Raw genomic sequence first — 288,358 nt, forward strand, 5'->3', positions numbered from 1 at the left:
GAAAGATTCTATTCATTTCTCCAATCAATGTCTCTCATTTATGTCTCCTTCATCCCCATTCTCTCACTGTCTAAGGCCCTTCCATCTTTGACTTTAATCTCTTAAATGATTGCCTTACTTCCACTCAAATCCTTTTCCAATCCATCTCCCAAACTGCTACCAGATGATCTTTACAAAAACAAAGATTCTGCTGTGTCACTCCCTGCTGCAAATATTTTTACTTGCTCCCAACTGGCAATAAAATACAAATACAATAAAATACAAATCCTTAAGCATGACATTCAAAGGCCTTCATCATCAGAACACTCCCTTTTATGTAATTTCTTCTGCAGCCAAATCAAAATATTTTTATACTTCCTAATATACCAAAGAATATTGTCACTTGTCTTAATGCCTGGCATTAAGCAATAAACAACATGGGAGCTACAGATAGGCAAGATGTGTCTCTATTAAAGGATAGGCATGTCAGGGCTTGAGGTGGCAAGGATACAATCTAACAATCATTGTTTTACCACCTGCCACTCAGCAGGAGCCCTCAATACCATGCCCAACCTTCAGTTTCAATTTAAATTCCCTTTGCTCACCTTGGGTGAATAAACAGGGTATCTTTATAAAACATTGCCGTTAATCCCAGCTACTCAGGAGGCTGAGGCAGGGGTATCACTTGAGGTCAGGAGTTCAAGGCTAACCTGAGCAACATAGTGAGACCCCTGTTTCTAAAAAAACAAAACCGAAAAACATTGCTGTGCTTCGACACCTTCCAAGCAGAGATTGTTCATCCAAAGGGCAGCAAAATACTTTACTGGTGCCAAACATCTTAAATACATTCTGGAGTGTGGTATATAGTTTATGTTAGTTAGTAGAAAATACTGAGCAATGTCCCAAATACCCTCCCCCTCCCCACATATATTTCAAAAAATCTTTCTATCCTAAGAAGACAGCCCTTGAAAAACAGTTTGCTGACCAAACATGCTTGGTGAGTCAAGAATCTGTGGTTTTCATCAGAGAATTTCTCTTTCAAGTGCATTGATTCTTTCTGTTCATTCCTGTTATCTAATCAAAGGCAAAATAGATGTTCCCGCAAGGGTCCCCATGGTTTTAACAGGAGACATTCAACTACTAAATTCTTTTTACCAGAGGGTATGGGGAACTCTACACAGGCAATCTACATAGACAAAGCTTAGCAACATTAAATCCTTCTCTCTGTTCAAAGTAGGTTAGATCCTCGCACACAAAAGGGAAAAAACAAAGAAAAAAACCCAAAAACAAAACAAAAAAAGCCAAAGTAGGTTACAGCCTAAACTTCCTTAAGATTCCTGTTTGGTACACATTTTTTGCAATAGTCCATGAAAACCCATCTAATTCAACAATATGGGACAAAATTAAACCTCTCTGCATTCACCAAATGTTCTGCCAGAAGGGATCTTTGTGTTTGGTCAAGGTAGATGAACAAAATGTTTTCCTCCATAGCCAAGCCTCCTCTAAAGCCACATTTAAAAGTTTAATGATACACATTTCTACCAGATGTCCTTTCCCAAAATCATCTGGATTTTATAGACGATTTATCACCACAGTTTCTACCAGAACTCTTGCAGTGAAATTAATTTATTTAGAAAAGAGTTTCAGCTTTACCATCTATTAAATTTGAATAGATCAGAAACCAATTTGTTGAATTCAATAAATACTTCAGTGCTCCAGAACTAGAGAATTTGCTATTTGAGTATCTGGGTAAAAGTAACCCAGGAATGTAATAACTTGGGTTTTCACAGCAGCTGAATCCCTGCAGTAAATATGCCCCTTCGTATTCTTTGGAAACCAAACCAGAAACTTCAGCGAGGTTCTCTGACCTTTGCTCCACACCAAGCATTTTCACGCGTTTCTAATAGAGTTGGGTGACCCACATATATCCCTGTCCACAATGCAGCTTGGCAGTTAAGTAGCTACTCATAGATTTTATGATCATGGAGATCTTTATTAGTCTTTATTTCAGTCAATTATTTATTTGCTTTTCAGCAGCACATATGGTTTAAGACAAATACAGTAACCATTTTCTCTTCTCAGTCAAGTCTAAAAGCCTCATCCTGGCATTGTTATTGTGCTCTTCCAAATTGAGAAAACTGTGTGGACGTCTCAATGGAAAGTCACTGCCAGCCAAGACCACTTGACTCTGCCTATTTAATAAATGATGTTTCTTGTTTCTATTAAACCTGGGTTTAAAAACCTAATGTCTGCCTACTATTCATCTTCATTTCTGGTTACTGTCCAACACAGCTCCTTTCTATTGCTCAGGAGACATCTCTCTGGTTCACTGCTGAGCCTTCTTTTACATCCTCCCATCACTTCTCAAAAACTATATGTGTATGTATATATGCATATATGTGTATATGTGTATATATATATATAAACATATATATATATCCATATATATCTCCATATATATATTCATCTCTCTCTCTCCCCACATATACATATATATATATATCTACATGGTTAAATTGAGGAAAAATTTCCACCTATTTTCTTTCTCTATCTCTTTTTGTCTTTTATCTCTTATCCTACCAAAAGCAAGCATATTAGTATAACACAACATGATTGACTATACAGTATAATACTAATTTTTAATAATGTAAAGAGACATCTCTATAGGCCCTTAAATTTAAGTTGCATAAGGTAGTAAACTTTCTTTGTAAACCACATTTTTACTTTGAGATTGCAGATAGCACTTTGAGATTGTATTATCACATACTTCATTTGCATTCTCTCATATGTACAGTTTTAATTTTTTCAACAATTTTACTTCTTAACATATACAAAGGCATAGTGTTAGTAAAGATTGCAAATTTAACTGCTGACAGCATTCTGGAAAGTATCATAAATAAGTGATTTGGAGCTGGTGGTGACTATGGCAAACAAGAAAGTACATACCTTGTTTAAAGAGGAATTCAGGCTGGGCAGCATGGCTCACACCAGTAATCCTAGCACTTCGGGAGGCCAAGGATGGATTGATTGAGGCCAGCAGTTAGAAACCAGCCTAGGCAACATTAGTGAGACCTCTTCTCTACAAAAAATAGAAAAATCAGTCAGGTATGGTGGCACACACCTGTAGTCTCAGCTACTTGGAAGGCTAAGGCAAGAGGATCACTTGAGCCCAGGAGTTTGAGGTTGTGGTGAGCTATGATGATACCACTGCACTCCAGCCAGGGCAACAGAGCCAGACCCTGTCTCCAAAAAAATAAAAATAAAATCAGTAAAGAGGAATTTAAATGCTGCTGTAGGAAATGCAGGCCCATTAATAACAGATAATACTAAATTGTCAAGATAAGCTAAACGTTGGAGTCTTTTTGTGCAATCTTTCGATGTTTAAATGTTAGCATCTACATTAAACATTTTGGAACACTTTTTCAGCCAATTTAAACCTGCAGATCAACAGTTTTCAACCTTTGTAAAGCACAGTTGTTTGGCAGTAGGATGAACCAGACTAGGCTGAGCAAGGACTCCGAGATGAGGGTACCCATTGGAAACAGGCAGATTCAGAAGCAGGAAATAGAAGAAAGGGGTTCAGACTGAGCTAAGTATGTGTAGGTCAGGGTTTCTTAACCTGGGCATTATTGACATTTTAGGCTGTTATAGTAAGTGTTATAGTGGGTGGTTCCAAGGACAAACCCAGCAGCACATGGAGAGTGGGAGAATCAAGGTTTATTTGCCAGTGGGGCTTAGAGGGGTTTCGCCATTAAATTTTGAGCCCCATTTACGCGATTTTTCCTACTTTTATTAAGTTGGGGTTTAGGTGGCTAATGCGTCGCCAGGTGATAGGTTAGTATTATGTTGATGAGGGTCTTTTATGAGGGGTGGGGGTCTCAGGTGGCTGATGTACCAGGAAATAGATGGGGGTTTCCCTTATCATTCTCCCCTTTGATGCCCTTATATGTCTATCATAGGGCATCATTTCCCAGTGGGTGATAGCCTTGTAAGGCCATTATGTGAGCTGTTGCTCTTCGGGTTACAGTTGTTTTTATGAATTTTATAATCGTGCTCAGTATGTAGGGGCCTATAGTGACAAGGAGGAGAATAGTTATTAGTGGCCCAGCCAGAGGTAGTAGCCATGAAGTCCATTGTCCTAAGTTGAAACCCAGGTTTGTTTTAATTTGGGGTTTGTTTGTTTGTTTGTTTGTTTTGATTTTTTATTAGCTCCCTGACTTTTGTGGTTATTATTGTTGTCTGGTTTATATAGTAGCAGCACTTTTTCCCTAGAAAAATACAGATCCACCCCCCTTTTCAGCAGTGAGTAGGTTTAAGCCCTATCTATTCTGTAAGGTTACTGTTGTTAGTGAGTTCAGTTGACTCTGGAGGGACAGTAGGGAATCTGTTACTTGTTCCATGTCTTTATTTAGTTTTGGGGATAACTTGTGGTAGATGTTCAGGAATGTTTTTCGGCCTCCTGCTCCTGCTTCTATCCCAGCAGCAATTCCTCCCCCTATGAGGACTGATGCTAGTAAGGCCCATCTTTTCTGTGTGTTTGGGTGGGAGTTTAGTGCTCCTTCCAGTTGTTGGGTTTTTGTTTTTTTTTTTTGAGACAGAGTCTCACTCTGTTCCCCGGCCTAGAGTGCCATGACATCAGCCTAGCTCGCAGCAACCTCAAACTCCTGGGCTCAAGCAATCCTACTACCTCAGCCTCCTGAGTAGCTGGGACTACAAGCATGCACCACCATACCCGGCTAATTTTTTCTATATATTTTTAGTTGCCCAGCTAATTTCTTTCTATTTTTAGTAGAGATGGGGTCTTGCTCTTGCTCAGCCTGGTCTCGAACTCCTGACCTCAAGCGATCCTCCCGCCTCGGCCTCCCAGAGAGCTAGGATTACAGGCATGAGTCACCGCACCTGGCCAGTTGTTGGGTTTTAAAGATAGAAACTTCTGGGGTGAAGAAGGCCTGGGTGCAGGTCCCCGTCCAGTTTCCTGGGAGGCAGAGGTAGGCAATGTCTCCATAAAGAAAGAATATGCCATCCTGGGAGCAGGTGGCAGTGGCATTACTTGGCCAAAGGGATATCCCAAAACTAAATTTCCTGCCATGAGAAGGGAGGTCAGACATGCCTCACCATGCCCCTCCTCTTCTTGGAGACATCCTTTGTAACCCATCAACAGGTCTAAGGGTATGCAAGACAAACCTGTAGGTCCTCAATTTACACAACAAATCTATGTCTGGTGACTTATCTCTGATAAACAGCTGCTTGTGTTAAAACATTCCAAGCCTTTAGACAAAGCTTCATGTCTTTAACCAGTTACAAGTCAAAGAATCTTTAAAACCACCTATAACCTGTAAGCCCTGCCCTCTTTGAGATGGCCAAACCAATGTATGCCTCCCACATATTGATTTATGACTTTACCCATGAAACCTGTCTCCCTGAAATGTATAAAACCAAAGAAACCCAGCCACAGTGAGTCCACTTCCTGAAGTTTTCTTGGGTGTGGCTCCAGGTCATGGTCCTCAAATTTGGCTCAGAGTAAATCTCGTTAAAATTATTTTACAGAGTTTGATCTTTTTTTTCAATTGACACTTTGTATCCTTTGCCAGTGAATAATTGGAGCAAGCAGCAGGTTCCCTGGTGGCAGTCTTCTCTGGTTGGGCTTGCTAGAAGGAGGTCATCGACATACTATAGAAGTGTGCAGTGGGTTTCTTCTGTCGGAAAGGAGATGAGGTCAGTGGCTAGAGCCTCCCCAAACAGACTTGGTGAATTTTTAAATTCCTGTGGTAGTCGCGTCCAGGTCAGCTGGCTTTTCCTTCTAGTCTGAGGATCCTCCCACTCGAAGGACAATAGGGGCTGGCTCTTCAGAGGGAGACGCACACAGAAGAAAGCATCCTTTAAGTCCAGGCAGGAGAACCAGGCAGCATCAGGAGGAATGAGGCCCAGGAGGGTGTATGGATTTGGTACCACTGACTGGAGAGTCACTATAGCCTCATTAATCAGTTGCAGGTCTTGGACGGGCCGGTATCCACCTCCATTGGGCTTTTTCACTGGCAGGAGGGTAGCGTTCCATGGGGATTGGCTCTCCAAAATCCCCTCCTGCTTAAGCCTATCGATGTGTTCCTGAATTCCCTCTGGAACCTCCTTAGGATGGGATACTACCATCTCCTGGTCTATTGGGCACCCAGTTTCATCTTGAGCACCAGGGGTGCATGTCGGTGTGCAAGATGGGAGGGCTGGGGTGAGGAGAGTTGTCCTCCACCCATACCAGTGTAAAATCCTGCTGAAAGTCAGGCGGATTCTGTTCCTCTTTGGCCTCATCATATAGCTTCCATTCCAATTCCCGGGGCGGGGCGACCGCCATTATGAGAGTCTCTGGGACGCCCAGCATGAGGCTCACAGTCCCTTCTGGGTGGAAGGTGATCTGGGCTTTCAGTTTGCTCAGGAGATCTTGACCTAGGAGGGGAAGGAGCAGTCCAGTATGTATAGGAATTCATATCTTATCTAATGGCCCCCATCTGGCCTATTCGAGAATGGCAGAAGGGTTGAGCTACTCCAGTTCCAGTGGCTCCCACAATGGTGGTTTCCCGCTTTGTAAGTGGAACCACTGCGGTTGTTACCATGGAGTGTTCTGCCCCACTGTCCACTATGAACGTTATTGGTCAGCCGTCCACTTCCATTATGACCATAGGCTCCCGGGGGCCAAGAGTCAGGGAACCTGGTGGGTCGTATTCCAAGTCGACCCCAGCGAGAAGGCTCCTGTTTGAAGCCCCTGGGCAGGTTCCTGTTTGGTGGTGGGTGGTTTCTTTCGTTGGGGCATTCATGCTTCCAGAGACCAAACTCCTCATAATAGGTGCACTGGTCGGGCTTCAGGGTCCCTGGTCCCCTTGGTCCTCCTTCCCATGGCAAGCCAGGTATCCCGGCTGTGTCAGGTCTTCCGAGGGCAGTGGCCAGGAGAGCGGCTTTCCGTTTTATTTTCTGGTCCTTCTCCCTCTGGGCGGTCCGGTCTCGATTAACATAGTGGCCCTCTGGGCGACTTCCATTAGCTGCGTGATGTTCATTCCTGCAAACCTGTCAAGTTTCAGAAGTTTCCTTCGGATGTCAGTACAGGACTGCCTCACAAATACAGCATCCACCATCCGCTGATTTTTGGCCGCCTCTGGGTCGAAGGCTGTGTAGACTGGGTAGTCCTCACAAAGATGCGCGTAGAATTCGCTCGGCGATTCCTCTGGCTTCTGGGTGATCAGAGCGACTTTGTTCAGTTGCTTGGTTTTCTGGCTCCCTCCCGCGCCCCATGGAGGAGAGCTTCCCGATACCTTCCGAGTGCCTCTCCTCCACTCAGGGAGTTGAAATCGCAATCCGGGTTGGTCTCGGGTGCTGCTCTCTGTGCCCACTGCTCCACGTCCAAGATCCCAGATGGAGCCTGGTCCTGAAGCCCCCTCCGGGTCCCAGCTACAATCCGGTGTCATTCTTCCGTGTTAAAAACGGTCAGAAGGAGCTGGCGGCAGTCTTCCCAAGTGGGACGGTGGGTCTGAAAGATGGATTCTAGGAGGTCAATGAGGGCCTGAGGGTTTTCGGAGTAAGGCGGGGTGTGGCGCTTCCAGTTCAGAAGGTCAGTGGTGGAGAAGGGCTGCTAGTACAGGACTGGCTGCCCTGGCTGAACGGCCTCGTCGTCCGTAACCTGCATCGGACCTGGCACCTCACGCAGGGGCATCTGGAGGGCTGAAGATGGGGCCTGAGCTGACCGTAGCCGGAGGGTGATGGGAGTGTTGGCACCTGGTTGGTCTGGAACTGGTGGCAGGGAGACTGACAGTGGCGGGGTGTCTGGTGGATTCGGGGGTACTTCAGGAGGTGTCACGGTAGGGTTGTAGGGTGGCGGTAGTGGATCCTCTTCAGGAGCTTCCTGATAGATGGGTTTGGACAGCTTGGAGTCTCTGGTCCTTTGGGCCACAAAAATCCTTCTCTGTCCCATATTAGCACAGAACCAGACCCAAGGGGCATGGTCTGAGCAATCTCTAGCCATGAATCTGTGTAAGGGAATTGGTCGGGGTGGCCCGGAGTCCCGGTCACAATTCTCCAAACTGTTCGCAGTGTGGGAAGGTCTAAGGTTCCTGCTGTGGGCCATTCGTGTTCACAGAGGGCTCTAAGTCTACTGGGACTCAGTGTGACGCTGTCATCTGTTGTGAAACTCTTCTTAAACTTCTTTTTTTTTTTTTTTTGAGACAGAGTCTCACTCTGTTGCCCAGGCTAGAGTAAGTGCCGTGGCATCAGCCTAGCTCACAGCAACCTCAGACTCCTGGGCTCAGACAATCCTCCTGCTTCAGCCTCCCCAGTAGCTGTGACTACAGGCATGCGCCACCATGCCCAGCTAATTTTTCTATATATATTTTTAGCTGTCCGTATAATTTCTTTCTATGTTTAGTAGAGATGGGGTCTTGCTCTTGCTCAGGCTGGTCTTGAACTCCCGAGCTCAAACGATCCACCCGCCTCGGCCTCCCAGAGTGCTAGGATTACAGGCATGAGCCACTGTGCCCGGCCTTAAACTTCTTTTTATTTATTTTTTTGAGAGAGAGTGTCACTGTGTTGCCCAGGCTAGAATGAGTGCCGTGGCATCAGCCTAGCTGACAGCAACCTCAAACTCCTGGGCTCAAGCGATCTCCCTGCCTCAGCCTGCTGAGTAGCTGGGACTACAGGCATGCACCACCGTGCCTGGCTAATTTTTCTATATATATATTTTAGCTGTCCATATAATTTGTTTCTATTTTTAGTAGAGACGGGGTCTTGCTCTTGCTCAGGCTGGTCTCGAACTCCTGAGCTCAAAGGATCTGCCCACCTCGGCCTCCCAGTGTGGTAAGATTACAGGTGTGAGCCACCATGCCCTGCCTTAAAGTTCTTTAACATGCATTTAAGGACTGTAGGCTTAGATTCTATGTTGCCTGTCCTAGACCCTTGAATGGTGTCACAGCTTAACAGACAAGGGGGGGGGTTCTCTGAAGTTTTCTCTCTTCAGGGAACTTAGGCACATCTCGGCGAAGGTGTGCCCATATAAACCTTGGACCTGGCCCCTTTCGCTACAGAGCCGCAGGTGAGGATCCATTGAAGTTCCGTAGCCGTAACCGTGGAAACAGTCACTCTTTACTCACGCTTCATTCACTCATTCAGACAGGCAGATGTTACACATTCCCACCGTGGGAATTCCCTGCACTCAGGAGGTGATCAAGCTCCTCTTCTGTCCTGTGATGGGCCTGAGTTACAAGGGTCCCGGGACCTTACCTGGTCTGATGTCTACAGACTCGATTTGACTTGTTCATCCCTCCAGCATGTCTGGGCAAGTTGGGGACCCCACAGCTGGAGGGAGCTCCAGAGAAGCAAAGATATTCCACAAAATGGCGGTTGGTACCAATTTCACTTCCGTCGCCAGGGTCCCACGGGTCGCTGCACCCATCCGGAAGTGGTGGCTTTAAGGGGCCAGTACAGCCGGTTTTCCCGGTCAGGGAAGCAAAATATTACAGCAAGTGTTACAGTGAGTGGTTCCAAGGACAAACCGAGCGGCACATGAAGAGTCAGACAATCAAAGTTTATTTGCCGGCAGGCTCAGAGACGTCTCGCCATTAAATTTTGAGCCCTGTTTACCTGATTTTTCCCACTTTTATTAAGTTGGGGTGGTTCAAGGGGTGAGATCTCAAGTGGCTAATGAGTTGTCAGATTATATGTTAATTGATGTGTCAGGTAATGGGGTTAGTATTATGTTGATGTGCCCCAGGTAATAGGTTAATTGATGGGACAGGTAATAAGTTAATATTATGTTGATGAGGGCTTTTGTGAGGCATGGGGGTCTCAGGTGGCTGATGCGCCAAGTAATAGATGGAGGTTTTCATTATGAGGCCAGATAATTATTTATGGATGCATATGTGTGCAAATTTATACGTTTAGGTATGTTTTGTGTATGTCCATGTATTACATGTTTGTGCTACCTGGTTCCGGACTGGCTTAAAAATAGGGGAGCACTCATAAATTAAAATGGTTCACGTGAATTTAGTGATCTTTGGTAAATAAGCTGGGTTATTTATTTATTTATTTATTTTTTGAGACAGAGTCTCTGGAATTTAGCCCAGGCTAGTGTTAGAGCCGGTTTCCCTCAGCCCCAGGAACAGAGAGACAGAGTCACCGAGGCTGCAAAAGGCAAAGGAGTTTATTGGCTAGCTCAAGCTAGGGTCCAAGTCCCAGAGCACCAAGGCAGTGGCCTCTCCACGAACTAGGACCCTGCCCTGGGGTAAAACTAAGCTTTTATACTTTTCAGTAGGTTACATAAGCTGAGCACACCATCCCCCCTCCCTCCCTCAGTTCATTTGTTCCTTCAAGACTGGCTGACGGTGTTGACTCCTCATTGGTTGGTTCCCTGGTCGTGTTAACTCCTGATTGGTCGGCTCCAAGTCTCAGGATCCTCCGGTGGTCATCGGCGTCATTTCAGGGAAGGGGAGGGCCCGCGCCGGGGAAACCCAAACTTAGGCCTATTCCAGGAAGCCTAGCCTGTCATGGAGTCACCTTTGCTCTTACACTAGAGTGCCATGGCATCAGCCTAGCTCACAACAATCTCAAACTCCTGGGCTCAAGCGATCCTCCTGCCTCAACCTCCCTAGTAGCTGGGACCATAGGCATGTGCCACCATGCCCGGCTAATTTTTCTATATATATTTTTAGCTGTCCATATAATTTCTTTCCATTTTTAGTAGAGATGGGGTCTCGCTCTTGCTCAGGCTGGTTTCGAACTCCTGAGCTCAAACAATCTGCCCGCCTCGGCCTCCCAGATTGCTAGATCACAGGCGTGAGCCACTGGGCCCTGCCTTTTTTTTTTGTTTGTTTAGACAGAGTCTGGCTCTGTTGCCCGGGCTAGAGTGCCATGACATCAGCCTAGCTCACAGCAACCTCAAACTCTGGGGTCAAGTGAGCTTTCTGCCTCAGCCTCCCAAGTAGCTGGGACTACAGGCATGTGCCACCATGCCCAGCTAATTTTTTCTATATATTTTTAGTTGTCCGGTTAATTTCTTTCTATTTTTTAGTGGAGACGGGATCTGGCTCTTCTTGCTCAGGCTGGTCTGGAACTCCTGACCTCGAGCGATCCTCCTGCCGGCGGCCTCCCACAGTGCTAGGATTACAGGTGTGAGCCACCGCGCCCAGTCTCACCTTTTTATTTTTTAATAATAACCCAGCTTAGGGATTCAAAGTTGTCCTAGAAGGTGTAGTTAGAAGAGCTTAAGTTGGAAGCTTCAGTTTTTTCTTGGTCTTGTCCGTTTTTGTCCTACTCCTTACAAGCTTGGAGGTTATGTGTACATTATGTTGCTGTAACAAAGTTTTTGCCTAGAGAAAAAATTTCTAAATTATTAGTTTTTGTGTAATGATTTATTTTAAGATAAAAAGTGATGGTTAAAATCCAAAGAGAATCTCAAAACAGTCTTACTCTTTATAAATATTGCATGTACTTAAGTTTACACTCAAAGAAAAAATTGGAGTCTATTTAGATTGTTTTTAAAACAACTTAATCTTGATCCTCATGTAGAAAGCATGTTACCACTTTGTACCATTGTTTCAGGTGCTAAGGATTGGCGCTGAAGTTTTTTTTTCCCCCTCAGTCTTTAGTCAGGTGATCTTATGTTGATGGAATTCAGAAAACTAACTTATAATGAAGGCTTCAGAACCAAAAATTTTCTGACCTTGCCTTGTCTGCCTGCCTCTTGCACCAATTCTTCCCTGAAGCTAGCCAGAAAAACCAGAATCCCTCTACCAAGGCATGTGGTAAAGGCCAGAACCCCTTTTTCTGAAAGCTAGCGATAAAACCTAAAATTATTCTATGTAAAATGGCCATAAAGTAATTATCTGACCTACTTTGTTTTACTGTAAAACCCCATACCAGAAAGGGCTTTGCCCTGCACCCAGAAGGGAGGAATGCACACTCAGACAGGCCAGGCAGAATCTAAATATAAAAGCCTTGCTGATTCTGCCAGTCATCCTGTTAGAATTAGCTCCCATCCTTTTTGTCCAATCTTATTTCTACACGGCTGTCCATGCTTTAAACATAAAAATGAACAATTTCCCCTGCATCTTTGAGTGTTCATTCTGAAGGTATCCATGTATAAGTTTTAATTCTTTCTCCTATTAATCTTCATGTCAGTAAATTTTCAGCAAGTCTTTATGGGAACAGTGGCCTTTGCTCCCAAACTTTGGGGGCCAGGGACACTTTGATCTCTATGATGTCAACAGAGTTTATTTTGGAATGTGATGTTTTGGAAGGATCTAATTAATACCTTTAAACAGGATATTCTAAAATGTTTACTATGTTTATAAAATTTAGAAATGATGTTATGTTTATTTAAAATAACAAATCTTATTAAAATACTTATTTTTTTTTTGGTAAGATTTTTGAATTTAAAAAAACAGTCATGGCCGGGCGCGGTGGCTCACGCTTGTAATCCTAGCACTCTGGGAGGCCGAGGCGGGTGGATTGCTCAAGGTCAGGAGTTCGAGACCAGCCTGAGCAAGAGCAAGACCCTTAAAAATAGAAACAAATTATCTGGCCAACTAAAAATATATATAGAAAAAAATTAGCCAGGCATGGTGGCGCATGCCTGTAGTCCCAGCTACTTGGGAGGCTGAGGCAGTAGGATCGCTTGAGCCCAGGAGTTTGAGGTTGCTGTGAGCTAGGCTGATGCCATGGCACTCACTCTAGCCCGGGCAACAAAGTGAGACTCTGTCTCAAAAAAAAAAAAAAAAAAAACCAGTCATGAAAACTGTATTTTGATCTCTGTTTTGTATTATATATCTAATTTACAGTGTATAAAAATGGTTAACAAAAAAATAAACTAATAGCTGGAATCTAAGTGAACTGCTAAGATAGATTAGTTAGTATAAACATATATGAAATAAATACAAATGAAATTTTCATATAATTTAAAATCTTAAAGTCATTATGTTAAAAAAAGATAATCATAAAATATCTGGATCATTTATAAGGCGAAATGCTAGAACGTTAGTTCTTAAACATAAGTTTAAGCTTATACCTTGATGTCTTATTTTTATATTTAGGAATACTGATAAAATTGGTGACTAACAGTTCAAAGTCACTTTCACTCCCTAGGTTTTTCTAACAGTTGACATTATGATTAATACATGTAATTGAAACTTCTAGATGAAAAGAAAAGAATTCTATATAAAAATTTTTAATAAAAATGTTATAAAACATAAATATTTTGTTAAAAGATAATTTTGTCTAGTTTATTGGCTTTTAAAACTTTAAAATTCAATATGTATTAAGTGGATATAAAAGTTAAAGGTTACAAAAGATTCTTAAAAGTCTTCACTTACAGTCAAATTGGTTAAAGTTAGATGTATTTGTTTATAAGATTTTATTAAAATTAACTTTATGATTAATACACTAATACAATGAAATATATTTTTCTCTTTTGAACTAGATTTTCATATGATATTAATACAAATAACAAAAGATTTTTTATTCACCTTTTAATAAACTACAAAAAGGAAGGGAAGGAAAAAAAAACCCACAGATTCAGGCTCCTTATTAACTTGTACTTCAGTCTATCTATTAGGTCCTATACTTGTTTGAGAAACTGAGTCTCCTCTCTCAAAGAATAGGTTTTTTGTGTTTCAGAAAAATATTTGAATTATCAGTTTGGCTATAATTTTATAATAATCTGCAATCTTGCTTCATGACAACAAGTGTCTTATGATGAACAATTCATGACTTCCTGCTCTTTAAGCTTTCACTAAAATTTAAAATCACTAAAAATAAGAATTCTACTCAATACATATAATTTTATATATAAGGTTACTAAAGAATAAGGTATGTTTTTAATAAGAAAAATTATAAAACAGAATGTGTTCTTCTATATAACTTTGTCTAATTCAGAGGTGATTTAAAGGTTGAATCAAAATAAATTTAGATGCAGTGGCTCACACCTGTAATCTTAGCACTTGGGAGGCCGAGGTGGGTGGATTGTTTGAGCTCAGGAATTTGAGACCAGCCTGAGCAATAGCGAGACCCCATCTCTATTAAAAATAGAAAGAAATTATCTGGCCAACTAAAAAATATATATATAGAAAAAATTAGCTGGGTGTCGTGGTGCATGCCTGTAGTCCCAGCTACTCGGGAGGCTGAGGCAGTAAGATCCCTGGAGCCCAGGAGTTTGAGGTTGCTGTGAGCTAGGCTGATGCCACAGCACTCACTCTAGCCCTGGCAACAGAGCGAGATTCTGTCTCAAAAAAACAAAACAAAACAAAAAACCAAATAAATAAATTTAGAAAGAAAATAAAAACAAAATTCCACTTTTGAGTAAGAGAAAGATGTAAAAAGGCAATGAATATAGAAATATATTTTTTGGTAAGAAAGCTTAAACAGAAAGAATAATGTAAAGAAAGGATCTTGCATGGAATTTTTTGTGCTAAAATGACTGATTATTTAGAAAAAGGGAATATTAGGACAAAAGGAAAAGTTTTTAGGCATGTTTTGTAGATAGTATGTGCAGGTTGAGATAAAGTTTATAAAAAGGAATTTATTAAGGCATTTTGTATGGGGTCCAGTTGGCTATAATTAAAAAAAATTTTTTTTACTAAAACAAAGATTTCTATAGATATTAATTTACTGTTAATGAAATGACATAAGGTACATCTAATGGGGGAGGTTTTGGTGAGTATAGTGTTTGTGAGCTATTAGGGGTCTTCCATGGGCTTTTCTTTGTTTGGGAAATGAGGTTCCTTCTACTCACTACTTAGGGTTTTAGAAGGTGATTCAGACCACCACTTGGGCCATTTGGCTTCATAATTACTAATATTCTAAAAGAACAGGTCATAGGCACAAGAAAGGTAAGGGTGTCCTAGTACGTAGGCAGAAAACCAAGAGAAGGAGTCTGAGACTAGGCTGGAAAGAATTTGACACAGGGAGGGTAAGCCAGGAGGAGTGTGAGAGGGCAGGGTCACATCCCAGGCCTGAAAGAACAGGGCAGCAAAAAGGAGTCAATTCTCGTTCATTGGAATAGGGTACACAAAGGATTGGATTTGTTGTCAAGGAACAAGCCAAGATCCTGGGGATAGAACTGTTGGTCAGGGTTAGAGAGAGTTTGGCAGTGATACTAAGTGTGAGGCCAAGGCAGGAGGATGGCTTGAGGCCAGGAGTTGGAGGCTGCAGTGACCTATAATTACGCCACTGTACTCCAGCCAGGGCAACAGAGCAAGAGCCTGTTTAAAAAAAAAAATTATTATAATAATTATCTGCAGGAAGGTAATGTCAGGAAATGTTTTCAAGGAAGGTGGCATTTGAATTGAATATTGAAGAACAAAAATAGGTTGCTGGGTCTGGGGTTGGGAGGAAGCTAATGAATTGCTTTTGTATTTTAATTATGCCCTGCCAGATTTCTCAGAAGATTTAAGGTAGGTTGATGAACAGTGATAGACAAGTTGAGCCTGTGAGCTCCTGTTGGTTCCTGTGAGCAACAACAGGATGTTTTGACCTGTTCATTCTAACCAACTGTAATCCATTCTTTCTTTTTTTTTTTTTCTTTAATTTTTCTTTCCTCAGTCGACCTCTGGAGATATGTAATGCAAAGTTTTACATTGTTTCCCCATTTATGATTGTAGCTCCATGAAATGAATACAACTATTCATCTTCTTTCTACTTGATCTTGAATACTACAGAAATAGCACAAATAAAATTGAAGAAGCCAGGATTGTACCCAGTACATTTTGTTTTGATTGAAAATTTGACATTCAAGTCTTCTGAACCCAGGAAAACTGGCCTTGGTAAGAAAAAAAAGGTGGGGGGGGACCCACAAAAGAAAACTTACTTTGGTAGAAATTATAAGAGATAAAATTTGGTATGGACAAAAATAAAGTAAAACTGATTAACAAATCAAATCTTTGTCATAAATGATTATAGGAAAGAATTCAAATTAATTCAAAATAAAGGAATTTCAGTAAAATAAAAAATAAAGCTGAATTGCATTCTGTAGGAAGTTAATATAGAAATTAAGTGGTCATAATCAAGTTTACTCAAAAAGATACCTTTTGGATGAAAAGCCATCCATACTGATATAATTCAGATTACTGTGTTTGCTTTCATAAAGATAGAATCAAAACATCCTTGGGTGCAAAATAGAGGGTCAAAATCTTCAGTGCTTACCTGCGCCATCCAAGTGGATAGATCTAGGAACCAGTTGGAACTCTCTGTCAAGAGCTTGAGAAGTCAGGGCTACAAATACAGATTTTGAAGTTAGCACTGTGTAAGTATTAATCTGTTTTCTTTTGCATCTGCCATGGATTAGTAGGAACCTAAAAAATGCTTGTTGAAGGTTAGATTTTCTCAAGTCAGCCTTACAATCATTATGAACAACGTGTAGAGTCATTCATTTTAATTTAGCAATTACTAAACATTTTACAAAAATGAGCTCTCACAGCTTTGAGAATGATAATCAGAATGAAACTGAGGCCCACCGAGACTTGAACATCTAGAGTATAATCACCTACCAAAAAGTATACTATGACTCATCGATAAGATGAAGTATTTTTGCCTTTATGTTCCTTATCATTCATTGAACTTTTCTTTGTCTTTAAAACATTTTTTTCTTTCTTTTTAAATTTGTTTCTGTAGATTTCCTCATTCTCCATTTAGCAAGGTCATGGAAGATCTAGAGGAAACATTATTTGAAGAATTTGAGAACTATTCCTATGCCCTGGAATATTACTCTCTGGAGTCTGATTTGGAGGAGAAAGGCCACCTGGGAGTTGTTCACTGGGTCTCTCTGGTGTTATATTGTTTAGCATTTGTTCTGGGAATTCCTGGAAATGCTATTGTCATTTGGTTCACGGGATTCAAGTGGAAGAAGACAGTGACGACTCTCTGGTTCCTCAATCTGGCCATTGCAGATTTCATTTTTGTTCTCTTCCTGCCCCTGTACATCTCTTATGTAGCCATGAATTTCCACTGGCCCTTTGGCATCTGGTTGTGCAAGGCCAATTCCTTCATTGCCCAGTTGAACATGTTTGCCAGTGTTTTTTTCCTGACGGTGATCAGCCTGGACCGCTATGTCCATTTGATCCATCCTCTCTTGTCTCATCGGCACCGAACCCTAAAGAACTCCCTAATTGTTGTTATATTCATCTGGCTTTTGGCTTCTCTAATTGGTGGCCCTGCCCTATACTTCCGGGACACTGCGGTGGTCAATAACCACACTCTTTGCTATAACAATTTCCACGAGCATGATGCTGACCTCACTGTGATAAGGCACCATGCTCTGACCTGGGTGAAATTTATTGTTGGGTATCTCTTCCCTTTGCTAACAATGAGTATTTGCTACCTGTGTCTCATCTGCAAAGTGAAGAAGCGAAGAATCCGGATCTCCAGTAAGCATTTCTGGACAGTCCTGGCTGTAGTTGTGGCCTTTTTGGTTTGCTGGACTCCTTATCACCTGTTTAGCATTTGGGAGCTCACCATTCACCACAGCAGCCATTTCCACCAGGTGCTGCAGGCTGGAATCCCTCTCTCCACGGGCTTGGCATTCCTCAACAGTTGCTTAAACCCCATCCTTTATGTCCTAATTAGTAAAAAGTTCCAAGCTCGCTTCCGGGCCTCAGTTGCTGAGATACTAAAGCATACCCTGTGGGAAGTGAGTTGTTCTGGCACGGTGAGTGAGCAACTCAGAAACTCTGAAACCAAGAATCTGTCTCTCCTGGAAACAGCCCAATGAGTTATTACTTTTCCATTAATCAGTATGAGACTTTTGTGTGGGTCCTCTGACAGATGCTTTCAGATTAAATTTGATTCCAAGATATAGAGCTGATCATATTTTTGTTGTTTTTGATTTTAGTCGGTATATTGGCATCACATTTTGTATGGATATAAGACGTAGGAAGGATCAACATAATTTTTTTTCTGCAATTTAAGTGATCTGCATCATTCTTGCTAATTATACCATGGTGGATTATTCACCAATGTTGAAACATTCTCAGTTGTTTTTCTAATCTTAATAACTCTTTAAGAGCCCTAAATCTTAATATTAAATATATGATTAACTCATTTCAAAAATGTTGAAATGTTTGCTTAAATTCATTTTAATTTTGTACAAGTAACCTATTAGACATAGTCTTAAAATGTAACGTGAACACTTAATTTCTGTATTTTATGTAATATATGTATACACATTTATGAATTAAAGTAATAGTTGGTTATCTTAGTTTAAAACACCTGTTCCAATTAACTATTAAAGCTTAACAAACTTCCCCAAAACCTAGTTGCTTAAAACAATAATTTATTATTTGTGATATAGTTCTCACAATTACAATTCTCACAATTCTGAGGGTCAGGAATTCAAACAAGGCACAGAAGGGAGGTTTGTGTCTCTGCTTTGTGATGTCTGGAGCCTCAGCTGAACTGGGATTATGCAAATGTCTGAGGTATGGAATGGCTGCCTGACAGGTCTTCTTCCCTCTCCTTCCCTCCCCACACAGCTGTCCATCCCACCATGGCACTTCATGGTATCCAGACTTCATATATGGCAACTCAGGGCTCCAAGGGACCAACGTGGAAATTTCTAGTCCTCTTAAAGGCTATGACTGGCACTGACACAGTGTCACTTCCACTGTACTGGTCAAAGCAGGCACAGGCCAGCTCAGCTTCAAGGGGAGGGAACATACACTACCAACCTCTCAATGGGAGGAGTGTCAAAAAATTTGCCCCCATTATAAACATTATAAATGTTAATACTTTGGAAAAGTCTGGGTATGTACTATAAACATAAAAACACTGACATTCAGATGTAGATAGGCCTGCCCAATCTCAGAATGATTTCAGAAAGAGAAAACATTTGATGACATATTGATATATTTCTACCATCTATTCCTATATTTATATAGATACCAATATAAGACCAACAAAGTATACCTTTAGGTCAATGACCTCTTCATGGAGCAAATCTGTTACATTTTAGACTGTAATGGTATTTTGACTTCTATTCATTTATTCCTTTAGCAAATAGATGAGTACCTAAGAAGTGTACAGAACAATGGTAGGTAGGTACTGTGAGGGATGCCAAGATGCATAAGGTACTCACAGTTTAGAAAGTGAGATTAAATGTGCGAAAAACAATCCTAAAATAAGGTAGAAAGTAATAAGTGCCAGAAGGGAGTCAAGAAGAAGTGTAGATTGTTTAGAGAGGAAAGAGATTGCATCCAACTGTGGAGGTGAACAAATGCTGGAAATATATGTCCTCGTTTTTGGAGTTTCCTAAAGACCCTGCTCTCATCCCATCTCTACTGGTGTCTTTGTCCTTTCTGAATGCAAACTCTGCCACTCACCACAATTTTAAAAACATATTTCTATAATTTCTCAATTTTCTTTTGAAAGTTATAAAGGGAGCAGTGTTATTTCTTGAATCAGTATCATTTTTTATTTCATCTCTTCTTAATTTCTTGGAAATGCTAACATTAGACCATTTATTGGCTCTGTACTTAACTGTTAGCCCAATGCAACACTCAGATCTGGTTTCAGAAATTATTCCAAAAAATAAAAATGTGGCATACCTCAGCATATCCCAAACTTCTGTCATTCCCAAATTTCATGGTTTCTGCTATATCTAAAATAGATTATGAGAAGGAAAGGAGAGAAAAGCTCATTGTGAGTTTCCAGCTCTTTGTGCAGCCTTTAGCCCTGCCCCTTCCACCACCAGGATTTAAGATATTCCACTCTAGGGTTCCTAGGATCCAGAGAAAAGAGGACCAAAGAAAGAAGAGAGAATTCTGTCAACTCATCCTTAGTTCAGGTAAAGGAAGAGACTCTCAAGGCTGTGGGAGAAAGAGGAAGGCTGAGGAGTAGGAAGGGGATTAAACAACCAAGAATAGAGGGAAATTATGGAGGAGGAGGCGGTCATCTGGACATTATACTTCAGGGCAGGACAGTGCTTCCTGACCTTTGTGAGTCAGGAAGCCATTCAGAGCCCTTTGGCATAGCATCTAGGGCCTGTAAGCTTTCCAAGGGCCTGTGAAAATGTTTGAGACCTTAAAAAATGTATTGGCTCCAGAATAGAAAAGGAAACTTGAAAAGTCAAAATTAATACTTAATCACATGTCCATAAAATATACCTTTATTATAATTAGTCAAATGAAGTATTTGATAAGTAGGTAAAAATTATATTTAATATGAATTTCAATATGTTTCAATGTTTGATAAGAGGACTTGGAGCTTCCAAAAAGAAAAATGGCTGAAGGTCTACAAAGGTTTTACAGGAACTGTGACTCCATTTGAGCATCCAATGAAATTTATGGGTCTTTTCCCCCAGAAAAATGCTTTTAAATAAAATTTCAGGAAGTCCTTATTATACCCTAGGTTAAGAACTCTAGTTTTAATGGTTTTTAAAATAGCTGATTGTGAGGATATAACAAGAATCCACCAGTAGAAAGCAGCAATCAAACAGGATGTAATTTTTTTATTTTCGGTTTGTGGGTTGATCCAAAGAGTAGCATAGAACACCAAGCCTTCGGGTTGGGCACTCCATGCCTTCCTGACAGTTGGAATTAGGTTATATGGAGGGCTCTTCAGGGGTCTAATGACTAAGAACAGGATGCCTGACTGTTCAAGGACAGAGGGGCTGGAGGAGAGGCATACTTTCTACAGGGGCATAAACCCAATGAGATAGATTAAGCTGCTTTTCAGTGGAAGGAAGCTCTTTGAAACAGAGGACGAGTCCCAGGGTCCCCAGAGGCAGGATATCTGGATTTGAGTCATGACTCAAACATCTCCTATCCCTGTATCCTTGGCTAAATTAATTCAAATTTCTAGACCTTAGTTTCCCCCATCTGCAAAATGGGGTAATAATAGTAGTACCTACCACATAGGGTTATTGTGAAAATTAAATGACAATACAGGTAAAGCACTTAGAGCACTGTTTAGCTCAATAAATACTTGATAAACAGTAGCTGGTATTGTACATATTGACTGAAATTCCTGGCACCTTCTGACATAGTAACTGCTCAGTAAATGTTAGGTCATAGCCTCCTCTTGAAGGAATCTAATGATTGCATAGGAAGAATAAGGTAACTACACAAACTCTAAAACAAGAAAGTTTATGAATGCTACAAAATAAGTTTTTTGTTGGGAGGCTACAAGGGGCAGGGAAGGAGTGGGGTGAAAGAAGGGCTTCTTGGAAGAGGTGTTTGAAGTGCTTGAAGAATGACTACAATTTCAACAAGCACAGGTGAGAAAGGCTACTGCATGTAGGCGCAAGCAAAGTTCAAAGGTTGGAAAATGCAGACTTTGTCCAGAAAAGAGAAAATAGTTCCACTTTATAGGGATAGAGTGAGGATAGAAGATTCACAAATTGGTGCCAGGCTTGAATGGTAATCAATAGTTCTTCAATATTCTTACATATGGGCAATAATGTTTTTTCAGGATGCCTATTTAGAAGTGTATGGACATTTTCCTTTGATTTTACTCTACTGAAAGCTCTATACAGGCCTGCCAATGACATTCCAAATGACAGGACCCTCATTTGGGACATTTCCTGAATGCAACTGGCATGATCCATACAGCATATGTAATGAGAAAATATCTGTTTCTCAGTCTCAATTCCCCCCCACCTCTGCTTTTTTTTTTGGTAATTGGTAGGAGCTTTTTTTGCCTTTTTTTTTTGGTCAATTTCCATTTAAAGTTTATTCTTACATGATATTATCTTACCACCCTCCCTAATTGAGAGTATGAAGCAAGGGTTACACTGGTGAAACAGCATTAAACTGTCTAAAAGGGATGAAGAGCCTTCCACATTCTAGTGCCAACACATCATCTGACCGATGAAGATCTGGGTTTGTGTTCCTCCTCATTACTGACTAGTGACATAAACTTACTGAAAAATTTTGGGCAAATAATCTTTCAGAGTTCAATTTCCACATCTGTAAATGGTGATAACAGTGTCTGTCTTATCTCACAGGCTTATAATGGGGTTCAAATTAGACAATGTAAACGAGGCACATTTTTTTTCCTTTTTTACAATAATTACCATTGCCAAATTTCATTTGTTTGAAAAAAATTACATATATCCCCAAACACTGTTGTAACTCTTTGTATTTGTGCCTTTGTTCATAAGTATATATTTTCATAGTGATAGTCAATAAAAACCAAGTGTTTTTCAATGTGATTATAGTCCCTGTTAATTTTAAAAGTAATTAGGTTTACCGTTTCCATTTGATAGGATTGTAACGGTCATTTGATTTCCCCGCTTCCATTCACACCATCCCCAGTTCAAAACTGTCTTATGTTGTTATTCTGTGGTTTGGACATCTCATATAATGAGCCAGCCTATTATTCAAATGCTCCTACAACCTGGCCCCAACGTATGTAATTCCAAACACACACTGCAAAATCCCACCAAACAGATCTAATTGTTTCCCAAGTCTTTGTATCTTTATTCTCATTCTAACATTTATCAATTTATCATTCTGCCTTTCACATGCCCTCCTGCTGCTGGAATTTTTTTTTTTTACACAAATTATTGATTAAGGTTCACCCAGCTCAAGTCTGATTTCTTCAAAAAACTATTCATCAATTCTAACCTTTTCAATTACTTGCTTAATCCCAAAATGACATTTATTCCTATTTTTTTTTTTTTAAGAGACAAGGTCTTGCTCTGTTGCCTAGGCTAGTTTTGAACTCCTGGCCTCAAGCTATCCTCCCACTTCAGCCTCTCAAAGTGTTGGGATTATGGGTGTGAGCCACTGCACACTGCCTTATTCTTAAAAACTTTATGTGTTTGAACTGCCACCCTATAATAATTTTCTTAACTCCCCTTGTACTTTTTGTAGCATCTAACAAAGTGATACTAAATAAATAAGTTTTGAGTTCCCACACTGTGCCCAGCCCTGTGCTAGGGATGCTGAACATGAAAAATGAACAAGGTTTCAGAGTCACTGTAATCACTTACAAGGCATGCAGAAAAATAAAAGGTGGGCTCTTTCTTGTCCTAAGCTTTCTTCCACTCCAAAGCCAGAAACAGAAAAAAAATCTCTTGAGTATACCTATGGCTTTTGAGGCCGTTAGTTTAAAAAGCAGTTTATTCAGGATACTGGCTCACATACAAATGGGTATCAGATTTCCTACTGCAGCATTGCTCATAATAGCAAAAAATTTTGCTTTTAATTTAAAAAGTTAAAAGCAACCTAAAGGTCCAATCAACAGGAAACTGGGTAAATAAGATATGAGATCATGAATTATGCAACTGTTAAAACATCAGGGCTCTCCTAATGTACTGATATGGAATATCCAAGGTATAATTTCCAAGATATCCAAGTACATGTCTGTGGCCAAAATGCAAAATGCAGAACAGTTTGTGTGGTATGCTGCAATCAATCTTATGTTTACAATAGTTTACACATATACTTAGAATGGCTCTGGAAAGACCCAAGAACCTGGTGACACTGGGTTGCTTTTATGAAAGTGAACTGAAAGCCTGGGGAACAGGAGAGACTTCACTGTATACCCTCTTAAATTTTGAGCTGTGTTAATATAGCGCCTATTTTTTAAAATATGAAATTATAATAAAAACCATTAAAAGATATTTTTTATTCAAGGTTGTGGAGTCAAGATTTCAAAATTGTATACTTCATTCATTACTGTAAGATTTTCAAGAAATCTGTGGTTTTAATTGACCATTCAAAATTTTTTTACTACCTTTTACTTTTAAACAAATTGTTTTTCCATAATTAATTTTTGTTAATACTTAACATTGGTCAAGCTATTTGGAAGTCAATCCCTTTAACATGCCACTGATTGTGAATTGTTTTTGATTACCGTTCACTGGTTGCTAGCTACACCTCCATCTTTCCACAGCAGTAAAAACATAATGCGGTATTTTGTCATTTCCAGAAGAATCCTTAGGCTCCCTGGTTCTCCAGAAAAGGAAATGCTGCCCTCTGCTGGCCCTCATGATATTGACAACTGGAAAATTTCCCCCATTTTAGGTTGGGTCTGTCGGACTAAATATTGCTTAGAGATAATTTTATGCAATATATGCATCTGATCAAACATATCTTTATTTTTTTCTTTCTTTTTGAGACAGGGTCTTGCTCGTCTCCCGGGTTAGAGTGCAGTGGCATCAACATAGCTCACTGCAACCTCAAACTCCTGGCCTCAAGCGATCCTACTGCCTCTACCTCTCAAAGTGTTAGGATTACAGGCATGAAGCACTGCACTCAACCTTATTATCCTTATAACATAAAGTTTCCCATATTCAAGGTAGTCACAACATAAAACCAGGTTGAAAGGAAATAACACCGATTCTGTGAAAAAATTGATCTAAAACCATTTAATATCTTTAGTATTTACAAAGACCTTTAGAGATCAGCAATGCCCAAGCTCTAGTTGTTAGCGTAAAAAAAAATTTAGATATAGCCCCAACTGTTAAGATGCAGCTGTTTCCAATCCTTAACATGATCATCACTTAACATACTACCCTCACCTCAGTATTTACCTGCAGCACTGCAGTCAGATTTCCAAATTCAAGCAAAATATCCCACCCTGACACTCAAGGCCCTCATGAACCTTCACAGGAAAGTGAAGCTTATCTAGGAAGCTGGGGAACTAGTTACCTACATAATATACCTCCCAGGACATGCTACTACAAATCAGTCCCAACACTTAGGAGGTTTTGCCTTTACAGTATGATGAGTCATTATTTTAAATTTGCAACATCTATATTGATAAATGGTTGTTTATTCATAATAAATTCTGGGAAGCTGTCCCTAACTGAACTTCCCTCCTCTGGGTTAGGTTGGCCTCTAGTAGTGTTGCTAATCTTATCTCATAACAGTTAAGATTATTTTCAAGTGAGATTTTGGAATTTTTATTTTACAGTCAACAACAAATGCTGGGGGCCAAGGTGGGAGGATCACTTGAAGTCAGGAGTTTGAGAGAGTCTGAGCAAGAGCGAGACCCAGTGTCTACTAAAAATAGAAAAAATTATTGGTCCTTGAAAACCATGGGAGAATAAAAACATCAGCAAAAAAGTAAAAGAAAAAATTAGCCAGGCATGGTGGTATGCACCTGTAGTCCCAGCTATTTGGGAGGTTGAGGATCACTTGGGCCCAGGAGTCTGAGGTTGCTGTGAGCTGGGCTGATGCCACAGCACTCTAGCCCAGGCAATAGAGTGAGACTCTTGTCTCAAAAACAAAAAACAAAAACCCAAGGAATGCCAACTTGAATACGCTGGGTTACAACAAATCATATCACCAGCATCATGCTGAGGACATTATTAATGGGCACAAAATTGTACTACAATCACTAAATGCTGAACCTAATTTTTATTTATTTAGGAATTACACTTCCATTGAATTCTTTCCCTCAAAATGAAAAGAATATATGTACCACCCTCCTGTTTAACAGATTCAAGAGCCAAGGGTTATCTTTCAAGCTTTTATTTAAGTGCAATGATCCAGGATGGATTTTAGATCTTGTTGAAAGCAGCCACGTCCATGGACTGCACGTAGTCCTCAAAAGCAGTGATCTGCTCCTCTAGCATATCAGTTCCAACTTTATCATCTTCAACAACACACTGTATTTGAAGTTTTTTAATTCCATATCCCACTGGAACTAGTTTAGCTAAAAAGAACATTAAGAAAAATCTTAGTTAGAAAAGTCCTGGCAAAGGTTAAAACTATGCAAATTCCAGATGTCAGTTTCAAAAAAAAAAGCAAAGACTAAACTCACAGGAGCCCCAGACCAAGCCGTCTGCTTGAATGCTTCTGACACACTCCTCTAATTTTGCCATATCTGTCTCATCATCCCAAGGTTTCACATCTAATAAGATGGAAGACTTGGCAACAAGTGCAGGTTCTAAAAAGAAAAAGCATTATTCAAATACCAATTGTATTTTTTTACTCTACTCCAAGACACTTAAATCTTCTCAATTTGTTTTAAAATGTACCATCTCCTTAGCCAAACAAAACTGCAGAATACATCTTGTCTGTCACACATATACCCACTTTCTGTTTTGCTAAGAAAGAGGTGTTTAACTGTGTTAACAGTTTCTTTCCCACAGAGGAATGCCACAACTGCTACATAAGAACAGCTGCAGACCAGTAGCTGTGGAAGTTTTATGAAGAACCTCCATGGAACGTCTTAAAATACTGACCTAGTTCAATGAATGCGGAGGAAATTACTTCAGGGTTAAGTTTTGAAAAAGATTACTCTCATTATTATTAAATGAAGTTAACCACAAATTATAAAATGGCCTACTTTTGGCTTTCTTTGATTCATACTGTGCAAGGCGTTCTTCCCTCAGTCTCTTTGCTTCTTCGCTTTCCTGTAAAGAAAAAATTTAATACATTTCACAAAGCTGGCTGTTTCTGTGCTTAAAGCTAGTGGGGTCACCACAAAAAAGACCAGCTTTATCAGAAAAAAGCAAATCCATCACAAGCTCAGCCGAAAGATGGTGATTTGATTTTATTCATCATAGAACCAGTGAGAATGTTTAAAAGGCAGATAAAAGTGAAGCCAGGATTCAAATCCAGCCAATTTGGCTATGGAATCCATGCTTACACAATAATACACTGCCTACCAATTTATTCTCTTATGAAAGATGCCATACCTCCTCATCATCAGATCCAAAGAGATCAATGTCATCATCATCTTTACTATCTGTAGCTCCGTTTCCCGTAGTGTCTTCCATATCAGCAGGGCCATACTTGCCCAAAGCTTTCTTCACTCCTGGCAAGCTTGAAAAAAATTTAAATTCAACCCCTATTAGGCTGGTATAACGTTCTTTCCTAGACAACACACGAGTCAAGTTTCTATTTATCACTAGATCCCTTTTGTAGTAATGATTACACTTTAACACACGCCCAGGTAAATATATGTTCAACTCCTCACCCAACAAACATTAGTACCATGTGAGACATTATATTCAATACTCACTATGATTTACTCTTTCAGTATGAACATTTCTGTTTGAGATTTCATTAAGTATGCTCAGTTCCATTCTTAGTGAACTGGAGTCCACTTCCCCAAACTTCCACCCTTGTTGGCTGTTTCAGAAGGATGGCCAAGGACTGAATGAATGAGCCACCCTCTCACCCTAGAGGTGGCCCCCCCAGGTCAGGGTCGAGGCACATTGGCAGGGCAGTGTGGGGAAAAGTTGAATTGCTGTTGTCCATGTTCTACCTGTTCTGTGAAAAAATGGAGGACTTCAGTCTCTTGGCCTTCTAAGATCACAAAGAAATTTAGCTTACAATATCCCAAAACTAAAGTAGGCTGGGTCCAATTTTGTCATGTGAAAATCGTGATAAAGCGAGAACAGCAGTCTTATTCTTCAGATAGATACAAATATAATTTTACCTGGCCTTTTCCTTTTCATAAGATTTGATGTGATTATACCAACGTAGGGCATGACACAAGTCAGCAGGCGGCGGGCCAGAGATTGCTTCAAATACTGCCACATCTGCTTGTGATGGCACAAACCTGCCGAAGACACAAATATAATTACATACACCTTTTAAAAAATACCAGCATTAAATGACAAACGCTACATCCATCGCATTCATGAGTGGGAATTAGCCCCGGTAGGGTTACCTAAGCTGGTGTAGTTTTTTGTATAAGCTCCTTAAACTCAGAAACCATATGTGCGGGTCGCCGCACTATCCTGAGGAATGTCTGCTACTCTGTAGATCTCAAAGATTGCAATCTCTACCGTAGCTCTACCTATAGGATAACACTTATTAACTGGGTGACAACGTGGAAAAACCTGGTTGAATAAAGTCTAAGTGGAAATAAAACACATTTTAACCCTTCTCCCCTCACAGGCCACTTCCCAGAGGCCAGGCTCGCACCGCACGGGAAAAGCAGTGCTTTCCACCTCGAGGGCCCAGGGGCCCGGCCTCCTTCCCTGCTGTGGCGGCGGACGCTGCGCCACGTGGCCCCGGCCCGGGAAGCTCCCTTGCCGCCCCGTCCCGTCCGCTCACCCCTCGATGTAGCTCTTGTCCGCCAGGTAATCGTTGAGCACCTGGAGGCCGGCGGGGCTTTTTAGGTCTCCGAAACCCATGGCACCGGATGTATGCGAGAGCGGGGCGGCAGCGACAGCGGCAAAAAAAGAGGGCAACCGGACGGCGCCAGGCGCTAAAAGAGGAAAAGGGGCGCGGGCAGGCCCGAAAATTCCTTATATAGACACGGAGGCGTTCCCCTCCATCGCACCCGGCCGAAGGTTAAAGGTCAAAGTACGTTCATATTCTCATTCCTCCACGTACAAATTAGGGGCTCTAAATTAAGTGGCTCACAGATTGTTCCTGGACCTTTCGTTGTGTTTGGGAAAAAATTTAAAAAAGGGGCATTTCTTAAACTCGTACCTCCACGGCTCCCGAAGATGACGAGAACCGCCCCTTGAAGCGCCGGAGATGACCGAAGACGCTCGGCTTTAGGGCTCCCGGTCACTTCCGGCGGAACTGCGGGTCCAAGTTGTCCTCCCCGCCTCCTCTCTACTGCTCCGACCCCCGCCCCGCCCACTGTCAGGCTGACGGAAATTGCCGAACTCAATCTAAGCGGAAAATTGTCGATCTGAGGTTTCTAGTCCCTCCTGGCTTCCCGTTCTCCAGTCCCGGCTGACAGAGTTAGCTGAGGCCGCCATATTGAATAGGCGATCCGGCTTTGGAGGGGGGGTCGTTGTGGTCTAGACAGTTCATCAGGGGAGCCTCGGCGGCTCCGGCGAGAAGGTGAGGTCGTGTTTGGGTGTGAAGGCTGAGGTGCTTCGGCCACCGGTTTATTTCTTGACAGGATTGTTTCCTTTGGCCCAGGCGACTCATTCTCCTCTTGTCCTTGACTGGGCGCCACCTCCCGCCCCGCGGTCTCGGGATGCCCCGAGCCGGCAAGTGAGGGCTGTTAGCTGTGGTCTGTGGTCTGATGAAGCAGAGAGGAGGAGGAGGAGGATCAGGAGGTCCTCGGCAACGCTGGCCCCGAATGCCGGCTTGGAGGCGATCTTCTCTCTGCAAGAAAGTGCAAGACATTCGCCTCTGAGGGGATGAGGCCGTTTTGTTCCAAGGGAGAGGACGTATGTTAGGTGACTTAGGTCTAAAGACTGAGCATGTCTTCCCAAATTTCCATATACCCGATACAGTACATTATTGGTCGCTATTGCCTTAGCAGTCGTTCACGCCTCTGGTTGTTCTTTTTTAGTTTAGTTTTGTCCATTGACCACTTTGGGTAGCACTTTTTATTCCTCTCCCTGATGGGGAAACTGAGAAAAACCACTTTCGGAAAGTTAGCTCAAGGTCGCACTGCGAATAACAAAGCAACGTTGTTTACAAGTTCTCGGGATCTAATGCAAAATTGTGGATCAGACACAACTCTGTTCACACACGAATTGAGAATACAGAAAATGTAACGTGAATTGTTTTTGATGAATGAACATCACGTTCTTTTTGTTTTGCGGAATGTTCTTGTTTTCACCAAGTTGTGCATCTTTAAAGTGGTCTCTATGAGTAACAACCAGGGATTGGACATTCAGTTTACTTAACAAATAGTTATTGAACGAGTCAGAAATGAGTCCATAAAGAAGAATAAAATGGATAATATGACTGGGGAGTAATCAGGAAATTTTAGATAGGCTGGTCAAGGAAAGTCTCCTTGAGAAAAGGCTTTTATGCCACTGAGGCCACAGCTGAGGGAAAGAAGGGAGGGGCTGTGTGAGAACAGCGTGGAAGCCCAGTGACCTGTTAAGAGGCTGTTGAAATAGTAACAGGTGGTAGTATCTTGGGATGGGATGGTACCTTGGACGGAAAGAAATAGATGGATGCAACATGCATGGTGGAGGAGGTGCAGTAGTATATGCAGTGTCCAATCTAGTTTTAGAAATGATTGGTCGTTAACATTATCTAATAGAGATAATTATTTCCATTCCTACTTGGTACGTAACTATGTTTAAAGCACGTATCAAAGTGTTGTAAATCTGTATTCCTTATGTTGGGGCTATACAGTGTTCATTTGATGCTGGATGTCAATGAACAACCTCTTTCTGATTGATTTCCTATCTAAAGTGGGCACTACTTTTGAAGACAAACAAAATAATAGTATTAAAGTTTTAAAATTGTGTAAAATACTGATTGTTGATTTTGAATCTGTTAGTGCTTTAATTCAGCAAATTCAGGTTTACCTTTATATTTGCCATCAACAGTTTTTAATAGGACAGATGCTACTCATTCTGGAACTTGGCAATAAAACTATTGGGTGGTTATTTTCATAAAGTACTGTATTAGGTTTTCAGAAAAGGGAAATGACCAAATTCCTTGTCTTCAAGGAGCTTACTGTCTAGTAGGTACTGAAATTGATTACGAACCCACAGTTTAGTAAATGGAACAATAAAAATATATACACAGTGTGTGTTGGTAGTAAAGAAAAGGAGCACAGATGAAGAGTTCTTTAAAACTGATTGTCAGTGGCCAGTAGTACCTAAATTGTCTTCAGCTTTAACTCATTTATTGAGCTCCTACTAATAGCACATAATCAGGAAGTATTGTTTTCCTCCTGCTCTGTAAAGAACCATACAATTGTTTACCAAATTCACTCTCTAGTAGGTAACAGATTTGATGTCTGCAAATTCAGTATCACAAATTATTAATGAAATTGATGAAATAATGAAAATAGTGAAGTCCGAATTAATGAAGTTTCCTATTGTATATCACCTATGATAAGTATGCAGAATTTTGTGTTTCTAATACATAAAACTTAGTTATATGTACTATTTTCCAATAATGCTGCAACTATTGAAACTTTTTTGTTGTTGAAATTTTTATGTTGATACATTCTAATCATATAATTTGCATTTTAAATACCTTTAAAAGTTCTAAATGATTTTAGATGCTTAGCCCATATGATCAAGTGAATAGACAAAAAGTTTGGTACTTACCCCATATGATCAAGTGAATGGACAAAAAAACCTATAAAATTTCAGGTAACTTTTCTTTCTGTTTGCTTTGTGTGTCTTTAAGTGATGGTGTTTATATAATCCACTTTCATTTATTTCAGTAATTCAGCAAACCTTTTAGAGCAGACTGTTTCACCTTCAGCCCTATTGATACTTTAGATAATTCTTTATTGTGAGGGGAACTGTCCTGTGCATTGTAGGATGTTTAGCAGCACCCTGCCCTCTACCCAGTACCTTCAGTAGCTTGCCCCTTTTATAACAACAACCAGTATCTTCCAGACATTGCCAAATATTCCCTTGAGTGCAGAATTGTCCCCAGTTGAGAGACATTGTTTGAGAGCCCACTGTGCTAGCTTTTTGGATAGGTACTGAAGATAGAAAGATTCAAGTTCATGCAGTAGTGAGGCTAGAACAGGCATATAAACAGATAATTGCAAATCTGTAAGATAAATGTACTACTCAGCACAGGAAATAGCACTCAAGACACCTTGAAGGCTTTGGCTTGTGGACCATCTCAGAATACCTTAAGCATTTAGTAGATAACTGTGCTTAGAACTTACAGTGATAGCATACATATTGGTAGGAAATGAAGACAGGAAAGTAGGCTTTATTTTACATAGCCATTAATGATAAGCTCACTGTTAGTCTTCTAGGTTATTTTATTATATGGTAGTGTTTTAAGTTTGATCCTTTCTTTAGAGTTAAAACAACAACAAAACTTTATGTAGAATTGGAAAGTCCAAATTTATACACTAGCTACTACTCCTTAGCTGCTTGACATTGTACAAGTCAGTTAATGTTTCTTAAGACTGCTTATTCTCATCTACATTTTAAATTTAAGGGAATGTATCAGGACTTGTGAGTATTCAGTGACATAATGCATGTGGAGTATTTTAAAGCCATGAAACATTACCAAAAAGTTTGTAGGTGTTTTTTTCCCTACACTAATATAATTCTTCTTTGTTTTATTTTTAGCAATATGTTAAGGATACCTGTAAGAAGGGCCTTAATAGGCCTTTCTAAGTCTCCCAAAGGATGTGGTGAGCATTTTTTTAAATTTACATTTGTGAGTATTAGACTTTATCTTTGTGAATTCATAGGTCTATGGAATATTTCTTCAAAAACTCTAAACTCACAATTTGTTTCAAATAACAGAAACAAATGATCTAAGTTGAATAGAATAATTTTACATTAAACAGTTTACAGAAATAATCATAGAATAGAAAGTATTAGGAACTGCACATCATATCAAAAAGGAAAAATCACAGTCATTCTGTTTTTAAAAAGTGGTCTTCCCGTGAACATATATTTTCAGTGATATCAAAAGTTTCAGTTTAAACTGCTATTAAAAGACATCCTAGACTGGGTGTGGTGTCCTATGACTGAAATCCCAGTATTCTGGGAAGCTGAGGGGGGAGTATTGCTTGAGGTTTGAGACCAACCTGGGCAATATAGCGAGACCCCATCTGTACCAAAAATTAAAAATATTGGTTGGATGGGGTGGCATGAGCCTGTAGTCCACCAGTTACTCAGGGACTGAGGCAGAAGGATTGTTTGAGCCCAGGAGTTCAAAGTTACAGTGAGCCAAGATCATGCCACTGTACTCCAGCCTGGGTGACAGAGCAGGACTGTCTCTGTTAAAAAAAAAAAAAAAGACATCCATGTTCTGTTTGGTTTGAGGATTGAAAAAGGTTTTCTCTAATTCAGTATTTTAAAAGTTTGCATTTGGAGAAATAAAGAGGAATAGCATAAAGTGAAGAAAAATTTTAGTCTTGTAGATAACCTATTATTTTCCACTATAATAAATTCAACTCTTGTTTTTCACCTCAATATTTCTGATGGTCAGTTCGAACAGCTGCAACAGCAGCAAGCAACTTGATTGAAGTGTTTGTTGATGGTCAGTCTGTCATGGTGGAACCAGGAACTACTGTCCTCCAGGTAGGCATATGTTCTAATTCTTTATTTTTGTGTGTCTGTGTTCTGATTTTTTTAAAAATGCCAATTTATATCCTTTATACTGTCTATTTCCTTCTCAAAAAGAACTACACATCATAAAATTATAGGAAAATACTTTGATTTTAAATCTTGGTCCTTCAAAGTGAGCTGTCATTTATCTGTTTCTGGCATTCTTGGTGAACTATGGTAGTTCCTTTCTTTCACTTCTGCCTTCCAAATGAATACCCAGTGAGAAATTTGAAGTTACCTAAAATAAATTATTAGTTATTATAGGTAAATTTATGAAAAAGTAACTTTAGTTTGTTGTGGGCCTGCTCGATGGTTTCCATTTTCATGTAACCTTTCTATTATTAGTAATATTTGGGAGAATATTTGTAAGAATTACAAATCAGGTGGATAGAGGGTAGTGTGTTCTTGAATTCATGCTCTAAATATTTAATGTCTCCAAATTCCTCCAGAAATAAAAAATTTGGTCATGGGGAAGTGATGCTTCATTCCATCTGCAAGTTATCATACAGCTAAATGTCTTTATTCATTTCAGCAGTTATATCTAGACTATTTTCCAGGCATAAACTTGTAAGCATGAAGTATTATGTAACAAAAGTATATCCAAGGTACTGTGGAAAGTACTGTGGCAGGGATAGAAGGTGGTAGAAAGAGATGTCAGGGGTGTCTCAGGTGATCCATGAGGAGGTTTTAAAGGCTGAATAGGTGTGTTTATTTGTGAACAAGGAGGACATATATTTCCTATGGAAAAATAATTAGCTAGAGCAAATAGCTTGTTGTATATAGAAAGCTTCAAATAATTTAGTATTGATGAAACATAAGGTATAAGTAGAAGATGAGATGACAGTAAATCAAGTTATTGAGGAAGGAAAGGTCCAGTCAGGAAATAAAATATCTGCCATGTAAAAGAGCTTATATTTTGACCCATCAGGAGTTTTGGTGGCTATTAAGCAGTGTGACAGTGACTGTAGAGGATGATGGTTTGGAGAATAGCAAGACTGGAATAAGATACAAGAAAAGAGTATTTTATATTAGTGAACAGGAAATGAAAAGTCCTTAAACAGATAGTGGCAATGGGAATGAAAACAAGAGGGTAGATTCAAGGGAGAATGAGATGTAAACAGGCCTTTAGGAATGATGAGGAGCAGAGGAATTTTTTTTAATTGTACATAATTACCCAATATTATTTTAATGGGGGAAAAACAAAGAAAAAGTTGTCAACAGAGACAGAGATAGTTGTTTAAAATTCAAAGTGAGTAGAGAAATTTCTGTGGTTTTCTGGCTTTGTTAGCTCATTTGGGAATGTCCGTAGGGGACCAAAGTAGGTTGAATTTAAGCTGTGTGTGGAACATACACATGCAAATGCTTGTTGAAATCTGCAGGCTGGAGAAGTGAAAGACTATCAGGGCTGCAATGAAGGTTTTGGATGTAATCATCACATGGAGTGTGAGCTAGTATGAAGCTTGGGTGTCTGTCTTGTGTACTGCTATACCTACTGCATTTAGCACAAAGGAAACACTCAATACATTTTTGCTAACTAAATAGTTAAAACATTGGAAATTAATGAAATTGCTTTAAAGTGAGGCTGAGGGCAGAAGAACTAACTGTAGAGGAAATTTCAACATGTTTATAGGCTAAAAAAAAAAAAGGAAGAACTTGCAGAGAAGGAGGGGTGGTAATTGGTAGAGCAGGGCTAATCCCTCTTACACAGGAGCTGGGAAGAGCTTCAGCCACAGTGGGAGTGTGAATCTTGGGTTAGGTATATGGAGCCAAAGATAGATCATAGCCAACTAGATAGTGTGGAATGAGTCTTTGATCCAGAGGAGGGGAGCGAGGCAAAGAGGAACTACAGGTATGAGACCACTGAGACAGGGTTTGAAGGGACATTGTAGACAACAGTTCAGAATGGATCTGGGAAGTCAAGTCTTCAGCACAATCCAATGATACTTCTTCCATGTAAGTGGAAGGCATGCTGAGAATTCTTAGATCCTCTGAGGCAGTTTTTAGCAAATGAGTTGGGGCCAAGAGCAAAGAAGAAGGGAAATCTCTTCAGGGACTGAAGTAAGAATGAATAAAGATATTTAGGGACAGGAGTAATAAGATGGCCTCGTGTCTGTGTGTGTGTGTGTGTGTGTGTGTGTGTGTGTTTTAGCAAGAACAGGGGTGAGGTCAAATTTTTGGAATACAAAAAATGTTTTACTTGTCTTCTAGGCTTGTGAGAAAGTTGGCATGCAGATCCCCCGATTCTGTTATCATGAAAGGTTGTCTGTTGCTGGAAACTGCAGGATGTGCCTTGTTGAAATTGAGAAAGCTCCTAAGGTATTTGATACCTAAAATTCTACACCATGCTGTAGAAGGTAGAACACTTTAAATATTGCAGCAAACTTCATTTAAAATCAATATTGTTGTAGTGGAGAACCTCGCCCTGTTTACTTCTATCTATAAATAAAATATTTTTTGTGTGATTGATTCTCTTCATTTCAAAACTGGAAATGCATTGGTGGAAATGCCTTATAAACACAAGTACTATGTAATTGTAACAGGTCTAGAAATTAAAGGTGATTTCTTATAGCTGTCAGTATTTCCAAATGACTATATGACACACATCTAGGATGTGGAGTTTGCCAAGCAACATTAGAAGTGTTGATGCTGGCTAGGCATGGTGGCTCAGGCCTATAATCCTAGCCCTTTAGGAGGCTGAGGTGGGAAGATCTATTGAGGCCAGGAGTTTGAGATCAGCCTGGACAATATAGTGAGACCCTGTGTCTACAAAAAATAAAAAAATTAGCTGAGCTTGGTGGTGCACACCTGTAGTCCCAGGTACTCAGGAGGCCAAGGCAGAAGGATCTCTTGAGTCCAGGAGTTTGAGGTTGTAGTGAGCTATGATAACACCACTGCATTCTAGCCCAGGCAACAGAACAAGACCGTGTCTCAAAAAAAAAAAAAAAAAGTGCTGATGCTGTGCCATTTTCAGTAGAGAAAAGGGTTACAGAGAAGAGATTCACTTTCTATAGTTTAATTATAGTTTGGCATATATAATTTTAATTCAGTAGTGCCTGTGAAGCAAAACATAGTTGTTTGATGTTCTGTTTCAGAGCAGAATAAAAAAATTGCATTGAGGGCTAGGCATAGTAGCACACATTTGTAATCCTAGCATTTTAGGAGACTGAGGCAAGAAGATAGCTCCTGAGGCCAGGAGTTCAAGACTAGTTTGAGCAAGAGTGAGACCCCATCTCTACACAAAATAGAAAAATTAGCCCAGCGTTGTGGCACGTGTTTGTAGTCTCAGCTACTTGGGAGGCTGAGGTGGGAGGATCACTTGAGCCTAGGAGTTCAAGGCTGGGGTGAGCTGTAGCTATGATTGTGCCACTACACTCTATCCTGGGTAACAGAGCAGAGTGAGACCTTGTCTAAAAAAAAAAAAAAAACAAACCCAAAATCAAAAGAAATTGCATTGACTATTAGAATGAACTTAAGAAGTAGGATGTTTTGTATCTAAGAGAAATGTAAAGTGCCAGATTATATTATAAATATGAGAACTTTAAAAATTTAGTCTTAAAAAATGCTGTATTTGCTTGTTTTCAAATGTATAATGCTTTTATGTAATTTAACATTTTTATATATTGAGTTGCTTATAATTACAAATAAATAAATACAGATTTTTCCATTGAAATTCCAGGTTGTAGCTGCCTGTGCCATGCCAGTAATGAAGGGTTGGAATATCTTGACAAACTCAGAAAAATCCAAGAAAGCCAGGTAGTTTATTGTTACTCAATGTGATAGCCTTACTTAGAGTAGAAAAGTCCATATTTCGGTATTTAGACCTTTCTATAGATGAAGAATTTCATATCAAACTCTGAAGAAGTTGGTGTGCTTAGCTTCTAAGAGCAGTGGAAGTGAGTTCTACACAGTAGAGGGCAAGTCAGGACTTTATGGTATTGAGCCTAGGATGGGATCAACATTAAAAATCTTTGTTTAGTAACTTGTTCAATTTGTGATGAACAGTGAGTTTGTGGCTTACTGGGCTGAGGTTATTTCAGCAATGTATTACTATACTATACCGGCACTGATTGTGTCTGTTTGTTTTATATTCATATGTTTTTGTTTTGAATTAATGAGAATATTTTCCGAGGACCATTCAGCAACTTTTGATAATTCTATTATGTCAAAAGTCATAATTTTCTAGGTTCTCTGATAATTTCACTCTAGACTCCTATAAGCATTTTCCAGATTGTGTGTTTGATACTACCAGAAAGATAGTTATATGGGCATTTCTGATAATAATGTAAAATTAGTGCTAACTATATTAGAAAGTATACATCTGTGAAGGTTGTTTCCAGAGCCTATAGGTAAGCCATTTGGAGTGCCTACAGTTTATGTCATTTTATATATTATAATTTTCCATATAGAGAAGGTGTGATGGAGTTCTTATTAGCAAATCACCCACTGGACTGCCCTATTTGTGACCAGGGAGGTGAATGTGATCTGCAAGTATGTACTCAAATTTCATAAATTTTTTTGGTTGTCTCAAGTTTTAATTTCATTAGCAGCAGTAGATTGACTGATTCATAATCTATTTAAGGACCAGTCCATGATGTTTGGAAGTGATAGGAGTCGATTTTTAGAAGGAAAACGTGCTGTGGAGGACAAGAACATTGGGCCATTGGTAAAGACCATCATGACTAGATGTATACAGTGCACTCGCTGCATCAGGTAATATTTTTCCTTCTCTCTTCTGGAATATCATTGTATACTTATTTAATACTTACAAAATTTGGTGAATAACAACACTGAAAAGGATGGAAGAGAAGAGGGATGTTGTTGTTAATGTTTTTTGCATATACCAATAAAATGAATAAGTTCATTTTCAGTTAATATCAATTTCAGTTGGATTTAAAAATTAAGATGTACAAGCATTCACTCTGTGATAACTTGATAAGCTATACACATGATTTGTATAATTTTCTATTTGTGTGATATACCTCAGTTAAATGCAAATATTTACTGAATTATTTTTTACTTAGGGACTATTCTCCCTATTGAAAATATCCTCATTTATTTTTAGTGTTTTGAAAATCATCTCTTTATGATCATAAATAGGAAAGAATTTTGCTGGACTTGACCATTTGACAGCACGTTTTTATATTGTAGGTTTGCAAGTGAGATTGCAGGAGTAGATGATTTGGGAACTACAGGCAGAGGAAATGATATGCAAGTTGGCACCTATATTGAAAAGATGTTCATGTCCGAACTGTCTGGGAATATCATTGATATCTGCCCTGTAGGTGCCCTAACCTCTAAGCCTTACGCCTTTACTGCCCGGCCTTGGGAAACAAGGTATTCATCTTTGTATTTTTCAACAATTTGTTTTTTGTCTTTAATTCGCTACTGTTCAAAACAGTACTTCCTGAGTTTCACTTGTTTTGGTCTCCTAAGTTTTTATTTGCTTTAAGTAAGACCCTTTTAATGGAAGATTAGTGGTTGAAAGGTAGAATGAATGAACCTGTAAAAATTAATCATAGTTTTCTTAGAAATTAATTCTAAAGTACTTAACTAGCTGGGTGTAGTGGCTCATGCCTGAAATCTTAGCACCCTGGGAGGCCTAGGAGGGAGGATTGCTTGGGCTCAGGAGTTCAAGACCAGCCTGAGCAAGAGCGAGACCCCATTGCTACTAAAAATAGAAAAATCAGCCAGGCGTTGTGGTGTGTGCCTGTCGTCCCAGCTACTCAGGAAGCTGAGGCAAGAGGATTGCTTGAGCCCAAGAGTTAGGTTGCAGTGAGCTACCATGACACCACGACACTTTACCTGGGGCGACAGAGTGAGACTCTGTCTCAAAAAAATAAAAATAAATAAAAAAGTAAAGTATCTAACCACAAAATTATTTTTTTCACTATTTCTTCCAAGGAGTAAAATGCAGTGTCCCAAAAGTTGCCATACATAGGGAAAATAGGAAATTGTAGTTAAATGTACCTTTATTTACACAATATTTATTACAAAATTTTTCCTTTGTATGGCGACTTTTGGGATACCCTGTAGTCTTAATATTTTAAATTTATAGTCTTTTCTGTTATTGTGTACTAAGTTTTCCACCATGTGGATATGTCATATTTTATTTAACCAGTTCCTTATTAGACATTTAGCTTGTTTGTATTTCTTTACAAGTACAAACCTGTGGAAAACATAGCTGTTCATAAATTTTTTTGTATATTTCTGATTCTTCCAGTTAAACCAAGAAATGGAGTAGGTAAATGAAAGAGGTTTGAATATTTTTAAGGTTCTTAAAACATATCATCAAATTGCCCTCTGGTTTTACTTTTCAACTTCAGAATTTCTGTTTTTTGTTTTTTTATAATTTCTGTATCCTTACTGAGAATCTCTACTTGTTGATTCCTGGTTGTCATTTGTCAAACTTCTCCTTTATTTCGTTTGTTTGTTTGTTTGTTTGTTTGTTTGTTTATTTATTTATTTTGGAAACAGGATCTTGCTCTGTTGCCCAGGCTGGAGTACAGTGGCACGATCATAGCTCACTGCAGCCTCAAACTCCCTGGCTCAAGCAATCCTCCTGCCTCAGCCTAACTTTTTGTAGAGATGGGGTGTTGCTGTATTCCCCAAGCTGGTCTTTGGCTCCTGGCCTGAGCCACTGTGCTCGGTCCCCTTTAATTCTTAAAACATGATTTCTTTGGTTCTTTGAACATATTTTAATTGAGGCTTCTTAGGAGTTCCCATGTCTGCATAGCTTAGTAGTCAGATCGTGATTGTGCTCAAATACCTTGAGGCAGTAAGACATCCATTGTTTGCCAGAGTGTCTGTAGATAGATTAGAGGAGCATATTCAAAGTTCAGGCTGTTTTCACGTCTGCCCAGCCTTTACTTTCTGCTGGGCCCTATCACTCTCAGTGTTGTCCAGGAGTGTATGAATAAGTTGAGTCCTCTCTGGTTTCAGCTGCACATATGTGCAACCTCAGCTAGGAATGTTTGTGCCAAATACGACTACAGCTGCAGGTTAGTAGACTTTTACAACAACTTCCAAGATACCACATCCACAGACAAGTTTGCCCATTATTCCAAAATGAATGAGTTGTCTCCATCTTCACAGATTGCTCCACCCTGAAAGAACTTCCAGCTGGGTAGTGGGGAGGAGAATAGGAGCAGCACTGAGCCCAACCACCACAGATTTCTACTGTTCTTATTCAAAATAAAGTCGTTATTTTAGTGCATGAAAGCTTCTCATGTTCTTGTATGCCTTTGGTAGAGTTCCAAAGCACTGAAATGGTGGTTTTTGTCATTTTTGTCCAGCTTTCTTTTTGCTTTTTGGGGGGGAGGATTTATCGAGCTCCTTAATCTCTCATAGCCAAAAATGCTGCCCCTCTTGCTGTTTTATTTTAATATTCCAGTTCCCCTGGATTTGGCTGGTTAGAGCCCCTCGAAACTGGTTTTTGTGTCAGATAATAGTTTTAAAGCCTTTATTACTGCATTAGGAATTTATGCAATGTGTTCAAATATGAGGTACATTTTTTATTAGCAATTCCTGTGAGCTCCATTATTTTTAGAAATTCAGAAAGAAAATTATTAAAATAATTTTTTTGGTAAACTAGGTAATACAAACTTTATCTTTATTCTCAGAATCAACATAGTAAATATATGTGTTTATTTTCTCAGAAAGACAGAATCCATTGATGTAATGGATGCAGTAGGAAGTAATATCGTGGTTAGCACAAGAACTGGAGAAGTAATGAGAATCTTGCCACGTATGCATGAAGACATCAATGAAGAGTGGATCTCTGATAAAACCAGGTATATGCTATATTGATTTCCTTAACTTTTGCACTGAATTTAAAGGAAATTTTATAAAGAACTCTCATGTATACTTACAAATTAATTAATGAATATAGACTATTGAAATCTGAGCTGTTTATATAGAGAATGTGATAAAACTGACTTTAGTAGTCCTAGGTCAGCCTGGGCCACATAGAAAGACCCCATCCCTACAAACATTTTTTTAAAAATTAGCCTGGTATGGTGGCACATACCTGTAATTCAAGCTACTGGGAAGGCTGAGGTGGGAGGATCCTTTGGACCCAGGAGTTCAAGGTTACAGTCAGCTGTCATGGTCTTACTGCACCACTCCAACAGTAGGTGACAGAGCGAGACCCTGTCTCAAAAAAAAAAAAAAAAAAAAGTCCTAAGTCTATCACTGGCTTTTATATTAACTTTGAGAAAGATCTATTTTCCTTCCACATGGAGAAATTAAAAGATATTTTCTCAGTCTATTTCAGTTTGTTCATTGGAGAAAAGAAGCTAAATGTAAGAGTTTATGTATTTAAATAAGAAATCAAACTTTTAGATGGTATTTTAGTTTTAGGTGATGGTCATAAATAATCCATTCATTAGTTCATTTTTTAAAAAAAGTTTCTATCTAGGTATTTATTATTCTATTTGACACTTTGTCCAATACTGTATTTAAATAACATTTCTTGTAGATTTTAAACTTGAAAATCATGATTGTCTCTTTAGAGAAAATCCACAAATGGTGTAATTTCTGTTTTCTAGATTTGCCTATGATGGGCTAAAACGTCAGAGACTTACAGAGCCGATGGTCAGAAACGAAAAGGGGCTTTTAACCTATACCTCCTGGGAGGATGCACTCTCTCGTGTAGCTGGAATGGTAAAAAATTGAAATATGGAATAAATAGTGTTTGTGATTTTCAAGAAACATCTTTGCCATGAAGAGAGGGAATGTGTGTCTCTTCCCTTCTTTCCTCTTACCAAGATTATGATTAATCTTCCATTTTACAAACATTTATTGAGAACCATATGCCAGATGTTATGCTAGATACAGGGATATAAGGACCACTGATACAATCTTGTAGTAGAGAAAGTTACACAGTTCAGCAATTATGACATGCTGCTATGGGTCGTTGTACACAGAGTGATATGAGAGAGAGCACATGGGAGGAATGCCTAACCACGACTAGTGTATCAAGATGCCTTCCTAGAGAAGGTGATTCTTTTAAACAAGTCTAAGTAAGAATGAATATGAGCTTGCCAGAGCAAAAGTGGAGGAAATAGTTTCTGGTCAGAGAAAGGCAACATAGACAAAGGGCTGGAGGGAATAGCAGATACTTCAGGGCAGGTTGCATTTAACAAAGCTGTAACTCCACAGTCTTCATTCTCCAGACCTCATTTTGAAGCCCCTTTGTTCCTACATATAAAACAACTTCCTTCCAAGCTAGTGTTATTAGCACTGGCCCCACATACACCTCTTCTGCTTCTCACTTTCAGATTAATTAATAGTGTAAAACTTTTTAGTCTGAAGTTTGTTACTTTTTTGGTAATTGAAAATGATTACCTTTTATTTTTTGAACAGTTCATTTTGGTCTTTGCTGAATGTAAGTTTTTGGTGATACCCTTTCCATCCATTCTAGTTGCAGAGTTTTCAAGGCAAGGATGTGGCAGCAATTGCAGGTGGCCTGGTGGATGCTGAAGCCCTAGTAGCTCTCAAAGATTTGCTTAATAGAGTGGACTCTGACACCTTATGCACTGAAGAGGTCTTCCCCACTGCAGGAGCTGGGTGAGAAATATGAAGCTAGGATCTGGGCTTTCTTTTTTTCTTTCAGTTGCAAGTTATGTATAAAACAAGTTATGTATAAAACAACCATGTCTGCGTCATCAGTGAATATGTGACAACCTGGATTGTCCAATATACCCCCTAGTTTATTTTCACATATAGACCAAAATCAAACCAGGAGCTGTAGGAGATAGGAGAATCCAGTTATTAATAAATATGTGAAACTTCGGTTTAATTTAGAAATACTTCATGAAATTTTTTGTCTGGGAATGCCATAGCTTTGATGATAATGACAATATTTTCTGCATTCTTAGTATGTAATAGTTTTAAAGTAAATTTGCATCTTATATATTATATTTCTAGCACAGATTTACGTTCCAATTATCTTCTTAATACTACAATTGCTGGCATGGAAGAGGCTGATGTTGTCCTTCTGGTTGGTACGAATCCACGTTTTGAGGCACCACTATTTAATGCTAGAATTCGAAAGAGGTTGGTAATAATATTCATTCAGGGTTTTAAAAATATTTATGTATTTTTTTGTTTTATATATGAAAAATGACATTTTAACCGATTACTAATAGGGTTAGTGGTAGTGAGACTCTAAAAAATAATTGAAAGACAATTCCTGATAGATTCATTCCCCCTTCCTATTTGCTGATCTTTTTGTTTATTTTGTTAGCTTTTTATTTTAAAATAATTTGAGATGCTTAAAATGGTCTTTGCATATCATTTTTATATGTCCACTCAGATTAACTGATGTTAACATTTTGCCCTGTAGGTTTTAAGATTCTCTTTCACCACTCCCACTGCTCCACTTGACCAACCTTAAAAAAAAAAAAAAAAGATTCTCTTTCAGTTTGTATAAATGTGTGAATATAATTTTCTGAATCATTTGGAAGTTAGTTGGAGCCATGGTGCCCTTCTATCTCTAAATACTTCAGTGAGGATTTCCTGAGAACAAGGGTCATTTTCTTATCAAGAAATTTGGTATTGGCCAGGTGCGGTGGCTCATGCCTGTAATCCTAGCACTCTGGGAGGCCGAGGCAAGAGGATTGCTCGAGGTCAGGAGTTCAAGACCAGCCTGAGCAAGAGCAAGACCTGGTCTCTACTAAAAATAGAAAGAAATTAGCTGGCCAACTGAAAATATACATAGATAAAATTAGCCGGGCATGGTGGCACATGCCTGTAGTCCCAGCTACTCGGGAGGTGGAGGCGGTAGGATCGCTTAAGCCCAGGAGTTTGAGGTTGCTGTGAGCTAGGCTGACGCCACCGCACTCTAGCCCAGGCAACAGAGTGATACTCTGTCTCAAAAAAAAAAAGGAAATTTGGTATTGATATAAATGATATAATATTATTATCTAATCTAGAGTTTCTATTCAGATTTCACCAACTTTCCTGTAATTTCTTTTTTTATTTTAATTTTTAAATTTTTATTTAAAAATATAAAGAATTGGTCATTGTTTGTAGTCATTGTCTTTTTCTTTTTTTGTTTTGGAGACAGAGTCTTGCTTGATTGCCCCGAGTAGGGTGCAGTGGCATCATCATAGCTCACGGCAATCTCAAACTCCTTGGCTCAAGCAATCCTCCAGCCTCAGCCTCCCAAGTAGCCAAGACTACAGGCACATGCCAGGATGCCTGGCTAATTTTTCTATTTTTAGTAGAGATGGGGTCTCACTCTTGCTCAGGCTGGTCTCGAACTCCTGAGTTCCTGCTTTGGCCTCCCAGAGTCCTAGGATTATAGGTGTGAGCCACCACGCCTGGCCCCATAATTTCTTTTATAATAATTTTTCTTTCTGCCCAGGATCCAATCTGAAATCACACATTCCAATTAATCTCTTGACTCTTCTGGCCCTCTTTTTTACTTTTTTTGAAGGGCACAGGCCAATTATTCTGTATGCTAGAATCTCTCATCTCTTTTATTTATTTATATCTTAGAAACTTAATGAAGAGGGCAACTGTATAATTTATTGTCTAAACTGAGGCACTGTTGAAAGTGCAAGGGAGAGGTGTTAAGTACTTCAGGATATCAGGTAAAACCAGCATCGTCTCAGACAAACCAGAATATATGATCGCCTTACTTATAACTTATTGTTGGAGGAGTTGGATCCATAGTTCCCTGCAATAGAAACTATATATGAATGAAGTAGTTTGTTTTCATGAACTGAGTTTAAGTGCTTTTTGGGTAACTAAGAGATAATTGACCCTGCTATGTGACTACTACAAAAGAAAAATTACAGATCAATTATTCTGAAATTAAAATCTTTATTTATAGCTCACTTAATTGTTAGCATTCCTACACAGCAAATTAATGAATGTAATTGTCTTGGCATGTATTTTTGCAACACTATTTTGAAATGTACACAGTAACTTATATTTATTAAATGTGCTGTGTGTGCTTTTAACATTTAGTAATAGTAAAGAGTCAGTTAGCATTGATGTAAACAGCACTTAGCATTGATGAGACTAGTAACTATGCTTAACTTAGTTACTTAGCTCTAAAAACGTTTTTATTTCAGCTGGCTTCATAATGACTTAAAAGTGGCCCTTATAGGTAGTCCAGTGGACCTCACTTACACATATGACCACCTGGGAGACTCCCCCAAAATTCTACAAGACATTGCTTCGGATAGCCATTCATTTAGCCAGGTACTCTCAAGTTATATGTGTCTACTTTTGCTGACTTTCTAATTATGATTTTAAAATTTGTTTTTATAATCATTATATGTGATTATTATTAAAATGATAGCAATACAGAAAAGAACATGGAAAAAAGTAAAAAAATTACCCAAAATACCACCACCCCAAACCAAGTATTGATGAAACATTGTAATCATCTTTTTATACATAGATAAGGCAAGGTGGATGAATAGATAGGCAAACAAAAATGAAATCGTACTGTGCATGCTATTTTTTATTTACCAGGGTTTAATTTCCTTGAAATTATTTGAAAATAAGTAAAACTGAAAGAATTAAGCTTTCCACTTTAATTGAATCTTTCTTTACTTCAAGAACTGTTATTCCTTAAAGAAATATTTTACCTGTTGCTTGAGTTCTTGCTTGCTTGAGAATGTCTGTTTTATTCCTAAAGAGACAGCTTGTCAGGATGTGAAATTTTAGGGTCACACTTTTTTTCCTTTCTGCCGTTTATAAACACTGCCTTTTGTTACTGTGGAGAAGCAAGAAGTCAGCAGCCTTCCTGCTATCCCTGCTAGATACAGGGATATAAAGACCACTGATACAATCTTGTAGTAGAGAAAGTTGCATAGTTCAGCAATTATGACATGCTGCTATGGGTCGTTGTACACAGAGTGATATGAGAGAGAGCACATAGGAGGAATGCCCTACCTTGTCCTGATTTCTTTTTTTTTTTTTTTTTTTTTGAGATAGAGTCTCGCTTTGTTGCCCAGGCTAGAGTGAGTGCCGTGGCATCAGCCTAGCTCACAGCAACCTCAGACTCCTGGACTTAAGCGATCCTACTGCCTCAGCCTCCCGAGTAGCTGGGACTACAGGCATTTGCCACCATGCCCAGCTAATTTTTTTTTTCTATATATTTTTAGTTGGCTAGATAATTTCTTTCTATTTTTAGTAGAGACGGGGTCTCGCTCTTGCTCAGGCTGGTCTCGAACTCCTGACCTTGAGCGATCCACCCGCCTTGGCTTCCCAGAGTGCTAGGATTACAGGCGTGAGCCACCGCGCCTGGCCTGTCCTGATTTCTTTTTCCTGTCTAGATCTTTTATCCTTGAGACTTTATACTTGACTCTTTATCCTAGAAATTCAATAATTTGACCAAAATATGTCTTAATGTTGGTATTTTATAGGACATAGTGTACTTTTGGGCTCAAGATTCTCTTTATTTTAGGATTTTGTGTGTGTTTGCATGGTGGTGGTTGTGATTGTGATGGTGGTGTTTAAAAAACTAAGGAGTTTCTGTTTCTCACATAACAAGGGATCTGGAGTTGGGCACTTTGCAGGATGATTCCGTTATTCAGGGATGTCATCAAGGAGAGCCTGCCTTCCTGCTTTGCTATCCTCAGTGCATTTGCTTGCTCACATGAGTTTGTGTGTGAGCTTCACCTGTGGTTCCAAGATGGATGCTTTGCTTACAGTTTCAGGTGTAAGCAAGAAGGTGAAGTGCAGGAGGACAAGGCAGCCAAGCTAATTTGTTTTGCATAGGAAAAACACATCATGATTGAAAAGATCAAGAATATTAAAAAAGTAGGGAGTGTATATTCAGGGCAACTTAAATCTTTGCTCCCAGGTTGCAAAAGAAAAAAAATTAAAAAGTAGTCAGTTTTCTCTAGTTCCCATCCCTATCTAATAGGTGACTAGTATTCTTAAGGAAAGTTTTCTATTATAGATTTAAATATATTTTCCATTAATTAGTTCTGTTCTTTTCATTAAGAACATTTAACAATGCAGATATAGCCAGGCGCGGTGGCTCACGCCTGTAATCCCAGCACTCTGGGAGGCTGAGGCGGGTGGATCGCTCAAGGTCAGGAGTTCGAGACCAGCCTGAGCAAGAGCGAGACCCCGTCTCTACTAAAAATAGAAAGAAATTATCTAGCCAGCTAAAAATATATAGAAAAAATTAGCCGGGCATGGTGGCACATGCCTGTAGTCCCAGCTACTCGGGAGGCTGAGGCAGGAGGATTGCTTGAGCCCAGGAGTTGGAGGTTGCTGTGAGCTAGGCTGACGCCACGGCACTCTAGCCCAGGTGACAGAGCGAGACTCTGTCTCAAAAAAAAAAAAAAAAAAAAATGCAGATATTGTATCTCCTTTTCTATCTTTCATATCTGTCATATCTGTCATCTGTCCTTTTTTTTTTTCAGTTTGTATCATTTCTTATATCCTGTCTTTCCTGTCCCTGTGTTTACAGGCATTTTTTATTTTATTTTTTATTGTTTCTAGAATGGTGTTCATTTCTGTAATTTGTTTCTCTTCCAGTTCTTTCCTGAATTGCATGATAAAAGTCTCCTTTTACCATGTGATACTCTCTATTGAGTTACTTCTTTGAGCTCTTTTTAAGTGAGAAAGAGTGTGTTGCTTTTCATTTTCTTTGAGACTATTAAAAATTATTTCATTGAACTATTCACGTTTCCTTGGGAAATTCCTCTTGTAATGAATGTACTCCTCTTTGTAGTATCTCAGCATAATTCCCATAATGATTCTTTGATAATTGTGGCCAGCTATTTATTGAAGAATGATACAGAGGATGGGTGGAAGAATAAGCTGTATAGTGTATAGCTTTACTTCTTATTTGTGCATCTTCCACCACGGCTGTAGTTTTCTTTACTCTTGGAATACACTCCCCCTCAGTTTTTGGCATTCAGAAAGTTACTATGGTTTAAAGCAAAGCCCTTAAAGTTTTAAGTATTCTACGTTCTTAGTAATCACTGCTTTTCCTACCTCCCTGTCTGCAATGTGGTGAGTAGATAAGAGGTAGTAGATATGGTACTTCAACATAGTTTTTCCTATTCTTTAGTAACATCTGAATCTCTGGGGATATTCCTGATTTTTCTGGGACCTCCCTGTAGTCATTCTGACCAAAGGATAGTTGGCTAGAATTTTCATTCCTAATGTTTACTTTAAAAAAATCTGTTTTATCTGATTTCACAGTAGCATTGGCAAAATGCTTTTGATTAAATTAAATCTGGTTGTATTATATGCGTTGGCTACCAAGTCAAAGATATTCATGTTAGACCTAAAGTTTGGGACAATATGTGTTGTAGATGCAAGTTTGGTTAGATGTTTAGTTTACTTATAATATTTTTAAATCAAAGTTCTTTTTTTTTTAATAGGTCCTAAAGGAAGCTAAAAAACCAATGGTGGTTTTAGGCAGTTCTGCACTCCAAAGAAATGATGGAGCAGCAATTCTTGCAGCTGTTTCCAGCATTGCACAAAAGATTCGGATGACTAGTGGTGTTACTGAAGATTGGAAAGTTATGAATATCCTTCATAGGTTTGTTGAGTAATTGTTTTATATACTATAAAATTCAAGTAGCTTTGTGTATATGTGTTTCTGATACACTGTCACATTTAGTTTTACAACTTAACATTTAGCAACATTATCCCAGTTGTAGATGTGAAATGTAAGTCTTTATTCTCTATGTGAGAAGAACCCAAGATAATAAGTAATATTAAAAATACCTGAAATAGCAATGAGTTTTGAAAAAATTGAATACTTAAAAATTGTATCATGTCAGTTATACGTTGGTTCAAAAATTGCAAACAAGTCTTCTGACTTTGATTAAATGATAAAACTGTAAGCTAACATGAGAATTCAGGTGAAGGCTCTATTTCTAACTACATCAATAATACAAGTATATTTTAGAAAAGTTAGAGAAGAAAGTGCAAAAATGGAAAGGGTCTTTATTCCACAATCTGTAGATAATTAGTACTGCCATTTCAGTGCATTTTCTTCTGGTGTTTTTTTCCTGTATAAATGTTTTTTAATTACATAGTTGAAGTCATACTGTGAATATAATTTTGTGTCTTGGTTTACCAAATAAGAATTTCCTCCTATGATTAGAAATTCTTTATAAATAAAAGTTTTATTGGCTAATTAATATCATGAATATACTATTTTTTTAGCCACTTCTTTTTAACATGTATGTTAATGCTAGTTTTTAACTTTTTATTTATTTGTTTGTTTATTATTTATTTTTAGAGATGAGGTCTCACTCTGTCACCCAAGGCTAGAAGGCAGTGGTGCTGTCATAGCTCACTGCAGCTTCAAATTCCTGGCCTTAAGCAATTCTCCCGCCTCAGCCTCTCAAAGCACTGGGATTATAAGCTAGAGCCACCACACCCACCCTTAATTATTTTTAAATGATGCCATGGTACACAGATACCTCTGAACATTAGATCGTTTCCTTAGGGAAGATTTCTAAAAGCAGAACTATTGGGGCAAATAGGATAAACATTTCTGAGACTCTTGATGTATGCTTCCAATTTGTTTTAGCAAAGTTGTACCAATTTACATTATACACTATAGATCCTAAGATTGCCTACTATTTCTAAAAAGTTAACAATAGTAAACTAGACCAAAATAACCCTGTTGTTCAAAAGGTAGTTATTCTAAACCTCCTCTTTACAATATTATTTATTGCTTGTAAGAGTAGTAATATATATTCATAGGAAAAAATTTCACGAGGATATATACCAATGTACTAATTATAATTTTCTCTGAATTATAGTTTTATGAGTTTAAATTTCTTCCTTTTGGTTTTTGAAATCACGTGAGTTTTCTCCAGTGAGTATGTTTGGCTTATCATGTGTTTTGTGTCTTACTTTATTAAGAGTCAAATTTAAGGCAATTACAGTTGGCATAAAGTTTCTAGAATTATTCCATTAGATATTACCTCATGAAGAGATACAAAGTCTTAACCATTTTATATTTCTTTGTTTGCCAAATCCAAAGCAGTAAAAGACTGCTTTTTCTGGTTTTGACATCTATTTTAAGTGAATAAGAAAGGATCTTTGACGGCATTGAATGAAAAAGAGATTAGGCGTCATTCCAAGAATCACATTTAATTTTTTACACTGAAAACACTGCAGTTATGCTAAAATTCCATAATTGTTTTACAGGATTGCAAGTCAAGTAGCTGCTTTGGATCTTGGCTATAAACCTGGAGTGGAAGCAATTCGCAAGAACCCTCCCAAAGTGCTGTTTCTCCTGGGAGCAGATGGAGGTTGTATCACACGACAGGATTTGCCCAAGGATTGTTTTATTATTTATCAAGGTAAATATCACCTGTGACACCAGAAACAGAAGAGAATAGTACATTGTGTACATTGGAAACCATTTGGCAATATATTTAGTGGACTGAATATTTTCCATTTGGGAATTTTGCCTCCTCCAACCCTCAGTTTTTTTAAACCAAACCACAGATGCTATTAGTTACATAGTTGATACTGCTATTAAGAATTATTATCTGTAACCTGAGTAATATAGTGAGACCCATCTCTACAAAAAACATAAAAATTATCTGGGCATGGTGGCACGTACCTGTAGTCCCAGCTACTTGGAAGACTGAGGCAGGAGGATTGTTTGAGCCTAGGAATTTGAGATTGTAGTGAACTTTGATAAAGCCACTGCACTCTAGCCCTGGCAACAGAGTGAGACCCTATCTCAAAAAAACCCTAGAATTATTACCTGATGTTATTTAATAGCAGAATTAGAAGCAACCTAAATGCTCAGTAACAGGAAATTATGGTTTAACCAATGGAATATTATAATAAACATTAAAAGTCAACTTTTCAAAGAATATTTAGCACTATTATTTAATCAGGGGAAAGCACTTTTATATAAATAGTATGAAAAGTTAATAAAATCACTTGAGTCCTGTGTTACAGGACATTTAATGAATTACATTTAACATAGGTACTCTGGCTTTTTGTGTTTGGCTCATTTTCTTGAATTCTCACTCATTGTAAATGTAAGCAAGTTTCCCAGGAACAAATGGAGTATTCCTGCATGTTTTATAGAGAAAAGTATTGAGTAACTTTGTACTTCATTTTACAAATAACACCGTCATTTTACAAATATAATAGGCTTTATATTGCAGTGGCACATAAAAACATTATACAATATTTTGTGTCTTCAGTTTGATAAAGTTAAACCAAAATGTATGAACTAAAATCCTATTCCTAGTTCTTTCTGGAGACAATCATTGATGACGGTTTTGACATGCGTACTTGATACATCTTCCTATGTGTAACAACCAGGTACACAAATGAGCTCAAACTGTGTATTGTTCTACAACTTTCTTTTACTTGACTCAAGTCTATTTCTAAAGGTCAAGTTTCTTTTTGAGTAACCTTTTTCTTCTACCAGTTTTTTTAAAATTATTAATGATTGATAGTTTTTCAGAATACTATTTTCTATAATATCATTTTCCTTTCTCTGTTTTTTTTTTTTTTTGAGACAGGGTCTTACTCTGTTGCACATGCTAGCTAGAGTGCAGTGGCATCATCATAGCTCACTGCAGCCTCAAACTCCTGGGGTCAAGCAATCCTCTTGCCTCAGCCTCCCAAAGTGCTAGGATTACAGGCATGAGCCACTGTGCCTGGCCTATCATTTTCTGTTTATGCCTTTCCAGTATTATTATCATCCATATTCTCTTTTATACTCTGTGTTCCTCCCCCATTGCAGTCTACTTTACCAGTTTTCACTAACTGGTATGTCTGAGCATTTCCATTTTGTGACCATTTCCACTTTGTAAGCATCAATATACTTAGTTGCCCATTATATATGTGTGTATGATATTATACATATTTGCATAAAATAATCTGGGAAGATACATACCAACTGCTTTAACAGTAATTTTCTTTGGGAAGGGAGTTGAATTGGGGATGAAGTGGGCTTTAATTTTTATTTCTTCATTGCTATATTGGCTTAATTTTAAAAATACTTTTGTAATTTTACAAATGGGATTTAAAAGGATTTGTACTATCTTCACGTATAGTAGCAAATCAGTTTTTTACTAAAATGTTGTTTGCCATTTTCCATCTTCTCACAGGACATCATGGTGATGTTGGAGCACCCATAGCTGATGTTATTCTCCCAGGAGCTGCTTATACAGAGAAATCTGCTACTTATGTCAATACGGAGGGCAGAGCTCAGCAGACTAAAGTAGCAGTAACACCTCCCGGCTTGGCAAGAGAAGACTGGAAAATTATAAGAGCCCTGTCTGAGGTATTTTTGAGGCATTTCTTTGTGACAATGCTAAAGGGATATTTGACATGTTAACTTGTTAAGAATGATTTTCAAAGTCAAGAAAGATGCCAGTCTGAAATGCAGAGATGATTTGAATAATTTCTATAGGAAAAATGTGTTCAGAAAATCGGGATTTGAAATTGGTGCTTTTATTACTGATTTATTTTTGTCTAAAACCTATTCTTTTAGCTCTTTTTGGTGTAAAGATAAGCAGTGTGAGATATAAAATAATAATATACTATCTGTAAAGTGTATATCATTAATAAGAGGTTAGAAGCATTCAGGTTTAGCATAGCATTGTCTCTAATCATTTATTTCATAATGAATATTTTCAAAAGATAAATTACTAATGTACTGACAGTTGTTTATGAAGTAGAATTTTTGACATTTGTGTTTCCCACATTGCTGCTTCTATAATAAACATATGACTGCCAGTGGACACCGGTAGATTTTTCCATAGTACTACATTATTTCACCATAGTTACAATTACATATTATTTGCCATTTTTAAGTGTTAAAGCTTTAAGTCATTTTTTGGGACCTGATATATTGTAGATTGTGGGTATAACTCTTCCATATGATACTCTGGATCAAGTGAGAAACAGATTGGAAGAAGTCTCTCCTAATCTTGTTCGATATGATGATGTTGAAGGAGCTAATTACTTCCAGCAAGCAAATGAGCTCTCCAAGGTAAAAGCTTGCCTATGACCAGTTTTCATAATGGCGTATCTATTGGTGTAACAGTACTAATTTTAAATACTATTATTGGTCTCCTTTTATATGCAGCTAGTGAACCAGCAACTTCTTGCTGACCCACTTGTTCCACCTCAGCTAACTATAAAAGACTTCTACATGACAGGTATGTAACTGCCAACATAACTCTGCAAAAGATGAAGGATGAGAAGGAATCAGATCATCTCATTTAACATTATAATTCCAACCTGTAATTGGTAGTATTTGATATTGTTAATCTTTGAAGGTTTTCAAACATGGGGACTAATGTAATTATATTTTCTGATTATATTCTAAATTTTTTGTTTCTGAAATGTAAACAAAGCATGAAAATCAAACGAGATAATAGATTTTAAATATAAAGTTTTAAAAATTATTATATATATTTTTAAAGACAGCATCTCGCTCTGTTGCCCCTGCTAGAGTACAATAGCACAATCATAGCTCACTACAGCCTTGAACTCCTGGGCTTAGGTGATATTCCCACCTCAGCCTCCTGAGTAGCTAGAACTATAAGCACACACCACCATGCCCATTTTTTTTTTTTTTTTTTTTTTTTTTTTTGTGGAGTTGGGGTCTTGCTTGCCATGTTGCTCAGGCTAGTTTCCAACTCCTGGTCTCAAGCTATCCTCCCACTTTGGCCTCCCAAAATGCTGAGATTACAGGCCTAGTAAGCTACCACACCCAGCCTTAATTATAAAATTTTACTATTGTAAGGAAAATCACTATAGCAATTTAGGGAGAATTTTTCAAAGTGGCAAATAACTGTGAAAGTTTTTCTGAGAATTATAGGTGGAAAATCAAAACATTTAAGATGTGAGACATCTTAAACAGTGCTTCTAATGTAAATTGTTAGAATATTTTTAAGGGATGCAGACCAACTGATACTTGTTTACTGCAGAGTCTTATAACAGTTGATAAACTATTATATGAGATAGCTGATAGATGATTGTATTTTTTTTTATTTTTATTTTTTTTGAGACAGAGTCTTGCTCTGTGGCCGGGGCTAGAGTGCCGTGGCATCAGCCTAGCTCACAGCAACCTCAAACTCCTGGGCTCAAGCAATCCTTCTGCCTCAGCCTCCCGAGTAGCTGGGACTACAGGCATGTGCCACCATGCCCGGCTAATTTTTTCTATATATTTTTAGTTGTCCAGCTAATTTCTTTCTGTTTTTAGTAGACACAGGTTCTCACTCTTGCTCAAGCTGGTCTTGAACTCCTGACCTTGAGTGATCCTCCCACCTCAGCCTCCCAGAGTGCTAGGATTATAGGCATGAGCCACCATACCCGGCCTGGTAGATGATTTTAAATAATTTTCTATCTAAAAGCACGATTTTTAAATTTTATCTAAGATTTTTTTTTTTTTTTTTTTGAGACAGAGTTTCGTTCTGTTGCCTGGGCTAGAGTGAGTGCCATGGCGTCAGCCTAGCTCACAGCAACCTCAAACTCCTGGGCTCAACCAATCCTTCTGCCTCAGCCTCCCGAGTAGCTGGGACTACAGGCATGCACCACCATGCCTGGCTAATTTTTTCTATATATTTTTAGTTGGCCAGATAATTTCTTCCTATTTTTAATAGAGACGGGGGTCTCGCTCTTGCTCAGGCTGGTCTTGAACTCCTGAGCTCAAACGATCCACCCGTCTCGGCCTCCCAAGTGCTAGGATTACAGGCGTGAGCCACCGTGCCCGGCCTAAGATTATTTTTTATAGGTCTTTTAGTTATATTATAAAAGTTATTGTAGAATACATAATTAATTCCCCCATAAAGTATACAATTCAGTATATTTTAGTACATATACTGTTTTCTAACCTTTTTTCAATAATAGTATTGCGTACATTTTTTCTACATTTTTAATACTTTTCTATGATTTTTTTTTTTTTGAGACAGAATCTCACTCTGTCACCCAGGCTAGAGGGCAGTGGCTTTGTGGCTTTGTCATAGCTTACTGAAACCTCAAACTACTGGGCTCAGGCAATCCTCCTGCTTTAGCCTCTCAAGTAGCTGGGATTACAGGCATGCGCCACTATGCCTGGCTAATTTTTCTATTTTTTGTAGAGACTGGGTCTTGCTATGTTGCTCAGGCTGGTCTCCAATTCCTGGCCTCAAGCAATCCTCCCGCCTTGGCTTCCCAAAGGGTTAGGAGTATAGCCATGAGCCACTGTGCCTAGCCACTGTTCTAATTTTTTAGTGGTTGTATACTGGTGTGTTGTCTAGCTGTTATATAATTAATTAATCTTTCCTAGGGGATAGTTATTAAAAGCATTTAACCAATAAGGAGCTTATCTTTGGAATTTGTTGGTTACATATAATTGCATAGAACCTTATAATCTTTTTTCCCCCTGAATATGTGCAACATAAAGTTTTACTATGCTTTTTAAAAGGGCATATTATCAGCTAGGTGTGGTGGCTCATACCTATAATCCTAGCACTTTGGGAGGCTGAGGTGGGAGGATCGCTTGAGCCTAGGAGTTTGAGGTTGCAGTGAGCTGTGATGACACCATTGCACTCTACCAGGGGCAACAGAGTGAGAATCTGTCTCAAAAAAAACCAAAAAAGGCATGTTATCATAATGCACATTTTCTTAATATCTTTCAGATTCAATTAGCAGAGCCTCACAGACAATGGCCAAGTGTGTCAAAGCTGTCACAGAGGGTGCGCATGCAGTAGAAGAGCCATCCATTTGCTGAAACAGCTACTAGGAACTGGGTTTTGCTACAAATGGTTAACGGACAGTTAAATTGGAGTGATCTCTTACAGGTTTAGCTCTTCTTAAAAACAAAATCTGAATAATGTAATATTTAAGGTTATACTATGCTTATTTGAAAATGATATTGCAGTTATCAAAGAACTTTGCAGTTTCAAAAGCATTTATGTATTGTGTGCAAACGTTGTTAAATAGTCTAATAAAACTGTATGTAGATGCTCTTTCATGTAAAAGTATTGATAATGTTTGTGACAAATACAAAGAAATCCTTAAAATATAAATGTTTTGTTTATCATCATAAATTATTTATGTTTATCAAATGGATGAAATGAAAAACTTCCTTTAAGACCCACTTTTTTATAGTGCTAAAGAAAAGATTTAAGCACTATCAGGGTGGGTAAATAGAAAAATATATAATGTAATCACACATCAGATATGTATCTTGGACAATGATAATTAATAGTAATCATAACATTAGCTAATGATTATTCAGCTTTTTTTTGTGCTAAGCACTCTGATTTTCCATGTATTATTTTCTTTTGTCCTGGCTATAATTCTATGAGATAGTATTATTATCTAATTTCACTGATGAAAAAACTGAAGCCCGGGCATATTAAGTAGCTTGCCCAAGGCTGCACAGCACAAGTCATAGATGCAAGCCTAGTTCTTTTACTCCGAAGTCTATTCTTAACTGCTACACATAATTCCTTTTAATTAGTACAGATTCTATAGATTGTTACTTCTAAGAATTAGTATTGAAGAGTTTAATGGTTAACACATTCTTCTGTTTTCTCTTGAATTTGCTTCTATAATGTCATGGTGATTTATGTGGCATTTTTCTTTGTATAACAGATTATGCACTTAAACACACTCTTGGAATGAGGGAGGTCTCAAGAGATATAATTAAGATTCTCATTGATGTTCTGTATTCATTATATTAACACCATCTGTAGTGTTAAATCAAATAAATTATTCCAGTAATAGAAGACAAAACTACTAGCTTTAATAATTTTCAAATGTCAAAACAAAAAGGAAGTAAAAATTTTACAATTAACCTAGGGGATAATTAAAGGTAGATTAAGTTTTTGTTTAAATCTATGTTCAAAATTTTTTTGTTTTGTAAGCCTTTTTTCTTTCTACTTTCACTAAAGATTTATCCTAACTATAGGATGCCATTTTTAATATAAAATAGGATAAGATTTTTAGAATAGTATTTCATCAATGCTTTATCTTTAAAAATTGTATAAAATTTGTCACCTGTAACAACTTTTTCAGAAGAGTTTATTTTATCCTCCTTAGTGATACATCATGAAATTATGTACTTTGCTTAAAGTACTTGGCATAAAATTCCTAGTTGTACAAGATTGTGTAAATTCTTGCCCAAAGTGTTTGAATTTAATACAGACTTATTCCTCTCTACTTTCTTCACCCCTTAGCACTGTGCTGACCTCAAGGGGACATACTCCAAGTTTTGTATTTTACACAGTACTCTTCAGTGAACATGTGCAGACTTCATAGGGTTCTTGGTGAAAGCTAAGTTGATCCAGGATCTTTGGGCTACCCTCTAGGCAGCATGTGTTGAACAGCTTGTAATTCTCTAAAGGATACTTTGAGGTAAGTAAGGAGTGGTTAGTCTATCTTACAGGCACATATTAATGTCATAATACTAAATATTAAGGTTATTGTAAGCATAAACATTGAAGATGTTGCTAGAGGAAAAAAAGACTGAAGAAGAGCTCCCAGATAGAGGACCTTCTAAATATGTACTGTTAAAGCGTTAAATATATTATGGCTAATTATCACAAAAACCCAGCTAATGAAATGTATTAATTGATACTCAATAAATATCAAATAACTTGCCCGTGGTTACAGAGCTAAAGACTAAAGGCAAGACTGTTTAATTAGACGTATTTTTGCTATCCTATCTTGCCTAGAAATAATTTGGACATCTATAAAGGTTGAATGTACAAGAAAAATCTTAAGGCCTGAACTCTATATGGAATGCCCCCTAAATTTTTTATGAATCATACTATAATGTATACATTAAAGTATCATACTTTCTTACCAATACCCACTAAATGATCATGTATTATTGGTTGCTGCTGACTTGCTGAAACAACATTTCTTGGCAAGTCAGACAGATCTTGTTAAACTTTGGAAAAGTTACTTAGAAAAATTTTAAGATTGTTTCTTCATGTGTAAAATGAGGATAAAATTTGTAATAATTTTCTATACCCAATTCCAGCTTTATAGAGTTATTATGAGAATCAAATCAGAAAGCTTATAAAACAGCCTATTTCCTGACACATAATTTATAAGTGCCCCACATGCTTAATAATTGAGGACCATCACTGTAGGAAAATGTATATTCAAAATGTTACTGACAATTTCAAGAGGTTACAGCTAAAGCTCATCCATGGGAGTCCTTAATCCAAAAATTAAGAGACCCCATTTTAAGCGAATCAAGTGAAAACCCAATTCCATAGGTTGTGAGCAAAAGTCATGCCTAATACAACCTCCAGTTTATGTTTTCCTAAAGAAATCCATGCCTTTCCTAGGCTCAGAGGAATTAAATGACTTGTCCAAGGTCAACATAATCAACAAAATATGACTAGAGAACATCCGCTAGTGTTACGAAAATAAATTTACTATGTAGAACTCTTCTAATTATGTTATTTTAATGGAAATTTTACCAGTTGCAGTAAGATTTACTAAGTCTGTTGGATTCTAACTCCTAGAATATAACAAAACATAAAACAGTACTATCAAAAGAGGGACAACTATTAATATATACTAGTGACAGAAAGGGTCCTGAAGTAGGGTTAGAGCTACTGATGTTTATAAATCAGGTGGATATTCTTGCCAATGTAAACCTTTGGTTAATATAAACAGCCTTATTGCCAAAGTTACTCCACCACTATTTGAACTACCAAGGAGAGGAAATAAAGCAGCTTAGTAACCAAAGCAGTGGTAATATTAATAGAGGTTTTTAAAAAATGTTAACATTGTCATTCATGTCTGCTGTTAAAATGTCACTAGCATAGTCATTACAAATCCATGTTAACAAAGTCCCAGTGTGACTATGAATATTAAGGCTCACCCAGAAATTAATGATATGCATTTTGTAAGGCTAATACCATCTTAGCATAGTTAGACCTTATGTTTTATTTTTTATTAGCTCAACTTTTAGAAGCAAGTAGGCATGAATAAAATGAATAAAGATCTATAGAAAAAAATTGTGTGTGTACATATGTATAGTCACCTTTTATAAAAAGATGAAGATGAGCCCTGCATATACAGAGGTCTAAAAAAAAATTAAAAATTAAAAAAAAGGATGAAGATATCTGAGAAGTTCCCTAATATGTTTTAAATAACCAGTATTTTAAAATATTTTAACAATTATATTTTTTTTTTTTTTTTGAGACAGAGTCTCGCTGTGTTGCCCAGGCTAGTGTGAGTGCCGTGGCGTCAGCCTAGCTCACAGCAACCTCAAACTCCTGGGCTTAAGCGATCCTGCTGCCTCAGCCTCCCCAGTAGCTGGGACTACAGGCATGCGCCACCATGCCCGGCTAATTTTTTGTATATATATTTTTAGTTGGCCAGATAATTTCTTTCTATTTTTAGTAGAGACGGGGTCTCGCTCTTGCTCAGGCTGGTCTCGAACTCTTGACCTTGAGCGATCCACCCGCCTCGGCCTCCCAGAGTGCTAGGATTACAGGCGTGAGCCACCGCGCCCGGCCTATATTTTAACAATTATTTAGCACTTTAGTTTGCTGACTTAATTTAGCCCAAGGGACAAGGATGTTAATGAGAAAACTATTAGTAGACCTCAGGTCATACATTTTAAGAGAACAAGGATCTCTAAACCAAATATCTTCTGTTTAAAGTGTTCTTTGTGTTTTTCACCACTGAAAATGTTTAAAGATTGACTTACCTGTGACTGATATTCAAAATCTCTGATATCTTAATATTTTTAAATAACTTACACTGAAAAGCATATGTTGCTATTGAAAAAGATGGCAAATAGACAGTCTGGGACTAGTGATTGGTTTATAATGTTTAATTTGAATTGGTACCTAAAAGATCTTGAGATGATTAACTTTTATTAAAATCCAACATTAAATATTTGCAGAGGCCAGGCATGGTGGCTCATGCCTGTAATCCTAGCACTCTGGGAGGCCGAGGTGGGAGGATCACTCGAGGTCAGGAGTTCGAGACCAGCCTGAGCGAGACCCCGTCTCTACTAAAAAATAGAAAGAAATTAGCTGGACAACTAAAAATATATAGAAAAAAAAATTGGCCGGGCATGGTGGCGCATGCCTGTCATCCCAGCTACTCGGGAGGCTGAGGCAGGAGGATTGCTTGAGCCCAGGAGTTAGAGGTTGCTGTGAGCTAGGCTGACGCCCCGGCACTCTAGCCCGGGCGACAGAGTGAGACTCTGTCTCAAAAAAAAAAAAAAAAGACTAGAAGCAACCTGTCTTTATCTAACATGTATCATTACATAGATAAAGTTAAATAATAATAGAACAGATGCCTTCCTGTAGCTCCCCAAACTACAATTCCCATAAAGCATAAAGTGAAAGTTTATCTTTTCCTTAGCTGGAACTACATATACACACCCCTTCATGGGATGAGACTTGTTTTGTATCTATAAACCTGGAGGGAATGGACTAGGGGAAAGTGTATCCCTAGGCAGCAGCATTCTCTTGGGAAATTGGGGTTATTCCTCAGTAACTCCTGCGTCCCGTGTGACCCATACCCTCACCTTGTTTATCAGCACTTTCCTAGCCAAGAGTGTGCGTCTATCGATTTTCAAGCCTTTTGTCTTAAGAGATGGGCTGGGCTTCTTACTCCTTTTATCCCCTGTATCTCTAGTGGTTTGCTTCTAATGTTCTTAGCTAATATTTTCCTCTCACAACATTCCCAATCATACATGAAGTGCATTTTCTACAGGTTCAATTTGTAATTAACATCTCATGTATTATAAAAGTGATAAACTCTATTAAAAGTTTACTTTTTCTGCCTGGCCTTCATTTGGAGCAGGCTCACAAAATATCTTGCCCTTTGGTAAAACAGGAATGATTCTCATCCAAAAATGGGATATTAGGACAAATATCTTATAAAGGAGTGGTTTTAGGAAAGTGTGGTACCCCGTATAAATCTATCGAGTGCCAGAAAACATATTATATCATTATTACTAATATATTTGGGTCTTGAGAGTCCACATCTTATTCCACTGTGAACTTTTTGGAGTTGATTCTTCCATTCGTGTTTGTGGTTAAATTCAGTAAGTACATGTGCAAGAGAAGCAATTTTCAGCAAGAAAATGAAAACACCCTAAAAGGGAGCATAAAGCTTTCTGCTAGGTGAACCATCAAAGAGATTATTAGGAGCTTTTTATGCTTCTAAGACAGTGACCTGCTATTAATAGCTTTATATACAATTAAGCCAACTAGGCAAGACTGTGCCTACTTAATATTATATCCTGGGCAGTACCCAACATGCTCTTAAATGTGAACATCCTGATGTTAACTCTTAATTATTATGCCCGATGCTCAATACTGAGTAAAGTAAGTCAACTGCTCACTCCTGGGGATAGCAGCTAATTTTTCCCAGGCACCAAGATATTGGTTAGGGTACTGGACAAGAAATTTTACTAAATAGACCCTGCTGCCCAGGAAGAGGTCATTCCTTTCTCCTTGTGGGCACTTCCCTCCCAGAGTGGGGTTGACATACCCTTTGACTCAGCATAGTCACAAACAATTAACAGCTGAGAAATTATTGTCTCTGCTATAGTCTCACAGGCCATGTAGCACATTTAGCGACCAAAAAGATGCCAAGTATCAATTTCCTATTAGGCCCATAATTCTTTCCCTAGACCCTTTTCTCCCCTGAGCCACTCCACCAAACTGGTATCACAGGTGTTGGTCACAATTTTCTCTCCTCTCCAAGTGATAAGTTCACTGTCAATTAGAACTTTAATTACTAAACAGGTTTGATTAGTAATCAGTTATATTCTTACATTCAGTTACGGTATCATGCCTAAAACTTTTCTTCTCCTGGCAAAGCAACCATAATCATTAACTATTCACATTTGTTCACCATCTTAATACTGCTGATTCATGTCAATTTGGTAGCCACTCTGATTCCCCTATAGTTTTTTGCTCTGCTATTGACTGGTAACCGTTTCCTTTTATTATGCTATACAATTTATAGCATAGACAGTTCTTCAAGACACTGTCTTTTATTTCTTTAAATTTGTTGATAGATGACCTAAATTCATCAAAATCATGTCCAAGTGATGAGCAATTGAGTAGAAATTAGTCACTTGTAATACATATGCTGACAAAACTTAGCTGAGTGCAGTGGCTCATGCCTGTAATCCCAGCTACTCAAGAGGCTAAGGCAGGAGGATCACTTGATGCCAGGAGTTTAAGACCAGCCTGGGCAACATAGCAAGACCTTCATCTCTAAAAACAAATGGAAAAAAAAAAACAAAAAAACTAGCCAGGCATAGTGGCACACTCCTGTAGTCCCAGCTACTCAGGAGGCTGAAGGAGGAAGATTGCTTGAGCCCAGGAGTTCAAGTTTACGGTGAGCTATGATTGTTCCACTGGACGCTAGCCTGGGCAACAGAGTGAGATTCCATTTCTACAAAAACAAAACAAAACAAAAAAACTTACTCTCAAATCATAATATAAACTTATTTTGAAAATATTTTAGACTATGTATTTTATTGAACTATATAAATCACATTTCCTATATTCCATCTTTTTTATTCCAAAACTTTCAATTATCTTGAATAATATTCCTTCTTGTTGACTGTATCCATATTTGAAAGACTTATACAAATGTGGATGTAAATTGAAATAATTTTTCCCTTTCCAAATTATCTAGATGTATTTGGCTTTTATTTTTAAGTACGGTTGGGAAACATCTACAAACTTCAACATGGAAATACTCTGGAGTAGAAAAATTTGCATGTTTCCATGAATGAAACATTTAAGCACTCAAATGTAGAAATAAAGCAAACATGAAAAACCATTCTTTCTGTTTTTGTAGAGCAAGGATCCTGCTCTTGTCACCCAGCCTGGAGCTCAGTGACATACATAATAATCACAGCTCACTGTAGCCTTGAACTTTTAGGTTCAAAGTATCCTTCTGTTTAAGCCTTCAGAGTAGCTAGGACTACCATGCCCAGCTAATTTTTTGACTTTTTGTAGAGACAGAGGTCTTGCAGTATTGCCCAGGCTGGTCTCAAACTCCTGGCCTCAAGCAATCTTCTCGCCTGGACCTCCCACAGTGCTGGGATTATAGGCATGAACCACCATGCCCATCCCTGAAAACCATTATTTCTGATTAGGTATAAGTAAAATATATTTTAAAGAATCTATTACTGTGCAGCCAAAGTTTATTTCTCCAAGGGTTTTCTTCCAGGAATTTTACAAGAACTGGAAAAATAATTGACAGCCATCTTCCTCACTTATGGAAAAGTAATTGCTGTTGGCAAAACAGGTATCAGAACGTAGCTCTATCTTATTCAGAATTACTGTGTTTGGAGCTGTATTCTCCTTGAGTCATGCCAGCAAATTAGAGAGGTGATTTTCAATAGCAGCAATGATGAACTTGAGTCAGCAATGTCTTGGGCTCTAGTTATTGCATGTACATTCAACATGACTTTGATTAACTAAATCTGTGCAGCATTTAGGCTGTTTTGGAAACTTCCCTTCCTGCATGTTTCACAATTCACTGAGATTGTAGATTTTCAGCAGTATTCCAAAATTGGGAAAAATGATCAAGCTATGAGCAGGATTTGGCAATCATTGTATCTAAGACTATTTGCTATGTGGCAGCACTATGAGATATTGTACACACTGATTTGTGAGTTAAGGGAGAAAGCTATGGAAGCAGTTCTGCAGATTTAAATTCTGGCTCTACCACTTACCAGCTATGCCATTTCTATTACTATTACCTATGAAATGGGGTAGTAAAGTTGCTTGGAAGACTAAATGATATGTAGAGAGCACTGGGCAGGAGTAGTTGTGATTGTATTAAACTTAAGTGGATACTGAGAATCCTGTTTTAATATGCAACTAATCTATAATACTAGAATAGAAAGCATTCAATGGGCTCTTTACACATAATACTTTATCAAAAATTTTATTTCTAGTCAGTCAAAAGTAGTAAGAATGGGAAAACTTGATTTTAGAAACTACCTCCCTGACAGTAAGTATATAAATTTTAGGTAGTACTTGAATTATTTCCTGAGTTAGGCTACTAAAAGCAATATCCCCATATTTTGAACCATAACTTAATACGTCTTACTGTTCGTCACCCATACCAATTGCAGTGCCTTGCACAGTCAGATATTCAATAAACATTTGCTCAGTGAGTAAATGAATAAAAAGTAAAAACATAGTGATAGCAAAGAATATGAAGAGAGCATTTAATTTTTTCCATTTAGCTCTAGCAATGTAATTCCCAACCAGCAGTGTGAATACAAGTTATATAAACCGAGCTCTTTGGGTAGCAGAGTAATGCATCATGGCAAATTATAATCATTGATTTTACAACTGGGTAAAAAACTGTTGTTGGTGACAAACATGAAGGAGAAGGACAGACAGGTGGATCAACAGTTCTTCACTGTTGCCAGAGGACAAATCAATGTTTTATGAAGGATTTAACAAATGTGCAAATATATTGCAATGTTTTAAAAAGCAATTCACTGGGTTAAGAAGAAAAAGTAAAAAGTAACATGTTATTAAAGGGATATTTTCCTTTTGCCTGATTTATGTGGACTGATTATTCCATTAGTCCAAATACATTCATGTGATAGGCAGAATAGTGGTTCCCAAAGGTGTCCATGTCCTAATCCCCTCAGCCTGTCAATGTTACCTTACATGGCAAAAGGGATTTTGTAAATATGATTAAATTAAGAATCTTAAGATGGGGAGATAATCCTGGAATATCTGGGTGGGCCCAATGTAATCAGAAGGATCCTTGTAAGAGCAAGGCAGGAGGATTAGAGTCAGGAAGATTAGAAGATTCTATGCTGCTGGCTTTAAAGATGGAGAAAGGGACCATAAGCCAAGGAGTGCAGGTAGCTTCTAGAAGCTGGGAAAAGCAAGGGAATGGATTACCCCCACAACCTCCAGAAGGAATGCAGCCCTGTTGACATCTTAATTTTAGCCCACTATAACCAATTTTAGACTTCTTCCAGAAATGTAAGATAATAAATATTTATTGTTGTAAGCCACTAAATTTGTGGCAATTTGTTAGAATAGTAAGTGGAAATTAATACACCCATTCATCTGCATCTGACCTATGGAAACACGAATTTGAAATAATAAATAAGCGTTGTTTTAAGCTGCTACATGTGTGATAATTTGTTACAGCAGCAATAGAAAACTATACAACTAGTAATAACACATAATGACATCATGTGCTCCCTGATAGGAAATCATGTTTGAGATTCTTGCCAAAAATATAGTACCCCATCTAATCACGAGAAAACATCAGACAAATGCAAAGTGAGAGACATTCTACAAAATAACTGGCCAGTACTCTTCAAAACTGTCAAAGTCGTGAAAGACAAGGAAAGACTGAGTATCTGGAACAGAAAAAGGACATTAGTGGGAAATATGAAATCTGAGTAAGTCTGTACTTAACAAAATGACAACAAAAAACACCTGGAGTTATTTCTCTCTAGAATTGGGCTAGTCTATGTAATCTTAAGCAATTCACTTGCTAAGACTTGTTTTTTCCAGTTGCTCAGATGAAAAGTGTTTGTAATGTGCTTTAAGATTCTTAGCCGAAGTACAGTTATGTTGCTTACTGTTTGCATTTTAATAATTCTGTTTTCCCTTAAGATAGGTTAATTTTGAAAGAGTTGGTATGCTTCAAAAGACTTAGCATTCTTCAACATTATAATGATTTTGATACAATAGTGTAGATTAATGAAACTATAATAAATATATTAATGGATGCAACCAAAAAATGAAAATTTGGACAACTTAGTACAGATGGTCCCTGATTTATGACAGTTCCATTTAGGATTTTTCAATTTTACAATGGTACCCATACAGCCATTCTGTTTTTACTTCAGTACAGTATTCAGTGAAACACATGAGCTATTCAACACTTCATTATAAAATAGGCTTTGTGTGAGATGATTTTGCCCAACTGTATGCTAATTTAAGTGTTCTGAGCACATTTAAAGTAGGTTAGGCTAAGCTATGATTTTAGTATGTTAGGTGTATTAAGTGTATTTTTTATGTATGATGTTTTCAACTTATGATAGGTTTGTTGTATGTAGCCCCATTGTAAGTTAAGGGTCACCTGTACATTGTGGAGGCTTTTTTTTTTTGTTGTTGTTGTTTTGATGTTTGCTTTTTGTTTTTATTTTACTTTGCTTTTTTTTTTTTTTTTTTTGAGACAGAGTCTCACTTTGTTGCCTGGGCTAGAGTGAGTGCCGTGGCGTCAGCCTAGCTCACAGCAACCTCAAACTCCTGGGCTTAGGCAATCCTACTGCCTCAGCCTCCCGAGTAGCTGGGACTACAGGCATGCACCACCATTCCCGGCTAATTTTTTCTATATATATTTTTAGTTGTCCAGATAATTTTTATTTCTATTTTTAGTAGAGACGGGGTCTCGCTCAGGCTGGTCTCGAACTCCTGACCTCCAGCGATCCACCCGCCTCGGCCTCCCAGAGGGGTAGGATTACAGGCCTGAGCCACCGCGCCCGGTCTTGTTTTTATTTTAAAATAAGGAGTTAGCATGTGTGGTATAATACGAAATATGTATTTGGTCTTTGTCCCTGGTTTTTGACACAACTTCTAAAACCCTTGTAATTTCCAGAGTGATGGGGTGACAGGAGCATCTTTTGTTCTAATATGTGGTCTTTGTCCCCAGTTTCTGACATAGAATTCCTAAGTCTGTTGGAATTTCCTGGGTAATAAGGAGTATCTTTTGTTTTAATGAGGTGTTTCTTGATGGGCCCCTAGATAGCTTCAGGATGGGGGCTGGTCACCAGAAAGACTAAGCCTTGATTAGAAGACTGGAACTTTAGCCCCATCTTCTCAATCTCTGGGGAAGGGAGAGGGGCTAGAGATTCAGTTAATAATCAATCATGCCTACATGACAAAACCTCCATAATAACCCCTAATGACAGGGTTCAGAGAGCTGGGTCTGTGAACACATCAAGGTGCTAGGAGGGTGTTATGCTCAGAGAGGATGTGAAAGCTCCACACCACCCCGCCATCAATAATATCTTGCTCTATATATCTCTTCTGTTTGGCTGTTCCTGCATTGTATCCTTTATAACTGTGGTCCCCAACCCCTGGGCTGCAGACTGGTACCAGTCCATGGCTTGTTAGGAACCAGACTGCACAGCAGGAGGTGGGCAGCGGGTAGCCAGCAAAGGTTCATCTGTATTTATACCTGCTCCCCATAGCTCGCATCACTGCCTGAGCTCTGCCTCCGCCTCCTGTCAGATCAGCAGGGGCATTAGATTCTCATAGGAGCACGAACTCTACAGTAAACTGTGCATGTGAGGGATGTAGGCTGCAGGCTCCTTCTGAGAATTTGTCTGAAACCATACCCACCCACCCCCGCCCCAATCTGTGGAAAAATTGTCTTCCATGAAACCAGCCCCTGGTGCCAAAAAGGCCGGGACCACTGCTTTATAATAAACCAGTAAATGTAAGTAAAGAGTGCTCCTGGGTTCTGTGAGCCATTCTAGCAAATCATAAAACTGAAGAGGGGAAGTTGTGGGAACCCCTTGACTTCGTAGCCAAGTCAGACAGAAATGTGGGTAACCTGGGGACCCCAGCACTTGTGACTGGCAGCTGAAGTGACGGTAGTCTTGTGGGACTGAGCCCTTAAACCTGTGGAGTCTGACGCTAACTCTGGATAGTTAGTGTCAGAATTGGATTGAGTTGTAGGACACCCCATTGGTGTCCAGAGAGTTGGAGAATTGGTTGGTGTGATAAATAAATCCACACATTTGGTGTCAGAAGTTTTGTGAGGCCTTCTCTTCCCGGTTCTTCCCGGAGTCGGGAAAAGCTGGGTTGAGAGGGCGTAAAAAAAAAAAAAAGTTTTGTGAGGAGAAACAGCTCAGCCTTTAAGATCATAAATACACAAAATCCTTTCACACAGCTTAAAAGAATTAACATTTTTCAAGTTTTCTGAACTCAAGTCAAGATAAAGAGAGAGAAGCAAAAAAGAACTCAGTAACGTATTATTCCAACAGTTTGATTCAGAGAAAATAGAAACTCTCTTCTAACAGAAAAAAAATGACAAATGGATTGCACAGAGTATTTAAATCAGCTTTCTAAGAATGGTATCGGGAGTATTTCCCTGCACTTTTTTTCTTAGCTTCATTTCAGAGAGATGGTCACATACTGTAGGAATTGAATGATAACTTATCATATCATGGATGATCATTATATGAAGTACTCAGAGTTTGCTGCTCATAAATTTTAGATGACATAATTCTTCCCTCCTTAGAGAGAGACCATCTAGCTCAAAGCTAACTTAACGGCCTCCTCTGAGGTTAATGTTAACATTATTCTGGACAGGGCAACAGGAAGCATCTGTGTATCTTACCACAAACTGAGATGATCCATTTTTTTTCCCTATTTCATGTATAAATTCTGTTGGCATTAAATTACTTCATTGCTCTTGCTTTAGACATTTAAAACATTTAGATAAGTTTTAAACTGAAATGGTTTGTGACTATGTAAATCTTTATTTAGTTTTTTCCCAGTTGGTCAATATTGATTCTTATTTTTTCTCTATGATTTAAAGCAAACTTGTGTTATGAAAGCTATTCTTAAAAATCTTTTGTTCTTATGTTCTAGAACCATCTTTGGTGACAGCAAAACTCAGGAAACAATGTTAGTCAATTAATAGCTGCCAAGTTACCCAGAGGAGCAGATGGTATAACTGATCATGTCCTACAAGATGAAGAAAGGGAATACTCAATGACATTTGCTCAAATATGCTAAAGTTTCCACACAAAAGGCAATAATGGCAACCATATTTTTTTCCCTCTTCTGTGTGTGCTTTTTATTCCAAGTGGTTCTTTTACATTCTGCTTTTGACATATAGAGCTAGTCACTTAAAAATAAAGTAGAGTATGCATACATTTTAAGTATTTTTAGCAATAAATATACAACATAAATATGCCAATAGAAAAGAAAAAGTAGAATACTTAACACCACACCCAGGTTTTTAACTAGGCTATAATATGGCCAATAATGCTTCAGGGTTATTGAAATAGTTAGAATTGTACAGACATTTTGCTAATCAACTTGGGTGTTTTTAGTGAGATTGATAAAAAGTCCAGGCTTGCTTCCTCAGAGCTCTTCTCATTTAACCTATCTAAAAGCCATATCTTAATTATGAAATACACTCAAAGGGATTATACTTCTCAAGAATCCAAAACTTTGAATGTTCATTAATTTAACAAATATTATGGTGCATATTTTGTGCCTGGCACTGTTCTAGATGCTAAGTGAACAAAATAGACAAAAACAAAACAAAACAAAACCAAAAACCGGAAGCTTTCATGGAGCTTATATTTTTCTTTTTTTTTTTTAGCCAGTCAAATTTAGCAGTGGGGGTTGAATACCAACTTAGTGACACTAATGTTAATAAGTTCTGATAACCCACTACCATCGGACCAGCCTATTTTACTTTTTTAACTTTTGTATTTTTGGGGGGTTTTTTGAAACAAGATCTAGCTATGTTGCCCAGGCTGGTCTCGAACTACTAGGCTGGGCTCCAGTGATCCTCTGGCCTTGGCCTCCTGAAGTGCTGGGATTACAGGCATGAGTGGCCAAGCCCCACCTGTTTGAACTTTTCTGCTTGACTTTCAAAGTCCTCTTGATTGGACCCTACCCTCCTTTATTTTCTACCATCTCCCTGCATGCACCTTCTGTTGGATGGTGGAAAAGCCCTGCTCATTCCTGCTTGTCGTGCCATTTCCTCTGCCCTACATAATTAATAATTCTCTCCATTGAGTCAACAAACACTGATCTATGATACTCTACAGACCAGGAACTGTGCTAGAGATTTTCAGGTATCTTATTTAATCTAGGTAAGCACTCATATTGGTTTTCAGAAGGGACCAGTGAGGCTGAGAGTTCTATGAGCAGCTCAGGGTCACTTAGGTACCAAGCTAGAGACTGAGGCCCAGTTTAGGTAGTGCCAAGCCTCCTCCAACACCCCAAGGCAGCCTTCTCTCCTCACTTTGCCCTTGCCATTCCCTACTATGAACCCCTGCTTGTTTTCCAGGTGCTACCTGGATGTTATTTATCTTTGTAACTATCCCTGAAAACAAATGTGTATTATATTTTCTTTCACTTCCCTACAGAGCCTAACATGGTACCATGTCCAGCAAGTACCCAATAAATGCTTCATTAGCTGATAAAGACTAAATGGTTTAGTCTGAATCTTCTATTTTCGACTGTTAAAAAGTTAACCTTTGAAACAAATTTTATCTATGGCATTTGTGTAATAAGCTCTACATGGTCACAACTTGCTGTGTGAAAAAATACTTCCTTTTTCTTTTTTGTTTAAATACTTCTCTTGAGATGTGAAAGTTATCTTTGACTTACAGGTAAATAATTTCATGTTCAGCTGATCTACTTCCTTCACTGATTTTAATCATAACCTCATTCAGTTTATTTTTCCATGCGGAGAAGTCCTAGGATTTCCCAGTTTTCATTCATTCTTTTGATCACACAATGGTCCTATGGATTTTCTCTGCCACCTTTGCATCTTTGAGGTAGGCCTATTTACATTGCATAGACAAGCTGCATTTTTATAAGATACGCTAGCCAGGGTCACACATTCTGATTAGCCAACAAATTTCCCACAGATATGTTTAGCTTGGCTAGCAGTTGGGGAAAAAGAAATAGAAACTTAACATTTTTAAGCCCAGTAGTCCCAAGTTCCTCTTAGGCCCCACCATTCCTATAGTCTAAAACCAGGCCGGTTCAGACCTATAGTGTCAAGGACAAGGACTCTATGTCTTACTTCTTAACACTGCAAGATGCTACAAATTTCACCCTTATATTATATAGCAGTAGCTTTTCAACTTTTTGTCTCCACCCAGCATAAAAACATATGTACACACTTATGTGACTGAAGAGAATTACTTCATGAAGTAATACTTTGATCACAATGACTTTGGATATTTTCTGTTTTATATCATTCCTTTCAATAGGTCATAATCTGCTAAAATGATGTCTTAAGTTCCCCAAGTTTCAAACACACTATGCCAGAGTTGAGGTGAGGTCTCTTGCCACTGAATCACCAAGTACACCCACATAAGAAGACCCCTGTGATCATTTTCTGTTAGAGCCAAATATTAGGGAAATGCCTAGCAGGGTCTGGCACATGGCTGAGTGAACAAATGCTTGTTGTTTTGTTTTGGCTGAGTCTGTTCTTAGTGTGAAAATATGTAAAGTTCAACTATTAATATATTTTTAAAAATTAAACTTTCATTTACTCAAGTGTACTAATAACTTTAATCAAAAGGAGAAATCTCACAGAAATCATGTAGGCAAATACTAAATATGTAAATAAGATTCTAATTCATTTGATAATCATTCTCCAATACTTTAGACATTAATTCTAGAACAAGGCCCCCAACTTTTCCCAGTTTTTAATTCAAGTTCTACTTCGATTCCAGACACTTACTATGAATTCTTTGAAAAGAAATCTTCTTATTCAAGTACTATGTGTTAAGGGTGAGGGCACTGAGGCTTGAGGGGCTAGGGAACTTGCCCCAGTTTGTTTGGCTAGTAAATAAATATGAGTTCTGGGATTTACACATGGTTTTCTGATCTAAACCCCACATACATTGTCTACTACCTAATACTGTATGTGGATTTTCAAACAATAAACCTGCCCTATAAAAGTTACGTAGTAACATTAGGCAAGTGTCAAGCTTCTGTTCTCTTTGTGGGACTTTTCTGAAGATATTTCATAATCCTTTTTATGACATTGTTAGAAAAGTCATCTTCAGTACCTCATATTGAGATTTAAATGCATTTTTCTTTGTTTGGAATGGTTAATAAAAGGGGTTGTTAACTTGTTATAATACTCCTCTGTTGTAAATTGGGTATGTACTTGGGTATGTACTTTTTCTGTAATCCCATTTTATATTTTAAGACCTTGATTGAATCTGAACATCACCAAAACCTCAGCTAAACTTAAAATTCAATAAGCTATCTAGGTTTCACAAATATATGGAAAAAAAATCAAAGGATTGTTTCTGTTTTAATATAGATATTTGGTATGCTACAATCATAGTCATCTTCTCCTTTTATCTTTCTGTATTAAATTCAACTTGTGACTAGTGCTGCTACATCATCCACTGTCTAGGTAATGCTTAAAAACAAAACAAAACAAAGACAAATCAGTACTTACTGACCTTGAATGGTACTGCCTGTAGGTGTTTGCTGGCAAACAACCAAAAAGAGAAGCTCACCTTTACTTAGCACTTACTATGTGCTGGAGACCCAGTCTTGTGCCTTATACCCATTTTGCCATTTAATCCTCAGAACACCCCAGTGAAGTGAGTTGTATTATTATCTCTAGTTTTACAAAGAAGACTGAGAGGTTAAGGAGTGCAGTGGTTTGAATGTGTCCCCCAAAGTTCGTGTATTGGATGGAAACCTAATCCCCAATATAACAGTGTTGAGAGGTGGGACCTTTAAGAGGTGATTAGGTCATGAGGGCTCTGCCCTCATCAATAGATTAAGGCTGTTATTGCAGGAGTGGGTTAGTTTTTGTGGGAGTGGGTTCCTGGTAAAAGGATGAGTTTAGCCCCCTTCCTCTCCTTCTCCCTCTCCCTCTGTCTCTTAATTGCATGTGTGTGCTCTCTTGACCTTCTGTCTTCCACCATGGGATAAACAGAAGGACGGTCCTCACCAGATGTCTGTGCTTTTGGACTTCCCACCCTCCTGTAAGGAATAAATTTCTGTTCTTAATAAATTATCCAGTCTCTGGTATTATGTTATAGCAGCCCAAAACAGACTAAGACAAGGCACTTCGTTGGGGTCACACTGTAGGAAAATGGTGGAAACAAGTTTCTAAGCTACATGGCCTTGACTCCAGGGATTGAACTATTATCCACTATGGCCCCTATTGCATATGTGTGTGGGGGGAACCCAACAAGAACAACTAAGGCATAAAAGTAAGAATAAGGTCACTGTAGACTCTGGTTGGCATCAAAAGGCTTCAGGGACAAGATTTTGACCAAGGCATTTAATTGGCAGAGCTGAGAAGAGAGAACTCAAAACAACAATGGCCATGGCTAGCTGTGTGGGGCAAAAAGAACATCAGCCTACAGAAGGATGAGGTCTGATAATTTTTAGTAGGATCTTATCTGTTTTTCCCCCTCATTTCTCTCTTTGTTTTGTCCTTAAGAATACCCATAATAAGATCATATGGCACCCAGGTATGCATAAAACAGAAACCTCAATGTATACACAGTACAGAGTATAAATTTCAGTTTCTTTTTTTTTAATTTTTTTTTTCTCTTTTACTTGTAGCAAAGGATTACTATCAAACTCCACTCATCGGGCCAGAGACCCTTGTGGTGTTAGCGAAAAACTTGCCCCTCATGTAGCACACTACCTACACTTGTGAGTTCATTGCCCAGTCAGTGGCCTCAACTCCAAGCTCTAACAATGTGCACAAATTTCAGTTTCTGATTGAGATCTTTTCTTCCTTCCTGGTGTATTACAACTGATTTTATCATTTAATATCTTTGATAATCTTTCCTGAGTTAAAATCAAATTATTGGGGTTCTGTTAATAGTTAACTCCTTTTTTATTTGAATGAGAGGATGTCTCCCTGATTTTCCTACTCTTACTGTTGAATTCTGGCAGTCTATAACAACAAAGATGTTATAGTTTAGGAAACCCAAACTTAATGGGCTGTGTTCCAGGACATCTCTGTAAATTAGTTGTTTGTAATCAGGAATTTATTTTCCCATGGAAATAGTGGTTAAGTTCCCAGTGGATCTACGAAAGCTTGCTTAACCAGGAATGTAGCAGAAATGAACATTCTCACCTTTGTGTTAACCTCTGCCTATTACTCTGAGGTCTCTATGGAATTCTCCTTACTTCAATGTTTTAGCTAACCACCACTTTTGGGACACAGTTTTTTTCATTATAAATTATAGAAAAGTTTAACTATTGTTTCTAATTATATCCCAATCCAATCTTTAATACTGCTTTGGGGTGTTTCTTTTTATTAATCATTACTTAAAACATGAGTTCAGCTGGAGAGTTGTTTTCATTTTTATAAGGTCAGGAGTCAGTGTAATGGCCGAAGAATGCCTATAGCCTAAACTGTAATGTCAAAGCTTCTGCCTGCAGCATGATGAGAAGGCAGTGCACTGGCACTAGGGATGTGACTTGTGTCTGCTGCTGCCACTGACCATCTGGTTCCTGGAGGATATCTTTTGGCCCTTGTGGGGATTTAAAACAAAAACAAACAAAAAAGTTTCTTGGTTTCTGGCATGTAATCCGATAATATTAATAGTTGCCAGGTCTGAGTGCCCCTGGGTTAGTGCCCTGAGTTAGGTGTTAGAACTTGAGAGAGGCTGGGCGTGGTGGCTCATGCCTATGATCCTAGCACTTTGGGAGGCTGAGGCAGGAGAATCGCTTGAGGTCAGGAGTTCAAGACCAGCCTGAGCAAGAGTGAGACCCTGTCTCTACTAAAAATAGAAAAATTAGCCAGGTGTGGTGGCCTGCACCTATAATCCCAGCTACTCGGGAGGCTGAGGCAGGAGGATTCTTTGAGCCCAGGAGTTGGAGGTTGCTGTAAGCTAGGCTGATGCCACTGCACTCTAGCCTAGGTGACAGAGTGAGACTCCATATCAAAAAAAAAAAAAGAAAGAATTTAAGGGATTATCTGATCACTTGATTAATGCTCATGTATATTTTGACTATAGTTGAGTCTTTACTGCAGAAATTTCATACTCAATCTAATGCTATGATGTAAATCTCTGCCAAATACAATACTTATCTCAGACACTCTTCCTTGCAGAGCACAGTAACCACAGTAAAACCAAATTCTTTGTTTTAGGTATAAACATTACCAACAAATGTTTCCACAACAGAAATGCTTAACATGAAAAAAATTTGTCTATGGCTATGATAAGAGTGTGGTTTTTGAAAACTTTCAGGCTATGTACACACCCCACTTCTACACCCTCCCCTCCTTGGGAGTTTTTATACTAGCTAGAGACTCTTGGTATGACTTTAGAGTCTACCTTTAGAAATATTAAAAAGCACATCTGTATGATTAGGGAAGGCTCCTATCATCAACCTCCCCGTTCCAAAAAGCACTAAATTTGTATGACCATGACTGCTGTCAGTGTTGTTTTAAACACATAGTACTGTTAGCAAACATTTGCCAATAAAGGCATGGCTTTATTGCTTAAAGGTAACTTCTAATATAGTAAACTTGCATACATCTTTCACTTTAAATCCACAAAATCTATGAATGAGACTTTTTAAGGATATAGGTGATATTTTCTTAATAACTTCATTGTAGTCACAATAAAGTAGTCAATTTTCACAAAACTAAAATCATTCATACCAAATGGTAGATTGATTAAAGAGGCTAATGATAATAAAAAATATTAAGGTAAGCATTTCCTATTTCAACTAAAGGCCAAACAGCTACTTGTGAAATTAAAGCTTGTGAAAGTAGGATTCACGAAAGTAAAAAAAGCCACTAAGAATGAAGGGGGCTCCAAGGGCTGGTACTCAGCTTGTTTTTGCAAAGGGCATAAAGCAGGAACTTAGCACTTCCAGACATAGAGCACAGAGTTGTGGTAGGCATCTTGGAAACTCCAGAGCAGGAGGAGAATTTAGAATCTTATTAGAAAGCTTTAGGGTCAAGAAGGTTCACACTCCCTGACAGGGAAGACAATTATCCCAAATGTATTTATTATAAAAAAAAGAAGAAAAGAAAAATACTGTAATACTCTTTGGAGTCCTTGCAGGAATTAAATGAAAAAACATAGATAAAAGTGTCCAGCAAGGTTACCAAGATGAATTAGGTGCTCAATAATGTTAGCCAAATTTGAATTTGGTTGGGAATTTTATTGGGGGAAAAAAAAAAGGATTCCTCAAATTATGTTAGTGGTTTTTGTTAGCATTTGCAGCTTCTAGGAATCAGTCATAGCATCTGAAATGAGTTCAATTATCAACTGAAATAAACCCAGGCCAATCAAATTCAGCAATATAGCAAGTTTAGTGGGAGTTCTTTCTTGGTTGGGCTGTAATCCTTCAAGTCTTGGCTATTTAGCACAGTTGATGGATAAACATCGGGGATTATAGCCATGTACAAGTCAAGCTTTATAAAGAGAAAAGCACTGAAATGCTAAGATTATGTATGTAGTACAGCCCTATCCCTCATGGATGTCATGCAAAGAAGACACTGGTCATGAGAGGGATTGCAAAAAAGGGTGCAGCCAACTTAATGCAAACAAACACATTTTAATTTCTTGAAAACCTCAAAGCATATCTGTAAAGTCATGTTACATAAGGAAAAACAAGTTGTTAGAAAACATGTTTTTCAAGTCCACTAGAGAGAGGTCTATGTTAAGGGCAGTAATTTCCTTGTTATGACCAATGTGTTTGATTTCCGAATGTTAAAAAAAATATTGTAAATAGAACATAACTTCACAACTGAGGTTTCCAAGATGATAAGAATCATTAGTTTTATTTTAATTACTTTAGTTTTTTCCATCAAAGAGAAAGGAAAAAACCACAAAAGAAAATCTAGGCAGAGTGTGGTGGCTAGTACAGGTTATGACAGCATTCTGGGAGGGGGAGGCAGGAGGATTACTTGAGGCCAGGAATTCAAGCCCAGCCTGGGCAACATAGTGAGACCTGGTCTCTACAAAAAATTTAAAAAAAAAAAATTAGCTGGGTGTGGTGGTGCATGATTGTAGTCCTAGCTACTTGAGAGGCTAAGGCAGGAGGATAGCATGAACCCAAGAGTTCAAGGTTATAGTCAGTGAGCTATAATCGTGCCATTGCACTCTAGCCCGGGCAACAGAGAGACCTTATCTCGTAAAAAAAAAAAAAAAAAATTCAGACTATTCAGGTACAATATTCAAGTTTAGATGATAAAGATGGGGTTCAGCATGCAAGTAAAAAATACCTGATACATGGGCTGGGGGTGGTGGCTCATGCCTGTAATCCTAGCACTCTGGGAGGCGGAGGCAAGAGGACTGCTTGAGCTCAGGAGTTTTAGACCAGCTTGAGCAAGAACAAGACCCCATCTCTACTAAAAATAGAAAAATTAGCCAGGCATGGTGGCAAGCACCAGTAGTCCCAGTTACTTGGGAGGCTGAGGGAGGAGGATGGCTTGAGCCCAGGAGTTTGAGGTTGCAGTGAGCTACGATGAAGCCACTGCACTCTCTAGCCAGGGCAACAAAGTGAGATTCTGTCTCAAAAAAGAAAAAAAAAATTTTTGATATGTGCAATACCTGAACTCAATTTAAAGTTATGACAATTTCTAAATTTGGAAGCTCAAAAAAAATAGTCATTTTTAAGTGAAGTCATCAATGATTTCTAAATGCTTTGTAATAAATTTTAAGTGAAAAAACTAAATATTCTACTGATTCAAGGCACTAACATTACAAATTCTTTTCTGCTAGGTTAGCCAACATGTATCAGAAAAATAACTTTTAGTACAAGATTAAATTCATCATTCCGTGTAGAACATACAAAAAAGATAGTCTGGTCATTTTCTATTATTCTTCTCTTTCTTCACAAATATAGAAAAATGTCTCTGCAATTCATTCTCCCCCAATAAGAGTTCTATTGGAATTGATGCAAGTGGGCAGCACCCTTCTCCCTCTTTCTTGGTGCGACCTCAACATTAACTTTAATCCCATTTATCTACTAAGCTTTGTTCATTAAAAAAAGTAAACTCATGACATCCACTGTAATATATGAAAAGTCACTCATACAGGTTGGCAGCACATTGGAAGTTCTGAACTAACGTTTCAATTCTAACAAAAATAGACACATTTCTTAATTCTGTGACACAGAAAGCAGACAGCAACACGTGTAATGCACCAAAGATGTAGAATTTAAAGACTCCGAATAAATAAAAAAATTAAATGCCTGGATATAATTCTTAATAAACAATCTTACAGAAAACCTAAAGCTGTTTTTAAAATCTATTTCCAGTTTTACCGTAACCTTTCTTCACTGGCAGATCACAACAGAATTAGGATTATTTCCAGAAATGTGGTCAGTTATACACTGGGTGCTGCATTTAACCCCCCAGTGATATCTGCCTTTATTTACACTGTGGAAAATGAAACATTCTTTCATGCCTTTCTGGACAGTCCACAGGTTTTTATTTACATTGCTTTGAGAGAGGGAGACAAAAGATACCCCTTTACAATTGTCTTACAGCAATCTCAGTTTTGAGAGTAATATACGAGTATAACACGTTTTAATATATAATATATGGAAACATGTTTATATATACAATAACATAAATAAATAGACAAATAAATGAAGTGACTATAAAGTCTCTGAAAGTATAAATTTATAGACTGACCACCAGACACAGAACTTAGACCTGTAATAGAGAAAAATCATTATTGGCCTGAGAAAAAATAAAATATTGCTGTTATTAACATGGGAAAAATTAAATAGAAAATAGAAAACAATAATCACCGGAAAACCTGTGTCTTGTAAAGATTTCTTTCCATCAGAAGATGCAGAAACATTTTCCCCCCTGGAGCAAATGAAAAGGTTTCTCAGGCACCCCCAGTTTCTTCCCTGCTTTTTCCCTCGGGCGCCGGTGTAGACAGCAGGTGTGGACTTTTTTCCAGAGATGAGAAGTAAAAACCTGTACTTTATCGAGAGCGGGTGCACTTTTCCCCCTGGCCCCCCTTTCCTCTGCCTCCAAGATGGTAGGAAAGTTGTCGTTTCGGAGGGCAGAGGAGCTGCTCTCTGGTGTTATGTCCTCGCAGTGCCTGTAGTGGTGCTGTAGGAGGCTGCTGCCTCTTCTTGTGCAGCCCCGGCAGCCCTGCCTTCTTGGCTGGAGAGTATATTCAGGGATTTCCCCTTAATAATCACCGACCCTGGGAGCACTTTTTAGTTTCCAAAATAAAAATATGATCCTCACCCCTCTTGCTTGACAGGGAAAGGCTCTCACTGGAGCCCAGGGGGGAGCAGTAGCAGCGGCGGCCGAGCTTCCTAGTCCATTGCCAGCGCCTCTCACTCTGATCTGTCAGCCCAGCCGAGGGAAAAGGGGGGAAGGAGAAAAAAAAAAAGCAGCTGAAAGGTAAGCAGAGGCGGCCCCAGGCCCGGCCCACATCCCCGGGCTCCCGTAGGGCGGCGGGCTGAGCCGCGCAGGCAGGGCGGGCGGCGAGCGCGCTTACGTGAGGCCGGGGATTCGCCGGCCCACGCCAGGCCCCGGGCGGAGAATGAAAGGGTGAGTGGGGCCGGCGCCGGGGTGGTGGAGGCCGGGGGCCTGGGGGCCTCGGGGGCGCCCGCGGGCGGCGACGGCGGGAGGAGAGGGGTCCAGCCGGAGCCGGAGCGGGGAGAGCGGCGCGGCCTGCGCGGGCCGGGTCGGGGAGAGTGGCGGGCGGGGGGGCGCCAGTTAGGCCTCGGGCCGGCAGGCCCCGCGGCGGCCGCGCCCTGCCCCCGCACCCCGGGCCTCCGCGCGCCCCCTTGGGTCTCCCGGGGCCTCCGGGTGGGACGGCAGCTCTCTCGAGCCGAATCCCGCGCCAGCCCGGAGGCTTTCCCGCGGGGCTGCCGGGACAGGGGCGTCAGGGCCTAGGGGTGGGGAATGGGCGCCCGACCCCCCTTCCCCCCGGGTCTTTGGCAATAGAGACGCCCCCCGGATTCCGGTAATACTTGAATTTATTTATCCCCCTCCTCCGCGCTCCGGGCGGCCTGGCCAGGGCGGGGCGGGCGGCCTGGCGGGCGTGGGGTGGGGTGGAGGGGCGGTGAGGAGTCAGGTGCAGCCGCGGCCCGGAAAGTTTCCTTTTAGGCCCGAATTAGGGGCTGCTCTCTCTTCGGGGAGCCCTGGTCCTAGTGCCCGGGACCCCCGAGGGCGAGGGGGAGAGCACTCGGCTATTTTGAAACTCTTTGCCAGTTCCTGTCCATTGAAGGTACTCCGCCCCTGCACCCCTCGCCCGCGCCCCACCCCACTCTCCGCGAGCCCTTTCGGGGCTGCAAACTCCAGCCGGCTCCCCACGAGCCCCCCAGGCTGGGGAGAGGGCCTTTGCTTCCGGCTTGGAAAAGTTTTCAAGGGGTTTTTCTTAGCTTTATTAGTTAGTGACTGGGCTTTTAGGGGTGGGAAGGGAGGAGGTAAATTCAGGTGGTGTTTCTCCTGTACAGTTTTTCAGTATCTCCTTTTTTTGGCCCTTACCCCACAGTCTGGGGGTGTTATTTTCAGATTTAGTGCCCACCCCCACTTCTTCACGGACTCCTTTGGGTCCAGAATCCCCCTTCTGGACAGCTCCGGCAGAGAGGGAGATGCAGGGAGCAGTGAGGAGACTGTCAGTGCTAGGGGCAGGACCAGGCAGGATTTCTGGAGCAGTCCCCAGTGTAGGAGTTTCCCCTCGGATTCGGTCACTGTCCGGTAAAACCAACACGAGAACAGAACCCAAGGTGGGGACCTGGTTGTCAGAACTCTTGGAAGCCTCCAGAATTGGGAGGAGGAGGAAGGAGGACAGGAGGTGGGCAGGGCAGCTCCCGAAGCAAGGTGTCTACAGTTTAAGGATCAGTACTTTATTTATTCTGATAATAATTACTTAGATTTATGTGATATTCTTATAGTCGACCCTAGAAATAGAATGGGGATTTTTAAGGAAACTTAAACTTGTTTTTGCCACAATTTAGAAGGGTCTGGAAGAACCCACGGAGAACTGAAGATAGCTACGCTTTGGTTTTGGCATATATATATATATATTTTTTTTTTTTTTTTCTTTTCTCTCTCTCTCTCTCTCTGTTTGAACGGATTCAATTTTAGCTATATTTTGGTGCCATGGGCTCTGAAAGTTTGTTTTTAAAAATGTGGTAAACTTAAATTTCCAAATCTAGATTTCCCGCTTTTCAGGGCCAGGAGGTATCCTGTGGTTACACTTACCTCCTTGTCCTTGTTCTTGAGTGTTGAAATTGAAATGGTAATGGACCCAGCCACCCCCACAGCCAGCCCCTAGTGGGGGCGTGTTGGGAGAGGTTGTTTTCCCTCTTTCATTTGTTGGTTTTTTTTCTTCTCTCTCTGGTGGACTGAGGACAGTGTGTGGTATGTCTGTACGTGTGTCCTGCTGGGTAGCAGGCTGGAGTTTGCTGGCAGGAGGTGCTCCAGTTTTGACCACTCAGCCCCCAGAGCACTGGCAGACAGTGAAAAGCTGCCACTTGCAGAGCAATGGGTAACCCGTGGCTTGGTCCATGCTGACTTCTGATGTCAGGCTGCTAAGTGAGACTCCTTGTATGATTCTTGCTAAGTGTGTGTCTTTCTTTTCCTTTGGTTTGCCTAAAATAAAACTCTTGTTTCCCCACAGTGATAGATATCCGGCCACTTAACATTGTGTTTAAGACAGTCTTGGTATTTGAGAGTGTGGATTTTATACAAAAATGCAAATTACATTTAATGGTTGTTTTAACTTTATTGATTAATTGAAATTGCTTATTGATTTGGACGTTTTCATATACATGTGTGCCAAAAATCATTACTTCTATTATAGTTTGCCCTTATTTTTAGAGCGTAGTGAATGGAAAAAAAATCATTGTGAGTATCTCTTACAACATTTCAAGGTTTGAAAAAAGTCTCTTGTCCTCTTATTGCCTCATAGTTTGATATTTTTAAGGTATATTGTTAACTTCACATTCCTAAGCTTTCAAAAACTGTATGTGTGCGAATACTAAAAGTTTTGTACTTTTCCCCACCTTGTCTCAAATGTATATTAATTTTCTAATCTATTCCCCTCGAGGGCTACGTTATTCCTGAAGGAATGGCAGTTTTGATGTTTTTAAAAGTTCCCCTCTATTTGAAACTAATAAAAGACTTTCAGGGCAAATATTGAATTAATTTTAAATTGCTAAGGGAATATACTTTTTTACTATTAAATGTTTGGTTTTAAAAGTAAATGTTGATTTTAATTTATTAGTCTGAAATACTCAAGTTTTCTTTCCTCTGAAAGATTTTATAAGGAAATTTGTATACTCCCATTCCAGCTATTTTTCTCAAATCATGTTGCTGCTATTTTTAGAGAAATGAAAATTTTAGGTTAGGTGGAATTAAATTTCTAAGTCAGAGCACCCAAAATACAAAATGTCATTTCAAAGAAATGCTGATCCAGTCATACCTGAAATGTTCCCCCGGGGTTAGCAGCTCACAGTATCCATGTTTGGAACATTGGTATGGCTAATGGAAGGTCATTTATATCTGAATACAGTAAGAGAGCAATATTCTCAGACATGTAACATCTCCCTCCCCCCAATACCTAGTAACTTGTAAAACAGTAGATGAATTGGTGAGACTTGGGGGCGGTAAACTGTCCCCAAAGCAGATACTCCACTGTATATACATCAGAGTCACACCTAAGTCCATTTAACTTATGCAACTCTGTGCTAAGCAAAACAAACAGCAGTAGAGTCTCCTTACTCCAAGGTGTAGGTTTGTCCCAGAGGCTCTGACTCTAATGGCTGATTTTTGACAATGGTCCTGACTATTTTGAGACACTTGGGGAGATTTTCAAGTTAAAAACTTAGGCCTCCTCTCTTCTTTCCTTGCACTTAAGGTGATAGACTACTTGGTTCTGATTCTTTCATAGAATGTGATTTGTTTTGAAGACCAGTTTTTGGTGAAATTTTATTTGCAGCATGGCATCATGTAGTTAGACACATTTGGACTGGGCTTTGGGTTCTGATCCCAGCCCTCCCACGGAGCGGGTTACTTAATCTTTTGGTTTCTTTAACTGAAAATGGGAATAAAATTATTTGACGTAAGGATTAGGTGAGATAGCCATGTGCTTGGCCTATGGTAGGTACTCTTCAAAGGTTGGTTTCACTAGCCTACCTTACCTTCCTAGTAGCACCATCTAAATACCATTTCTTATTTGTTTGCTTTTATTCTAACTAAAAGTAATACATGCTCATACTATATTTGGAGAGTAGACCTATTCATCCCATTTAGGAGATAACCATTGTTAACATTTCAGTGTGTTGCCTTTCTCTTTTTTTGAGAGAGAGAGAGAGTGTGTACAGCATAAATCTAAGCTTAGGTTCTTCCATGTAACAGTAGTTACATGTGTAGTTTTGTATTGGTTAAAAGCTTGGGCTCTGGAATCAAACTGGCCTTGAATCCTAGCTATGTGACCTTGGACAATTAAAATTAAATCATCTCGTTAAGTCTCAGCTTTCTTCATCTGTGAAAGGGGGTAATAATAGTACCTATTTCATAGGGTTGCTATGAAGATTAAATGAAGAAGTACACATAAAGCCTTTAGAGTGCTTCCTGGTACATAACCTTTATATAATATTTTCCTCTAAAGATTTTTAATATTCTTGATGTGAATTTTTAATGAGTTCTTAACTTTGTATTGATAATATTAATAAGTATTTGAGTACAGATAGACTGTTTTAATTACTTTCATGTGGCAGGTATTTTTGGGCTAGTAAAAAATTGTGCAGTACATCCAAAGTTTCAGCAGCTTCCCATTAGTCTAGTATCTGTTGAATTCTGTGAGTTGGCAAACGTAAAGGAGTGATAAGTACACCCACCAGTGGGGAGAGGAGGAGGTGGGTTTGTTTTACCGAGTCCCTCCCTTTAAGCTTTTGAAACTAATCTGTAAGTGCCCACACACGTGGTGTTGTATGGTTTTGTAGGAGCTGAGTAGTTTGTGGCCTTGATAGGCTCACTTTGGGAGAAAGGGGATGTTTACCTGAGGCGATGGTAGGAGTTGCTGTAGCCAGTGCTGCTGGTTCATTCATTTAACAGATTAGCTTCTTTGTGGTAGCTCTGAGCCTTGTACTGCAAAGACACACTCTGCCCTTGAGGAGTTTTCATTTTATTAGAGAAGAAAAATATGCTGATATTTACCACATTGAATGTTAAGGGGTAGGTGAGCCTGGAGGAAGGAAACCTATTTTTCTATTCTGGCCTAAGGGCAGGCTTTAAAGTGAGGGCTTTGCTGAGGAGGTTCCTGCCCTAAGCAAATGGGAGGAGTCAGGCATTCCAGGAGGTGGGACTTTCAAGTATGAGTAAATGCCTTGGGACAAAAGAGTATCCTGTGTTGCAAATTGTGGTTCTGTCCGGCCCTAGTGTTGGGGAATAAATAATGAGGGAGGGAAAGGTCGACCTGGCCAGGTTGTGAGGAGTTTCTGTGTTAGGGTAAGGCGTTTGGATTTCTTTTGAGTTTATAAGCAGACCCTGAAGACTTGGCTAGATAGGGATTTGGGGAGTTTGAGTTGTGTTGTTATTAAATGGAATAAAGGAGGGCAAGATTGGAATTAGACCAATGAGGCAGCTACTGAGGAGACTGAAAAGGGTTTAAGGCATCACAGGCAGGTTAAGGAGGTAAGGTGGGCTGCATAGGTTGACCAGATGTAGGTGTAGGAATCATCCTCTTATAGATGGCAGCTGCAATGGTAGAAGTAGGTAAGTTTGGTTTAGTCAGTGGTTCTTAGTCTTGGACTCATCTCCAGAAAAATACATTTGTGCACATTCACAATTTTGTACATTTGGATTGAAACCTGGGGTAATCTAATCTTGGGGCAGATATAGAGTAAAAATTCTGATAAAAACCTGTAGAAATGTTTTGACTCATACTTTTTGTGTCTATGTGTGTGGCTTTATCACTGCTTTTTCATAATTGAGGAAACAGATTTATAAAATAACTTGGTCAGGGTTATACATTCTTGTATGTTTCAAAGTTTAGGTCAGACACGGTGGCTCACGTCTGTAATTCTGGGGCTTTGGGAGGCTGAGATGGGAGGATCACTTGAAGCCAGGAGTTCCAGACCAGCCTGGGCAATATATTGAGACCCCATTTCTAAAAAAAAAAAATTAAAAATTAGCTGAGTGAGGTGGTACATGACTATAGAGGTTCTGTAACAGTAAAGAGTGACTGTGACATGGATAGGAACTCAGAAAACATTTGTTGTGAAGCATTATTAACTGGAGCTAATAAATGCTGTAACCAAAAAAGTCAAACACTGCTCATTCTTCTAGCATTTTACATCATAACATCAGTATGTAAGTGCTTTATAGAATGTAGAAAATATTTTTGATATTAGACTTTTAATATGGATTATAGGAAACAATTCTCAGTAGATTCTGTAACCGTGCCCACAAGAGGGTGGGAGGACCTGAATTAATGGAGAATTACACTGTATCATTCAGAAAACCACTAGCAGCTGGAAAGTGCATTTTAGACCTACAGATTCTAGATTAAAATGATAATACTAATAAGCTACTACTTACTGTTTCTATTAGTAGTTAACATTAAGTGATTACTATGTGCTGTGGGTACCATGCTAAGCACAGTTCATGAAATACCTAGTTTAATTCTCCTAAGCAACTCAATGAGGTATTAATACATACAATTATAATCTTCCCTTTGCAGATGAGAAAACTGAAGCAGAATAACTTGCCCAAGGTCATACACATAGTAATTAGAGGAACCAGATTTGAGCCCCATCTCTGATACCTACCAGAGCCAATGAGTAACCTCTGTTGCTTCATAAACTATCCTTACCTTTCTAATAAATCTGTAAGGAACTAGTGTAAAGGCCATTTAAATTAATAACAAACTTGTACAGTGATGTTTGAGCACAGTATTTGGCACATAATAGGCACTCAATAAGCATTTTAAAATAGTCTAGTTTGAAATTTAATTATAATGAATATTGTTTATATAATATTTTTGGATGATAAGTTTTTGGATTCTTTTCCTTCCAGTCACGTCAGTTGGTATATTTTCATCATTTCTCAGTCTAATTTTACTACTTTTTACATTGATATGTGGATGTTAGGTTTTTAAAATCAATATAGTCATCTGTTTAGTATCTTACTATATTTTTGGACTCCATCAAGCTGAATTAAAACTCATTTAAAAAAGACTTAACATGGAGGAAAAACATTTTTTTAAATTCACTACACATTGTAGGTATTCAGAAAAACATTTTTAAGACTTTAAGGTATGAGACTCTAAATATGATTTTAACAGTAGCTACTCTTGGGATAAGTAAATATTCTTTTCATTTGCATTAAGTATATTAGGAAACTAACATTCTGAGAATTTAGTAGGTTTATTGTAGTTTTAAAATTGTAAGGTATGTTGTAGGTCAAGACTCTTTAGAAGTGGTAGGATATAAAATTACAGGTGGCAATTAGGGGAAAATGGTGTGGCAGTGAAATGAACATGCTTCTGAAAGTGGAGAATCAAAAGAACAGTAATGACAGAGATTCCACATGGAGGCAATACACTGGGAGTCCCTAAGAGAGTAATGTTCATATTTTTGTCAGATTGTTTTGTGGTTACCATTGGAAGACTGAAAGGACCTTTGGCTGCTTTTGTGAAAAGCTTATCTTCCTTTTCTCCTTGCTAATTCTTTTGTATGTGCAAGAATAAAGAAACTATGGAAATGAATTGTTTTATTTTCCAATTAAACTTAGTGTATAATGTCAAGGAGAATTTTTTTTTTAAAGACCTAAGCATATTTCCTACTCTTGAGTTCCAGTGTATGGATATGTTTGCTGTTGAGTTATTCTTTCTGTGAGATTTGAATATTGTCTATTCTCAGTAATAGTTATTTCTGCTTTCTGGTAATAATTAAATAAGAGCGTATGTTCTGCTGCTGCTCTGAAGTGCTTAATTACCTGCATTCTCTCCTTTAAGGGAGCATAGATCTGTTTATATTCTAAGCAAGTTGTCTCCACAGCTGAAGGTGATAGCTGCTAGGGCTGTTAATAAATTTAGTCTGGCTAAGCTTTTCTCTTCCCTTTTTTTTTTTTTTTTTGAGACAGAGTCTTGCTTTGTTGCCCGGGCTAGAGTGAGTGCCTCGGCGTCAGCCTAGCTGACAGCAACCTCAAACTCCTGGGCTTAAACGATCCTCCTGCCTCAGCCTCCCGAGTAGCTGGGACTACAGGCATGTGCCACCATGCCCGGCTAATTTTTTTTTTTCTCTATATATTTTAGTTGGCCAGATAATTTCTTTCTATTTTTAGTAGAGACGGGGTCTCGCTGTTGCTCAGGCTCCTGACCTCAAGCGATCCACCTGCCTCGGCCTCCCAGAGTGCTAGGATTACAGGCGTGAGCCACCGCGCCCGGCCTTTTCTCTTCCTTTTTTAAGTGATATTCATCATGTGTTAAAAGGTACAGCTTAGTTTCAGCTTTTTGTTTCCATGGATTAGAAAATGTGATAGTATCTAAATATTAGAGTCTAAAAGACAGCTGATTAAGATTATGTGAACTTTATATAGTATATAATATTATATGTTTCCTTTCTTCTTTATATCTTGCACTTTATGCCAAAGAATGAAGGTGAGGTGAACCTCAGCTTTTGTGAAGTAAGGGTAGAGGACTCCAGTTGTGGAAGTCTAAAGGTAAAGAATGAAAAAAAAAAAAAATGGGCTTTTTTCCCCTGAGAACTGGCTTTGTGGTTTTGTCATGATTTCTTCTTTATTTAAAAAGGAAAAAGCCTATTAATATAGAGAAGACCAGACGAATAGGTGTTTCTGGTTTATAGACAAAGTGATTTTGATATTAAAACAATAATCAATTTGGGGCACTGTGGCATGTGCCTGCAATCCCAGCTACTCAGGAGGCTGAAGCAGAAGAATCACTTAAACCCAGAGAGTTCGAGACCAGCCCGGGCAATATAAAAAGAGCCTGTCTCAAAACAAATAAATAAAAAAAATAAGAAAGATTTCAAAGCAGGAGACCATTTCCCTCTATTATTCTTTCTTTTATGGTATATAAAGTGAGTCTGAATATGTGAGAGCATTAAAAATATAAGTATAAAGATTAAATTGAGCTTTTAAAAGAGGGATTTGAAAATAGTGTGTTCAAAAGGAAGATGCAAAGAATAATATAAAGTTATCTTTTAATAGAACTTTAAAAATATTAAAGGCAGTGGGTACAGTGGTTCACGCCTATAATCCCAGCACTTTGGGAGGCTGAGGCAAGAAGACTGCTTGAGGCCAGGAGTTTGAGACCAACCTGGGCAACATAGTGAGACCCCCTCTCTAAAAAAAAAAAGAAAGAAAGAAAAATTAATGGGGCATGATGGTACCTACCTATAGTCCTACCTACTACTCGGAAGGCTGAGGCAGGAGGGTCACTTGAACCCAGGATCTGGAGGTTGCAGTGAGCTGTGATGTCGACACTGCACTTTAACTTTGTCGCAAAAAAAAAAAAGTTAAAAGATGAAATGGGAAGAAAAATTAATTGCAGGTAGATGTAAAAAATTTAAGGTTGAAGAGAAATTGTTTATTAGATATTGAAACTAAACACTTTTTTTTTTTTTTTTTTTTTTTTTGAGACAGAGTCTCACTCTGGCTAGAGTACAGTGGCGACATCATAGCTCACTGTGGCCTCAAACTCCTGGGCTCAAGCGATCCTCCTGCCTCAGTCTCCTGGGTAGCTGAGACTACAGACATGTGCCACCACACCTGGCTAAGTTTTCTATTTTTAGTAGAGACAGGGTCTCACTCACTCTTGCTCAGGCTGGTCTTGAACTCCTCAGCTCAAGCAATCCTCCCACCTCAGCCTCCCAGAGTGCTAGGATTACAGGTGCCTGGACCTTAACATGTTTTTGTAACGGCATAGAAGTAGAGGTGATTAGTAAGAGCTTTGGCACATTGTGAATAAATGCTGAAAGAGCAATCCTCCCACCTCAGCCTCCCAAGTAGGAATTCTTTTATTTAAATATTGCTAAATAAATATTGGGTAGCAAATTATATGACATCTGTTTGATGAAATATTTGATGTTGTTTCATCAGATGTACTGGAATATTCAGAAATTTTAAAGCTTCTAAATTATATTAACTTTCTTTTGGTATATGACTGTGGCGATCAGAAATGATTGTGTGGACTATCTGAAGTACCAATTTGGTGATTTTAAAAATTATTTAATGATCAGTGGATTCATGTATGTAGTAACCTATGGGTAGACAATCTGGAATTAACAGAATCTGTTTATGTATCAGCATGCACTTACTGAGCACCAGCTAACTTCTGGGCACTGTGCAAGGCCCTGGGATATAGTGATGCTCAGAAAATTGTTTGTCCTTCTGGGAGCTTATTTTCTAGGAGGGAAGACAACAGAATGGGCTATTTAAAGTAGAGTGTGATGAGTGCGCAAACATGGAAGTACATGGACAGGAGCATGTAAACTCAGCCTTTAGGAGGCTGCATGTGGGGACAACTAAACTGAATTCTAAAGGATTAAACTAGGGCTGGCCAAAGGAAGGGGTGGGCACTAGGTAGAAAATCAGGAGGGAAGGGGTCCATTGCTCTGGGGAGACGGAGCAGCCTGCCCTTAGGCTTGGCAAGGAACCCCTAGAAAGAACCCTGAGGTGGTCGAGAGTTAGGTCCCCCAGTTATTCACTTTCTTTCTTTTGAATGCATCTCACTTCGTAGATTATGTCTCTTACTATTATTATATCTTGCACAGCTGCTAGGAAAATGATGGACTTTTCATAAGTACATACTTGCCATCAAAGCTAGAATCACGTGAATTTGAAATGATGAAAGGAATTAAATCAAGTTTAGCAACTTCTTTAATAGCTTGTTGATTCTTTAAAATAAAAAAGTAGTAATTACAAAAGTAATATGTTGTAAAAAATTGGATAGTAAATATGTTTTATGGGTTTGATTTATTATGAAATAATTTACTGTGCAAAACTTTAAAAGATACTTCTGGTTAATAATGGCAGAGTACTGACATCTCTGTTCCTCCTTCTTTGAACCAACTAAAAAAATAAGAAGAATGAGAAACAGAAAAGAAACTCAATCTTTGGTAGCTACTATAACCTTGTAATCAGAATATAAGAATTAACGTTATTGAGTGCAATGAAAATTGTACCAGGGCAAGAGAGGGTGCCAAAGAGAGGATGATTTCCCCTATAGAATCAGGCAAAGTGAGAGAAAAAGCAGCTTTCTCCCAAGATGCACCCTGAGGACCAAGTCAATAACCCTTAGGCTTGGATAGGCACAGTTGGGTATGTATGTTGGCTCTCTGAGTGGCAGGAGAGGTGGGGCTTGAATTGCAATCTGTGCAGTCTTGCCATTTTTGCAAGGATTTCAGAGTAGAGAAACTGACAGCAAGCAGCCTTACAGCTCCTCGTCTTGGTCAACTGAAGAGAAATAAAGCCTAAATTATCATCCCCTCAAAATCTATGTCATGTGGGCCCCTGTGATTTAGGGAAACTAGTCCAGCGTGGAGTCAAGCCTCAAGGGAAAAGTGAACAAATAATTCTCTATGCCGGGAGGTGAGGGCGGACTGGGGGTGAGACAGTTCCTTTGGAACAGGAGTTTAAAAATGAGATACAAAAGCTGAAGAAATAAATGATAAGATAACAAAAGGAAATCAGAGTGAGCTGATGGAACCAGGGTATAAAATAAAAGAGAAAAATGCCGTCATTATAGAAATGAGGGTCACTTTCAAAGCAGCAAATACACACTATAGCTGGGGATAATGGAGGCAAGCTTGAGAAATTTGAGCAATCCAAAATCGAAAAAACAGCTAGGGGTGATGGCTCATGCCTGTAATCCCAGAAACTCGGAAGGCTGAGGTGGGAGGATTGATTGAGCCCAGGAGTTTGAGGCTACACTGAGCTATGTGAAATATGAAGGGCAGTGGCACTATGATTGCGCCACTACACTCCAGCCTAGGCGACAGAGTGAGACCCTATCTCTTAAAAAAAAGGGGGGGGGGGATAAAAATTAAGGAAGAGTAGAGAGATAGTGACAGATAAGGAATACAGTAAATCTAGCATACCAATAATCAATACCCCCTGAAGATGGCAGCAAAATAAATGAAGCAGAAAAACATTTTCAAGACATTAAGGAAGAATTTCCCAGGATAAAAGATTTAAAATTCTAGAGCAGTTTCTAATCTTTAAATATAAAGACTGATAGTTAGATCAAAATGCAAAAAGCAAGTCCCCTATAAAGTCAAGAGATTAGCCTCAGGCTTTTCCAACATGAAATATAAACAATATACACTATATCAGTAGGTAAAAAATACACGACCCAAGAATTTTATGTCCAGGCAAGCTATAGTTAAGTGTAATACCAATTGACTTATATTTTCAGACAGAAAAATCATGGGTTACAGTTGCCATAAATAAGTTCCTAGGGGGATGGAAAGGAGAGGAGACTATGTTATAGTTTTCCATTCATCTTTTGATTCAATAGTTTATAAGTTAAAAGGATTAAAGAATCGCATTGAATAAATTTAAATGTAGAACTAAAGTTAAAATCTTTAAAAAAAAAAACAAAAAAAACATGAACCAGGCAGGAAGCCTATGCACAATGAAAAAAAAATCTTTTAAACTATGGCAATATAAAAACAACATCATAAGGGAAAAAACACTGAGATCTGAGGACAGGTAGGTAGTTACAAGTGTGGAAATTTTTCTCATTCGTGATGGGATTGATTGCTATGATGCTAAGTGTACTAGTTTTCTTAGTATGGAATAAAGAAATGTTACCTAAAGGAGAGAGAGTATAAATCTTCCAAGAAAACAGACTACAATTGACCCTTGAACAATGTGAGGGTTAGGGGTGTCAACTATCTATGTGGTTGAAAATCTGTATCTAATTTTCAGCTCCCCCAAAACTTAACTACTAATAGTTGACTAGAAGCCTTACTGATAACATAAACAGTTAACACATATTTTGCATGTTATATGTATCATATACTGTATTCTTATAATAAAGTAAGCTAGAGAAAAGAAAATGTTGTAAGAAAATCATAAGGAAGAGAAGATATATTTATTATTCATTAACTGGAAGTGAATCATCTTAAAGGTCTTCATCCTCATCTTCCTGTTAAGTAGGCTGAGGAAGAGGAAAAAGAGGAGAGCTTTGGTCTTGCTGTCTCAGGAGTAGCAGAGGTGAAAGAAAATCCATGGATAAGTAGACCTGCACAGTTCAAACCCATGTTGTTTTTATGTTATTACATAGTGAAGTGTGTAATAAGAAGATCGAATTAAAACAATGCAAGGAATAAGAGAATTTAAAATGAAATATCTATGAGAAACAAATGTAAAATTATAAATTGGATAAACTTATTTATTTAAAAATATGACTAAGATTGGAGCAAAAAGTCAAACCCAGTAAGAGGTGCATCGAAAAAAAGGATCAGCAAATAATATGTATATTTTTTACTTTTTTTGCATTTATTTTATGCTGAATCTATTCTTGGGCCGTAAGTTTTTGTTTCTTCAGTTTCTTCTGGGATTTCTTCTGTGTAGCCTCCTCTTCTGGTTTTGGAACAATTTGTTCCTTTTGAGTAAGGATCATCTCAGTGTGGCAGGGGGAATTCATGTATGGGTTAAGCTGACCATGAGCTCTGTAAGAACGGTAGTGCATCTTGGGTGCTTCCTTCATCTGGATATACACAGTGACCGGAGAATGTATAATACATCTAAACCCTCACGTTTAGCATTACTCTCTGCATTTCTAAGCACATGCAGCAAAAATTCAGCACTGTTTTTGGGCCACCAGCCCTGTGTCCAGCCCCATTCTTTGGCCTGGACACACCTACCAATTCCACCATTATAACATTGGAATGGTACAGATTGTGTAAAGTGACATCTTTCAGATACTTGGTGGGTTTTTTTGTACATGCATACCTTGGATGGCCTGGGCAGTTTCACAGGTGTTCTTAAAGTGAATACAAAGATTTAAATCTCTTGATTTACATGATTTTGTAGGGCTTTCTGGGTCAAGTGAATAACGAACCATTTTCACAGATCACTGCAGGCTGCATAGAGGGAGAGCAAATAATATTTTAGTAAGTATTTTAGGCTTTGCGGCCATACAGTCTCTGTTGCAACTACTAAACTCTTCTGTAATAGCACAAAAGCAGCCATGGACAGTATGTAAATGAATGAGCATGGCTGTGTTCCAATAAAACATTATTTACAAAAACTGGCAGCGGGTCATGTTTGTCTTATAAGGAATAGTTTGCTGACCCATGGTCTAAAATACAGAAAAGTTGAGAGCAAAAGTGTGGGCAGAGACTTAATTGACAAATTCAAACCAAATATTTGTGTCAGATAAGACTGAATTCAAGACAAAATGGTGCTGTCTTGGGTGGCACATATACTAAAATAGGAATGATACAAAGATTGGCATGGCCCTCGTGCAAGGATGACGCACAAATTTGTGAAGGATTCCAAAGCATTCCACTTAAAAAAAAAGATAAAATGCATCACTTGAATTAAAATTTTTTTTTCAAGAGACAGAGTCTCGCTCTGTCACCCAGGGTAGAGTGCAATGGTGCAATCATAACTCACTGTAACCTTGGACTCCTGGGCTCAAGCAGTCCTCCCACCTCAGCCTCCCAAGTACCTAGGAGTGTAGGCCTTGCCACCACACTGGGCTAATTATTTTATTTTTTGTAGAGATGGGATCTTGCTGTGGTGCCCAGGCTGGTCTTGAACTCCTGGGCTCAAGTGATCCTCCTGCCTTGGCCTCCAAAAGTGCTGGGATTACAGGCATGAGCCACTGTGCCTGGCTGAGTTGAATTCTTAAAGATAAAGATTGACAGTCTGATAGTCATGCATCTCATATACTAAATAATACAGTACTAAAATGTATAACAACAAAGATTATATGCAGACACAGAAATTAGATTATCATAGGGGATTTTGATGCAGCTGTTCCAGCTTTTGACAAAGCAGATGGACAAAATAAGTAATGACACAGGGATTTAAATAACATTGTATATGGTGTAACAAACAACATACCCTGGAAACAAGGAATACTCTTTTCAAGAATATCTGTTAAGCCCTAAGGAAATATCAGCCAAATCCAAAAGGCAGAGATATATGCAGATTATACTATTTCTTTTTAACTAGAACTAAAACAAAAATATAAAACCGTACCATCTGAAAAAATTAAGTGAATCTTGGGTCAAAGGAAATATTAAAAAATCAAATCCAAATGAACTAGAAAATACTAATAATCAAAATTCTGTGTATTAGTACCTAGGGGATATGGCTAAAGTAGTACTCAGAGGAAAATTCATAGATGTAAATAAACTACTGAGCAAAGAAAGAATGAAAATAAAAGAATTCAACCCAAGAGGTAGGAAAAAACAAATGGAAAGAAAGGAGAAAGAAAGTATTATTACTGAAGATAAAAGCAGAAGTTGATGAATTAGAATACAGATAAATGGAGGTACTAATAAATCAAAGAGTTTTTCTTGTTTTATTTTATAGATGGTATTAAATATTAAACAGATAAACCTATTAAACCTAATCAGGAACAAAGAGAAAGTACAAATATCACATGTATAGCAACACATGCAGCATTTGAAAAAGAGTCACAGATATTTAGAAAGTTAAATGTAAGAGGTCACTCTGCTTAATTGTATGCAGATAAATTTGAAAACCTGAGCTATTGCACAAAACAGCACCATTAGAACCAGACAACTTTCTAAGGAAGAAAATAACAAACACTTTTTACATGGTTCAACAACATGGAAAAATAGAAACATTTTCTAAATTATTTTTTGAAACATAAATATTGATACCAAATCTGACAAAACACACAAAAAGAAAATTCTAGACCATTCTGAAATTACAAAAATCCCAGCTATTAGTAAGAGTAATTCAGCATCACATTAAATGGGTAATACACAATGACCAAGTTGCTTTTCTTATATCTGGGAATGTAAGAAGAGTTCAGTATCAGGAAATACTAACCACCATTGTTTTTAAAAAGTACAAAAGAGAAAAATGATGACTCCCTAGATACTGAAAAAGAGTTTGGTAACATTAACCTTTAATTCTGAGTAAAAAAATGAAAAACAGTAAAATAAATAAAGTAAGAATTATGACTGACTTGATAACTTCTTTAGCATAATAGGAAATATGTCTTATTTATTCCTAATGTTGACTCAAAGCAATTCTCATTTAAATTTAAGAGTAACAGTGTCGCCATTATTAACATTGTTCCAGCAGTTCCAGCCAGTTCAATTAGGGGGAAAATATGCATAAAAACTGGAAAGAGCTGGGTGTGGTGACTTGCACCTGTAGTTCCAGCCACTCGGGAGGCTGAGGCAGGATTGAGCCCAGGAGTTTGAGGTTACAGTGAGCTGTGATCACATTACTGCAGTCTAGCATGGGCAACAAGCAAGACTCTGTATCTTAAAGACAAAAACAAAAACTAGAAAGGGGAAATCATCAATATTGGCAGAGGATACGCTTGCATACCTAGAATATTCAGGGTAAAAAATGAACATTGCCATTCATATCTGTTCATCCCTGCCCACAGACTTCCATGATTTATAAGATATTCTCAGACATATAGATGTGTAGGCTTCTTTTTTTCTGTAAAGGCAATCAAACTGATTCTGCAAATGACTTCTTTTACTTATATCCGTGGTATTTTTTTTCTGAAGTTCATATAGATTTACTTGAGCTAATCTGTGAAAGATATACTCAGCCAGGTGGATGAGTAGAGCAAACCAAGTATAAAAATGAAAGATGGCATGGGTTTGCTTTGAAATATTTTCTATCCCAAACATTCAGACCTTTAGGACAGCTAAATTTCAATTTTCAGTCCAACTTTTCTTCATTGCATCCTTATAAGGTGAAAAGGGAAAGCTCTTGTTTTTTACATTCATGTGTGATTAGATTTATTTAGTAATGAATGTGATTTTTATTCACTAAGCTAGTATTTCAGGTGTTTTGTTTTTCCTACTACAGTAAGTGAAGTATTTCTCAAGGAGAATACAAATTCTTTACCCTATCACTCATAGGTGGAATGTAGTAATATGTTAAAAGAATTAACACTTATGAATAATAACTGCCATTTGTCCGGTACTTACATGTACTAGGCATGACACTTAGTATATTGCATACTTTGTATCATTTGATCCTTAGAGCAACCTGATGATAATATGGCTGCTATCATTATCCCTGTTTTATAGATGAGTTAACTGAAAGGTTAAATGATTTGTTCAGGGTAACACAGTAAGCAGCAGATTTTGGATTTGAACAACCATGTCTTCCAACACCTCAAGCATTTATGTATTTTGTTATTCACTGGTGAAGAAAAGGGTATTTCTTGACTTTTTCAGTAGCAGGTATCTAAACTGTTCCATCAGCCATCTGAATGACTAGGAGTGTGGGGGAGTGTGGGAGAGACTAGCTCACTAATATCCTGACTTCACAAAATAGATTGTTTCTGTCTGGTGTTATATAAATGCTCTGTTGGACCTTTTTTTGTGTAGAGAGGTAGTGAGTAGGTGAGTATTGTATAATTTCTTCCTTCCATTTTTCTTTTTTTCTTTCTTTTCCTTTATTTTTATTTTAGAGACAAGGTCCTGCTCGGTTGCTCAGGCTGGAGTGCAGTGGCATGATCATAGCTCATAGCAGCCTCAAACTCCTGGGCTCAAGTAATGCTCCCACCTTTGCCTCTCAAGTAGCTGGGACTACAGGCCAGAGCTACCACGCCCCACTCTTCCTTCTGTCTTCTTACTGAATCTCAAAAGACTCATAAGTCATGATTATTATCCTAGTTAGTGTGATTGGAAGCGTGGTGTGGTGCACAGCACTGAATAGAATGATTGAAGTGTGGTCCGATGACTGGTCTTTGGGCCCAAGGAGTTTATAGAGTTTGGATGGGATAGGTATGGGGGAATTTTAGAGGGAAAATAACATTTTTTTTTTAAAGCAGAAATTTGTTCTATTTTGTATTCCATAAAAACAGTTGTTACAAATCGCCAAATATTTTGCCAGCATATCAGAAAAAGCAGAATTTCTGAGAGAAGTTTTAGTTCTACAGTTTATTCTATTGACATTGTAAAGGGATTTGGGTTCTGAAAATACAAGCAATAGTAATGGAAAAAAAAAAAAAAAGACCTACCACCTGTGACATTCATTTGGGTGGAAAAGCTCTGCTGCTTTGAGATATTTGTAAAACTTAACCAGAGTAAATGTTATTCAGTTTGGCGGGGGTGAGGGTAAGGTAACCTATTATTTTTTAATGCCTCTTATATTCTTATTTAACTTTATTATTGGGATGTTGGACTATAATGAAGAATCTATCACATTAAGAAGGGTGATATCGTAGCATTTTACTTCCTGGGTGAACTAGCTTTGCTTATTTCTGTTTGTTAACTAGGACTTTTGATATTTTTGTAGACAATCTGCTTCATCTTGATTCTGCAGCATTCCAAACTGTGGTATCCTTGGGGTTCTCTTAACATTGCTATGGTGCAGAAGATTTAAAATCAGGTATGGCTGTGGGGCCAGAAGCCCCTCAGTGAAATTATCAACTTAACTCTGCTTTATACTCTCTGATTTAACATTTGGGTTTCTTTTTTTGTGGTGGCCTTTTAGCTGATGTTCACAAGGAATAGAGTCACGTGATGTATGAAGGGAAACATATACACTTCTCTGAGGTTGACAATAAGCCCTTGTGCTCATATAGCCCCAAACTGTGCAAGCAGCGGCGACTCAACGGCTACGCTTTCTGTATCAGACACGTTCTGGAGGACAAGACTGCCCCCTTCAAGCAATGTGAATATGTGGCCAAGTATAACAGCCAACGCTGCACCAACCCCATCCCCAAATCAGAGGATCGCAGGTAAGAGCTGATCATGAGATTTAATTAGCAGGCTTGGAATTTTCCCTTTTCTTATCTTGTCCTGTCTTCTCTCTCTCTTTCTTTTTTCTTCCTTTCTTCCTTTTTTCCCTTTTCTTCCTGTCTTCCCTTTTCTTCCCTTCTCTTCCCTTCTATTCCCTCCCTCCTTCCCTTCTTTCCTTCCTTCCTTCCTATGTGATAAATTTAAATGTTGAGTTCTGGGGTTAATCTAAGTAAACTTTGCAATACTTCTAAAGATGAAAGATGACAATTTTTTAAAAAATTGAGTAGTAAGTTTAGAGAATTATTTGAAAAGTCTGTTTGAGTGTTTTATTCTTTTTATTGATTTCATGGACTTCTGGAATTACTAAAAAAAAAAAACAACATTTTTTCCTCTGAGAATTGCTGCTTGAAGTCTTGGTACTGATTGGTTTGGTTTGTGGCCTTATAAAGTAGTTCCTGACTTCTCTGCTTAGTTTTATCATTTGCCTAAATGAGAGAAATGATAAGAACTAATTAGGTGTTGTAATAAATAATAATATTGGGTTTTTTTTAATCTATGTGTAGAAGGTAGTAAAGAATATATACTAATTGAAAAATAAGTAAAATATTACTTGAATTATTCAGATTTACTTCCTACCAGACTGCTAAGAAGTGTTTGATGTTGTTTTACAATCTTGCCTTTTTTGTTAGAAGGTTTTCGAAATAGAGTATGTTTATCATAATTTAGAAAACTATTTTCATGTTAACGGTAGGTTTTTATCATGATGAATTTATACCTTGCTGATTTAAAAAAATAAAAATAAAACCTGGAGCTATTTTTAAAGAAGGAGTCTTATACTGGTTATTCATCTTTCATATTCTTAGGAAAATTCACACTATCTTTCACATATAATTTCTAATTCATGTCTCTTTTTTTTCAATTCTCCAGAAACCATATTGATCATTGTGTGACTTTACAGAGAAATGCCTGCTTGTTTTTCAAGAGTTTCGGATACTTGTTATCTTTAGATAGAAAATTTGAACCTTTTGCTTCTATCTTCACACACACGCACACACACACACACCCCATCCATGTTCCTATACATAAGCAAATGTCACTTTCGTAAATTGGTTGAAAAGGAATCATGTATTTTCTGCCATGTTGAACACTTTTTACAGTATTTTTTTTTTTTTTTCTTGAGACAGAGTCTTACTCTGTTACCCCGGGTAGAGTGCAGTGGCATCATCATAGCTCACTGCGACCTCAAACTCCTGGGCTCAAGCGATCCTCCTGCCTCAGCCTCCTGAGTAGCTGGGACTACAGGCTCGTGCCATGGTGCCTGGCTAATTTTTCTATTTTTAGTAGAGACGGAGTCTCACTCTTGCTCAGGCTGGTCCCAAACTCCTGAGCTCAAGCAATCCTCCCACCTCGGCCTCCCAGAGTGCTAGGATTACAGGCGTGAGCCACCTCGCCTGGCCACTTTTTATACTTTTAATGTGAAATAAATAATTTGTGTTGGTAGAGATCCCACCAAAATGAGTATGAATAGTATAATGTGATTTGGGAATACGCTGTTAGAATTTCTAACAAGCACTTAAGGCTTCAAATTACAATACCTGAAAGTTAGAAACAGCTGCTTAATGAGACAGGGAATAAAATTTTAATCTCAGGTAAGAAAGGGATCTATGGTCTAGTTGATTTTAATAGACTGAAAATGATAATTTCTTATCCCTGCCCTTTTTTAACCTGAAGATTGATGAGGTTAGATTCATTTTTTTTTTACTGCAAGCATCTTTGTAAGGATATCTCTATAATTTTATCTTAAATACAGTTTATCACAGTTGCAGTTGGCAACCTGGTAGTTGTTTTTCAGTTGAGCTGAAGCAAGTATTATCTTAATGTGAAGTATGAGTCCTTCCAAATTTCCCCAGAACATTAATTGTCTGAAGCATCTCCACCTTTGTTTTTGAAGTGATTTCCACTTTTTAGAACTAGATGAGAAGGGAAGGACTTTATTTCTATGTCAAGAGCAGCTGTACTTAATAAGTACTAAGTTATACGTTTTTTTCTAAAATTTATCTGTGACCATATGAATGTAAATGTTACCAATATTTCTGTTCTTTTGTAGAGTTGTTTGAAAATAGGTTAAAGTGTGTATCAGGAGATAATATTCTTGTGTTGGAAATCTAGATTGAATTAATATAATTGTCTAAACCTGTGTATAAATATTAATAGTTATAACTATACTGTATGACATAAGGTAGAAAAGATTAATATTCTTTTGCAAATAAGCTTTCATTATAGGGTTTTTTTTTTAGACAGTGTCTCCCTCTGTCACTTGGGCTAGAGTGCAGTAGTGTCATCATAGCTCACTGCAACCTCAAACTCCTGGACTCAAGCAATCCTTCTGCCTCAGCTTCCTGAATAGCTGGGAGTTTAGGCATGTTCCACTATGTATGGCTAACTTTTCTATTTTTTGTAAAGATGGGGTCTCGCTCTTGTTCAGGCCCGTCTGGAAACTCCTGGCCTTTAGCAATTCTCCTCCGGCCTTGGCCTCTCAGAGTGCAAGGATTATAGGAGTGAGCCAATGCTCCTGGCCACATTGCTGTTAATGTAGTTACTCTTTGAACACTTAGGGAGTTGAGAAAGTGTTATATGTTGTTTTAGAAAACAAATTCCAAGGACTTTTAATTGATAAAGTTATCTGGTTGGTGGTCAGCTAGAGGAATCTTCTTAATTTCTGGTTTCTAACTTAATCTGGCATGTATTATAAATTGTTGGTTCCCACCTTTTTGAACTAGAGTAGTGTTATGCTCAGTGGAAGTAGTAATAAAGTCCATTTTTTATATACTTGTGCAGTGGAAAGCTAAGGCTCATGATAGCCTTGGTTTCTTAGAGACAAGTAGTTATATTACATTGGTTATTTCATATAATAAATATTTTAAATGCATTTGCCATAATTTTATACCTATTTTTAGTAGTATATATTTGCAAAGAAATTTTCTTGTTTACCGATCATTTATTCTTTTTTGAACAGCTGAATTAAGATATGATTCACATACCATACAATTCATCCGTTTAAAGTGTACTATTCAGTATTTTTTACTATTGCACAGGGTTGTGCAACCATTACCGCAATCTAATTTTAGAACATTTTCATCCTTGCAAAAGAAACCCTCTACCCATTAGTAGTCACTCCCTTGTATAGCTGTTCTTTTAGACTAGAAATTCATATTTGCCTACTCATTTTAAATGCTGTTCAAATTAGGGAAGCTGTTCTAGTTACAAAGAATTCTCCCCTTTAGAAGAAGCAGGGTTGTTAAGAGTTCAGACTATCTGTGATAGTGCTGACACAGTGGCTAGTGTAAGGTAGGCTTGAAGGAGGGCCACATGTGCAGATCAGCCTTTGCTGTACTTCCTAACAGAGCACATGGTGGCCTTGGTCACCAGCCAGGGCTGCCCACATGTACGTGACACAGAAGTTTGATTTCAAAATTTAAAAAAACTCTATCCCGCCATCTCTATATTTAAAAAAGCTAATTCTTTTTGTTAATTTGAAAAATGAGTTGAAAACAAAAATAATTTACTCTTTATTACATATTTTTCCTGTTTTGGGGAAGCTTTCTTGGTTAGTGAAGTTATCCCTTTCGTTGCTGGCCATGGCTTTATGAATCTATTCTGTTTTAGGTCCCTTAAACCCAGGGACCTAGCTCAAACCTACTAGGCATGTGTGCCTACACACACACATGCACACGCACACGCACACATACACATACGTGGTATAGAGTTTCTTTACTGGCCAGAAAGCTTCTTCTTAACAGGCCTATTTAAAATAAAAGAGTGCCTCTGAGATTTAGTTCTCAGACAAACCAATAAAACTGTCTGTCTCCCTCTCACTTTGTGTGTGTGTGTGTGTATTTGTGTATGTATGTACACATACATCCTGATTATTTGTTATATCTATATTTTGTTTTTTAAGAGACAGGGTCTTGCTCTGTTGCCCAGGCTGGAGTGCAGTGGCATCAGCCTAGCTCACAGCAACCTCAAACTCCTGGGCTTCAGCGATCCTACTGCCTCAGCCTCCCGGGTAGCTGGAACTACAGGCATGTGCCACCATGCCCGGCTAATTTTTTCTATATATATTTTTAGTTGGCCAGATAATTTCTTTCTATTTTTTTAGTAGAGACGGGGTCTCGCTGTTGCTCAGGCTGGTCTCGAACTCCTGACCTCGAGTGATCCATCCTCCTCGGCCTCCCAGAGTGCTAGGATTACAGGCGTGAGCCACAGCGCCCGGCCCTTTTTTTAAATTATTTGTAGAGATGAGGTCTTGCTTTGTTGCCCAGGCTGGTCTTGAACTCCTGGTCTCAAACTTCTGGCCTCAAGCGATTCTCCCACCTTGATCTCCCAAGATGCTGGGATTACTGGTGTGAGCCACTGTGCCCAGCTATTAATATGAATCTATATTTTTAATGATTATTAAAAAAATGTTTTTTGAGGTAGCCCAATTTAAGAATTGACATTTTTTACTTTATTGCTTCTTTTCCTGGACTGTGTTCTGTGGCGATACCTGTGTGCCACAATAAAAATAGGTTCCATTTTCAAATAAGTTTGGGCAACACTGCTAAATGGGTACGCTTCCTTCTTTGAACTTCATAATGCACATTACTTTATAAAATACTTTGAGAAGTCTTACAGCAGTAACAATAGGATCATTGTTTAATTTGAAGCCAGGATTTTCCAAATTTATTTAAGCATGGAATACTATTAACAACTGTGGAACTGTGTGAGGAATACCAATTTGGAAAACACTACTTCTCTACTGGTTAAAAGCCTCCACAGATTTTCAGTATGGTTAATTGGCATAACATGTATTCTTCTTTCTCGTTATGTAAAAGGACTTTATCCTTTTGTACGTTTTTTAAAAATAGCATTTACATTCCAAAAGTTACCTGCTTGTTTTTGAAGATTAATGAGAGTCTTCATGAGCTTTGATTTTAGTTCAAGTCTTAGCTCTGTCACTTTCCATATGGAAAGTGGTTTGGGCAAGTTAATTAATTTCTGTAAAGCTTAATTTCCTTATCTGTATGAAGGGAATTATTTTAGTACCTATGGCAGATAGGCACTAGAGGAGATAATTCACTTTCTTATATCTGGCTATTGAGAAACTCATTTCACCTATGATCCCACTAAACAGTTTATTCTTTTACTTTCTCCTTCCATGCTGTATCCTCTCTCGCCCCCTCCCCGTCCCGTGTGTGTAAAGCATACAGTAGACACTTGACATCCTTGAGGCTTATGTCATAAGATCTTTGTGAATCTCCAAATACTTGAGTGGCATTGGGACATATGTTTTTTCCTCTGTAAGAGAATTTTAAGTGATCCTTCAGACTCTTGATGAGTTACTTTGTATGCTGTGAATAGAGAATAACAAAGCCATGTGAGGAGCAGGAGTTCAGCAGTTATCCAGGGCCACTCACTAGCAAGTGACTTGCTTCTGTCTGGCCACCTTTGCACATGTACAGTTCACATATCTGTCTCAGCATAATTGCAAAGACTTTGAGGATTGCCTGAAAGTAGTGGAAGTTGCATATTAAATTGATGAATGCCAAGAGTTACTATAGTCATGCAGTTTTTAATATATTAGGACTCACATTTTGTCATAGTTCTATATTATACTTTTCTTAATATGTATCATAAATATCTTCCCATGTGTGTGCATTTTTAAAGGTACTGCAACAGCCACTTGCAGGTACTTGGTTTTATCCCGAAAAAAGAGAGGAAGAAAAAGAATGATCCTATAGATGAGGTGAAGGTCAGGCACCAGATGGATACCATGGCCTTTAGCCTGGCGGTGCCCACGGTGGCCTTGAAGATGCCCAACGGACTGGATGGAATGTCCCTCTCTCCACCTGGGGCAAGGGTCCCTCTCCACTACCTGGAAACTGAATTGGAAGACCCGTTTGCTTTCAACGAGGAAGACGATGACCTAAAGAAAGGGGCAACTGTGAGAAAGAAGTTGCAGAGCAAATTGGCCCAGAATCGGCAGCGCCAGAGAGAGACAGAGATTTTAAAAGTTCGACAAGAGCACTTTAGTCCCCCTCCTGCACCTTCACAGCCGCAGCCTCCGCAGCAGCACTCCCACCTGTCACCTTTATCCACTTCTTTAAAACCTCCAGCGCCACCGCAGGGTTCAGTCTGCAAGTCACCTCAACCTCAGAACACCAGCCTACCAATGCAGGGAGTGGCACCCACCACACACACTATAGCACAAGCAAGGCAGTTGTCTCACAAGAGGCCGCTGCCCCTCCTGCCATCCAGTAGGGCTCCTGTCGCGGACCCGCCCAGGACTGACCGGGTCCTTATGAAAGCCACAGCCTTCTCTCCACACTTCTCTTGTATAAGTCGACTGCAGAGACTGGTGAAACTGTGCACCCAAAAACATCAGCTGGACACTGATCTGTTTCCCCATTTAGGTGAGTTATCTATTTTATCATATCATATATGTATAATAAAGTAAAATGTGTTCTGTTGTGTGGGGCTTCACTTTCCTAACAACCATCGTGTAGGGTAGAGTGGTGCAGTGGAAGATTCTGTATTTAGGTAGACTGCCTTAAAATATATACAGTCGTCCTTGGTATCTGTGGTGATTGGTTCCAGGATTTTCTGCAGATACCAAAATTGGAAGATGTTCAAGCCCCTGATATAAAATGGTGCAGTATTTGCATATAACCTACATATATATATGTATCCTCCTGGATACTTTAAAGCAGCAGTCCCCAACCTTTTTGGCACCAGGGACTGGTTTCATGGAAGACAGTTTTTCCATGGATAGGGTTTGGGGAAGGTGGGGGGAGTGAAGAATGGGGGAGGGGAACCACAGGTGGTAATGCGCGGCCTAGTTCCTAACAGGCCACAGACCAGTACTGGTCCATAGCTGGGGGTTTGGGGACTGCTGCCTTTAAGCATCGCCAGATGACTTATAATGCTTAATATAGTGTAAATACTGTGTAAATAATTGTAATACTGTATTGTTTAAGGAATAACGGTGTGAAAAAGTCTGTACATGTTTAGTACAGATGCAATTTTTTTTCCTTGAATATTTTGATCTTCGGTTGGTTGAATCCATGGATGCAGAAGCCATGGATACAGACGGCCAACTATATGCTACTGGAGATTATAATACTTGCAGAATAGGATACAGAAATGGGAGTTGGGAATTTAGAATTCTAGTCAGAGCTTTTATTGTAGTAATAGCAATATTAAAAGGCACTTGTGTTTGGTTGTATGCCTGTATGAACTTAGTACCTGTACATCTAATAAAATTCATGACATGTTTTATTGTAGAAATAATCACAGCATTCTCAATATCTGCTGACTGTAAAAAATTTCACTGTTTAAAAGTTCCCGAGGTATTCCTGTTCATGATTATAAAGTGAGAAAATGCAAACAAAACTTTTAACTTAATGTAGTTAAATACCTATTTTTCCTTTGTTACTTCTGAATTTTCTGTTTTGCTTCAAAAAATCTTCCCAATGCAAGTTTACGCAGATATTCTATATTTCCTATTAATAGTTTGATTGTTTTGTTTTGTTTTTGATCATTTAAACCTTGAATTCAGTTGGAATTCATTATTGAATGTGGTGTGAGCTATAATTCTTCAGGAAAACTTATTTACATGACATGACAGCAATAGAAATATAAGCAAAGATATGAATAGAAGACAAAGAGATATGAATGGTCAATAAACAGGTGAAAACCTTAATCCCTATAGCAGGCAGGAAATGCAAATTAAAACAACAATGAATTATCAGATTGGCAAAATTTATATCCAGTATTGGTGAAGATATAGTATCTCAGACATTGCTGGTGAGTAATTTAGCACTATCTACTACTTAAGCTCATTTGTGGGACTATCCTATGGATAAAAAATATCAAAATGTAAGGGTACGTGTGCAAGGATGTTCATTGTAGCATTGATTGCAGCTTTAAAAATCTGCAAGTGATCTAAACAAGTGCTAGAAAAACGTGAATAAATTATGGTCCATATATGTTTTATGAAATATTATGCAGCTATTAAAAAGGGTGAGTGAAATCTGTATCTTTTGTCTGAGATTGTGCCCCTTGTATGTTAAGAAGTAGAAAAAAATCAAGAGGTATTTGTATTATCCCATTTTTGTAAAAATAAACAAATGAACAAAGTAAATAAACAATGGACATCAGTATATCTATTGAGAAAGTATATGAATAGATGTGTGCCTATTTGTTGTGAACGCAGGTAAAAGTATGTACACTACCAGGCTGTTAATCTTGGCTACTATAGGGAGAATGGAATTCCACAGGAATTGTTTTTTGGGAAATGAGAGTAGTAGCTTTTCTTTTCTTTTTTTTTTTTTTTAGAGACAGAGTCTTTCTCTTTTGCCCTGGCTAGAGTGCTGTGGCATCAGCCTAGCTCACAGCAACCTCAAACTCTTGGGCTCAAGTGATCCTCCTGCCTCATCCTCCTAAGTTGCTGGGACTACAGGCATGTGCCACCATGCCTGGCTAATTTTTTCTATATATTTTTAGTTGTCTAGATAATTTCTTTCTATTTTTTAGTAGAGACGGGGGTCTCACTCTTGCTCAGGCTGGTCTCGAACTCCTGACCTTGAGCGATCCTCCTGCCTCGGCCTCCCAGAGTGTTAGGATTACAGGTGTGAGCCACTGTGCCCGGCCCACTTTTCTTACATAGCATTTTATTGTTTCATCTGGGTTTTTTTTGTCTTTTTTTTTGAGACAGAATCTCGCTCTGTTGCCCGTGCTGGAGTGCCGTGGTGTCCTCCTGGCTCACAGCAACCTCAAACTCCTGGGCTCAAGCAATCCTTCTGCCTCAGCCTCCCGAGTAGCTGGGACTATAGGCATGTGCCACCATGCCTGGCTAGTTTTTTTCTATGTATATTTTTAGCTGTCCAAATCATTTCTTTCTATTTTTAGTAGAGACGGGGGTCTCGCTCTTGCTCAGGCTGGTCTTGAACTCCTGACCTCGAGTGATCCTCCCGCCTCGGCCTCCCGGAGTGCTAGGATTACAGGCATGAGCCACCGCGCCCGGCCTTCATCTGTTTTTAAACTATGTATGACTTTCGGCCGGGCGCGGTGGCTCACTCCTGTAATCCTAGCACTCTGGGAGGCCGAGGCGGGTGGATCGCTCGAGGTCAGGAGTTCGAGACCAGCCTCAGCAAGAGTGAGACCCCCGTCTCTACTAAAAATAGAAAGAAATTATCTGGCCAACTAAAATATATATATAGAAAAAAAACTAGCCAGGCATGGTGGCGCATGCCTGTAGTCCCAGCTACTGGGGAGGCTGAGGCAGTAGGATCGCTTAAGCCCAGGAGTTTGAGGTTGCTGTGAGCTAGGCTGACGCCACGGCACTCACTCTAGCCTGGGCAACACAGAGAGACCCTGTCTCAAAAAATAAAAAAATAAAATAAATAAATAAATAAATAAACTATGTATGACTTTTGGTAATTAAAAAAACTAATAAAACTTAAAAAATATAGGTAAGCAAAAATAATAAAACACTCCAAACCCTATTAATACCCATTTCTTAATATCATGGTATATCTTTTCAGATATATAAAATTAGCTGCTTACTACACATAGCATTTTGTAACCTATTTTAAAATTTTTCATAATAATGAATTTCCAAGTTATTAATTGTTCATATACAATATAATTTGTCATGGCTGAATTCTATCTCCACTTTAAGCCTTTTCAGTCAATACATTATAAGCTGTTGGAGATGTATAGTTTTGCAGCAAAATAATTACTACCACATCTTTAATTTTTCCTTCAAATATTAATAGATTGCTAGAAGTTGAATTGCTGATTCTAAGCTTCTGCACTTTTTAGGGAAGTTTTTGATATATGTTGCCAAATTTTTCTTCAGAATTATTTTGTTGGCTTACCTGCTTTCAACAGTGTGTGAGAATGATGGTTTCTCTAAATCTTTGTCAGTGCTGGGTATTATTATTATGTTTTTTGCCTTTGCAAATTATATAGAAAATTTGCTTCAATTTGCATATCTTAGATTAGTGTTTCTGAATTTTTTGGTTTTAGGATCCTTTATACTTAAATATTATTAAGCTCTATGGTGATAGAGTTTTTGTGTATGAGTTATATCTATTGATATTTACTGTATTTGAAGTTAAAACTGAGATGTTTTCTGCAGCATGGGCTCAAAAATCACTGAGATATTTAACTATTAATTATTTTTTTAATAAATTTTTAAAGACTTTATTTATTTATTTATTTATTTTGAGACAGAGTCTTGCTCTGTGGCCCTGGCTGGAGTGCAGTGGCATCATCATAACTCATTGCAACCTCAAACTCCTGAGCTGAAGCGAGCCTCTTGCCTCAGCCTCCTGGTAGCTGGGAGTACGGGTGTGCACCACTGTGCCTGGCTAACTTTTTTTGTTTGTTTGTTTGTTTTTCAAGTAGAGACTGGGTCTTGCTCTTGGTCAGGCTGGCCTTGAACTCCTGAGCTCAAGCAATCCTCTCTCCTCAGCCTCCCAGAGTGCTAGAATCACAGGCATGAGCCATCGCACCTGGCCAATATTAACTATTGATTCTTCCAAAAATAATAACAAACTCACTACATGTCAACATGTTCTTTTTATGAAAAATAGCTATATTTTCCAAAACGAATATAATGAGAAGAATGGCATTGTTTTACATTGTTTTGCAAGTCTTAATGTCTGGTTTACTAGAAGATAGCTGGATTCTTCAGTCTGTTTTGTTTTTTTTTTTTTTTGAGACAGAGTCTCACTCTGTTGCCCAAGCTAGAGTGCCGTGGCGTTAGCCCAGCTCACAACAACCTCAAACTCCTGGGCTCAAGCGATCCTTCTGTGTCAGCCTCTGTGTACAGGCATGCGCCACCATGCCCAGCTAATTTTTTTCCTATATATTTTTAGTTGTCCAACTAATTTCTTTCTATTTTTTTAGTAGAGACAGCGTCTTGCTCTTGCCTAGGCTGGTTTCCTGAGCTTAAACGATCTACCCACCTCAGCCTCCCAGAGTACTAGGATTACAGGTGTGAGCCACTGGGCCCAGCTGCACAGTCTGTTTTGATATGTGGTTTTTGGTTAGGAGATGAAAGTACAGCCTGACACATAGGTAGTTGGAAAAGGGAGTATTTTAATCTCCTTTTTCAAATGATTATGGATATTCTTTCTTGATTCTACACTGAAGCTTGACAAGTTAAAGATTATTTGCAGTGTGGAATCTGAAACCATGTCAAAGAACTTTTCATACTGTTGTATTAAAACTCATTGGCTCTTTTGTTCTTTGAATGGATCTTTTATCCATGCATGATTTTGTAACATCATGTGTTGGTCATTTAGAAAACACTGGTTTACTTAGTTATACAGATATTCCAAATATTGATACATTTCATTATAGTATGAAATTTAAAAATCACATTTGTTAATATTACCATCAATCTCATCAGAAAAGTCTAACTACTGGGAAGTTGTCAAGCTCTCAGTGGTGAATTAAGGTTTTCCAAAAATTGAGCTTTCAAGTGAAAACTCAAATTTTTATCATTGGCAACAATAAATATTGTCAGTTGTTTTCCTTGAAGTGACAGTCTCATGGTGTTCATTTTTGGGAAAATGACTGCCACATATCCAAGTCTTAAAAACCATAGTTTGTCAGACATTCTTTCAAATAAAAATGCTGTCAAATGAAATAAAAAAAGCAGCTTATTCAGGTTGCAGTTAAACAACTGTGCAAGTGCTTTTCCTTGAGACAATCATCTTTTAATACTTTCTTCATATACAGCAGAGGTGCTTTCTGTATACTTCATATTTAGTCACATAAAATAATTGTAAAGATACACTCAAGGGCTGAGATTTAATAAGCAATTTTTAATAAACAAGAACATTATTAAAACTTTTTTTTTTAAGTTGTGAGGCACAGTGTGAAGAATACAATGACTGCTAATAGAGTTTGGTTGCTGTTGCCTTGATTCCTGGTAAGGAGGCAGAGTTTTATCCACTCTGGCTTTTATGCCCTCTGTTTGAGTGCTAACACAGCAAAAAAGGCAAATGATGTCTTATTATTATTCTGAAAATAGTGTTGACCTAAGGACCCCCCCCCCCAGAAGATTTCAGGGACCCCCAGGAATCTGTGGTCCATACTCTGAGAACTGCTATTTTGGATTAATAATGTAGTTGAGTATTTGTTCATACGCTTTTTGAACATTGATATTTATTTATTTTGCCTTTTTACTTCTTTTGTCCATTTTTATTGAAGTGTTTTTCTTTTTTATTGATTGGTAAGATCAATAATACATGTTTCATATTGGTTGCAAAGCCTTTTCCTTTATAGTATTTGCTTTCAAATATCTATTATAATGATTTTGGAATATAGAAGTTAAAAATTTTTATGTATTTTCTTTCTTTAGGATTTTTTTCTTTGAGTCATGGCTTTTGTTTGTTTCCTTGTTTGGGCTCTCTTCATTGCAAGAGTATATAAATATATTCATCTATATTTTCTTTTAGTTTTTTAAATTATCTCATTATTTACATTTCAGTTATCTGTAACTCATTTAGGTATTAGTTTTGAGACAGAAATCTAAGAATTTTTTTTCTAAATATTCCAACACTTATCTGTATCATCTACTAAATTTTTGTTTGTAATTTTATTTATTTCTGGATACTGATAATTTTTTATCTTTTAAAACAATGAAATTTTATGTCGTGTTGGCTGATTTTTGAACAGAATAAAAACTTGCAGAAAATGTATTCAGCCTTTTAATTTTGTAAAATTCAAACATAGTAGAGATGTAAGATTTCAAAACAAAGATTATTTTGGAGAAACTAGAAATTGTAATGTACTCTTATGACCAGTTGTAGTTTGTTTCCATGTCAGCAAAGAGTACTTAAAGAAAATTCAGTCTTGTAATTAGCTTTTACAGCTCTGTCTGGGCTGATTATATCAGTTAGTTACACTAAAACTGGTGATAATGAAGCCATGATCAAAGGTTTGCTTTATTGGACAGTAAATTTCACAGCAGAAGAAACATTTCATCTTAGCTCTTATGACTTACATCTTGACTTCTTCGAGAAAGCGTAGATGTCTTAGTAGAAATTATTACTTCTGAAACAATTAAAAGATAACTTATGTTGTTTTTTTTTAAATGTGCCTTAAATATCACTTTGACAGACGTCACCTTTCAACACACTGAAGTTGATGCTATTGGGATCACTTAATTGTTTTTTACCTTTGTCCGCCTACAAATTATTAATTATTTTAGTCAAGAGAAAGTAACTTACTTTTTAAGGTGACCTGCCATTTTAGACAGTAGTCTTGGAACTAGATTTGAAGTTTCTTTATGCCAGTGGCAATGTGTTACTTAATTTTAAGCATTTATAGTTTGCATTTCAATTAACCTTTTCTTAATTTCCCTATTTGGCACATGTAAACTCATTTAAACTATTGAAGCAATCTGTGAGGTCATTGTTAACATAAGTGTGTCTAATGAGGATAGTCTTGATTTTCAAAGTTCTCGAGAAAGAAGACATAAATAAAATACTGGTTATCAACGTGTCTAATAAGTATCATAGTGGTATGAATGTATTAAAGTTATATACTCTTACATATTGTTATACTTTGGGCTGTGCAGCTTAAGCATTTATCAAGACATTTTCAAGATACACAGCTTTTAAAAGGGTAAAGCCTTTTATGTTGGGAGCTAAAAATTATCCAATGATTAAAAATTATAGCATTTGCCAGACACAATTATCCCAGCTACATGGGAGACTGAGGTGGGAGGATCATGAGTCTGGCCCAGCCTGGGCAAAATAGTGAGACCCCATTTCCAAAATAACAAATAAGCGAAAAAAATTATAACATTTAACAAAATAAGCATTATTCATATTTCTCCCTCATTCCCTCTAAACTTGTTTTACAAAATGGAGCACAAAATGTGGCAGCTTTTGTTTAAAAGAATTGAAAGAAATTCCAAACCTCATTAGTAATAGAACATTGCCATCCAGCCCTCCCAGCTTCCCATAGAGGCCCAGAGCCAGGGAATGGACTGCCTAATCGATGGAGCCCTTTCCTCCAGAGATGGTGGGAGGGAGGGATAGAGTATGTCTGCCTTTGACAATTTATTCTAGAGCCCTTCTTTGCCGAAGTATAGAGTGACTTCATCGGCACATTTTGACCTTTTTCTTGCCTGAACATATGTTCGGCTGCTTTTCTCATCCTTTTGAATATGTCTTATGTTTTTCTGACATAATTTTTGTATATGAAGTTTTGATACTTAAATTCTGCCCTTTTTTGTGACCTGAACCCTCTCCTTTGCTTGCGTTGTTTCTGCCCCATGAGTGTCTGACAAAAGAAGTTCATCCTTGGAATATAGCTTAGCCTTTTTGTTAAAATGGCATTTTTTAAAACCTGAGTGTATATCATACATTCATTATTAATCTTTGTAAGAATAGAAATGAGATTCATCAGGAAGCATTTATTCACACTGTGGTAGTACTTGATATAGGTGTTGGGTGATGTATTTTGGGTAGATTTTTAATCTAAATTTTGAATAAAAGTAAATTTTTTTCTAACTCACAATATCCCCTGTCTGTCCCAGGGTTGGACTGGTCTGAAGAGAGTGGAGAGGAACTGGAGGATTCAGAGCAGGCCTCACCATACCAGGTTGCATGGTCCATCCGAGAAACCCTCAGATATGAAAGACACACGTAAGTCTTTCTGTCTGTTTTTATTTTTGAATTACCACTGTAGCAGATTGATTCCCCCCCCCCATATATGTGAATGCTTTTATTTTATTGGATCTAGTTTCACTGTAAAATAGAAGTTAAAAATAATTAGAGGTGTGGCCAGGTGCCATGGCTCACTCCTGTAATCCCAGCACCGTGGGAGGCCAAAGACAGGAGGATCACTTGAGGCCAGGAGTTTGAGACCAACCTGGCCAACATAGCAAGACCGCATCTCTACAAAAAAAAAACCAAAATAAAACAAAATGGAGGTAAAATAGACAGCACTTCGAAAATGTGGAGGTTAAGTAGATTCCACTTGGGAAGAAATGTATAATACGTTGTTATTTGAGCAAAGCTACTCTTAAGTTTTCTTGGTAAATTTTTTTCTGTACCTTTCCCATTCATCGCTGAAGGAATCGATTCTAACAGAATTTAGAATTTAAAAGGACCTTAGAAATTATCTGATCCAATTTCCTCTTTTCACAGAAGAGGATAGCAAGGCCCAGATAGGTTGAGGAACTTGCCCGTGATCACTTGGAGTCCCATAGTCTTGCTTTTCCATAGCTTCTTTGGCCCTACCCAACAGTAACTGAAAATAGTGCTTTAACTTCACCTCTAACTTTAATATTTCTACTGTGCTAAAATGTTTCTTTCAGGAGACTACTTTAGCATTGTAGGGATTCACTTAGTGCCATTTGACAGTACTAAGCTAGCTCCTTGTCTGTGGGGCCAGAAGATGACTTACAGACTCAGCTAAATATTTATTTAAAATATTGTTGTTTGGGCCAGTTGTGGTGGCTCATGCCTGTAATCCTAGCACTTTTGGAGGCCAAGGGAGGAGGATCACTTGAGCCCAGGAGTTTGAGGCTGCAATGAGCTGTGATGATGCCACTATACTCAAGCCTGGGCAACAGAGCAAGACCCTGTCTCTAAATAGATAGATAGGTAGGTAGGTAGGTAGAGATTTGAATAGATGTTCAACAGGATAGAGGGGAGACTGGCTACCTGTCCCAGGCTGACTCCTAGAAGTTTACACTGTCATTGTTTGGGCATACAATATAGGGCATAGTTTTTGAATTTATAGAATTAAAAATGTGATTTGTTAGTACATCCAGAGATGATTAGGCTTAGAGAACTGATTGACTAATCTATAAACCAAAATGCTAGTTTATAATGAGAAATATAATCATCAAGTAGTATAAGTGGTCACTGAATAAAACTACACAGGAAGCAAATTATCATCAAAAGCTTATTTGGGCATAGAATTCAAGGAAGGAGAATTAGTTGGATTTTATTAACGGCAGTGTCATTAAATTATAATAGCACGATGCATCTATTTCTACTTTTGGGATTTATCTCCCACCTAGTTGTCTTTGCTTTGCTTATCCCCTGGATAGTATTGAAGAATGCTACACTTTTTTCCCCTTACTCTGAGGGTCCATTTTGTATATCATTCAAGACTTTTTTCTTACTATTATCGTTTTTTTTTTCCAGATAGAGTACAATAGAGTTAATTGAGCTTAAGCTTTTTATTATTTACTTATTTATTAAGAGATGGGGTCTCACTATGTTGCCCAGGATGGTCTCTGACTCCTGGCTTCAAGTGATCTTCCTGCCTGGTACTCCTGAGTAGCTGGGATTACAGGTGTGACCCACCATGCTCAGCAAGCTTAAGCTTTTTAGTTACAGATACTATCAATCATGCTTCCTAAGGATGATTCATTTCAGCTTAACATGGGATATTTTGGGTTAATTTTACAAATTGTTTTAAATGAGTTACCATAGATAAATGCTCAGCAAAATACCTGGTATATGGAAAATGATTAATAAATGGTAGTTATGATTCCTAGTTTAATTCTCAAGGTAACCTGAACATCAGTATTGGGACTATTTGCCATTGATTGGGAGCAATGTATATTCTGTCTCTACCTTCCAGTTTTTCAGTTATTAAAATACTTCTTTTGTTGTTTTAGACTTATGACTGTCCTCATTTTTCTTCATCTCTGTAGCATTTTACTTTCTTGACCACTTTTGCTCACTTGCTTCCTCTTTGACTACCATGAGACTCTGCTTTCCTGGTTCTTTTCTTCAGTCTACTTTTCTACAAGTCATTATCCTTACTTCTTTCCCAGCTATTGTTTTAATCTTTTCCTCTTCATTCTTTTTATTCATTCATTCATTTTCATTCATTTATTCACTCGTTCATTCAAGATATTCTTGTTGGGCTCTTATGCTCGAGACATACTGTATTCTATATTTTTTCCATTGGGTGAAACTGAGATTGAATTGGTTTACCGACCCCTTTATGCTTAACAACTCGGCATCTGTATCTGCCACTCTGCCCTCTAACAGGAACCTCTGTCCTGTATTTTAAACTACCTATGGAACACCTTTTTTTTTTTTTTTTTTTAAGAGAGACAAGGTCTCACTCTGTCACCTAGGCTGGAGTACAGTGATGCGATCATAGCTCACTGTAACCCTGAATTCCTGGGCTCAAGCGATCCTCCTGCCTTGGCCTCCCAAAGTGCTGGGATTGCAGGCGTGAGTCACTATGCCTGTCCAGAACATCTTTATTCCAGTTTCTTGTTCCAGCTACCTGTCATTTATTATACCTTGCTGTGTTTAAGTGTAATAAAAGATGGAGAGCTTTAGAAAATTGCCTTACCTAGCCTGTCCATTATATCTTCAAGAAGATTTTGCCATTTCAGATTCTTCAGTGAGTTCATTGAGTTTGGGAAGAAAAACCGACAGTGGTCTGATTACCATGTTCCTGCCTAAAGAACCTTTACAAAGTTTTCTTGCTGATTCAGAATTGTACTTAAAGAAATTTTTGGAAGGAGGTTTGGCTTTGTTGTGGCAAATGTTTCTTGGTTACTTAGTTTAACTGTAGATACATATATCAAAGTAGCTCTCTCAGGCTTTTACTTGTGTCTTTCCATATCAGAAATAAGTTATCCTAAATATTAAGGAACAGTAATTACTGTCAGTAACTGCTTACCTTTTCAATTCCTAATTATGTTTTTTAAAAGGAAGAAGTTGTTAATTTTAATAAAGTATAATTTGTTTCTTTATGTTTAGTGTACTTTGACCTGTTTATGAAATCATTGATACTATAGGGTCATGAAGGTATTCTCTCATATTATCTCTTAGAAGCTTTATTTTACTGACAGTGTTTCTGGCTTTAATTTTGTATATGGTTTTCTACTTAACCAATGTCATTTATTGAAAACAATGCTGTTGTTTTCCATTGCATTGGAACCCTTGACATACATTAGGTGACATATGTGTCTATTTGTGCACTCTATTCTGTTCCATTGGCCTATTTGTCCTCATGTTATTACTACATGGGTTTAATTAATATAGCTTCAAATATGGTTTTAATCTTGCTTTTGTTTTCTTTGACTCTATTTTTCTCTTTTTCATTTTATTGCTTTGTGTTCTAATCTTTATGATTTCCTTCTGCTTGTTGTGGGTTTAATTTTCTCATCTTTTTGTGGTTTTTAAGCTTAAATCATTTGTCTGAGATCTTTCTTATTTTCTTTTTTTCCTTTTTTTTTCATGTCAAGTATTTTGGGATGGAATTTCTTGTTTTCTAATAGGTGTTATTAGTTCCCTCTAAGCACTAGTTTTAGCTGCATCCCAGAAATTTTGATAAGATACATATTCATTTTCATTCAGCTCAATATACTTTCTAATATCCCTTTGATTTCTTGTTTGATCTATGGGTTACTCAGAAGGGATAATTAGCTTTTAAGTATTTGAGGATTTCCCAGATGTTGATTGATTGATTTTTTTTCTTTCTTTTTTTTTTTTTTTTTTTTTTTTTTTAGAAATGGGGTCTTGCTATTGCTCAAGCTGGTCTTAACTCCTGGGCTCAAGCAAGTTTCCCGCCTCAGCCTCCCAAATAGCTGCCACTACAGTGCCATTGTGCCCAGCCAGATATTGATTTTTAATTTAATTTTACTGTGATTAGAAACCACACTTGAGTATAGTGTTCTATAAATGTCAATTAGGTCAAGTAAGTTAGTAGTGTTGTTCATGTCTTCTGGTGATTTTCTGTGAACAAATCATCTTTGGTGATTTTCTGTGAACTTGTTCTATTGATTTTTAAGAACAGGGTGTTAAAATGTCTGTTTGTGGATTTACTTATTTCTCCTTTTGGTTCTATCACTGTTTACTTTGCACATTTTATAGTTCTGTTATTAGATGCATGATCATTTAGCATTGTTCTATCCTCTTAATGAAGCAGCTCCTTTATTATTATAAAATGACCCTCTATATCCCAGTGATAGTATTTTCTCTGAGACCTTACCTTATGTGGCATTAATGTAGACACTACAGCTTTCTTTTGGTTAGTGTTAACTTGGTATCTTTTTCAATTTTCTTATTTTTAATATATTTGCATATTTATATTTAAAGCGGGTTTCTTGTTGGCAACATATCATTAGATCTGGTTCTTGCTTTTTTATTAACTCTGACAATCTCTACTTTCTATTTTGAGTGTTTAGATAACTTAAATTTAATACAATCGTTGATATTATTGGGTTTAATACTTTCTATTTTGAGTGTTTAGACAACTTAAATGTAATACAATCATTGATATTATTGGGTTTAAATCTAACACCTTTTATTCTCTATTTGTCACATCTATTTGTTCTTTTCTTCCTGTTTTTCTTTTTTTGATTAATTATTTTTATGATTCCATTTTTTCTCCTGTCTTGACTTCCTAGCTGTCCTTCTTTGCTTTGTTTTGTAGTGATTTTCGGGTTTATATTATACATCTTTAATTACTGCTGTCCACCTTCATGTGTTATACTACTTCACGTATAAGAAACTTTTGTCAGTATACTTTCATTTCTACTAATTTCATTTCATTTATCTACTCTGACAATCTCTGCTTTTTATTTAGAGTACTTAGACCATTTGAATGTAATGTGATTATTGATATTATTGCATTTAAATCTAACATGTTAAGTTTTCTTTAAATGTTTGGTATAATTTAACCAGTGAAGTCATCTGGTCCTGGGCTTTTCTTTGTGGAAAGTTTTTTGATTACTAATTCAATCTTTTGTTATAGGTTTATTCAGATTTTTAATTAGTCAGATTCAGAAGATTGTCTCTCTCTAGCAACTTGTCCATTTCATTTTTTATTATCTAATTTATTAGTATATAGTTTTTTTATAATGTTCCCTTAGAATCTTTTTTTTTTTCCCCTTTAAGATAGGTAGATAATGTCTACTCTTTAATTTCTAATTTTGGTAATTTATGACTTTTCTTTTTTTCTGGGTTAGTCTAGTTTCAAGGGTTGTCAAATATTATTGATCATTCATATTTTGTATAAATATAACCATATCATATATGGTTATATTTTGGCCTTTTGTTGTTGGAGAGCATACTTTGTATAATTTCAATACTTTCAAATGTATTGAGACTTTTTATGACTTGTTTTATGGTCTGTTGTAGCAAATGTTTCATGTTGCACTTGGAAAGAATGCATATTCTGCTATTGTTGGGTGGAGTGTTTTTAGATGTCTATTAGATCTAGTTGGTTAGTGGTGTCCAATTCTTCTGTTTCCTCGCTGATCTTCTATTTTGTTCTATCCATTATTGCAAGTGGATACTGAAGTCTCCAACTATTTCCCGCTTCAATTCTGTCAGTTTTTGCTTCATGTATTTTGGGATGTTGTTGTTAGATACATATATATTTATGATTTATTTTTTTTTTTGAGACAGAGTCTCGCTCTGTTGCCCGGGTTGGAGTGAGTGCCGTGGCGTCAGCCTAGCTCACAGCAACCTCAAATCCTGGGCTTAAGCGATCCTCCTGCCTCAGCCTCCCAAGTAGCTGGGACTACAGGCATGTGCCACCATGCCCGGCTAATTTTTTTCTATATATATTTTTAGTTGGCCAGATCATTTCTTTCTATTTTTAGTAGAGACGGGGGTCTCACTCTTGCTCAGGCTGGTCTCGAACTCCTGACCACGAGTGATCCACCCGCCTCAGCCTCCCAGAGGGCTAGGATTACAGGCGTGAGCCACCGCGCCTGGCCTTATTTATGATTATTATATTCTCCTTAGGTATTGATACTTTTAGCTTTATAAAATACCCTTGTTTATCTCTAGTGACATTTTTTGTTTTGAAGTCTGTTTTGTCTGATGTTAGTATAGCTACTGTAGCTCTCTTCTGGTTGCTGTTTTTGTTTTTTGGGTTTTATTTATTTATTTTTTTTGAAGACAGTGTCTTACTCTGTCACCTGGGCTAGAGTGCAGTGGCATCGTCATAGCATCATAGCTCACTGCAATCTCAAGGTCCTGGGCTCAAGCAATCCTCCTGCCTCAGCCTCTGAAGTAGCTGGCACTACAGGTACATGACACCACACCCCGCTAATTTTTCTATTTTTTTGTAGAGACAGGATCTCGCTCTTGCTCAGGCTGGTTTTGAACTCCTGACCTCAGACAGTCCTCCTGCCTCAGCCTCCCAGAGTGCTAGGATTATAGGCACTTCGTTGTAAGACTTGCCTTTCCCCTCCCATTCCTTTTCCATTAATGGTACTTCCATTTTCTTACTTATGCAGATTCAAAGCCATTGAGTCATTATTGACTTTCTTACCCTTCACAGCCAGTCACCAAACTGAGTTGCTTCTTTTATGATCATGGCCCTTACATGTCTTGTTCCTTCCATTATCTCTGTGGCTTTTTACTTTTAGTCACTCCCATGTCCTTCACTGTTAGTTGTTGACTCTGAAATCACTCTCTTCCCTGAGCATGCTCCAGTTCTTCATTTCCACAGATTTTTGCGCAGCTCCCCTTGTTATCTCATCTAGACTCCTTTTGTCTGAAATGGAATTTATTTTCTGCCCTCAAACTGCTCTTGCTCCTCTTCCTTGTTTTCTGAGTGATGCTCCTGTTCTTCCCTGGTCTTCACTGATGGAAACTGCTGGGTGATGATTATTGTCCTTTCCACCTTCCTTGCAGAGTTGACAAAGTTTGTCTTTTATACATTGCAGATTGCCCCTCACATTCTCCATTCCTGCCGCTTCCACCTTAGCGTGGGTCCTTCCTATTTCTTACCTGGAGTTTTATAATAATTTTATAACTGTTCTTTTCTGTCTCTTTATTTATTCTATATCTGCTGACAGTATAATCATTCTCATGCACACCTCTATTATTGTTATCCATTTTCTTAAAAATTATAAAGCTTCTTCACTGCCTGTGGAATAAAGGTTAAACTCTTTAATCTGGCATTTAGGTTGAGAAAGTTTACCTTACGTATGTACTCCACAAGCTCCTACATACTTGATACTTTAGCCAAACCAAGCTACTTACTTAGTTCTTGCTGTTCACCATCCTATCTCTGTGTCTTGGCTTATGTGTTTTATTTGTGTGGAGTACCCTTTTTTTCTCATCTTTAAATGCTATCCATTCTTCAGGGCTCAATTCTGTTGTCATCTCCTCTGCAGAACCTTTCTTTCATCTAGCAGTCTTTCCAGTGACCCTCAACGGCACTTTGTGCATATATATATCTCTTAGGATACTTATGACTCTCTATCTAGTTTTAAAGATGTTTATAGCATTCACTGGCTTCATTAGAACTCCCAAGCGTAGACCTGCTGTGAGACTTAGGGAACAATTCAAAATAAAGATTCCTGGGTCCCACTCAGTGGAGATTCTGTCAGTAGATCTGGGATAGGTCCTGGGAATCTGAAATTTTAAAATGCTCCTAGATTTTTCTGATTTCCAGTCAGATATTTGAATTAGTGGTCTGTCTGCCCCACCATTTTAGTTATTGATTCCATCATCTTTTGGAATTGTTAAAGTCTGGGATGTGTTTATCTTGTCTAAATTGCATTGCAAACTCCTGGAAGCTGTGGTCTCTCTTCTGTAGTGCTCAGCGTAATAGATACACAGTAAATGTTCAGTGTAAAGGTAAGATCCTTCAATTTGTACGTCTGTAGTAGAAACTGTACTGAAGAGAACATGTTTCTTTGGAGAGGTACTAAACAAAAGTTCACAGAGTAGCTTGTTACAGACTATTCTGAAGGAAAGAGTAATAATAAATATCACTCAAGAGAAACCAAGCAATGATTTACAGAAGATTAGGAAGGTAATATATAGTCTGTGGTGTCACATGTGTGGTATTTACTTATGTTATGATAGAAGAGAAAGAAGATAAAATAACACGGATCAGTTTTCAAATCTAGTGCACATTATTCCTAACAGTAAAAGTGAGATCACATTTGTTCCATGGAAAAATGACCTTTGTGACCTCGCTGGTGGTAGACACTGCTAACTAACCACAGCACTCTCTCTTCTTGTACCTAGACGTGCCCTTTCCACATAGCACTTCAGCAGGGACCACCAATCAATCATATAAGCATAGGACTAAAAAAAACCCCATATGTAATCCCTGGTCTATTAAATGCTATTTAGGATACCTCCATAGTTAAAAAGAAAAAAAACTGTAGAATTAATGTGATCCCTATGATCAAAATTCTTTAGGTACTTAGCAAGAAAAGGGTCGTTAAAAACCAGAATGTTTAAAAGGGCGGCTCTTAATTTACTGTTAGAATTCACTGGTCTATTTCTGGTATGACCTATCTTTTATGAAATTATGCTGCATATTTCCTCATAACTGCCGTGTAATTTGCTCAGACTTTTAGGTAAGTAAAGAAATGTTTTTTTTTCCCCAAGAATCTCTGGTCACTTAAAATTTAGAAGAGATTGGTGCATTAAGTATCTAATGATGACATGCTAAGAAGGTTAAGTTTCCTAAAGTACTGGATTGTCTCTACTGCCCTACTTGTCGTTGAAATATTATAGTTATTTTCAGCTCTATTGGAATTCTCTTAGTCTAATTTTGTTAGGTATGGTGTTCACATGCCACAAACGTTTTAAACCAGTGCTTCCTACCACCCTTCCTCATTCTCTTTTCCCCTCTCTAAAACGAACCTAATGTGTAATCAGTTTTTTACTTATCTCCCTGCACTTTCCAGGTCAGATGACGATGATACAGAGAGTAGGAGCTCCAGGGTGACCCAACTTTGCACTTACTTTCAGCAAAAATATAAGCACCTCTGCCGCCTGGAGCGGGCAGAATCTCGTCAAAAGAAATGCCGGCATACATTTAGGAAAGCTTTGCTGCAGGCGGCCAGTAAAGAACCAGAATGTACTGGTCAGTTGATACAAGAACTGAGGAGAGCTGCATGCAGTCGAACCAGGTTAGAGCCACATCTAGCCACCCTGTTCCTAAGGGACTTGTCTCAGTCTGTTTTTTCTATTTTTTTAGTAGGATAGTTGAGGCACAGTGTGAGATGGCCATTTAAACCCCAAATAGTTAAGTATTGTATTTTGGTTTTGTTGCTTCATTAAAGTGCTACATAAGTGTCAAAATAATACTGCCATGAGCTGACAGTAAAATTAAAACATTACTGAAATTTTGCTAGTTTGATCAGAATTTATTCATTGAAAATTTGAGAATGTTACCTGTCTTAAAAAAAAAATACAATGCTTAGAAATTTTGTGTTACTTAAAAATAGTATTTATAGTTTTTTAATGACAAAAGTATTTTATGTTTTTTTACTTGTATTATTTAAAATTTTTCTTTACAGTGTGTTTTTCTATTAATATTTACATCACCCAACATATTATGTGTTCAAATATTTTATTACATTGGATTTCTTTTGGGGGAAAAATTCCTTTTGTTTATAATGCAGATACTTTTTTATTGTGCAAAATTTGGAAAAATGTAGCAAAAAGAAGAAAAAAATCTCCATAATGTTGCCATTCACAAGTCAGAGAATAAGCACCATGAACATTATGATTCTATTTCCTTCTAGTCATTTTCTGTATGTGTGTGTGTGTGTAAAATCTTTAGTGAGCCATCTATATTAAAAACCAAAATTGAGATCATGCTATATGTATTTTTTATTTCTTGCTTTTATCCATTTATCACTGAATTGTGACCACTTTCTCATGAAATTAATTTTTTAAAATGTGACTTTTAATGGCTATATAATACAGATGTCAGTCCTTAGACTTTTTCTATTTTATGTATATATTTAAGCAAAACTGTATTTATAGCCATTCCCCTATGTTCTTAAATATTTTTTTAAAAATATGATTTATAGTATTTACATAATATGCAGAGTGAAATACAGAATGAAAATCTGTATATTGGAAATGTAGAGTTACCTGATATTTTGATGAAGAAATTTTGGCATATTTGGTGGTGGTGATGGTGAAAACCTAAATAGAACAATAATTATGTATATTAGATTTTGGGAGGAGGACAGGGGGTGGTTCATGCTCTGTCGCTCGGACTAGAGTGCAGTGGCATCATCATAGCTCACTGCAACCTCAAACTCCTGGGCTCAAGTGATCCTCCTGCCTCAGCCTCCTTAGTAGCTGGGACTACAGGCTTGAGCCATCATGCCCAGCTAATTTTGTTTGTTTGTTTGTTTTTAGTTTTTGTAAACATGATCTCGATATGTTGCTCAGGCTTTTCTGGAACTACTGGTCTCAAGCTATTCTCCCATCTAGGTCTCTCAGAGTGCTAGAATTATAGGCATGAGCCACCATGCCCAGCCCAGATTATGTACCTTTTAAAACATTAGTTTGTATCTATAATATGTTCAGAAAATGCAGTTATATTTTCTAAACTTATTTACACAGAATTCTGTTATATATTTTTGATCATGGTTATTAGTTTTAACTGAAATGCATATTTAAAGCACTAAATTGAATTCAATTTCAAACCACCTTCTCACTTTAAGGAAATGGTTTTCAAATTTCAAAGGCCTAGTTCTTTATTAAGTTTATTATTTCACACTTTTTAGTTATATTTTCAGGTAATGACTTTTAGTATATATGTATAGAAAAAAATTTAGGAGTTTATATATTGAAATGTATTTAGATGGTGGGATTATTAATAAAATGAAGAAAAAATTCTTAGTCTACATATTCTCATTGACCCACCTGAAGAAAAAAGATTTTAAAACAAAATATTAAAATATAACCTTTACTTTGTAGCTATTGATCATATTACTTAAATACCTATATATTTTTTATATTTTATTTTAATTTTGTATACTTTGCTTTTCATTTCTTGTAAAAAAGTAACCTAGTTTTCACTTTCATGTCTCACATAGATGCACTATGCCCTTAAGGGTTTTCTAAAAGTAGAACAGATTTAGAGTTATTTGAAATGGTATACATGTAGCTAACATACTGTATGTAATGGCTACAGCCTAGAACATCGTCCCTTACTCTAGACCTCACAATCCTCTGTAAGGGATTTGTAGTGTCTGTTCTAGAAGATTCTCCAGGTTCCAGCTCCAGGTACTCAGAGACTTATCTTTTTTAGGGAAACATTCCCTAATTCCCTGGACTATGTTAGGTTCCCCCTATTATGAATGCTTACTGTGCTGTGTACTCTGCTTCACTGTAGAATTTATGCTTATGTTAATGCCTGTCTCTCATGCTAAGCAGTAATTGCCATGAGAGTGGGAACAAGGTGCATTTTGTTCTTAAATCCCCAGTATTGACAAACGAGTGAATAGAATTGAATAAATGAAAGTCTGTTCTCTATTTGTGGAAAGAATTCACTCAGTTTGACACAGGTTATAAAATTAATAATATCTAACATTCAATGATATAATGCTTTCAAGTGTATAATTTCAGTAGAAATTGTAGCTTTGTCCAGCATGAAGAGATTTGTATGTAAACATTACATTCATTGAGTCTAGTGTATTATTGTGATCCTGTCAAAGATGTCAGAGACTATACTATGAGTTTGGGACAATTTGGTATTTGTGTGGAAAACTGTATTTATCTATGATTCTTAACTGGTTGTTTTCAGAACAACATCCAAACCAACTTTAGTGATATAAAAAATAGTTAAGGATAACTGTCACAAAAAACAAACACCAAGATGGAATATAATAGTTTTCAAATTGATTTGATGTCTTTTGGTCATGTCACCATGATTGGTGAAAAGTTTATGTGCATCACTGATAATCATATAACAATGTGCCATAATCATTCCTTGGTGATTGGTAGATTATTACCTTACATTATTACATTATATTTTACATTCAGAAAAATCAGCTGTTAATTGCATGAACTGCCCTATTTGATATTTTTGGGATCAAAGCCCTAGTTCTACAAAAGATATTTAAAAAGTTGCCATTAAATATTTTAGAAATTAAAACTTAAAAGGCTACTTTCTAATATGTGTCCTTTAAAATATAGTTTTAACATAAGCTAAATAATGTTCATTTTTCTTAATAACTTTGTCATATTTATTGGTAAGTAAGTAGACTAAGCCATTGAAACAGCTTAAAGTATGCAAACCAAAATTCAGTAACTTGTGGCCCACAATCCTACAGTAACTAATGTTTGTGTGGAAACATCATTGTTTAAGGGATAAAATAGAGCGCACCAAAGGGAAGCCTGTAGTAGATTTTTTTTTCCTACTATTAAAAACATTGGCCAGGCATGGTGGCTTATGCCTGTGATCCCAGCACTTTTGGGAGGCCAAGGCGGGAGGATCGCTTGAGACCAGATGTTCAAAACCAGCCTGAGTACCATTGCCAGACCCACATCTCTACAAAAAATGAAAAATAAAAAAAACAGCCAGGTGATTGCTTGAGCATAGAATTCAAGGTTACAATGATCTGTGATCAGGCCACTGCACTCCAGCCTGGGTGACGTAGTGAGACCCTGTCTTAAAAAAATATAAACCATCAAAGGCTGGGTGCTGGAGCTCACGCTTGTAATCCTAGCACTTTGGGGGGCCAAGGCTGGAGGATCATTGAGGACAGGAGTTCGAGACTAGCCTAAGCAACATAGCAAGACCTTGTCTCTACAAAAAATTAAAAAATGAGTGGGGCGTGGTGGCACGTGGCTGCAGTTCCAGTGACTTGGGCAGCTGAGGCAGGAGGATCACTTCAGCCCAGGAGTTTGAGGTTGCAGTGAGCTATGGTAATGCCACTGGACTCTAACCCAGGCAACAGAGCAAGGCTCTGTCTCATAAAAAAAAAAAAAAGTTTTGTAATTCCCTTTGTTTTGTTGGGATTATTTGGATAATAAAGTATAATTAACATTATATCAAGCATTTTTACTTTAGTTTATCAATGAGAATATTGAATTTCTGACTTTGGATTTATATTAAGAGCTAATTGCTAAGTTGGAACATAAGACTATTTTTAAAAATAAAGCAAAGGGGTTTTTTGGAAGTCTGAAATAAAGAAAATGAGGGAATATGTTGTAAACTAGGCTTGGTAAATGGCTGAGCAAAATTATTAAAGTGTCCAATGAAAATTATCCCTATGGCCAGGTGCAGTGGCTCACGCCTGTAATCTTGACACTCTGGGAGGCCAAAGTGGGAGGATTGCTTGAGCTCAGGAGTTTGAGACCAGCCTGAGCAAGAGTGAGACCCCTGTCTCTACTAAAAATAGAAAAATTAGCTGGATGTTATGGTGTGTGCCTGTAGTCCCAGCTACTCGGGAGGCTGAGGCAAGAGGATCGCTTGAGCCCAGGAGTTTGAGGTTGCAGTGAGCTATGATGATGCCACTGTACTCTATGTAGGGTGACAGAGCGAGACCCTGTCTCAAAAAAATATATATATCCCTACAATGTAGAGGGCCTTCTGTTTAAATCTAGACTAAGAGAATCTGGTTTAGCTACCAAAATAGTAAAGGTTTATTTATTTGAAATTGTATATCCTTTTTACAGTGCTAAAGTTAGTGTAAACACTTTTCTTTTAGGGGTGATGTATAAATTATTAGGAATAAACTATTTAGTTCTATAATGATCAACTTCCCCACTGTTGCGATCCCAACAAATCTTGCAGAAATCTTAATTAAAGGAAGCTCTGTGGTAGCACCTGCTTATCTGTTTGTTTACTGTTTACATGAAAGTAATAATTATAATAGAAGTATTCATGTATTTCTATTTTATATTGATTCGTATGTAATTTAGATTTTGTGTGACCTTATCTAATTAGTATATATCACTACATTGAAACCCTTAGAGAGACACTAGAAGCCAACAACTCAGATTTTTTTATTTTTGATGCCTGACTTGGACTTAATGCATTAAGTAGACTTTTGCTCCCATACTCAGACATTTGTAAAGGGCTCATAGTTTGTGATGCTTTACAGAGTCACGTGGAATAGTTTTTGTACTTCTAAAAATTTAGACATTATTTATTTGGGTTTTTTTTTATGTTTGTATAAAGAAACTGGAAGGATATGCAAACTAATAAAATGAATACATATTGTAGAAGGAGTGAGAACTGGCAAATCAGGGGACAGAAGTAGAGTCTTCTCTCCGTGTATGAGATTGAGCTTTTTGCAGATTTGCTGTTTAGCAGCACAAGGTGACCAAATCGTAGTGATGATAATCATAGCCATGACTAACAACCATACGTACAATACTGTACACTGTGCATACGTGGTTTGGATGTTACACCTTTTTATGTTTCCAACAAGCCTGCCAGCTGAAGGCACCTTACTGTCTCTGCTTTACACTGAGGAAGTTGAGGTTTAAGTTAGGCTAAGTAACTTGCCCAAGGTCATACAGCTAGTAAGGGGTAGAGCTGAGATTCAGAACCAGATCTGTCTGATTCTACTCTCACTCCCTCTTTGTGAAGAAAGAGGAAACAAATGTCACTCAGAAAACAAGATAGACATATTTGAAATCTATTGTGATGTAACCATTTGCTTTGAATGTCAGTATACTGTGGAAATAATAAAATTAGTAATTGTAATACCTTCTTTCTTTAACTCATTTGCATTTTATTTAATGACTATAAATATTACAGATAGTTATAATGGGGATGTTACAGAGTGGTAACTTAATGTTGAAAAATGAACCTGGATTCTTAAAGCATTTTTTAAAAATTAATTTTGTGTTTTTCCCTCCTTAGCATAAGCCAGACCAAGTTAAGGGAGATGGATCCAGTAGCATGCAGTGGAACTGTGAAGGGTGAACAGTGCACTAACAAAGCCCTTCCATTCACCAGACATTGTTTCCAACGTATCCTTTTAACTAAATCGAACATGTATCAAAAAAGTAGTAACTAATTTGGGGCTATATATTTCATTTTTAAATCAAGTGAATGACTTTTGAAATCGTAACTATTATGTAACTTTTAATTTTTGAAAATTTTTAATAACTGAAACAACCACAGCTTCTGGAAGAACCACTTGTTCTTGTGTGTCTTGTGCCTCTCTTCAAACTTGACTTTGCCCCAGCCACCTGGGGCCTTGACATCCTTGTTGATGACAGTTTTGTCCAAGGGGATATCCACAGAGTCCCTTGTGAGCATGAGGTGATTGTAGTTATAAACTTTCACGAAACACTTGATCTTTGACCCCTTGGTGGTTTTCTTGCCCATGGTAGCAGCTGTCACTTTGTGGGGATAGTGGTGGTCAGTTCCAGCCACCAGAGTGTGGCTGTAGGGGCAGTGTGAGGTGCCATCATCAATGTTCTTCATTATCACAGCTCTTCATCTGGCCAGGACCAGCAGCATTTTCCCCGACTTTATGAATTTAACCTCGTTCTGGTGCCACTGGAACAGTGACCCCCAGGCCACAGGTGGCCTTAGATTGGAAGACCCAGCCCAAGTTTCTGTAACTTCCAATTTTCATGAAGTCCTCTGAATAATTTTTTTCTGCTTCCATTATTGTGATTTTTTAATCAAGAATCACAGCAATAAATATAATTAATGTTATATGTTTACATAGTTTGTTCTTTTCAATAGGAATACTTTCAATAAGGTGTTAATAGTGTCAGCTAAAATATCATATAAACTACCCTATGTGAAAGCTACTATGTTTGTCAGCTTTTGCTTTATCACCTCTACTGGTCTTTAGTTTTGCTTGTCTATCAGTAGAGGTCCTTAAGAGACTATGTTCTAGGATTTCATACTAGATTATTAAAGAGGGATATAAAAAAAAAGAATCACAACAAAATAAGTAAAATTGATAGCAAATAGCAGGTTCTTCCGATGGCTGTCACTTAATTATATGTTGTTAATAGAATTCTGGTCCCTCGGATGGTTGCTGGTAGCTTGTAAGAAGCAACTATAACACTCATTGATGGAAAAATCAAGTCACATTATTTAGGAACTGTTTTAGTCTTCCAAGAAAGTTATACAGTTTTAGAGTGTGCCTTTTACAGCGTGGGATTAATTTTGCTCTTTGTAGTGAGTACAGTGCTGATTTGAAATAAATGAAAGGTAACAAACATCACTGACTGGGAAAGAAGATACTGTAAGACAATATACTTGGGGAAAACCTATGTTAGGGAGCTTTAGGCTGGTGATGAAATCTTATTATTCTCACTTTTATTAAATATTTAAAATTGAGTAGTATTTTAAAAATAGTAGCAATTACTTCTGCTATTTAATTTTCACCTTCCTTTCTGTTCTTGGAGTTATATATTCACAGCTTTTTCAGCAGCAGTTTCTATAATACATAATAAAGGCTTTATAATAGCCTAAACTATAAGCCATAAAGGGTAAACACAAAAGTACTTCCTTAATAGATACAAGGTAAATCTTATGGAAATGTAGTGGCTAAAAGGATGAATGCTTAAAAATATTGATGATGTAAAGGTGGTGTTCCAATTTTAATAGCAAAATTTTGATTTAAAAGTAATTTTTCATGAGTTCTGACTTTGAATTTGGAGAGGGGAATGTAAAATGAAAAATTCAACTTGGGACAGATGAAATTTTTTTATAATTATGCCTTAAAATTTTTATTCTGGATGAGTATCATAAGCAGAAAGTTGTCCTTTTAAAAGTTGTTTTTTAAAAAACCATTAAGTGAAACTGTAAGTGCAATTTGTGTTAAGGAAATGACCCTGTTTCTCCAAATAACGGAATTTGGTTCAGAGTGGTCATAAAGGAGACTTGTGTTAGGAGCCCATTAGCATAATAGACTCCTTCAGAATGATCGTCTGATAAATAATGATGATAACTTCAACTATTATCATTTTCCATATCAGTAGTAGGGTTGGGTACTTAGCTTTTATAGATAATAAATTTTATACTTATTAAACATAAGGGAAGAAGTGAATTTTATATAGAAATTGAAAAGTTTAAATAGAGTTTTAGTGTATTTTATTCCTAACTTAAAAAAACCCAGATATCCTCTTGAACCGCTCTCAGCAGCTCTTCTCAAGTTGCACAGCCAAGTTTGCAGATGGACAGCAGTGCTCAGTGCCAGTTTTTGACATTACACACCAGACACCTCTGTGTGAAGAACATGCCAAAAAAATGGTAAGTTCTGTAACAGGCCTTCATGATTTCTATAACTATCCACCATAGGAAATACTTTGTGACTTAGTACAAACTGTATGTGCATATAAATCACCGAAACAAGTTTTGTACAACATTTTTTTTTTTTTTATTACCTCAAGATACATTTTTGACTGAGCCCAGTGGCTCACCCGGCCACTTTGGGAGGTTGAGGCAGGAGGATCACTTGAAGCCGGAAGTTTGAGACTAGTCTAAGTAATATAGCGAGACCCTGTCTCTACAAAAAATTTAAAATACAACTGCCATGGTGGCATGCATCTGTAGTCCCAGCTACTCGGGAGGCTGAGGCAGGAGGATCACTTGAACCCAGGAGTTCAAGGCTGCAGTAAGCTATGATAATGCTACACTGTACTCCAGCCTGGGTGACCTTCAGACTTTGTCTTAACAACAACAACAAAAAAGGATACATTTTATTACCTTAAGATACACAATTTATACATAGAAGATTTTCCAGACTCTCTCTGTCCTTACTTCTCTAGGTTTTTGCTTTTGTATATACAACTCTGCAAATGTCTTGGATATTTGATAATTTTGGTCAAAAATCAAACCTTTCTATCGTTCTGTTGAACTTAATTGTTGTTTTAGTTAATGCTATTACCATAAATCCTAATTAGTTCAGAATACTTTGGAGGAGAGAAAAATTTGAATTAGGAAAATACCTGAATTATGTAATCATTTAAAAAATAAGTTCATTTTTATTGTTTCATGCATCACTTATTGTAAGATATTGGGCCACGTACTTATGTACTAGAAAGTCAAGTAAGGTACTTCCTGCCCTCTGTACGCATTTTATGGTTTTCAAGGGTGCATTCAGGGTATGGGAATGGGCATTAGACCAGCACTTACTAGTTTAAGGCTGTGATCCTGGCTTTAGCCACTGGCTAAATGTATCACCAGGGACTCACGATTCAACCTTTCGTAGACCTCAGTTTCCATGTATCTAATTCACTAGCTTCTTCCCCAAGAACTTCTTTTGTTTTTTAGGTTTCTTTTATGGACCATATGTTTTGAAAAGTTTGTGTACTAAAGTACGTGTACACATTTTGAATAATTATTTTCCCATTTTAATTTACAAACATTTAAAATACGGGCAGTTTTTTTAGCTTATTCAGGCTTTGTCATGACTAAGGAATAATTTCTAGTACTTTTTGAATCACTTTTGTGGACCTTTATTGACGATTTCACAGACCCTTGGTAATGTGGACTCTGTAGCTTTCAAGCCACTGAAGTAAATGGTCCTAGCTGTATATTTTTATTTTCAAGTTACGCCATTTCAGCATACTTCTAAGAATAGGAAAATTTGTTATTTGGGAAGCTATATACTTTAGTATCTGCTTCAATGATTTAATATGAGTGAATTTTTGATTCCTGTAACATGTATTATGAATGCTTTTAAAGAAATTTAAAGCAGTTTATTCTTTTCAGCTGGTTAAACATGCCTACTAAGGCAAATCAATGAGGCAAACCCAAGGTTGAATTAGTGTAATGTAAGTTAGTCATAAAATAATATATATAATATAATAATATAAAATAAAGTACTACATAAATAATAACATTAATTAGATTTGTAAAAAGTTTTTACATTACAAATTTCGAATGTAGTTTTCTCTCTGAAGGCAGTTGCAGAATCTGACACTGGTTTGAGCTATTTTTGTTTTAGATTAAAAATGACATAAGAAACTGTAACAAACACTTGTATCCCATCTGTGCCCCTCTGAGAGACTTACACTAAGAGACAAAAACTATGTGCCAGTCTCTTGGCTCTACTTTCATATTATATCCTGAACCCAGACACATTTTGACAACCTCACTGCTAACATCTAGCCCTCAAGTACCATCGTCTTTGACTTACTGCAGTGGTCTCCTAACTGAGCTCCCTTTTCTTGCCATGCCCCCTACTACCACAGGTGTATTGTTTGGTGTGTGTGTGTGTGTTGTGTGTTCCACTTTCTTTGAATTAAATTCACTTTTGAGTGTACAGGGTTATGAGTTTTGACAGATGCATACAATTGTATAACCACCACCATAATCAAGATAACACTTCCATGACCTCCCAAAATTCTCTTGTGCTAGTCAGCTCTTTACTCCATCCCTACTGATCTGTTTTCTGCCCCTATAATTTTGCATTTTCCAGAATGTCATACAAATTGAATCTTACAGTATATAGCCTTTAGAGCAGACCTTTTGTATATATATCCGATCATTTTAGTTCCATGATCAAAACCTTTTAATGGCTTCCCATCACATCTAAAATCAAACTCGAAATTTTTACTCTGGCCTGTGAGGCACTTTCTGATCTGGCCCTTGCAGCCTCTTCAGCTTCATCTCCATACCTCTCCTCGCTCCTGGAGTTCCAACAACATTGGCCTTTCGCTGTTTCTTGGATACTGTAAGTGTACTCCCACCTCAGGGACTCTGCACTTTCTCTTCTTTTCCTGGAATGTTCTTTTCCCAGATTTCTACATGGCTCACTCCTTCCTTTCATTCAGGTTTCTGATCACGTGTTGTTGCCTCATCAAAGAAGTCTTCCACCTGCCTGTTACTGTGTGCCCATACTCTGCCTCATTTTTCTTCCTAACATTTATCTGTCTAACATTCCATTACTCTTTTTTTCTTTCAGAATATTACAGAGGTACAAATGTTTTGGTTAGGTGGATTGTTTTTCTACAGCTTGAGTCAAAGCTGCCCATCACCCAGATAGCATACATTGTACCCATTAGGTGTGATTTCACCCATCCCCCGACCTGCTTGATTTCCGTTTGAGTTTTACTTCCTTATGTGCTCTTGAGTGCTGATCAGTTAGTTCCAATTTAATAGTAAGTGCATGTGGTGTTTGCTTTTCCATTCTCATGATACTTCACTTAGGAGAATGGTCTCCAGTTCCATCCAGGTTATTACAAAAGATATTAATTCATCGATTTTTTTTATGGCTGAGTAATACTCTATGGTATACGTATACCACATTTTATTAATCCACTCATGAATCAACGAGCACTTGGGTTGATTCCACACCTTTGCGATTGTGAATGGTGCTGGGATTTGAGTGCAAATGTCTTTTTGGTAAAATGGCTTTTTTTCGTTTGGTTAAATACCCAGTAGTGGGATTGCTGGATCAAATGGTAGGTCTACTTTTAGTTCTTTGAGGAATCTCCATACTATTTTCTACAGAGATTGCACTAGTTTGCAGTCACACCAGCAGTGTATAAGTGTTCCGTTCTCTCCACATCCGCACCAGCATCTGTGGTTTTGGGACTTTTTGATAACAGCCATTCTCACTGGAGTTAGGTTATATCTCATTGTGGTTTTAATTTGCATTGCCCTGATAATTAAAGACGTTGAGCATTTTTCCATATGTTTATTGGCCATTTGTCTATCTTCTTTTGAAAAACTTCCGTTCATGTCTTTTGCCCACTTTTTAATGGGGTTGTTTGATTTCTTTCTTGCTTATTTGCTTGTGTTCTTTGTAGATTCTGGTTGTTAGCCCTTTACTGGATGTATAGCATGCAAATATTTTCTGCCATCCTGTAGGTTGTCTGTTTGCTGTGTTGATTGTTTCCTTGGCTGTGCCATTATTTATTAATTTGTTTGTTTGTTTATTGTCTGTATTCTCCTACTAGAAACATAGACTTCACAAGAGCAGGAACATTTTTTGTTCATTGCTATATCCCTGGTGCTTAGAACAGAAATGCTGAGTAAGTAATTGCTGAATGAATTAATGGTCAGGCACATGGTTGGGTGGGGTTAAGATTCAGAACTAGACTTGGCCACTAGGATGCGGCAGCCATCTTTAGAAGAGCCTCAAGCTGCAGGAAGTCCAGGCTGGCAGCCAGAATGTGGTATTCCAGCAGGTATGAGATCATACAACAGATGGTAAGTTAGTAAATGCATTGTCCTGACAGAGCAGTAGAATGAGACAATGAGAAAGTTGAGAATGAATTTCAGCTAGGTAAATGAACAGCTGGCATTAGAAAAGCCTCCAGGAAGGAGGGGCTCCAGCTCTCTGTAGGAGCTAAATGAGGGACTGCCCTGAGCAAGGCAGGGCATTGATCATGGGCAGTTCTGTGAGGAATACCTGGCATCGTACCAAGAATGCCAGGGAGGCACTAGGCAGGAGCCAAAAACCAGAACCAGGTGATCATCAGGAGTCCTACAGGTAGGACTTGTTAATCCTAGGGTGAGCTCTCGAACTTCCTCCTGCCTGAGATCAGCACTGGTGCCAGAGGGAAAGCCCCAAATGGATGCTGAGCACAGTGCTGGGCACTGGTAGTTGCTCATTTACTGTTTTTTGAATTAAATAGTAGATATCATACAAGTAACCTCAAGTATTGAGCTAAAAAGAACTATAGAGTCTAGGAAGCAGCCTCTTTCTTTGTTTTATACATTTGTGTATTTGTGTCTCAAGAGTCTATAATTATGTTTGCATTCAAGTATCTGAGTGGGATTAAACTTCCTTTAGATTTCCTGAATTTATGCTTTATATGTTTTATAATGCTGCCAATGATACAGTGCTTTCTTAACAATTAAAATTTTTGTTTTATGCTTATTGAAAGAGTTTTTTAAAGACTATTTAGACATGAATTTTTATCTTCTACATCACTCCTGGTTTCAGCCGTACTATTTGACATGTGAAAGTCAATATTTTCTACACACTTCAGTTATAACACAATTTCATCTACTCTGTAGTTATTTTCCTTTCTCACTTGGTTGTTGCTTTGCAAACACACAAAAACAAAAAAAAAAGGAATTATGGTCAGTTCTTCAATAATGAATATTTGCTTTACTAATAATTTTATACCCTGCTGCTCTTTGTGTCTTTCTGCATACACAAAATTTTTTCCTCCACATGTAGTACCAACAGTGCACATACCTTAATTCAAACAATGCCAATACAATGAACTGTTTGGGCGTGTGTAGGCAGTGCCAACTATAATGGCCTTCATCTGGCTGACAGCAATTGTAATATGCCAACAATTACAAAATACTTCCAAATTGCAGAGATATTTTTAAAATGTAGATCTTGGAATTGATGAAATATGGCATCTTAATCCATTTGTGTGACTATAACAAAGTACCATAGAATGAGTGGCTTATAAACAACAGAAATTTATATCTCACAGTTCTGGAGGCTGGATGTGAATTAAAGGAATTATTTTTTGTTTATTTAATTATTGTTATACATAGTTTTAGGCATAAAGTACGTTTTAGGCATTGTATAGAATATTAACAGATAAAAGTAGTTTTTTAGATAGCTATTAGGTTTTTCCCAAGTAATTTCAGTTTTTAAAAACCCACTTATTCATTCCAAAGGATAATTTCTTGAGAGGAGATAACTCCCGTAAAGTTCAGCACCAGCAGCAGAGGAAACCCAGGAAGAAAACCAAGCCTCCTGCACTTACCAAAAAACACAAGAAGAAGAGAAGGCGTGGACCTCGTCGACCCCAAAAACCCATTCCCCCTGCTGTACCCCAAGGGAACCTCAGCATGCCCACCAGCGTCTCACTGCCAGTGGAGACCTCTCAGATCCGGTCAGTGGTGGCACTGGGATTTACTTTTTCTTTGTGTTTTCCGGTTGTTCACAGAACATCTAGCTTCATGTTGGTATCATAAAGTAGGCACTAAGCTACAAAAGCCATTCAGCATATCAGCCTAGACTTTTTACAGTTTTGGGTACAAATTTCATCTCTATCTGGGCTGTGTTCGATCTAAAATAAAGCTTTTTATTATAACAAAGAAAAAAGATGCTCAGCTTTTAAAAATTTCAACAAAAATTCCATATATGTTCCAATAGAAATATTCCATCAGAAATATGATGCCGGCCTGGATGTGGTGGCTCACATCTGTAATCCTAGCACTCTGGAAGGCCGAGGCAGGAGCATTGCTTGAGGTCAGGAGTTCAAGACCAGCCTGGGCAAGAACAAGACCATGTCTCTACTAAAAATAGAAATAAATTAGCCGGACAACTAAAAATAGAAAAAATTAGGCAGGCATGGTGGCACATGCCTGTAGTCCCAGCTACTCAGGAGGCTGAGACAGGAGGATCACTTGAGCCCAGGAATATGAGGTTGCTGTGAGCTAGGCTGACACCACGACGCTGTAGCCCAGGCAACAGAGTGAGACTTTGTCTCAAAAAAAAAAAAAAAGGCGGGGGGGGGGTGGTTAGGGAGGAATAGAAGTAGTATTAATTGTGGCAGGGTTAAGCATTTTGACCAGGTGAATGAGGCTTTGTTTCAGCTAAGCATTTCAATTTTACCTGTTGTTTACTTCATTTTTTAAATTATTATTTTGACCAGATTTGAAATTCTACTAGAAAGTATTGACATAATACACCAAATTGTGACTCATTCTACTAATTTGAAAATATTATCTAGTAATGGTTGTTGACTCTTAATACATGGGTAAAAGTTGCAGAAATCCATCCATACAGTGAAGTCTATCTTTTTGCAATGCCTCTGCTTTCAAATTTCCTTTTCTTAAAGTAGGAGAGGAGACATTTAAAGTTAGGATTTCCTATGTTTGAACTGAATGTAAAAAAACCTGAAAGACATTAGCTTCTTTTCTGTTGGATGCGCTTGTCTCTGTGACACTGGTGCAAAGGTACGGGGTGAGGGGGCCCTGGGGCCAACTGTGCCATCTTTCCCAGGAGCCCATCCACGCCAGAGCTGAGTGCTGATGAGTTGCCGGATGACATTGCCAATGAGATCACTGACATTCCACATGATTTGGAATTGAACCAGGAGGACTTTTCAGATGTCCTGCCACGGCTGCCTGATGACTTACAAGATTTTGATTTTTTTGAAGGTATGGTCAATATTTTGATTCAAGGACCCAATTTTAAATATAATGTCTTTCACTGTAGATAGAAAATATAATACCGCATAAAGCTATTTTACCCTTTTCAGATGATGAGGAATATGCAATTTGTTTAGCCATCTTATCATTTGATAGCTAGGTTTATAACTTTGTTCCTTTAAGAGGAATAAATTTAGTTTATTTTTGAACAAAGACATTTTAACCATAAATTTATTGAGGTCTTTCAGAACTTGCCCTGATTTTAATACCCCACCCTGTACTTCGATTGGAGTACACTTTCCCAAAATAAAGTTTGCCTAATCCCACCGCCTCCCCAGTCCTTTCAGGGGAAATCTTTTATACTCTTAGAATGTTTCTTTCACCATTAAAAATTGGGTATTTTCATGGTGATTCATGAAGTTCCTAACAACATATTTTTGTTAATAATAGAAATGAAATCACAGTAGGTCTGTGGGCTTCTATTTTGTCAAAATTAGTTAGAAATGGGAAAAGAATACGGGAGAAGGATTAGAGAGTAAAGCAGAAGCATTTTGAAAGATAACCCATGAAATGAACCAAGTGCTTAGTGCTGTGTTAAAAGTTTACGTGTGAACTTCTGTGATCTAGTCTTCCGCAGCTGCCCTCCGGTGGGGGGGGTCTAGGAGCAGACATAGCAAGGTGGCCTGCTCTGCACAGTCTTTGTCCCAAAGCTGAAATGATATGTTTTTTATTTTAATGACATTAATATAATTTTAGGCAAAAACCTGTATAATCAAATACTTACCATGAGTTTTAAATTGGTAATCCTTAGAGTTCCTAAGAATTTAACACTTGTATTAGATGGTTTGGGGGAGTATTGTAAATAAACTGAAGATGATGATTCAAGTTCCAGGTTAGCTGCCATTTCAGACCTGTCCTGTATATTAATTTTTCACTTTTTCCTTCCAGTCAAAATCTTGGAAACTTAGTATTGTTTAAAATAATTCATATGTATGATTTTTGTGATATAGAACAGGTTAAAGCTCTACTGATTCTCTATGGCTTTTGTTGACTCAGGGAAGAATGGAGACCTCCTCCCGACTACCGAAGAGGCCGAGGAGCTTGAACGGGCCTTGCAGGCTGTAACTTCTCTCGAGTGCCTGAGTACCATTGGGGTCCTTGCCCAGTCAGATGGTGTGCCAGTCCAGGAGTTGTCAGATAGAGGAATAGGGGTGTTCTCCACAGGTACTGGAGCTTCAGGAATCCAGTCCCTGAGCCGAGAAGTAAACACGGACCTAGGGGAGCTATTGAATGGGCGTATAGTACATGATAATTTTTCTAGTCTAGAGCTGGATGAGAATCTGCTCCGTTCTGCTACGTTGTCTAACCCACCTACACCCCTGGCAGGGCAGATCCAGGGGCAGTTCTCTGCCCCAGCCAACGTTGGCCTTACTTCTGCCACTCTGATCAGCCAGAGTGCACTTGGGGAGAGAGCCTTCCCAGGACAGTTCCATGGACTTCATGATGGCAGCCATGCCTCCCAGAGGCCACATCCTGCCCAGCTGCTGAGCAAGGCAGATGACCTAATCACCTCACGACAGCAATACAGCAGTGATCATTCACACTCCTCGCCCCATGGAAGCCATTATGATAGTGAGCACGTGCCGTCTCCCTACAGTGACCATATCACCTCTCCCCATGCAGCATCTTACTCTGGTGATAATATGGCAGCTACCTTTTCAGCGGAGATGCCCATCATGGCGCAGCACTTGCTCCCAACCCAACTCGAGGTGCCACTTGGAGGAGTGGTGAACCCCAGAACTCACTGGGGTAATCTCCCTGTCAACCTTGGAGATCCCTCTCCATTTAGCAACCTTCTTGGCGCAGATGGACATCTTCTTTCCACCTCCCTATCCACGCCACCCACCACTTCGAACTCAGAGACCACACAGCCTGCCTTCGCCACCGTGACCCCCAGCAGCTCCAGTGTGCTTCCGGGGTTACCACAGACCAGCTTCAGTGGCATGGGGCCTTCTGCTGAACTAATGGCCTCCACCTCTCCCAAGCAGCAACTCCCTCAGTTCAGCGCAGCCTTCGGCCACCAGCTGAGTTCTCACAGTGGCATTCCTAAGGACCTGCAGCCCAGCCACAGCTCTATAGCCCCTCCTACAGGCTTCACAGTAACAGGTGCCACAGCTACAAGTACCAATAATGCATCTTCTCCCTTTCCCTCCCCTAACTGAGTGTGTCTGTGTGTTTGCAGGCAGGTGGGGAACCTGGTGTTTTCTATCTTTGTTTCCTCTTTAGCACCCCTCTGCCCTTTTCCTAAAGAAGATTTTAAAAATAACAGATGGGGATTTGAGGGGCACCCCGTTCCCAGTTCAACAAGTGACCCTGCAGTGGACCTTGCTTCAGTGTTCACATGTGCTCCTCAGCACTGGTGCTCATTCCCTCCTGGCAGGTCTGCTTGGCCCCAGTGGTTTCCCTAGTGGTTCAGCACAGTGACTGGATAGGATGGATTTTTAGCAGCAAGTCCTAGAAGTGGAAGATACCTCAGATTACCAGTGCCCTTTACTATATCCTAGTATTCAGATCAATGCTTTCCATTCTTTTGCCAGGTTTTTACATAAGTGGTTCTAGATAGAATGAATCCTATTAACTGAGTTCCAGTGTAAGAGATAGCAAATGGTGTGTGGCAGGTTGAGGCTCTGACTTAGCACCGACTGCTAAATGTCGCAGTGAGGCCAGGATTCCATTCCTAATTGTGATCATGTTTAACTAAAAGAAAAAAAATTTGTCTTTTGACTGCCTGTGAGTATGCATGTGCTCATGTGTGTGTTTTTGTGCAGTGCAGGAAGCAACTGTCCCATTCGGTTTTTTGTTTTTTTGTTTTTTTTTTCTCCCTGTAATGAGTATCAGGCTCTCAACTTTTCTCCTTTTCTACATCTCACAACCCTAATAAGATTGGCCATTCTTTTCCACTGAGTTAACTAAAGTTTCCTGAATAGGGAGGGTGGTGAACCAGAATAGCACAACCTTTTTCTACAAAAAGTTACCCCAAGAAGAAACAGAATACAAAAAGCTGAAATCACGTCAGTGACGTAGGGATGTCATGAAAAGCTTGTCCAGAGTGACTGCAGGGTTGTTGAGGTTCTGGGGCCTGATGGTCACTTTGCCTTTTCAGACACACATTTGTTCCTAAGTCCCTTTCTCATGGAGTACATTTGCAAGATGTAATTAAAGAAAATGTATTGATGTGAAAAAGCAGGATAGGTCAGATAGATTTGAAAAGATGGGATCTGTGAACTCCTTGATCCATCTTTTGCTTTTGAAATTTTCATGTTTACAGTAGTGATTCTTTGGTAAGATTTGTAAAATGTTGAAGACACTTGTAGAATCAGTGTACCAGTTGTGAAGTGATGTGTAATATTTGAAGGATACACATTTAAAGTTTCTTTCAAAACAGAATATGGAAATTAGATATAAATTTTATCCACCCTTTGGTACTTTTAAAATAATTTAAGTACTTAGATTTACGTAAATTTGGAAATAGTTTTGGGAAATTTTTTTAAAATACCAAGATGTTAGGGTTAAAAGTCATATTGGGTAGTTTAGTAAGTTGGTGACTATGAAATGAATATGTGGGGTTTTTTCTTGCCTGCCTTTCCCCCCCCCAGAGAAAGGTTAGAACTAGATTTTAAAGGCATTTCTGCTCTGCTTTTGCTGAAAGTTTCACTGTCCCTTAAGATACCATTGGCTATTTATACCTAAGTCTAGTCTAATTTACATATATATATTTTAAGAGTTAAGTAGAGAGAACATATCTATTAATGATGTGGTTCAATAATTCATTTGTCAGGGAATATTTGACCTTAATTCCTTTCTAATAGGTAAAGATTTGGATGTATTTTCCTACTCCTTCCTATGTGTAATCTCTTTATGCCATGCTAGTTCTAACCAGTCCCTTCTTTTGAAAGCTTTTCTTTCTCTGCTTTTTAAAGGAATGATGGTGATCAGCAGGCATTATGCAGATACCACGTGCCTGAGATTGTGGAGGGGAAATGTCACATGACTGTGTGAAATCATTGTATGCCCTATTTTGTATTTATTGAAGTTTCTTTTTGTGGGCCAAAAATATGTTTGTAATATATTTAGTTTTTTTTTTTAAATCATGATAATTGATTGGAAGATTTATTTTTAATAGCTTTGCCTTTTTTGCAGATTGAGAAATTTCTAAATTATAAATTATGTCACAAAGCAAAATTATATTTGGGATCACCATAAATTTCTATTCTGAACAGTGAGAACAGGTAATTTGAGTTTTTTCTCACCTGTGAACCTGTTAGTAAGCTTTTTTATTTTAATGTACTGTAATAAAATGATTATGAGTAGTTACCTCTGCTCAAAAGTGTCATTTAGTTTGCTAAAGTATTTTCACAACCCGTTATAATCGTCACTAGATAACTGTCCATTCCTAGCAATTCGGTTTAGTCTCCATTGTGTACTAATTAGAGGTTGTAGCAGAGCAGCACAATGACTTCCTCATCAGCCTTTCTTTGACAGTGAAGGGAAAGTCATGGGTAGTCGATTTGAACTTTTTCTGGCTATGTATCCCTTGTGTTAGCTGCTTAAAATTCTCCAGTTATCAAAACTGAGTTTGCAGTAAGTTGCACGTTTTATTGTTTGCAATTTTCTGTTTTATGTGCATTTAAAAGCAGACCTTCTCTGCTTTTAGTAAGGAGGCACGAAACGATCAGGAATGTTGCCAGTTACAGCTTCACACCAAAAACTTTGAGTAAATACATTTTTGTTTAGATGCCCACGATGATAGCTGAGGAAAGGGCACTCTTACAAAGTACCAGTGTAGGGTTGAGGAATTAGCAAAACCAAACCTTTCCTCTCATTTCATCTACTTCAAAACAAATAAACAAGCTTGCAGTTTGCTTTGCTCTTGCCGTTTCTTGAGTCCCTTTTTGGAAGAGAGAAGAACATCTGTAAGCCCAGAGATATCTGTTATGTTTTTCTTTTAGTTCTAGTCTATTAGTATTAGGTTTGCTATCAATATGCGAAGAAAGGAATGAAGTGTCTTTTACTCCAGAAATATGAAAATTAGTGTCTTTTAAAATAGCACTTATGCTATCATAAGGCAATACTGGAATCAAAGGAGATCTTACATAAGGTCCTAATTAGGTGGAAACTAGCTGTTATTCTAGTGTTGAACTCATGAGAAATAGTGGCAAAGAAGGTTCATTTTGTTTCTGCAGTTCTTTGGGACCATTTATAAAGGCCAGTTAGATTGTGTTACTGTGATTTAATTTATGAAGTTGCTGCAGTTAATGGATACATTCTGTGCTCTGAGAATCTGAATTCCATTCTAACGTATGATAGATACTCACTGACAGTGATCTGTAGCATCTGAAGAAAAGATGGGCTTTCTCTCCTTTATTCTCTCTCCATAATTATTAATATTATTTTAATTAAAGTACTTAAGACATTGTTTTTTTCTCTGTAAAAATGGCTTAGCAATTTGCACATGTGGGTAGGTTATGTAGCTAGTAAACAATTCATGATAGTAAGTAGCAATTATACTTAACCCACCAAGTGACAGACTATGCAATGGAAAAATTTTCTAATTATCGTCGCATAGCTTGTACAGCAAAGGATTATTTTCTCTAGTAACCTACTGTGTGTGATATAACTGCTTTATAAATGATTTCCTGAGCAATTTCATGTTGGCAGGCAGTGTGGTGTGTCTAGTGTCCCTCTCTGAGATTATAATTTAATAAGCTTATAGTAAGTATGGAGATCAAGTTGAAAAGTACTTTTTTTTTTTCCTTAAAACTGGTGTTACTGTCTTTAGTGGCTTAAGGCTAAAGAAAGCTAATACTTTATTTTTTGCCAAATAATTATTTATAAGATTTATTTTTTAAATAAGCCCAATCTCTCAACTGAAAGTTAAGAATCATCATTTTCTATGAGTAACACTAAAGCTTTTCCTTATCAGAGCTTGTTCTCAATCCACGATCACAATCCACAGTGGCAAAGACAGTCCTTTGATTAGGAAGGAAACCACGTTCGTGATACACACAGGTGCCCTGTATGCACAATTTTCTTCTCATGTGAAAGAATGTGCATTTCTATTGCCCCTGCACTGTCCTGTCTTTACAAATTGGCGTTAGAATTCGAGCCTACGCAGGTAAATCCCATGCTGTCGGTGCATCCCTCCTGCGCCTTTGCACCACGGGGGTGGTGCTGGGGCTGTCAGGCTTCACAGCGGTCTGTGTGAGGCAGTCGCCTTTGTGCCCAGTTAGTCGAAAAGGTTGTTTTTGGTTGGCGTTGCAAAAAGTTGAGAACATTAACACTAAACTAATTATTTAATAGGTCTGAGATTCATTAAAAATTATTTTTGGGTCTCTAGTTTTCAGTTTCTTCATCTTCTTCCTGTTTAGCCTTCTTTTAAAATTCTATTAAATTCTATTCTTAATCTGATATATAGAGAATAATCTAATATAACGAATGGCCTTCTAAATGGTCAATAGAACTCTCCAGTTTAATGAAGCAATTTAGAGGATTCCTTAAAAGAAAATTTGTTGTACTGAACACTCTTCATTTATATCTCTTTTATCACCACTGTCTACATTGTTCCAAGAATTTTTTTCTGATAGAAAATGTATTTCTTGGGGTGGGGTTATATATATGAAAAAACAAAGATTTTTTTCCCCCCTCTCTCAATAAATTGAAAATAACAATCTTTACTGGCGTCCTATAGAAAAGTAAGACAATTTAATGATTTCTTAACATCTTGATCTTTATAAACTTTCCTATATTCTGGAAGAAGCCAAAATCATGTTTAATAGATTAAAGTAACATTCTAAATGCTGTCTTTCAAAAAAATTGTAATAAAATACCAGTGAAGAACATATATGGATATATCTGTTCAACATTTTCCCCTGACCGATGAGTTAGGAAAGAAAACATAAAACATGTCTCTTCTAGTAACCAGTGTCATTAATGCTACAGTTGTAGGTCAAACTTAGAGAGCCTTACTTCTGCAAAAATTCTTTTTTCACTCCAGCTGTTGTGTTTTGTTAGCTTTCTTCTCTGCACTGCGATGCAGAGCTAATATAAGGAAATGTGGCATTTCAGAGAGAGTAGAGAAAATTTTGTATAATTTTCTTTACCTTGTGTTCCTGAATATTGGGAATTCTTGGCTAGTGTGTGTGAATAGTAGAGTTTTTGGTGATCTAAAGTTGAGTCTGATAACCAATCTTAGGAAAATCTGTCTAACTCTCAGTGAGCTACCTAGGGCAGCTTTCCTTCCTCTCTGCCGCCTGCTTGCCTCTGCCCACCCCAGTACTGAAGCATGCACATGCACTCACGTGATCGTACTGATCCTGCCGGAGAGTAATAGAATCCTCTTCTTTCACTTTTTTTTTGTTTGTTTGTTTTTGTTCATTTGTTTTTTTAAGCTGGGGACCACTGAAGTAAGCTCTATATGCACCCAAAATTCCCCTTGGAAAAATTTTCAACATGCAGTGCAGAAGGCTCCAATGCAGCTAAATACCACACCATTGCTTTTACTTGGGGAATAGACTGATTTGCCCTGAAATGACTCCAACCTGCATCGTTAAGGTACAGTTGGCTCCAATGGATTAGTGCTGAAATAGGAAGTTTGACACTTGTTGACGTTGTCTTCATCTGTTTGGAAGGGTTGAATCTGTTCCTCTCAACAGTGATAGTTCTTTTCACTGTATAGTATTGAGTATGTCTCAGGGATTCCTTGTGGAAATTAGGGCAGTTTTTAAAATAAGAAAATAGTTTTCAAAGAAACTAAAGGTGACTCATCATTGAAGAGAGCGCAAGAAAGAGAAAACATTTGGTTTCGTAGCCCACAGTGTCTTGCATAGGACTTTTTTCCTTTCTCCTTCAGGCTCTCATCTCAGCTTCAGCATACAGAATCCTTTCCCATCATGCACAGCTTTAAAACTTTTATTTAAAAATTTCCTTCCCCAATGAGCTTTCAGAATACTTATTGTAGATTTTAAGAGAAAAGGTATATTAATTTATGCTATTAACATCACCTCATAAATTATAAGTTTTATACTAAAGCTGTATTGAGTGTAATGAATTATGTTGCCTATGTGTTTAATAGCTAAATAATTATATATGAGCTTTTTTTTTTTTTTTTTTGACAAAACAAACTAGTGAAGCACCTTTTTACACTGGATCTCTGCCGTGTCAAGGTGTATAGCTATCCTTTGCTACCTTGCAGATATATAAAATAAAAAGGTATCCTGGGGCCTCAAAATGTAGAACACCTTTAGACCATTTATTACTGCTCATAGAACTGTTGAGAATCATGTTTTTTAGTAGATGATCTGTGGTTTACACTTAAGATGGCTAGAAGCTTAGTTACAGGGTAAATAGAAATACATAGATCAAGTAAAACTCCAACTACTGTAGCTGGAATTTGTAAACTAAGTTTTTAAGACCTCTTTTATTTCCTATGGATTTATTCTTTAATTTACAGTTTATTCTGTAAGTTGGGAAGTAAAATAGAGAAAATAATAAATCTAGATGTTCTCAGTGTCTTATTCAGGAACTTTTTATCCCTCCTCACTAAGGAATTCCCACTGTGACTTAAAAATAGAATTAAATTACTTGTGTGCATGTATATGTCTGTATTTTTACACACATGCAAAAATATACATTGGGGGCACGTGTGTGAGAGATATGAATGTGTGCTTACGTAAAAATAGAGAAAGGTAACCGAATGTATTGTAGAAATATGATTTATTTAGCTGAGGGTATTGGAGTTACTTTCTCATTGTCTCTTTTGTATAAATATACCAAATTCTTTAATTATCTTATGTTAAAAGGCTAGCTCTGATATCATGTACATTTTATTTTAACCTTTGGATTAACTTATATTATGCTATGTTTTTAAAATGACATGAGAAATGGTAGGTTCTAAGACCAGCCTCTCACTTTTGAGCATAAAAATAAGTGACAGACCCAAACATGAGCTGTGTTTATCTATTGCGGTGATGGGACCAGAGATCTGTTGAACCTTTTTTATGTTAATAATAAATTTCTTCATATTTTGAGTAAGAAAATATTGTTGATCATCTTTTCTTGGTGAAGTTAAAAAAATTACAGACCTTTTATTGAAAACTTTTTGAAGGGGCTGCTTTGTTTAAGGACTTGGTAGGATCATTTCACCGTGCATATTTCAAAGATGGGGTGGTTTCAATTATTTCGAAATTTAAAAAAAAAATTGCTCGGTTGTGCTATTATTTATGAAGGTAGAGTACTCTTGGTCCCATATTTTGGCTATAGGAAAAATCATGCTACCCTTGACTTTTACCTGATTTGTATGGAATTTTAAAAAATTTATTCTTATATTTTAGGTTGTCATTTTGCTATACATTCATTTCTGGAGTATCTGGTGGTCTCGTATAGTCAAAACTAGAGTTGTTATTAAATGCTCCAATTACATTTATTTTTAATATAAAATAATCATGTACTTTGAAATGTGTCAAAACAACTTCTGATAATATATCTTAATTTGTAGTTGTCTTTGAAGCCTCATTTACTTCATCTTATATATAGTGAAGACCTAGGAAAGCTTTATATGTTGTTCTTTTTTAGTTGTATTTTTGCAGCATCTCCCAGTGTCATTCACTCTTGCTTTTGGATTTTAAAAAAATCTGCATATTTCCTGTACATATGCATGCAAATGAAAGAAGGGAGTTTGTATTGGTGCCATTTCTCCCTTCAGTTGCTGGTTAATGGGATTTGCTAGAATAAATTCCCCCTGATTGAAGGGTGAAAACAGACCCTTTTGTGTATATCTGTATAGAGATGTGTATATGGGATGTGGTGGCACTTTGCTGAATGTGAACTTGCCTTGTCAATGGAAAGATTGAAAAGTATTATGTTTATTTATACATTTGTATAAATCTATATATACACGTATGTATATGTGTGTGTATAGATAAAGCTATATACATATATTTCCCTAAAAAATGTGTGTGTATAATAGGTAAACAGCCTTTGTTAAGCAAGATTGTCTATGGAAAATTCTGGATTATTCTGTAAACCAGAGGAGGTGACAGTCTAGAGTACACCATCAGAGCATATTAAAATGGAAGTCCTTTGGATTATGGTCCTGTTTATGGTTATACCCGTCTGAACTGTTCTTACTGGCCAGTTCCACTAGTCTTCATCTTTACTACCTTCTACCAGTCAATCTCTCATCACTTAAAAAAAAAACCCACACATTGTTGTTTTTTTCCTTTAATTATGTCCTTTCTAGCCAGAAGTATTTGGCTTAAGCATATTTCATTAACTTCTCTGTTGTTTCTCTTAAAGATCTTTATCTCTGAAATTTTCCCAGAAGATAAAAGTTTTTTTAATGTTTCCTATAGTAATCTTGAGAATTAGTCATTCATCTTTGTCTCAAAAACAAACAAAAGGCTAACATTCAAACAAAACTAATTTGAAAGTTTTACCTCGATAACTTGGGGATGTTTTACTCAAGTTGAAAAAGAACATAATTATGATTTTTCTTCCTAACCCCCCAAGGTGATGGTGATAATTATGATTTTATGATTGATATTAGTGTTAGGTTTATTTTCGTATTTATTGTCACTAATTTGTCATTTAAACATTTTGGTTTGCTTTGTGCTTTAGTCATAAATTTACCATTTACATTTTAATGGGAAGCATACAAAGTCACATGTGAGCCTCTTGAATTCTGTAACTCACTCACTTTACTCATGATGAAACTGCTTTGATGAATTCTTATGTGATGAATTCTGCTATATTTCCTTTTGACTTTTCTCACAGTTGTGACATTCTGTTTTAACTTTGCTGCAGCTCTCTAGAAAACTTGCATCCTTATATATTGTGCCTTTAAAGCTCTTATGCACACACAGACAAAAGTGTATATATACATGTTGGAGCATGTGTACATATACTTTCGTATATACTCACACAGTATGTCTCAAGTATATATTGTGGGAGTAGATATATAGATATTCAAAGGCAATGAAATATTGCTTTCTAGATATATATGTATATAAATAGTGTTGATATAACTGTATATACACATGTATATGTATGAGTTTTAAATGGCAATCTTTTACATTTAGCAAAATGCTGCCCCTACTGGAATATTGTCACTGCAATGGCAGTTGTATGTAATGATTTAAAATACATTATCAAAAGTTATTTAAAGAACATTTAAAAGTCTCATCTAAAGACATCCACACATTATTTATTATCTTCCTTTTTCTTTTATTGCTATGTTTGTTTAACTGATAGGGAGACTGTCATTTTAAAATGCCATCTGTCTCATGAGAGTAAGAAAGAACTGGGGATTCACTGGAGGAACTTTGTGCATTTTTCCTCTCTGAAATGGAGATGTACCATAAACCAGCCTGTTTATTTCAGTTATAAAGTCATCCTAATATTTCCATTAGTGTATGTCATCCACCATCTCCTAGATCAACTTAATTCACCAATTTGCCTCTTCCTTTCATTAATAAATAATGATCATTGAGATCATTTTGCCTGGGGGAAGCTAACCACTCTCTTGCTGCAGGGAAATATATCACCTAATTGTTATTCTGCCTTGTTGAAAATTCAACTTTAAAGAAGGCAGCTCTCTCATGAAGCTGTCTTAAGCATGTTTTGCATTTATTTAGTCAAAGATCTTCCCAAACTTTTTTTTATTGAAAGAACTCTAACTTGCATGTATTTGACATATATTTAATTGTCATTCCCCACAGCTTCAGGTATGTTTCATTAGTATATCAATTTGGCACACTGAATGCAAGAACATTAAGAAAAAACTGTTAAAAATTATTTTGTGATGAGTTAGCAGCAAATTACATCTCAAGAATTTGCAGAGGGAGGAAGGTTGATGGACAATCCTAATTTATAAGATGTTACAAAAAACAGTGGATGGAGTAAGAGTACCCCTGAAGACTAAAATAGAGAGAGATTGGGGTTCGAATGATGTTACAGGGTAGCTTAGCTGGAACTTGATATCAGAAGCAGCCTTTAACAAAAACCCTCTTGGCAATTGTACGGTACTAACAACTAGAGTACTGAAGTGTAAGTTGAATCCAAGTTGCAGTGGGAAATCAAAGGTGAGGTAGCTTATTTGAAACCAGTAAATGACAGACAGGTTGGACAGTTTTAAAATCTCTTCTAACAAAGTAACTGCACGGTAGCAAGGACTAGCAGTTCTCAAAGCCCTTCTTTTTCAGTGTTCTCATTCACCTTGGCACACAAGTATGTTTAACAGGCCATACATTAAAAATATTTACAAAAAAAAAAAAGCTGCTTAAAGGGAACTTACAAACTGAGAATCTCTCCTCTGTATTTGTGTTGATAGTGGCTGCAAGCTTAGTTATATGCACAAAAGCTTGGAGCCACTTGTTTCTGCACAGACTGTAGGAGCAAGATAAGATGTACAGGTTTTGGTAAGGGCCTCCAGTTCTGCTTGAAAGGCATATCTGTGGCACTGGGTGCGATGTTGCTGAGGGAGACCACATATGGGGAGGCAATGGGCTTTTGGTTTGTAATTTCCCTTTAAACAAGAAGAGATGGCTCACATTTTCCATATATCTCTCAATGAATGTACTGTATTACTGTTTTAAAAATTTGATGAAATAATAATGGATTGGTCTCCTTTTGTTATCTGGTCCTTGTTTAATTTGTTTAAGGGTTTTTGTATACAAAAGTTTACATTTTTATGTATATTTTTCTTGTGTAAAAACTGATGTAATATGTGTATAAAACACTGTATGTATTATCTGTATATAGTGTGACAAAATGATTTTTCTTTCTTTCTTTTGGATGTATTAATAAATCTTGCTGTGAAGTAGCCTTGTTTTTAGTATAATTTCCTTTGCTTGGATATTGGTGCAAGCTGCTAATCCAGGTAGGTTTTTTTTTGTTTTGTTATTTAAATATAGTATTTTTTATTTCTTATATTTTATTAGTAACTTTAGAGAGATATATTCATGGTCTTTATGATTAGCCTAACAATGACTAATAATTGTAACCACTGTAGATCAGTTAATTTCTATCTAAAATGACTTCAATGTGGTATCCCACCTTGAAGTCCAACTGGAGGCTGCATTTGAAATTGTTCTATGCTGTAATGGAGGTCGAGGTCTTACAGGCCAGTTTGTATTTCATTAAATTAGAAGCTTCTCTCTTCATTTTCATAACTTCACAAACATATGAACTACTTCATGTTGTCTAACCAAAGTTAAAAAAAAAACAACCCGCAAAACATGACGAAACACTCTTTAAGGCATTGCCAAATGCCTGCCTTTTATCTCCTTGGAATTGTTTGGGTTTTTTTATAGATCAGAACTTTTCATTTCTTTCGCTATCTTTTACTGCTGAGGACAGCTTTAGTGTAAACGATTTTGTGACATACATAGAGGCAAACAAAATTTGCATACAAAATTAATAATGTTCTAATCACACATTCCTTTTACAGAGTTTCACTATTTTTTAATTTTTGTGGAGCATTTGAACTTGTTTTCCTTGTCCTCCAATCCAGGCATGTTTAAGATACACTCTAAAATTCTACTTTGCTGCTCTAAAAGAAATTAGCATTTTGAGACTGGAAGGAGGTGTTCACAGTACTGGTAAAATGGCTAACTCTAACAGACCTTCATCCTTCCCTTTCTCTGCTTTTGAAACTGACTAGGTATGGGGAATAATGCTTGAAATTAATCATTCTGTTTGGTCAGTTATATGGTAGTGTATTTTAAACACTTCTGTGATTTTCTACTTAAGGGTGCTTCTTTTCTAAATCTCTGCACAAACCTTTGATATTGTGCTGGCTAAATTCTTGATTTGATTTTTTAAAAATAGTAGCCTTAGGGGAGAAGCTTATTAGTGTAATATCTGAGTTGAGGCAACATTTATTTCTCACAGTTATGGAGGCTGGGAGGTCCAGGGTGCTGGACCAAAGTGCTGGCATCTGGTGGGGGCTGCTCTCTCCTCCCAAGATGGCACCTTGAATGCTGTGTCTTCCAGAAGGGAAGAATACTACCCCACATGGCAGAAGGCAGAAGGGCAAGAAGGGACGAATTCCATCATCAAACCTTTTAATAATGGCATTCATCCATTCACAAGGGCAGAGCCCTCGTAACCTAAACACTTCACAAAATGCCCCACCTCAGGCCGGGCGCGGTGGCTCACGCCTGTAACCCTAGCTCTGGGAGGCCGAGGCGGGTGGATCGCTCGAGGTCAGGAGTTCGAGACCAGCCTGAGCAAGAGTGAGACCCTGTCTCTACTAAAAATAGAAAGAAATTATCTGGCCAACTAAAAATATATATACAAAAAAAATTAGCCGGGCATGGTGGCTCATGCCTGTAGTCCCAGCTACTCGGGAGGCTGAGGCAGTAGGATCGCTTAAGCCCAGGAGTCTGAGGTTGCTGTGAGCTAGGCTGATGCCACGGCACTCACTCTAGCCCGGGCAACAAAGTGAGACTGTCTCAAAAAAAAAAAAAAAAAAAAAAATGCCCCACCTCTCAGCACTGTATTGGGGATTAAGTTTCCAACACATGAAATTTGGGGAGACACATTCAGACCATACCAGTGTCATTATTTTGCTCCTACTTCAAATCCCTGTGATGGAGAGATGCCTATTGCTTAGCACGGTGAAATTTTAGTCAATCCCATGGTAGTGTGCTGTTGCTGTTTATATTCCATCTTTCCAATCTTCTGCCTTTCTCGGCTTCCATGTATTTTTAATACACTTATTTATATATTTTTGAGCAGTTTACGTTAGGGACAATGAGACACATGAGAATGAATCACAACTGGATTCTACTCAAAAAGTAGAATCTAGGAGATTCTAGGAGAAAGATGTATAACTGCACAAACAAGGAAGAAATTGTCTAGTGCCTAGTGGAGTGATAACATGCTGTGTTAAGTTCATGTCAGGAAGAGATGATTTCCAACCAAAGGATAGGGAAATTTTTCTAGAGGAGAGTGGATCTGAACAGAGCATCCAAAGATGGGCAGTGTTTGGACATTCAGAAATGGAGAACCTATCTCAGATGGAGAGAATGTGGTTTGTGGAAAAACATCGAGCAGTTCAACTTGACTAAAGTACAAAATACATGTGGGAGAGTGGTGAGGATTAGAGTGGAGAAGCTAGTGGGAGTGCGAGTGTAATGAGCCTGGAAGGCAGAGTAGGGAGTGATGGTCAGCTGGGACTCAGGAAGACTCATCTTCATGATTCAGGAAAGTGAGGTAAGAGACTGAGGCTCATTGCAGAGAGATGAGTTAGGCGGGGTCTACTGCAGTAGTCGGGCCAGATAATGCAGTTGAACGTAGTTAGGAAGGGGGAATTCAAAAGAACTTGGAAAGAGACTGATAAAGATGTCAGGGGCCAGGGACAGGAGATAATCAAAGGATTTTTCACCTCTGGATTTCTGAAAGAATAGTGGTGCCAGTGGCAGAAGTGGGTAGCACCACTGAACACTCAACAGTTTTTCTTGTTTTTGTTTTTTGGAGTCATCATCAATCCATTCAACAGTTTTGAAAGAGCCAATGGGTTGAATTGGAGCAGGGGCCAGGTGGATAGGGCCAACTCCACCTCAGTAGGGTTAGAAGAGAGGCCCAAGCTGCAGATACAGATAGGGAAGTTATGGGCATAGAGTTCGATGTTGAAGCCAGGTTTAAATGATCAAGGAAGAAAGATAATAAATAATTTGGGAAACAGCTCTGTTACCTGTTATTTACTTGTAATTTTACTTTATTCATAGACCCCCAAATAGACCTTAAATAATTTCCCTAGAGTTTCCCAGCTAGTAAGTTAGAGAGTGGGTATTCCAGTGCTGTCAGACGGCTCCCTGACCCTGGGCTAGTGAGTGCCTGGTGAGCACTTCCCCTCACCCCACTGTAGTGAGTTGTTCCCCCCCGCTGTGCTGCAGTGCTTCCTAACTCCTGAATCCCGTTATCAGCACACAATAAATATGACCGAATGAAGCTCGAGTCATGCATGGGAGGAGCGCAGGTTTGAAGAGACTTGGGGGATCTGGCGAGAAGCAGGATCAGTAAGGCAACTGGTTAAGGCCGTGGACTTTGGAGCAAGACTTCCTTGGTTCTAACCTCAACTCCATTATTTATAAGCTGGGTGATCTTGGACAAGTCACTTACCCTTTCTCTGCTTCAGTCTCCTCATCTGCAAAATGCATTTTGCATTGGGAGGATCATATGACAGAACCCATGTGAAGCACTTGGAGTAGTCCTTGACACTAAGCACCTGGCAAATTTTATTATGCTCATTTTATGACTAGGGGAAGATTGAAGACAACACAGGCTAATTCCTAAAGTAAATGTCTTTTTTTTTTTTTACTTTAGGGAACAGGTTAGCTGTGGAGCTGGAGGATGGAGATGGGTGGAGAGCTTGGCAAGGAGTTTCTGATGAAAAGTGGAGTCTGCTACTGATTTTTGTAATACAAGAGAACATAGGTAACTGACAAGGGTTCCTTTTACCCAATCAAATTAAAAACTATTCTAGGATGTACTCAGTTACTGAAATCCTGTTAACTGAAAATACAAATTTGCCTTTGCTTTATAACATTAAAAATTTTTCCTACATTTTATCCTACATAGTACAAAGCATGATTTAACGGAACAAAATATATCATTGTATCCTGACTTGGAGAATATATTATACTTTGGGTTAAAAACTACTTAAGGATATAAAATGTAAGTATAAAGAATTAGTAGACTGGGCCAGGTGCGGTGGCTCACACCTATAATCCTAGCCCTCTGGGAGGCCAAGCCAGGAGGATCGCTTGAGGTCAGGAGTTTGAGACCAGCCTGAGCAAGAGCGAGACCCCGTCTCTACTAAAAATAGAAAGAAATGATCTGGACAGCTAAAAATATATATAGAAAAAAATTAGCCGGGCATGGTGGCACATGTCTGTAGTCCCAGCTACTCGGGAGGCTGAGGCGGGAAGATCGCTTGAACCCAGGAGTTTGAGGTTGCTGTGAGCTAGGCTGATGGCACGCCACTCACTCTAGGCCGGGCAACAGAGCGAGACTCTGTCTCAAAAAAAAAAAAAAAAAAAGAATTAGTAGACTGTACTTTATCAAAAGATGTGCATGTCACCTGCCAAACTAAAAAACAGTACATAGAGACTAAATGTACCGTGTAAATGCTTGAAGACTAAAACCTTCCTTCTGCATTCTTTTTCCTTAATTGCTGTCCTTTATTTTTATGCTCAACATTATACTTGCTCTGTCCACTTACTACTATTCCTTAAACCATTGCAGTTCAGCTTGCACCTTGTTATTTTCCTGCAACTCTTCTTTCTAAGGTCATCCATGACCTTTGCTGTCATTCTCTTTAACCTCTCTTGGACCAGTCAGCACCGATGACAGTGCATTGTCTCTTTTCTCTGAGGATTATGCCTTTTCTGTACTTTTTGTCAGTTCCAATTCCTCTTCATCATTCTTCAGCCTTCTCTGTTCTCACTCTGTACATGAGCTCCCAGGTTAGGATCCATCTTTTAAAAAATGTTGAATTATTATGGGGACACAATAGTTGTATATATTTATGGGGTACATAGGATGTTTTGATACAGACATACAATGTTAATAATCAAATCAGGGTAATTGGAGTATCCATCACCCCAGGCATTTATCATATCTTTGTGTTAGAAACATTCCAGTTCCACTCTTTTAGTTATTTTTAAATGTGCAATAACTTATTGTTGACTGTGGTCACCCTGTCGAATATCAGATCTCGTGCATTCTAACTACATTTTTGCACCCATTAACCTTCCCCATTTTATCCCCTCTTCTCTGCTACCCTTCCCAGCTTCTGGTAACCCTCACTCTACTCTGTCTCTATGAGGTCAATTGTTATAATATTTAGCTCCCACGTATGAGTGAGAACATGCCAGATTTATCTTTCTGTGCTTGGCTTATTTCACTTAACATAATGTTCTCTATTTGCATCCATATTGTTGCAAATGACAGGATTTCATTCTTTTTATGGCTGTATAATATTTCATTATGTGCATGTACCATAATTTCTTTATCCATTCATCCATTGATGGACACTTATGACACTTATGTTGATTCCAAATCTTGGCTATTGTGATTAGTGCTGCAATAAACATGGGAATGCAGATATTTTTTCAGTATCTTATTTTCTTTCTTTTTGATACATACCTAGCAGTGGGATTGCTGGGTCCTATGGTAGTGTTGGGTTTTTTATTTTTAGTATTTTGGGTTTTTTTTATTTTTTGAGACAGGGTCTGGCTCTGTCCTCCAAACTGGAGTGCAGTGGCATCATCATAGCTCACTCTAACCTCAACTCCTGGACTCAAAAAATTTTCTTGCCTTGGCCTCTCCAGTAGCTGGGACTACTGGCAGAGGCCACCATGCCACCATGTTCAAAAATATTTTTTTAGAGACAGAGTCTGGCTATATTGCCCAAGCTAGTCTCAAGCTCCTAGCCTCAAGCAATTCTCCTGCCTTGGGCCTCCTAAAGTACTGAGATTACAAGCATGAGCCACTGCACCCAGCCTATTTTTAGTTTTTGAGGAGCCTCCATACTGCTCTCCATAGTGGTTGTACTAAATTACATTCCCACCAACAGTGTATGAGGGTTCCCCTTTATCCACATTCTCACCAGCATTCATTATTGCCTGTCTTTTGGATAAAAGGCATTTAACTGGAGTGAGATGATATCTCATTGCATTTTGATTTGCATTTATCTTATGACTAATGATGTTGAGCATTTTTTCATATCCCTGTTGGCCATTTGTATGTCTTCTTTTGAAAAATGTCTATTCAGATCTTTTGCCCATTTTTATTTATATTTATTTATTTATTTTTGAGACAAGGTCTCACTCCATCACCCAGACTGGAGTGCAATGGTGTCATAGCTCACTGTAACCTCAAACTCCTGGGCTCAAGTGCCCCTCCTGCCTCAGCTTCTCAAGTAGCTGGGATACAGCACCTGGCTAATTTTTCTATTTTTTATAGAGACCTGGTCTCACTATGTTGGTCAGGCTGGTCTCCAACTCCTGGCCTCAACAATCCTCCCTCCATGGCCTCCCAAAGTGTTAGAATTACAAGCATGAGCCACTGTGCCCAGCCTTTTGCCCATTTTTAAACTGGATTATTTGATTTTTTCCTATTGAGTTGTTGGAGCTCCTTATATATTCTAGTTATTAATCCCTTATAAGATGGGTAGTTTGCCAATATTTTCTCCCATTCTGTGCATTATCGCGTCACTTTGTTGATTGTTTCCTTTGTTGTGCAGAAGCTTTTTTGCTTGATGCAATCCCATTTGTCCATTTTTGCTTTGGTTGCCTGCACTTTTGAGGTGTTGTTCAAGAAATCTTTGCCCAGACCAACGTCCTGGAGCATTTCCCCAAAGTTTTCTTTTAGTAGTAGGATCCTTCTACTGCCCTGGCTTAAACACGGACCTCCCTGGAGAGTAAAGCTTTAGGTACTGCTCTCATTACTCTCAGATTTAGCCTCACGTCTCCTTCTGCTTCCTGAGGACCCCACCTCCATATTTGGCCATCATTATAAATATAACTTGTTTAAACCCAAGTTTAACATCTTTCTCGTTTAAATCAGCTGTCACTGTGAACTTTTGCCCTTGTTCACTTGTCCTTTTGTTCATTCATTCATTCAGCAAATATAAAGACTCCCAGTCACTCACACTAGAATCTTTAGTCATCTTGCTTTCTCCTAGTGGCCTAAGTTTTTATCAATTGCTGACTAAACTAGTTCAGTAGTTTCCTAAATGGTATCCCTGCCCCTAATCTCTCCTCCCTCAAATCCTTTACAGACACTCCTGTCGGATTGATCTCTCCAAGACACACAAAAACTAGGCAAGGGTAATTTATGATTTCTGACCTGAGCCTTCCTATTCAATCTCCTTCCACTCCCCTGTCAGAAGGTCCTGGCATACTAGGGGGCTTCAAAAAGTTTATGAAAAATAGAATTAAAAGATAAAAATTACAAACTTTATTTCTCTACATGAGTTTTATCAAGTTCAAGACACTTTGGTAAGCGATACCAGACATTTAGTCCATCCCTAAAGAACTGAGGGTTCTGGGAATTTAAGTATGTCCATGCTGTCTTTTTTACTTTTTTTTTTTTTTTTTGAGACAGAGGCTTGCTGCACTAGGTAGAGTGCCGTGGCGTCAGCCTAGCTCACAGCAACCTCAAACTCCTGGGCTCAAGTGATCCTCCTGCAGTCGCCCAAGTAGCTGAATCTACAGGTGCACTGCACCGCACCCAGCTAATTTCTCTTTTTTTGTGTGGAGACGGGGTCTCACTCTTGCTCAGACTGGTCTCGAACTCGTGAGCTCAAGTGATCCTCCCACCTCAGCCTCCCAGAGTGCTACGATTTCAGGTGTGAACCATTGCACCCAGCCCAAATTATCTTGCTATTCAAAATTGGTGATCTTGTCTATGGCTCTCATTTGTCATAGCATATGCTACATTGTCAGCATTTCATTCCTCCATGTCCTGTCTCTCCTTAAAATATGTGAAGATTATTAATCATTAAGAATGGGTATCTAGTGTCTTTTTTGTTTTATTTAATTTTTATATATGAAAATAACACTGGCAAAATTGTATGTGAATTTTGGTATTGAAAGTCTAACGTGGTTTTCTGTTTGTGGCTATTACAACATTTCTTTCTGAAAATGATATGAGGCTTGATGATCTAATTTATTTGTATTATTATCACTTGATTTTCTTATCGTACTCCTGTTTAATTAACAGGCTACTTGACAAAATAAATTTATTCTGAAAAGTTCTGATTTATATTAATCATATTTTCTTATTGACATAAATTACCAAATTAGAGATGGGCTCTTTGGGGAAGTGTTTTGGTTCTAAGACTAAATAAAAACCTCACTGAAAAATGCAATGAAACATTAAAATCATGTGTTCTTTTTTTTTTTTTTAGAGATGGGGTCTTGCTCTTGCTCAGGCTGGTCTCAAACAATCCACCCGCCTTGGCCTCCCAGAGTGCTAGGATTACAGGCGTGAGCCATCTCGCCCGGCCTAAATCATGTGTTCTTAAATTTCTGATAAAACAATGATTTTTAAAAATAAATTACTAAGAATAGAGCTATTCTTGATGCCATTGAACTAGTCTGGTTAAAAAAAAGTGTTGTTTAAAGGCACAATTTTATTTTCAGAATAGTAAATTTCTCATTAGCAGTCTCAGTTTTGCTTTGGAACAAATCTTCCCTGGTGCAATTTTGTATTGGTAAACCAAACATGTATAACCATTTAAAAATGAATAGTCTATTGGAAACAGCACTGGCCTATGAAAAAATACTCAGGAGTCCAAACTATTTCTCTAGACTAGAAGTTTAACCTTGAAAAAATAACCTCACCTTTCTGAGTGTTACTCATCTACAAACTAAGAGGCGGGGCACAGTGGCTCACGCCTATAATTCCAGCACTTTGGCAAGCTAAGGCAGGTAGATTCCTTGTGGCTAGGAGTTTGAGAGCAGCCTGGGCAACACAGTGAGACCCCATCTCTACAAATAATTTTTTAAAAAATTAGCCAGGCATGATGGCACTCACACCTGTGGTCCCAGCTATTCAGGAGGCTGAGGCAGAAGGATCACTTCACCCAGGAGTTCAAGGCTGTAGTAAGCTATGATCTCGACACTGCATTCCAGCCTGGTCGACAGAGCCAGACCCTGTCTCCTAGGAAAAACAGCAACACCACCCACAACAAAACAACTAAGAGAATTAGGCCAGAATAGTGGTTTCTAAACAGTGTTCTGTGAGTGTCCTCCAGGCCCCTGAGAGTGGTGGTGGGGTTAGAGTATGATGGGTTGAGATGGACCGTAAAGCCCCACATCCCCCCTTCCCTTTCCCTGGTTTTTGTTCAATGGTGAGTTCTGGCGCTAAAATCTTGTCTATGGCTCTCATTTGTCACAGCATATGCTAGATTGTCAGCATTTCATTCATTAAATATACTTGAAAATCATCAGATAGTATAATCTCCAAGATTTCCTCCAAATCTAAAATTTAGATGCTACCAACTTTTATTTTTGTTTTGAAAATAGTCTCTCTGTTATGAAGTACAGACTAAGCAAACGACTGTTTTAGACACCCCCCTCCTTTTATTTCAATCATACTTTTCCCTCCTCTTTCTACCAGGTTCTAGCTTTGTGGGGTCTTGGAGACTACGAAGATCCAAATTCTAACAAGGTCTGTCAAGCACAGTAATCAGGAAGCACATGTTGCAATAGAAACTCTTCAAATACACGTTCCTGAGATATAACATAGGCATTTTTAGGCATATTTTTAAATTTATTTGTTAGCCGTTAAAAATTCTTTGTTTTTTTTTTTTTCTTTCTTTTTTTTTTTTGAGACAGAGTGTCACTTTGTTGCCCTGGCTAGAGTGAGTGCCGTGGCGTCAGCCTAGCTCACAGCAACCTCAAACTCCTGGGCTTAAGCGATCTTACTGCCTCAGCCTCCCGAGTAGCTGGGACTACAGGCATGCGCCACCATGCCCGGCTAATTTTTTCTATATATATTTTAGTTGTCCAGCTAATTTCTTTCTATTTTTAGTAGAGACGGGGGTCTCACTCTTGCTCAGGCTGGTCTCGAACTCCTGACCTTGAGCGATCCGCCCGCCTCGGCCTCCCAGAGTGCTAGGATTACAGGCGTGAGCCACCGCACCTGGCCAAAAAAAAAATTCTTTGTTTTGAAAAGCTTAAACCCTTCTGCTTGTGGTTTTGTTGATCTGAAATAGTATTTCCGGATCCCTGTGTCAGTGACGCTCTGGACTCTCTGTGACGTTGTGTCCGGTGGGCTTTCATCAGCCCTTGCCCACTGAGGTGCCCATCTCAGTGAGCCATTACTGCCGGTGTGACCTCTTTCCCTTTGGCTAATCAGTGACTCAGCTTCCTAATCAGAGCCCTTTTGGCTATCTTTACTGACGTCTGCATGTCATTCCTGCCCCTCTTTCATGATCTTTCCCAAGACACTCTTTAAGTCCACCATGGGGTAGGGGAATGGCTCCACCATGACGCTCTGGTGACCTGTGCAAATCTCTGCATAGGCAGGGCTTAACTGTAGCTGGTCTGAGCCTTGGCAGAATGTGCAGCGATTATCCCAGAACACGAGAAGCTTGTGAAGAGATGCTCAGGCCATTTCCCACTCACCTTCCTGTCTTCCTTGGAGGCTGTCATGAGACAGTTTCTCATGGCTTCCCAGCTCCTGATGAAGTCAGACCCTGTCCCCATCTTCAGCAGTCAGATGCAGCTACACAACTGCTCAGCTGCAGCACGGCATGGGCCCCTCAGCTAGAGTGTCCTATCTTCTGTGCTGTGATCATCCAGCCACTTTTGTTTCAGTGTTGCCCTGTGGAACAAAGGACATGGAGGACTGGCATCTCTGCTCATTTTGCTTTTGCTGTCTGTGGAAGTACTAAACTGTTTCAGGCCAACAGGTCCTGTTGTTTCTCTGTTGGCCGAATCTGTCAGCCTTGCTTGACACGTGGCAATTATTGATAAACACATTATATATGTCCTTGCTGTTCCCCCAATTCTTTACCAGGTGTGTTGTAGAAAACCTTAAAAAGTATAAACATGCTATGGCATGAACTAGATTGGAGAGTGCTTTCTCAGATTGTATTTTAAAGGCACCTCCTCTGCTGTAGCCATTCCTATTTATTGGGACAGCAACTTTCTCATCATTTCTGTGCCATATTTCCTCGGGAGCAAACTTGTAATCAAGTCACTGGTTGGCATCAGGAAAATGTTTGGATTAGGTTTAGTATCATTAAGAATGTTTGTGTAGTAATAACCTTGGAGCCTAAGTTCATCAATTATTCAAGGTCTAATTATCTGTTCTGTTTATTACCCAAGCTCCTTAGGTCTCCTAACTCCTCCTCTGACTACTTGACTTATAATTTCATGCCATACAAGCACGTGTACCATGTGAATAGGGGAAGCAAGGAACTCAGTCTGTTCTGATACTTCAAAGTTGTAATTAAAGAATTTGGTGGGAGGAGGCTTTTAAGGTGATCTATGGGCCTTAGTTATTCTTGTAGTCCTGACACTGCCCTGGTATTATTTTTTTTAATAGACAGTGAGTGCATAAGATTCTTGAACACATTTGTCTCTATTTGAAGTGTAGATTATCAGAGTTGGAAGGGCAATTTAGACTAACTCCATAATGCAAGAACCATCCTTCACAACACGTGGAGTCTTCTGCCTTTACTCCCTCTCACATAGCTTATCCTGTTATGGGACATCTCTATTAAGAATGTTTTAGGGTGGGCGTGGGGGCTCACACCTGTAATCCTAGCACTTTGGGAGGCTGAGGTGGGAGGATTTCTTGAGCTCAGGAGTTCCAGACCAGCCTGGGCAAAAATGAGACCACCTCTCTACAAAAAAATAATTAGCCAGATGTGGTGGCACACACCTGTAGTCCTAGCTTCTTAGGAGGCTGAGGCAGGAGGATTGCTTGAGCCTAGGAGTTTGAGGTTGCAGTGAGCTATGACGACACCACTGCACTCTAGCCTGAGCAACAGAGTGAGACTCTGTCTCAATTTAAAAAAAATAAAGTTTTAGCTGGGTGAGGTGGCTCACACATGTAATCGTAGCACTCTGGGAGGCCGAGGCAGGAGCATCGCTTGAGCTCAGGAGTACAAGTCCAGCCTGGGCAACATAGCAAGACCCCATCTCTAAAAAAACAAAACAAAACCCAAACCCTAAAACATTGTTTAATCTTATTATACTAGTACCACATGTTCTTATAGAAGAATTAATTAGAAAGTACAGTTAAGCAAAAAGACAAAAATACCTATGCCTTCAACCACATATAACCTCTGTGACATTTTAATATGTATTCTTTTAGACTTTTCTCTGTTTCTTTATACTTACATATTTTTAAAAAATGGGATACTATTATACATATGGCTTTCTAACCTGCCTTTTAATCTTTGACATATGATGGGATGTCAGTAAATCTATATTTCTATCCTCATTTTTAATGGCTGTGTAATAATTCAATTGTTGGATGTACTACAATTTATTTAATCCTCTTTCTGGATAATACTATTTATAATAGAATACTATATCTATATATACACACATATATATGTTTCAAATTGATATAAAGGTGCTGGCAGATTTGAACAGGAAGAGATCTAGGACAAGCTTCCAGAACAGCTGTCTTCAATTATTTAAAGACTAGGGATGATATGTATTTCATGTAGTTCTGGAACATAAAACTTGGATTAGTGGCTGAACATTAAATGGAGGTAAATTTCAACTTGATAGATATAACATGTAATATTTCTTAAAAATGGAAAAGGGTATCTTTTTAGGGTAGTGAATTCTTTCTGGAAGTTTTCAAGGAAAGGATGGCTGCCCTGGTTTAAGAAAGAATTCCTGCTTTGAAAGAAGTTTGAAGTAAATCGTCCTAAACTTCTATGACTTCCATAAACAATTCTGTGGAGGAGTCAGGAGTGATCCCCTCCTGCTGGTTTTATGTGGCTCAGTGCTGTGGCTCCAAGCCTACTCTTGTCTCTAGGCTAAGGCAGGAAAATTAAGCCTGTACAATTTATCTTCTTGTGTAGCACCTGGGCACCAACAGTGAGGAAGTGAGAAAGCAAATAGAGGAAGTTAAATGTTTGGAACTTCCTCTCTTTCCTTTTTTGTCTTTATTTTATTTTTATTTGTTCACTTTCCTTTTTATTTGCTCCTTTAATTTCTCCTTTTTGTTCCCTCTTGGACTTCATTTTTGATACTAAATTCAGGCCACGGGATTGGTGAGATGGGTTTTGGCCCGAGGGTCTGGGGCGTGGATCCAAGCGCCACCCAGAGGGGAGACTGTGAGGAGTCGGTCGTGGGGGAGCAGTCCAGGGGCGCTGGGGTCCCGTCCTTGCACTGTCCCCCCCACCCCGCCCACTCGACGACCCCTTACTTCTGGATTTGTTTGCTAGTTCCCTGGGAGAAGGCTCCCAGCTGTAAAAGCCTGCCTTCCCCTCCCTGGTTCTGATAAGCAGACCTCAAAAGCCATGTTTCTTGTTTCCGCTTCTGAATCTCCGAGTCTCAGTGACCTCTTAGCAGACCCTCGCTGGGAACCAACAGAGTAATTCCCTCAGCGTTGGCGCCCTGCGGTGGGGACGCCTGGGGACGCCGGAGCCACCAGAGCAGGCCCCAGAGCGGAGCGGTCTTGCACTCAGCCACTGGGGTCGTGGGACTGCCGAGTCCTTGACACATGGCCAGGAGGAGCTGAGCTGCCCTGCGAGGGTAAAACACATGCCAGCTTCCGAATGCTTAGTATGAAAAGAAGAATGTAAAACACTTCATAAATGCATTTTTCTATTGGTTCCATACTGATATTATACTATTTTGAAGTATTGAGTTAAAAAAATATATGATTACAATTAATTTTGCCTGTTTCTTTTTACTTTATAAATGCAGACACCAGAAAATTTCAGATTAAGTCCATGGCTGGCATTTCGGCCTTGCTTGGTGTTGGGGTGGAACAGCACCGCCCTGGCATCTTGCTGCGTACACTAGTCCCTGCGCCATCAGCGGCAGCATTTGCTCAGAGCTTGGTAGAAATGCAGAACCTCAGCGCCCACCCCAGACCTGAAGGATCAAAATCTGCATTTTAACCAGATCCCCAGAGATTTCAGGTGCTAATGCAAGTTTGGGAAGGACTTATGCAGCTATGGCAGCTCCATCTGCTACCAGGAATGCCTTCCAGCATGGCCGCTGCACTGTGGCGCCCTAAGCAGCACGTAAAAGGTTTTCAAAGTGTTGCTTTTATTTTTTTTCCCCGTATCTCCCAGTACAGACTATTTGGGCCAAGTTGAACTTCCAGAGGGAGACTGGCGTCTGATAACATTTAACACGCTGGTGAGGAGGAGGGGATGGGGAGAACAGGGTGTGTCTTAGGAGACAAGGAAGCATCTAGAACAAGGCAAAGTCCTTGTTTGTGCGCTCCAGTTAATGGTTAACTTTACCGCGGAGAAAGCTGCGGTTGAGACTGTGGACTTTAGTTTCTGGTTCTTTTTCTAAAAAATTATGTGGCTTTGGTGTAATTATCTTCCTGTCTTGAAGAATTGCAGACATTGGGAATGAGTTGGGCACTTTTATGCTCAAGTCTCATGATCTAGGAGATTAAGCCAAATAGAGAAAGTTCTGGGCTTTTCTTTGGGGTCTGTTTCTTTCCTCATTATCTAGATAAGTAAACAAGTCAGTTAGCCACATGGAACCTTGGTAAGATATCCCATCTATAAATTATGGATTCGTGTTTTGAAAATAGTAATGAATACATGACTTGAGTAGAAAGTTTAACAGCTTTATTGAGCTATAATTTACATGCCATAAAATTTACCCATTTTACGTACATGATTCAAATAGAATTTTTATTATAACCAAGTAGAAAAGTAATGACAGTTTTCTCCATCCTCTTGGATCAGGTTGAATCATATGAAATTGTGGATGTTTAGCTGTTTTTGACCTACAATGTGATTCAACTCTAACTTGAAATGCTGTTTTTCAAAATTCTTTCAGAGCAGGAAAATATTTTCCCAGGGAATTTTTTGGTTACTGTGATGTCCTTCCACATTCCATCTCTCTTTGAAGTAAACTGTAGTAGAAGATATGTTGCTGTATGTAATTTCTTCCTTTATACCTTCATTTTGAAACAAACTAACCTTTAAACTAGGAAAAATTACTTTTCCTTTAACAGAAGCCACATCTTTATGTCTTCTTTATAACTTTTTTTTTTTCCAACCAAAAATACATCCTACTTTTTTTCTTCGGGATAGGATCTCGCTCTGTCACCCGGGCTGGGGTGCCGTGCCAGTGGTGCAACACAAACTCCTGGGCTCAAGCAATCCTCCCTCCTCAGCCTCCCGGGTAGCTAGGAGTACAGGTGTGAGCCACCACCCCCAGCTAATTTTTTCTATTTTTAGTAGAGACGTGGTCTCACTCTTGCTCAGGCAGGTCTCAAACTCCTGACCTCAAGTGATCCTCCCACCTTAGCCTCCCAGAGTGTTAGGATTACAGGTGTGAGCCACCGCGACTGGCAGCCAAAGGAGTTTCTAAGGCTATATATTCCCTTTGCATCTTTTCATAGGTATCAATAAGATACCTGTTTAAGAAGAGAGCTCTCAAAATGTTTTCTTTTTATAGCCAATTTATTTATTTCAAATGCAATTTAAACCAACACAAGAACTAATTTGCATATACTTTTTTCCTCCCTATTAATCCAAATTTAGAAAGGGAAAAAGACAAAGAGAGACTCTTATCACCTTCATTGCACTGGGTGCCATAGGCAGAGATATGAGAGAACTGACTTGGTAAAAAATTCTTACCTTTCTTTGCTGGCTTTTCGTCAGTTGTCCCAAGATCCCATCCGTAGGCTCCGGAACAAACGGTGATTTGTTAGTCTGCTCACAGCGCCCAACTGTAGGGAAGTTTAAACTTTTCCCCTGGAGGTTTGATAACATTTTTTTTTTTTTTTTGAGACAGAGTCTCACTGTGTTGCCCGGCTAGAGTGAGTGCCGTGGCGTCAGCCTAGCTCACAGCAACCTCAGACTCCTGGGCTCAAGCGATCCTCCTGCCTCGGCCTCCCGAGTAACTGGGACTACAGGCATGCGCCACCATGCCCGTCTAATTTTTTTCTATATATTTTTAGTTGTCCAGCTAATTTCTTTCTATTTTTAGTAGAGATGGGGTCTCGCTCTTGCTCAGGCTGGTTTCCTACTCCTGAGCTCAAACGATCTACCCACTTCAGCTTCCCAGAGTGCTAGGATTACAGGCGTGAGCCACCACGCCTGGCCATGGTTTGATAATTTGAGTCTAAAAAACAAACTGATAACAGACAAATTACTAGGAAAAAAAGGCATACAAATTTATTAATTTGCTCATGGGCACAGGAGCCATACAAAATATGAAAACTCTCAAAGAAAGGGCCAGATGGTTGATGGCTTTATACCATCTCGAGGTTCCAGAAAGAATAGGGGCTTGGAGCTGGCAAGACCGGTTATGGGAGGGAGAGAAGAGGAAAGTCCTGGCTAGCACGTGTGGTCTCCTTATGCAGGTGAAACTTCACAGGTAGCAGCTCTTAGAAGGGATAAGTTTTTGTCAGACTCCTCCTCCCCCAAAGGTGTCAGGCTCTCAGTGTCTCCGCAGGGAGCCAATCTCCTAGGTCCGGATGAGGTAGTGGTGGTTTGGGCGCCCAGAGAAATCCTGGCTATTTATTTCACAAATGCAGATTTTCTCTACAGATGCAAATCTCCCCTACAAAAGGCAGCTTTTGAGCTACTTCTGTGTTTACAGCTTCTCTGAATAGCCATCTTGAAATATGTCAAAGAAGTGTATTTTAGGGTGAAATATTTTTGGTTTCCTTTCTTGCACAATCTAGATTTGATAATTCTATTTTTTTTGAAATAACTCTTTTCATACTATCATTTGTTTTGCACTTGGAAAATGAAATTTTTTTATCCAATGAGCAAATATAATCAAAATTTTCTGGTAAAGATATTTTTCAATATTTAGCAAAAAGAATTGAGAACTGAAAGAGACCTAAAAATGCATATTTCAGTGTATATAAACATTATGATTTTCATAAGGAGAATAAATATATATGCAATAAAAGCTAGAAATGTAAATGGGGAAATGAATAATAAGCATAAAGTGGCAGACCCATGCTTGCACATGCCCTGAAATCTCCTCAAACTGGAAATGTGACTATTAGCACCGTTTTTATGTCCTACTCTAAATTGCCTCATAGCATAATTGAGAAACATGTTTGATGGATGCAAATGCTCATTCATTTATATGCATGTGTGTATTCTCTTGTTGGTTAGGAAGAAATTTCTTGTTCTGCCTCTCAGTTGTTTCTTGATAGGACTTTTAGTCTCTCTTTCATAAGCCATTAGGCAAAAAGAAAAGAGAAAAGGAAAGGTTAGTCATATTGATAAGGAAAACCCCCATTTATTACTTAGCACAGCAGCCACCTGACACCCCCCCCCTCACGGAAGACTCACATTAACATAATACTAACCTAACACCTGGCCCATTAACTGATTTATTACCTGGCACATCAGCATAACACTAAATCTATTACCTGGCGCATCAGCATAACACTAAACCTATTACCTGGTGCAGCAACTACCCTGTTACCTGGTACATCAACATAATATTAACCTATTACCTGACACATCAGCTAACTTATTACCTGGTAGGAATTAGTCACCTAAGACCCCACCCCTTGGATCACCCCAACTTAATAAAAGTGGGAAAAATTGGGTAGACGGGGCTCAAAATTTGGTGATGAGACCCCTCTGAGCCCGCCGACAAATAAACCTTAATTCTCCGACTCTCCGTGTGCCTCTTGGTTTGTCCTCGGGACCACTCGCTGTAACACTTGCTGTAACAATATTAAGGCTACTGTGACTCAACGTGGGCCGAGTGTCTGTGGCACACCCAGGCTTCTGCTTGGATCACGGATGCTGTAAGTCCAGCAAGGTTACCGGAATGTGCAAGGTTACTTTAGAACCTCCAGCAAGGTTCCAAAGCTCTGGCCTTGCACATTCCGGTCACTCACTGTCAGGAAGTCATTGTTTGTCCTCTCCCGTCCTAGTCCATCTTTGTTACTTCCTAACTCCTTATTATTGCAAGGTAAGTTTCTGCAGGTTCCTGCCCACTGCCTAGCACCTGTGTCAGGTGATCCAGTGGGTGCATCACACAGGTGTTTGCAAAATTGACTGAATGAACTTTTTGACCCAAGCATGAAGTGTACAGAAAAAAAAAAGATGAAAAAGCTTTAAAAATAGATGTTAGGTAAAAATAATTTTCAAGAAAGTGGGACAAAAGAATACTTCCTTGAAATCTCAAGGGAGAGCTCAACATTCATGTGCCTGGCCTCGGTGGGGAAAGAGAAAGCTCTGGAACGGTGGGCTGCAGGGCTGCCCGAGCCTCGGTTTTTCATCTAAGTCAAATGCTCCATTCCTTCTTACCCCAACCTCTCCCCTCCAGAGAACTGCTTTGAGTAAAGGATGGTTGCTTTTTCAATTTCCTACAGCTCAGCCTTGGGTCTTACCATTTGTGGGAGAGGAGGAAACCTGTGCTGCCTGCAGAGCCTTTGCAGATTTCTAGGCCCCACTTTTCACTAATGCTGAAGATTAATTTATTTTCCCTTTTATTTCCCATGAATCAAGCTGAGGGAGCCCCTAACTACCTGATGTTTACTGGTCTGAATCAAAAAAATTTGCTTTGTAGCTTTTGTGAATCTTCCCCAAGAACCCCTCAGAGTGTCATTTCCATTGGAAAGCACTAAGGGTATGGACCATAATTATATTGTAAAGGCTTGACAAGGACAAGGCTTTCACGGACACGTTCATACCCAATAAGGCGGATCCTGCTGCGCGTTTAGCCTTAATGGCTTTATCACACTCATCTACATAGGTGGCTTTTCCCTTGATTCTTAAAAAGAATACACATTTTCAATCAAAAAATTCCCTTAAGGTGGAACCCAAGAATAGCTGCATCATTCAGTAGCTGGTTGGCTCTGGCAGAAAGAAATGTAATTGAAAAATATCTCTCCATTCTCCTTTCTCTTAACATTCCTTTTCCTTCTCTCTTCCCCACTTCTCCCCCACCACAGTGGGGGAGATGTCACAGACAACTGCATGCACACATGTACACACACACACACACACACACACACACACACACCACCGAGCAGAAGTGTGCACGTGTTTGCCATCTCACCTTCTGCCTTGGCACGCAAGTTCAAGGTCAGGAAATTCTGTGGAGACTTGCAAGGCCCTGGGGTTCCCTCTGGAGGACAGGGGAGGCTGGTGGAAAGGCTCTTTACTTTGACATATGCAAATGTTTACCTGTGGCGCCCCGCAGGGCAGAGCTCCACTTCTGGGTTCTTTAATATGCCTGGAGGATGTTTCAATTATTGATTGAAAGAAATTGCGGCTGGTGGGTGGGAAGGGCTGGGGATGGAGACTCCAGAATTTGGTTTCTCATTTCAGATTTATTTTGGGCAGATTGGTGTTTTCCTTTAATTGGTAATAAATTTTCGTTTTATTACTTGAAGCCACTCTTCAGTACTAATCCATTAGAATTTATTAATAATTATCGGCAGTTGTGGTGGCTCTGAGTGTTTTTGCCTTTTTCTATTCTCTAGTTGCTTTTGGTGCCAAAGCTTTAGCATTTAACATCTTGCCAATTCCTCTTGCCACTCTTGAGAGGTGAGTGCATGTGTGTTTTGACTTTCCCGATCATTTAAAGAAATATTCTTCTGCTAGAATGTCTATCCCTAGATTACAGACTCTTTCCCTTGTTTGTGTTTTCCCAGCTTCTGTTCCTCTCCCCTCCAGAACTCCCAGCTCCATAGATTGAGTGACTTCCCTTTTCCCCACTTGACCCTTCTAGAAGCTCAGCTCTGGGGTCCAACAGCTCAAGGTTTGAAGCTGGCCTTGTCAGGTTTTAGTCTGAAAATGTCAGTTCTTGGCACACTCATGACTGAAGAATGCCCAGACGCGCCAAAATTAGGCAAGCACAAACATGAGGTTTATTGAGAAGAGAAAGATAGGATTGTAGGGCAAGAGCAAGATACAGGTTCACAGAGCTTGATACATAAGCCACAGATGACAACCAGACCCACTGTCACAGCAAAGTGAGAGCCAAAGGAAGAGCAAAGAGACAGAGATTGGCTATGGTCTGCGTCTTATTTTATGGTGCCCAGATAGGGCTCTCCCTCGTGGTTCAGAGGTCACCATGGAACCACTTTGATTGGACAGTTGGCATGTAAGGCTGGTGGCGGGCACCCCTCCCCTCCCTAATGGAAAAAGAGGAAGCCCCTCCTATTCCTCCATACCTGCCCTAAAGCTGAAACAAAGAAATTCCTCACTCTTCCCGCAGAAACCTTCCCTCCAGAGAAACTCCCATCCCCCACCCCTAAAAAGGTATATAAGCCCACCCAGACTTCTGGGTGGGGCGCCTTCTCTGGTTCCACTCGTGGGACCATGAGGCTCACCCGGGCCCCTCTCTTGGGACCTGTTACCCCCACCTGGGAGCACCCCAATAAAGCCTCTTTACTTATCCCTTTTAACTCTGCTTGTCTTTCTTTCTCTGGCACCGCCCACTCCGTTCTTAAAACCTTACATGGCAGTCACATGACATGAACCTTAACTTTGCATGTGGGTTTTAGGTCACTTTCTGGACTTTATGGTACACAGGCTGCTTGGCCTGTGGGCTAGAGAGTCCTCTGCATTCTTTTGCAGCTGGCACACCAAGTTCTGATTGGCAGATTTGTAGGGTATTCCCTCCTTCCCCAGGTATGGAGAATTAGGGTTGGGCAGGACCACGATGAGGTCAATAGGCACCCATTTTCATCCCTAGGAGACACAGAATCCCTCCATATCTACCTAACAGCCTCTCCACCAACTAGTCTGGACCCTATGCAAGTTACTTATCCTCTCTCTCTATGTAACATAGAATGTATTATGTGTGTATGTATATACATTTATATATAGGTATCTCTATATATCTCTAGCTTCTCTGAAAAATCCCCGAAATCTGGCTGCTGTGACTTTCCTTCAAGGCAACAATCAGACTGAGCTGAGCAGTGGCTGTCCCCTTTAGATGACAGGCTCTTTGTCACTACTGTTGACCCATGTCAATATTTTACTTTCTCATTATTGATTTGTCTGAATGGTTCTGATGGCTCTTGGAGCCAGCTGTTTCCTGACTCCCTTTTGTACTGCACTTTGGGTCCCTGAGTATCGGATAAACGAGAGCAGAGAGAGGAGCTGTATTGCTGAGGAGCACTGCATTTGTTAAGTGCATGGTGTTTTCATGCCCTGGACCTTTGTCCGCAATGTACATTTGACCTGGACTGTCCTTCCTTAGTTCTTTACCAGAGAAGTTCTTCCTTCAAGGCCCAGTGTAAATGGTGCACATCACTCCCTCGTGGTCTTTTCTGCTCTTGCCCAGCCCTCAGGATAAATCCCTCCTTTGCTTGGCGCCTGTGCCTCTGCTGATCACTGATCTTGGTCATTTCCACGTCTGCTTCCCTGGCCTGTTTCACTTTCTGCAAGGCAAGGGCTTCATCTAACTCACCCTTAGATCCCATCCCCCTTCCTGCCTTGAACACACGATCTGGCATCAAGCTCAGGGTTGGGTAGATGTTGGTTGAATTGAATTGTTTAGGAAAATTCAATTTTCTATTTTCATATTACTGATCAAGAAATTAACACATGGAGAAGACTACTGTTTGAGGTTACAGAGCTTCATGAGGGAAGACACATGTCAAATCTGACTTTTCTTTTTTTTTTTGAGATAGGGTCTTGTTCTTTCATCCAGGCTAGAGTATAGTGGCATCATCATAGCTCCCTACAGCCTTGAACTCCTGGGCTCAAGTGATCCTCCTGCCTCTGCTTCCCGAGTAGCTAGGACTACAGGTGCACACCACTATGTCTATCTAATTTTTCAATGGTTTTTTTTGTGTGTAGACAGGGTCTCGCTATGTTGCTCAGGCTGGTCTCGAACTCCTGGCCTCAAGTGATCCTCCCACCTTGGTCTCCCAAAGTGCTGGGATTACAGGCATGAGCCACTGGGCCCGGCCTCAAATCTGGCTTTCTAACTTATTGCTTTCACAACATTTGATATGTCATAGAAGTCCAATAAGCAGTGAATAAAGGAAAGAATGAATGAAGACTTTATAACTAAGGCTGAAATCCAAGTCTCTTTATTAGCCTCTTGTTAAACAAGTATGATATGTATTAAACCAAATTGAATTCTGCATTGGATGTGAATTGGCTTTCTTGAGAATGTCCTCACTATTCCTTGCAACTATTAATAATTAGGATACTGAATTCTGTACCCAGAGAAAGGTTGTTCTTTTCATCCCTAGTCATGGGAACATCTTGCAGAATTCAGATACTGCATCTTTCTGTTTGGCCCATCCCATACTGAGTGATGGAGAAATGGCAAAATGTGTAGTAATGAAATCAGTAGATGACTATGTCTTTCCTAGGCAGTCTGCTACAGAAGGTCAGCTCCCTTCACTTCTTAGACTTTGTTCAGAGAAATCATCACATCCCTCTTCTCTAATTCAGCCTCGCTCTCCTTTACAAATGAGCACAGCTTTTATTCAAATGCTGTTCAAAGAGAAGTTCACACTCTGGTTAGTGGCAGGTACCAAAAGAACACTTTCACCCAACTTGCTGCATTTCTATCTTATATTATAATTGGAGAGAAAGGAAAATCTGAAGGAGAAACACTGAAGTTGAAGTGAAGTGTTAGGAAAAAAAAAGAGAATTCTCATTATAAAAATTCCCTTAATGTACTCCTGCTTTCCCATAATTGATTCTACATCATAGGTGATGGCTTCTAAAATCCTCGATGAAAATAGGGCTTCTTATTTAGTGTATACAATATGGCAGGAAAGTATTTTTAATGTCTCTAGGATCCAAAGATTTAGAGTCAGTTCTGGGAAGGTTTTTTTCTTTCTGTTGTGGGGGTTGAATTTTGTTCCCAACCCCCAGCCCCAACCCCCACCGAATTCATATGACAAAGTCTCATGCCCAGGACCTCAGAATGTGACCTGGGTTGGAAATAGGGTTGTCGCAGAGGTAATTAGTTAAGATGAGGTCAAGCTGGAGTGAGGTGGGCTCCTAATCCTATATGACGACACCCTCATATAAAGGGGAAATTTGGACATAGGACAGACCTGTACCTAGGGTTATGTTAAAGAAAAAAATTATTCAGTGATACTTGCCAAAGAATGTTAAGGAAGACTATTTTATTATTCAGGACCATTGTGATAGGTACAGGGTCTTACAGTGGGGAAGAGAGATGGGGCTCAACTCCAATGCTTCAGCACGGCCAAGGAGCAGGGTGGGCTCAGTGGGTGGAAAATTATTAAGAGCAAACATCAGCGGGCGGGGGGGAAGGGTGACTGTGGCTAAACCGACCTAACAGGGTTCTTGTTGAAGACAGACCAGGGTGACTAGACATCATCTGAGGGAGCTTGGAGGATAAGGAACCTGATCAGATATCTAGGGTGGGGGGTTCTTTGCTAAATCTGGATTTTATAAGGAAGTGCACAGATGCGTCTAGGAGAAGGTGCAGGAGCTTGACTGCAGCTAAGCAGAGAATTCTTGTCAGAAAACATGAAGGGAGAAATCAGGTGATGTATCTGCAAGGCAAGGAAAGCCAACGTTTGCCAGGAAACCACCAGAAGCTTGGAGAGAGGCATGGAACAGCCTCCCTCTCACAGCCCACAGAGGGAACCAGCGGTACAGGCACCTTGATCGTGGACTTCTGGCCTCCAGAACTGTGAAACAATAAATTTCTGTTGTGTGAGCCACTGAGTTTGTGTATTATATTTTGTTATGCCAGCCCCAGTGAACTGACACTTCCTTTTCACCCCCTCCTTTCCCAAACAAACTAGCTCGCAAAGTTGAGGTGCTTCCCTGGGGCCTGGTGGGAAAGGACATTCTAGTTTCTTTCTTTGTTCCTGGTTTGGCTTCCTTTGCCAGCAGCAGGGCCCAGGGTTAAGGGTGTGGGCACTTGAGCGGGACCTGCATCTTGAGACTGTCTAGCGTCTTCCTCATGCCTTGAGTTCCCGTCTGTAGCAGTTGGGGATACCAACAGTACCAGCGCCGTAGAGCTGCTGTGAGGCCTAAAGGAAATAAATCATGAAGTACTTCGGGTGGGCCCAGCCCACTGCAAGTGCTCCATAGGTAAACGTTAACTGCTATTGTTTCTCTTACTGCTGCTGATTTTCAGCGTGCTCTGTCCCCAAGGTTCTCCCCAGTCAGCCTGCTTCATCCTGAGCCCTTCCGTTTGGACCTCTTTTTGCGTGTCCTTCATGTGACTCACCTATGCAAGTGACCAGGGACCACAGGCAAAATAGTTTATCTAGCACAGAGACTCTTGATATGGCTGCCTCCCCGCCAGCCCCTGCATCAGCATCGCCGGGAACTTGTTAGAAAGGCAGATACGCTGGGCTCCGATTTAATGGTGAGTGTATTGGAACTAATTGAACAACACTACGTGCACATATGGAAATAAAACTCATTGGAAATCAAGCAAGTGGGAGGAGGAGGAGGAGATGAGTAAATTCACACCTAACGGGTACAATGCACACTATTTGGGATGGGCACACTTATAACTTTGACTTAAACTGTACAAAAGCAATTTGTGTAACTAAAACGTTTGTACCCCCGTAATGCTATGAAATAAAATAAAATTTTAAAAAAGAAAGGCAGACACAAAAAAAAGAAAGAAAGAAAGAAGAGAAAAGAAAAGAAAAGAAAAGAAAAGAAAAGAAAAGAAAGGCAGATATGTGTCTGTAGTCCCAGCTACTTGGAAGGCAGAGGTAGGAGGATTGCTTGAGCCCATGAGTTTGAGACCAGACTGGGTAACACAGCGAGACTCTATCTCAAAAAAGAAAAAAAAAAAAAAAAAAAAAAAAAAAGAAGAAGAAGAAGAAAAAGGGGAAAAGGAAAAAGAAAAGAAAAGAAAGGAAGACAGGGCCAGGCGTGATGGCTCATGCCTATAATCCTAGCATTCTGGGAGGCCAAGGTGGGAGGATAGCTTGAGCTCAGGAGTTCGAGACCAGCCTGAGCAAGACTGAGACCACATCTCTACTAAAAATAGAAAAAATTATGGCCGGGCGCGGTGGCTCACGCCTGTAATCCTAGCCCTCTGGGAGGCCGAGGCGGGTGGATCGCTCAAGGTCAGGAGTTCGAGAACAGCCTGAGCGAGACCCCGTCTCTACTAAAAATAGAAATAAATTATCTGGACAACTAAAAACATATATATAGCAAAAAAAAATTAGCCGGGCATGGTGGCACATGCCTGTAGTCCCAGCTACTCGGGAGGCTGAGGCAGTAGGATCGCTTGAGCCCAGGAGTTTGAGGTTGCTGTGAGCTAGGCTGACGCCACGGCACTCTAGCCTGGGCAACAGAGTGAGACTCTGTCTCAAAAAAAAAAAACCAAAAAAAAAAACAAAAAACAAAAACAAAACAAAACAAAAAAAAAAATTAGCCGGATGTGGTGGCACACGCCTGTAGTCCCAGCTACTTGGAAGGCTGAGGCAGGAGGATTGCTTGAGCCCAGGAATTTGAGGTTGCTGTGAGCTAGGCTGACACCACGGCACTCTAGCCCGGGCAACAGAGTGAGACTGTCTCAAAAAAAAAAAAAAAAAAAAAAAGAAACAAAGAAAGAAAGGCAGACAAATAGTTAGGCTCCACCCCTGACTCACTGAGTAGCGGTTGGTGGTCCTGAAGTGTCCAGGTGATTCTGCCGCACACTCAAGTTTGAGAATCACTGACACAGGATGACTTTCCTACTTCTCCATGTGCAGCTTCCCCAGACATACTTTCCTTCTCCCTTCCTGCATCTCATTTCCGCAGGGCTGCTGGACAACAGAGAAGAAGGGGGTGGCACTGTTTATGCCCCCACCTCCCACCTGGGTCTCTCAATTAATGCTGCCCCGGGGAGTCTAAAAGCAGAATGTCTTTCTCTGGCAGGGACCTCAGGATGAGCATCTCCTCCTTTCTTTCTGACTCTGCATATAACTGTGTCCCCACACCGCTCACTAAGTCTTAATCTCCCCATGTGTCCGTGCTTGGTATAGGGCCTGGGTCAGGCAGACCCTCATTTTTTGACATGAGGAAGGAACAGCAAGTCACGGATCAAGGACACCTGACAGTACAAACTCCACCTATTGAGGTCAGTGAGGGCTGGCCACAGTATCTACGTCTTTCATGTCCAGTTTGTGCAGAACTGAGATTGGGGGTCAGCTGGTCACCCTCCCCAGGTGCTGCCTCCCCGGTCCTTGGTGTCCTTTCCCTCCAGGGTGTGGGGACTGCCTGGGTCCTGGGGTGCCTCCTGGCCTGGGATGCCTGCCTGCCAATTTCTTTCGCGTTGTGTCCTGCTCTATTTTCACCTTAAACTTCTTGAGGTCATTTTCCAACCTGTGTGCAGGTCCCATCCCGACATAGGTGACATGAGGGAGTGTAGCAGGAGAAGAGCGCTCAGGACCTCAGTGGGGTATGTAGCCTCATCTCATCTGCCACTCTCTACCTGTGCCCCCTGTGCCTCCCTGGAGAGTCCCCTCTGTTCCCTAACTCCAGTCCTTCTCTCTCTTTCCTGTCCTCCTTCTCTTACCAGTTGTCACCTGCGGTCAGCCTCTTGGCCTCAGGCATATCACACACATGCACATGCACACACACACACACACACACACACGAATGCACGCAGGCTGCAGGCTGAGCTGCGTCTCACAGTGGTTTTTGCAATAACTGCACTAACATTTGAATGCAGAGGGCCAGCAGCAGCTTCTGAAAGGTTTCCACATCTAGGAGCGATTACTATTTTATAACTCTCCCGGGAGTATTTGCATGTTAATGGGGAACTCTTGATTATTGCTATGGTTTGAATGTCTTTGTTTTTTTTTTATAACAGCTTTATTGAGATATAAGTCACATACCATAAAGTTCACCCTTTTCAAGTCTACAATTCAGTGCATTTTTAAAAAGTATATTCATAGAGTTTGCAACCACCCTACTAATTTTGGAACATTTCCATCACCCCCAAAAGAAACTTTGTATTCATTAGCAGTCATTCTCTATTCCCTCTTCCCCCAGCCCCTGGCAACACTAATCTACTTTCTGTCTCTATGGATTTACTTATTCTGGACATTTAATATAAATGGAATTATGCACTATGTGACTCTTTGTGCCTGGTTTCTGTCACATTTCATGATGTTTTCAAAGTTCATGTTTCAGCACTTCTTTTCTGTTAACTGATGAATAATATTCCACTGTATGGATAGTCTACATTTTGTTTAGCCATTCATTAGTTGAGGGACATTTGGGTGTATGTTTGGTTTTATTCATCTATTATTTGACCCAGCCATTTAAAAAATTTTTAGGACAAGGTCTTGCTCTGTTGCCCAGGCTGGAGTGCAGTGGCGTCATCAAAGCTCACTGCAACCTTGAACTCCTGGGCTCAGGCGATCCTCCTGCCTCAGCCTCCCCGGTAGCTGGGACTACAGCCTCGAGCCACCACATCCAACTAATGTTTCTATTTTTCCATAGAGACGGGGTCTTGCTATTGTCCAGGCTGGTCTTGATCTCCTGGCCTCAAGCGATCCTCCCAAAGTGCTAGGATTACAGGCACTAGCCACCATCCTTGGCCTGATCCAGCCATTTGAATAAAACCTAACCTGCAGGAGGCTCCATTCACCTTTCTTGGATGTATATCTCCTTTTCATAGATCCATTCTCACACAGCAAGAACAGTTTGCTATGCCATGTATTTTGTTATTTATTCTGACATTTCCCTTGTGTATTTTTTCCCATGTCTTTTTTCCCTGTACTCTAATCCTTTGCTGTTTGGGACCTTGCTAACCCCTAACAGACTGCTTCTCCCGGGGTTAGCCAGGTCCCTGAACTGGCAAGCCATTTGTCCTCCAGTGTGGTTTTCAAATGCAAACCAGCCAATCCAGAGCCCACAGCCCCAACCACTTCCTTTAACTGGTTCTCACTCTCTGGGCTACTATTGAACCGCCGTAATCATTCCAGAGTCAGGTACCAGACAACTAGGGACAACCCCTGTGCCCCAGAGCCCACAGTTTATTCAAACTAGCCAATCCCACGCCTGCTGACTCTACTTTGCTTCTTCCTTCCTTTGGAAACCACAATAAAGGTTTTAGCCCACAGTTTCCCCTCTTGTCGCCGCAGCACCCGCTGTGGGGCTTCCCCATGTGGCCCTTTATGCGGTGGCTCGCCCCTTCCTCCTGGGACCGTGAATAAGGAGCGGTCTTTCCAACAGCAGCCCTCTCCCGATCTGTTGGCCTTGCCACACTCAAACAATAACTAAATCTGATAAAAACATCTTGCCCTGGCATACTGCCAGGTCTTTGATTTCTGGTGTGACGTATGTAACATACATTCATTCCAACAAATGTCATGCTGATATCTTGAACTTGCCTTCCAGTATATTTTCCTTAATACTAGGAAACTAACACTTTGTTATTTTTAGCATTGGACATCACTTGTCAAATTGTTTTTCTCACTAGCTTTATGTATGAATTTTATTTTTTACCATCGCCAACTTCCAGTGGGAAATAAGACTTAAAAAAAAAAAAAAGCACACCATGCAAAGCATCTTTTATGAGATTACACCTGTGCCTTTTAAGGAGAGATGGCAATGGTGTGCATTTTGATCTTATTTGGGAAGGGCTGACTGGTATCCTTGCAAACGCACCTGCCTATAAATGGTCCCCACTTCAGCACATGGCCTGGAACCCACTCTGGCAAGCTGAGTATTTATAGATAATAGACCTTTGTGGTAAAAGAATAGGACAGCTCATCTTTTTAAATCTCGTTTGAATAATTGTATCACAGGTTCTAGCACATGGTTTGTCAACCTCAGCACTATTAACATTTTGGGTCAGATAATTCTGTATTGGAGTTGGGGGTTGGGGAAAGCTGTCCTGTGCATTGTGGCATTTTTAGCAGTATCCCTGGCCTCTACCCACTAGATGCCAGAGGCACTCCACCCCCCAGTCCTCAGTTAAAGCAAAAATGTCTCTGAACAGTGTTAGACAGGGGCGAGCAGGAGGGATGGTGGTGGTGGTGGCAAAAGCTCTCTAGGAACTACTGTTCTAGGGTTATAAGCACCCTTGAAATCCAGCCACCTCCCGGCTGCGGGAAGCCTGTGCACACCAGCCCCTTGGTGGTGGTGGGGGTGGGGGGAGTGGCTTAATGAATGATGCCCGATTGCCTCCTGTGGAGCCGTGACTCCCCCTGCCTGAGGGAATTTGTTGCACTTTCTCTTTTCTTCTGTTGAAGTTACTGGCTGCCGCAGCCCCCACACTGTCTCCTGCCCCGTGGTTGCAGAGGCGGCCCCAGTTGTGACAGTTGTGAGCAGAGAGAGGAACTGGAGGTGCTGAAAGGTACAAGGTAAGGCCTGGGGCTCTGCATTTTAAGTGACTCCCCAGTAATTCTTATGCATATAAACATTTTGGGGCCATCACTTTAGCATAAGTATTTGTAAGTTTGTTCTTTAAAAATGTTTATTGGGAACTTTTCCATCACAAATATTCTTTTTTTTTTTTTTTGAGACAAGGTCTCACTCTGTCACGCAGGCTGCAGAAGAGCAATGGCTTCGAATTCCTGGGCTCTAGTGGTCCTCCTGCCTCAGCCTCCTGAGTAGCTGGGATGACAGGTGTGCACCACCACGGCTGGCTAGTTTTTTAAAAGGTTTTTGTAGAGATGGGGTCTGGAGGCCGGGTGTGGTGGCTCATGCCTGTAATCCTAGCACTCTGGGAGGCCGAGGCGGGTGGATCGTTTGAGCTCAGGAGTTCGAGACCAGCCTGAGCAAGAGCGAGACCCTGTTTCTACTAAAAATAGAAAGAAATCATATGGACATCTAAAAATATATAGAGAAAAAATTAGCCGGGCATGGTGGTGGATGCCTGTAGTCCCAGCTACTCGGGAGGCTGAGGCAGGAGGATCGCTTGAACCCAGGAGTTTGAGGTTGCTGTGAGCTAGGCTGACGCCATGGCACTCTAGCACGGGCAACAGAGTAAGATTCTGTCTCAATAAATAAATAAATAAATAAAAATAAATTTATTTTTGTTTTTTTGAAACCAAAGATTTACATGCACATAGTTGAAAAATCAATGCGTACCAAAAGGCCTATAAAGAAAACCCTTAATCTCCTCTCCCATTTCTCCCCACTCTCCATGCCCTGTCTAGAACTCAGTGGCTGTTTCTTCTGTATTTACTCCATATTTCTAAATAATAAGCTTGCATTATTATATATTTAGTTGTCTGCCTTGGACCCCATCTCTTGGTTTCTGGTTGTGGTAGCAGAGGACTTAGCTCCTGCATATGGCTCCTCCCTCCTCCTCCACCCCGTCCTTCCTACACAGTATCACTGTTAAAGGACAGTCAGGTGTTGCTCTTGCTGGCTCAAATTGCACAGTGTTCTGCTTTTCCTGGAGTTAATAATTATATTAATTTTTTAGTTTTTAGTTTTGTATGGATCTTCCACTGTATATAAGGGTTTTTTTTTCTAAATACTTCAACAGATCTTTCCAACTAAATACCTCATAATAATTTTTCCGAACGCTCAGACAGATCCTGGATCCTTCCAGTCCTGTGCTTCCCAGACGCCCCGGCCCCGCCTTCTGTGGCTCTCTGGCCAGTGTGCACTTGGCTTCCAGGGATCTCTCTGCTCATCTGTGTTCCATTTTTTCTGTTCTTGTTTTCTGGAACTTACATTAGACGGGAGATGTCCTGGCTTGATCCCCTAATTTTCTCCCTCTACCCCCATTTTTCATCTTATTTTCTCTAGGTTCAACGTTTTGGAAGATTTTGTCAGCTTTATCTGACAAGTCTACTGAATTTTTTATTTCAGCTGCCACATTTTTACTTTGCAAGAGTTCTTTCTTACATGTTTGTTTTTTCTGCCCCACTCCCCTAATGGCTTCTAATTCTTGTTTCGTGGATGCTGTGTACCTCTCTGAGGATGTTAATTAATACCTTGTTTGAAATGTTATTCTGTTCCTTGCATTGGTTGTATTTTTCCCTTTTCTTTTTTTTTTTTTCCTGATTGCTTTATTCATTTATGTAAGGTTTTTTGGATTGGCCGGCACCAGAGAAAGAAAGATGAGCAGAGTTGAAAGGGGTAAGTAAAGAGGCTTTATTGGGGTGCTCACGGGTGAGGGTAACCGATCCCAAGAGAGGGGCCTGGGCGAGGTTCTCAGGTCCCAGGGGAGAGAGAGGGACCAGAGAAGTTGCATCACCCAGAAGTTTTGAGTGGGCTTATATATGTTTTTAGGGCTGGGGGTTGGGGGTTTATTTGGTGGGAAGATTTCGGTGCAAAGAGTGAGGAATTTGTTTCAGTTTTAGGGTGGGTATTGAGAAATAGGAGGGGCCGGTGGTATGTGTGGACTCGAGGAACCGTTGACTCTTATCAGGGTAACCATCCAGGTGTGGTCATCCTTTAACTTAGCTGGGCCTTGCAGGCATTGTTCTTGGCAGGTCTGGTGGGCTTCTTCTTTTTCCATTAGGGAGGGGAGGGGTGCCTGCCACCAGCCTTACAGTTTACTTATTCATAAAATATTTATTGATTTCCTTTTATGTGCCAGATATTGTTCTAGGTGTTGGGGATATAGTAATAAATAAGATAAAGTTCTGTGCTCTTGTGAGGATTATATTCTAGCAAGGGAGAATAATAAATGAATCTATTATGGCTATGTATAAAAATAAAGCAGGATGAGGGTATTGTTTTCAATAAAGTGGTCAGGGAAGATGTCTCTGTTTGAGGCTTCTTTACTCTTCTGTTGCCCACTGGGGCTGGGGTGACTCAAAGGCTGGGCTAAAGAATGTCTACGCACAGCTGCCTCATGTAGCTTGCACCTCCTCACAGCATGGCAGCTGGGATCGAAGAGGGAATGTTCAGAGAGCAAGGTTTCCAAGACACCAAAGTAGAACTACAAGACTTCTGTGGGTTATAGGAAAATCATCAAGGTTGGCCCAATTTAAGAGGAGAGAAATTGGACTACGGTTTTCAAAGGAAGAGTGGCAAAAATCACACTGCAGAAGAACATAGATGGGAGGAAGGGTATCGGACTTCTTTGAAAAATACAATCTGCTTCACATTGTAACCTCCTCTATTCTGTTCAGCTGGTTGCTGTTTCCTTACCTGCTTTGTCTTCAAACATTTTCTGAAGGTGGGTATCTCTGAGTGTTCCTTCTCCTATTCTTTTTTGTCCTTATGAGTTAATAGCCTTTAATTATTCCTTTATTGCCTAGTTGGGTTTGAGGAGAGGAAGTGGATAAATGTAGGTTATCAATTGGCTGTTTTAGCCCGGATGAACGGTCTCCGATAATCTATAGTGCATGGTTGTTGAAAATTTGGTATGGGGAAACAATGGCAAAGCTTAGAAATGGCTGAAGTAAAGTGTTTTTTTAAGGAGAAGGAAAGAGAAGTTTAATTACTTTGCCCACAAAGGAGGAGGATGGAGACTCCTGTCTGAAACGCTATCCTCCTAATAATAAACAGAAATACAGAGATTTTAAGGGTGGGTTCTCAGCTTCAGGCAATTGCTATTCAACTACAGTTGATGATTCTGATTGTCCCATTTCCTCTGAAAACAATCCTGTGACCTCCACCCCAGGACCTCCCTCCACCAGGTCTTGTCTGAGCCATCTCCTATAGAGCAAAGAATAAAAGTTTTACCCTGCCCCTACCAACCACTGCCCTGAGGCAGGGAATGCAGGGTTTAGTTCTCAAAAAGGAGTGGAGGATGTTTTAAAGAGAAAATATTTTTACCATTTTTTTCAGGCCATTCCCTCTGTTACATATTCCCCACTGTCAATATTTCCCTTCTATAACTATGGGAGGAGGAGTGACTACTCTGTTACATATTCCCCCCCTATCAATTTTCCCCTTCTATATCTATGGGAGAAGGGGCGACACAGTCATCGATTTACTTCCTACTGATTCAAGACAATGTCTCAGATGGAAAGTTTATACTTACATATGTCATTACAAAGCTTTGGCAGTATATTTACAACAACAGATTACCAGGCCAAAAAAAGTCATAAGCAAAAACTACAACAGCGAGGACTGACCAGGCAAAATGGACTATCCCCTTGTACACAGTGTCTGATACAGGGCTGGGCTAGAAAGAGACCTGGGACTTCTGAGTGCAGAGCTATATTTGTGTGAAGTAAAGTATTTTTTCTCACTACCTTTTTTGGCTGTTGGCTTACAGCTGAAGAAATCAAGGCACATAGAGGTTAGGTAACTTTCTGAAACGTAATGCCGCTAGTTGCAGAACTGAGGCTGCATTTGCATTTAAACTTGCCTTTTACACATTCTCTGAGTTATATTTTTAAAAACCCAACAAACAACAGTTTAAAAAAAAAACCCAAGAACAAAAAACTACCAAACAACAACCACCACCTATTCAGAGGCCAAAATTTGAGAGATGCTGAGTTAAGCAAAGGTAAACAACTTTCTTTATTTCGGGACTTTTCTGAGGCTTTAGTGCTCTGGGGAAGGGGGGTTTGATTTTCCAAACTCCTGTGATCTCTTTTGCAGGTGTCTCACATGCAGTAATTATTTAAATACATTCATAAGTAGCTCTCAAAGTGCCCTGGCCCCTTCCTATCTGGTGGTTGTGTCTCCAACAGAGATCTGCATAGCATGGGGAGGTGGGCAGCGTTTTCATATGGCCGAAAAGGCTTGCATACTTCATACCTGCTGTTTTTATGTACCTCTGTTTGGTAATCAGACAGGCTCATTTAAACAAGCAATTTAAGAGCTTTTCATTCACACCCGTGGGGCTTAAAGAAGGAGATTCTTCAAAATTGGATTTGTTTTCTTCAGGATTCCAACTTCCGCTGCTCATTGGTAGCAGATTTCAGAAAACTGTTTTGTTACTGATGTCTGTAGTTTACAGGAGACTCATCTATTAATCTTTTCTATCTTTTGACGGGAGCATTCAGGGTCATTTCACGTTTGGCCACCAGATGGCAGAGCATGGTCGTGCTACGATCTTGAATTTTCTCGGTAGGTTTAGTGCGGCTGGCAGAAGAGTAGCTGAAGACGTGTGCCTCTGGGGAACCGCTGGGTTTTGGAAACACTTTGGACATTCAATTCTGTCTTATTTTAATGATGCCTGGATTTATATCTGACTATTTCGGTACTTAAGACTGTATAACTGAGCCATAAACAGGACTTTTATAAATAGCGCTTCATTTTTTCTTAAATGATTTGTCAGCTGCCACTATATACTTGCTGGCATTTGTTGTTTCAAGGTCAGTTTTCTGATTGCATAACAACTAAATGGTATTTTTTTTTTTTAAATTGGAAAGAGTAAGTGAAGAAATTTGTCAAATTTTAAAACTCCCTTAATTGAGGTTGCTTGTTGTGGACACTGTGCAAGTCCCAAAGGACCTGAAAACACCTCCACCTTTTTTCTTAGGATCTCAAGAGCAAGGGTGTCATTAACGATCTTTATGGGGACGGGAGGGCCTGTGATTATTTAGTCAGGGGCAAGATTCTCTTTTGTGAAGGAGATGAGAATGAAGATAGAAAGGAGATTCCTGAGGGACAGGGTCCCCAAGGGCAGGAAGAGGTTTCAGAACAGCAAACAGGAGCCTTCTCTGAGGGGCTTGGGGTTTGGTGGGGGCACTTGTGACCACCAAGTTCTAAAGACGCCTAACACCCTTTGAAATGGGGAAAAGTGACATAGCAGTATGTTTGAGCCGGTTTGCCAGACATTTACTCTAACTGGTTCTTGAGGGTTGGAAGTGGGAGGACAGGGGTAAACTGAGAGCGAACCTTCACTTCCCCTTCTCACCACCCCTCCGCTCTTTGTGCCTGACACCGAGATGTGGGTAAAGACAGTCCTCTTTCTCTCTCTCCCCACATCTGGAAATTTGGGGACACTGCCCTTCGTCAGGTGCTCGCTCTGTCACGCGGCTGGGAGGTGGGATGAACGCTATTCACCTCCTGGCACGAGGAATCAAGGTGTAAGAAGCCCTGGCTTGGGTCCTAGAGGCCTGCCCTTGAGAATGTGGGTTCCAGGAGAGGGCGGGGCAGCCAGGGCCGAGTCTGTATGCTCAGTGTTGGACGAAGGCCCCAGTACCTGCTCCTTCCAGTGGCCAGAATGGTGCCCAGAGGACCCACTGCTACCTGCTGCACCCAACCTGCCCCTGGCCACCAGCTTCTCTTTAGCTCGCCCAGCTCACTGTGAGGGCTCGGGAGCTCATCGTGTTCTATGCCTGTGAGTCTCCACGTTTCCATCCCCCCAGGGGCAATGAAGAAGCCACATCCCATAACTCAGGGGCTGCACCTGTGTTCTCACTGGGAACACAGCAGTCCCCATGGCAGTCAGGGCCAAGGGCTCGTGAGAACATCTCATTTAGTCTGAGCTCTGGGTGAGATGTTTGGAGGATGAACGAGGTGCCTTTTCCCAAGGTCTCTTCCTTGCCTATCATTCTGTTTCCGCTGTGTTTTGAGACCCTTGATATTGTCGAGGTCACAAAAGTGAAAAGCATTACGATTATTTATTGTCGCCATTGCCATCTGTCTGATTCTCTGTGGACACCCAAGGCCCCTCATCAATCTCTATAAACATCAGACAGATTACCACTGTTTAAGAAAAAAGAAATGCTTTCATGAAAGATTCACAAAAAGATGCAACTTGTGGGGGCCACCTCCTTGGTATCTAATGCCATCAAGGGGATCGACATAAAGCAAGCACGTTGGGGTGAGGGTTGGGCTTAAACGTGGTTCCTGGGAAAGGTGGCGTTTTGCTTTCCAACAGGGACTGTCTTTGTGTAGACATGCCAGCTTTGCTTTCTGACATCCTGTCTTGTCCTGCAAGATACCTTGGTTATACTTTTCCCAACATCAGAGAATTTTTAAAGGCTTAGTTTAAAAGAATCATAATAAAAATCTATAAGCACCAGGCTTTTATGTATTTCACTTTTATTGAATTTCTTTTAGTGTAAAAGTAGCCTATTTTGTAGTATTCAGCCCAGTGTCTATCTGCAGATAGAATACACTGAATGAGGGCTGAGAGGCAGAGGCGGGTGGGGGAGGTTGGGCCAGGCTGGTGCAGATGGAGACGGCCTTACATTCTGGGGGGGCAGGGGGGGCGGTGGGGAGTGGATGCATCTCTCATTTCCCTTTTTGTTCTCTTTTTGTGTTTTTGTTTTTCTATAGGTTGGGGTGATTTTCTGATATAGCTGAAGGGTGTCTTCTAAGTTTCATTTTCTTAAAGCCATCTTGGGTTAATGATCAAATAAATAACAAAAAATGACCCAGAATAAACACAGCATTAAAACAGCTTTGGTGTTTTTGGTTAAAACCTTCATCTCCTCATAGTTTTACTCAGAGATCCGGGTGTGGCATCAAATTGTGGATGTGTGTCAGCTGGTAACTTATTTTAAGTACCTCGTGCCCTATCTTGAGGGGAGGAGACTTTGCAGCGGTGCTTCGCGGCCCAGTCCCGCTTTCTCGAGTTTTCCTCTTCTCATCTCTTCCCGCTGCTGGCGCGGGCGCGGGCAGCACAGGTGCTGGGAGGTGCCTCACCACGTCACCTCCTGTTCGTGACAGCGCGGCGCCTCTGCGGGCCAGGGCTGCGGGCAGCATCGCGCCGGTGACGGGTGGCTGGGGAAGGGCAGGCTCGCTGCACCTGCCTTCCCACCAGGACACCGGGTCCCCCCCAGGTGTCCCAACACTGAGCCTGCTTGAAGGTATTTTGTCCTCTTTCCCACAGCCGGGCTTCTGCCGGGGAGCCCTCCTGGGCTGCTTTGTCTGCGTGGGGGAACTGGCTCTCAGAGGATGCGACGTGCGACTGCGCGGTGAGTGGGCAGGAAGGGGCTGCCCAGGGCTGGCAGTTGCAAGGGATGCAGGAGAGACGTGCCAGCCGGTGATCTCTGGCCTGCACAGCCTGCCCTCAGTTGGCCTGACTCGACTAGTCCCGTTTTGCAGGTGGAGAAAAGCAGACAGGGTTTCTCTCGACGCGCGAGGGTTTGCCAATGGTTAAAACAGGGCCCGGGCTTGCCTGAGCAACCACACCTGGGAAGACTGAGGATGGCACAGGGAGGTACATCTTTCCTGGAGACAGAACTCCACACTCTCGACTGCTCTTGGGCAAGGGTTTGTCTGCTTTTTGCCACTGGGTCCCCTCCTGGGCTGACTCTGGGGCCCCCCTGCAGCAAGGGCGGGCTGGCTGGGACAGTTGGGGGCTGGCTGGGACAGTTGGTGTCTGCTGCTCGCTTTTACCTCTGCAGCAGGGGGAGGGTGGGAACCCAATCGAAGTGCTCAGCTTCTCGGGTCGGACGCCGTTCTTCACTCCCTGAACGACATGTGTCAAACTGTCTCTCTGGGATCTCTGTAAATTTGATATTTTGGTACAACCTGTTTCCAGTGCTGAAAAAATACATTTCTTCTACATTACTTCATTATCATTTAGAAAATTGCCTGTTCTCAATTATCCTGACAATTCAGAAGCTTATAGTCCTAGATTTTCTGTTTAAATATCCATCTAGGGTTTTTCTTTCTTTCTTTTTTTTTTTTTTAATTCTTCAGGATGTCTGTACAATAGCTCTTTTGTCTTTTTCTTTCCCTGCACCTTGTAACTTTTCAGGACGTGGTGTTATCTTTCTTACAAGGACTGCAATTTTTGCTGCACATGGGCCCTGTGGTTACTTCATTTTTGCCTAAGCCAAGCCCCAGCCCTCTTCAGAGAAGAAGGCGGCAGTGACTGGAGGAAAAGGAAGGAGAAACCCAAGGAACATCACTTTCTGTCTAACTCTTCTTTAAAATCTTGATTTATTGAACACTATAGCCTTAACTACTCCCCCATATGTCAAAATATTGCTTAACATACTATTTCACTAGGTTTAAAATACTATGTAACTGTTTCTTCAGTAGGATGAAATGATACACTAAATATTAAGGCAATTGTCACAGAATAAGAAAGCTGGCAAAAATCGTACAAGCACTTGCCAATGACCCTCAGAGAGGAAATGGAAGCTTCTACAGAGAGGGAAGGTCATCTGAGCTCTGGTGGCTGTGCTGGGAGACTGGGACAGACCCAGTTCTTTGTCCGTCTCTGCGTCCCACTGATGACATGTGACTTTATAGTGCCCTCCAATCTGATTCTGAGCTCAGACTGGCTTTGGCCAATGGGATGTTAACAAAGGTGACACAACCGGATGCTCTCCTGCTCCTCTGCCACCACCATGAGAGCAAGGCTGGGCTAGATGAGAGAGAGACGTGGGCTACAGAGCTGAGCTGCCCCAGCTGGGCTGGTCTAGGTGAACTGAGCGCCAGGTGGACCCCAGCCGCCCAAGTGAGTCCAGATGAGATCAATGAACCTTACACGTATGTGAAAAATGGATGTTCATTGTTGCTTGGCACTGAGGCTTTGTGGTTGGTTGGTGTGTAACACATGATGTCCCCCCAAATTCATATATTGAAGTCTTAACCCCCAAGGTGTTGGTGGTTGGAGATGGGGCATTGGGGGCAATTAGGGTTAGGTGAGGTCAGGAGGGTGTGGCCTGGTCTGATGAGATTTGTGCCCTTTTAAGAAGAGACACCAGAGAGTGCACTCTCTCTTTCTTATTTCTGTTCTCCAATATCAGTGGAGGTCACGTGAGGACACAGGGAAGGCAGTCATCCGCAGGCTGGGAAGATGGCCCTCACCAGAAACCCACCATGTGGATCTTGGACTTTCAGACTCCACAGCTGTGAAATATAAAGGTCTGTTGTTTAAGTGCCCCAGCCTGTGGGATTTTGCTATTGCAGCCTGAGCACACGGACATAGGTAGCAACAGAGAACTCACACGGTGGCAGAATGAAGATGAGGGGTCCTACACAACGTAACTTGAGTCTGGAGCTCTTTCTACATTCTATGCATCTCCTCTCACCCTTGTCCTGAAGGCAGCTGTGCAAGTTTAAAGGTTCTCCCTTCCCTTCTCCTTCCAAGTTCTTCATCTGGTGCCCTCTCCTTGTTTGTGGGCTCTGGGCTGGGGCTGGGCTTGCTGCCGCCGGCCTGCCACTTGTATGCCGGGCCAGTGCTCTCCGTGCAGATGGCGGATGGGCCTCCTGCCCTCCGACCATCTCTGTCATTGCCAGGTGTAATAAACCCTCCCAAGCTGCTGTGCTTCTCATTTTCAACTCAGAACCGTCTTTTTTATTTCCTTTGCCCATTTCGAATGACAACTTGATAGTAAAAGGAAGAGTTTAAGATGTAGTCATAGTACTTTCTGATTTCTTTCTTTAAATAGATAGATATACTTTTGTGGACAACTGCTATTTAAACAATTAAAAATGAATGTTGGAGAATGGAAATAATTTGATAGAAACTGGTAAAAAAAATAGCAATAACAACTCCTTGAGTAGCTAGCTTTAAACTTTAGGCATCATATTATTTTTAGTGTTTACTAACTAGGTTGAGGATTCATAAAAAGGAAAGACAGGATATGGTTTCTGCTTGAGTTCTGATAGAGAAGTCCACTATATAGCTAAAAAATATATTAACCCTATTTATAACCCATTTGAAAAAATTAAATTTCATATTGTACTATTAAGATTATGCATATAAGTGTTACAATTAGGGAACTGTGTGATTCTATTTGTTTCATTATTCAACACATTTTACATGATGATTTATAAATATGTATATTTAAAATATTAAAATGTAGTAAGTGGAACTTGAGAATAAAGGAGCTGCACATGATGGCCACAGTCTTACAGGCCACTTGAGATTCTGCTACTGGGGGTGCACTTGGTAATCAATGTGAGAATAGCAGAGAAGAAAAATAGAAGGTCAAACGCGTGTTAGTGTTATTTGTTGGATGTATTTATCCCACCCTTTCCCCAAAAGGATTTGAGATGGTTTATTTAGTTTTCTCTTTGCAGTTTGCATAAAAAAAGGCAACCAAGAAGCAGCAAATTATTGAAAATAAAGGTGAGGATTGGAAGCCACGAGAGGGGCAGGGCATATTTGGTACTTCTGGGTGACCTTGAACCCCTCTGTGCTATTCAGACTCAGATGAAAGCGCTTTCATCTCCCATATTCCTTTAATCGCCTCCACCTCCCATCATGAAGGGGCAGACTCTTCCCTGGGACTGGGTGAGGAGGGGTCTCCTGGAGGCATCAGAATAATGTCAACAGAAAACTCTTTCATGCATTCAGCCCACTGGAGTAGGAGCTGCTGGGCTCCACCATCCATGAACCTGACCTTAGACACAGGAGCCGGGCGACAGCTGTTCAAGCAGGAGTATCTAAGCCTGTCAGTGAAATTTGTGTATCTCCTCAAACATGAGAAATAATACAATGATTTAGTCACACAGGGAATCCATTAGACTTGGCAATTTAATTTCTACTTCCTTAAGATCTTTTCTTGAGGGATTGGGGGCAGGGGTGTCTTAATAGTTAGCATAATAGATCTGATTAGATTCCCCAGGGATGCCTGACTTGTTCTTTGGGTGATCTTAAGAATGTGATTTTTTTTTTTTTCAAATGTCAGTCTTGTCTGAAAAGAAAATAGGTTATGAGCTTTGATCACTTATCCTTTCAGATTAACATTGAAATGCTAGAGGTTGGAGATCTGTCAAATGGGGCAGCAGAAAATATGGTTATCTCCAAACAGGGGAAGTGCAGATTAACAAATTTCATATCCAATAATATTTATCGAGCGTTTGCTTTGCTAAACTGAGAATTCTCCATTCTGAGTCAGTGAGTGTTCAAAGCTTCACAGAATAAATCTGTATTAAATGAAAAATAAATCAATTGTCACGGTCGTATAGCCCAGAAAATTTACAGCTGAAGTAAGACAGAGAAAAGTGACCTCCGCCTTCCTCTTTCCCTCCAGCCCCGCCATCTCTTCACACCTACTGGCAAGTCTCCCCAGCACACAAAAGTCATTCAGCTCAGGATTATGTCGGCTCATGTGAAAAAGGGTGGTATGAGCTCGTGCTTAACTTTGTTTGTTTTGTTTCATCAGAAGCAGTTCTGAAGCTGGCTGTCAGAATTGGAAGCTCTGTTGCTTCATCCAGCCATTGCCTGGGCTAGCTGTGCTGCCTTTCTTTCGAAAACCTCAGCCGTATATTTTAGGAACACAAGAAAATCAAACAATCGTATTTATTTTTCAAGTGCTTTAATTAATTCCATTTAAAGCTGGAAAGGAGAGAGGTTTTAGGGAATTTTTGGCAGCACTTCTCTCATCCACATTTCAAAGGGGAAAAAAGATTATTTCCTATTCTGGAGTTTGGGGTGGGTGGCATTTTATTTGAATAACCAAAAAAGTTATCTTACTGAAGAATTGCAGGATTTTGCTACCAAGGGTCACAAGGTGTGGGGAGTAGGACACCTGGTCACTCCCTTTGACCAGGAACGATCCCAGGGGTAAATCCACTTCTCTCCAGTCTTCCCAACTGGTGCTTTCAGGTTTTGGATCTCTGAAGTCCCTTCTATTATAGTTACAATACAATGATATAGTGGCCCCACATCTATAGGCAGTAGCTGAACTAGTAACTAATCCTAGAAGGAAGGTGGAGCCAGCCCAGGTTGCTGGTGGGAGCAGAGTCCTGTGTAAGCCTCAGTGCCCAGGTGCTTTTCCTGCACCATTGCAGGAGCCCTTCTAGAGCTGTATCTGCAAGAATGTTTCAACCTCACAGGAGCTGAGACCTTTCCCCTGTGAGACTCAGTGCTTTCCTTTTGAAACTTGTCCCACAGACTTCACTAATTTGAGGTCATGGTGTAATCTTTGGATTGGTAGAATGGGGCCTAAGAATCTTTTTAAAATGTATTTTTTATTTTTATTTTTTTAGAGATAGGGTCTTGTTCTGTCACCTAGGGTGGAGTATAGTAATGCCATCATGGCTCACTGTAACCTCGAGTTCCTGGGCTCAAGTAATTCTCCTGCCTCAGCCTCTCAAGTAGCTGAGACTACAGGTGCACGCCACCACACCAGGCTAATTTAAAAATTTTTTTTTGTAGAAATGGGGTTTTGCTATGTTGCTCAGGCTGGTCTCAAACTGCTGGTCTCAAGCTAGCCTCTGGCCTTGGCCTCCCAAAGTACTGGGATTACAGGAGTGAACCACCATACCCAGCCTTTGGCTAATTTAAAACTTATTTTTTTGTGGAGATGGGGGTCTTGCTATGTTGACCAGGCTGGTCTTGAACTACCGGACTCAAGTGATCCTTCCGCCTCAGCCTCCCAAAGTGCTGGGATTACAGGTATGAGCCACCACACCCAACTGGGGCTAAGAATTTTTTTTTTTTTTTTGGAGACAGAGTCTTACTCTGTTGCCCGGGCTAGAGTGCCGTGGCATCAGCCTAATTCACAGCAACCTAAAACTCTGGGGCTTAAGCAATCCTTCTGCCTCAGCCTCCCGAGTAGCTGGGACTACTGGCATGTGCCACCATGCCCGGCTAATTTTTTCTATATATTTTTAGTTGTTCAGATAACTTCTTTCTATTTTTAGTAGAGACAGGGTCTCGCTCTTGCTCAGGCTGGTCTTGAACTCCTGACCTTGAGCGATCCTCCCACCTCAGCCTCCCAGAGTGCTAGGATTACAGGCGTGAGCCACCACACCTGGCCTGCATTTCTTTTGTAAGAAGTTTACTCAGATAAGGAAATTCTAGAGAGTGCCCATCCCTATGCTTGGGGGAAGGGGAGAAGAAAGAGAAGTTTCAAAAGTCCTTGGTTCTGAGACTGCTTCTAAGGTTTTCCAATTTGTTTCTTTTTTAGAGACAGGATCTTGCTTTGTCCCCCAGGCTAGAGTGCAGTGTCTGTGATCCTACCTCACTGCAGTCTCAAACTCCTGGCCTCAAGTGATCCTCCTTCCTCGACCTCCCACCAACTTCTTTTAATTTAAGGAGGTTGGCATGTTGAAGCAGCATAATTTTGGGCACTGCTTTCTAAGCCCCAAAATATGAATTGGACTCTGCATGTCAAAAAGTTTTAGGAATATATTAGCCAATTTATTTTGCATGTGTATAAATATATTATGCAAAGACTGATTTACAACAAAAATCAATGTTTGCAATATCTAAAACAATTCTTTCAAGAAATATAAAATAAAAATTCGAAGAAGAAAGGCTTGATTTTAGGTTTAACTGCATTTTTTCTTTCTTAGTGGTATGCATAAAATAATGTACATCTTACAACCAATGGTATCTTAGATTTGATTAACTACGGTAAGCATACATTTTTCTCTAATCTTTTGATGCATGAGCAATTTTCTTTGAACACTGGCATTCCCCATTGTCTTTCTTGCATTTTCTATCATTGGCAATTGCAATTTCTTTAAAGCAGAGTAAGAACTTAAAGATGGCAATGTAGAGCAGATTTCAGGAATACTTAGGAGATAGGATTGGCAGACATCTATTGATTAGATGTAAGGCGTGAGAGAGAGAAGGAAACATGGGTGGTCCCTCAGGTTTTCGGTCACAAGTGTTGATAATTTATAACTCTAGGGCAAAAGCTGGCCTACTACCTTATCTGTAACAAAACACCATAGACTGGGTAGTTTATAAACAACAGAAACTTGTTTCTTACAGTTCTGGAAGCTGGAAAGTCTGACATCAAGACACTGACATTCAGTGTCTGGTAAGGGTCTGACTCTGATTCCTAGACGATGTCTCCTTGCTGTGAACTCACATGGTAGAAGGGGTGAGGGATGTCTTTCATAGGCGTCCTAGTCCAGCTCTCATGACCTAACCACTTCCCAAAGGCCCTACTGCCTAATACCTTCACTTTGGGGATTAGGATTTCAACTTGTGAATTTGGGGGACATAAACATTCAGTCCATTGCACACTTGTTTTTGTAAATAAAGTTTTATTGGAACATGGCCATACCATTCATTTATGTATTTGTCTATCACTGCTTTTGCACTGCAACAGCAGAGCTGAATTTGTGACACAGACCTTAGGGCTCAAATCCTAAAATATTAATATTTATTTTCTGGCTGTTTACAGGAAGAGTTTGCCAACTTCTTCTGGACTAGGGGAATGGTGGTGTCCCCAAAGTAATAAGAGGAATATGAGAGGAAGAGCAGATTTACAGGGAAAGAGGATGAGTTTGTTATATTGGGCTTCTCTTATGGTTCTACCTACAGAGGAGCAATGTATTCATTTAACGAGAAATCTCGAATTCATTAAAACAAAGAACTGAAACAAAGGCAAAGATGTTTGTAATGATTCCGGAAAAAGAATGTTAACACAGGGACAGATACCTTTGACAACAATTCTGAACTCGTAGCATGGGAGACAGAAACCCTCATATTCAAAGAGTTTCATTCCCAGCACCCTATGAGGCATAAAATGTACCAAAAACACAAACAGAGCACTTCCTCCAGGAGGACTGAAGGCAGAACTGATGCGTGCAGATGTGGAAAGAGGGAACTCAGTCTTATTACCAGCAGCTATTTAGGGTGATTCTGTGCCAACAGTATGCTTAACAGAGCTCTCCAATTAAACATTATCTTGATGAATGCGATCTCATCAACACCCAGAAAATTAAATCTGAAAGTTAGTTTTATATATACTTTATCTTTTGAAGGTGAAATCAGAAGCTATGTTTTGGTTGGTCTTACTTGGAACCTGAAGCTGAAAAAAGTGTGAGAAAAGGATTTGTAAGAAGCGAGAAGATCGGTTTAAAGGACTCATTTGCCTTCCGGTCCCTCAGAGTTAGGATGTAGGAGTGGATTTTGTGCATAACAAAAGGTCAGTCATTTCTGGGCTCCAGAAGGATTAGAGAGTTGTCTGATGACATCAGCTCTCCTTCCTGCTGACCGTGGCCTTATTATTACAGAAAACGGGAAGGTCTAGGGGAAGAGCAGGCAGATCTGGGGGGGTGGGGATGGGGAGAGTCAGGAATGCTGAGTTTTAATCTCGGTTTGGAAATCGCGTGGAATGTCTGGGGAGGAGAGGCCAGTTGGAAAACTAAATAAACTGGTCATTGAAATTCATTAGGCAACTTGAGTGAGTCCTGATCAAACAGAGTAGAATTACCTGCATTGTAAAAAATCAAAGAATGCTAGGAAAAAAGAAAACACAGATGAGATAAAGAGATCAACATTAGCCCTCTTCTGGGAAGACTTGCTAGGATATTAATAACCTGCTTGAGCTTTTGATTTTTGTGACTGTCTCCGAAATGAACAATCTGTTCAGTGTGTGATGAGGATTTGCCAAATGAGTTCACCAATTCACCCCAGATAAGCGGCTCTACCCACGCCCCAAGGCTGCTGGATGGGCCTTGACGTGGGGTGGGGGTTGGTCTGGATGTTTGTTTCGGTCACTGGATTTTTTGCAATTTTTGGGTAAGGAAGAAGGTGCTTGAGCTGTGCCTCAGGCGAGTGCACTGGGACCCTACACAACTGTCTACTGTGTCAGCAGGGCTTTATTTCTCAGGGCTGGGTCTCAAAGACAGTTGCAAATATTTGAAATGGAGGAAGATAGAAAGAAAATGAAGCATTTAAGCCAGCCGTCTTTGTTAGACTAACAGGCGGCTGTGATCACTTCTTCAAGGTGACCTTTGGACACAGGTTTATGGAAGTGTGGAGAAATTTGGGGGTCCCTGGCAGCACCGGTTCTGTGTACACGTGGCATGTTGGCAGGCAGTTACTGAGCTTGGGAAAGGGATTGCGATTGCACTATTAAATATATGAATTATTAATTATTATAATTGCATTTGTCATTTATTGAGCACAGCCATGCACTAGAAGCTGAGCAGACCTTAAGAGTCTCTGCCCAGTGGGGGGTGACTGAGGTAATTACATTTGAAATAGCTGCAGTCACAGGCTCTCGGTATAACTTGTGGCATATACTAACGTATGATGTAGCTCCTGTTCTTTTACTCTCTCTAGAGCCAGATATTCTCACGTAATTTTTCTTATTTGTTTATGCAAAGATGGGCGATGAGCTATTTGTCAAGATGAAAGATGCTGTATCAGGTTATTTTAATTAGTATTTATTATGTCTTCCTACTGGCAATAAGAAACCAAATGAGAAAATGCTTCCATGGCAAAACACATGCAATCTTTTTTTTTCTCCTCTGGCCAGCCACCTCTTGAAAGAGGGCTGAGGGTCAGAAGGTGGTCCACACAAGGGTGGAGGGACAAATCCCACCCTGATGGGAAACCACTTCCCAGCTTACCTAAGTCATGAACATCCTATTTGCATGGTGCAAGTAGTGCATCTTAAAGTTAATATTTAACTCTTAATATGTACAATGCTAGAATGTTAAGAATGGAAATGATTTTAGAAATCATCTTGTCTAAACTTTTCATTTTTCAGATTTGGAAATTGAGGCTCAAGATGTCATAGTCTGCTTGAGGTCATCCCTTAAAGCTGAGCTGGGACTACAACTGGGGCATGTCAATTCCCAGGTCAGGGACCTCACTACTAGATAGTCATGATTACTCTCCTTGGAGGAGGAGCTATTGTAGAATTGGACTCAGGAACTGGAGAGGGGGAGAATCAAGTTCAAGGGATGCAGGTCAATTGTTATGAGTTTTCCATGCGGACCCTATCTGCGATTCTTTCTCCTACTTTCACTCTGTTCATCTGAGGAAAAGGTGCCATCAGTAATAGCATTCATTACATGCAATGATTCTCCACTAGGGGAGAAAATCTCCATATCCTTCCTTAGGGGGCTCTATCTTCATATCCTAGGGTCAGTCTGGGGAAGGGCTTGTGAGATTACACCCCCCTCCCCACAAGTCTAACCAGAAGAGCAGGTTTCCTACCCATTGTGTTGGGAAAGTGGCAGGGGCCCTGGTTGTCAGGGCTCCATAATGTGACTTCATCTAGATGGCAACTTTGGCAATGTTGCCAAAAGGTTTGGGGAAGCACAGGGGACCCAGCCACATTTTGGTCCGAACTTGTGTACATCATGTGGGGCTCTGCAATTGCATAACATTACAAGCTTGGGACTTCACAAGGTACATTTGTCTTTTTGTCCAGGCGTGGGTGGGGACGGGCGTCTGTGTGCATTGCCTCCTCGCCTGCCGGATGAGGAGGCTGGGCTGTCCTTAGACTGATGTGGAGGAAGGACTGCAATATGATAATCTTCAGCTGAGGGATGTTCTTTTTCTGAAATTTTTAGCAACGTAGATGTTATGTGTTCCTATTAGTCTTAATAAGCACTCTGCTGGGGATGGTGGACAGCCTCCTGGGTAAACATTTACTTATTTCCTCTTCCTAAAGGGCCGCAGTGAGGCCTTTTAATAAAACATATGTGGCCTTTAGTAAATGGGATATTTATTTACAATGAAAATTATAACATGGGGATATTACCCATTGCAGGCCTTCACCATTAGTTTTTATGCATTTCTGGGAACACTCTGCATGTTTCTAGATTCTTCATCTTCTAGGTAAAGAATATTCACAGAATCTCTGCATCAAACTGCTCATGTAACCTGGAAATGATTATGTTGGAGGTTCAGATCTGAATCCAAGCCTCTGATTTCTTTGCACTTCAGTACTGTTCTTTCTTTTCTCCCAACTAGACTTTAAAATCTTAACTTGCTGGAACACCAGGCACACACCTACCATTTTGAAAGTCTGCTTCTTTACCCACATTGTGACCACGCCAGCTGAGACTTCCCTTACACGGTCGTGGACATGACCACATTCCCATCTACTTTGTAAATGCTTTGGCATTCAGAACGCATATACGTTTTATTGAATTTCCCTGTATTATGGCTTTTCCACTGGGGGATTAAGAGGCTAATTCAGAGCCATGTGATTACAGGAAGATGTGTGAGGAAGGCAACAGGGATACTATTCTATAAGGTCCGCTGGGCCCAAACAAGGAATCCATATGTTTCCATTTCCCTAATAGGCAGAGAAAATAAAAAACAAAGAGGCCTAGAGACACGCACCTGCATAAGCAGCCGAGCAGAAGTAACCTATAAACACATGAAAAGCAGCTCTCGAACAATTCCATCTGCATTTTATTGAAAGAAATCTTTGAAAAGGAGAGAGAGAAGGTACAATTTACAAGAACCATGGTATAAATCCTGCCACAGTGCCAATTGCTAAAAGCATTGGAGCCTGGGAAGGAGGGAGAAATCCATTCATTCATTGCCCCCAGAAAATAGGCATCCGGGCCCGTGGCATACCTCATGCGCCCCGTGGGATTTACACCTCTGACTGGCTGATTGCATGAATCACCTTGGATTGATTGCTTCTATATAGAATGTTCCTTTATAGCGTGTATGCTTTCTCATCGCAGCTCGGCTCAATTCCATTCTGCTGAGCCTCTTTGGGACACTTTGCATGAGAGATGCGGGAGAAGGTAATGTTGTGTTTGTTGGTTTCTCTGGTACATTTCAAGACTGATTTACTCTTATGCTGGGTACAGAGGGAAATTCCATCATTCCCACATCAAGTGAATCCCAAATCAAGTGGTCCCCTCCCCATTTCTACACAGGGCCATGCACTTTTCTCTTTTCCATATTGTGCCCTTTTAAAAATCCCTCATGGGCACATATCTGTCTTTGTTTTCTTCCTTTCTTCTCCCTTTTTTCCCCACTGGAAACAATTTCGGTCATTGGATGTATCATCAGCATGACTGGTATTAACAGTGTGCTCAAGGCGGCTGAGTTTCAAGGTTTATGTTTTCTTCTCTTTCTCTCCTGTGTTTAGCTCTCCCTGAGACACTGGGGTTCTGTCCCGGTGCTGTCCGTCTGTCTCAGCCTTTTAAGGGTTTTGATCACTCTTGCAGTCCGTATGTTGCTCGCTGTCATCCTCATTCCCGGTATTCAGGTCACTGAAGACCTCGCTGGAAAAACCTTCAGGGCATCTGGACTGGCCACGCTGGACTGAAGATTTGGGGAAAACAAGGGTTTGAGGCTGCTCCAGGGCCTGTGGGACACAAACGCCACCAACGGGCAACCGAGCCCAGCTCTTGTGGCCGGCGGCGCTGGCTGGACTGTGTGTTCCTGGCGACGGGCACTAGGTGGCGCCCCAGGCCCGCGTACGGGAGGGAGGACGCCCCGCCGCCGCGAGACCCCGCCCGGACCCGCCGCCGCCACCGAGGCCGGCAGCCCGCGCTCCGAGCCCGAGTCTCACCGCCGCCCGGTCCCCACCCCCGTTTCTCAGACTGTCACCCATGGGGGCCTGTCCGGGAACCCTCCAGTAGCATGGGGGGCAGGCGGGGGCGCTGGCGTGGTGGCGGATTTGGACAAATGTTGGTGTCGCCTCCAGGCCTGAACAACCCCTCTGTAGTTCATTTATCCACATGTTAATGTGGACGCGTCCCCCGCCGGTTACTCATTTTGACTCTAAGTAGAAGATTCCTGCATGAACGAATGAGTGAACGAATGAATGGACGAACCCAAGAGCCTGCTCGGAAATGGGGCGTGAGCTGGGCCCGGCCTGAAGGCGCAGATCTGAGCGTGTCCCCGAAGCGCGGGGCTCGGGGCTCGGACGGGTTGTGTCGCCTCCCGGACCCCCTGCGACGCGGGAGTGAGGCCGCTGGTGTGAAGAACAAATCAGACTCAGCGTCCTCTGTCCTGCCTGTTTTCGTGGCGTCACTCCGGATGTTTATTCTCTTTCTCAGTCTTTCTCAAAGTCGTCTTCGTGGATTTTTCCCCCTTTCTACTTTTCCTTAAACATTGGCGTTTCCTGCGTTCCAGCCACACCCATTGATTCTTACTGTGTGGCGGTTGTTTTAAAGAATCCCACGTGCTTTCCCGGGGCAGCGTGTTCCCAGGACTCAGCTTTCCCCGCTGGCTCCCACGTCCCCGGCTCCACGCCCAGCCTGTGCCCAGAGTCCCCGAGTCAGAGGTCAGCCGCCCGCCCGCTGCACGTTTCACACAGACCTCCTGAGGGTGTCTAAACTGCAAGCCCCAGCCTGAACCGGATTCGCATTTCCTTCTCCAACAGCCATCCCCCCACCCCCTCCTACGTCGCCAATGACGGTTTGCCACCGGCTGCTAAGGCAGACCTTGGGCAGCACACTTGCCTCCTTCTTCCCCTTCACTCCCCATAGCCAACGGGCCACCAAGAGCCGTTGACTTTCCCAACCATCTCTTCCTCTGTATCCCGTCCCCACGTCCCCACGCCACCCCAGTAGCCCACCCGCTTTCCCTGCCCCCAGCCACCCACCCTGCCACACCTCTGTCCCCTGCCAGCTGCAGTCAGAAAGACCTTGCTGCAGTGCACACTTGCTGTTGTCACTCCTCTGCTTCACAGCCTGCTGTGACTTTCGTGATAAAAGCCAAGCCCCTTGGCTGGGGTGCAAGTCCTGTGAGCCCCAATCCCTGTCCTTGCTGTCTAGAATCACAATGAGGCCACCAGGAAGCTTCCTCAACTGACCTCTCTCATGGTCTGGGCGTGGAGTGGGGGCTCTTCTGTCCTTGTGCCTGTCATGCTGCATTGTCATTTCTCTAGACATATTCATGCTAGACTATCACTGTTCTTCCTTCCAGCGTGGGGACTCCGTGGGGCAGGGGCTCCAAGGTCAAGGTCTCTCATCCCATGGCCGAGCGTGGTTCCTGGCCCACACGAGGTGCCTAGGGTGAGCTGAAGGCACGCTGAATGACTGAGGGGTCGGGTCCGCCGACTGTGCCAGTGGAAGCATGCTGTTGGTAGGCGGAATGCCTGATGCGGGGGGCAGAAGATGGATTAGACACGGAACCTGCCTCGGCGGAAACACATCCTGAAAGCCAAATCGATGTGGCTCTCATTCAGGTTATCAGATCCCACTGAAGAGCCATGTCATGTTGCCCGTCTCCGTATTAACCTCTGCATGAGCCTTTTCCAGGCCTGGAAGCCACTGAAGGGCCCTTCCATTTCTCACGGATCAGCCTTGGTCTCCAAGGACTGGAGTGCTGCACGTAGAACGCGCACTCAGCATTCGTAGGACAAGCGCATGGGACTTCCTGACTCTGGAAGGCATCGTCTGGCTGTGTAGAACCTCCTCTTTCCCCCTCCTAGATGCTTAGGGTCTCGATCACATTGCATTAGAGCCGTTTGGAGTTGATTTTCCAGTGATGTCTCCCAAGTGGTATGCTATCATCTATAGCTCAAGACTTTTTCCATGCTCAGGTTCATTTAATCATAGCCAAGGGTCCCCTAGTTCATCAGGATCAATACCATGACAGGGTGCAATCCATCAGCTCGGCCAGCCTGCCGAGGGGTGGGCTCTGAGCATTATGGTGGTTCCCGGCTGTGCCAGGCAGGAGCCTGTGCTGCCTCACTGTGCCTCAGTCAGCAGGGTCCACCGTGCTGGTGAGGACCCAGGCATGCCTTAAAGTGATGCCCAGTCCCCCCGGCCTGTGGGAGCTCGGCTCCCTCCCCTGGAGCACCTGATGGCTGAGATGTGTCTCCTCCATGCTGCTGTGAGTCCAGAGATGTGAGGCTCGAGGGGCTCTGCACACTCGGGTCATCTCGCCTTCCCTCCCTCCAGGCAGAGTTTTCCCCGAGTGTCTTCCCTCATCTCTGTCCGGCGCAGTTATGTGAGTCTCATGCGACTGAGTTTCGGCCACTTTGCTTGAGGGAACAATTCCACGCACACACAGAGTTGATGATTTCAGAACTCATGCAGCGTCATATGATGGATGATGTGAGGGGCAGAGAGCAGTCCCTGCGTGAGTGCTTTGCTCTTCAAAAAAAGAACCTTAATTCTCTCTCTCTTTTTATTTTTTTCTTTCCTTTTAAAAAATAAATAAATTGAATTGCCCGAACAACTTCTGGCTCTTTCCTAAATATCGTAGCCCTTTAGAGTGTCCCGTGTTTATCTTCCTCTATACTCAGGGTCTGCTGCAGTCACAGGTCCCTTTCTCGGAGCGCTTTCTGCAATCCTCTACATGCTGCATTATTGTGAGTGCAGCAGAAACAAACCCTTGGTGGGGGGTTCCTTCTATCTTCAGCCCAGTTGATCTAAATGTGTATTTAAAATTAGGCTGACTTGGCCGGGCGCGGTGGCTCATGCCTGTAATCCTAGCACTCTGGGAGGCCGAGGTGGGTGGATCGCTCGAGGTCAGGAGTTCGAGACCAGCCTCAGCAAGAGCGAGACCCCGTCTCTACTAAAAATAGAAAGAAATTATCTGGCCAACTAAAAAATATATATAGAAAAAATTACCCGGGCATGGTGGCGCATGCCTGTAGTCCCAGCTACTCGGGAGGCTGAGGCAGTAGGATCGCTTAAGCCCAGGAGTTTGAGGTTGCTGTGAGCTAGGCTGACGCCACAGCACTCACTCTAGCCTGGGCAACACAGCGAGACTGTCTCAAAAAAAAAAGAATTAGGCTGACCTCGGTTGGGATCCTAGGATTCTTCTTTTTTACTGGCTGTGTGACCTTGAGCCACTTACTTACCTTCCCTGAGAGTCAAGTTCTTCATCTGTCACGTGGGGCTGACATTTCTCTGGGTGGTTGTGAGTACTCCAAGTGACATTGCAGGTAACACGCTCAGCAGAGTGCTTAGCACGTTCAAGGATGCTTCTTGTTAATGTTTACTAGATATAAAAACGGTAACAATGGAGAGACCTGAAGAGGCATCACTTACTGTCCTGGGAGTGGACTGATGCTATCCAAGGGAAAGAGACTGAGAAGTTAGCGTCAAGAGTCCTAGCTCTGCCCCTGACTTACCTTGCAATCTTGGCAAGCTACGTTACCTCCCTCAGCCTAGTTTCCTCATCAAGAAGACAGGGGTTGTGAGGATTCAGTGAGAGAACATCAGTAAGAGCAGGTGATTCTGAGCCTGGTACTTAGTGGGCGCTCTGCTGAGAAGACTAAGGGAAGCCGTGAGGCTGACTGCTTGTTCCTCTGTCAGCTCTATACACACCTGCTTTTTCTCCTGGATAGAGGCTGGACAGACTGTGCGGGGCCCTTTTCATGTGACATCACGTTTCATCTTCACCAGCTTTCTGGGATGTGGCCACTGTTTCCAGTTTATTGGTGAGGAGAACCCCTTAGCCTCTGTGAAATAATGTCCTAGCGAACATCTCACCACCCACCATGTTCCCAAGACAACTCATAGCTGGATTTTCACAGAAGGGACTTGAGAGTTTTAAGTACTCTGAAAACACATCTTATGAAGGCTTTCTAGAAGCAGGTCCTAAGAAGGGGCTTTGGAAGCTACCACTCTTTTCTGTGGAAGGCTCGTGGCTTAAGTAAACTGGTTCTTAAGTAGCAGACCCACATCTGGATGAAATGTGGACCATTTCAGTTTAACTGATTATCTAGTAGTCAGTTTTGAGTCCAACTTATGGCTATAAGGCTATTTGTAAAAATAACATAAGTTTAGACATGTCTAGGGTTTTAGGATTTGTGAAAAGGGCGTTTGAGAACTGACTTGCACACTAAGGTTCACCAGTCACCATTTCAAAGATGCTACATGTTTCTCGCCAGAGAAGCGAGGATGTGCTTTGGGGAAGCGTGGAGGTGATCTGGGGACGGTGGTTACCAGTGTGATTTCAGGCACAGCCCTGAATGTGGAGACCACTCGTGGGTAGTGAGTGGGTGGCCACGGAGGATTGTGAGTGGCTTCTATGTGTGTCTGCTTTTAGCCACTCTCAGAACACAGTGACTGACTTTTCTTGCCCTCTAAGTCTATGAAGCTATAAGTTGCTATTAAGATTATTTCCCCTGTCTTCTAGCCAGCCTGTGTTGCTGTGATTAAAAATAACCACGGGTCCTTTGAATGCCCCCGAATGATAGTATTGAGAGAGATAACAGCTCTCTAGTCCTTGCCACGAGCCCTGTGCTAGGTGTTTTATACCGTCATCATGTAAGCCTCACAACGCACTGTGAGGAGGATGTTATTTCTACCACCATTCGTCAGTTGAGGGAATAGGCACTGAGAGTTGAATACTTCACTGCGTGGTAGAGCTGGGGTGTAGACCCCGACAGGTCTGACTGCAGAAGGTTGCTGTTAACCACTGTGCTCAGCTACCATGCGTGAGGGTGTCTGCTGTGCTGGAGAGAGCAGCAGTGGTGGTGGCCCTTGTCTGTCGCCCCCGTAAGGACATTCTGGCTTCTTCCCTTGGCTGTCCAGTGAGGTGCTGGTTATTCTCATTTGGATAAAGTTTATAACTTGATGGTGACATCACAGTGATCCTCATCTCTCTTCTTCATTTCCTTTTTGTCTTTAATGGAGATTCCATTTGCCACATTTGTTTGCCTTTTCATTCTACCATCCATCAGCTAAACCATTTCTTAGACCCTTTCCTGCTCCTAATTCCTTGACTTCTTTAATGGAATCCACGGAGCACTAGACTGAGCTGTGTATTCAGAAAGGACCCTCGAAAGAGAGGTCCCCTTACCCCTGGAGCTGTGTCCTCAGCCGAGTGGATGAGGCCACACCATCTGGAATGATGGGATTGCAGTCGGGTCACCAATGCCGTGGGATCTGCAGGGCAGGTCCTTGCATTCCCAGCTCTAGTTCACTTCTTTGTCTGATTCAGATCTCTCTCTGGTTGATGTTCTCCAAAAAGCCTGTGCCGGATTCATGAAATACTGATATTTGTCATTGCCAAGCATTTTCACTGAAGCTTTAATAAGAAAATGCATTGTATGTCTCTAAGGTTGGCCTTTAGAATTGCTGGTGTGATTTTAAGGTTGTTTAATGGGCTGACAGAATACCTCCTTCACTGAACAATGCCTAAAATTCACTTCTTAGGGAGTCATTTTGGTAACCTGATGCTTCTTTCAGAAATTAAAGTGAAAATTCCTGTGGAAGGGTTTATGTTAAAATGGTATCAGTTGTTATATCTTTGTGTGAATGAGTCCTGGTTTTGAGAGGTTACTGAGAGAGGAAAAGAGCAGGAATATAGAACAGAGACTCTTGCCTAACTTTTCCCTAACTGAGTCCATCTCCTGGGTGAGGTGTAACAAGTAAAGCTGTAGCACCAGCCCCATCTGTGCTGGGCCCTCACCAAGAGCCTCTGATGTCTGATCCCAAATCTGCCATTTGGACTTGTTATTGTAGTGACGTGGTTTAAATAAATTTTATAAACATATGCATGCAAAAAAGTGCATGATTTTGTTATTGTGAAAATCAAGTTCAATGTTTTGGAAAAATTTCTCTTGATTTGAGTGTGGGCGATACACCTGTGAGAGATTGTATTAAGAAAAATAATCAAACTCTAGGAAGGCTCTGTGCTCAGATTGTTTCATGAGTGGCTTGAAGTTCCTGTTCTACTATAGAAAAACAGAAGCAAGAAATCCTGGAAGATGTATTATGGGCCTGGCTTACACAGGAAAAAACATCACAGACCCACACCAGTAGACCCATACAAGGCCCTAAAAAGTGGTAAATGAAAGTACTCCAGGTTTTGTTAGTTTAGTTTTGTGTTTTTTCTTTTCTTACTGAAATTAAAAATTCCCTAGAGAGAAAGTACTCTAGGTTTTAAGTTAAATGTAATGTCTAAGTCCTTGCTCCCAAAAACGTGGTACCTGGACTAGAGGCATTGGCCTCACCTGGATGCTTGTTAGAAAACACAGAATCTGACTGTAGCCTCGACCTACTGAATCCAAATCTGCATTTTAACAAGCTCCCCTCATGATTTGTTTGCACATTAAAGTTTGAGAAGATCTAGTCTACGCTATATAGGTAGTGTTTTTTAAAAAAAGATTTTTTAAAGAGCAATTTTAGGTTCACAGCAAGATTGAGCAGGAAGTACAAGAGAGTTGCCATATACCCCCCACACATACAGCCTCCCTGATATCAACATCCTGCGCCAGAGGGGTACATGTGTTACAAATGGTGAACCTATTGTACATCACCCAAAGTCCACAATTTACATCGGAGTTCTCTCTTGGTGGTGGTGTATGTTCTAGGGGTTTGGACAGATATGCAATGACATGTGTCCCCCATTGTAGTATCCTACAGAGCAGTTTCAATGCTCTAAAAACCCTCTGAGCTCTGCCTAGTCACTCTTCTCTCTCCCTTAGGTATCTTTTTTTTTTTTTTCCAGACAAAGTCTTGCTCTGTAGCCCAGTCTAGAGTGCAGTGGCATGATTGTAGCTCATTGCAACCTCGAGCTCCTGGGCTCAAGCAATCCTCCTGCCTCAGCCTCCTGAGTAGCTGGGACTACAGGCATGTGCCATCACCTCCAACTAATTTTTTCTATTTTTAGTAGAGACAGGATCTCTCTGTTGCTCAGGCTGGTCTCAAACTCCTCACCTCAAATGATCCTCCCGCCTCACCCTCCCAAAGTGCTAGGATTACAGGTGTGAGCCACCACACCTGAACTTCGTTTTTTTAAAGTTGCAAATTTCAGCTGCTTTTCCAATTTTTCAGCTGTCCCCAATCATTAAATAAAAGGGCTTCTGCTGCCTAGACGGCCTCAAGTGCAGGCGGCAACACTCCTGAGGAGGGGCTGCTGCAGACACGCGGTGGTTGGCAGAATAATGGCCCCCACGATGTCCACACCCTAATTCCTGAACCGGTGAATATGTGAGGTTACATGGCGTGGGAATGAAGATTGCTGATCAGTTGGCCTTAAAATAGGGAGAGTGTCAGATTGTCCAGATGGGCCCAGGGTGATTACAAAGGTCAGGTGGAAGAGGGAGGCTGAAGGTCAGGGTAAGAAAGAAATTTCCAGATGCTACACTGCTGGCTTCGGAGATGGAGGAAGAGGAATGAGCCGAGGATCCTGGGCAGCCTCTAGAAGCTGGAAAAGGCGAGGAAATGGATCCTCCCCGGGAGCCTGCAGAGAGGAACGTGGCCCTGCGGACACCTTAGTTCTAGCCCGGTGAGACCCATTCCAGACTTCTGATCTCCAGAACTGTAAGATAATCCGTTTGTATTGGCTTAGAGCACTACGTTGGTGGTGTAATTTGTTATAGTTGTAACAGGAAACTAATACACACACTTTCACTGTTTCGCTCCCGGCTATCCCTGATAATGTCGACATCAGTTATTTACATAAATGCTCACAGGAAAGTCATTGAAAAATGGGATGGCTTCTCAGAGGTCTTAAGCTTTAATAAAATACACGACAGTAAGACAACCCCATAGGTGATATTTCTTTGCTAATTTAGAAAGCATTGGCAGATCCTAGATGTCCCCCGATCCCCATTAAGAATGCTGATAGCCACTGGGCAAGCCTGCCAGCTCATGGAAGTTTTTGTTTGAAAGGAAGCCAGGTGAACCAACGTGCATGCCACAGATTCAACCTTCCGTGCCATAGATATAAACACAGAGAGAAGGTGGACGTGGGGCCCCTTTCCTAGGAACATAGAAGACCATCATCATCTGTGGCTCGCAGACTAGGCTACCAAGTGGCAGAAACGCTAATTAAAGTGTTCATCAAACTACCAGGGAGCTCACCATTTCCAAATGCAGGCCTCCGAAGGTCTTCACTTTAATATATAACCCATGATTCATGGAGGAGAGAGGGAGACATTAATTGGGGCAGGAACTGAGGTCACCCCCGCTCCCCACCCCCTGCTCCCACTCTTTCACGAGGGCAAAAGAGCAGCTGCAAAGCAGTGGCAGCACGCAGCACACGGCTCAGCCCTGGTTTTTAAATACACATTTCCTCCTGTGTCAGTGCATTATCTGGCTGACCTGTTAATTAGTCCTCTGGTCCCGGTAAGTCGTTTTTACTTACAGGCTAGAATCTCTATTAGCACTCCCATAATAGTAGTCACTTGTTTTTGCCCATTATGTTTTGCTGTGGAAGAAAAAGCATAGGTTTTTGCCATTTGTTTTTTTTTTAGAGGAAAAAGCACAAAGAGCGTAGTAGCTCTGGGTGTCAGCCATGGGCCACATCTTGGAAAACTTGATTAGGTCCAGTGGATGAGTGACTTTCTCTCATGAAGTGACTGTAAAAACTTCTTTCTTCTGCGAGAGCTTCCCTCCGGGGACTTGTTGGCAGAGAGAATGGAGTCTCTCAGCAATAACACATTTCCAAGTTATTATGCGAGTGGAGGAGAAATACTGGGATTTGAGAGAATGTTTTTATGACAGGCCAAAGTGCTAAAAAATAACTAAACTAGTGCAATCTCCAGACATAATCAACATTTCAAAGTCAGCTGAAATTTGGTTGACTGTAAAACGAGTTGCTTACTTTAGGTTGTAGCCCAAGATAAAGGTAATAAATGATACACTTTCACATTCAGGGACAGAAGTGGAATATAAAAAATCTTCTCTCTGAGAGACTTGTGGTTCCCTATGATTTATAGAAAGTTTTGCCATGTTTATTTCTCAGTGGTGTCTGGTTAGTGCTTCTTAAAAAAAATTTAATTAATTGTCAAATTCAGTGACTCAGAGTGTTGTCTGGAAGCCGGAGTATAGGGCTATTGGGTGTTTCTTTAATCAGAGGAAGGGAAGCTGGAAGGATGCAAGGACCCTAGGTGAAGGTTCAGCTGATCCAACCCACCAGGCATGGCGTGAAGGTTTGGTTTGGAGAATGGATGTGCATGTCCATCCACAGGGCGGGAAGCAAGAAGCCTGAGCTGGTGCAGTCTGTAGTCTAGAAGGTGTGTGCGGCAGAGCCATCCTGTCAAACACCACCAGAGGGAAAGCCCCCAGGACTTTACTACCTGGATGCAGAGTTGGGTCATTGAGTCATTTGACCTTTTCTGAGGTCAGGATGTAAGCTTGGTTAGTTTTATTGAACAACTCATTAGCTATTGTTGAGGACTTAATTAGCGTTGACCAAGTCGTGGCTGTGCTTAACAAGCAGGATTGAAACAGTTGAGAACTATTCTCACTCTGACCTTTCTTGGGACCAAAGAATCAAACCCTTTTCGGCCCTACATTCTTTATTCATTTATTCCTTCATTCACTCATCCATTTACATGCTATATTCATGTATAGCAATATGCATTCGTTCAGCAAATGTTTAATTTTCTACTGCAAATCTTGTTTTATTGTGACACTCAATGGCTGAGAAGTCCAAACTCTTCAGAAAATGGACTTGCTGGGGACTGAGGAAGGAGAGCTCAGGACAGGAGCGGGAAGAAGACACGAAAGGCATGGGAGGATGTGGCTGGTCTCCTTTATGTAGATGCAATGCTTCAGATGGGATTTCAATTAGCAGTGTTGTCGGTGACATCATGCACTGAACCTTATCCCAAGCACTTTGGCTGAACAAAAAAGTTTTTGTGACCTAATGAATGGGAACAAGATGTTTCGCCCACCACTGGGGGATGTGATTAAATGGTCATCATCATTAATCAGGCATGCGAGGAGCAGGAATGAACACCTTCCTTGCTTGGGGGTTAAAATACATTATTTTCCTCCAGTTCAATATATTTTAATTTTTCATTGCACCTGTTACAGGATCATGTGCCAGTCTTCTCACTTACTGTTTTTTTTTTTTTTGCGGGAGTGGGGGAGTGAGGTGAGGGGGTAGGTGTGTATATAGTAATTCACTTCTCAGGGACTAGATTGAAATCTAACATTTGTAGAATTTGTACTAGGTGCCAGGGATTATGCGAAGTGACAAGGTGTTATATATGCCTCTAGGAGTATAGGGAAACTTTACAGGGGCATGAGTAGCTCTAAGGATCAGACTTTCTGAACCTAAGCTGAATGGCCAGGTCTATCTGTGGTTGGCCAGGTTCTCCTTGATTTTCCTTCCTAATCCCCCATGTTCCACATGGCAAAAGAAAAGAACTTCTTTCATCAATCTTGGGTGCTACCTTGGTACATTTCACTGTGGAGAGGCTACTCTGAGGATACCCTTCAAAGGGAGCATTTAATAACGAATTGCTTTTGGGGTCAGGATCCCACAAGGCCAATGTGAAAAAGAGCTTCTTTAAGAAACATTGAAGATGACAACATCTCATTTCATCCACTCCCAGCAAAGCTCTGATCCATCCATCTATCCATCCCTCCATCTACCCATCTACCGATCCACCCCCCCCCCCATCCATCCATTTGAGAATCTGGATCCAGACAAAGGACATTGTCACGGGCACTTGTATGAACACATGTGTTTGAATTAACAAGGTGAAGTTAGACTTTTTCTGACTTAAGTTTGATTTGGTAATGGTTTTGACAATAAGATTTGGTTTTTCCAAACTTTATTTTTTAAATAGGTTACATGGGAGACATTTTCCACAAATTGGAGCTAAATCTTTAGCTCCAAGATATGATAAAAATATATTAAAAGGATGTACCTAATATGCTGGAAAATAAATCCTTTATAACTGTTTAAATTAATAAGAAAATTTTGGGTATTAATTTAATGATGTGTAAGAGGAAAGTCAAATATAGACTGTGACTTAGAAGGGCAATATATTGGTCATTCTAATGGTCTTCCTCTTTATTTAGGAATGTAGCTGAGAGTTGGGAGAAACTTCTTTAAACCTGTAAGAATTTTCTAAGTACTTCTTATCGATGAACAACATTTCCAAGCAGCACAGTAACAGTGATTTGAGGTTTAATTTATATTGTTTTGATCAACTTAAAATGCTTACTAAGTAGCCCTTACTGACAGTGGAGAAAGTATAACACCCTTCTTGTCCCTTCTCCCAGTCTGCAGTTATCATGTTTAGCAAGGCATCCCAGTAAGCTGCTTAAATTTGTCTTCCTTGGCCTGAAAGCTTATCCTTTTGGCCATGAAGTGTGAAGCCAGTCCTGGGGGAGCCTCTGGCCAACTCAGCTGCCTATGGTTAAACCTATTTGTCCCATAACATTTGGTCGTGGTTGAATGGCAGCAGTAGCTACTTTTCTTTTACCTGGGTCTTGTTCCCCTGGCCCTGAACGGTTGATCACGGGCTTAGTCTCCACTGGGAAGATATGTCACTGGGGTGCAGAGCTTTGAAGTGACTTTCTCAGAGTCAAGAAATCAGAAGTCAAACCTGCAAGGCAGACTCGAAGCCTGGAGGAGGATTCCTGGACCTCCTGGCTCTGCGGCATTCTCTGGGGGAGGTGGTGCTGGCAGGCGTCATGAACACTGGGGCTCTGGAGTCAGAATCCCAGCTCCACCTACGAGCCCCTGTCCCCTCATATTTGATTTTGCCGTCACCATTTGGAAGCAGGTGTAGAGATTTATACATGAGACCAGACGCCGGGACTGCCAGAGTGTGGAAGACATAGGCAAAGAGTCTTCTCCAGGGCTGGAATGGTCGTGGCATGTGAGCTTTTTCTTCAACAGTCGTCCCGCAATGCAGATGCCACAGGCCCACCCACCAGCACGTTCTCCATTTGTGTCAGAGGAACAGGGAAAGCTCCGGGAGACAGAGACAGGGAAGAAGGGGAGATTCCGGGCACACAGAGAAAATGCACAGGGAATGTGCTGAGATAGTTACAATGAGCGTGTACCCCGGCCTCTCGGCCATCAGAGACCAGAAGGGGACACTGGGGGCACTTATAGCCACAGTGAAGGGAACTTCCTAGGAATGCAGATCCAGCTAATAATCAAAATGGGAGTGTCAACAGGCCCGAAGCCTTTTTTCTCTTCTGTCTCCCTGTGCACTTTGTGTACCCCACGAAGGGGCCTGGCTGAGGAGAAGGTGGGAGCTACTCTCTAAGCTGGTGCCCTGCAGTGGGCCAAGGGTGACAGGAGGAAGGGGCACCTCCCCACCCCACGAAAGTGCCTCTGACTTTCCCGGCACAGCTCACTGGACTGTACCCCGAGCACCTGTTCCTGCTGGGGTATGGCCACCCTGCAGCACAGTGGAGTCCTGCCCCTGACTTCCACTTCTGTTGCCCTGTGTCTAATTTTGTGGCTTTAAGTCTTTTTTGATTTCTCTTTGGCTGAAGAATTTGAAAGTATCGTGCCTGCTAATAAGCAAAGTATTTACTATGTGGCCTCTCCTAGGAAGGGCACGTATTTTAAAAGAATGCCTGGGAGAAGGCCGTTCTCGGCACAGAGAAATAAATTAGTGATGTGGGATCATCAGGCATCCGTGGGGGAGGCTTTTTTTTTGGAGGGGCAGATCTGCCTTTTCTGCCTTCCCTTTATACCACGAGGTGGTTCACAGAAGATCAGTTCTGTCTCCTAGGCTTACAAGGGTGTGTCCTCTGTATAAATGGGCAAAAACTTAGGATGAGAATAATTAGCTAGCAAAGGCTAATGTATGTGGTAGCTTCCTGGAGACTTTGGATCTTTTCTTCTTCCAGTTACTTCAGTTGCTCTTCTCCTTCCTCCCCTTTCCCACTAGGAGTACTCTGAGCAGGGTGAGCCCTGACATCTCCCACTCCTGGGGAACCAGAAGGCTCCTTTCTTTCCACAGTGAATAGATGTGACCAAGAAGGATCTAAATAGTTTCATGTTCTCCAAGAGGTGGATGACACCCCCTCTTTCCTCCAGTTTCAATGAGTGAAGAAATTAATGTTAGTGAATGTAATTCCCAATTTCACATCATACCTTTAAACTGCTAAGAACATCCCCTTTGCCTGTATGATCTGTTTTAACTAATAAAGAGTTGTTCCATGAGTCAAAAGGTAAAAATTTGGCGTCCCTGAATTTGCGTGTTTTGGTGAGTGGGCTGTCTAAATCTCCCTGTTTCTCTGTTTTCTCTCTTTTTCATGAAAAGATTGAATTTTGTTACGGTATTAACTGGAGGTCCTTACGTACCATTATTCTAAGTCACGTGCTTCTTGGGATGCACAGATAAAGGATTTGGGAGAAAGGCCGTGTGCTGCTTCAGGCTTGTCAGGCAAATCCACGTTCTGTGTAATGGTTGGATAACAGTGTCCCGGGAGAGGTTTCACGGCTGCTGAGCCTCCCCTAAGAGTGACACTGGAAGAGAAGCCAGGCCTGGCTCTTGGTCAAAACGGCCATCCGGCCAGCAACCGCTGAAATGTGCTCCTGGAGGGGACTTCCTGCCTGACCCGGAGGGCCTGAGAGAGCAGGCACTGCGGGCGCCTTCTCGGGGCCACGTTTCCTCGGACATCCTAGACTGTGAGCAGTAAACTTGGTTAACAGCCTGGCTGGCGAGTTATTGCCAACCCAGCAGAAATAAAACAGAGTAGGTTGAACTATCACAGGAAAAAGAAAGCTTTCTATTTTTTTTTTTTTTTAGAAAGCTTTCTAATTCTATCAGTTTTATTGAGCTGTTTGAAACAGAGAATGGATCAGAAGAGGATGTCCCACCCCCAGCCTTGGCAGCATGTCAGTGTGGCTCATGGAAGTGACGGAGCCTGTAACTGGAGGCCAGAGAGCTCATGTTCGTGGTCGGGACTGAATTCTTAATGTTCAACAGGGGTGGAAAAATCATGATGTTTCTTGTCCATAATGAAGCAATCAGACTGCAGAGAGTGTGTGTGTTTATGTGTCTGAGAGTTTTAGAGGCAGGGAGAGAACGCATGCGTGACTTACACGAAGGCAGGGACACAGGCCAGAAAGGGAAGCTTAATAGCTATTTAACCACTTTTAAACAAACCATAAAATCATATTGACCAAAGGCCTACTGGGATTCTCCGTGTCTGAACATCTCCTAGGGAAGTTGTCTCCCAAATGGAAAATTTATTAGCAAAGACCCACGCATTGCAGTTGTTAGAAAGTCCGGTGGGCTCCACGCAAGCGTGTGATTCCAGGTTGGCTCTTGTTAATATGCTTATGCAACTCCCTCTGACAACAGCTGTCTGGGGTTTCCACCGCAGAACCTTGAAGTGTTTCATGCTCTGTGCTCTGAGATTCCCTGGGCCCCTCACAGAGGGGTAGCCGGCTAGTCACCGGAGGATGATATACTATCCCTGTTGTTAGCAAGGCAACCTCGAGATACGTGGGAAAGAATTTTCAGAGACACCAGGGTAAGAGAACGAGCCATGTCTACTTCTCATCTTGGCAGCAGGAGTGTTTCCGAAACAGTTTGTGCTGCACAAAATTGTAGTTTATAGAGAGAGCATTTTGTTGATTCAGCCATAAAAATGTGACCTACAATATGTTTGTTGAGGAGAATGTGTTCTGTTTCTTTTTTTATAGTGAAGAACATACTTTTCATGCCTCGCACCTAGCTTCTCCTAAAGATGGCCCTTTGTGAAATTCTGGTTGTTTTGGGTGTTTCTTTGCATTTCAGGGACTGAGGAAGTCAAATTTCACTATTTAGAACATGTCAATTTGTAGGATCAGCTGCTCATAGACACCTATGATTTAGGAGTAAGAACCAAAGTTGGGTGTTGTAGTTGGTGAACAGTGGCCCCCAAAGATAGCAGGTTCTTATACCTTATTTGGAGAAAGGGCCTTTACAGTTGTGATCAAGTGAAGGATCTTGAGATGGCATTATTCTAGATTCTATCTGGGAGGGCCCTAGATGCAATTACGGGTGTCCTTGTATGAGGAGAAGCAAACAGAAAAGGCACAGGCAACGTGACCACAGAGGCAGGGATTGGACACAGCCCCAAACCAAGGAGTGTTGGTAGCTCCCACCACGGGAAGACGAAGATGGAAGAGGCAAAGAGTGGATTCTCCCCCAGGGCCTTCGGAGTGGGTGTGGTCTGCTGCCCCCTTGAACTTGGTCAGAGATAGTGATTTCAGAGTTCTGGCCTCCAGAACTGTGAGCGGATAGTTTTCTGTTGTTTTAAGCCACCAAGTTTGTGGTGATTTGTTACAGTAGCCACAGGAAAATAATACAGGTGCTCTGTTCATTGATTTTATTTATGTGAGATATATCTATAAGTATGTATGTGTATGTATAGATGAGTGTGTGTGTGTATAGGGTGTGTGTGTGTTGTGCATGTGACTATTACTTACAGGGAAGGCACACGGTAAGCATTGCAGAGATGTTCTTCTTAAGGGCTTATAGTCCAGTACCTTGGTTAAGTGCAAGGGTCAGGCTGCCTTATGTTCAAATCTATGACTTATTAGCTCTGTGATCTTAGATAAGTTAAATAACATCTTTGGGACTTAGACAGTTCTTTGAAGATAAGTTAAATAACTTCTTTGGGACTTAGATAGTTCTTTGAAGATTAAGTGCAATAATCTGTGTGAAATCAGAATGCCTGCCCGGGAGAAGAACTCTGAATTGCTGGCCACACAGAAATGGCTCCCTAGGCTGCTACAGCTACCAGCAAGGCAGACTCTAACAACTCCCATGTCTATGGCATGAACTAAGTGCTTTCAGAAGAGAAAAGGGAAATAATTCACTTTGGGCTAGGGAATTTGTGGAAGCATTGCGGACGAGGTAGCATTCAGGTCCAGACTTTGCGAATGGACAGGTTTTGGCTGGGCAGGGTTGGTGAGGTGGGGACCGGGAATGAAAATCCAGGTGAAGGAGACAGTCTGAAAAAGAGGCGGAGTAAAGAAAAGCCCATGGTGCTTTCATGGCCTGGATGGAGGGTTTGAGGGACACAGATGATAAGGCAGGTAAGACGGGTCAGGGCCTGGCAGAGAAGGTCCTGGAGGACCCCTCGGATTACCTGCAGCTCCGCACAGCTCCAGCACACCCAGTTAAGTCACTGGCAATTGAACCTCCTGCCTGGAGCATGAGCAAATTCTTGGCACAGGTTGCTTAGCGGAGGGGGAGGAAAAAAGAGTCCTCCACCTGCGAAGTGTCAGGAGGCCGGAAACGGCCACTCACCGCCAGTCTAGTGAAGTCTTACTTTAGGCCTGGCAATTTGTGGCCAGGTTTTGCAGTAATTGGAGTGGCGCCTTCTTTATCTACAAGGGAATTATTTTGCCCTGCTTTCAACTGTAGCTTTGGAATCTGTACTATTTAATGCATTAAAGTGTGCCCATTAAATAGGTAAGTTACGCCAGAAGGTCTGGAACGGACACGAAGGATAATGGGCTTTTTACAAAGCAAAGAGCAAGCCCAGTGTCTCTTGCACAGCTTGTTGAAAGTTGGAATTCTCATTGCAGTCAGTCTTTTGGGATTTAGGTGCCTGCATGTGCAAAAGTCTAGGAGGGAGGACTTTACACATTTAAGTGCTTCAAAAGTGCTACTGGGGCAGGAGGGCAAGCTGTTCCAGGCCGAAGGAATTGAGGCTGGAGGGCAAGTGCCTACAAGTCGACACAGTTCTTGCACCTAGAACTAAGTTAGAATGAAGTGAAGTATACCTGTGTAGACTTTTCATTATAGAGAGTAAGACTAAAAAGCAGCCTCCTGAAAAGATGTTGATCCTTTGTCACCTGGCTAACACTGAAATTAGCTTGCTTTGTAACCCATGGGTGAGATTCCCTAGTTGGGCTAGGTCTCAGACATGGGGTGGGGTGCAGGGGAGGCAGATGAAGTCAAGCTGTGGCACCCTTACATGGGAATTTGAAAAGGAAAGATTTGTCTCAAGTCACTGCAGATTCAAAATTCTAAAAACAGAACCAGTGGGGTTTCCATTGAAATATTTTGAGTGGGAGATAATTTCACTCCTTCCTTTGCTCAGCCAAAGGTAGGTGATAAAAAAAAAAAAAAAGATTAGGCTGAATTGGAGACAGTGGACTTGGGGAAGCACCGTGGGAGAGAGACTTAGACAGAAGGAAATTCAGGAGCTATTTCCAGCTCCTTCTCTCTGTCCTCTTAGCTGTTTGTCGCCACTTGTTATATGCAAATTATTTGCCCCTTTTCTGTTCTGAGTCTTATTGGTGAGTTTCCTGCTGATATCAGGATTGCTAATTCAAGAAAAAAATCTAGACAGTCTATGTTATGATATATCCCAAGACCCAATCTTTTCCAATTTTTAGAATGTCCCCAAACTTTCAGGATAGATTTATTTAAAAAAAAAAAAAAACAAACCCTTAGCTTTTTAAATAAGCTATTAATACATGCAACAACATGTATGGAAACCACGATAATTTATACCAAGTGAAAGAAGTCAGTCAAAAAGAGTACATGTTATATCATTCCATTTATATAAAACTCTAGAAAATGCAAACTAATCTGTAGTAATAGAAATAAGGTCAGTGATTGTCTGAGAAGTGGAGAGGCTGGGGTGAGAGGGCAGCTACGAAAAGGAGGTGTTCTTCATGGAGCTGTGAACATCTCAGCTGTCTTGACTGTGGCCATGGTTTTATGGGTGTATGTATTTGTCAAAACTTATCAAATCCTACACTTCAAATACGTGCGATATTGTATGTCAATTATACTTCCATAAAGCTATTAAAGAAAAGCAACCTTAGCTTTAGAGCATCTGTTGATCACACGTGGGTCAAGGCAAGGAGCTAACGAGGTGGTCACAATGTGGTGTGACAACAGCTGTGCTGGGCCCCTGTGCAGAGAAACCACCTCCAGTGCAGCTTATGGGGATGGAGGCTCGAGTTATACAAGCCCCGAGCTGTCATGTAGAATGTTCTTCGTCCTCTTGCTGACCACAGCTTTCTCCTCTTTGATCAGGTCCACATTCTCCATGGAAACCAGGCAAAACACCCCATAAGCAAGAAAGCTGTGTTCATTGGCCCGGGACCAGTCCCTTTATGGGTGAGTCCACACTCACACCCCACAGATGCCAGAGCAGGGAACAGGCTGAGGATCTGCCCCTCATGTGGTCCTTGCTTTTCACATACTCTTTGTTGCCTGTACTTTGAGAAATGGGCAAAACAGAAGCTAATCTCTGAAGTTCTTAATCCAGCTGGAATAGATCCCTGTGGAAAAATATGAGCATAGATAGTTTACGTTCTAAAACTTTTTCATTTATTCCTAAAATACTTGCTGGGTATACACTGGTGCCAAGCAGGGGCTGTGTTTACAGTCGGTATACGATGGTGAACAAGAAGGAAATTGTCTCCCGTGTGCGTGCGGGTGAAGGCTAGCGCGATGACACACGAGCCGGTGACGACAATGCGCACTGCCTGCACTTACAGTGGGTGGCGGGAGGACAGAGAAGATACCCCAGGTTAAGAGGTTAGGGGACGCTTCCCAGTGTCAGACTCTGAGAAAAGACCTGAATTTCTCCTTACCAAAATATAAAGGACAACCTTTTACAGGCAAGCCAACGGAGTGCCCTAAAACACCCAAGAATCTGAAATAGAGACATGGAGGAGGGTGGAACTCAAAGGACTCTGAGGCTGCAGGGGGCCCTGGGAGGACAGTGCTGCAAGTCAGAGCCTAGGTAGGCCCCGGGACGAAACGACATATGGGCGACATCACGGCAGCTCGCCAGGCTGGGCTGCGGGAGCACCTACTGGGTGTGGGGACGGGCAGCGTAAACATTCCAGTGCGGCGGGTCTGAGGACCCAGTGACAAGGAGGTGGCCACAGGGAGGCATGAACATGCTCTCCCTTCTCACATGTGGGATGTGAAAAAGTCTCAGGAAAAGCAAGAGGTGTGACCAAGACGGCTCAAAAGCGGGTGGGGGGAACCACAACTCAGCTGGTTTTTAGATTTGTGATTGACAAAAAGCTGAGCTGGGGAGGTGTCTTCTCCAGGGTCCATCCCTGAAGTGTAACCGCGGATCACGGGAACAATCGCCCAGTGGATGCCGCAGCGGGGCTGTGGTTGGGAGGTGACGGGCAAAGACACCCCTCTCGCCGGGTCTGAGCGCCGCCGGGGCTTTGTGCGCGGGCGCGGGGCATTCGGCCTGGTCCAGGCGGCCCAGGCAGGCTGCTCGGGCTGCCCCCGAGGAGACGGGTGTTTTACAGTTTTCCACCAACTGCTGCTTCTGTTATCAGGATGGTCACTCTCCGGCTAATGAAAAACATCTCTCTGGTCCAAACATGACCTTGAGGTTTATCTAAATCGTTTGTTGCTCAGCAGAGTAACATATATCAGAAGTGAAATATATGCCAAAAGACACTTCTAATGCACCATTTATCTTTTCTGTAATTGATTCTCATGCAGGACAAATACCCTGTGGGGCTCACAGAGGACTTAACACACTCTGCCATTATGATGACATCATCTCACATAAAGCAGCCCTTCTGGACGCTGGGTAGATGACAGGCTCTTTTTTCTGTTTTAAGTGCTGCTCACGGCACCACATTTAACTATGGGATTACAAGGGACAACTGTTCCTATCTCACTTGCCACCCTCTATTTTCTGACTGCTCCGTCCAGCGAGCTCCACACTCCAATCAAAATGAAATTATTTCAAAATCCATACCCAATTGATTACTCTTGCCAAAAGAAAGTATGTAACAATACATATCCATCGACTTTCAGTTTTGGTCAGCGTCGAGATTTAGTGTCTCTAGGCAAATATTGAGCGGGGTGAAGTTTCCGTCGGTTATGTGCTTCTCTGTCAATAAATCTAAGTGTTGATTTTGGGAGGAGTCAATGGCTGTTGCTCTGTGGCTTGTGATCGAGCATTTGTGTGAACTGATGCCTTTCAAGACTGTGAAGGTGATTTCGAGCTGCAAAATTAGTTCAAAACTTTCAGCACCCAGGAGTTTCAAATAAAGCACTTAAAATGTACAATAAAACCTTCAGTCTTGCCAAAGGATGCTCCTAATGTCACGCAGGTGGAACAAGCGACCAGCTCACTTTGAAGAATAGCCTAGGAAGAAAAGGTCTCTATCGATAAAAACCATTACACACAGTTATACATCATGGTAATATTAATTACATAATCATTGCAAATGGCCTTCCAGGATGTCACCGTCTGACCTGAGGGCTGCTCCATGCAAGGCAGTTAGCAGTAATTGGTAGTTTCTGTAGATCTGTTAAATAGAGGGGTGGGCAGCTGAATCCTACTGGCAAGACTGATGTCAAAGTAGGCAGGGGGTCTGGAGAGATGCTATCAAGACTATTATACCAGCTGGGCATCATGGGTTCATTGCAAACTGTAAGAATATCACTCAGCTAAGCATATTTGTTCTTTGAAACTTAAGCATACGGTTTCAGTCCTGAAATTGCATTAAACTGTTCTTTTCAAGTTATGAGGAAGAAAGAGGAAAGGAAACATATTGCCGGAACATGCAGAGATTCTCAGCAGAGCCAACACATACTTGGTCAGGCTAGGCGAGGCTCTATTGCAGTAACAAACAAACCTCTCAGTCTTAGGGGCTCCATACAACTGTCTGGTTCTCTTTCATGTCACAGTCTGGTGTCATTTGAGAGGTTTCCTCAGTAGGCTCCTCCAAGCAGTGACTCTGGATAAAAGCTCCTTCTAGCCTACATTCCTACCATTGTAAATACGTAGTCCTCAAGTTGGTCACTGAAGAAAAGAGCTGGTGGATCACACAAGTTATCTTTAAGGGTTAGGCCTGGAAGTGACTGTGATCACTTCTGTCCATATTGCCCTAGAGAACTCTGCCTGGTGGCAGCCTCTTCCCAATGTAGCTGCAAATGAGACGGCTTAAACTGCAAGGGAGCCTGTGACATGTAGTCTTCCTTGTATGTCCGAGAAGATCTGGTGTGGTGCACGCAAAGCATTGTCTCTGCACAGGCTTTTAAAAGGGAAACAGTCCTTCGTAGGGCAGGTGGTGTAGACGATGCTGCGGGAGCCCTGCCCTTACCCCCTTGGCCCATGCCTGGGTTCACCGGCAGTGGCAAAGGCAGTTCCTGTGTGTGCTGCCAGCATCCTTCCACAAATGCCCACATTTCCCTCCATCCCTGTCTGAGGGCTCTGCCAGCCAGAGCATGGGACAGTCTGGAGGTGCCTGGAATTGAATGCCCCCAGGGGCAGTTCTCAGCCTGTGAGGGTGAGGAATTGGTAGATAAATACCCCTGTTTCCTTGGCCCTCACAGGGACAGTTCTGAGGTGCACTTCATGCAGCTCTTTGGTGGGACCAAGCCCCAGCATCCCACTGTGGCAGCCACTTGCCAACTCCCCCATCCTCGTTTCTTCCTCCCTTCTGTGTCTTACTCTCCTGACTCACTCCCTTGCTCTTCCCAGGGTCTCCCCCAGTAGCCTATTTACTCTCCAGTCCTTATCTCAGCGCCTACTTCCAGGAGAATCCAAACTAGAGACTGATGGAGGACCCTTAAAAGCCAGCTCAAGGAGCAGTCTCACAGGTGAAAAGGCCACCAAGTGGGTCTGTCAGGTTTCAGTGTGAAAATGTTGGTTCTTGGTGCGCTCATGACTGAAGAATGACCAGACACACCACAGTTAGGCAAGCATGAACATGAGGTTTATTGAGGAAAGACAGATAGGATTATAGGGCAAGAGCAGGATATAGGTTTACAGAGCAGGATACATATGCCATAGATGACGACTGGACCCATTGTTGCAGCAAGAGGAGACCCAAAGGAAGGACACACAAAAAGGGGTTGGTTATAGTCTGCATGTTGTTTCATAGTGCCCAGATTGGGACCTCCCTAGTGGCTCAGAGGTCACCATGGAACCACTTTGATTAGAGACTTGGGAGTTGCATTATTACGAATGTGGGTTGTTCTGGGTCAATTTCTGGACTCTATGGTACCCGTGCTTCTTGGCCCGTGGACTAGAGAGACTCTGCATTCTTTTGCAGCTGGTGAGCTAAGTTATGATTGGCTGATTCATAGGGTGCTTCCTCCTCCCCCAGGTATGGCAGTAGCTCAAGGCAGGATTAGGGTGGGGCAGGACAAAGATGGGGGAACAACACCCACTTTTGTCCCTAGGAGACCCAGAATCCCTCACTATCTACCTAACAGGTTCACATGCATCCCTCTTCATTTTTCTTTGTCATGGGAGGAAGATACTTCAGGGAAGAAGGACTTGAGTAGGAAGGCTGGGGTGGGAAAGTCTAGGAAACTTTCTCAGCAGGAATGATGCAGAATGCATGGAAACAGAAACAAAGTATTAGCTGAAGATATGATGTGATTAATGGCTTCTGATGCCTGGCGAGAGGCAGGGACGGGTGAGCTTTGATAAGTGCTGCTGGCCTGGAGTATAATTCAGTGACTTTTCCAAAATGCTAACTGTCTTAGTCTGTTTGGGCTGCTATAACAAAATACCTTACACTGGGTAATTTATGAACAACAGAATTTACTGCTCACAGCGCTGGAGGCTGGGAAGTCTACGATCAAGGCACCAGCAGATTTGGTGTCTGGGGAGCCCATTCCTCATAGATGGCGTCTTCTTGCTGCATCCTCATGTGGTGACAATGGAAGGCGCTCTCTGGGGCTTCTTTTATAAAGGCACTAATCCCATTCATTAGGGCAGAGCCCCACGACCCAATCACCTCTCAAAGGCCCCACTTTCTAATATTATCATCTTGGTGATTAGATTTCAACATATGAATTTTAGGGGGACATGAACATTCAGGCATTCCACCCCGGACCTCCCTGCAAATTCATGTCCTTTTCACATGCAAAATGCATTTATTCTTTCCCAATTGCCCCTAAAGTCTTATATGTTCCAGCACTAACTCAAAAGTCTAAAGTGCAGAGTCTCATCTAAATATCATCTAAATCAGATGTGGGTGACACTTAAGGATGAGTCATAATTCATCATGAGGCAGATTCTGGTTCACCTGTGAGCCTGTGACATCAAACAAGTTATGTGCTTCCAAAACACAATGGTGGGACAGGCATCAGGTAGACAGTCCCATTCCAAAAGGGAGAAACAGGAAGGAAGGGATAACTGGTCCCAAGTAACTCAGACCCAATAGGACAAACAACATTAAATCCTAAGCCTTAGGAATCACCATTTTTGACTCAGTGCCTCAGCTTCTGGACACACTGGGTTGGGGGTTGGGTCCCCAAGTTTCCAGGTGGCCCTGCCCTCACGGTTTAGCTGGGTGCAGCCCACACTGCACCTGTCATGGGTTGGAGTCATTTGCCTGAAGCTTTCCCAGGCTGGAGTTGCATGTTGGTGACTCTACCCTTCTGGGATCTTGGGGCAGCCCCACTTCCATGCTCCACTAGACATTGCCCCCGTAGGACCTCTCTGCAGTGGCCCTGAATATCTCCAAAATGCTTCTGGGGTCCTTTTTATCTTGTCTTGAAGGATAACACCTAGATTCTGCCTATTTGTACTAATCTCCTTATCAAACACAAATGGTTGCTTGGCCACACCCTTGGTGTTCTCTCCCAAACATGCTTTTCATTCTTTCCAAACTGGCCAGGCTGAGAATTATCCAAATCTTTAACTTCTGCTTCCCTTTTGATTGTAAATTTCTTATTAAATCATTTCCTTCTTCTTGCAATTTACAATAAGCCTTCAAGAGAAGCTATGTCGCACCCTCACACCCTTTGCTAATATATTTCTTCTGCCAAATATCCTATTTCATTGCTCAGAAGTTCTACCTTTTAGAAAGCACTAGGACATGAACACAATTCAGCTAAGCTCTTTGCCACTTTGTAACAAGGATCTCCCTCCCTCCAGTTGTCAAGAACATGCTCCTCGTTTCCATCTGAGATCTAACGAGAGTGGTTTTTATCACCCATATTTCTACCAACATCCTGATCATGATCACTTAGATCATCTCTAAGAAGATCGAGGTTTTCTCTACAACTCTCCTTTTCTGAGCCCTCACCAGAATCATCCTTAAGGCTCTTTTTGTAACAAGGTACCTCAAAACTCTTCAGGCTTCTACCCATTATCGAGTTGCAGAGCTGCTTCCTCATTTTTAGATATTTGTGATGGCAACACCCCACTTCTCGGTACCAATTTCAGTCTTAGTCTGTTTGGGCTGCCATGACAAAATACCTTAGGCTGGGTAATTTATAAGCAACAGAAATTGATTGCTCACAGTTCTGGAGGCTGGGAGGCCTACCATCAAGGATTTGGTGTCTGGTGAGCTGCCCCATAGACGGAGCCTTCTATGTGTCCTCACACGGTGGAAGGAGCCAACAAGCCCCCTCTGGCCTCTTTTATAAAGGCATTAATCCCATTCCCGAGGGCAGAGCTTTCACGACCTATTCACCTTCCAAAGGCCCTACATTTTAACACCGTCCCCTTGGTGATTCAGTTTCAACATATGAATTTTGGGCGGAGGGGACACACAAACATTCAGATCACAGCACAAACATTTTGCTTAAAATTCTTACAAGATAAAAATTAAAATTCTAGATGCCTCAATGTGGCACACAAAGTCCTTTACAATCTTAGCTCTACTTACACGCCCTCCTCTCCGGCATCCAGTTGTGCCACCTGCTTTGTACCCAAGCATTTCGAGAAGGCCTTCTTCTCCCACAGGGACGTTTGTACGCTCTCCTCAAGAAATAATGTCTTCAAGAATAGACTCCGTTTAATGTGTTCTGTGAAGCTTTCTCCTACTTCCTCAGCAAGATTTTCATTATTTATTCATTCATCAAATATTTTTTAATGCCTACAATGTGCCAGGCACTGTTCAATGTCCTGAGGATACAGCAGAGAAAAATAACCGACAAGAGCCCCTGTGCTTATGAGGTTTGCATCACAGCGCAGGGAACTAGAAACAAGCATCTGTCTGTCTCTTCTCTGGTCTTTAAGCACCTCACAGGCAATGGCCGTGTCTTTTCAGCTATTTGTTCCCTGCATCCAACAGAGTGTTCAATACAGCTGCTTGATGAATATGTTCTTAGTGCTGGGAGAGGATCACAGAAACGCCAACAAGTGATTACAGTTGAATTTAATGGAAAACAATATTCATAACTTGTTGTCTAGATTTACTTTAAATCAGGCTCCATATTTTATCTTTTGGTCTATTCAAGTCTTAGAAAAAACCGTTTAACTTATTTAGAGTAATTTTATTAAGGAGGCTATTTTTTTCCTTTTAAATTAAAAAGTATGACTTTGCACAACACTATGAATGTCCTTAATGCTCCTGAATTGTACATTTTAAAACAGTTAAGATGGTAAATTTCATGTTAAGTGTATTTTACTACAATAAAAGGGGAAAAAAGTGAGATTCTACATTTCATTCAACAAAGAGGCACTCAGTAGGCACCAGGCACTACTCTGGGTGTGGGGGATATAAAGGCAAGTAAGACGTGCTTCCTGTCCTTGAAGGATTTAGCGTTCACTAGCAGGAGGCAGACACGCGAGCCGTAGGGACAACTGAGAGTTGCTACCCGAGCCTGGGGAATGCTCTGATCAGGCCACACAACCTTAGTCACTAGTGACAGTCACCAGATTTGAGGTATCATGAGTACTTGGAACATCACAGAGGAATTAATCAGCTGTTATAGTGCTAACTTTGGTGTTTTCAAAAATGCCAAGTAACGGACACTTGACAGTGCATTTATAAGGTAAGAGTTCAATGGTAAATCAAGGAGCCCAGCCCAGTGTATTCCCACGTGGTAAAGTCACTTTAATTTTTATTCTTTTTTGGGGGGACAGAGTCTCACTCTGTCACCCCAGGTAGAGTGCAGTGGCATCATCATAGCTCACTGCAACCTCAAACTCCTGGGCTCAAGCGATCCTCCTGCCTCAGCCTCCTGAATAGCTGGGACTACAGGTGTGCATAGTAGAGGTGGAATCTCGCTCTTGCTCAGGCTATTCTTGAACTCCTGAGCTCAAGCAATCCTCCTGCCTTGGCCTCCTAGAGTGCTAGGATTACAGGCGTGAGCCACCATGCCTGGCAAGTTACTTGATTTTAATGCACATCTTGAAGCAATCAAACACTGTCCTGGCAGGCACCAGTGAATTGCATTTGCGATTATTTAGAAATGGGGCAGATATGTGTGGGAAAATTGTGAGATTGACTGCAGGTTGAGAGAGATGGGGCAGAGAGAGCAAAGGAGTAATCACATGACTCTTGACATGGCGCAAAGGAAAGGCTCTCATCCCCTGGATCTCAGAGGCTGCCAGCTGCATCTCGCTGCTTCCCAGCAACTCGAATGGCAGCTAGAAGCTTTGCAGTGGAAGCTGCTCTTCTCAAATAGAGAGGTGGAGATACTGGTGCAAGGAATGATGTGAGCAGGTTGCCTGAGAGTTTATACTGCCAGGGCAAGGAGAGAAAAGCAGATGCAGATTGATGCCCTGTGGGGAACTGGCTTGCCTGGGGGTTAGGCAGCCGAGAGAGGGGACATTTTTGAAACTACAGAAGATGACTTCATAAAAGAGAGATGCGTCAGAGTTGTCTGATTAGTGAACTGGATGTTTTCCCCCCCGAATCCAAGAGATTGTGGTAGTGCACTTCTGGTTGGCCTGATGATGCTCCTATCTTTTTTTTTTTTTTACAGTACAGGGAGGATATTGGTGAAGGACTGTCGCAGCTTAGCTCTTCTCGTGTGAAGCAACGAGAAGGATTCTGAGAGCATGCCTGGGATATTTAGTGGACATTTGCTTCTGTATCTGTGTTCCTTTTGGATGATACTGTGTGCCACGTCCTCTTGGAGAGTAATTTTTCTTTGGGTACTGACTCTTATTGTTTGAAGGGGGTGGAAATCTCCTTGAGAATGTGTTCAACTGAGGTTGGTTTAATTTACATCTTTCGAATTTAACTTCCATTAATGTAAAAAGGGCAGATGTGTTCTTTTGAAGTTTTCTGATCTCTCCCCAGATTAGGCATATGGGTGGCTTGAGGCAGGTCCCTTAACCTGTGAGGACCTTTCCATATCTGTAAAATGGACCAGCTGGACCAGTCGGTTCCTTGGGTGATTCTAGCCCCGATCTACCTGTCAGTGATTTGCTCTATGTAGATAATCCCATCCACCCAATTATACACCCAACTGGCGACTTGTATCTATAATTATATTAATAAAGCCCCAGAGGCTGAGATTAAACAGTGAGCACACCAACCGTGGGATCACTGGGAACCAGGCAGATAATGATATGTTGTATGGATGTGTTTTGTACACACATACCGACTCTGGAAATTTGTTCAAGTCTAAAGAGGGTTTATAAAGCTCCGATTTGCTGCTAATGTCGATAAATGCGAGTAATACAATAATACTAAACATTTCTAGTTTTGAAACAAACACTTTTGTTTTTATGATCTTTATCACTCTCGCTTTCGTTAGTTTTTTTACTCCATATTTATCACTTCAGCAAATACTTACTGAGCATCTCATGTGTGTCAGGCACTGGGCCAGGCCCTGGGAATAGTGTCGTGAACAAGACAGAGAAAAATACCTGATGCCATGGGGCTTACGTCATAGTGACCGGATAGTTGCAAAACAAAAACGGTTGCCTGAAATATTCGTAAGTGCTGTGACGGAAATAAAACAGGGATGAACTGGGATAAAGTGAAAAGGAGAGACGGGGTGAGGGGTAAACAAGCAGCAGGTGGGTCAGAGAAGGGCTCTCTGGGGAGGTGACATTTGAGCTGAATCCCAAGTGGGGAAAAAGTGTCTGGACAAAGGCATAGCAACATCAGAAGCCCCTCAAGCCAGCAGGATAAAGACAGTGTCCTCATTTTACAGAAGGAGAAACTGAGGCTCAGAGGGGTTTTTCTGGTTTCTTGCCTGTTCTGTTCCCTGAGCTGTGTTGGGCGGGACCAGGGCAGGTGTCCGGTCATCAGCAGTACTTCATGCACTAGGCTGTGTTTTCTTGGGTACGGCTGGAAACAAAACAGACCCACTCCCTGCTCATGAGGAGCTTGCATTGCCGGTACGCAAGGGCCATGCTGTAAGAATGCTTCCACGTGAGCTTCTTGTAGGATCTTCCGGTGAATGTAGACAGGGAGGGTGCGCCACGTGGGCTGTGGGATCTTCCAGCCGCTGACTAGCTGTGGGGCTTGGGGTCAATAGAGAAATCCCCCTGGGGCCCAATTTCTCATCTGGAAGTGGGGGTGTGGGATTTAGATACTAACCAAGGCCCCACTCACATTTAACACTTTGATTGAGGCGTTGTTTGGGGTGGGGAGGAGGTTTTTAGGTGACTTAGGGTTTACGGAAGTTTCTCAGTCTCGGGCATGGGGACTTTCAGAACCTCCTTAGTTCTGTGTTCCCACAGAGCAGCCATTTCCTGGCTACCTCTGACCCCGTGCCTTTCTGCGTGGGGAGATCACGTGCTCTTTCACAGTGGGACCAAGGGACTGTTTCCCTCAGTGTTTCTGTCGGGATGCCCGTGCCTGGTGACTGCATGAAAGGGCCAGCCACAGGCATTCAGGCAGTTGAGATGTGTGGAGACAAGTCTCCCTAAACAGAAGCTGTAAGTTTAATGAGTGGAATTAAAAATGCAAATGATGGGCACGATTGCGGGGTAATTACACGACTAGCAGCTCCATCAGACTGGGCTCCGGTGGCCTGTTTGTGGCTCTGTGTCCTGTTTATGTCTGCACAACTAGCTGGAGGCCTCCTGCCTGGGGCTTGCCATGTGGGGGGACCCACTCCCCACCCACCTCCTTCCCAGGGGGTGCAGGGACTAATGAGGGGGCCTTTGAGATGCACTGATGAAAGGCGCTGTAAAAGTACAAAGTCCTATTACGCTGTTATGAAACCACATTTCGGCATCTGTTACCCGCCAACACCGGAGTGAAACTCGACAGCCTCTCAGCCCGTTTGTCAAGTGCCGGCAGCTCCCCTCTCAGCACAGGTGAAACAATAATAAATAGAAATTGAATGTGGATCCCAGGTATTTTAATAAAGTCGATAAAACACAGTTGCGCTGGCCCCCTTGGCTCTTGCCAACTCTTGCTCATAAACAGAAGCCCCCGTGGGGATATTCACTGACTGGGGTGGGTGTGTGCAAGGTGCAAGCTCAGAGCCCGAGCTCGCTATTTCATTTGGAGGAAAGTGCTTGCTGGATATGCTTGGGTTACCATGGTGACCAGGGGACAATGCTCTTGGGCGTGCAGACCCCATGTTTGCAGCATTATGCTTTAGAAGGGGGATTTAGAGATGCAGAACAAAACATAATAAAGAAGCGTCAAACCTAATAAGACTTGGGACTGAAAGAAAGCCAGGGACTTCTGTTTAGACACCACAGCGTTCTCGTGTTGTGGGTCTGGGAACCAATCCAAGACTGAAGCTTGTTCATTATACCTCCCAGGCCGCAGGCATTCAGAAGGGCTCTCTGCATTGAAATTGCAACTTTTTCTCACCTGGCTGCAAAGAGAACCCACTGAGTTTAGAACAGTGTACGAAGGAAGAGATTTTCTCATTTAAACAACATCCTTTTGTACCTGGTTGATAAGACACAAGGAAAAAAAAAAGCCCAGCTTGAATATTGAGCAAGTTGCCAAAATTGAGCCCGGAACAACCCCATGGTGTCTTTATTGGGTAACATGAATATCATTCTTGGATGTAGCCTCATTAATCAAAGCCTCAAATGCCCTAAGAGTCTGATGGAAAGGATGTAGCAAAAGGCGCGCTTTCATCATTTACATAATTTAAAAAATGCTGGATTCTCTTCCCTTGTTTGATGCCTCTGGTTACGGACAGCTGACACCTGCTTTCTGGGTGCGTGTTGTTCTTTCCTACCAATTCCCTTTTGTTATCAAGGAGCGGGCCCCACGTTGCCTTGTTGTTGGGAAGGCAAAGGTAATGCAAAACAAAACTAAGAGAGGAATTGGAACTGAAGATTACGCTGATTAGGAAGCATATGGTGTAGAGGGAGGAGAATGGGAGCCAGGACACCTGATTTCTAGTCCCTTGGTGGTCCCTGACTTGGTGTGTGCAACTTTGGCTAAATAGGGGACAGATGGAGCCTTGGTTTTGCTCATCAAATGAGGATGGGAAGGCGCTTTTACTCAACTGCAAGCTCTTTGAGGGTGAGTACTATTTCTTAGTAGTCTTTGAGTCCCACATTGCACACAGTAGTCATGACATAAGTATTTCTTGAATAGTTAAGTTCCCAAGATTCCATGCAGTTCTATTAGACTCTTGTCCCAGAGCTGCCGAAAGAGGTCGTTTCACATCGTCTTTTTGTGGAGGCCAGCAACTGACATTTCCCCAAACCTCCATCATCTGAAGCTGCTTCCGAGGCTCCCCAGGGCAGAGTCAAATGGGAACAACTTAAGTCTGACCTTAAAAACCAATATTTAAATATTGAATTCTATCTTAGGGACTCTACCTTCCTCCCTGGTTCATGTGACAAATTATTGATGTTGCTCTGGCAGGGGGCAATCGGTTTGTTTTAGGACAGGATTTTCAACTTTTCTCTTCTAGCAGGAGTCTCCCAATATTTTAACCATGAGGGCTTTCTTGTCATAGTTCTACTATTAGTATTTGCTTATAGAAAAAAATCAACACAGTGGCAGGTTGTATCACTGCTCACGATTATTTGTTCTCTCTCAGGGAGAGGCTTATGCATCCCTGCCCTTCTGTGCCTCCAGTAGGGATGTGGAGATCCACCCCCTACTATCAGGCCTTGATAGGGCATGCAATTCCATGCTATTGTGTAGCTTAGCTAGGTCTATTGCAGCTTGTCACAGTCAGAGGCTGCTCCTTCACGCTGAGTCCCAGGATGAGGAGACACTCGGGGAAGGACAGATCAAGCCTCAGCTCACCTGCAGCCTGCATGTAATCCAAGTGGGAAATACATGCTGGCTGTTGTAAGCCACGGAAATTTTGGGGTTGCTTGTTCCCGTAGCAACCAAGTGACAACAACAAGCAACAATACAATGAATTGTATCTTAATCAAACAATGTTTATAGGTGTCTGAAAAATGTGGTACGTAGTAGTTGGATTAAAGAATGAATGAGTGATTGGACAAGACATACTTTTTTCTGTTCTTTTTCTTTCTTTCTTCTTCTTTTTTTTTTTTTTTAAAGTTTGTGGGCCATCCTTGAAGTCTAATCTGCATTAGCAGGTTCCTTGACACAACTTGGCAATATCCAACGGTTTCTGGCCACCTAGTTTGAGAACTCCATTCTAGAACAATTATTCTCCTTCAGATTTGTGGCAATTTGGAGAGAGAATGGAATTTTGAGGCAGGGAATGTGGGCTTGGGTCCTGGCTGTCTCCCACATTTCCTGTGTGAATTTGGGCATGACCTTTAGCTCTTCTGAGCCCATGTGCCCACTTAAACGTGGTTATAACTCTTCCACCTAGGGCTGTTTAAAGCATTAAATGAAATGGGCCATGTAGATCTTTCTGATGAGTTGTAGTTGTTATTCTCGGAGTAACTAACCCAAGGATGAAAAAGCCTTTAACACCATCACTTTTCCTGCACCCATCTCCCTTCTCACTGAGCCCCCAAACCACTCAGTCCTGAGTTTGGAAGATGGCACCAGGAAAACATGAAGTCCACATTAAGGGGTAGAGGCATTGGCAGCTCTGACTGGGCAGGACAGATCTTTTCAGATAAAAGTTGATTCAGAATCTGGTAGCTCCAGGAAACACCAAACTTTGTATTAGCCCCCACAAAAGGCCCCAACAGTTTGACTAGTGGCAGCTTTCTCCTTTTCTATGCCCCAACATTGTCTCCAGGGGCTCCCCATTCCTCAGACTCAGGTATCTTGATACCTGGTGCAGTGGAACTTATAGTAACTGAGTTAGTTAGGACCAGGGGCAGCACCACACCAGGCTGCTTAGACCGCAGCCTCTGCACCTTCCCCAGGGCGAGAGGAAGCATATCCTGCCACCTTGGCACCTGCTGGCAAACCTGTGCCCAGGGAGACGTGTTGGAGTGAGGGTTCAGGGACCCTGCGGTGACGTCAACCCTCTGGTGTCAGGAGGTGGATCCCATAGGGCTCAGATTCAGGGAAGAAGTTCTGCTACGTGGAATTAACTTTGATGAGGTCAGGAGAGTGAGGGGTATGTTTGTGTGTGTTGGGGGGGGTTAGAAGTGGCTTTAAAATGACAAGAGGGAGGCTGAGATTAGCCTTTGTCAATGCTGCATCTGGAGAGCCCCTACCTACCACTCTGAGGCTCCTTCCCTCCTGCCTCCCCAAGCCTCCCTGATAGCACCCATAGTCTCGTTCTTCCCAACCTGATCTGCAAAACGGGGACACAATCATTCTGAGGACAAGCGAGCTTCAACCACGTGCGGACCCTGAGCTGAACTTTACATGCATTCATTGAGCCCACAGAAATCGCTGGTATTCACCATTTGTGACTCACGAAACCAGCAACTTCATACAGTGCAGCCCATCACACTGAATTTCCCAGAGATCTTGAGAGGTATAATTATTACATCTCCACTGTCCAGATGAGGGAATTGAGAAGAGAAGTTAAGTCATTTATTCACTCTACAGTGAATATTCGTAAGCAACAGAGTATGAATTTCAGTCCAGGCTCCTGACAGTTAGTGACAGCTTCAAGGGTTACCTCCTCTGTGGGACAAGGCTGGTCGTCAGGGTGTGGCTCAAAGGCTGGCCTTGGAAGACCTTGGGTGTGAGGAGTACTTTTCCTATCAGCTGGACTTCTCAGGATGTCTCTGATCTGCTTCTAGAGGGTCTGCCTGGCTTACCTGGCCCGTGACACACGGGCTAGAGTGGGAGGCAGGTGGGTTTGAAAGAAATGTGCTGTTTTTCAGACTTAAGAGGTATTAATAATACCTATTCAGTGTAGAAAATGAAGACAATTAAATACATAAATAAATAAAATAAAAATGACCAGCAATCCTTAGCTAGAGACAACCACAGTTTTGTGATTGTCACGTACGTACCTTGTCCCTCCTCGCTTTGTTGTTCTCTCCATGTGCGCATATAAATTTTGGAACGGGGACTCGACTGTCCACATTATTTTCCTTATTTATTAATTCTCTAGTTTATTCGAGAAAGCATTTAACATGGTTTACAAGGCCACAGAAACTATGACATGATAGCACATGCTAACAGTGGGGTTAAGAAAGAAAAATCCACATCATAGTGACATATTCAGGTTTGTATTTTTAAAATTTAACATTACCTTGAGAATATTTGCCCATGCCATTAAACAATCTATCATATCACTTTTAGAATGTAGTCTTGAATTTTTTTTTTAATGGAAGGAAAGCATACCAGCACAACACAGCATCATTTTTAATGGCTCCATACTTACCGTTCCGCAGGTTGGCGCCACCGCTCTGTATTTGAACAGTCCCCTCCCATTGGCTTTTTAGGCTGTTTCCAAATTTTCAGTATTCTAAATAAAGCTGCAAAGAACACCTCTGTACAGAAATCTTTGTGCACACATGTGTTTATTCCCTGAGTCATCCTTTGGGCTGGGGCTCCCAACGCTGCCCTGGTCTCTCTGTGCAGGTTTGAACTCTTCAACTCCCAGGCCTCGCCAAGCTGCCTGCCACGGCTGTCCCCATTCGCTCGGCCAGCTCCCTGCCTCCTGTCCCTTCACAGGAGGGTGGTGCGGTTGGGGGTGAGCGCCCCCGAAGCCGGGCACTGGGAAGGGAAACAGAGTCAGATAATTGCTGAGGTCGATGATGCTGGTGAGGGCAGTCACCAGGCCTCGGCCCGACTTTGATCCTTACCAAGTTTCTGAAACGGAGCTGCTTGCGATGGCTCTCTCTCAATTGCTAAAAAGATAAGCGTGTCGGGGTAGCAAAAAGGCAACGGGCTCCAGAGATCTGCAGCGCCGGGCGCGGCGCGGCCCACACGGGGGCGCTCTTCCTCTCCCGGGGCGGCGGCGGCGGCCGGGGCAGAGCGCGGACGGAACGCGGGTGGGGGGCGGGAGGAGCTGTCTGTCCTCTCCACTCTTCTTCCTCCTCCCGGACCTCTCCTTCCTCTCAGTGACTCCCGCCTCTCTTCTCCCCTGTGACCCCCGCTCACTGCGTTTCCTTGGGTACCTCTTGGAGGACTCACGGCCATCTGTGGCTCCATCTATTTTGTCCTAGGGTCTCTCTCTTTTCCAGCGGATTTTCCCCCCTCTCATCCTTAACTGCCTATTATTTTTTAAAAAATGACTTTTATTCTTATTTGTGTATTTAATAAAGGTTTAGGTACGCTTTTATAATTTTAAAGTAGAAAAATTAGACCCCAGGTGCGGTGGCTAATGGCTGTAATCTCAGCACCTTGGGAGGTGGAGACCCCTGGCTTCCTGCTAGAAGCCAGGAATTTGAGACCAGCCTGGGCAACAGAGTGAGACCCCATCTCTACAAAAATTTTTTTTAAAAATTAGCTGTGTGCAGTGGTGCATGCCTGTAGTCCCAGCTATTTGGGAGGCTGAGGCAGGAGAATCATAATCGTACCACTGCACTCCAGCCTGGGTGACAGAGCTGGACCCTGTCTCAAAAAAAAAAAAAAAAATTTTTAGAAAAATTGATCTTTTTGTACTCCTTTATTAGTTTTTCTCTAAAAAATAGAAACCCACATAACCAAGATTAATTTTTTACCCCCTTGCATGAAGCTTCTGGTCACCTGTTTTATATATAGATAAATTTTTCCCCCTGTGGCTCAGTGGACCCAAGGACAAAAATGATTAAAACTGTTACTAATAGTCATTAGGTTCTTGGTCTTTATATTCAGGGCTGTAGACAAATCTGCATCTAGGGATGGAAATGAGGGAGCTAAATAATTCACGAATAACTACAATGTACTGGGCTTAGTATGTGACCTGTGTCTTCTCATGTGGTCCTCGCACTACCAGTGAGAAACCTGAAGTCAGTGAGTGTGAAGAACTTGGCCACGGTGACCCAGATGAGGGGTGTAGCTGGAATTTGATGCCCAGTCTTAGTGTCTTCAAAATCTGTCCTCTGGGCTACTCCAGTAACAATGCAGGAGGCCACTCAAGTGGACTTGGGCAGTGAGTCTGGCTTTGGGGTCACTCCTGTTGGGACATTAAGGTCCAAGAGGTTCCTCACCCAGCTGAACCCGAGGTTCCCATCCCTTTCTGAAACTGAGGAGCAGGGAGAATCCAGACTCTGGGAACCAGGTGAGCTGGCCCTGCTGCCTCCCTGGGGCTAAGGAAGAGCATGCTGTGTAATAATGATGGCCCTTTGTGTTAAGTGTGACACATCATCCCCACCCGAAGAGCAGAATCAACCCACATGGCCCAGAGGGTTGTCTGTGGGCCAGGAGTTAGGAGGCGAGGCCTAAGCCACTACACACTGGACCCCTAAATTAAAAACCCCATTCCCAAGACATAGCTTGGTAAGGTGTTGGTCATTTATACCGCATTGTACAGATAGAGACATGTCCTCCCCGTCTCTCGTCCAGTCCAGGACTTTGAATTTGCAGCTTTATCTCATTGAAATGAAAGTCCCTATTTTCAGTTAAAAGTATTTCAGGCAGCCTCAGGAGGGAAGGGAGGTCTTTGTAGGGCACTTGAAACGATGCCATCGAGGTAGCTGTAGCTGTCATGGCATACTTCTCTTTCAAAAATAATAATAACCTACTTGCACAAGTCATTCATATCCATTGTAGAAAATTTGGAAAATATAGAAAAGCACAAAGAAGGAAATAAATTATAACTCTTCTCAGCTTAACACCTTTAATTTATTTCTCCAAAACAGAAAGTACAGCAAAAAAGCACTAAGTTAAAGGCTATTAACATAACAAAAAGGCCTCTTAGGTCCCTTCTCTCCAGAACTCTGAAGGCAGCTCAGGGCTCAGGGCTGTCTCACTTTCATAACACTCAGGCCTGCCCCTTGAAACAAGTCACTTTTGACTCACTGATGGCATTTTCTGAGGTTAAAAAAATGATCGGCTTATTGGCAAATGCTGTAGGTGGGAAGAGAGAAGCATGGGGCACCAAGACAGAGACATCTGTGTTTCTACCATGATGCTCAACATTTTTTTGGTTATATTCCATTTGTTTCCAAAAATAATGTTTTCCTGCTTTGCTGTACAAATCATATTTGAAAAAAAAAAAATCTCTTTTTATAGGCATTTTCTTTTCTTTTTTTTTTTTTTTTCTGAGACAGAGTCTCGCTCTGTTGCCTGGGCTAGAGTGCCATGGTGTCAGCCCAGCTCACAGCAACCTCAAACTCCTGGGCTTAAGCAATCCTCCTGCCTCAGCCTCCCGAGTAGCTGGGACTACAGGCATGTGCCACCATGCCTGGCTAATTTTTTCTATATATATTTTTAGCTGTTCAAATCATTTCTTTCTATTTTTTAGTAGAGACAGAGTCTCGCTCTTGCTCAGGCTGGTCTCGAACTCCTGACCTCTAGTGATCCTCCCGCCTTGGCCTCCCAGAGTGCTAGGATTACAGGCGTGAGCCACCACGCCTGGCCTTTATAGGCATTTTCATGAGTGGTTGCATAAACATCCCCTGGAATCTGTCTTCACAAGGAAACTTACTCCATGGATGGCCTGGAGTCCAAGCAGAGAAGCAGGCCTGGCTGTGACACTGGGCCCAGGGCAGGGCTGGCACCAGGGGAGCAGGCCCGCTCCACGTTCCCCCATGGTGGTAGGTAAGGGATTCCTATTCTCTTCATTATTCCTAAAAGTTGCTCAGCAGTTGAGAAAAATGGCATGCAATCTTTAAAGGCACTATTTCAAAATATATAAATCCAATTTATTGATCAAGGGATGATTGTAGCTACTACTCCCCCTGCCCAGGGATGGCTACTTATAATATTTTAGTGTTATTTACAGCATGTTTTTTATTTAGAATATTAAAGATTTCCCTTTGTTCTGAAACCAGCTCCTTAAACTTTAAAACATGTTGTGAAAATTTTCTCATGTCATTCCTTCCAATGTCATTGCCAATGGCCTCAGAGTATTCTCTTATCATTTCTTTAATCCCATTTGTTGGGTATTTAGATCTCCTCTCTTATCCCCTCAACTTTTGCTATTATTAATATAATTTATAATGCTGCAGTGAATGTACTTGGGTGTATGCCTTGGCACACATCCATGATTATTTCTTTAGATAAACTCTTGTAAGTAAAATTTCTGGGTCAAAGGGTATGTATACTTTTAAGGCTATTGATGGGAGTGGCTATAATTTACTTCAGAAACTTTGTATCAGTTTGTACTCCTAGTATCAATGCATGAAAGGGCCTTTTTCCCCACTGTCTCACCAAGACTAGCTAGATATTAGGTGTTTATTAATGTTTGTCAATGACATTAAGTAAAAAATTGTATCTCATTGATTCAATTTAGATTTCCAGATTAGAAGATTGCATCTGTTTCTAAAGTAATCTCTGCACTACCTTTAACTCTAGGGGGCACCATTCTCACTTCTATTAATAACATTTATTGAACATCTACTTTGTGCCAAGCACTCTGCATCTATTGCCTCAATTACTTCTCACAGGAATCCTTCTATAAATTGCCCTAAGTTACAGAGGGAGCAAAACACTGAGCTAGGAACTGAACCCACACTTGTCTGACACCAAAGTCTTGACTCACATTGAAAAAAAATTTGTTTCAACCTTCCCCCAATATCCTTGGGGGTTTTATTATTATTATTTTTTAAATTTCAAAATATTAAGGGGGTACAAATGTTCTTGTTATATGGATACATTGTATAATGCTGAAGTCAGGGCTTTTACTGTGCCTGTCACCAGAATAGTGTTCATTGTACCCAGTAGGTAAGTTTTTATCCCTCTTTATTCTTATTCTAATCACCTTGCTAGACTGCCTTCCTCCATCCTAGAACTTGCCAGGCCAGACCTTGTGTCTGGGTCCTGTGTCTTGTGTTGGGCTCAAATAACATCGGCCTGTGGGGTCGCGGGAGAGGCAAATGACAAGCAAATGGAGTCAGGCAGTAGAAACAAGACATGCTGAATACGCTTCTCTCTTCCTGCTGTTGCAAGCACAGCCCTTGGCGGTGACAAAGTAGAGTGTGTGTGGTTGGAGGGATGCTAAGCAGAGTCAGGGTCAGGCTGAGCTTTTCAAAACTTGCTGCAGAATAAGATGGGTGGGGCCAAGAACAAGCCCAGGATGAGGATCCAGAGTACCTAGATATATTTCTAAATACTTTATGTATTTGGTTCTATTTATAAATTTTGTTATTATTTTTTGAGACAGAGTCTTGCTCTCTCACCCTGGGTAGAGTGCAGTGGCATCAGCCTAGCTCACAGCAACCTCAAACCCCTAGGCTCAGGCAATCCTCCTGCCCCAGCCTCCTGAGGAGCTGGGACTACAGGTGTGCACCACCATACCCAGCTAATTTTTCTATTTTTAGTAGAGACGGGGTCTCCCTCTTGCTCAGGCTGGTCTCAGACTCCTGACCTCAAGTGATCTTCCCTCCTCGGCCTCCCAGAGTGCTAAGATTACAGGCGTGAGCCACCACGCCCAGCCTCTTTAAAAATTTTAAAAAATTCTGTTTGTTCTTGGTATTTAGAAATATATTGATTTTTGCATTTTGATTTGTGTCTCTAGCAACTTTGCTAAATTTTCTTGTTTTAATAATTTTAATAAGGAAACAAAATTATTTTAATAAATTCATTTTAATAATGTATGTGTAAAATGTTTTGGGGTTTTTATGTTGGCAATTATATTGACTTAGAACAGTAACCGTTTAATTTCTTCTTTTGGCACTATAGTAATGAATTCCCCCTGAATAAATAAATTTTTTTCTTGCCTTAGTACTCTGGTTAGGACTTCCAATAGAATGTAGAATAATCATGGTAATAATGGGCACATTGTCACCATTTCATTCTTAGGCATGAGGTTTACTGTAGTTTTTTTGTTTGTTTTTAGAGACAGGGTCTCATTCTGTCACCCAGGCCAGAATGCAGTGGCACGATCATAGCTCACTGCAGCCTTATACTCCTGGGCTCAAGTGATCCTCCTGCCTCAGTCTCCTGAGTAGCTGGGACTACAGTCTTGTGCCACCATGCTCAGCTATTTAAAATATTTTTTTTGTAGAGATGCAGGGGGGGAGGGATCTCTCTATGTTGCCCAGGCTGGTCTTGTACTCCTGAGTTTAAGCAATCCTCCTGCCTCAGCCTCCCAAAGTGCTAAGATTACCGGACTTGAGCCACTGTGCCTGGCCTACTGTAGTTTTTGTAGATACCTTTTGTCAAAGAAGTTCATTTCTATTGCTAGTTTGTCTGTATGTTTTTGTTATGAATGGGTACTAAATTTTATCAAAATATTCTTTTGCCTTATTGAGGTGATCATGTGTTTTTTCGTCTGTTATTTTGTTAATGTGGTACATTGCATTGTTTTCTAAACACACATTTTCTTTTTGAATTTTCTCATCTTTTTGAAGATAAGTATTAACCTTATTTTGTGGAGGATAAAATAGAGATTCAGAGAGTTTAGCTAATTTCCCCAAGGCCACAAAGCTGTAGCGGGAGGTTTAGATTTTGAGTGCAGGCCCAGTCATTCCAAACCTTCTGCTCCAGGCAGGATGCGTGCGCTTCCGCCTCGGGGCGCGGCACAGACACTATTGCAGGATGGAAGGTGGGCTGAGGAAGCCACAGAAGTTCCCAAGCTCTTGGACTGGCAGTGGCTGCCAGATGCGTGGGAGGAGAAAAAAAAGGATTTGAAAATGTTAGAGGAGAAAAAAAGAAATGGCAAGCAGCAGAAGAAAACAAAGCCCCGTCTGCGCTGCTCTGCAGGGCGGCTTTCCAGGCAGCTGAAGAGTGTAGCGTGTCGAGCGGCCCCAGGTGTCAGAGCTGCGTGGCTGGCACGGCCGGCCCCGCGCCTGCCACCACCGTGTGCCCTTGTCGCGGGGCGCCAGGCGACGGCGCGGAGAGCCCTCCTCTCAGAGGCACCGGGACGTTGTTTGGTGTCCTGTGTTCTGAAACCGCAGTAAAAAGACATTTATTTGAATTAGTTGGAGACAGGACTGTATTAGTCAGGGTTTTCCCGAGCAGCGGAGCCCACGGGAGATAAATAGCATAGATAAAGGGGATTTATTACGAGGAACTGCCTCACGTGACCGTGGAGGACCCGGGAAAGCTGGTGGTGCGATGCCGGCCCCGGAGCCCCGGGGACGTGACGGTGCAAATCCCAGGCTGAGGGCAGGAGAGGATGGGATGAGACGTCTCGGCTCAAGAAGAGGCAGGAAAAATAGGGTGTTAATCCCTCCTTCCTCTGCCTTGTGTCCCACTCAGACCCTCAGTGCATTGGAGGACGCCCACCCACAGTGAGCAGAGCCAGCTGCTCTCCTGAGCCCACCGGCTCCCCTGCTCCTCTCCGCCGCAAACACCCTCGCAGACACGCCCAGAAACAGTTTCATGGGGCCACCTTGTGTCCCACACAAGGGCCTTGGATAATCAAGTGGGCACCTGGTGGCAGGTGACTTCTCCATCTCAGGAGACCGTCAAGCAGAGATGAGAAGTTGCCTCACTTCCTGGGGAAAGGGTGACCCGAACAGCACTGAATGGGGACTTGGACTAGCTCACCTCTCAGGTCCTTCCGATGCCAAGATTTCCTGATTCTAGTGAGAATTGGTAGCATTTTCCTTCTATTTTTGGTGAAGAGATATAGAGATTAGAAAGAACATGGCTTAAACCTTTCCCCAAAATGAGAATGTGTGTGTGTGTGTGTGTGTGTCTGTGTGAGACACGTGTTGACCATAAACCAACAGTGTGAGGTTGGCCCCTGCCCTTGATGACTTTCTGACTTTCTTGAGCCCCCTATGTGGGCTTAGTGAGAGGGGACCTGCCGATGACACCTTGCCAGTCAAAGCCCTGATAGTAACTGACCACACCCGTCTGGGAGGCGCCAAGCCGCTGGGAAAACTCCACCGCACAATTCGTGCAAGGTGGAGAGCTGCCTTGCCACTCAGTGCAGAGGTGGCTCCTTGCCACTGACCGACCAGTCAGCAGGCCAGTGACAAACACCTCCCTGCCTCAGCCCTCAGCCCCTGTTGCCTCTATTTACCACAGGGTAGGGCTGGGGGCTGGGGGTGGGGAGGAGCTGACCAGACAGAATGTCACAACCAGAATCTATTTTCTTCCCCCTCCATTGGTGTCTGTTCTCTGTAACCTGACGATTTTATAGCAGCTACTTGAGAACCCTACAAATCTCAAATTTGCCAGTAAGCAAAATAAATATATAAATAAATAAAAAAAAATCCATCATCAGCTCCCGGCCTCCTGACCCAATCTTGAAATGTGTTGCAAATACGCTGACACTGGGGTTGCTGTATTTAATGGCAAACAGCAGCAGGCTCCAGCTCACACCTGGGCTGGGCTGGCTTCCACATTAGTATGCTTCCAAACCTTCCTTAGGCCCCAGACCTGACAACACACTCAGAATAATAAATCCAGGACCGGGGGAGGCTGAGCATGGGGCAGATGGGATCTGTCTTCCTCTTCTAATTCTTAATTTAAATTTGAACCGCTGATAGGCCGGGTGTGGTGGCTCATGTCTAGAATCCCAGCACTTTGGGAGGCTAAGGTGGGAGGATTGCCTGAGGCCAGGAGTTTGAGACCAGTGGCCTGGGCAACATAGTGAGACCTTTGTTTCTCCAAAAACTAAAAAAAAAAAAAAAAAAAAAATTAAACTTGAACTGATAATAATGACAATGGCCCTAATTATATCTTGAGCCTCCCTTCCCCTGTCAAGGATCTCAGAGGACATACCAGATGCCATTATCTCATTGATCTTTACCTGTGACTGACTGGCACCCAGTTTTAATTTAGAGAGGCAGCCAGGAGAGGAGATCACTTATTCAAGACTCAGGACAAGATGACCAGATAGGCTGCATGTTAGAGTTACTTAGGTGAACTTTTGAAAAACACCTAGGTATTACCCCAGACCAGCTGTTCTGAATGTTTAGTTTTCCAAGAAACTGAATTAAATATAAATTTCAAAATTTGAATTAAGTCAGAATCTCTGGGATTGGAAATTGATAATCCATATCTTTAGCAAACCTTCTAAGGTAATTCTGTTATGCAACTGAGGCTGCAGCCAGGCTGCATGATATATATTCTTGCAGATAGGCTAAGTACCAGCCCTCTCTGCACTTACCAGTATGTATCATAACAAAATAGAGGTACATGCTATTTACCCTAACTTAGGTAGATGTATTACCTGCCTTGTCATCCAAGGTTTTTCTCTCTGGCCACTGAGGGCAAGAGAGGCCTATATTTATTGATTGATTACTCTGTGACAGGCACTTTACATATATTAGCTCATGTTGGTCTTCGTAGCAACTTTATGAAGTGGATGTAATTAATCTAATTTTACATGTGGGAAAAAAATGTAAGGCTTGAAGAGATAACTTGCCAAAGGCATAGGGGAGAAGAACTGGAATTTGAACCCAGGTCAGATTCCATTGCAGCAAAATTGTAACATGTACTGTTGCCCATTCTGTGTGAATGTGAATTGTCTCTGATATTCTTTCTGATAAGGATGAGAAGAACACATTTGTCAAATCAAGGGCCACATAACATGACCTAAGACACCCTTAACCTGTTCTAGGAGAGAAATAATATGCTGACTGCAGTTGGGGCTCAGAAGTGTGTAGAAGTGTGTGTACCTTCTGGGTTGTACAGAGTCCTTTCTCCTGGGGACCTGACCTCTTCTATCAATGTGCTTTGGGTCGTAAAAAATGGGCAAGGGCTTATGATATTGGCACAACTGCCCTTAGACTCCTGATCATCTGCTAAGTGCCAGGCATGATTCTAGATGTTTTGAGAAATGTAATCAACAGGACACCATTTTAACCCTCAGTAGGGTGACAACTTTGTGGACCAGGACTCAAGGGAAACTGGAGATGTATCAGGTCATACTTGGAGATGCATCAGTAAATTTTGATGTTTTGGTTGGGCTGATCCTCACAATGCTAATTGTGTGGTTTTGGGACAGGTAGGTATGATGGGCTGGGCCAAAGTCAGTGGAGCACTTGTGTTTAGTTGAGAAGTGAGAGAGGGTAAACACCACTCACTTTGCCCAACATAGGTGTCTTTATCACCTGCACGAGAAGAATCCTTGCAGCTTAAGCCTGTATAGCTATGCCTTTGACAGTGTTAAGCAACAGTACACTGAAGTATAACATAGGGCTTGTGCATACTGGTTTACTCTGTGCTGTACAATATGGTAGCCACTAGCCACATGTGGCTATTTCAAAATAAAATTAATTAAAATTGTGTAAAATTACACATTTAGTTGCTCGGTTGCATTAGTCATGTTTCAAGTACATAATAGTGACATGAGACTAATGGCTATCCTATTGGATGGAAGAAATTTCCAAACATTTCCATTCCTGCAGAAAGTTCTGTTGGATGGCAATGATTTAGATTACCACTGACACACAGAACATCAGAGCAGGAAATGCCTTCCTCATTTATTAGATGGGGACACTGGGACCTAGAAAGCTACCAGGACTGGGATCAGACCTGAGTCTCACTTCAATGATTCTTTGTTTACAGATTTCTTTCAGTTCATAGGCTTGTGGGATCCTCTTTAATAGCCCAAGATAATTACTATAATACAAACTATTCATCCATCCATCTATCCTTCCACCCATCCATCCATCTATCCATTCTTCCTCCCATCCTCCAACACACTCTACTTTTCCTTCTACCATAGTAGCTGCAGGGACTATACAAGTCAATAAGACAATTCCTGCTGAGGAGGTCACTTACAACCCAGTAGGGGACGTAGAAATATGATGATGATACAATATGACTAGTGCTATAGTTGAGGTAGGAGCCAAGTGTGCAGAGCGCAGAGGAGGTGAGATGGCCTGCCAGAGGGCTTGCGACAAGCAGTCCACAGGAGATGACATTTAACTTTGGTGCTGAGGGATGAACGAGAGTTTATTAAGTAAGAAGGAAGAGAATGAATCCTAGGAAGAGGAGCAGCCTATGCTGAGGTGTGAAGGCATGGAGGTGCACTGATCTTGGGAACAGCGAGTTGTCCATCGTGGCCTCCGTGTGGCTGTGGCAGGGCTGGGGTGGGAGAGTAATGGTAGGAGACGAGGCTGGGCCCACCTGTGTGAGAACTCGTACAGCAGGCTGAGAGGTATGGGCTTTAACTGGCAGGCAGTGGGAGCCTTTGGAAGTGAACAAGGAGGAGAAGGATGTGATCGGATCTGTGTTTTAAAAAGACCAGTCTGTGGGGGATATAGGGAATGGATCAGGGTTACAGTTGATTACCTCCCTGCATTTGTCCAACATGGAGTAAAACTCTTGAACCTAACATAATGATATTGCTTCTTTTTTCTTGGAGTTAAGTAATAGTTCATATCCCTCCAATTAAGCATAGTAAATATTTCTATCTTACTTTTTTGCTCCTCCTTTTTCTGACCTCATTGCCCACGTGACTTCCCCGCCAGCCTCCCCCTAAACCACATTTGCTCCAGCATCAGAACACACGGGGGGCAGGAGAGAGGATGGGGAAGAGGCTGGGAGGTGACCGCCACCCCCATCTGTGCTACCTGGGGCTTCGCAGCTCTAATGTCCCTGGTGTCCTCTGTTAACCTCACTGAGAAATGTTGCTCCTGCTGTCTCACCGACACAGATGGATCCTGGGATGGAGGGGAGTCATCCTCCTTTCTTCCTGGAGAAGAGCTGAAGTGCGTGCAGAGAAGAATAAGCCCTCTCTCAACTCTATTTTCTCCAAGAAAACTTAAGGAATGGGGCTGAGAGAGACTTAGAAAAACCACTTACCCGGTGGAAGAAAATCAGGCTGTGTCCACATCCCCTTCTCCTGAGGAGAAAATGCTTTGTTGGGCTAACAGTTATGTTGGACTAAGAGCTATGACAATATGCAATTAATAGTGAGGCTCTTTGTAACAGATAATAGTCAAAACATCTTGAAGCCCATTCACAGAGACAACTTTGAGGGAAGGCTGGGCCGTCCACACACACACGGAACACTGTCATTAAGCCCTCCCGGGATGACAGCACTTACAGTTCATTATCCTGGGTGGTGGTTGCGGGGGTACTCTATTCTTTACATCTTCTTTGGGAAAAAAATGTCTTTTAAAACTTAATTTGCAACACAACACAGACAAATAACTGGAAAGGGATGTAATCTGGTGATTCATGAAGGACCCTAAATGATGAGGGGTTGTGCTCAATTTCTGACAACTGAGTAATTTATTTAAAAAGAAAAGCCCCCCACACTCCCTAATTGGATACTTCCGCTGGCCAGATGAGTATGAGAGTTTCTCAGTAGAATTGTTTTTTTTTTTTTTGAGACAGAGTCTCACTTTGTTGCCCTGGGTAGAGTGCCGTGGTGTCAGCCTAGCTCACAGCTGCCTCAAACTCCTGGGTTCAAGCAATCTTATTGCCTCAGCCTCCCGAGTAGCTGGGCCTGAAGGTGCTCACCATGATGCCTGGCTAATTTTTCTATTTTTAGTAGAGATGAGGTCTCGCTCTTGCTCAGGCTGGGCTCGAACTCCTGACCTCGAGTGATCCTCCTGCCTCAGCCTCCCAAAGTGCTAGGATTATAGGTGTGAGCCACTACACCCGGCCTCTCAGTAGAATCTTATGTAAATAAAATTAAGTTATATCTTTTTACCTGTGTATAGACATGCCCAAATACATCTTTTAAAAACCTCATTTATTTTTATGAATAAAAACAGGTCCAGTCTTTTCATTTCAATCAACATCAGACATTGCAGATACTGATACAACATCCATTCTGTCCTTCCTTAGGAGGGAATCCTGTTTTGTTTAGTGCAACCATGTGCATAGTTAGAAATCTTCCCCTTCTCGGCATGGATTTCTTTACTCAGGGGGTGGCTAAGTGATTCAGTCTTGGCTAATGAGATGCAAGGATTTCTGGGTGGATTTCTAGAACTGACAGATACTGTTTACTCCCGATGAATGGGGGAAGCTGACAAATACGTTTTGATCTTCATCTTTTCTCCTTTCTCTTGCTTCTTGCCTAGAACTTAGATGATGCCTGGTAGCTCTCTGCTAGGTGCTGGGAGTGTAGGGATGCCTTTCTAGTGTCACTACTCTTAGAATGCAGTAGACCTGTTGTCCCCAGCCCCCGGACTGTGGACCGGTACTGGTCCATGGGCTATTGGGAACCGGGCTGCACAGCAGGAGGTGAGCAGCGGGCGAGTGAGCGGAGCTTCATCTGTATTGACAGCTGCTCCCCATTGCTGGTATCACCACCTGAGCTCGCCTCCTGTCAGATCAGCAGCGGCATTAGACGCAGGAAAACAAGCTCAAGGTTCCCACTGATTCTGCATGATGGTGAGTTGTATAATTATTTCATTATATATTACAAAGTAATAATAATAGAAATAAAGTGCTCAATAAATATAATATGCTTGAATCCTCCTGAAACCATCCCTTATCCGTGGGAAAATTGTCTTCCATGAAACCGGTCCCTGATGCCAAAGACGTTGGCAGTAGAGGATTCAAATGTGTAAAGGTAAAATTACAATCCAATACCCTAGTCCTATCATAAGGAGAGGGAGGGATGTAAAATATGGGCCTAACTTGAACCGTGGAAAGACGTACCAAACCCCAAATTATATGGAAACCCCAGAATTATAAAGCCAATGACTATAGCAGGAACATTCCTCTCATCTAAATCCTGGGGGTAGGGATCCTGGAAAAACACAGCCAGCCTGTGAGCTGTAACCCAGAGCCCGCATTCAGGGCGGGAATGGTCCAAGTGTGTGGCGGCTGGGTCCGCTTCTCTGAACCTGATCGCAGTACCTGCCTGCCTCAGGCCAGACAGAGCGCGCCTTGGATGTGATTCTAGGGAGCAGGTGAGCCTTGGCCCTCAGGAAATGTCTCTTTTGAGGATGACTTAACTGCTACTACTCACCTAGGAAAATGAGTGGATTTGACAGCTCAAATTGGTGGAAGAAACACTTGGACCAGCCTCAGGCGTTGCTTGGGCACTTAGCCAGCTGAAACAGGCATGACTAATCATGAAGCTCATTTGGTGGCATAAAAGGGACAGTTCTATTGGGGTCAAGTGAGAGGCCTGGTGAGTATTCCCAGGCTTGTGCTTCCCAAAATCAAAGGCAAAATGATTTTTTAACAATGACAGGACAGGCTGTGTGACCACTTCTGCCATCGTTGGTTTCTTTTTCCCTCCCAATCTTTATAATCCCAAGGTGTTGGTAAAAATAATTAAACATCAGTGTGGTAATTATGCTGACACTCAGAGAGATGCTGGGCATAACATGGGACATGGTCTTGCCTGTGTGCACCTCCCGAATTTCAAATCCGCATTGTCCCCTGGCTTCTTCCCAAAGGGTTCATGTTAAATGTGCAGCTCCCGGAGCACACTGCTGTGTGTTGTGCTTCCAGAACAATGTGCACACATCTGCCTACCAAACAGCTGTAAAACAAGACAGACACACTGATGCCAGCAAGCAGCTTGGATGCTCTGTCCAAGGGGCATCGTTCTGTGAAACCCTAATCCTGCAAGATGGTATGTTGGATGCCAAAACCTATTTTGTGACCAGATAGATTCAGGGAAATGCCTCATCTTTTGTTTTCTTCTTGGGAATTCACAATGCACGTTTATTTATTTTTAATGTTTTTGTAAAGACGTGGCCTTGCTGTGTTGTCTAGCCTGGTCTCGAGCTCCTGGCCTGAAGCAATTCTTCGGCCTCAGCCTTCCAAAGTGCTGGCATTATATAGGTGTGAGCCACCACCCTTGGCACAACACACATTTATACACCAATATCTTTGAGAAGTCTCACAAGAATGAAATCTATTTAATTTCAATATTTTAGCATTTCCCACTTTTTACTTTTTTAAAAGCATGATGTTTTCCCATCTTCCTCCCACCCCCATGGAACCCCTGGCCACAGAACAAACTTTGGCATTTGTCATTAGATATATAAATAAAGTAAGACAATAAGACAAGATATGAATGTGCAGCAAAGGTATGTAATCATCTGCAAGTCAGGAATGAGTTTATTTTTGTGTTGGATCTGGTGTGGATATTTAAGGTACATAAGAATTCCTCCTGGAATTCAAATCTCAAGGAACTGTTTTTAGCTAAGGCCAGCGTTGTGGTTATCAACTTCTGAGGAACAAAACCACCGCAAAACTTAGTGGCGTTAAACAACATTTATTATGCTCAGGATTGTGGGGGTTGGAAATTTGGACAGGGCTCAGTGGGAACAGCCCATCTCTGTTCCCTGATGACTGGGATGGCTTACATGGCCAGAGATGGTTGGGATAGTTCAATTGGAGACATAGGTCTCGGGCTGTGATTCCAACTCTCAGTTGGGTTTCTCAGCTTTTCTCCATATTGTATCTGCTGGGGTTGAAATGTCCAAGATGGCTTCTTCACGCCCATGCCTGGTGCCTGGAGTGCAATGGCTGCAGCATTTCTTTCTGGAGTGGCTGGTCATTGCTTTCCTTCCACAAGACATCTCTGCTCATCTAGCTTGGGCTCCCTCACAGGGTGGCATTCTCAGAGCAGTCTAGCTTACACACCATTGGCTCCTCCCAGATCAAGTCTTCTAAGAAGCGTGGTGGAAACTGCAAGGCTTCCATGATCTAGCCCTGGAAGTTCCAGAACATCACTGTTTCTGAATTCTGTTGGTCAAGCAAGTCACGGCCAGCTCAGGTTCCATGGGACAGAAAATACACTTCACCTTTTTGATGGAAGGAGAACAAAAATTTGTGGTCGTCTTTAATCTACCACAGTGTCTTACCGGTTGGCTCTTTTAGGCATCAGACGCTTAGCTGAAATGTCAGTTGGGTGCCACAGGTCCTTGTATTTCTCTTAAGCAATGCTTGGAAAAGTTCTTTTAGCTCTGGATGCCATTCAGAGAACATAAAAGATTAATTGTGATGACTGAACCCATCTAGATACAGAATACAAAACAAAATTTTAAATGCCTACAAATACCACAAACTATAATTACTATTGCATGCAAAGCTCTGGTGTTAATGCCCACTCTCCTGTATGAGGGATAAACTGTTGGAACCTTTCTCCAGATTCCAAAAGGGGTCAGAAGTGTCTCTGCTCGTCCTCTCCTTTCAACATTCTTTTTTCACTCGGATCCTCATTAGTTTCAGCTAGATCAGTCACATTTTGGGGTTTTATATAAACTACCAAGAATGCTCAGTTTCTGACTAGGATTGCGCTAAGATTTTTTTAATACACACATGCATATTTAATTTTGAGAAAATAATACAGAAGTTTACAGATACTTCATAATGAGCAACTATTTTCTCACTTCCCCAGAATTTACAAATATCAACATGCTAATCTATTTTCTGCGAGGTTTTTTTTAAATAAAAGAAATAAAACATTACAGAGGAAATTGAAACATTTTTTGATTGAATTTTCTTCCCCCACATTCCCAGAGGCAACCACTATCATGAATTTAACGGGTAGGATGATATTTTAAGTATAGTGTTTTCATCACCTATTTTACAGCTTTATCTTCCCCTGTTTCTAATTTACTGCTGCACAGATCGGCTGCTGAAATTTAAGGAGGCTGACCCTCTCAGAGTTCTCTGCTGCTTTATGTGACTAGCCCCTCTCTCTCTGGAGTGTGCTAGGGAGGGGATCATTCCAGGCTTTGGTGGGAGAGAACTATTAGGAAGAGGCACCCTGGAAATATCTCCCCATCTGCGCAGAGGCAATGTTACATCCCATTCGGTATTGTTCATCATTCCTATCATAAATATTATCATCTGTGAGTTAGTAATGCACTGTTTTGAGGCCACCACACCTGTAATCTTCAGGCTATGTGTATGGAAACCACAGGGCTTTGTCACAAAAATGTGTCAACACTCGGACCTGTGCAGCACTTTGGTATCAATGTCATCTTGTTTCCATAGACACAGAGAGCTGCCATGAACTCTCTGGTCGGGATTCCAACTCTATCAGGCTGAACTTCTCTCTTTAAAAATACTATAGGCTGGGCACATTGGCTCAGGCCTGTAGTCCCATCTACTCAGGAGGCTGAGCTGGGAGGATCGCTTGAGCCTGGGAGTTCGAGGTTACAGTGAGCTATGATTGTGCCACTGCACTCCAGCCTAGGTGACAGAGTGAGACCTTGTCCCTAAAAACAAACAAAACAAAACAAAAACAGACACAAAAAACTCATAGTGCTCCTTACTCCTTATCGTCAGCTGTATAGATGATATAACCTACTTTCATGAATAATTTAAAAAAACTAATTTAATGATCTGGCTCTAATATAAAAGGGAAATGATCTTAAAATAATACTTTCCAGTTAAATCAGTCAGACGACAGAACTTGTGAGTTAGTCCTGAGGAGTGCAGCAGCCACAAATGTAGACTGATCTAGGCATAGTCACTAGCAGGGTGGTTTTATGAAATAATGAGCAATTTTTGGTAGAGTTTCATACAAAACAAAGTACAGAGTCCTCAAAAAGTTAAACATAAAATGACCCTATGACCCAGCAAATCCACTCCTATGTATATATCCCAAAGAGTTGAAAACAGGTATTCAATCTAATACTTGCACACGAATGTTCCTAGAAGCACTATTATATGAGCCAAAAGGTGGACACAACCCAAACGTCCATCTGTGGATGAGTGGATAAACAAAATGTGGAATATACATTCAATGCAGCGTACTCTAGCCATAAAAGGAGTGAAGTACTTACACATGCTACAACATGGATGAACTTTGAAAACATTAGGCTAAGTGAAAGAAACCAGGCACGAAAGGTTGCACACTGTATGCTCCTACTTACATGAATAAGTGTCCAGTATAGGTAAATCTATAGACAGAATGTAGGTCGGTGGTTGCCAGGGGTTAGGTTGGATGGGGAGCAGAAAGTGACTGCTTAATGGATGTGGGGTTCCTTCTTGGGGTGATGGAAATGTTTTGGAACTAGATGGTGCAGTGGTTGCATGACAATGTGAATGTACATTTATGCCACTGAATTGTGTGCTTTAAGATGGTTAATTTATGTGAATTTCATCCCAATGAAAAATAAACAAAAAGTGCAATCTTCCCTAGATTTACAGGTTAAGTGCATTTTCAGAATTCAGTGAATATTGAAATAATGCAAAAAATGCTTGCTTTAAATCCAAGTCAGGGTCTAGGCTCAGATAAACTATAAACAGGTTTTTCCCCTACGGGATTATCTGGTGTGGGGTATTCCAAAGTTGGGCAGTGTTTTGTCATGCGGAATGGACAGCCATTTAATTACAGAATGTCTAGAGTCCCCGCCCCCAAAACAAGCCCCCCCACTTCCCTAAGGGGGCAATCTACTGCGACAGTCTGTGTCACCCCCCACCTGCCTGGCCCTGTGTCCAGTGTCTATGAGCTGCCTCGCTGTCTGCTCCGGGAACGGGGAAAAGGAATCCATTGTGAGACCTGTGGGATAATGTTAAAATCATTAAACTCTCTCTTCATTTTAAAAGAGAAAGCCTGGTACGTTATTCCCAGGTTGACAATCTTAGCACTGTTTAGCAGACACAGGCTTTGAGACGTCGTTACATTTTGTTTTTGTTTTCTAAGGAGCTAGCAGCCAAAGCCACAGTGCTTAAATATGCTGTTTCTTTGGCTCTGTCTTTCTTTGGCTTTTGGGAGGGATGCTACTGCTGCTAATGCTTGTTTGGCTTGAACTGGCTGCCTCATCTTTTAAAAACCACTTTCTCTTTGCTTTTCCTGCTACGCTCCCCTGAATGCACCTTGCTTGCCAGCCTTACCCTGGTGTCAGCTGCAAGGCAACCTACTGACAATCTGCCTCTGGCGATGTCCCCTCTTTAACCCCAGACCCTTAGGGAAGAATTGCCAGGTGCCTAGAGAGCTGGCCTTTAGGCCTTCCAAAACAGAGGTGGTAGGAGAGAGAACTGCCTGAAGCACAGACGGTGTAACCCGTTAGGCCAGGGCACACTCTTATGGTTCCTTTAAGACCTGCATGTCGTCTGTAGCTGTACCTCTGTGGGTCCCTGGGAAGGGCTGGGCAGAGGAGCTGCCTCTAGGGCAGAGGCTCTGTGTATTCTCTTGGGATCAGGCCAAGGGGACCCTGGGTGGTATAGAAGGTCTGGGGCGGGAGGGGAGGGGGGGAGGGAGGACCCCACTGCAGCCCCAAGAGCCTGCCAGGGGAGTGAGAGGGAGGACACCGGAGAAGAACATACCCAGGCATCTGCGAGTGATTTCCTCTGTCTGTCAAAACCAATGCACGTCTCAGATGTTTTTACTCTGAGCCCAACTTTCTGCCTCTTGCCATCATCTTCTTCAGATGTTTACCGGGAGCTCGAGCCCAGCCACGTGGCCGCAGCCTCATTTGTTTTTATTTAGTTCATATGCATGTGGGCTGCTTTGCACATAAAAAGAACCAAATGAACATTAACCGCTAACCACTCGCAACGTTCCATGTGCACGGTCCAGCGTGGTGGGTGCACACGCGTGCTCTGCGGGAACAGACGGTGTTGGGCCCTGCTCCACGTGTCTTGCTCGTTCCACATTTGCTGGGCTCACGCTTGCACTTGGGCACCCAGGTAGGAGTCTCATCCTGTAGTGGCCCATCTTCCTGCTGCATCGTGCCTGCTGGATTCCAAATTTTCTGTCATGTAAATAATTTTTCTAACAATATGAATGCCATTTTTCTAACTTTTTAAAAAAATCATGCTTTTTATGTACATTCTTCCTAAAAGGAATCGCCAAATTAAAGGGCCTGGACTCTGTTGCTTTATTTACGTGTTCCCAGATTACTCCTGAAAGATTCACTCAATACTTACTACCCTTGGTGAACTGGGATACCGCTCCTGCTGCCGTATCCAATCATTCATCTAGTATGGGGATTTGCTGAGTGTCTTCTGAATGCACATGCTATGTCAGGAGCTGGGGAGATGGTGGCACAAGACAGGGGCTCTGCTCCTCAGCCTGGTAGTGCTTCCAGATCCTGAGGTGGTTTCTCAAAATAAGGTCCCTGGGTCATCACCTGGGGTGGGTATTTATTAACGTGCAGATTCCTGGGACCCACTCCAGTCTACTGAATCAGAATCTCTAGATCCAGAGCCCAGGAACCTGCATTGCCAGTAAAATCCCCTGATGCACATTGCCATTTGAGCACCACTGGGCTAATGGAATGACTCAAATTTCCCTTTTGCTCGGCAGACGTGAAGGACTCAGGATGGGGTACGGGAGCCTGGCTTGATGCATCAGCTGGAGCAGCAGGACAACAAAGCTGTGCAGGTCTTCTTGCCAGAATGTCACCTCCTACGGGACACAGATGAGGCCACCAAGCCCAGAGCAGGCTGTGAATAATAAGCAAACTGGGTGGATAATTTTTTGCTTCAGCTGAGCGGGTCCACCCATAGGCGGAGCAGCCTGGGCCACAGAGCAGGATAAGAGCATTTTCTAGTGTCAAGATCACTGTTCCAAATTAGTTGAGCGAAGCCAAGCAGCTCTGGGGAGGGGAACATGTGGCTCTGCTCAGGGAGGGAGTGTGTGTGAGGTGTGGGGCCCACCCATTCTCCGTGTGCAGTTCTCCATGTGCTGGCCGGTCCCCAGAGATGCCGGCCTGAGTCAGGATGGAGAGACAGGTGGCACCAGCTGAGGAAGATCGGGCAGCTCTGCCAAGTTAGGGAAATGTCTAGATTTCACTGCATGAACTCGGGGAAGAGGACGTGGCCCAGCTGTGTGGGAGTGGCTTGGGCATGCCACCAAGCACATGGCAGGGCTAACTGCAAGTTGTGGCCCTGGAACAGAGGAGATACAAACCTGCAGGTGTCAGGGTTGTGACCCCAAGAGATCTCCCAGGCTTGTGTCAGCCAGTGACCAAAACTGAGGTGTGCTTAGCTCGCTACAGATAGAGCTGACCCTCCAGACGATACACTACCTCAGAGACTTGGTGGCTTTAATAGTGCACGTCTTGGGTCTCTTTTCCATGGTCCTGAATTGCCCAGATGCACACAGCCGAGATCCTTTGGGCAGGTTTTCCAGGTGCTGCCATTGTGTGATGGCCTTGGGCTCACTGGTGGACTCAGGATTTGTTTATTTCCCTATTTGGAACAGTCCCCTTGAGGTGGTAACAGCCCACGTATCAAGACCCAGAGCAGGTGTTTTGTAGCATTGCTCTTGAGAGAGACCAATGCTTCCTTCATATTTCACATGGCTCACAGCGAGCCAGGTTTCTGCTTTCACTCGGAGAGGCAGTCGGCCCAGCATTCGTGTTCATTAAGGCCCGAATTCCCACACGCGGAATAGTTTAAGTTCCAGTTTAGAAATGCTCCATGTGTGGCTCTGTTTCTCAATTCAGGAAAAATGAACATCAGTCATTTTTTTCTGGCCCGACTTCCATGGTGCCTGATCATTTAAGAGCAAAGTAGTTGAGCCAGCATAGGCACAGTCTTTGATACCAAGGTGATTTCTGAGTGAGTACGGAGGCGGGAGTGTTAGGCCACTGTGGCAGGAGTGCAATTCCCCAGCGCTTTTCTTCCTCACACTGTGATCTGCTCCCGTCAGCTAATCCAGGGCAAGCACCTCATCTTTTCCAACTACTGGGGCTGCGGTGGTGGTGGGGATTAGTGTAGCTATAGAAAGACCATGTCAGCGTACGAGGAAGTATGTGTGACCTCATTTATACGAGCTCAAACTGCTTACCATCTGTGCTGGAAAGTAGAGGGGGTGTGTGCGCCCATGTATGTATTTCCTCGAAGAGCTTAATTGTCATATTTGGTTAAAAAGTGGAGAACTGAAATGAAGACAATTGGGAAAGAACATCTATTGATCAGCAGCAAAGCTGTATTTGGTGTCTGTTTAAAGAGAATCATTAATCATAAGCAATCAAAAAGAGAAGACAAGAGGGCAAACAATGCCCCCCTTACATATCTCACTGTTGCCTTTCAGAGGAACACAGTTTCTCATGCAGAAAAATCTGTTTTCAGTTTGGCTGAAAAATTGCCCCTTGAGTCATAAACATCTCTGTATTTGTAAGGCTCTTCACAGTTGACAAAGCATTTTTGCGAAGTTTTTTTTTATTCGATCCTATCCACAGGGGTGGAGTGACTAACCCAAGATCGCAGTTAGGAAATGGCAGACTAGAAGTTGCATGTGGCTCTGGTGATCCCACATTCGGTTCAGGGGCAGCTGCCTCTCTAAAGGCCAGGGCTGCTGTGATTGTGAAGAGGCTGTGGAACTCCAAGGAGGAGACGTCTGCATTTTACGTCTTGCTCTGCCATTGGCTTTGGGGAAAGTCTCAGCTTCATTTTACCTCCTGGATTTAAGATGATGACACAGATCTGATTCTCCGCCAGCAAAACTAATCAAGTGGGTTTTCTTGTTCCCTGAACGAAGCCATTGTGCAAATATTGAAACAACAACAACAACAACAACAAAAATGGAGTTCTGGAATGGTTTTTAGATACAGCTATGCTCATCTGACCTCCTCCAAAGATGGATCATACCTGAGATACCTGGTAGCTTCTCACACAGAGCAACGAGCCTGTTGAACAGGCAAAACCAAGAATCATCAGATTTGCTTCAGCATGGATGTTTTATGTGTTATATGAGTTATTGCTATCCCTGGGATGCATGGGTCATCTCAGAATAATGGATGTTAATAATATTAATATTAATATCAAGCAAGAGCCTTTATAAAGTAGACACAATGTTTCATTGTTTCAATGCATTTTGATTTTAAATGAATAAGTAATGTGAATTACATCTAAACTACCGAAATATGCAAGTCAGCATCTGTTCAAGTCAACAACTTGAGCTTTTTCTTAATATTATTATTAAAGGCCACAGACATTCTTTTTCTACTAATTTGCTTCAATTTGGAATGAAATCTTTTTTTAAATTAAAATTTTTTTAACTATTATGGGGACATAGTAGTTGTATGCCTTTATAGGGTACGTGTGATGTTTTGATACAGGCATACAATGTGAATTAATCAAATCAGGGTAATTGGGGTATCCATCACCTCAGGCATTTAACATTTCCTTGTGTTAGGAACATTCTAATTCCATTCTTTTAGTTATTTTAAAGTATACCCTAATTTATTGTTGATTATAGTCACTTTGTTGTGCTATCACATATTGTTCATCCTAACTTTATTTTTGCACCCAATTAACCATCCCTCCATTATCCCCTCCTCTCCACTACCCTTCCCAGCCCCTGCTAACCATCATTCTACCCTCTGTTTCCATGAGATCAATTGTTTCTAATATTTAGCTCCCACATATGAGTGAGAACATGTGAAATTTGTCTTTCTGTGCTTGGCTTATTTCACTTAACATAATGTTCTCCAGTTCCAACCATGTTGTTGCAAATGGCAGGATTTCATTCTTCTTTGTGGCTATATGATATTCTATTGTGTATAGGTACCACAATTTCTTTATCCATGCATCCATTGGTGGACACTTAGGTTGATTCCATATCTTGGCTATTGTGTATAGTGCTGCAATAAACATGAGAGTGCAGATATCTTTTTGATATACAGAATTCTCATCCTTTGAATATATACCTAGTATACAATCCTAGTGGAATTGCTGGGTCATATGGGAGGCTATTTTTAGTTTGTTGGGGAACCTCCATGCACTTTCCATAGTGGTTGCCCTAGTTTACATTCCCACCAACAGTGTACTAGAGTTCCTTTTTCTCCACATCCTCCCCAGCATTCATTATTGTCTGTATTTTTGATAAAAGCCATTTTAACTGGGGAGAGATGATATCTTATTATAGTTTTGATTTGCATTTCTCTGATGAATAGTGATGTTGAACATTTTTTCATACACCTGTTGGCCATTTGTGTGTCATCTTTGAGAAATGTCTATTCAGATCCTTTGCCCATTTTTTAATCGGATTGATTTTTTTTCCTACTGAGTTGTTGGAGCTCTTTATATATTCTAGTTATTAATTGCATGTCAGATGGGTAGTTTGAAAATATTTTCTCTCATTCTGTAGGTTGTCTCTTTGCTTTGTTGATTGTTTCCTTTGCTGTGCAGAAGCTTTTAGCTTGATGGGATCCCATTGGTCTAATTTTGCTTTGGTTGCCTGTGCTTTGGGGGTATTACTCAAGAAGTCCTTGCGCAAAGCAATGTCCTGAAGCAGGAACGCAATCTTAATTTGCCATTATCCGCTTACCCCTGGGCTACATGGATGGGTTTCTATTTATAGGCTTGTTCAGTCCCTATCATCTTTGGACACAGGTGAACAGCTAATATTGCTAAGAAAATTACTTTAAGTGAACTTGCCATTTCTTTGTTTCTTTTGTAAATAATTATGTGGAGTTTCTATATCAGTCATCTTCCCAATATTTCCCCAAATTTCCACGGTAGAACTGAGCTGATTTAATAAAATAGATCAAAGAGGTAGGCACCCTTTTCCTTCTCACCTGCCTAAATTTGCTGTAGTGCACCTCAGAGGCGACTAACCATACAGGATGTAGAGTACTTGACTGCAGTGGGGGAGCTGAACTCCTCAGCGCTGACTTCCCCACTGTTACCACTGACAGTGAACTCCTCGGCGGGAGGAGCAGCCCCCCTCACACAGAACCAGCACCAGCTGTAGTCCAATTAAATTCAACAGTGAACAGGTGTTCACAGTAATGACTTCCACACAAAAGCACGCCTCCATGCAATACTCTTTACATCCGATACGCTAACAGCCCCACTGAAAGGGAGAAGTAGAAAAGGAGATGGAAGTCGCTGGAGGAAAAACAGCAACCCCAAACTCCTCCACAATCAGCATCGGAAGCCCCAATTAGCCTCAACATTTCACAGGTGTCCACAGGCGGGTATTTTATGCAGAACCTACTCAAATCAATTGTCCCTTAAGAATTTCTTTGAAAACATGTTGAAAAGTTTTTCAAATCCAGGCAGCTCATTCATATTACCACCCCAGTGCTGTTATTACCACTATTGAGGGGCTTTCAGGAGCCTACCCTGCTAGACACACTTGGGAAGAAATATTAACGAAACTCATGGAAATCCCAGAAGTGCTCTTGGTTCATTGCGTTACGCCCCGCCCTATTTTTTATTTTTTGCATCTGGGTCCTGTTCTCCATTTGAAACAGAGAAACCTAGGGAGCACTTGTTGCGGGGAGATGCCTGGGAGAGTTACTACTCCTACTCTATCCTAACTAAACAGTTATTGAATGTCCACCATGTACCTTGCTGTGAAAGAGTAATGACAATAGTAGCCTTTCAAGCCACTGCATCTGCATATCAACACCCCTTTAGGAGCAGTTAACAGCATAGGACCCAATCAGAGTTTCCCCTATTGACTCTACCCAGGCTGGATAAACAGTGACTAGTATTCAGGGGACTCCAGTAAATGAGTGGTGGCACTCTTTCTCCAGCGTTCCTCACTCTGCGGCTTGGTGGCCACTAGCACTGATGGTGCTGCTGCAGTTGGCACCTTTTTTGACTCTGGATGTACAGGGACTTGTCACCCCTGAGGAGAGTGGAGGGAAGGTCTGAGTAGTTCAAGGGAGGGAACTTCAGAATTGTACCTCCTGGTTCAGCCAGAGAGTAAGGCACACTCCCAAACCCAACACAGCTCGTGGTGCAGAAAGCCATTGTTTTGTCAGGAACAATTTGATAACTTAGACCAGAAGGAAACCTGTGTAAACCAGTCGCAGATGTGGAGTAGAAAAGAAGATGGAATTCAGATGGAAATGCTGGTGAGGATGTCAACTGGTATAATCACATTGGAAAACTAGTAGATTTCCAAAACTGAAGCTGGACCTGTGAACAAATAATTCCGTTCCCAGTTATAATCCCAACAGAAATTGTGGCAGCCAAACTCTAAAATGACCTGTTTTCTCCACCTCCTGTTATTCATGCTCTTGTGTAATCCCCTCCCCTTAAGGATAGATGGGACCTGTGACCTGCTTCTAACCAATAGAATACAGCAACTGTGATAGGATATCACTTCTGTGATTATGTCACAGTGTCGTAAGTTCCATTTTGCTAGCAGACTCTATTGCTTCTTGGCTTGTGTGCTTTGATGTCAGAGGAGGAGCCTACGTGGCAGGGAAATGAGGATGGCCTTTGGCCAAAAGCCAGTGAGGGACTGAAGCCCTTGGTCAACAGGCTTCCAGAAACCAAATTCTGCCAACAACTATGTGAGCTTGAAGCAAAACCTTCCCCAATTGAGCCTACAGATGAGGTCCCAGCCCTAGCTGATGCCTCGTGGCAGCTTGTAAGAGACCCTGAAGCAGAAGACCCAGCTAAGCTGTGTTTGGACTTCTGACACAGAGAAACTGTGAGATAATAAACATGTGCTTTTAAGTTTTAAGTTTGTGGCAACTGGTTTCACAGCAGTGGATAACGAACACATCAATGCTTACAAATGTGTCCCCAAAGACATATATATAAGAATTTCCATAGCAACATTTTTCATAATACCAAAATAGGAAATAATTCAAAAGCCTGTGGGCAATATGATGGATAAATAAACTTGTGATATGATGGAACACTATAAAGCAACAAGAAAATAACCAGCCCTAGCTACATGCAATGGCATGGGTGAGTCTCACAGACAAATAATTGAGTGGAAAAAACCAGACACAAAGGGGTTCATACTGTATAATTCAGTTTACATTAAGTTCTAAAACAGACAAAACTAATCTATCATCCTGTTTGAAGTTAGGATGGTGGTTACTTTTGGGGGGAAACAGAAACAGAGAAGGGACAAAGGGAAGCTACTGCGATGCTGGTAAGAGCTCTGCTTCTTGATTTGAGAGCTGGTTGCAGGGCTGTTTTGCCCACTTTTCTGTATGTATGTTGTAAGTTGAAAAGCTTAAAAAAAACATCCCCCCCCCAAATGTTTTTCCTATAGGTGGATCTTTTCAGTGTAGGACAAGAATAGATGTGTGGTTAGAGGGCTGCTTGAACTTGTAGGCACAGTTTCCTCATACAACAGGAGAGGGCCTTGCACGGCACGGATTTCAAATGCCTCATCTAACAGAGGAGAAAACTAAGGGTCAGAGAGGTAAAGTGAATCGCAGAAGGCAAGCTTCCCATTATCGTCAGAGCTGAAACTGCAAAGCAGGTCTCTTATTTTTATATAACATGGATGGATGTGAGGGCAATCTGGCTGAGGCCTGTCCTCCATGGATCTTCATGCTTGAGTCCCTTTCTTCACCATCCCACAAAATTGCCTGTTGATGTTGCAAACTCAATTTAAGAAGGTTACTTTCCCAGATGTCCCAGTGCACGATTGGTGTAGTGCTTTCAACTAGCCAATCCCAGTAAGAAAGAGCTTCCTGGTGCCCTGGTTTGTTTTGCGCTTCCACCCTGTTCTATTTAACTTGAACCCTCTTTGCTATTGGCTTCCAGGTCTGTTTCTTGCACCGTGGCCAGTGACCTTTCCCTGATCTATCCACAGTCTAGTTCACACCTAGTGCAGCTGAAACTGGATACTCTTCCCTGGCACTGAACTTGGCAACCCTTCTTGGCTTTGCTTATGACCCATCCCTCCGTGTGTACTTGCTGCCAGCAGCTCTGGGTTACAACCTGGAATGGGAAGCCTGCAGGCATCTTGCTGGGTCTGCCTTGGCCCTAGAAAAAGAGGAGAGAAACATTTTTTCTCAGTTAAGGATCTATAAATATCCAATTTTTTTCCTACTGAGACCTCCAAATAAGCACCTATGTTTCATTCTAGAATAATATCAGTGGGTGCAGGCAAAGATGAGAGTGAGTTTCCTACCCTTTCCCCTGTCCTCTTCCTCCTAGCTTCACAAGCTTGATTATAAAATTATCACAGTGGATGAGGCCAGCCATACACAAATGCACCTTAGAGACAAAAATGTCCACTGTGCCAGAAGAAGGCAGGGCACAGATCTGGCAGTAACTCTACTGATGGCATGGATGTGTCTAAAGAATGTGTTAATCAGAGAGGGAGTGGGTGAGCATGGAATTAAGGCAGAGAACAGAGGAGGGCCCTGAAAAGCTGGCATGAATGTACCAGTATTGATAGCTTCATCAGGCCCCAGTTGCCTGGTGCCATTAAACTTTCAAGTCCTCTAACTAAACAACCCATGCTTTAATTCCAGACTCACCAAGGAGCTTTTTTTTTTCTTTTTGAAACAGGGTCTACCTCTGTCACCTAGGCTACAGTACGGTGGCATGATCATAGCTCACTGCAACCTCAAACTCCTGGGCTCAAGCAATCCCCCTGGCTCAGCCTCCCAAATGGCTGGGACTACAGGCTCACACCGCCACGCACAGCTGATTTTTAAATTTTTTGTAGAGACAGTGTCTCGCTCTTGCTCAGGCTGGTCTTGAACTCCTGACCTCAAGAAATTCTCTGTGCTTGATCTCCCCAAATGCTGGGATTACAGGTGTGAGTAAACTCACCAAGGAGCTTTTTGATTGTAATTTGAATTCCTCAGTTGATTTTCTTCAGAGAGAAAAAAAGGTTGAGTAGAATAATTTGAATATTTGATATCCTTGACAGTTGCACATCTTGTCAATAGAGGTACTGACATTTTGGTGAGAAATTTTGGTGTTTCATGAGTTTAGTTCACATAAGTCAGCCCTCCTAAGTCAGGCAAATCCTGGAACACTAACAAGATTGAATTTTTGAACCTGTAAGTCTTCTGGCCAGACCTTGGACTGTGAAAAATTCATTAAGATAATGCCACTTTGGAAGGCCTCTTGGTGGACAGCCAGCCAACCATTTCCTGGCAATATTCAGCATGGCTTTGGGCCCACTTTAAAAATCCTGACGGTATGTAACGGGCTTGAGAGGAAGAGAAAGCGGGAGCAGAGAGGAGAGGAGGTAAAATGGTAAAATGAGTATCATTGAAAATGGACTACCTCCATGTTTCTTAAATGGAAGTAGATACCCTTCTGGGAACATGTGGCAATATGTGTGGGAGGAGTAAAGATGTGGGATCAGACTTAGCATGTCTTTCTGGAAGATTAACTTATCCTACAGATTTGGGGAGAGGAAGAAGTTTAAACATTAACTGATGAGATAAAGATGTACTGTTTACCCAGAGTGTGGCTGGGCAGTCAGGGCCTATATTTACCAACTACCATCACATTTAAGTGGAGCCCTGTGATCAACTGTTGCTCATGGAATGTGGGGAGAATGGCTGTCAATTCTGGGTTCAAGCAATTGGGAAGCAGTGTCTTTCCCCATCTGCCAGTCTAATGGGAAGGACTTGGAGTCCCTGACGGAGGGTGGAGTCAAAAGACCAAGGGGCAGGCTGCCCACTGACTAGCCACACACACATGGCCTTTATGTTAGTAAAAGATTTCTAAAGTATTAAACTACCAAGGTTTTGAGCTTGATCTTTTATAGCAGATGGCATTAATCTAATAGAATTGATCAGTAATTTAAATATTTCTACAAGAAAACAAATAGTCATATGATAAAATGCAAACTTCACGTGGACTTGTAGGTTAAAACTTAGGCTTCAAAGACATATTTTGCTCATGGCAGGCTGTTGGCATCATCCATGGGTGCCCATGGAGTGATCCATTCATTCTCCTCTGTTGTTGGTGGAACTTGGTGGGAAAGTTTGACAAGAGCTAGACACATTCATGTGACGGGGGAGTAAGAGCTATGGTCGCCCGCTAGACTGTAGTGTCTGTAGTAAGCACTCACTCAAGGCAGGATTGAAGTAGGCGAAGTTAGATTTCTCATAACCTTTCTCCAGCCCCGCTACCATCAAACTCACAGGGGCTTCTAGCATCTTCCTCCTGCACATCAGCTGCTAATTCCCTGGCCTGCTTTTCAGGTAAAATTCTCATGGTCTGGACCCTTCCAGAGTGTTTATTCTGGCTTACATTCCCGTAAGGGCCTGCTCTTTGTTGGAGCTAATATGTTCAAAGATTTCAGGCTAAGAGGCAGGGATGGCAAATACATGGCATCCCTAGCGTCGAGCCCCTTCCTACTTCCATGGCAGACATCAGTGATTCCTTCAGCACCGCTGTCTGCTGAGCAGGTGTGGCCTCAGGACAGAGCTCTAGGCAGCTCCTGTGAGACTATCATGGCAGGCTGTTGAGTCTAATTCCATTTGCAATCCCACATAGATGATAGATCTTAGTAGTTTCATCAGTTATCCCTCCCAGACAACATTTGCTTTTCAACAAGGTTTTTATTATCCCATTAACCCAGAAGAGGAATCTGGAAATTTCCAGCACTCTGGCAGTTCTAGTAGGAGAGGGATTTGGGGCGAGGGACCATTTTTCCATTGCTCCCCAAATTATGCTGCTAACCTGCTGCCTATTTCAATTCAATTCAATCCAACAGATATTTATTTCACTTACAGTAAAGCAGGCTTTGTCTAGGAAGTCACATTTAACTTCCTCACCAGCAAGATTTTATTGAGCGCCTGTTGTGTATGTGGCAACAAACTCAGTGCTCAGGTGTTTCTTCTGTGATTTTGTTGACTTATAATCACCATATAGAGAAGCCCTGTTCTTTCTCCCCTGCTCTCTCTCCTCTTTCTTTCTCTTCCTCTCCCCTATTTCCCCCCTTGGGGGAGCTGACTTCCTAGAGAGCCCTCTTGTCCTGCTGTCCAGGCTGCTTGGGCTGCATTCAGCCCAATTAACCGCTGACCCACTGCCCCAAGCACACGGTGGAGGGAGCACTTCACCCCTGCGCTGCTTTAAGGAACAGGGTTTGACCTCACTCTCCCCGTCCCCCATGTTCCTCAGCCGTGGCATCCCAACAGGGCCACAGCTCTCTCTGCAGGGACCCAGCAGTCTCTTCTGCCAGTGGCCAGTCAGACTTTCCCATCACTGCCTTCTTCAGAGCTGTGCACCTAAGTGCTACTGGGCCAAAAAAGAAAAAAAAAAGAAAGTTTTTTTAATCCTTCATTTTTTTTTTTTTTTTTTTTGCAGGCTTGGGCTTCAATGGCAGGATTTACCTCCCATCCACCCATCCAGTCTAGTCGTGTTCTAGACTGCTAAGGGCAGATCCATCCCTTACCCCTGGTGAAACGTGTCTAGCTGGATGACCGTGGCTGCCACAGCAGAGCTGCAGCTACCCTGGCAGCTGCGGGGACCTGGGGCAGGAAGCTGCCCGGACTCAGGGCTGGAGATGTGCCTCAAGCGACGGTCTGTGCATGGGGCGAGCACTGAATGCTCCCCACTCAGTCTTGGAAAGGGACCTGGGAAGTCATGGTTAGGGTGCCGAGGGCAAACCTCAGCTTCTTTTGCAGGGGCTACCTGTTGGGTGCTGGGTTTCCATAAGGCTGAGCTATGGGGGAAGGGGAGCTTTGGTGCCCTCCACGCTAGCCGTGGGCACATTGGGAAGGGTTGCAAAGGTATGATTAGTTAATAAAAGCTTCGATTTTGCAGAAAACAGCCAAATCCGTGGAAGGGCAGCAGCTGCTGCTTTGAGCAGATGCCCCAGGAAAGCCCTAAACTTGTGGAATCTGCATATTTTCCTCATCCCTGCGTAGGAGGCCATCGCTGAGCAGTCATTACAGGGCTTTCCTGGAGGCATCAGGAAGCCAGGGATGGTGATTTGTTTAGATTTGTCTGAATAGTTGTGGGCTGCCAAATCACACAGACAGCTGCAGTCGGTTGCTGTCTTCATGCTGTTCGAGCCATGCCATGCATTTTATCAGCCGCATCTCTGCTCCACCCTGGATGTCTTGGGAAATCATCATAACTTAATGGAGAGTCAGAGCCCTGAATCTGCTTCCTTTCTGCTACATTGCCGCGTTTGTTCAATTGTATCATTAGCTGGGAGATAATAACCGACCACAGCTTCATCCTTTTTCCGAGTTTGGCATTTGTTTATTTGGATCCATGTAAAAGCACAATGAACTATGTGTATGACACTCTCTCCACTCCTCCTTCCAGAAGTGTCAGTGATGGGAGTGACAAAGAGAAATCCAATTATGTAAGAACTGGGAATTTGGTGTGACGGAAATTCTGTGGGCAGCCTGGCTCTACCTGTGCACAGTTCCTTTGGATAAAAGCGAAGCACAGTTTCCCTGAATCATTTTATTTTTCCTTTCTTTAGAGATGGGTTGTCACTCTGTTGGCCAGGCTGGAGTGCAGTGGTGCAATCAAAGCTCACTGAAACCTTGAACACCTGGGCTCAGGTGAGCCTTCCTCCTGAGTAGCTGGGACTACAGGTGTGTGCCACCATTCCAGCTAATTTTTAAAAAAATATTTTGTAGAGATGGGGGGTCTTGCTATGTTGCTAGGCTGGTCTTGAACTCCTGGCCTCAAGTGACCCTCCTGCCTCAGCCTCCCAAAGCACTGGGATTATAGGCGTGAGCCACCGCGCCCACCCCGGAACCAGTTTTTTTGGTGAGTTTCCAGGTAGGCTAGGGGTAAAATCTGGAAGCTTGCCTTTGTTGCCGTCTTTCTGGTTTTTGTCCAGAGTCAACCTGCAATGATCCTATTACTATCTGTAGAAAGTTGCAAAATTGGCACAGAGTGGTGTTTGGAAGTTAGGTTATAGGAATGAACTTTATGGGGTTTCCCTTGCTTGACTATCAATTTGGCTAAAATTGAAGCATAGGATCTTACCATGGAGTAGAAACTTGGAAATAATCTCTTTCAGTCCTTTCATTTTATAGACAAGGAAACGAAGTGCAGAGAGATGAGTTATATTCTTAAAGACCCAGATCAGTGGCAGCAATCTCCAGGTGTACCAGGTATCCAGGTGTACCAGGTATCTGCATATATTGGGTCTCTAGATGAGCCAGTTATGTTTTCTAGTTGCAAACAACAGAAACCAACTCTGGAAAACTTTACTGGTTTATTGGAAATATTTGAAGTTTCCAGAAAAGGCAGAGAACCTGAAGAACTAGATCTGGAAATGGACTAGAAAAAAGGCCTCTCTAGAAGGCTAAGATGGAGGCTGCATAAAGGGGTCTGCTGTGAGGAGAAGTCTGGCCAGGACAGAAGTGGATTTAAATGTTCTTGGTCTTCACTGAAAACTCTGCTGATTTTTCAGTTTCTTGGGAGTGAGCAGCATCCACTTGGCTTAGCTTTGTTGGGGCACAGAAGCTGTGCACCAACCATGTCCCCTCGGAGGTCACCTGCAGGCAGTTCCCTTACCTGCAGCCATGGATAGAGAGTACCTTCTCTGTCTGAGGGTGCTCTCTATCCATGGGGCCAGAGGTGCTGGGGACTCCACTCCCTACGAGCACCCCTCCAGCAGCGAGGGACAGCTTTCTTCCCTCCAAGAGACAAGTCGGAGGAGGGTTCCCAGACACTCCTTGAGGGTCCCCAAAGGGATTGAGCCTTGGTGGCTCACAGCAATCATGTGTTCATTAGCCCACACGGTCCTTTCCTCTCTTACTTCCTCTTTTCTGCTTTGCTTCCAGAGATCACCCCCCAGATAAAATACTTGCACTCAAATGTTTTATGGTCTACTTTTGAAAAATCTAAATTAAGACAGGTTTCTTGACTGGGAGAAAATAGGGTACCTGATTAAAAGTTTCATGAGATCATATCCAATGGGGGAAGAAACGATTCTCTTAAAGGAAATTTTGGTGCCGGTAGGAAGATGCCTTTGGAGAGAACTAAAAACGACTGCCCAGAGCACTAGCCTGCCAACCTCTTGATTTCATGCATTGCCCCATGGGGTGCTTCTTGACATCCGTGTTCACGACAGAGCTTACTTACTCTCTCATCAGAGCACCTCACAAATCTATTGTTTCCACAGTCCGCACCTGGGGCAGAGCCTGCTGGTTACCGCCCAGTACCCCTTGCCCGTTTCTTCCCTTCAGACATAGATCATCATCCGGAAATTCATCCAGGCACATGGTTTCCCCGACTGAGGACGTTTCCCAGCCTCCTGTACAATTAGATGTGGCTGGTGACTAAGTCTGAATCAGCAGGAGGTAAGTAAAAGTGATGCAACTTCTAGGGCAAGTCGTTTCAAAAGAAATTCCCTCTTTCTCTCTCACCTTAATTTCACATAAGTATTCGTAATCCTTCATTGGTCCATAAAAATGATTATCCATTCATCTATTCCACTATATTTATTTTTTTATGTAGTAGACAACTGTGAACTCATCACTCAACACAAAAATTATACTTACGATGATAAGTTACATCTACTATGTGATCCTTCCCCAGTCTAACCTGCCTCCTCCTACCCCAAGGAACCAGCATTGCAAATCCTGAGGAGTAGTCGGCCTCTATTGGAAGGGGGTACATTCCAAGACTTCCAGTGGATGCCTGAAACTTCAGATAGCACCAAACCCTGTATATACTATGTTTTTTCCTATACATAATTTATAAATTAGGCATAGTAAGAGATGAACAACAGTAACTAGTAATAAAATAGAATAATTTTAACAATGTGCCAGCATCGCTACCCTTGTGCTTTAGGGTTACTGTTAAGTAAAATGAAGGTTACTTGAGCAAAAGCACTGTGATACTGACAGTTGATCTCATAGCGCAGATGGGTACGAGTGACTAACAGGCAGAGAGCATACACTGTGTGGAATGCTGGACAAAGGCATAATTCTTCTCCTGGGACGGAGGGAGTGGGATGATGGGAGATTTCATGAGGCTATTATTTCTGGAATTTTCCATTTAATATTTTCAGACTGCAGTTCACCGTGGGTAACTGAAACTGTTGATGAGGGGGGACTATTGTATTCACCATTCCTTTACTTTCCTTTTCAGATTGTTTTATCTTCTTGTTATCAGTGAAGGTTTTGGTCATAGAAACAGAACCATAGGAATGATACAGAATAATATAAAATTAGATAGAGAAAATGTATTTTGTGGCCCTTGCTAACCCAGAAGTGTGCAGGGAAGGGAATTCTTGGAAATGTAATTCCAGCTTAGGCAGGTTGACAGAGCATAAATCCATCCATACTCATCCAGTTATATTCCTACAAGGTAAGTTTTTTAATAATATTGTGCAACCGTCACCACTATCTATTTCCAAAACTTTTTCATCACTCCAAAAAGAAACTTGGCAACCACTAAGCAATACCACCCCAGATCCCTTCCCCCCAGGCCCTGGTAAGCTGTATTCTACTTTCTGTCTTTATGAAGTTGCCTATTCTAGATATTTCATATAAGTGGAATCATATAGTATTTGTCCTTTAATCTGGCTTCTTTAACTTAACATAATGTTTTGAAGGTTCATCTATGTGATAGCATGTATCAGAATTCCATTTCTTTTTATTGCTGCATACTAATCCATTATTTGTGTATAACATTTTATTTATCCATTAATCTGATGGAAACTTAGGTTGTTTCTATCTTTTGACTGTTGTGAATAATTCTGCAATGAATTTCTTTTTAAATCATGAATTTATGTTGAATTTTATAAATTCTTTGCCTTTATTAAAATGATTAATGTATGGTATATATATCTTCTTTTAATCTGGTAATGTGTGAATGACATTTTAAGTCATTCAGGGTTTCCATCATTTTAATTCCTATGCACCCTTTCTCAGGGAGCTCCTGGAGGATGTGCCCCACCAAATCGAGCTTGTAAACTAAGAAGGAGGAAGACCTGGAGACAGTTAACAGAAGACCCATCAAAGCATAGAGGAGACGGGAATCGCCAGGATATGCTATACACACCAGAATTGAGGAGTTGACGGCAACCTGGAGCAGGTCATGAGGAGATTTACTCAATAAGGTAAAATTGAGCGTCTCTTTGTTGGATTCAAATACAATGAGCGCAGGGGAGCCTGGGTGGGATTAGTGGCAACAATTTTGATAACAAGAAAAAAAAATATAACTATTAACTCCAGATAAAACAAAAAATGTGTGCAGGCAAGGAAAAGTAATCATAGGGTAGTCCATGGCTCATCTGTAAATGGCACTTATTTAGAGATACAAACACAGAATGTTAATCTATCCAAACATGTGATGTAATGTCTTAGAGAATGGGGGGGGGCAGTAGGAGGAGCTCACGTGTATTTTAGGGGTGAAGGCATTTGGCAAAAGGGAGCTAAAACTTCATCTTCCCCAGTGGGAAGTCCATGGATACTGCCTAAAACAGACCAGTTGGAAATTAGAAATACACACATGTTATTTACTGATACGGACATAAATACCAAAACAACTAATGGAAAGAATTGAAATTAGTTGTCTGTGGGGAGGGGAAGTGGGGGCAGGGCTGCTATTTGTGGCAACAACAAGTCCTCTAGAACTATTTAACCCTCAATTATATGCTACCACGACCTTGACAAAAACTAAATTAAGAAGATAAATGAAATGTTTTTCTCTCTATCATTCCCACATCTAATCCATCGTCAAATACTTTCAGAACGTACCCCAAATCCATCCACTTCCTCCATCCCCTTTGCTCATTTTTATCTTTTGGCTATTTCAAAGGAAAGTTTGAGGGGCCTATACAAATAAGCTGTTTAAAATGAAGAGAAACCAAGATTTAAAATTATGTTTCACAGGAAAAATGAGCCATCGACAGGTGCCTCCTCAATTCCTGCCACTGAACCTGCACCCACACCTGTTCTTCCCCCTTTCCTGCTGTGGTGAGAAAGAGGCTGTCCTCCGTCTGGGGACCCTCCCTCCATCTGTTGTCATCCTCTTACGCCTCTCCAGGTACTTCGCTTTCTTGGTCATCTCCTTTCCCTCTATACCGACCCTTCCATTTAGTGTATAGTATAAACATTTCAGCATACATTGGTCTCTCCTATTTTTTTTTAAAGCCTTTCCTTGCTCTCTCAGCTCCTTCAAACTACTATCTTACCCCTTTACTTCCACAGTCATTCATTTATCCACATTCATGCATTTATTCATTCAATATTTGTTGAGTGCCTACTGTGTGGCAGTCCCTGTTTAGGCCGGGGGTCCAGTCCCTGCTCGCACAGTGCTTACGGCCTAGATGGGGAGATTAACCTTAAACAAATATCCACACCAATAGTTCACTGCACTTGTGTTAAGTGATACAGAGGCAAGCGCAGTGTGCAAGAAGAGAGTGTCATGATGGCACTGAACCTCACGGGGAATCGGGGAGAGGATCAGGACGTCAGGGAAGCCTTCCCTGGGGACGTGCCGTTTGAGCTGAGCCTTGAAGGATGAGTAGGCGTTGGCTGGGGTAGGGATTGGGCTAGGGTGGAGAAAACAGTGGAACTCTAGGCAGAGGGAACTGGAGGCGAGGTCTCTGGGTTTGGAAGGGGACCTGAAGAGGGCCCATGTGGCTGAGTCATACTGAACAAGGGTGTGATGGCACCAGGTCAGCCTGTGAAGTTAGAGGGGTGGTCAGGGTCCCCTTTAGGCCTCAGTGAGGACTTAGCATTTTAGCCCAAGCTCTTGAAGGCATTGTCACATCCATTTTCTTATCCCATATTCATTCATCCTACTACACTTTGCTCCCTCCCCAGTGAAAGTCCTTTTTCTAGGCCACTAATGAGCTCTGTTGCTAAATTGAGAGGACATTTTTTTCCCCCATATAAGTTACTTCATTGAATTCAACTGTGTATTATAGTTCTAGGTGCTGTTCTAGGCACTAGGGAGATAGCCTCCTGGCACTGATTGGCCCTGTTGACCCTTTGCTGAATTTTTTTCTTTTCTTTTCTTTTTTTTTTTGAGACAGAGTCTCACTCCATTGCCTGGGCTAGAGTGCCGTGACATCAGCCTAGTTCACAGCAACCTCAAACTCCTGGGCTCAAGTGATCCTCCTGCCTCAGCCTCCTGAGTAGCTGGGACTATAGGTGAATGACACCACGCCTGGCTAATTTTTTCTATTTTTAGTAGAGATGGGGTCTCACTTTTGCTCAGGCTGGTTTCAAACTCCTGAGCTTAAGCGATCCTCCCACCTTGGCCTCCCGGAGTGCTAGGATTACAAGCGTGAGCCACCTCGCCCAGCCTTTCCTGAATTATTATCCCTGAATTTTCCCTATCCTGTTTCAAATCCTGCTCTGGCTCCTCAATGCCCTTAGAATAAACGTCAAACTCCTTGCAGTAACTTATAAGACTCTGTATGGTCCCTCTTGTTCTTATCTCTCCAGCATCATCTCTTCTACTTTTCTCCCCACCACCCAGTCTAAATGTCATTTTAGTTCCTCAGATTCTCTTACTGCTGGTCCCTTGAATGCTGTGTTTCCTCTGTCCTGGACATTTATTACTCCACCCCATCTGCTTCACTGGTTAATTCCTACTCATCCTTCACGTCTCTGCCTCGATGTCCCTTCTATCAGGCAGCCTTTTCCAGCTTCTTTCCCCGAGTTGAGGGATGCTTTGCTTCCCTCATCATAGCAATTACTAAGCCACAGAGTCATTGACTTGTTTATTCCCAACTAGGCTATAAAGCCCATCAGGACAAAGACCACATGTGTCTTGCTCCCCGCTGCATCCTCGGTACCCAACCACTGCCTGGCACTTAGTAAGGCTCAGTAAATATTTCTTGGTGGACTAGCTGAACGATTACCCAGTGTTCTTTAGGACTTGGGGCTTGTTTGCAGGGGTGAGCAGGGGTGACAAATATTAAAAGCCCCATTTGTGGTCTCTCATTGTTTTTAAAACCCACTTGTGGCCTCTGATTGTTTTGAAGCCCTGGAGTATTAGAACGAGTGGACCTAGTTTGCGTGTTCCAGATGTGCTCAGACCAAGACATGTGCAAACAGGAGCCGCATCAAACGAGGAGGAAGATGCTGCCAGCCGACAGAGGCACCAGAGGCAGGGAGGCTTGGATGGCAGTTCAGAGGGTGGTGAGCTGCCCATAGCCAGGCTGGCTCTGCTCTTAGTTAAAAATGATGCTAACTTAACTGGCTTAGGTTTCATCTGGGACCACAATAATAGAGTCAGGGAGGTTAGCAGGAAATTCCCAAATCCTCTTGGATAGATGTTCTCAAAGTGTGGTCCAGGTTCCCTGGTGGTCCAAGGGCTGGTCTCCCACAGGAAGAATGTTAATGTTAAGCTTCATTGCTGGTGTGAATTAGGAATTACTCACGATGGTCCTCATTTGGTGTCTCAGTTCAAGCAGGGCCATTCTTCCCCATTTCTTTCTGAACAGCAAGCAGGGGCTCCCAGGGAGTTGTCTTTTGTCTCACAGAGGAGCATTGTGAGTGGGCAGGTTTGAGCACCCCTGCTATAAGGGTGACTTGGCCAACGGAGGCACCGAAGCTGGGAAGTTGTCCTGTGTCTCTTTTTGGTGCCTGCAGTCAATCTTCATGGGGCCGGCTGCCAGCCTGCAGCTTCCAGCTGCCTGGAGTGCAAATTGTAGGAGGAGAACTGGAATTACCCAGAAAGTGTGCTTTTTTCTAAGGCTGCCGCCACATAGCCACCATTAGGTCGGCAGGAAGTCACTGTTGATGATAGTGGTGATGATGAAGGTAAATGAGAGCTCACGGCTGTCTGAGCAACTTTAGATTCTCTAATAGCAGAAGTGTCATTTTCAGAGGTGGTTGAATCACTGTTTCCCCTCTTTCTGCTCTGGAAATTTCATTCATTCAATCACTCAGTCATCAATATTTTTTGAGCCACTACGATGTGGTAGGCACAGTGTCAGACTCTGAGTGTACACCAGTAAAGGAAAAGAACTTGGTTCTAGACTTCAGGGAGCTCACAGTCTAGTAGGGAAGGTGAATGCTAAGCAGATACTCAGATAAACTCTTAATCACAAATTGTGACATGTGCTCTAAGGCAAAATAACAGGGTGCTGGGAGGAGGAGTGGAGCAAAGCAGTTTAGATGGTGAGGTGAGGAAGGCAGGGAGGAGAGGAAGGAGCATGTCGGAGTGAAGAAACGTGCATGGGCTCTACAACTTGAAAAAGCTTCAGTAAAGCAGAGAGAGATCAGTGTAGCTGGTACCAAGTGAGCTGGGGAAGAGGATGAGGAAGATGATGGTGGCGTGAATGAAGGGCGGAGGCCAGGTGATGCAGGCTCTCCAAAGTCATGCTAAGAACTTTGTGTTCTATCCTGTGTACCATGGGCAGCTGATGAAAAGTTTTAAACCAGAGAATAATATATTTTAAAATATTATTTTGGCACTTTTGTGAAAATAAATGGGCAAGAGTGAAAGCAAGGAGTGAAAAAGAACGAAGTGTCGATGTTTGCTGCAACAGGGATGGACCTTAAAAACACCAGGCTGAGAGAAAAAAGCCAGATGCAGAAGGGCACATAGTGGATGACGGCTCTTGGAGGAGATGTCCAGAATAGCTCACTGCAGAGACAGAGACCAGGGGCCGCCTGGGGCCGGGGCAGGGGAGGATGGAGAGCGGCTGCCTCAGGGAATTAGGTTTCCTTTCGAAGGTGATGAACATGTTCTGGAGCCAGATAGTGGTGGTGATTGTAAAATAGCTGCAAATGTATTAAATGCCACTGAATTGTACACTGTACAATGGTTAAAATCCTGAATTTTATGTAATGTGTATTTTGTCATGGATAAAAGAAAAAAGAAAAGAGTGAAAGCTGGGAGACCAGTTAGGAATCTATTGGTGTTGTGTCTGCGAGAGCTAAGGATGGCTAGGACTGTGGTGGAGTGTTCGTGGAGAGAGGTGGATGGATTAGGGACAGATTTTTGGGGTAGAACTAAGAGTACTTGGTGATGGGTTGGTGGCAGGGGTGGTGGTGGAGAGAGAGGCTTAAAGGATGACTTTCCTGTCTCTGGCTTGATCAACTGACTGGGCTGGGGGTGGGGACGAAGGCTGGGGAAGGGCAGGTGTGGGCGGTGGGGAGGCGGTTAGACCCAGAGCTCCCACATGGATGTGCTGATCTCCAGCTGTTCACGGGCAATGTTCGTTGGCTGTGGATCTGACGCCTGGTGCTCAGGGACACAGTCTGTGCTGGCGCTGTGGCCTGGAGATGGTGCCAAAGTGGTGAGGATCAGTGTGGTCACCCAGGGAGACGGCGGAGGCGAGAGAAGAGAGGCCGGGACTGAGCCCGAAGAAGCTGTCAGAGGTGGATGTGCTAACAAGGAGACTGAGGAGAGACCGGAGAGGAGGGTGGCAGGAAAGCCAAGAGAAGACAGGCACAGGAGTGCTGAGTGAGGAGGGAGATGGTAGCATCCAGAACATTCTGTGGATGTCTGAGCAGAGAGGAAAAAGATCAATAATATTTAAGGACTAAGTGTCTGCCAGACACTGGGCTAAACGCTTTACATGGGTTCTCTTAGTTAATCTTCACAAAAACTCTAAAACGTCCCATTTTACAAATGAGGAAACTGAGGCATACAGGAGTCAAGCTTGCCCAGGGTCACACAGCCAGTGAGCAGTGGGGCCAGGTATCACGCCCGGCTCTCGGCCCCCATAGCTTTACACCTAGTCACTGCCCTGCAACCTGGACTCCTGGCCCGTGTGGGCAAGGACGGCCGTGCTTTAAACCGATGGCTGGAACACGGGAGCTTGGATTGAGAGATCTCGCCTTATTGATGAATAAACACGAGACAGCTTTGTTTTTCCAGTAACTCCTACCAGCTGTGCTCTGCCGGCCGTGAGCCCCTCCCTTCCTGCTGGGGTAGCAAGTTCCCTTAGCAACTTCTCCGTGGGACTCCATAATTTTTCACTCGCTTCTGCTTATTAGATCAGTTTCATTGTGGTTATTGGAATTTACTCTCATTCACTTTGCAATTTCAACTTCAACCCGAGATTCCATTCAAAGCTCTATGCCTCCCTCCCAGCAGGCTAGGAGAGGAGGTAGGGGTGTGGTCTGCCCTCCCATACACCCGTCTGCCCTGTGCTTTGCCCTCTCTGGTGAGAGGGGGGTGGGGCTAGGGAGGGGGAAGGCTCTTCCTTGGTGGCTGCCAGTGGGGAGCTTGTTGACCTTGAATTTGGTGTGGAGGAGTCCTGTTGATGGGAGCTTGGGCTTCTAAGCTTTGTCAGCCTGGACCACACCTTTCAGACACCCCCAGCTGGACACCTTGTGCCACATTCCTCTGATGTCTCCCCAGCTTGGCCCACACCTCATTGGTGTGAGGTAAGCCTGCAGCTCCCGTTTCTACGCTCTGTGACCTCATGGCTGGGCCTACAGGTGCATGTAGATCCTTCTTTAGTTCTTCTGGAAACTGGCACTCTCTTTCTGGCCATCTCTCCTTGGTTCTTGCTACCTGGGCAGGTAGGGAAGCCCAAGGGCCAAGAAACCAACCAACCAAAGTATCAGCCCCCGTTTCTTGCAGACATCCCCAAATTTGCTAGGTGAGTCTCTAAGGGCACCTAATTCCTTGGCCTTAGGAGGGGAACCCTCTCTCGTCTACCAGACAGCCTCTCTGAGTTCTCATGATTTCCCTTCATCCCTTCATGTTGAAGATCTGCAAGTTGGTCTTTGGATCTATCCCCGAGCAGTGGAGACTTCTTTGAATCCAGCCTGGAAATTGTAGAACCTTCTCTTTCAACTGGGATTGCCCTATGTCTGGTGTCGTTTCTGTGACCTGCAAAGGTCGGGAGAAGATCCCCGTCAGTGCCTCACACCAGCTTGTCACCAGTGACTAGATTCGCTTCAGAAAGCTGGCTGCCAAGGAGTTTTGGTGATTGCTTTAGTTTTTAAATCCAAAACACCTATCAAGGAGTAGAAAGAGCCTGGAATATGTCCCTTTAGGCTGACATGGAGGGGAGGAAGGGACTCAACTCTGGACTTTTTTATCTCCTTACATTGTTTTCCTCCACAATAGGGAGAGTGAATGATGTGGCCAATACTCCAGGTGTCAGGGGCTGCCGAGCGCAGGGCCCGGGGCTTGGTTTCTCTAGTCACCCTGAGAAAGGCAAATAAGTACAACACCTTCCTCTGATACCAGTTCTACAACTACACATGCAAAGTGCCTACCCCAACATAAGCTTATTAGATCCTGATGGTGAGGGAGGCAGAATATTTTACAAATACTGAAGATTAGAGGGTTTACGCGATTTACCCAGGGTTGCCCAGGAAGGAAACAGCATTGACTTCTGACGCCACCTCTGTCTCTGTTGGCTGCCTTTCTGAGGAAGTGAAGAGGTGAGAGAGGGAGGTTAGCTGGGCTGGAGCAGAAGCAGTGTATGTGTGTGAGAATACATGCTGTGTGTGCATGTGTGTACGTTGTTTCATGCATGTGCCTTTCTAGTCATTGCAGTAACTCATACTAGAGTCACCAGGGCTTCTGGGGGATCTAATAAGTTAAAGGATATCCTCCCAAATACTAGCAAGGTGGTTAAAAGCACTGAACAGAATATGAATTTAAATTCTGGCTCCCAGCCTTGCCAGCTGTGTGATGTTGAGTAAGTCACTTAACCTCTGAGTTTCCTCATTGTTAAAATGGTACTAACCTCTTAAAGTTTAGTGAGGATTAAATTAGTATATGTAAGTGCTCAATAAATGTTAGCTACTATTAGTAGTAGTAATAGTAGTAATAGCATTCCCATGCAAGGTAACATTATCAGTAATCAAACTGGTATTATTTTTGAAAATTTCTTTTACATCTACTCTACAGAGTTGCTATGGAAGCTACCAAAAAAAAAAAAAAAAAGCAAGACAGTGACTGGTCTCTATTTGCAAAGAGAAATTCATACATATAAAATGCTAAGCTATGGAGAAGCCCCAGTTGTTCAGTAGTAGGCTATTTAACGAACTATGTGTATGTTTTTAATACAGTGTTAATCTTAAACACTCTCCTGGAAAGTCTCACCGAGATGACGAAGGTCACAGATGCTAAGATCATAAAATCTAGGCTGAAATTCAACCACCCTGGAAGTGGCTCAGTGACTGACCCTGAGCTACAACTTTTCACAGTGAAGCAGGTGAAGACACAGCCTGCTTTGCTGTACAGATTACACACTAGGAAATAGTGTAAAATAATACCCTTAAAAACTCTTGTAGTTACAGCACCACCGCCCCAGTTAATTTGGGGAAAAATTAGAATTCTCTACCTCTGCAGTCCTGCCATTAGAAGTCAGGTTTTTGTATACCGTGATGAAACGAAACACTTGCAATAGGAGCTATATGTCAAAATTGTGCTAAGTTTCGCTATATGATCATAAAGACTAGATTTGTTAAAATTACAGAGAGCTTCAACTGTTCGCTATCATTTTAGAAATTTTTCAAGAGGCATCATCTGTGTGGCTGAATAATCAATTAAAGTCCATTATTCAACCTTGGGCATACCCTTTTTTCCAGATGGGTTTAAAAATCATTTCCAGGGATCATAATAGATCTTTTCTTTCCTAAGCTCAGAAGGATTGACAACAACCTGTTTCTAGGTTATACTTTCTACCACTGTCATGGATCCTAATACCGATAACCACTATTGCTATCAGCACCTCAAAATTCCTAAGGGGGACCATGATACATGCTAATTCATGGTTCAGGTGGGGTTCTCCACCCCCCACGTAGAGGTGAGCATGGCCTCCAGGTTAGATCAATCAGGGCCTGTTCCCTAAGCCGCAGTGACTGACTCAATAGTGGGCAAGTGTCCCAAGCCAGGCCAATAAGAAACAACTGGGTGCTTGATCTGAAAGTATTAGGACAAGCATACTCTTTTTCCACCGGAGTGGGTAAAGTGGTAGACTGTAACCCTGTAAACCTGGAGTTGCTGGTTTCTTATACGTCTACCTGAGAACAAGGTACACCGAGAGGAAAGCAGACCTGGAAGAGAGAGGGAGATTCCTGAGGACATTGTGGCCACTTCTAGAAACCCACTGAATTTCCACTGCCAACCCTCCTGCGTGTGTGGGGCTTCTCAGCTATTAGATGCACCACATTAATTTTCTTAACAGCCTTACTGAAATATAATTCACATACATGCAGTTCATCCATTTAAAGTGTACAATTCAATGGTTTTTAGTGTATTCATGGAGTTTTGCAACAGTCACCATCAGATAATTTTAGAACATTTTTATCACCCCACAAAGAAACTATGCCTGTTTAATATTGTAAAATTTCCCTTTTAATGCCTAGTGATATCATTTATTTTAATGTCTATTTTCTCTGATATTACTATAGCCACTCCACCTCTTTTATGGTTGCTATTTGCATGTTATATCTATTGCCATCCTTTTACTTTCAACCTGTTTGTATGTTTGAACCTAATATGTGTTTCCTGTGGGCAGCACATAGTTGGGTCTTGCTTTCTCACCCAGTCTGACAATCTCTGCCTTTCGATTGGATTGTATAATCCATTCATATTTAGTGTTTCTATTGGTATGGTTTGATTTATGCCTGCCATTTCCCTTCTTTTTTTCTATATGTCTCATATCTTTTTTTCTCTGTTGCTCCTTTTCTGCTTTCTTTTGATTAAGTGAATATTTTGTAGCAGAACTTTTTAAGGCCCTTAATGATTTTTTTAGCCATATTTTTTGAATTATTTTCTTAGTGGTTGCTTTAGAACTTAACAAATATATCTTATCTCATCTTTATTATTTTATAGTTTTCAGTAGCTAAATGGTATTTACCTGTGGGAAGGGTCTGTCACACTGCCCACCTTGCAATTCCAGAGTCAGTTGCCACCGTATCACATTTCAATCCATTTCAGGCAGCAATGTCCAATCTTTGAACATCTTGGGAACAGTTTGAACTAATGCCTGTATAGAGAAAATACAGAGAAAAGGCAAGTCATTTACTGTTCCACACAGCAGAGCTGCTCTTTATCTTGTGCCAACCACTTCAAACAAAAAATTTAGAACCACGGCCAAAATGACATGGTGACGGATTGATGTGATGACTCCTTTATGATCACAGCTCTTCAATGTTACCTGTTTTTATACTCAAAGTCACACAAATTAAGTCTGCTTTGATATTTGAAATTCGCTTTAAAGAGCATTCTGTGCCTACTCTTAGCTCTGTGAGTGTTGAGAGGGCCTTTGTCCAATTGCATTAGAGTTCAGATCTGTGACAAAATTCACATGCAGGAACAATTAGTGAATAATTAAGGAAGAAAAGCAGGCATCACTGTGTTGAAATGCAGTAGAAGTTCAGGTCATGGAGATGTTAGTGTAGGTTGGAGGAGCTGGTTAGGGCTCCTGAGGGACTCAAGCAAGACCTTGAAGGATGAGCAGGATTATATTAGCAGTGAGGGGGGGAAAAGTATCTGCACCCAAAGGACCCCAGATTTCTTTCTTCTTGCCTGGAGAAAGTTAGTTTCCAATTATCATCCATTGTTGACGTGAATGAAGAGAAAGGAACAACTTTCTGATCTCTTCTCATAGCTCTTCCTTCAAAGGCAGTGACTTATTCAAAGTATAATCTGTAGACCAACAACACAACATCAGCATTACTTTGTTGCTAGAAATGCAATTCTTGTTAAGCATGCAAGTTCTCAGACCTTACTCTAGACTTATTAAATCAGAACTTTTTGGGGTGGGCCTGAAAATATGTATTTTATCAAGTTCACCAGGTAGTTCTTATGCATGCTAAAGATTGACAACCCCGTTCTCAAGCGTTTTACCTGGCCACCCTCAGTACCTGGGGCATATTTGGAATGAAATAGCCAGGACCTGCAAATGGGCCAAGGCTGGGCAGATAATGATATCCAATTAGCAGATGAAGTAAATGGAAAACCGCATGACTGCACCAAGGCCAGCAGAGTAGTTAAATAAATAAATAGAAGGATGCCTGGCTGTCGTCTCCCACAGCTGCCTCGCAGTTTTCAACCCCAGGCACTGGGCAGCAGAGGCAGAGGGGTGGTGCTGGCTCCCTGGCATGAGGCAGTCTGGCTATCCGGGGAGAAGGAGCAGCCTGTCTAAAATGCCCTCATGAAAATAGCTTGCTATCAGCAAGGTTGTTACTCAGTTCTCATTCCCCTGACAGGAAAGCAGAACCATAACCAAGACTCCCAGTCATCCTGTCAACCCCCTTTCATACTTCCCCCCTACTCTTTTCATTAACATTAGTTTGGGAAAATTTTTCCTGATCCATTGACCCTCCAAGCCCACAAATCATTGAGTCTTTCTTTGCTCCCACTCCAGAGAGCTTGATGAGAACCACTTGCATACTCTCAAACTAATATTGGTTTCTCGACAGCCTCTTTTAGCACAATAATGCTAAGAGGGGTTTGGAGGGGAGGGTCTCCAGGGGAGGTCAGGGTCCCTTTGAGAAAGGCCTGTCCAGATGGATGGGTTGGGCTTTCCAAAGCCCAGCAGTTTGGCTTCCAGTGGTGGTTGGATTCAGCTGCCAAGAACCCAAATTAGGGAAGGTTTTGTTGACAGCTCATAAGAGGACACTCTGAAAGACTGATTGAAGGTTACTGCCAGCCCTAGACAATGAATAGGCATGCATACAACCCATGGAAAAAGCGTGTGCAAATATGTACATGTACATGTGTATATACGTTTCTGTGTTACCAAAATAAATGTGTTTCTCACAGCCTTTGCCATGGACGAAATGATCAAAACCAGCTGCTCTGTAGGTCTTCAATGAAAGGAATGGAGGGTGGAGCTGGCAGTTAAGGGAGATCTGCAGACACACTTCAGCATCAGGCTGACTTATCACTTCTCTGCAAATAGTTAACATGCCTGGCCCAAGCACCCGTCATGTGGATGCGATGTGCCTCTGAGCATTCTGTAGATGACAGGTATTTACTTCACCCCCAAATCTGAGAGGCAAAGGGTCACATCACAGGGGAAGCCGGTTTGCGTCTGAGCCAGTTCATTTGCATTTCTCATTAATCCAAGCTAGACCCTTTTCCAAGTCTCCACCATAATCTATTCAAAACAGTTCGAACATTTGACTTTGTTTTGGTTGAGTTTACTCTAATGTGGTTTCTGCATAGCTCTCTCTTTTATGGTAATCAAATGTTCTGCCAACATTTCTCCTGCTATGTGTACCAGCTAAGGAAACCAGATGCTTTGGGTTGGTCTTTTCAATGTATCTGAGTGTTGTTTTTGTTTAGTATTTCAGAAGTTTGGCTCAAGAGCACTGTTTAATAAATCTGACCCCTGATGTACCCCATTTCCCAACCTACTAATAGTTTTGGCTACTGCTCCCATCTCGATTTGAAATTGCTCCCCATCATGGTGCAGATTATCCTGTGGAAAGACAAGCTTGTTTAATTCATCTTGTTTGATTTGCTTAATTTTCCTGTTGACCATTTATTCCACTCCACAGGTTAAAGAGGGTGGGTAGAAGAGCTGAATAGCTGACCCAGAACCTTGCCCGCTATTATCTCTCAACCAGTCACAGACTTGGTGGGATTGTTCTTTGATGTGTGGGGTTGTTTTTTTTTTTCTCCTCACACCATCAGTGTGGGAAGGAAGCCGGCCAGCTCTCGTGGGAGTGTTGGCTTATAAAGCAGACTGAAAGTGTTTCAGAAAAGTAACTTGGCATTGAATCAAACTAATAAGTGGAATGGTGGTTGTCTGTATGGATTGAAGAAAGACTTTCTAGGGCCTCAAGAGTTTGTGGGAAAGAGAAGAGGAGGGGGCTAAGGTGAACTTTGTCAGAGGGAGCTTCGTAAAATATGGGGCTTGACTTCAACACACTAGGAAGGATCCCTTACACATGGGGAAATATAGAAGGAAACAACTGGAGAACTTTAGCCCTCCCTCACCCTGGTTTTCCCCTCTTAATTGGTTATCATGATTCTCTGCTTGGCTTCCTACTGCTTGGCTTCATAGAGAATACAGGAGTGGAAACTAGAATTCAATGACGTGATTCAATAGTCAAATAAAACCAAAGGGGATCAAGTGGTCCCCCAAGACTGGGAAGGGGATACCTGGAAGAATAGAGGTGGAAGCAGCATTTGAGATAATACATGGCAGTTAATAATGACTGAGCCATGGAAAACAGAGAGGACATGGGCTAGATTTATGCTCAACAAAATGGGTGGGATGCGGGTTCACCCTCCAAGGACCTTTAGCATTGGCTCTGAGACCTGGAATTTGAGGCTCAAAAAGACACAGGAAAGTCTGAGGAAAACATAAAAGGAAACCAAAGTTCCAAAGAAATAATAGAGGGCAACTGTTAATGGGTTAAAGTTAGTTTAAGGCTATGAGTCTAAAATCCAATGAAGAAGCACCAGACATTGGTTTTTTAAGAACAATAGCTACAACCACACACATACAAACTCAAAAGAAATCTCCAGGGAAGAATGTTCAGTCTAGAGTCTTGGCATTTATTCCAGATGTTCAAAGGATTGCACTTTCCCACTACAACTGTGTGCCTCTGTGAAGTTTACTAACAAGGGGTGGTCCATTTGAAATGGGCCCCACACAGTACAATAAAGAGTAAATACTCATTAAACTCCAACTATGGGCCAAAGCAACATGGGGAAACCTGGAGAAGAGAAGCATGGTGGAGACAAAGTCCTTGTCCTGTAGAAATGGGCTAAGGAAGAGATAAGAGGGACAGGGGCATTTTTAACAACAAGCAAGGTTTGAGAATAAAAATGAACAAATTCATGAAAAATGGTTTCATTTTTTAGTCCAAGTATAGGACAGTATATCTCAACTACAGGCTTTAGTTCTAGAAATTATTGACCAAGTTTGGATCTTGTTATAATTTTCAAACATACTTTTGAAAATCTAGGCACATTTTATTTCACTCATGGGCTCTAATGAATTTAACAAAGAGAAAAACTGTCTTGGGTTGAGATGATTAATTTTGATACTAGCCCTATCAACAAGACCCAGATTAATGAGCTTTCCAGCAATTATGTGTGTTTATTATACAGTAGTCAGAGATGGCTATACAACATGATCGAATGGATTGAAGATATTAATATGTCATTTTCAGGGTTTTTCAGGGGTTGGAACAGTTAGAAGATGTAGATGAACTGGATTTCAACTATTGTGTCATTTAATTTTGTTGATTTTTTTTTTCTTTTCCATTTTTTTTTTTTAGCATTGTGCTATTGATTCTCCTCTACTGTTCATTTTAAAGACATGTACAGCAACTTGTACATATGTGCCAATGTTTGTGGAAGGGCATGACCAGGAGCAGAGATTTTTACAAGAGGTGGAGAGGGTCAAAGTGATGCTCCCAGCAGGGGACTGTAGATGACTTGTAGGGAGTAATGGATCCTGGGAAATGCAAACATTTGTAAGGAAATGATTTCAAGGGCCTAGCCGGGTTGTGATATGATCAGCCAATGCTGATATTTTGAAGTAGGCTGAATTGTGGTTTTAAAGTTTTGATATTAGGAAGCAGAGGGTCTTGGAATGCTGAAAGCACTGCCAACAAGTTCAGACAAGGAGATTAGCTTTTTCTTTGCTTGGCTGTATGTGATGGCAGGACATTTATGTAGAGGTGTTGTAGAATAATCAGAAAAATTATTACAATTATTACCTTTCCTAAATCCACCTCCTTCCATCAAGAGGAGAGACTTTTTCCCCACCCCTTGAATCTGGGCTGGTCATGTGCCTTGGTTTGGTGCATTAGAATTGCGTGGTGGAAGTCACCATGTTCCAGTTCTGAGCCTTGCATGCTGTGCTTGCTCTCTTGTAACCCTGTCATCACCATGTGAGCAAGCCCAGGCTAGCCTGCTGGAGGATGAGAAACCACGTGAGCAAGGCCAGGTCATCCCAGTTGTGCCCGCTGAGGCCATCTGAGATCACCCAGTTCTTATCTACCCACCAAATGACACAGACACATGAACACAACCAGCTGAGATCAGTCTTTGTCAGGCCCAGATCACAAAGCCATCCAGAATACTCATATACTCACAAACAATAAAAATCAGTTACTATTGGATACCACTAAGTTTTAAGGTGATTTGTTATGCATTATTATTGTGACAATGGATAACCAATACAGGTCTTTTGGACAGAATTCACATTGCAGATCTAGAAAGATAAGGAAACGAAGCTGCAGATTGTACACGCAGTTAACAGGAAAACACATGATTACAAACCACGTATCAGAAATGCAGTATGGAGAAGAGTTAGAAGGGTGGTCACTGGGCAGGAAGAGAAATGAGACTCTGCCAAGATATTACCGGAAATGTTGGAGGTGATCTACTACATGGAAGCATCTCTAAAGTCTAGACATAAACTATCACAACACTAGAAAAAGTGGGAGAAAGAACACACCTTTGAAGAAAGATTTGTACATAGGGGAACGATTGAGTTTGACACAAACAGAATCATACAGGGTGATGGACAGAAACCAGATCACAGGATGTTAAGAAGGGAGGAGGAAGAGACAAGTCCAAGGTCACAGGATTTCTTATGCGTCCTGGAGGAAAGGTGTGGCAGGGGTTCTAATGGATGGCAGACGTGTCCTTGAATACACAGTGGTCACACCAGACAGAAGAGTGTAATGACTTGGGGGAGGGGGCGATGATACCAGGGCTCCTTAACGGCTGCTCTATGACGATAAGATCATGAAGTTGGCATTTGACTTGAGGCCCTATAGCATTTGCAGGTATTCATTAATTCTCTGAAATTCCTCTGTAAGAATCAGTTACACAGTTACAGTGATTCCCAACACTAGGTTGGGAATAGTCCAAGAGCCAAAAATAACATGGCTATCATATTATTTTACTCACGTTACAGATGAGTAACTCTAGATATCAAGTAGTTAAATAACTTGCTCAAAGTCAAACAGGAAGCCTGTTACTGAGTTGCTGAAAGACCCCAGTTCTGCAAATAAACTTGTCCACTAGCTTTTCACCATAGAAGTCAGGTTAAGTTCACTTATTTATGGATCCACTGATTTAAGTAAAAAAAAAAAGTTATTTCTTATGGTCTTATGGTAGGTCCTAAATATCAGAATTTCCTTGTATCTGAGGTAGTGTTTACTTTTCCATTTTTTAAATTAAATTTAATTTTTTCAACTCTTTACACACCCTTTACTTTTTACACAGGCAGTTTTGGCTTTTCTCTTTATTTTAAGATGGCACATGTTAGGTCTGAGTCACGACACGTTTTTTTTCTGATCCACGTTGATTTTTTATAGGCCACAAAAAACACGTTAAGGCATGTATTAGGTTCCAGAGTCTAAGATTCTTAACTTTTCAGGGAAATCCTTTTGATGGGCTGGTGAGTCTAGGATATGAAAGGTGGTCACCATCTTTAGGAAACACACTTAGGTGAATTCACTTGTGAAGGTTATAATGATGCTTACCACTTTGAAGCTTAAATTTCTCCCATAAGATCATGTCTCGATGTTGCTAATTCCCTCTCCTCGGTTGGTTCAAGGAAAGTTGTCAACCACCCCAGAGCTTTCAGACCTCCAGGTTCTCTGTAGAATGAGAGTTTGAAACTTTAAAAGTAGAAGCTGCTAATCAACCAGTCTGACACATGGAAAGGTAGCATTTTCTTTTCTATTTTTACTATAGATTAAGAAAGCTAATGAATATTAATGGCCATATGTACTCACCTACAGAACGACATCGCACATGAGATGCACTCGTTTCCGAGGCAAATGGAGACCGCGTGAAGCTGGGGAGAGTCAGATGGCAGAAAAGAGAGAAGGAAGAAGCTGGGAAAATGAAGTGGTAGAAAGTTGATAAGAAGAGACAGGCAACTAGGAAAAATAGGGGAAATGCAGACTGTAGAAAGCAAGTGGAGTGGAGAAGAATGTAAGATGTGTGGAGAAGGGAAACTGATTTTCATATTCCAAACAACTGAAAAGGTTGCATTTCAGGAGTGTGTATGTATATATATATTTCCTTATTGCATCAATGGTTAGACTTAATCTCAAGGGTTTGAAATATACCATGATGACATTAGTTCAATGAATCGTCTCCTACAACTATGAAATGGGTCTACCAACTTCTTTTCCACTGGGGTAAACCGAGGCAGAGGGAGCAATGCCTTCCCCTGGGATGTGGGCAGAGCTGGCCTGGGCCTGGCAGTCAAAGTGGGGCCGAGCCTGCTTTCCCGACCAGGGGACTTCAGCTTGGTATTTTAATAATAGTCCATGGTATGTTATTTCCAGTTGCAATTGTCTCATTTATTTTAATGAGTGCTTTAAAGTATTTTCCCTGGGCCCCAGAGAGCATCATTGAAAGAAACCAAAAACCAAAACCCAAAAACATATAGAACGAGTGAAGGAAAAGAAAGAAACACTCCTCTTGGGAGTTCTTGCCTCCCGGCTTGAGGTCTAACCATTGGACACTGCTGCCTTTCTCAGGCTTGCGCTCCCTCTGATCCCTCCACAGCTTCTCTTGCCCTGGGCTGCCCGGCTTTCCACGTGGCTTCTGGCGCCTTCCATCTCATATGTACAGCAAGGAGCAAGCGCATCTCTTCGGCTTCCTTTGGGGATCAAAGTTCCCCCCCCAGCCCGAAGCGCGCTGCAGTGCCTTTGTGGAGGGCCTCCGTGGCCCGCGTGCGCCTCTGTCCCACCCGCGCGATCTGCTGCCCTTTTCATGCTTCATTTGCAGTCCCCAGTCCGCTGCTATCCCACCGTGCCTCTGTGGCCTTGCCTCTCTTTTAAGTCCTCCTTGGAATCTTTTCATCACGTCGCCACAGCCTGAGAGGACGCCTGTTTTTTCCCCTTCCTCGCTTAGATTTATGGCGCTTGTCAGGCCTTCCTGCCGTGGCCTCTGACAGCCCCTGCCTCGCCTAACATCAGATTCATTGCTGTTCCTGAGATCCTTTAAGATTTTAATGCTAAGTCTATAAATTTACTTTCCTCTGTGCTTTAACCTTTCTTCAGACCTTCCCATTGTCTGATGGGATGTTCCCAGGCGTTGATTTGCAGCCCTGCGCCTGCACTTCAGGGCAAGTTGGAGGAGGAGGGGGTCCTTTTGAAGGGATGGAGGAGGACATCGGGAAACCAGCGGATGAATTTAGATTTCCGTCAGCTCAACAATTCTTTAGAGTTTGATAGGGATTGACATTTTTCCTTCAAAGCTGTGATTTGCTGAGGACTTGTGGTGGCTTTTCATTAAAATAGTATGAGAGTTAAAAAAAAAAAGGTGGGTCCGGGGAGAGAGTTGCTGAGCAGATATTCAAGCTCCCTTAATACATGCATCTGAGCTCACATTTTTCCTTTCTGATGTGTCAGCTGGGGATTCTCTTCCATTTCCAACACACATGGGCACTGCTTAAATCACTCTGATTTCTCTCCCAGGCAGACTTCTGCCGAAGAAACTTTTCACACCTTAAGATAATAAAGCCCCCAGTCGAGAGGGTGGAAATGGCAACTGGCTTGAAATTTCAGGGGAGAAGAGGAGGTCATTGCAGAGAAATAAAGAGCTTGCCAGCTCAGGGAAGCACACGGAGTGCCTTGGAAGTATGATTTTTGAACACATTTCGTCTTTCGTTGGCCTCGGAGGTGTTAACAGCGTTGCCGGCCTGGCTTTTCCTTTACCCTGGTGCGGGGCAGCTGTAACAAGGAGGAAGGTTGGCTAAAGGAGTGAGAGAGACAGGGAAGAAGGACTTTTGTGTCCAAATCACTTTGATTCCATTGCTTGTGCAATCTGAAATTTATTCAGGGTGATTGTAAAAGTCCAAGGAGCAGGCGTTAATGGATCACTGAAATACGTAACACACACGGCAGTCTTGCCGCCCCACGCCGGACTTGAGTGAGGTCACAGCTTTTGCCATTTGATGGCATTTGTCTCTAAGAACTCACTCCATTTCCTTGTTTGGATTTCAGGAAGAGGAATCCTGAGGATCACTCATGCCTCACGTGCTTTTTCTTCAAGCTCTGGGCTTCTGTTGCTTTGAGCTGAGTTTTGTTTATGCTGCCGTTGACCCTTCGTCTCTAGATGTTGCTACCTCCAATGTCCTTAAGCTGACTGCCAGGGATGGCCTCTGCTCCTCCAGCCTTGAAGAACCCCACAAACAAGGGATCAATACTTTTTTTTTTTTTTTTGAGACAGCGTCTCGCTTTGTTGCCCGGGCTAGAGTGAGTGCCGTGGCATCAGCCTAGCTCACAGCAACCTCAAACTCCTGGGCTTAAGCGATCCTACTGCCTCAGCCTCCCGGGTAGCTGGGACTACAGGCATGTGCCACCATGCCCGGCTAATTTTTTCTATATGTATTTTAGTTGGCCAGATAATTTCTTTCTATTTTTTTAGTAGAGACGGGGGTCTCGCTCTTGCTCAGGCTGGTCTCGAACTCCTGAGCTCAAACAATCCACCCGCCTCGGCCTCCCAGAGTGCTAGGATTACAGGCATGAGCCACCGCGCTCGGCCTGATCAATACTTTTAAAAAGCCAACTTTGGATCATTTGATATTCAAATAAAGGTAACTTAACATGGAATGTAGCAGAGACTGGCTAAGCATTCACTTCACCAGTTCACTTTTGCTCTTGCATTTGCCAGTCTCCTTTGCAGCTGTACAATTTGCAGCCATATGACTGAGTTCTGGCTAATGGAAGGCAGGTAGAAGTGATGTCTGCCACTTCCAGGACCAGCCCATATATTCCTACACAATGACCTCTTGCTTTCCTTGACTGATGGTCAGTTTAAAATCTGCCACTGTGTATGGAGCGGAGACCTAAAGTGCCCAGAGATGTCCTATCTGACGCCAAGGACCTTCTAATTGCCTCGGAACCCATGCATTTCATTTGCTAAGCATTAGAGAAGCCCAGTGAACTTTGTAAACACTCAGTTTGATCTGTATTTCCTACAATATAATGAGTTACCTTGAGGTTACATTCCTTAGAAGAAGGCCCTTTGCTCTAAAAAATTACGAAAGCGGGTGGACAAAATATGGAAGAATCCTTGCCATGTGGGAGGGTGGTGAAGAATGATGAGGTCTCCTGTGCAGGCAGAGCTGTGGAAGGTCGTGTTCGCTCCCAGTTCTTCCCCTCCCTGGATCTTTGTCCTTTGCCATCCAGCTTTGCAGTGCCTTTCCCCAGGAGTGGGCTGTGCTTCCTGCCCTTTGTCCTTGAGCTCAGCTGTCTGCCGTGCTTTGGCCAACGGGATATTAGCTGCCGCTATGCACGCCAAGGCTTTGCGTGCATATGCACTGGGCTAGCCCTCTTGTGCTTCTGCTGTCACCGTGAGAGGAAAATGCCCTGTCTGGTCTACTGGTCTGAGGAGGGCAAGGGACATGGGAGGCAGAGCTGGACCAATTTGTAGCCTGGAGCCAAGCCCGGCCTAGCTCAGACTAGATCACTTACCCCAGTCAACCCAGAGATATATGACCGACGATACTTTTTTACAAAAGCCACTGTTTTTTTTTTTTTTTAATTGAGAGATAATTCACATAAAATTCAGTACTGTAGTCATTTTAAAGTGTGTAATTCAGTGGCATTTAGTACATTCACAATGTTGTGCAACTGTCACCACTATCGAGTTCCAGAACATCTTCATCACCCCCAAAGGATACCCATACCCACTGAGCAGTCACTCCCTATTCCTCCCCCAGCCCCTGGCATGCGTTAGTCTGCTTTCTGTCTCCATGGGCTTGTTCATTCTGGATATTGCATATAAGTGGAGTCATACTGAATGTATCTTTTTATGTCGTTTAGCATAATGGTTTTGAGGTTCACCTGTGTCGTGGCATGTACAAGTCATTTCTTTTTATGCCTAAATAATATTCCATTACGTGGATTTATCACATTTTGTTATCCAACTGATGAACATTTGGGTTATTTCTACGTTTTGGCTATTGTGAATAGTGCTAGTATGAATATTTCTGCACAGGTTTTGTTTGAGCACCTGTTTTCAATTATTTCGGGTATAAACCTTGATGTGGAATTGCTGTGTCCTATGGTGTGGAATTGCTGCGTCCTATGGTAATTCTATATATTTAATTTTTGAGGAGCTTCCAAAGTGTTTGCCACAGTGGCTGCACCCTTTTACATTTCTACCAGCAGTGCAGAAGAGTTCCAAGTTCTTCACACCAATACTTTCTTTCTTTGTTTTTTAAAAAATTATTATAGTCATCCTAGTAGCTGTAAAGTGGTTTCTCACTGTGGTTTCCATTTGCATTTTCCTAATGATTAATATGTGGAGCATCTTTCTCATGTGCTTGTTGGCCATTTGTATATTTTTTTTGAGAAACATCTATTCAAATCATTTACCCATTTTTTTTTTTTTTTGAGACAGAGTCTCACTTTGTTGCCCGGGCTAGAGTGAGTGCCGTGGCATCAGCCTAGCTCACAGCAACCTCAGACTCCTGGGCTTAAGCGATCCTACTGCCTCAGCCTCCCGAGTAGCTGGGACTACAGGCATGAGCCACCATGCCCGGCTAATTTTTTTGTATATATATTTTTAGTTGGCCAGATAATTTCTTTCTATTTTTAGTAGAGACGGGGGTCTCACTCTTGCTCAGGCTGGTCTCGAACTCCTGACCTCAAGCGATCCACCCGCCTTGGCCTCCCAGAGCTAGGATTACAGGCGTGAGCCACCGCGCCTGGCCTCATTTACCCATTTTTTAACTGGATTTTTTTTGTTGTTGTTGATTTGAAAGAGTTTGTTATACATTCTGGATACTAGACTCATCAGATACATAATTTGCAAATATTGTTTCCCATTCTGTGGTTTGATTTTTTACTTTCTTGACAATGTTTTTTAATGCTCAAAAGTTTTTAATTTTGATGAATTTTTAATTTTGTTGCTGTTGTTGCTTGTGCTTTTGGTGTCACATCTAAGAATTCACTGCCAAATCCAAGGTC

General features: G+C 41.2%; 4 protein-coding genes, 1 long non-coding RNA gene, 4 other non-coding genes and 2 pseudogenes across 11 annotated transcripts; 4 read left to right on the forward strand and 7 right to left on the reverse strand.

Moving 5' to 3' along the window:
* The first annotated feature begins 15,752 nt into the window (after positions 1–15,752).
* On the forward strand, positions 15,753–17,966 carry CMKLR2 (chemerin chemokine-like receptor 2). The gene is made up of 2 exons (XM_045560260.1): positions 15,753–15,767; positions 16,615–17,966. The coding sequence occupies exon 2, from the start codon at positions 16,643–16,645 to the stop codon at positions 17,708–17,710; it is 1,068 nt and encodes a 355-aa protein (XP_045416216.1). The 5' UTR covers positions 15,753–15,767; positions 16,615–16,642; the 3' UTR covers positions 17,711–17,966.
* A 7,436-nt stretch (positions 17,967–25,402) lies between these two features.
* Positions 25,403–28,408, reverse strand: EEF1B2 (eukaryotic translation elongation factor 1 beta 2). The gene is made up of 6 exons (XM_045560261.1): positions 27,960–28,408; positions 27,337–27,459; positions 26,591–26,717; positions 26,239–26,305; positions 25,711–25,836; positions 25,403–25,602 (listed from the first exon to the last, which is right to left on the reverse strand). Exons 1-6 carry the CDS (start codon positions 28,037–28,039, stop codon positions 25,448–25,450), a joined length of 678 nt encoding a protein of 225 aa, XP_045416217.1. The 5' UTR covers positions 28,040–28,408; the 3' UTR covers positions 25,403–25,447.
* On the reverse strand, positions 25,961–26,093 carry LOC123644249. Its single transcript, XR_006737067.1, has one exon. It is a non-coding gene; the product is annotated as a small nucleolar RNA SNORA41 (small nucleolar RNA).
* Positions 26,386–26,464, reverse strand: LOC123644246. Its single transcript, XR_006737065.1, has one exon. It is a non-coding gene; the product is annotated as a small nucleolar RNA SNORD51 (small nucleolar RNA).
* Positions 28,409–28,422: 14 nt separating the features above from the next.
* On the forward strand, positions 28,423–68,647 carry NDUFS1 (NADH:ubiquinone oxidoreductase core subunit S1). Of its 2 annotated transcripts, XR_006736999.1 has the most exons (20): positions 28,575–28,703; positions 31,886–31,950; positions 32,757–32,848; positions 35,084–35,191; positions 36,552–36,628; positions 37,282–37,363; positions 37,455–37,585; positions 38,024–38,209; positions 40,531–40,665; positions 41,422–41,536; positions 42,297–42,442; positions 42,803–42,931; positions 44,959–45,088; positions 48,241–48,401; positions 50,030–50,184; positions 51,964–52,139; positions 52,716–52,850; positions 52,947–53,019; positions 55,486–57,208; positions 68,455–68,647. XR_006736999.1 is itself a non-coding variant. In XM_045560263.1 (19 exons), exons 2-19 carry the CDS (start codon positions 31,890–31,892, stop codon positions 55,575–55,577), a joined length of 2,184 nt encoding a protein of 727 aa, XP_045416219.1. In that variant the 5' UTR covers positions 28,423–28,703; positions 31,886–31,889; the 3' UTR covers positions 55,578–56,587. The 2 variants fall into 2 exon arrangements, 1 of the variants encoding a protein (XP_045416219.1); XM_045560263.1 differs by lacking the exon at positions 68,455–68,647 and having other exon boundaries at positions 28,423–28,703; positions 55,486–56,587.
* Positions 68,648–73,153: 4,506 nt separating this feature from the next.
* Positions 73,154–73,308, reverse strand: LOC123644239. Its single transcript, XR_006737058.1, has one exon. It is a non-coding gene; the product is annotated as a small nucleolar RNA SNORA62/SNORA6 family (small nucleolar RNA).
* Positions 73,309–77,986: 4,678 nt separating this feature from the next.
* LOC123643258 lies at positions 77,987–80,339 on the reverse strand. 2 transcript variants are annotated; one of them, XR_006736739.1, is made up of 2 exons: positions 79,041–80,339; positions 77,987–78,886 (listed from the first exon to the last, which is right to left on the reverse strand). It is a non-coding gene; the product is annotated as an uncharacterized LOC123643258 (long non-coding RNA). The 2 variants fall into 2 exon arrangements; XR_006736740.1 differs by having other exon boundaries at positions 79,519–79,584.
* On the forward strand, positions 78,854–139,469 carry INO80D (INO80 complex subunit D). The gene is made up of 11 exons (XM_045558712.1): positions 78,854–78,943; positions 97,004–97,096; positions 97,202–97,448; positions 103,156–103,901; positions 112,055–112,163; positions 121,172–121,396; positions 127,108–127,217; positions 129,332–129,465; positions 134,812–135,029; positions 136,145–136,302; positions 137,350–139,469. Exons 3-11 carry the CDS (start codon positions 97,231–97,233, stop codon positions 138,513–138,515), a joined length of 3,084 nt encoding a protein of 1,027 aa, XP_045414668.1. The 5' UTR covers positions 78,854–78,943; positions 97,004–97,096; positions 97,202–97,230; the 3' UTR covers positions 138,516–139,469.
* On the reverse strand, positions 92,040–92,591 carry LOC123643255 (annotated as a pseudogene).
* Positions 92,931–93,034, forward strand: LOC123644217. The gene has a single exon (XR_006737039.1). It is a non-coding gene; the product is annotated as a U6 spliceosomal RNA (small nuclear RNA).
* Positions 127,333–127,864, reverse strand: LOC123643766 (annotated as a pseudogene).
* Positions 139,470–288,358: the final 148,889 nt, after the last annotated feature.

The sequence above is a fragment of the Lemur catta genome, chromosome 8 (assembly GCF_020740605.2).
Source record: "Lemur catta isolate mLemCat1 chromosome 8, mLemCat1.pri, whole genome shotgun sequence".
Lineage (NCBI taxonomy): Eukaryota > Metazoa > Chordata > Mammalia > Primates > Lemuridae > Lemur > Lemur catta.

Coding starts and splice junctions, on each gene's coding strand:
- CMKLR2 (XM_045560260.1), top strand. CDS start 16,643: ATGGAAGATCTAGAGGAAACATTATTTGAAGAATTTGAGAACTATTCC.
- EEF1B2 (XM_045560261.1), bottom strand. CDS start 28,039: ATGGGTTTCGGAGACCTAAAAAGCCCCGCCGGCCTCCAGGTGCTCAAC. Junction 27,460..27,959: donor GACAAGAGCTACATCGAGGG/GTGAGCGGACGG, acceptor TGTCTTCGGCAG/GTTTGTGCCATCACAAGCAG. Junction 26,306..26,590: donor TTGGATCTGATGATGAGGAG/GTATGGCATCTT, acceptor TTTTCTTTACAG/GAAAGCGAAGAAGCAAAGAG.
- NDUFS1 (XM_045560263.1), top strand. CDS start 31,890: ATGTTAAGGATACCTGTAAGAAGGGCCTTAATAGGCCTTTCTAAGTCT. Junction 37,586..38,023: donor CAGTGCACTCGCTGCATCAG/GTAATATTTTTC, acceptor TTTATATTGTAG/GTTTGCAAGTGAGATTGCAG. Junction 42,443..42,802: donor TTCCCCACTGCAGGAGCTGG/GTGAGAAATATG, acceptor TTATATTTCTAG/CACAGATTTACGTTCCAATT.
- INO80D (XM_045558712.1), top strand. CDS start 97,231: ATGTATGAAGGGAAACATATACACTTCTCTGAGGTTGACAATAAGCCC. Junction 97,449..103,155: donor CCCAAATCAGAGGATCGCAG/GTAAGAGCTGAT, acceptor GCATTTTTAAAG/GTACTGCAACAGCCACTTGC. Junction 112,164..121,171: donor CTCAGATATGAAAGACACAC/GTAAGTCTTTCT, acceptor TGCACTTTCCAG/GTCAGATGACGATGATACAG.